The sequence below is a fragment of the Arvicanthis niloticus genome, chromosome 8 (assembly GCF_011762505.2).
Source record: "Arvicanthis niloticus isolate mArvNil1 chromosome 8, mArvNil1.pat.X, whole genome shotgun sequence".
NCBI classification, from domain to species: domain Eukaryota; kingdom Metazoa; phylum Chordata; class Mammalia; order Rodentia; family Muridae; genus Arvicanthis; species Arvicanthis niloticus.
In genome coordinates, this window is record NC_047665.1 from 22,388,795 (window position 1) to 22,677,152 (window position 288,358).

At 44.5% G+C, this 288,358-nt stretch overlaps 2 protein-coding genes, 3 long non-coding RNA genes and 2 pseudogenes across 10 annotated transcripts; 3 read left to right on the forward strand and 4 right to left on the reverse strand.

The window, feature by feature from the left end:
• Positions 1-1,084: 1,084 nt before the first annotated feature.
• On the reverse strand, positions 1,085-109,218 carry Gcnt2 (glucosaminyl (N-acetyl) transferase 2 (I blood group)). Of its 4 annotated transcripts, none has more exons than XM_076939150.1 (3): positions 108,054-109,218; positions 8,192-8,284; positions 1,085-3,891 (listed from the first exon to the last, which is right to left on the reverse strand). In XM_076939150.1, the coding sequence occupies exons 1-3, from the start codon at positions 108,970-108,972 to the stop codon at positions 3,701-3,703; spliced, it is 1,203 nt and encodes a 400-aa protein (XP_076795265.1). In that variant the 5' UTR covers positions 108,973-109,218; the 3' UTR covers positions 1,085-3,700. The 4 variants fall into 4 exon arrangements, with proteins under 4 accessions (XP_076795265.1, XP_076795267.1, XP_034366890.1 ...); XM_076939152.1 differs by lacking the exon at positions 108,054-109,218 and adding an exon at positions 76,119-78,450; XM_034510999.2 differs by lacking the exon at positions 108,054-109,218 and adding an exon at positions 36,986-38,460.
• On the forward strand, positions 108,226-109,537 carry LOC143443299 (uncharacterized). The gene is made up of 2 exons (XR_013112144.1): positions 108,226-108,360; positions 109,185-109,537. It is a non-coding gene; the product is annotated as an uncharacterized LOC143443299 (long non-coding RNA).
• Positions 109,538-165,088: 55,551 nt separating this feature from the next.
• Positions 165,089-165,668, reverse strand: LOC117714084 (large ribosomal subunit protein uL6 pseudogene; annotated as a pseudogene).
• A 9,149-nt stretch (positions 165,669-174,817) lies between these two features.
• LOC143443188 (uncharacterized) lies at positions 174,818-179,372 on the reverse strand. The gene is made up of 3 exons (XR_013111950.1): positions 179,097-179,372; positions 176,534-176,573; positions 174,818-175,061 (listed from the first exon to the last, which is right to left on the reverse strand). It is a non-coding gene; the product is annotated as an uncharacterized LOC143443188 (long non-coding RNA).
• Positions 179,373-179,443: 71 nt separating this feature from the next.
• Positions 179,444-180,574, forward strand: LOC117713803 (PCNA-associated factor pseudogene; annotated as a pseudogene).
• A 35,920-nt stretch (positions 180,575-216,494) lies between these two features.
• On the reverse strand, positions 216,495-218,074 carry LOC143443300 (uncharacterized). Its single transcript, XR_013112145.1, has 2 exons — positions 217,930-218,074; positions 216,495-217,629 (listed from the first exon to the last, which is right to left on the reverse strand). It is a non-coding gene; the product is annotated as an uncharacterized LOC143443300 (long non-coding RNA).
• On the forward strand, positions 217,864-236,301 carry Tfap2a (transcription factor AP-2 alpha). 3 transcript variants are annotated; one of them, XM_034510411.2, is made up of 7 exons: positions 217,864-218,041; positions 222,793-223,227; positions 226,293-226,344; positions 228,149-228,380; positions 230,116-230,234; positions 232,172-232,313; positions 234,262-236,301. In XM_034510411.2, the coding sequence occupies exons 1-7, from the start codon at positions 217,991-217,993 to the stop codon at positions 234,548-234,550; spliced, it is 1,320 nt and encodes a 439-aa protein (XP_034366302.1). In that variant the 5' UTR covers positions 217,864-217,990; the 3' UTR covers positions 234,551-236,301. The 3 variants fall into 3 exon arrangements, with proteins under 3 accessions (XP_034366302.1, XP_076795269.1, XP_034366303.1); XM_076939154.1 differs by lacking the exon at positions 217,864-218,041 and adding an exon at positions 219,945-220,398; XM_034510412.2 differs by lacking the exon at positions 217,864-218,041 and adding an exon at positions 220,585-221,537.
• Positions 236,302-288,358: the final 52,057 nt, after the last annotated feature.

Here is a 288,358-nt window from a genome sequence, read left to right on the forward strand (position 1 = left end):
GTGTTCCTTTTTCTCTCTGTCTAGGACAGAAAGAACCCGCTGTTTTGAAAAATTTAATGGTGACTAGGAGCCATCACATTTGGCATGTGATATCAAAGGTAGATGACTTGGTATTATTCACATCCTGTTCCTATGCAACCCGATGCAAACTGCTCCTGAAAAATGGCTAAAATGTGACGCACAGAAAACCAGACTAACACAGTAGGAAATTCTAAGACAACTTGGTGCCTGGTAAAATACTTGTTCTGAAAATTTTACTGACGATAGGTTCTATGAAGCAGGATTTTGTCTGTTTGTCTCTAACAACCAGCTCAGCGCCTGGCAGGCAGGAAGCAGTTGTCTTTGTGGGTAGCCAGGATAGATGCACAGCTTTATGCATGGGGGAGGGGGGAGACTCCTTAGAGGAAGTAGATCGCTGTGAGTGTGTTGTTAGGATCTTTACTGTGCTCTGCCTCCCTCCTGAACCCCTTTCCTGTCTCCCAGATGCTCTGCCATGCTTTTCCCACCTCCAAATACGGTGATAGACTGACACCTCCAAATACTGTGACCTTAAACAAACCCTCCTGTCATTCAGCTGTTTCTCCTAAGCATTTGATCTTAGTGACAGATAGAAAACCAGACTAACACAGTAGGAAATCCTAAGACAAGCTGTGCCTGGTAAAATACTTGTTCTGCAAACATGAGTCCCTGAGTTTGGATTCCCAGCATCCATGTAAAAGCTGGAGAATGGAGGGGCACATGCCTGTAACCCCAATGCTAAGGGGAAGTAGAGACCTGTGGTTCCTCGGGACTCACCAGCCAGCCAGTCCAGTCTGATGGCAAGCTCAAAGCTCCATAAAAGGCATTTTACATACATACATACCTACATACATACAACACACACACAAATGTATAAAAAAACCAATTAACAATTTTCTATTTCATCTCCTTGTACTCAATCGCTCTCCCCTTAGTCCACAAATGGAAAGGTTTTTATTTTTTGAAAGATGATGTCAGACGTGTATAAATGTATTTCTTTTGTTCATTTAAAAACTGGGAGAACCAGTGCATATTAACCAGTTATCAAATAAATATCCACTATTCCTGAAGGTGGAAAACAATATATTAATTTATTTTCGAGGAAACAAAAACAGAAAACATCCGCAAAACCAAAATGGACACAGTAGACATGGGTACACTCCCTGCTATCTCACTTGCTCAAAGGCTGCTCGCTTTCTAATAGTATTTACAGTAAAGAGGTGACCAACAATGGGCATGTAAACTTCTCCAGAAAAAAAAGTCTCATTTTCCATAAGACCTCCATCCAGTGTAAAACATTAGTCTTCAGGTGCTCTCATCCAAAAAAAAACAAATAAAAAAGGGCCCGGCTTTTAGACTTTGCCTTGACCACGGGCTTCCTACCTCTCAACCCTTTATTACCGGATACACCACCATTCTATTTTTCAGTAGAAAAGACAAGAAAGTTTTACATGAATTCCCTTTAAGGATGAATAACATTCAGTAGATACAACTACAGCAGAAGAATGAAACTATGGTAAGTGATGTCATTTAAAGCAAGTGGGTTTTTTTCCCGTTAGAATAAATAAATATTTGTAAATGCAAAAGCACTAGTAAAGAAAATCACATTTTACAAATTACAGTTATTCATGTGTGTATATGTGCATATGGGGGGGGGCGGTGCCCAGGTGCAAGGACATGTGTGTGGAGGTTGGAGAGTTCCTTTTGTCAATGGACTCTCTGCCTCCCTCATGTGGGTCCCAGGAATTGAACTCAGGTGGTCAGGCTTTGTGGCAAGCACCCCCACCTACTGAGTCCTGACTTCACGGTTTTTTTTTTTCTTTTTCTTTTTTCTGAGTGACAGACTTTTCACATTAATAACACTGAGACCATTCTTAAACTCCACCTTCTCCAGCGATAGTAAGCAAGGGCTTTATTTTATCTTCTGTCCACATCCCTAAAGAAATGAGAGAATCAGAAAGACAACCTGAATTCTTATAATTACCTTCCTAATGATCATGAACCATCCATTCTAAAGCTTGTTACATCATCTGCAAGATGCAGGTACTCATGTAACCCACGAGACGGGTGGGTACATGTGTGGACTTTTGACTAAAATGAGACAAGAAGGAGCTGGTGGAGACACAAGAGGCTTTAGTTTTTGTTTCCTCCTTCCTGTCTCGGGATTAATCTATTAATTAATACATTGCTGATATCTATGGCCTCACGTGATATATAGCCAGGCCAGTGTATGTGTGAGGTGTAACCATTTTGTAAGACTCTAGAGCAGGGTTTCAAAAGCTGATACCACTCCCCAGTGTTTTACAGTGGAGAAAGTATCTGTCTTACTTCCCGCATATCTGTCAGCATGTGTCTGGAGGATCACAGACATCCAAGAGGTGTTTGCTGGATGCAGGCTGACAAATGGATGAATGGATGAATGAATGAATGAATGAATGAGAGGGAACAAGGAAAAACGGCACATGTCCATCCACCTGTCATAAAAAGCTCTTAGAGATGCAGGTGCTCCTGATAGCACCAATCATTGCAAGCTGGAGGCTGTCCTGACGTGGTTAAAGCTGTACACACAACAGAACTGGATCTCCGTCTCTCAGATAGAAACAGAACTCCAGAAGCGAGTCATTCACAAGTTCCAGACCCACATAGTAGCACCTTTCCTGTGGGAAAGAAAGAATTCCTTCATTCCTGTGAGGATGTCCCAGTGTCCTCTGGGATAAGAGAACATTCTGGAATAGAACACGGAAATGTCTGGTATCCCTGAGGTCCTCCTTCCTGCAGCCACCTCCTGTCTTACGACACTTGTGCTGTCAGTTAATGGCTTTGTACTGTCCGCAGAACTTCAGACAACACGTAAACTGAAAACGTCGGTGTTCACAAGACTTGTGCGTGGTGCTGGAGATGGAGGCTGACTCAGCACAAATGTCAGTCAAACGCTTGGGCACTGAACTATATATAGTTCCGCAGCTTTTCAGGATCAGTTTGTATTAAATGGAATTGGTGAGTTACTAGAAAGCTATCGCTGTGCCCGTGTATGCCTGAGAATATAGTTGCTAGGAATATGGAAAGAGCTTCCTTCTCAAATAAGTTCCGATTTTCTTAGTATTGTCCGCCATTCTCCTTTCTAACAGAATATCCTAATATGAGTATCTGGCACAGAGATCTGATGCATCTGAATTTATCATCTCGACCACTCAGTAGACTGAGATGGAGATGAGCATAGAGTGACTGCCAGACACCAGAGCCAGGTGTGGTTTTCCACACTTGTAATGGCAGCCCTGAAGCTGCCAAGGTGGGAGGGCTGACTTCAGTTCAAGGACATACTGGGCTACCTGATAAGAACCAGGCTTGCCAGAGAGATATATATAGCAAGACCCTACCCATCAAAACAAACAAACAAACAAACAAACAAACAAACAAACAAAACAGAGCAACAGGAAGGGGGTGGTGATAAGAAAAGAAAAGACATTCAAAAGAAATGGCCAGACAGCTGTGTGCAGCCATCCTGTCAAATGTATCACAGTGTCCAGCGGATAGTTTAAGCAGTTTGTTGCCAGGTCCTGACGGTTTCCTGAAACCATTTTTTTTTCCTTAAAGCCTTCAGCATAGCCAAGACAAGAGTCTCCTGGAAATGAAGGCTCTTCTTTACATCTTCGATTTCCGTTCAGGCCAGAGCTGCTGCGGATCAGAAATACCAGCTGGGCTGTATGGCAATTTCACTCTGATTGAGCGTTCTTTCTCGATGCCTCAGTTCTAGGCATTCCAGAGTAAGAGGGTATGTGTTGAGTTCAAATTTGTTAGCAAACAGGCTTTGCGAATTAATTAGCCACGGCAAGTCTCCGTTTCCATAGATGCAAATGTCATGTACGTAGTGACCTGTGGGGGAAAGGGCAGAGACACAGTTAAACGTATCTGTCTTTAAAGGTGGTGGGTGGTGAACTAGAGACCGCAGAAACCGAATCGGGTGTGACGAGACGCCAACGAAACATGACTGGGCTGTCCTAGTCCACCTGGAGCTTAAACTGCTTAGGACAAATGGCTCAAAGACACTTGAGGAAGACGAGCAAGTCAGAACAGAAGAAAACAGTGAAAGAAAACAGTAACCCAAAGAAGTTCGCGCATGCGCAAGGGAGAGGTAAAGGTAAATTCTAAAAGCGCAGGAATGGAAGACACCCTTCCGGGTTGTGTAGTCTCTTCTCCGAGCTCTGAGGGAGTCTATTGCGCGTCACCTCCACCTTTGGCATGTTATGTACTAAGCCTCAGTAAGGAAGCATGCCAGAACTGGGCTCTGAGATAGAGCTTCTGCTTGTAGCTCAGGCTGGTCTTGAATTAGCAATCCAGTTGCCTCAGTCTCCCGAGTGTTGAAGATAACATGTGTTTACTGCTGTACCAGGATAGCACAGAAGGTCTTAATCTCGTCCTTTCACGACTGCGCCTCTCCAAATCATTTCCCTCTACAATTTGAAGCTACCATTTTGGCCCATATTGCTTTTCTATCTTATTGTCAGGACAGCTCTCAAGGGAGGCTCCTCTTGTGATGTGGGATCCAGGGAGATTCTGTTAATACACTGAAGGAGAGGATCTACTCAGCTCAGAACGACTACCACTGGCATTTACGATTCCCCACCCTGGTCACCCTGCTCTTCTGGACTCTTCCTCTCCCTACTCTAACCCTGGATCAACCACTTCAGACACACTGCCTTCCCGGCCAGTCCCAAGCACAACGAGCTGGCTCTCCTTGATAGTTCCCAGAGGCTCCCACTCCTCCCTGTAACTCTCTTCTCTCCCAGAGACAACAGCCCAGCCCTGGTCACCACCTGGAGGTCATGTTCTCCGAAAGGCCTATGTAATGGCTATTCCTGGTTGTCAACTTGACTATATCTGGAAAGAACTACAACCCAGAATTGGAGAGCTCACCTGTGATTCAGATCTCGAGGCTAGAAGACATAAGTTTCTGACCTGGATCTTGGCATGGAGATATTGAGGCATAGTGGCCATGAAAAGCTTAAGCCCAGGCAAGGTAGTACACGCCTTTAATCCCAGGAGATTGAAGCAAGGAGATCTCTGAGTTCAAGGTCATCCTGGGACAAAGCAAGTCCCAGATCCAGGTGTGGTGGTACACACCTTTAATCTGGGCCACACCTTCTGCTGGAGGCCTACATGAGGACATTGGAAGAAGGAAGATTCACTCTTCTTCACCTGCTTGCGTTTACTTGCCAACACATCTGTTGGAACCTACTTCTACAGAAGACCAGCTTAAACAACTAGCCTTGTGAGCAACTACTAGATTTTTGGACTCCCCACCCACAGTTGCCCATTGTTGGGTTACTTAGACTACAGACTGTAAGTCATCAATAAATTCCCTCAATATAGAGATACATTCCATTAGTTCTGTGACTCTAAGAGAATCCTGACTAATACAGCCTACCCAACTGCCTTCCCATAACTCATTTGTATTTTGGTATTTATTACTGATGGATGAGTGTCCATGTGTGTACATGCACATGTATAAACCACAGAAATGCATGCATAGATGTGTCATGTAGATACCATACATATAAATATTATACAATGAAGTTATAGATAACCTTTACAAAGTTATAATTTCACGTATGCATTAATTTTTGCTTCATAAATAGACATTAAACCATGTAAGACTGTAAATGACTCATAAACATTTCGTGATATACGTGACATTTATCTTACAGTGTTTTGTACATATACAAAAGGGAGGGAGATGCTATTTCTTGTCTCTCTCTCTAGGCAATGCCTAGATAATTCCCAGTAATTCTTAATTATTGAGTGAAGGGACGGAGAAGGCTGAGGGGAGGCCAGGGGATAGGTCCATCTGGGAGCCTTGAGTGATTGGTAGTGGAAAAACTGTAGGCAGTGTCTCTGGAAATACCATAGAAGGGAAAATCTCTGTTTGCATAAGGGATTCTGCTGGGGATGAGTTGGAACAGGAATGATGGAAAGTTGGAACGGTCCCCAGAGCTCTGTGGCAGTGTTACTAAGGGTCATTAAAAATCAGAGCCAAGGCCCCACCCCAATAAACCCGTTCAACAACCCCTCTTTATTTAGTAAGCCAAACACATAATGAGGAGAAGCAGAAAAGGGAAATCTATTAAATGTGACCACACTGAGAAGAGAGACAAATAGATCCAGTGACTCACCCCAAGACCAAGAGGGTGACCAGGGGTATGAAACAGTGCCAGTCAAGGTGTGGTCCCACCCTGGACTGACTCATCTTTGTCAGGGCTCCAGTCTCTCCAGCAAGGTGGTCGGTCAGGCACTTGCTTGTCGGGACTGTGTGAAACCTCCACTAGGGATACAAATTCTCCCACTGGCTGGCACTAGGCTTCAGCCTTTTCCCTCTCAGCATGAGATTCCTGGGGAAATCCCAATTCCTATGATGCCTCATTTCAAGAGCGGAAGAGAAGGTGAGTATACGCGTGTCCTTCCAGAACCTCTTCTATGTTGTGTTACCAAGTCATGGCTATGATGACATAAAATGTCCCACCCCCTCTGAATTCTGTCTCTTTCTTCTCTCTGCATCCTGGTTTGGAAGGCCATTTTTATGCCCTTAACTGAGTGATGCTTTCAGGTGTTCACTGGCAGAGCAGGTATTTAAAAAAAAGAAAGATGAGGAAAGACGAAATATTAGTCCGAGGGTTTGGGCTGCTCAGATCCTGTACAGTTAGCTTGGTTCCTACCTTGTCATCAATAAAGGTCCCTACAGAAATGCAAGGCTGACCAGTTTACTCCTTCTCAACTGAGGACAGCCTGGACAGAGGGAAAGGCAGAGATGCCACCTGGGTAACTGGTGTGGATGAGGCAGATTAGAGGGGACGTACGGATGCTGGGGGAGACAGGCTATGGTTGCTGGCTTGAGGATGTTGTGAAGATGATGTATAAGGATGCTGGGAACATGACTGGGTTTGGGGGCTTGTTTTGTTTTGTTGAGACAAGGTTTCACTATGTATCTCTGGCTGTCCTGGAACTCACTATGTAGACCAAGCTGACTTTGGATTTATTGCGATCCACCTGTCTCTGCCCCACAAGCACTATGATCAAAGATGTGTGACACTACTGCCTAAGTGTCACTGGGATCTTGTGAGAGAGGAAATTATGACGCTGTAAGAAGACACATGAAGGCACAGGGGAAGACATCACTTAAAAGCCACAGGAGAGAGGCCAAAAAAAGGAGCCAACTCAGTGATGCTTGATCTTGCATTTCCAGTCTTGAGAAAAACAAGGAAATCTCTGTTTGATAAGCTGTCAAACCTGTGCTTCTTTGTTACAGCAGGTTGCTTAAGGAGGGTTAATATACCTGCTAACTGTGCCAGGTTGTGCTCAGAGCGGATGGTGTCCAGCTGATGGAATTCCTTCTTTATAAGGGTCTATAAAAATGACACTGACTACAGAGCATGGGGCACATTTCTGCCGTCCCAGCACTTAGGAGGCAGAAGTGCCAGAATCAAGGACTTCCAGATTTCAAGAACTTCCTGGGCTACACAGCAAGTTCTAGGCAATATGGAGCTGTGTGAGACCTTCTCTCTTTCCATCCCTCACCCTGCTGCAAAAGGCAATCAGTGACTTGGGTTTCTAGTTCTTGTCTACTCAGGGAAAAATTCCTTCTCCTTGATGTCATCTGCTGTGTGCCAAAATGGTCACAGCACCCCACCCCCACCCCCACCCCCACCCCCCACCCCCAGCAGCTCTCAAACTCACTCCTGGCCTGTGTCTGGAGGAATGAGAATGCAGGTGCAGGAGGTGAGCATGCTTTGTCACAAGAATGTGACATCACCTGTCCCAGCCCCTGCATTTCCAAAAGGAAAGGTCAGGAAAGGGCATGAGAGAGCAGAAATTAGCAAGAATGGAGTTCATTTTAACTTGAAAGTACTCTCTCTCTCTCTCTCTCTCTCTCTCTCTCTCTCTCTCTCTCTCTCCTTCCTCCCTCCCTCCCTCCCTCCCTCCCTCCCTCCTTGTTAGGTATAAGATTGAGAGTGTCTGAGATATTAAAACTCATCTTCAGGAGAGACTTCACACTGAAGCTCCAGGCTTCTCTAATGAACGATCAGCAGACTGTGTACTCCATTTTCTCTGCACAAGAACCTTGTCTATTGAGTTTGCAGTTGTCCTCAGGTAGTTATGACCCCAGAGCAGGAAATCTTACCATGGCAGCCTCCGTGGATCGATTCCATATCCCTCCACTTCACAGCTCTGAGGTTCCCATCCCAGGATGCATTTGGCATAGCGCCAGGGACTCCTGCAACAACGATAACATTGCACTAAGAACCAGGAGCTCAACCTGTCACTCAGTTTCCACATCCCTCCATTCTCTAGGCTGTTGTGTTTCTGTACAACGGCTGTCTCCCTGGACAGCAATAGCAATCTCCTTTCAGATGTGACAACCAGAAAAAGTGTCTGCAGGCATTGCCTCATGTCCTACTTGAGCAACACAGTGGCAGGTCATCCCAACAGCCTCCACTCTTCTCAACAAACTCTGGATAAGTCATGAAAGCGGAAGGGCCCACTTAACTTACTTACTTACTTAACATACTGGGTAATTTTACCCTCAAATAATATAAAACTCAGGACTGGAAATGGCAGGGAGGTGGGGGGTGGGGGTGGGGAGGTTAGAACCCAGACCTCTAAGGCATCTAAGAGTATATATAGGAATCTATACAAATATGAAAGAGGCATACTCAGCCTTGTGAGCTGTAGTATTTTTTTTTTTGCCACGACAAACACAATTTATGATTTCATGTATACAGAATATCATTTGGAGGTAATGATGCTATGCAAATACCTGCACTCAAAATGCAACAGTCCTCTCTTAGGAAATTCCAAGATAATAAAACATACTTGGATAGGAAGGGTAATGTTCCTTTTACACACAGAGACATACGCAGACACACAGACACACTGGAACCCTGTGGGCATCCTAGATCACATGGCAAAGAAGAATTGCAGTTGCTCTGACACTGAGCTTCACATAGGCTGTCCTGGATCATCAGGATGGGTGCAAAGGCCCAAGCAGTGGGAGTCCCGATAGGCTAGACTTCAGCCTTTTACACCAGTATGTCAATCAAAGGTAAGTGGTCAAAGGCAGAAATCAGAGTTCACGTACATCGGGAAGCACAGAGAAATGGGGCTAATAACCCCACGTCCACCTTCCTCACTGAAGTCCTGCCGTGAGCTCCAAATTTCAACAGAGGGATTACTGGGGTGAGTTGGAAGCAAGAGTCAGGCAGATTAAGCTAGCCTTTGCCAAAGCCTGGTTTGGTTGATCATTATCTCCCGTTGGGTTGTGCAAAGTGACTGTAAGAAGTCCCAGTGGCTTGTCGGGCCAAGCTCGTTTCCAAGAAATGATTGCTTCTGCTTGGGTGTGATTTCTGTCTCAGGATGAACGAATCTGGGCCATTTCTAGAACTCAGCACATGGGCAGGTTCAGGACAATCACTAGAAATATCCACCCACTTTGGGTGGGGTGAGGGGGTGGTGCTCTTGGGCAGGATGCTGTAAAAATGGACAGTCAGGTGCTGCCTGTTACCTGTTTTTCTTTTCTTTTCTTTTCTTTCTTCTTCTTCTTCTTCTTCTTTTTTTTTTTTTTTTTTTTTTTTTTTTTTTTGCCTATCAGCCTCCATCGAGATGAACTGAGATTGTTTCAGTATCCCCAGATTTTAAACAGACACTCCTTAAGTGCAGAAGTTGATGGGGCAGATACAAAATGAAGACTAAGAAGGCAGCCTTTCAATGGCTCTTAGTTGAACCGCTTGGGTATCTCTAGATTATCTGTCCCCTGCCAGGACAGTTAGAATGTAATTCATTATAGCCTCAAACGCAAAACCAGACTACTGAAGAAGATGGCATTTTCCAATAAGGATAAGGGGGAAAAGTCTAAGACCCAAACTTTGAAAGAAATTCAGTAGGATTGAACATTTAAAACTAACATATATATATATATATATATATATATATATATATATATATATATGATTAATAATGAACATTTCAGAAGAAAACAGAAATGAAATGTTGCCACAACCTAACCTGTAAATACTGTGGGTTGGGTCTTTAACCCCTGGGGTCTTTCTTTTTTTTTTTTTTTTTTTTTTTTTTTGGTCTTGTGTCTCAGACTTGAAAGCATTCAACAGAAAGTCTTCAGTGGTACCACTTCCTACTGCTTTGTGTTTAAATACTTCAAAGCTTATTGTACTTATTGTGCTTGCCTATCCAAAAAGCAAAAAAAAAAAAAAAAAAAAAAAAGCTTCCTTATTTTGTTTTTGATACACACTCTTACATAACTTAGATTACAAGGAAAAGAACTGATATTAAAACTTGCCTGGGGAGTATGGAAATCCAGGAGGGAATTCAATTTATTTTACTCTGTCAAGCTAATCTGTGTGTGATGTTTTTGAGTCTATTTAGATTAAATAACTATGCTGGACAACTAAAAGACACCTTCCTGATATGAGAGCTCCTAACCTCTGAGCAAGTACATTTCTGAGAAGACAGTTTTCTCTTTCATGCTCATTAATATTGATTACACAAACCGAGAAATGCCTTCTGTCATCCCAGAGATACAATTGGCACATTTACAATCAATGACTGCCTACCTTCTGAGTAGACACAAACACCCATTAATCTCTGGCTAGTGAAATTCCAAACTCCCATACTTTGATGATATGTCTGTTTAAATATTATCTGTGGCTCATATTTGTGCATAAAATAAGATCTTTATTAGCAGAAGGGAGAGCAGTTAGACTTTGTCTCCCCCCATCTCCCGTAAACTCCTGGACATAGAGAACTCTGGATAAAATGGGTGTAGCTCCGGGCATATAGCTAGCTATTCCACTGTGGTTATTGGATTGGATAGGACATTATCACCTGGAAACTCCTGAGAAATGTAGTCTTGGGGCCCACCCAGACTTCCTAAAACAGGGCCAGCACCTCCCTAGGGTCACAGAATCCTCTGCATGACCAAGTGTGAGGAAAGATGAGAGGCCACTAGAGCAGCCACACACCTTTCTGCCATTCTCCCTTCATCTGGCTGTATGCTTAACCCTGTTCTTCAATCCTATGGAACTCCAATCTGCTCTGATGGCTATGCTGCTCCTGTGTGCTTTGTTCAGTTTAACTACTTTGTCTCCATTGCTAGGACGTGTGTGTGTGTGTGTGTGTGCGCGCGCGCTTAATTTTTATTTTATATGTATGTGTATTTTAAAGGCATGTGTCTGGTGTCCTAGGAGCCTGAAGAGGCCATTGGATCCCCTAGGACTGGACTTACTGGAGCTGTGAGCTGCCACACAGTGCTAGGAACCAAGTCCTGGTCCTCTGCTTGGTATCATTGGGTATTTTTTAGTATCTTAGACTCTCCTCACTGATGAAGTGAGTTTATAAAACCAGTGCTTTCTAGTTTAGACTGTATGCAACTCACGGAGGGTCGAGGTACTCTCTTTTTTCTCTCTCTCTCTCCCTCCCTCCTCCTCCCTCCTTCTTCTTCCTCCTTTTCTTCCTCCTCTTCTCTCTCTCTCTCTCTCCCCCCCCTCTCTCTCTCACACACACACACATTCATATAATACAAACATAAGTTTCATAAAACAGTTCATAGGCTTCTTCCAGGAGGAATGACATTTGTTTACACTGCTATCTAGTTTCCTTTAAAAAAAAAAATTCTGGTCAGAAACTGCTGAGGTGGGGCTTGGAGGTATATCCCAGGTGGTAGACTGCTTTCCTAGCATACACAAAGCCCAGGGTTTGATCCTCAGCACTGAATAAACTGGCTGTGGTGGCAAAAGCCTGAATATTGGTAATCCCACCACTCAGGAGACAGAAGGGCAAGAGGATCAGAAGTTCAAGGTCATCTTCTCCCACACTGAAATGGGGGCCAGCCTGGGATATATGAGATGCTGTCTCAAAGTAACCAATAAAGTTACTACATTAAGACAATTACTAAGGTCTCTTCTGGATACCACAATGGGAGATAACTGCTATTTTCCAAATGTACAGGCTTCAATTCGGTTGTAGTTACTCCTCTATGACCATCATTGTGTTTATGGCCAAGGGGCTGGCAGGACACTCACAGCAGATTTGAGCATGAGTTTACTTCAATTCACAAGAAACTTAACAAAATTGCATTTTTTAAAATTATTTCCAAGATAAGGCAAAAAGGAGATTGTCCATGTTATCAGAAAAAAAAACATTTTTTTTTTTACCAAAAATAAACAAGTAAATGAATAAAAATCTTGTTTTTACTCTTCATGGGCTTCTGAAAATAGAACATTGGAGATAAAGTTTGGAGAGAAACCTGGAATGTTTTTCTTGGGTTTTGGCCTTTACTGGTCGAATAACTGGGCTTGTTAAATAAACGAATATGCTTCTTTGGAACTAGAGCTTTGTTTCTATGAACTTCGTTTCTCCTCATCATCTCCCCGGTTTCCTCCTCATTTGGGGAGACTCCTGTGTGATAACAAGTTCCAGCAACTGCTTGATGCAAAAGCCCAGATATGTCCTCTCTCGCTCACTCACTGGACACACAAGGACTCTAAATGTCAGGCACTCAGCTTTCTCACAAGTTATCGATGGTGCTGGACAGTGAGACAATTCTAGAATGATCCTGGCTAAGAAGTAGGAAAAGCTACCATAACTGCCCTCTGCCCGCTTTGGTCTGTTGGAACCAATTCCTTCAAAATAAGATAGAGTCATTTTTGGAAGATACAGATGTATACAGGAACCCGGTGACTGTGACATTGTTTCCCATACTGACAAACACAGTTCTGAAGTCAGGACTTCAAGTTGTTTGACTTTAAACAGCTAATTTATTCCCATGAAGGTGCGGTGTGACAAATCCTGGCAGGACTTTGTCAGCAAGGCCATCTCTACATATCCTTGGGGGACTGGATTGAGGATCTCCCTCCCCCTACCTTCTTTGGATACCTCATAGACAGTGCTGCAGGATCTGCCCACATCTTCCTGGCCTGGCAGAAAAGATAGGCAGTTTTTGTTTTGTTTTTCCAGACAGGGTCTCTCTAACTGTGTGCAGTCCTGGCTGTTCTGGAACTCACTCTCTGTAGACCAGACTGTCCTCAAACTCAGAGATCCACCTGCTTCTGCTGGGATTACTGCCAACCTAAGGAAGATATTTTAAAGAGATCCCTGTGTCCTTCCCACTGGTTATCTGACTACTCAAAGCAATGCTCCCAAAGGAATTGGAATTTCCCCGGGAATTTCATGCTGGCAGAGGCTTGGTGACAGCCAGAGGGAGAACTTGTCTCCCGAAACCGCAATTTCTCAGACAACCTTGCAGGAGGACCCAGAGCACAGACAATGATGTATCAAACCAACCAGGGTCTGCTTAGCATCTGCTTAGGTTTGTATGCCTCTGACCCACTACTTCAACCTAAATCTCATACCAGGATAGGGAAGATGGACTGGGGGTGGGGCGGTCTGATTATCATCTGCTTACCTCTGACCCTCTTCTTCAACCTGAGTACCAGGATGGGAAGGTGGACTAGGGGGTGGGTGGGAGGGTTATCTCTGTCTTTCTGAATGTGGGCAAACATTGAGTTTTTCTGCTTTTCAGTGTCAGTGATTTAACTGGTGCACAGAGGATGGGGGGGTGGGTGCTGAGCCAAGCTTATTACAGATGTCAGAGTTCAGGCTCTAGTAACTCTGGGAACATCTGAAATACTTTGTCTTTGGACCACTTAGAATGTCAACAGCATGTACCACTGTTCATGGTTCTCATCCTGTGCTGTTTGGGGAATATGAGTGTGCACATGCTCCATGGAGACACGCTTATTTTGTTCTTAGTAATTTGGGTCTTGGTAATCGTTGGTTGACTTTGCAGATGCAGGAACAACGGTTGTAGGGAAAAGACAATGCATGGGAGGCAGAGGCAGGAGGATTTCTGAGTTCGAGGCCAGCCTGGTCTACAGAGTGAGTTCCAGGACAGCCAGGGCTACACAGAGAAACCCTGTCTCGAAAAACAAACAAACAAACAAACAAACAAACAAACAAAACCCAACAACAACAAAAAACAAAACCAAACCAACCAAACCAACCACAACAAAAACAGATATAGAGACAATAGATGCACTGTGTTTACCAATTAATTATCATAAACATTGAAAACATAATCCTTCTATTAAAATCTCAGGAACCATGTTTTTTTTTTTCCTTTGCTATGAGGAAATACAAGGACAAAAACAACTTAAGAGAAAAAGATTATTTTGGTTTACAGTTCCAAGAAGACGGAATCCATCATGGTGGGGAAGACACAGAGACAGGAACAGGAAGATGGCCAAAGGGGAAAGCTATAAAACTTCAAAGCCCACTCCCAGGAAGATGTCTCAAGTATTCATCTCCTAAAGGCTCTACAGTCTTCTCAAACAGCGATAGGTAGCAACTGGGGATCACGTGTTTCAAGACAGGAGCCCTTAGAAGACAGTTTACATTCAAACCACAACCACCCAATTACGATTCTCTATTGTGGGATGTCTTGGATACTGAAGGAAATTTAGCAACAGCCCTGGCCACTGTCCAGTAGTTATCCTCCAATCCCAGTGTGCTAATTAAACAACTCAGCAAACACTGCCGAAGGTCACATGAGGCTCCACATCGCTCTTCATTAAATAAAACTGAAAAAAAAAATAATAAAGCAACCCACACACCCGGAATAACGAGTTATGTAATGTTAATAAGCAATGTACACGCTCTTGCATGTAAAATGTGAGGCAAGGATCTGGTACTCTCATACAACATATATGCAGGCGAAACACTAATGTGCATAAAATAAAAATAAATCCTGTAAAAAGTGTTACTCGAGGAAATAGCAGTTTGCCTTATTGTGGGAAATTTCTGTGATGTCAAAGACAGCTTAATAACAAAGTTTATTGATATATACCCAAATCAATGATTGACTAACTAAGCCTGTGACTACGCTAATAACTTAACAAAAGAAAAATATAGAAAATGCTCATTTGCTGTAGATCTTTAATAATAAAGAGGCTGAAGGGGCTGGAGAGATGGCTCAGCTGTTAAGAGCACTGACTGCTCTTCCAGGGGTCCTGAGTTCAATTCCCAGCAACCACATGGTGGCTCACAACCATCTGTAATGGGATCCTCTTCTTATGTGTCTGAAGACAGCTGCAGTGTATTCATATAAATAAAATAAATCTTAAAAAAATAAAAAAAAAAATAAACAAGCTGAAGGCTAATAATAGGGAAATTCGGTGTCAAGTAACCTGGATTATAAATCTGACCAGTTGCCGTGCAGTGGTGGCGCAGGCCTTTAATCCCAGCACTTGGGAGGCAGAGGCAGGTGGATTTCTGACTTCAAGGCCAGCCTGATCTACAGAGTGAGTTCCAGGACAGCCAGGGCTACACAGAGAAACCCCGTCTCAAAAAAACAAACAAACAACCCCCGCAAAACCCAAGAACAATAACAACAAAATCTTACCAGTTAGCATCTGGCCCATAAGGCCTTATTTTGTTACTATGGGTGTGTATTCTAGAGATTTTCAGTCATGTTGGAACATCTTTGCATTTCTCTCTGATAACTGCCAACAAATAGATTCCTCTTCAGCTGTAAAAGTTCAAGGACGAAACAGAGAAGGACCCCCCCCCCCAACATTTTAGAACCTAAGTGCTTTTAGAAATGTTCTGATATATTATAGGCACCTCCCCCCCCCATTTGGCTGCTAATCGGTATAAACTAGAACCCAGAAAATGGATGCCAGTAGATCAGGAGTGTGGGGGGGGGAGGGATGAGACACTGTGGCTTGGGGTGGGGTGGGAGTTTTCGATGAAATGGACCCGAGGTTTGGTGTGTGCTGAATAGCCATCTCCCACCTGGGCTCCAGCTCAGCCCAGCTTGTTGGTTTTCTTTTAAGATAAAAACTGAAAAATCAAACATATCTTTGCAAATCTACTTTTTTCCTCTTATTCCATGGCTTGTCAAACACAGGATCCTGATAATAAGGGTGGACTAAAATAATTCATAAAAGTATCAACAGATCAAAGTGAAAATACACATATACAAAAGATAAAGTATACATATACTACAAAACCTAATGCCTACAAATAATAAACCGATAAATATAATCTACCATATAAACAAACCGAAAGACAACAGTCATTAGATTACCTCATTAGGTGCAGGAAAGGCCCTTGACAAAATCCCAACACCCCTTCATTATAAAAGTCTTGGAGAGATTAAGGACACAAGGGACAAACCTAAGCACTAATAGAGGCACTTTACAGGAAGCCCATTGCCAACATCATTTAAATGGAGAGAAACTCAAAGCTATTCCGCTAAAATCAGGAACAAGACGAGGCTGCCCACTCTCTCCACACCTATTAAATACAGTACTTGAATGTGTAGCTAGAGCAGTAAGACAACTGAAGGGGATCAGGTGGTTCAAATGGAAAGGAAGAAGCCAAAGTATCTTTATTTGGAGATGATATGAAATGGCACATAAGTGTTCCTAAAAATTCCACTTGGAGATTCTTACGGCTGATAAACCACGTTCAGCAAAGTAGCTGAATACAAAATTAACTCACAGAAATCAGTAGGGCTCCTATATACAAATGGCAAACAGAGTGAGATATCAAAAAAACACCTTTCACAATAGCCTCAAATAATAATATATCTTGGGATAACTCTAACCAAGCGAGTGAAAGACTTGTATGATAAAAACTTCCAGTCCCTGAAGACAGAAATTGGGTGATAAAAGAAGATACAAAAATCTCTCATACGCATGGGTTAACATAGTAAAAATGGCTGTCCATTTGTACAGATACAGCCTATACAGATTCGATGTAATCCCCAATGAATTCCAACACACTTTGTTATAGATCTTGAAAGGACAATTTTCAGTTCATATAGAAACACACACACACACACACACTAGCTGAAACAATCCAGAGGAGTAAAAGACCTGCTGGAGGTATCACTATCCCTGATTTCAAGTCGTACTACCAAGCTATAATAATAAAAACAGCATTGTATTGGCACAGAACCAGACATTTTCGTCAGTGGAATCAAATTAAAGACGCTGATATAAATCTGCGCACCTTTGGATGCCTGATTTCTGATAAAGAGGCCAGAAACACACACACAGGAAATAAGACAGCATCTAAAACAAATCTTACTGGTCAAACTGGATGTCTGCAGGTAGAAGAATCCAAATAGACCCACACTTACCACCTGCATAAAACTCAACTCCACATGGATCAAAGACCTCAATACAAAACCAGATACACTGAACCTGATACAGAAGAAAGTGGGGAATAGCCTTGAACTCACTGGCACAGGAAGATTTTCTGAACAGAACCCTGTTAGCACAGGCACTAAGATCACAAAAACCATTAACAATGGGACCTCATGAAACTGAAAAGCTTTTGCACGGCAAAGGACACCGTCATTTTGACAAGGCAGCCACCAACAGAATGGGGCAAGATTTTGACCAACTACACATCCAAGAGAGGGCTAATAACCAAAACATATAAAGAAATGAAATATCAAGAAATAAATAACTTGGTTAAAAAATGAGGTACAGGGGTGGAGAGATGGCTCAGCAGTTAAGAGCACTGACGGCTCTTCCAAAGGTCCTGAGTTCAATTCCCAGCAATCACATGGTAGCTCACAACCATCTGTAATGGGATCTGATTCCCTCTTCTGGTGTGTCTGAAGACAGCTACAGTGTGCTCATATGAATAAAAAATAAATAAATCTTTTTTTTTAAATGAGGTACAGATCCAAACAGAGAATTCTCAAAAGAGAGAACTCAAATGGCTGAGAAACATTTAAAGAGATTCTCAAATCCTTAGCCATCAGGGAAATGCAAATCAAGACAACTCTGAGACCGTACACCTGTTAGAAATGGCTAAGATCAAAGCCACAAGTGACAGGTCATGCTGGTGAGGATGTGGAGTCAGAGAAACACCCACACATTGCTAGTGAGAGAGCAAATCCGTACAGCCACTGTGGAAATCAGTGTGGTGGTTCCTCAGGAAGTTGGGAATGCATCTACCTCTGGACCCAGCTATACCACCCTTGGTTATATATCCAAAGGATGCTTCATCCTACCACAGAGACACATGCTCAACCATGTTCATTACCGCTATACTCATTATAGACTGAAATTGGAAACAACTCTGATGTTCCTCAACAGAAGAATGGACAAAATGAAGGTGGTACATTTATACAATGAGGTATTACTCAGCTGTTTAAAAAAATGACATCATCCAGGCAAATGGATTATGGAACTAGATACGATAATCCCAAGTGAGGTATTCCAGACCCAAAAAGAGAAATCTGGTATGCATTCACTTATGTATGGATGTTAGCTGTTAAGTCAATGGTAACTAAGCTACAATCCACAGAACTACAGAGGTTAGGTATAGAGTAAGGGAAGAGAGTGTGTTTTTATTTGGTTACAGTTTGGTGGGTTTTTGTTTATTTTAGGGGAGGGATTTTATTTTGTTTTCTTGGTTTTGTTGTATTGGATTTTTGTTTGTTTTTGAGAAAGAACTTAAAGTTTGGTAGGGAGGAGGGGAAAGGCTCTGGCAGGACTTGAGGGAAGGGAGGAATAGCATTAATATATATTAAAGGTTAAAATTTATTTTAAATAATTAAAAACATAATTTAAAAAGACAGCAGATAAGATATGAACGAGTGAGAATCAATAAAATTTTCAGGTAGAGAGGAAAATGGATTACTGATACAAATATGATCCAAACGCAAAACTAGAGGTGGGAACCTTCTTGGGGAACTGAGACCAAGTTTCTTTCCTGGAAAATCAACAGGCCCTTCAGGAAGTCCTTGTTTCCTGTCTTGTCTCCAGCCTCTGTGACAAGTGTCACAGACTGTGCAGGGAAGGTATGCATCGACTTGAGTGCCCAGAGCCCTTACCACCACCTAGTCACTTCTCAGAAGTCCCACCTCTCAACACCGTTGGAACAGGGAATCAGTTTTTAACATACCAACTCCAGCATTCGGCTTTGACCCACTTGCTTGATTCTGGTGACAGGAGACACCTTTCTCTCCTCAAGCCAGCTCTTTTTATTTTCCCATAACTCTAATAACTACATGGTCAAACACCTAGGAAGAGTGGAGAAAAAAAAAAAAAACGCCGAGCTACGAGATAGCCATTCTGAATTTACTTACGGTCGTCACGGGACCCGAGTGAATCATGGGTAGCCTCTGAGGTCAGCTTCGTTTCTGTAAGCGAGCCGTTCTGGTCATTTTCAGTTCTGTATTTCTCTCCTAGACTTTCCATTTCTCACAGAACTGAAAGTCAGCTGTGAAGGCGCCAGAATGAGCCATGACATCTTCCTATCGCCCTCAGTGACGTCACACTGAGACTGCATCTGCAGATGCTGACTTTTTTTTAAACCTCACCCCCACACCGGACCTCTATCGTGACTTCTAGATCATTAAGCGTGTATTTCTGCACAAATAAACACTCCTATGTCGCTTTTAGCTCAGAACATAAGATTTTTGTCTGTTATATATATGCATATATATGGAATATATATGTGGACTTGAACCCAGGGTCTTGTGCATACTCACACATCTTTTACCACTGATCTACACTCCCAATCCCAACTTCATGACTATGAACTAGCTAACTAGTCTATACTGAGCATAGATAAGAAGTCACCTTAGTGGAGAGGTTTGAGACACAGCCTCTCTCTTTCTTTTTCTGTTTTTCAGTGTCAATTGAGTTACAGTTACAGAAAGCGTGGGAGGCTGGGCCCTGGCTGTCCTGGAACTCAGTCTGTAGACCAGGCTGGCTTTGAACTCACAGAGATCCACCTGCCTCTGCCTCCTTGGAGCTAAAATTAAAGATGTGTGTTACCACACCAGCTGCTAAGTCTTCTTTAACGTGAGAAATGCTTGTTGGGTTTCTTTAACTCCAAGCTCGTCTCTCACATACATTTAGCACTTTTGCTGGGCTTATGAGCTACCCCTCCCCCAACCCCTGCCTCCTCAACCCCCTCTCTGAAAAAAAAAAAAAAAACCCCTCCAAAACAAACAAACAACCTATTTCCTTTATTTCCTTAGAACATAAATCTGACTGAGTTCTGGAAACCCGATAGATTCTGCTAGTTACGATTTCCCTGCACACACTGTCTTTAAATACAGCTTGAGTGTTTATATATAGTGTAGGTTGGGTGTTTCTCAGTTCCTGAGGTAGTTACCAGATTTTATGTGACTGTCAATTAAAAGTGCAGTGTTGATTTCCCTGACTCAGCAGGGCCCTGCTCTTCTGACATCATCAGAACAGCATGGCTGGTACTGTTTACTTCAGTGCCTGGGGTAAAGGCCTTACTGACGTTGACAGATTTTGTTTAATTTTTAAACACTTTTATTTAACTTTTATTTCACAAGCATTGGTGTTTTCCCTCCATGTCTGTCTGTCTGTCTGTCTGTGTCTTGAAGGTGTTGGGGCCGCTGGAACTGGAATTATAGATAGTTGCGAGCTGCCATGTATGCGTTGGGAATTGAACCTGGGTCCTCTGGAGGAGCAACAGCTAGTGCTCCTAACCACTGAGCCATCTCTTCAGCCTCATTAGCAGATTTTCATTTTTGCTCTATACATAGTGCCTTCTTTAACTTCAAAACAAGGCACCAAGCAACACTTAGTTGGCTGCACGCAAGAATTCATCTACCGCTGGTAACCGCTGCCCCCTGCCCTGCCCCGGTCCATATACAAACAGTCAAATAAAAACTCTCTCACACATACACAGGATGGTTGTCTAATTTTATCCCTGCTTTTCAGTTCAGCTCTGGTCAAAAGTTGTTGGAGGTCAATGGTGAACTTCACTTGCTGTTGCACACACTGAGATATATATAGGTTGCTAATTCTGGGAACTAAGTCTCTGTCTATAACAAGCCTAGCCTTTTCTGCAAAACACCAGGACAGTTCTATTTGTACTGTTGTGCAAGCTGACTTAAAAAAGGGAAGAAACATGACAGAAAAGTTTGCCCTGGGCCTGGGATACATGGGTGCCCTTCCTAATGCCCAGTTCCCAGGAAGCATGAAGAAATCTATGCCTGTTGCTTTCCCTTCAAACATCCATTTAGCCCAAACATTTGGATAAAAACGTATACACTTCAATTAGAAGTTATACAGCGAGAGGGCTGAGGAGATGGCTCAGCAGTTTAGAGAGCTGGGTTCAGTTCCCAGCAGCCACAAGGTGGCTTACAACCACCTGTTAACTCCAGTTCTCAGGGATCCCAAGTTCTCCTTTAGCCTCCGAGGGTACTGCACCAATGTGGTGCAGAGGGGTACAGACATATCACACATAAATTAAAGATGAATAAAAGAAGTTATCCAGCAACACAAGACCAGACATTTAATGGGGGCTAGAATAGTCATACAATGGGAAGTGACTGAAAGGAACCCTCAAGGGTCCCAGAAGTACTGAGAATGTGCTTTCTCCTGTGGGCTAGAGACAAGGAGCAGTTTAAAACCACAATGAGTTGAGGTTGGGGATGTAGCTCAGTTGGGAGAGTGGATGTTCAGCATGCATAAAGTTCTAAGTTCAATCCCCAGTACCGCATTAAACTGGATGTGGTAGCACACACACATAGTCCAGTAGTAATCTCATCCCAGCACTTCTGAGGCAGTGATAGAGGACCAGTAGAGCAAGGGCCATCCTTGGCTACAGAACCAGCCAGAGCTGAGACTCACCATCAAACAGAAGCAGACGATTCATGATCTGTTCTATTCTGATGTGTATAGTTCCCATATATAAATCTGTAACAGGGCCCTAGACCTCACTTAACACATCTGACTCCATGACTGAAGTACCATTCAGGCTATAAAACTTAGTACACAGACAGCACCACCAGCCAAAATGAAAACAAAGACCTTTTCCATGTACTAACCTTGCTTTTCGGCTTCTGTAGTTCTGTTTCTGGCTAACTGCTCTTGTTACCCCAGAACATGGCTTCTGTGCTTATAAGCCCATCTTGAGAAAGTCTCAGTGCTACACAGTGTAGCAGCTGTCGGCTAATAAAGACTTTCTATTGGCTGAAACTCATGTCTGTGCCGTCTTCTCTGGCGAATGCCCTACAGCAATACTACAGTAAGAAGTTGCAGAGGGGTCAGGAATGCAATATTGACATATATCTATAAAACAAACTGTGAGCCTTTATAGAAATGCTGTTCATCTGGCCGTTGCCTTTGCTCCTCTCTCTACTGGCCAGGACCTGATAAGCCTTACATCATACTTACAACGCTGCAGGTTTCCTTTGAGCTGCAGTGATTCCAGCACATTACGGACTCTGAGTGACAACTATTGTCAGCTCAAGAGCAACCACTAAGATATTCAACCAACAGGAAATCCGACAAAACCAAAACGCATGCGCCACCCATGCGTTCTGATAAGGACCCTTATTGAGGTGCTATGATACCTTACAATATTAGGGTGCTCTTGACTGATCGGATTGGTTGAAAGCACCATGTTGGGGATCTTAATAATGGCCATGTGTCTGGGATCAATGTGGAACACAGGTTTTGTTACTCTTTCTGTGAATTTCGTGGATTCCCTATTTATTAGGAAGCGCCAACACTAAAATATGAAGCTAACAAAGGTACACCAACTTTAACAGTTAGAGCAACTATCTTAGCCTACTGTCCCATGTGACTGAAAACCGAGGCCTTCCACAACCTGCAAGCATTCTACCACTGAGCTATAGCCTTGGTCCTTATTTATTTATTTATTTATTTATTTTTGGTTTTTCGAGACAGGGTTTCTCTGTGTAGTCCTGGCTGTCCTGGAACTCACTCTGTGGACCAGGCTGGCCTCGAACTCAGAAATCCGCCTGCCTCTGCCTCCCAAGTGCTGAGATTAAAGGCGTGCGCCGCCACCACCGCCCGCCGGTCCTTACTTTTTTAAATGAGATCACAAACTTAACAAACTGTTTCACCATTTACGGAGATGACTTTAGGGGGAAGTGTCTCCCCTGCCAAAAAAAAAAAAAAAAAACCTTCACAGATATTAAAACTGCCCAAGAGGCTGCTGGAAATCATAGTCACCAACAAATATTTAGAGGGAACTTATATATATATATATATATATATATATATATATATATATATGTGTGTGTGTGTGTGTGTGTGTGTGTGTGTGTGTGTGTGTGTGTGTGTGTATGTATATATATATGTGTGTGTGTGTGTGTGTGTATGTGTATATGTATATATATATATATATATATATATATATATATATATATGAAAAGTGAGGTGGGTGGCAGTGGTGTTTGCCTTTAATCCCAGCACTAGGGAGGCAGAAGCAGTTGGATCTGAGTTAAGACCAGCCTAGTCTAAAGAGTGAGTTCTAGAACAGAGAAACCCTGTCTCAAAATAAACAACCAAACCAAACTAAAATGTAAAGAATAAGAAGCTGTGTTTCTAGGTCCTGATGGCTACACTGCCTATGATTATTTCTGTTATTTGCTTTGTTTCCTTGAGACAATGTCTCACTAGGTTGCTGACCCTGAAATGAGTCCACCATATGCCGGTTTCTGGGATTACAGACCTGCACCACCAAGGCTGACTTCTTTGATTTCCCTTTTTACAACATTCTGGAAAAGGTAAAAGCATAGTGGTGGCATACAGGGGAGGGCCCGCTCAGGACAAGTGGCCCAGAGAACGTTCAGACTGTCAGAATTGTCCTTGGTTGCGGAAGTAGACACAATTATTCAAAACACCGTTGTACTGAGACGGAAGGGGTGGGGGGAACGGTTGCTGGCAATTCAAGCCCACCCCCAGTTTTCAAGCCAGTGTAGACTACAAAGCAATCTAAAAGACAAAAGAAAAGTCAAACCAAGCAAACAAATATAGTCAACAGGCTCTGCCATGGATGTTCATGTATAGAAACTTTTTAAGATGAAAAGACAAGCGTCTTCACATTCGACAGCATATGCTGTTTAAAACAATCACATTCATCCATGGTTTATAATCCTTTGCTGTTGTTTAGTTGTTTACTGTTCTCAGCTGTGCAGTGAAGTAAGTAAATGCTTAGATAGTCAGAAGATGGAAGCTATGGCATGGCTGGGTTACTAAGATGCTCGCTGCTCAAGCAGAGCGTTTATGTCCAGCTGCCAAGAATCCATCTAAAAAAGCAGGCACCATGGCGGTTGCCAGTAATCCTCAAGCCGGAGAGGGGAAGACAGGGATTTTTAGAGCTCGCTGTCCACTTAGTCTTGGTGGGCTCCAGGTTCAGTAAGAATCCCTGTCTCACAAAAACAAGGTAGACTATCAACTCACAGTAGCAAGGCAGTAGAGTATCAACTCAAAGTCCAACATGGCTGAGGATAGGATTTCTGAGGTTCCAATCCTCCACTCAAGAGCTACTTGCAATTGCTGACTGTGGGAGGTTTGGGGCAGCAGGGGTGGAGGTGAGCTGTCAGTTTTCTTTGGTAGGTTGCCCATGCCCCCAGCCAGATGCCCTCACACCCATTCACATTTGGTCTCTACTGATTGGACACAGTGAGTGCCCTAGTTTTTTTGATTTTTTTGATTTTTTTGATCAACTCTATACAAACTAGCATTATCCATGAAGAGGAAACTCAATTGAGAGAATGCCTCCATCAGATTATCTGTAGGCAAGTCTGTAGATCCTTTCTTGGATTGATGATTGATGTGGGAAGGGCCAGCTCACCAGAGGAAGTTCTACTCCTTGGGCAGATGGTCCTGGGCTGTGTAAGAGAGCAGGCTGTGCCGGGCAGTGGTGGTGCACACCTTTAATCCCAGCACTTGGAAGGCAGAGGCAGGCGGATTTCTGAGTTTAAGGCCAACCTGGTCTACAGAGTGAGTTCTGGGACAGCCAGGGCTACACAGAGAACTCTGTCTCCAAGTCCCCTACCCCTCCCCCCCCCCCAAAAAAAAAAGAAAGCAGGCTGAGCAAGCCACAGGGAGCAATGCAGTAAGAACCATTCCTTCATTGTCTCCGCTTGATTTTCTGCCTCCAAGTTCCTGCCTTGGCTTCCCCTGACGAGAACTATAACCTGTAAGCCAGATAAACCCTTTCCTCCTCAAGTTGCTTTTGGTTGTGGTGTTTTATCACAGCAATAGAAACCCAACTAAGATGATGACTAAAACAAGGAAGAGGAGGAGGAGGAGGAGGATGACAAAGAACATGAAGTGGAGAGTGACAGAGTTGGAGAGAGGTGGTGTAGGTCAATAGATCAAAATATATTTTATATATTAATTAAGTTTTCAAAGAAATAATAAAATGTTGTTAAAAAATAAGATGAAAGAGTAAGAGACCAGACACTCGGTATCAACCCATGGTTTCCATACATACAAACACACATTTAATGAGACCTATAATCATCTGGGAGATGGTCCCACTAGCTGGGATCCTGAACTATATAAAAGAGAGAAAGTGAGACTATAATGAGTGAGGTAACCCAGGCCCAGCAAGACAAACGTTGAATGTTCTCTCTCATTGGAAGCTATTAGCTTCAAACCTTCAGCTGTGAGTACATCATAGCCTGTGGTAATTACAGAATCAGGAAAGTAAGACGGGACCATTACAGGAATAGGGGAGTTGGGAGAAATCTCAGGGGGAATAGCATGGTACAATCAATCCAACCAAGAACATGGGAGAAGGGGGACTCCTTAGGGAGGGGAGGGAGATACACAGAGGAAGGTGGGAGAGGGTAAGGAGCAATGGTAGGACACAAGAGGCCTGATGGGAAAATAGGAAGAGCACATGCTCTCTAGGGAGAGGGAGATAAATATAGAAGGAGGGAGGGAGGGAGATTATATAACAATAAGGATGTTTGAAAAAGCCACAAGGAATCATACTATTAACTATGGAAAAACAACAATAACAAACAAACAAACAAACAAACAAACCAACCAACCAACCAACCAAAAGTGTTCCCTCCAAGATCCAAAAACCATATAACAAAAACTCCAACACCAGACATGAGAAGCCCTCTTTTGAGTTGTCAGTTGCATACTCCATGCACTTCAGACACAGGACCTAAAGGCTCCTGAGCTGGAACTGACCTGAATTCCTCCCCATTGAGGACCAGTTCTCATGGTACCAGAAGGCATGATGCAAACTTCCAAAGGAAGGAAGCAACCAACAGTTCTCCTTAGCTATGACACCTCTGAGCTACAACAAGGACCAGCATGACATGCTAATCTAAAGCGTGTTGGTGATACACATAACTGGGCATTAATCAACAGCTCTTCAATTGGTCTTAAGACCTGTTCAACAAGAGGGAACCTGTGCCTGGTACTGGAAACCCAGCCAACTGCTCAGTTCCAGTGAAGTCATGGCTACTGGAGGAGAATCTACAACCACTGGTCTATTAAACCAGAATAATCCCTAACAGCCATCTATAAATATTTGTTTTTATACTTCAACACAGAAACTTCTCTTTGCAAGAGACAGAAAACCACAGAGAAAACACTACTGGAAACCACAACTGTGGTGGTTTGAATATGATTGGCCCACGGGAAGTGGCACTATTAGGAGGTGTGCCCTTGTTGAAGGAAATGCGTCATCGTGGGCATAGGCTTTGAGGTCCTGTGCTCAAGCTCAGTTGAGTGTAAAAGAGACTCTTCTTCTGGCTGCCTTTGGACCAAGATGTAGAACTCTCCAGTCCTCCAGCACCATGTCCGCCGGAACACTGCCATGCTTCCTCCTGCCATGATGATAATGGACTGAACAGCCAAAACTGTGAGCCAGGCCAATTAAATACTTTTCTTTGGAAGAGTTGCCTTGGTCTTGGTGTCTCTGCATAGCAATAAAACCCCAAACTAAGACAACAACCAATCAAAAAGCAGAGTTGGGAGTCCAGTCCGAATGAATGCATCTACGATACTTCTCAAATATCTATGATACTCGAGGAACACTGTGAAAGAGGGTGAAAAGATTCTAAGAGCCAGAGGACCAGAGAGTTTGCTTTGAGATTGTGTCTCCTTGTAACTCCAAAAGCTATACCCATGAAGTCTCACCAGCATAACTGCCCAAACAAGGTTGACGCTAAGGGACACACCAAACTGGACAGGAAACCAACCCCCATGAAGCTTCAACCATATACAAAGAACTACAGGCAATTGGGTAAAGCTGAGGGCAGAATTAGTGGTATGCCACTGGAAAGAGTACACCAACTGAGTGCCAGTATCAAAGGCCAGCCCAGAAAACATGCATACCATTATACAGACTAAGTAGGTTACATTTAGTAACATACATGTGCACATGTGAGCACACACACACAATTAGTGAAACAAGAGATCACGAATTTGAAGGGGAGTGGGGAGGGCACACACGGGAGTATTTAGAGAAAGGAAATGGAAGGAAAAAAAATGTTGTCATATTATAATCTGAAATTTTAAAATAAATAAATAGGAAGTGAGTTGAGCCAAAGCACTTGTTGGCTCTTTTCTCTCTGAGTGGGGATGGAGGCAAGGCTGCCTCAGGCTTCTACTACTGTGCTTTTCCCACCGTGGTAGACTGTAGCCTCCAAGTCTGAGCCGAAACGGTCATGGGAAGGGCTCTGTGTCACTTCCAAGCCCTGTAAATTTCCTGTTCCGAGTGACTGTTATGCTCTACACAAACACCTTTTTTTTTCCCCCTGAAACTAAAGAAAATAAAGCTGTCAGTTATCTCCAGTTCCTGTTCCTTTTATGCGGTACGATTTCAGAAGGAACCCCAAGATACCGCTGCCGTTCTTTGGGCTGGCATGGACACACTGTTCTAGTGACTAAGGCGCTGCTGTGTGGTACCTTCTCAACAGGGCTTTTAGAAGTCTTAAAGTTCACATCAATAAGATTCGTGGAAGTCAAAGCAGTCAAAAGAATTCGCCTGGATCCCTGCTCTGTTTTCCTTTGGTGATATCTACACCCAATTTTACTTTGTGGGTAAGCCGTGGCACTCACATCCTTAGGAAGTAAAAGCAAAAAACTAAAATTGATGTTTTTCAATGTCTTCAGCATCTGGGGATCTTAGGTCATTTTCAGGCTTTCTTTATCTGTGTGTTAGTAGATATTGTGTGCCCACCGTTAGTTCTTTTAAAAGATTCTTTTATAAACATTTATTTGTTTATTTGTTTATGCTGTGTGTGGGTATGTGTGGATGGCTGCTCTCAAGCTACTGAGAACGTAGGATGGCAGATGACAACTTCCAGAGGTTTGTTCTCTCCTTACATACTGTGGATCAAACTCAGATAGTTATGGCAAGGTCCCTGTGCCACCAGAGACAGAACTAAAATTCACCATCACATTTACACACCACCTCTTGAATATTAGTAACATCCATATCAGTCACTTGTACAAGCCCGTCATAAAGTCTGCCAATGTACTGTTACCAAGCGCTTCCTTATACATGCCTGCCATAAAGCGTGGCGCATGCAGTCAGGAACTATTCCTTAAGGAAGGCTGCTTTCCTTCTCACTCACGGCCGCCGTTTTCCCAGTCTCTTACTGGACAGGAACCAAAGCTGCTACAAATCCAGATGTGCCCATGTCTGCGAAGGATCATGTGGCTCAGTTGTTCTCACTGTGTCCCAGAAAAGGAACTCCATAGCACTCACTGGAAATGTCCAGATCCCGAGACTGCAGAAGCAGGAACCCAGACATCTATGTTGTGAGGGCCCTGTGGAGGTTCTGAGGTGGGCCGACCCCCAGACTGTATGCACTTCTTCGTAATCGAGTGTTGTAACCCAAACACCACAGAGGAGTCACCCTACGTCTAAACAGAATCTTATCGTTTAGCAAACACTGGGAAGAGAAATTTAAAACATGTTTTTCTGGTTCCATAACCCTTTTTTTCCCACTTGGCTGGGAAAAAAAAATGTTTTCTTTAGTCTCACGATTCAAAGAAGCCCTTAGTTGAGCTATGCAGGATATGTTAATATTTATTGATCTATTTTTAGTGCATTTATTTATTTATTTATTTACTTACTTATTTAGTGTGTGAGAGAGAAAGTGTGTGTGCACACAGGAGAGAGAGAGACAGAGAGAGAGAGAGCGCATGTATAAATATGTCACAGTTCACATAATGGAGGTCAGAAGACAGCTTCTAGGAGTTGGTTCTCCCATCACATGTGTCCTGGGAGTCAAATTCAGGTCAACAGCCTTGGCAGCAAGTGCTTTTGACCCCTCGACCCATCTCGCTGGACTATTAATTAAACGCATATATCTTGTGTAAATATGCTATTCAGCCTTCCAAACCTCTTTATAGATATTTACATATTCTTTTTTAAATTTTAATTTTAGTTAGAATGCCAAATAACAGATAACAGAATTAAAAAAAAAATAAAATGTCAGATGGGGAGGAGAAAAGGGGAACATGATCAGGTATTGTTGGGAGGGAACAGGAGTGAAGCCCTGAGGGCCAGCAGAAAGAATGGAACTGGATAACCTCGGGAGGTAGGAGGTGGGAGGGACCTTAGATGAAATGCCCTGCACTGGGGAGAAGGATCCTGTAGAGTCCACGTCCAGTAGAAAGACAGGGCATCAAGTGGAGGGGTAAAGTAGATAGGGAACGGTGGCATTTTCATCTGTACGTGTCTTTATCTTTTTTTCTTGCTTTGCCCCCCTCATCCCTTCACTCTACACTTGCTCGTCCCATCCCTTCCCCCAAATGGTCCCTCCTCCTATTTTGATGTCACACACACTCTCTTACCCTCTTTTATCCAACAATAATGTAATTATACCTAATAAAACAGATATATTTTAGTTCAGTTGTTGAAAGGCAAGCAAGGTTTTATTAAGAAGTAGTATTGAAGAGAACCAATCCATGAGAGTTCTCCCTAGGGCACAGAGAAGTCATCAAAATGGATCCCCATTCATGTTTGAGACTAGATATTGATATGGGCCTTAAACATATGATCCCCCTGCCTCTTGCTCCTGTACTAAGATTAAAGATGTGTTGAACCATGCCCTTTGCCCTCCCTTGGGCCTCTTATGGTGGCCTACATACACTATTCATACATGTGCATATATAAATTTAAATATGATTTCTTTCATATAAGAGAAATCAGACCAAATTTTTTTTTTTTTATAAAACCACATAAATGGAAGGAAGAGTGGAAAGAAATGAGGTAGTGTGCAGTTCATACGGATAGAGTATGGGTATTTTTATTACAGAGAGAATTCAAACAGCAAGTTATACTAATCGGTGTATATACTGAAACGTACCGATATCAACTATATGTGGCTTTGGTATACAATTAAAATTGTATCATTCTAAGGAATTATTGAAATGTAATTACATTTTTTGTTGGTATTGTTGAAAAAAAAAAAAGACTCCCCCCCCCTTCCACTTCTGCTTCCAGAAAAATCTGTGTTAGACAACTGAGAATGACAGATGTGTGGCTGAACTAGAAATAACACAATGTTGTCGGGCAGTGGTGGTGTACGCCTTAATCTTAGCCCTTGGAGGCAGAGGCAGAGGCAGGCAGGCTAGCCTGGTCTACAAAGTGAGTTCTGGGACAGCCAGGGCTATACAGAGAAACCCTGTCTCGAAAAACGAAAAGCAAACCAAACAAAGAAATAACACAATGTTGCCAGTTCTAAGGTAGCAACTGTATCAGCCTTTCCCACTGGGATTGAATTAATGTTAAGTTCAGTTCTGCAGATGTTTCCCAATTATAGCTGAGTTTGCACATTAATTAAATATTCACATATACTTTAATCCATTTTGTAGACAAGATCTCTCTCTGAACCCCGAGCTGGCCTTGAACTCCAGATCTTCCCAGAGCCTCCTCCTCCTCTGAGATTACAGGTGTGCATCACCATGCCCAGTTTCTGAATGTTCTTATCTTATACAAATTTCTCTGGAGATTTGGAATTAAACGCCAATTAGGAGAAGCACTTCATAATTATTTCCTTCAGTGTGGGTAGAGGTCACAGATGCTTGGGCACAGGCTCTCCACTAAGGGAATAGTAGTCACATTTTTTATTGGAGCCCAAGGCTGGAGCGATTACAATGAATCCTATGAATAGCCAAGATGTCAACACGGCTTGATTATCCAAAGATGCTGTGACCTATCTAGGGCCTTTTCTACCAGAAGCTCAGCGTTCTGATGGTGTTAGCTGCCGGAGGCTAGAATATGGAAGACCTGGGAACATTGCAGATACAAATCTTCCTCTACAAGACTCATGAGCCTAACCTGGATTTGTGGCCAGACAAGAGTCTACAGCCTCTTAACAAAGAAGAAGAACAAGCCAAACGGGTCCACATCACCAATGCCATATTTTGAAATCATGTTCTCCTTTTATTACATAGATTACATAAAGGGTGTCAGTTGTGTGGCCTGCTGATGCCCATGATGTTATCTAGCTATGCAGAAAAAAAAGTGATATGTTGAAAATATTCAATAGATAGAAACTCACGGAAGCACATTTTATGAAATCTCTCCTTTAACTGTATTGACTTTATTTCCACATTGAGAAAGCAATGATCGTCTATACACACACACACACACACACACACACACACACACACACACACACACAAAACAGAACTGAGTGTTTGGAGTTGCTGACTAAAGTCAGCCTCTCTCCCAGCCCATGGGTGTTATAATTCTCAGCCATGAAGATAGTAGACATGAGCAATTGCATCCTCTGGTCTTCTAGAAACTACATTCTAAATCTGGGCGGATGCACAGAGAATACAGAACATGCTCTGAGAAGGACTAGGACTGATTGATCCAGCTACCTCCTCTTAAAGGCTTCTGTAACCTTTCTGTAGACAGCACATTCATTATCTACGCTATTGAGTGCTACACCTGGGGGGACGTTTTAATTTTCTTTTAATTTAAACATTTACTTAATGTTTGGGCGCGATCCTTTTTTAACCTTTCAGAGTCTTGGTTTCTTTCCTGAGCCAGCATTACAGAGCATTTTCAGATTAAACCAAGGGCAGCCACTACATGAACCATGGAGTAGCCCAGAATGGTAGTACCAGTGGGGTTAACACAGCCCGGTGTGGGAGAAACTCAATGCAGGTATTCGTGATGCTGAAACTCGGTGGAGGCCTCAACTGCGTGGTCTGCTGATGCCCTGCAGATGCAAACTGCGCCACAGTCATAGGGTGGTTCCTGAGAATCCCCTATCTCCTCTGCAATCCATCTAGAACTCTCGAGCGTACTAAGTGTGCCTCCCTCTCCCTACCTCACTGACAAATACCATTTGTTTGCCTGATTAGAACTTATCACCAAGTGATGTTTCGTTACCACCTCTTCCTTATGGAAATGTATCCCTACAGACACGGTTTTATGCTAGTCCCATCTTTAACTGACCTTCTGAAACTTTATCGCCTCTGAATTTTCTGTGAGCACAGTGACAAGTCTCAGTGTTCGAGGTGTGCAGCAGTGACAGGGAACACAGAGATGGTTGTCACATTTCTTGCTTGTAGGCGCTCAAACGCTGAGGAGGTGGAGGTGAGGAGCTGTTGAAAGGTCAAAGAAGGCTCCTATGGTCAGGTAGTTGATGGAGTAGCAGGTTTGAGTCATTTTTATAAAAGAGATATGGGTAAGGAGAAGGGTGGGGATCAGGGGTAGACGTCAAGCTACTGTGAAGGTCATGATTCTGAAGATGATGGGAAGAGCCTTAAGCAGAGATGGAAGGTATTCACAAGGCTGCCTGACCACATTTCACACCTACCGCCATTGCACACTAGGATAAATTAAGTTCCCCTGTCACCAAGCCTCCCAGATTTTAAAAGGCTTTAAAATAAGTAATTGGCTTTTGAATTTAAAATAGCTCCCCACAAGTCTGCCTACCACCTATTTAAATAATGACTACATTATGCAGAATTTTGTTCCCAAAAGACAGCATGGGGCCTAAAACAAGGACTATTTTTCTGGTTTTGGTTTTTGTTTTTTTTACTCTATTTTTGGCTCTATTTGTAGTGACTTTATGAAACATTTACTTGTAGTGTTTTCTATATGGTATTTTGTTAGCGCTATTAGTCAAAAAAACACAATTAAACACCCGTGGAAGGAATTGCAAGGTAACACTACATTCAGTAGCTGATGGAACATAACCTTCACAATGACAAACCGTCTAATAGTTTTCCTTTGTGTTTAAGTTTTCTGTTTTGGGAATTGAGCCTCAGGCTTTGTGTTTGATGAGCACGCACGGGGTCCCTGAGATACACTGTGAGTCCCTCCTTTTTTTGTTTTTTTTTTTTTTTGTTTTTTGAGACAGGGTTTCTCTGTGTAGCCCTGGCTGTCCTGGAGCTCACTCTGTAGACCAGGCTGGCCTCAAACTCAGAAATCCACCTGCCTCTGCCTCCCAAGTGCTGGGATTAAAGGCGTGCGCCACCACCACCCGGCGAGTCCCTCCTATTTTTTAAAGCCAACTATAAAAATGTATTTTTAAAGACTCATTATTTTATGTATATGGATATTGTCTATTTGTGCATCTGTTTACACCCTAGAGGAGGTCATCTGATCCCATGAAACTGCAGTAATTGATGGTTGTGAGCCATCATATGGATGCTGAGAAGTGACCTCAGAACCTCTGAAAGAGCAGCCAGTGTGCTTTTAACCACGGAGCCATCTTTCCAGCCCAATATCTTAAAAATAAAAAGCAGATATTAATATATATATATATATATAAAACAACAAACAAACCCCAAACTTCCCCCACCAAAAAAAAAAAAAAAAAAAAAAAAAAAGCAAAACAGTGTGAGGGGTTGAGGTGGGAATGAAATTAGCTTCATCACAAACCCACTAATAATGTTCATCCATCAGCTCTGCAAACTTTAATACTATGAAGTTGTGTCTTCTGGCCGCACCCTCAGCACATAGAGCCCTGCTTGGCACAATGAAAAACTAATGAAACTGGTGACATCTGAAAACATGGACTCCATCTAGCTCAGGCTGAGACTGCTCAGCAAGTAAAGGGGCTTGCTGCCAGCCAAGCCCGACAACTTCTGTTCCATCTCCCGGAACACACTGGGTGGGAAAAGAGAACTAATGCGTGTCGCCTGACCGTGCAGTGCATGTGCTTCTCTTAGGAGCGACAATGAAATGATAAGGGAAGGGAACTCATTACTTGTGAAGACTTCTTTTCCATTCTAGGTAAAAGGGATGGCCTCAAGCCACATCATTTTCTCTCCTCTTTACAAAGATCTCCTGGAGCCAGGATGTAGCCCACTTGGTCAGAGTACCTTTCTAACATGCACAGAGCCCTGGGTTCAAACCCCAGCACCTCAGAAAGCAGGCACAAAATCAGAAACCTGCAACCCCAGCCTCTGAAGTGGAGGAAGAACCTAAACTCCAAGGTCATCCTCAGACCATCTTGTACTAAATAAAAATCATCTCTAAATAAAAACAGAGGGGGGAGGGAGAGAGAGAGAAAGGGAAAGAGAGAGGGAGGGGGAAAGAAAGGAAGAGAGAGAGAAAGGAAGAGAAAGAGAGAAAGAAGTTTCCATATTTATTACTGAAAGCAACCTACAAATACAGAGTATAGAGACAAAACAAAATTAAAAAAAAAAAAAACCTTCTCCCTAAGGCGTATTCACTGCGTGGATAGTGGTGACCCTGCCAGCTCACCATGTGAGATGACAATGACCTGCTACAGCTTAAGTCCCTGTGTCAGTCATTTCCTGTGACATTCCTCATAGACCCACTTCCTGGCTTTCAGTATCTCCTTTCAGAATCATAACCGGTTTGATGGCATTTTCATCCACTGTGGGGGCTGGGGTAGAGATAAGGGGTGATCATCAGGGAGGGAGAGAGACAGACGGAGAATAGGAATCCGGTATGGAGCTTTACTCCTGTTTCTTGATCCTCAAAGTCTCGTAAGAGTGAAGCGTGAGGTCAGGGCACACACCACAGTGATGGGGAAGTGACACATGACAGATGGACAAGCTGCATCTCTCTTATTGTCACAGTGTTTATGCAATGCAGTGTCTTGGCCCAGTGCTGGACGCACTCCCCGGCCCTGAGAATGTTCACTGGTGGGACATTCCCTATGTCCGCCAGCTGGGTTAGGCCTGGTAGTGGTGGGGACACAAGGAAACTGGCACAGTAGTCTGTAGGGGATGGTGATACTTAATTCCAAAAAGGATACCTATGACACAGTGACCCTGACACCTGACAAGCTTCAAGTGTTTGCTGTCTTCACACACACACACACACACACACACACACACACACACACACACACACACGTACACGCCCTTAACTAACCTTTTTTCCAGGTCAAAAAGCTTACTTCCTCAATCCTCCTTATCTCCCCTGATCCTTTGTCCTTTCTGGTAGATTTCTTTCTGATATGCAGCAAAGAAGAAAGGATTATGATTCCTTCTTTTTCATGCAGCAACAGAAATAGTTGAAACTTCAGGCTACTTCAATCTGGGGCCTGATTCCAGCGAAACCTGGGACCAAGGCTCCATTCTTGAGCACACAGAGATAAGGAAGATGAACCTAGCATCTGGTACAAACCGTACAAGAAAAACAATACCAGAGGCCATGTGCAGAATATTTCCATGTGTTCCAAACAGAAATTGGTCGAACTGGCAAGACAGCTCAGCAGGTACAGGTGCTTGCTGCCTGAAAACACAAGCCTAATGATTAGAGTTCAATCCCTGGAAGGAACTCCACAAAGCTGTCCTCTGACCTCCATACGTGGGCCCCCACACATACATCATAAGCAGACACACAATACAGCTTTATTTTTTTTTTAAAGAATGGGTGGAACAGAGTTACTAAGGCACCATAATGAATGTCGCTTACTCCTCCTCCTTCTCCTGGGAACCTTTGTGACCTGAAATCTTTGTGATCTTTGTGGCATCTCTGAAATAAACTCTCATGAGACAGCCTATGTATCTATCCCCAGCCCCCAGGCCTGTCCACTTTCTGCCTCTAAGGAGAGTTCTGTGATTATCCTTCTAGTTCAGCTATTAGGAATGCTGAATTATCAGATCTAAATATGTCTAACTGCTTTGAGTCCACTTTTAGATATGAAGGTAACCTCCAACAGCACTCAAAAGTGTGCCAAAGGCAAGGCTGCGACATGGAAAGAGCCAGGAACTATCCAGAATGGCAAGCATAGGGCCATCCTTATGTAGAACTGACACCCACAAGCCACCTGGTGCAATCCTGGAAACCCGTATACTGGGACATTTCCACCGAAGTTCACACAACTTAAAACTTAAAGAAGCGATTTTGAAAAGCAGGCCAGGTTTGAATCAAAGGAGGAGTTTGTTACTATCATCTGCTTGCAGCCCAGTGGCATAGCCTGGCCTCATTTCCAAGTCACCATAAATCATCAAAAAGACTTTCCCCTAGGTGAAAGCACAAGGCTGTAAACAGGAATTGCTAATAAGAAATTACAGTAACCTGAGAAAGTTGAGGATTCTATTGGGGCATCTCCAGCCCCAAGCACTCCCTGTTTCCACTCCCCTAGGCAACACAATCTCGGGGCTAGGTTTGTTCAACAGAGACTAATTGAGACCTGAGTACCAGAGTGAATCAGAGCGTTGCCTTTGTGAACATCCAAAGAGATTTTTAAGGAGCTAGAAAACGGCCCCAACCACAATGTTGCATTAAATTTGCTCAGCAACTTCCCTCAGATAGGAACACAGCCTGTTAAATACGACAGCTTGTCCAGTTCCTGAGATATTCCTCAGGTCACTGCTTCTTGGATTATTTATAAGATTGGGGGGGGGGGGGGGTAGTACAAAACTGTCAGTAAAAGCATTCACACACATCATTTTCAAGGACCTAAACATTTTTTCAAGTCATTTAAATGAATCAGTTCTTGGAACTCACTAAGAGTTCTGAGCAGCGGGGCCATTGAGATGAATGCGCAGTAAATGCACTTGTCACTCCGCCTGACAGACCAATGTGGTGGAAGAAGGATTCCCACAAGCTGTCCTGTGACCTCCACACACATTTGCAACCTAAAAAGAAAGAATGGGTATGCAATTTAAAGAAGAATTCTCAATGACTGTTTGGCACTGACCTGGAATCCTATTGAGTGTCACCCAAAAGTGTTCATCGGGGCTGTAGGTGTCTTTAGACCACTCTAAGAGATCAGTGGCCGTTTTGTTACTCAGGATAAAGTTGACAAAGTCCCGGGTGAGGGCCACGTAGGCTGTGCCAAAGTAGATGATCAGTTGGTGTGGAGGGGGACTCTTCAAAATATTTGTTTTTTGCATAGAGTAGTTGACTCTGCCTTTACGTTCTCGGTGTACGTATTTAGTCCGTACAATTACATGCCCAGGAGGCAGCACCCCCGGAGTGATGTTTTTCCCCTTAAATCTTTTCAGATAGCTAACTATTTCCTTGTTGGTTTTCAAAGGAAAGTCCTGTCCGCAGGTGTTGATGATATATTTCCAGGGGACCTTGGAGGCCACCAGGTCTTTCAAGCAGTTCAGGTCAGCCTGGAGCCGGGAGAAGCCACCATAGACCACCGACTCCATCCTAGAGGCCAGGAAGGCATTAGGGAAACAGCTTACTAACCGACGCACTGCTTCTTTGAAGGTCTCTGTTGCCTTACTATCCACGTGCACACAGTAAACATTCTGGGGCATGTAAGTTGACCTGAAGAGCCTTTCAAAGGTGTCGAAGTCTTTGTGGATCACCATGACGTAGGCCAGTGGAAAGGCAGCCTCTTCTTCGGACAGGGGACTGGTAATATAGTGGCTCTGGAGCTGGTACTGAGAGCAGGAGAGTCTTGCTAAAGGACGTGGCGATGTGTTTCCCGTCAAGAAGAACGAATGATTTTGCAAGACAGAATCACAGGCGATGACAGACGCCCTTTCGCTGGAGCTGTTGAGCCGCTGGTAGAGGTTGGGCAGGCTTAGCTGGCTGTTATAAATACACACAAAAATCACCACGCCGAGCGCAATGAAAGCGAAAACTTTCATGCATAGGTTCATTATTTTCAGTTCCAGGCGGGAAGAATTATCACCGGAGACGGAGAAGTGACCACAGTTCTGAAAAGCCCAGGCGCGAGAGGCGGACCTGACTCCTCCAGATTCGCCGGCTTTTCCCTCACAGATGCGGGCTCGCGCTCCCCAGTTCTCAAGGCGTGGGTCTTCAGTGTGTCTGAGTCTGGCCCATCCTCCGTGACCCGCTGGAGTTGAGCAGCTTTTCCAACGCACATTCGCAACTGAAGCTTGAAACCCTTAGGAGCCGAAACCCTACGGGCAGGAGCTCAGCCCCTCCCAGCTAGGGGAAACCTCTTCGTTTGCATACGAAAAGCTAGAGGTGCCTCCAGCAGTCTGCCTTCTGGAACTGAGTGACGGGACCTGGAACCGACTATCTCAAGCATCAGCCCCACCCACCTCCTCTCAGTCCTTCTAAACTGCTTTTTCTCGCGCGCACACCTCTCATCTCCTAGAAGAGGTGGCTGACTCTGTTTTCTGGCCCCGCTTTGGGGAGAGTATTGGACGACAGCTCCTCGGTGTTTCTCTTCTTTCTTTCTTATTGGTTTTTTTTTTTTCTTTCATTTCAGTGTTATCTCTGCCCCCGGGCAGAGACACAGATAGGGAAAAGGGCATTGCAACACCGCTAAATAGATAATCAGCGTAAAGGGGAAGAAAAAAAAGTACCTTCGCGGTGAGGTGTGCTGGATCACATCATTCAGATATGTTGTGCCTACTCAGACTATGAGACCAGGGAACTAAGAATCAAACCGTGGGACACCTGGCAAAGGTGATTTCTCATACTAGAGGGTCCGAGCTGAGGACATGTAAGAGAGTAAACACACCTTTGTTTGCATGCATTTCACATGTCGAAATGTGATAGCCATTGGTTTCCGTTTCACATAGAGCTTCAGATGTCTAGAAATGTCAACACAGTACTATTTGCAATATTTGAACACCTAGGTACCGAATCTCCTTTAACGCCAGGATGCCATCAAATATGTGGTCATTTTATAAAACTTCTGGAATTCTCTAGTCCCTTTCCCACACACCCAACTCTTCGACTTCCGGGTCTCTGAAGAAAGAACAAATGTTTCTGGGCCGTTGTAAAATTCCTGGAAGTATCAGTCATTGTGACTCAGGGAAACCAGGAAGAGCAGGTCTGGTAACAAGGCTTGGAATTCTCTTAGCTTACCTGTGCATCCTGTGGCCTGACAGCTCACAGAGAATTCGGAGGGCTGGGGGTAGGGGTAACTAAGTCTGGTCCCACGGATAGGTTTCTAAGCAGAACGCACCTGAGGACTTTCGGCATCTGCTCCAGTCAGGAAATGCTGAGTGCCTAAAGCAACAACCACCATGTCTCCTCTCTCCCTGCCCCCATTTTTGCACTCTTCGCCATTCATTGTACACCAGTAGCTACCTGTGACCCATCAAGATTGATTTGGAATGGTCGAGATAGACTTGGAATGATGACAAACAGGAACCTCTGAGATCATGAAACATAATTTTGATTTACAAGTGAGGAAACCTAGGATGGTCTTCCTCCCTCTGCCTCTCAACAGACCACTGTGCCCACATCCAGATGCGGAAGCCAGTCTCCTCTTTAACTCCTAAGCTCCAACACGGACCAGGGAGAAGTTCTCTGCCTCTGAAAACAACAGGTCCTCCCCCTAAGAAATGGCAGATAAAAATGCCTAACTGCAGCTCCTATTTCACAAGGTTGTCTGACCGATTAGATGAGATTTCTTAGAATCTCACGCCTTAGAAGGAAGCTGGCCACTGGATAAGTGTGAATTCAGAAAGTGTTGCCTTTGTTACCCTTTCTCCTCTTATGAAAAAATAGCCTGTATTTCTTTTTAAAAATTATTTTAATAAACTTTTGTATGTATGTATGTATGTATGTATGTATGTATGTATGTATGTATTTAGATTTTTTTTTGTTTCTTTTTTTGAGACAGGGTTTCTCTGTGTAGCCCTGGCTGTCCTGGAACTCACTCTGTAGACCAGGCTGGCCTCGAACTCAGAAATCCGCCTGCCTCTGCCTCTCAAGTGCTAGGATTAAAGGCATGCGCCACCACCACCCGGCTATTTATTTATTTATTTATTTATTTATTTGATTTACATGACCACACTGTCCTTGACGTGCCAGAAGAGGGTATCAGATCCCTTACAGATGGTTATGAGCTACCATGTGGTTGCTGGGAAATGAACTCACGGCCTTCGGAAAAGCAGTCAGTGCTCTTAACGGCGACGCCATCTCTCCAGCCCTAGCCTGTATTTTTGATGCTGAGGAACCAATACTTTGATTTCTGTTCTTTTTCTTTTCTAGACAGTTTCTCTGTGTAGTCTGAGCCGTCCTGTAACTCACTCTGTAGACCAGGCTGGCTTTGAACTCAGAGATCCACCTGCCTCTGCCTCCCTAGACTTGGGTTAGAAGATTAAGGAACTGAATAAGACTTCCTGTCTTCTAGAAGGTACTCAATGTGGCTATGAAGAGAAGCCCATACTAACCATATAAATCCATATGGGACTAAAAGAGTTCCTCACAAGTGCCCGGCTTGATTTCTGTTCGTAATAATGCAAAAGAAAACATTTGCCTTAAGGCTTTTAAATGGGCTAATTCATGCCCACAGCTCACACCTTACTCTTAACAGGGTAGGGCAGTACAAATCGGTAACCACAGCCCTTGCAAGACTGAGACAAGAAGATTGTAAATTCCAAGCTCTAGGCTTAGCCCAGGCTACAAATGAGATCCTTTCTCAGAAAACCAACCAAGCCAGATATGGAACCCTAGAGGCAGAGGCAGGCAGATCCCTGTGAGTTTGAGACCGACCTGATTTACAGAGAAAGTTCAAGGATAGTTAGGGCTGCATAGAGAAAGCTCATCTCAAGCAAGCAAACACACAGACACACAGACACACAGACACACAACTAAACAAAACTTTTCTTCCTTTATCGTTCACACACACACACACACACACAGAGCTCTATAAAGGGAATACCTGAATAGAGCATTCTGACAGCTTTATTTCTTTATATAGCATTGGCCAGGCTGTGGCTAACGGCAGAGGGGACGTTAGGGGTTCCAATTTTATTCCTTTCCTTTGTCTCAACCTGATCTTACACAGGGAGTGCTGGTGGATGCCAAAGTCAAGTGAATTCAAGAATTTGGGGGTGGAGGTAGAGTGGAAGCTGGGGTGTTGCCACATGATTTATGGTTTAAAGCCATGATAAACTCCCCGGCCCTGCACGCCAAACCCAAACTATACCTCAGCAACCACCTCTGCAGTTTGCCCCAGCATGCCTGCCCTAGCTCTGATGGACTGAGAGGAATCTGTGATATCTTTTTATTGGCTAGCCTAAAGAATGAGTTTGTTTTGCCTGGTCTCCATGGTAACCGAGCAGGCATTTTTTTTTTTCTTCTAGCAAATGATTGGAAGAGCGGAGCTATTAACTTCCAACAAGGGCATTGTTTCTGCTCTGTTCACTCTAGTTGGATATAACCGCTAAATACTGTCCTCAAATGAACACTTTGTATTCTGTCTCGAGGTGGCTCAGGAAAACCTTTATGGTCACAAAGACACAGACGAAGGATAAATGAACTGTGCACACGGTTGGGCCCACCCACCGTGTCAGCAAAGAACTGAACAATCATAGCCTGAGGTGGAACCAAAAGGATTTCTCATTAATCTTATGGGGACTTTAAGGAAGGCAGAACAGGATTGGGACTCTGGCTGTGGTCCTTGGCTATAGGACCAACGTAATGTTTTTTTATTAACTAACATAATATTTGCATATGTACAGCACAGTATTGCTACTCAGTACATTTCCAGGGTCCATCACAGTATTTTACATAGCTCAATTACCATCATTGCTCTGGTAGGAGCCCTCTCTCTCCTTGCTGGTTACTTTGAAGGGTAGAATTAATTGGTTTTGATCATGGCTGCCCTACCCTTACCGTACAACACAAGCACACTTCCCAGTCAGGCTCTACCCAGGCACAGGTTAAATCCTGCATGACCTTGTTCAAGATCACTCTATCCTGTCCTGTACAGAAGGCTTCAGTTGCGTCTGTCCAGTAACTTCTAAGTCTTCCACTGAAAAGGTCAGAAAGTAAGCGGAAAATTATCCTATGAGCAAAACAGTAATCAGGAATTATGGGTAGGCCTGTGCTCTCCTGTGCACAGGGGTGTGAGAGAGCATAGTGATGGTGGAGGCAGGAAGGCAAGGCAGTGAGCTGGCAGATGAAACTACCACCCGGCCCAGGTGTGTTGACATTGGAGGAGGAGAAAATAATCTTCACCACCTCCTCCAGAAAGCAAGCAGCTCAACCGCCATGTTAGCATCTAACACCATGCAGAACCAGGGACCTTGTATTGAAGCAGTTCACGAGCTTTCAACATTTTATCAGATAATTAATAGATTTTAAAATCAAAGTATACACACACACATACAGAGAGAGAGAGAGAGAGAGAGAGAGAGAGAGACAGACAGGCTTGTACTTGGTCCTCTAGGTGGCAAGTTTACCATGTGCTACTTACTGTATCAAACTCAGGCAGTGTTAGTCTCTTTGGAAATGGGGCTTATTAACTCTTGCATACCATCACAACAAACATTCTCATAGCCAGGTAGGGCTATGACACTGGCCAATAGGGACCTATTGTGAGTGCCAGGCCCAAGAATAAAACAAGTTTGATTTCAAATTTGCTTGAGATCATTTGTATTCCAAATAGCCACCGTAGCATGGCTCAGAACCTTTTTTTTTTTTTTTTTTTTTTTTTTTTTTTTTTTTTTTTTTAATTTCAGCTCTGTTTATGTGAGCCACCGACACTGGTTTTGAATTCACCTACATGACCCAGGCTGTCTTTAAACTCAGCAATCTTCCTGACTCAGCCTCCCGAGACCTAAGATTACACTTGTGTCTGGCTTTGATGTCTCCGAATGCCCATCTTGCTACTTTGTAAGACCAACACCTTAAGTCTTTACAAAGACGGGGAAATTACTAGCTGGGGAAGGAAACCATGAAGCTCAACACAAGCAGATCTGGCTCAACACTAGATATTCCTCTGAGAGGAGTCCGAGTACAAAGGCTAAAAACGAAATACAAACAGACACAGTATTCTGCACATTTTGTTTAAAAAAGCAGTTCTCTTCTTTCCTGAGAAAACAACAGCAGATGCTCCTGGGACCTACTCTTGAAATGTCACAGAGATTTCACCAGTGGCCTCAGGGGACCATGGTTGCTTCCCTGGACTGTGGTAGCAGCCTGGGGACAGGCCACAGGGATGGTGAAGGCAAGGGTGAAGACAAGGAATGGATTCCCATCACCAAGCTGGGATCCTTAGTCCCAAGGATGTAAAGAACAAGTCCCTGGTGGGAACCAGTCTTTTCTCGATGTTCATCAGGGAGTCTAAACATTATTGGCTTTTTCCGGTGGGTACCCCTCAAGGGTGAGGTTTGAAGATGAGGCTGGAGTGGAAGCAAACTCATACTGGCCATTAAACTAGGTTTAAGACTTTGTTGGAAACTAAAGTGGTTATGGTGCTCTAGATATTAAATACTCTACCTTGGCCAAGATCTCTACTGATCCTGTGCAGACAGGCTGCTAAGATGACAAGGTCATTAAGTTCCATCCCGTCCATCCCGTCTTATGATAGATGGCAGACCTCTGGGCTGCCTCTCCTTGTCGTCTTCTGTGTCTAAGGAGCTGATGCCGAGGGCTGGTTTTACCACTTCGGCAGGGCTACACTGACACCTGGGTGACTTCACCAAGGACATTTATGATGCTATCTCCAAGACAAAGCCAATTGACTCCTGACCTCTGAAAAGATCATCCTGTGTTCATCAAATCTCCCTATCAGGAATTCACTGACCATCGTCTGAAAGCCCATCAGAGTCCCTGTGCACAGGGCCTAGGATTCACATACATTTTTGTTGCCGATTGTTGTTTTGTTTCTAAGACAGTCTCCTGCATCCCAGGTTGACCTTGAACTCACTATGAAGCCAAGGATGCATATCTATTTCTGCTCCTTTTACCTACATTTTCTAAGGGCCTGGGCAAGTACTCTACCAACTGAGCTACATCCCCAGGACCTCTCTAGAGTCTTGTATGAGAGAGGTCAAGTGAGTGAAGCTTGTCTTTAAACCACCACCAACAAAAGCCCACAGTTTTGAAATATGTCTAATAATTTTTTGTGTGTAGTACTGAACAATGAACCCAAGCATGCTGGGAAAACACTCTAGTACTGAGCTCCTCCTGAGCCCTGCTGTATTTTTTAGCTAATCATTTTGTGCTTAAGAGATTAAGGCTTGTGTTATCTAGAAAACTCACGACTGTGATCAAACATTTTCTTCAAAAATTCCAGACAAATGCACTCATCATTCTGTACCAGTCGGCAATGTCCTTTCTAAAAGGGCCAGGGAGAAAACATTTTAGGCTTGTGGATAACTCATTCATTCACTTATTTGTTCATTCATTCATTCATTCATTCATTCCCTTGCTGTCGCTCCACACTGCTGCTGTAGTACAAATGTGACTATGTCACACTGCAACTGTTTCGAAGCAAAGCTGGAGGGTGGGGACACTGAATTCCCAAATTGACGTAACTCTTCATGCCATGAAGCATGGCATGTTCTTTGGCTGCTGTTCTCAACTGATTGAAAATCAAACCAGGACTGGAGAGATGGCTCAGCATTAAGAGCACTGACTGTTTGTGTAGAAGACCTAGGTTCTAGTCCCAACACCCACATGATAGCTCACAACTCTCTGTAACCTCAGTCCTAGGGAATCTAGTGGCTTCTTCTGGTCTCCTCAGGCAGCAGTTACATACATGGTATATAAATATACATGTAATTGAAACAGTCATATACATAAAATTTTTTAAAAATTATAATTTTTAAAGAAAAAAAGAAACCCGAAGCCAAGCATGGCAGAGCACGCCTTTAGTCCCAGCACTCAGGAGGCAGAGGTAGGCAGATCTCAGTTCAAGGCCAGCCTGGTCTACAGAGTGAGTTCCAGGACAGCCAGGGCTACACGGAGAAACCTTGTCTTGAAAAAGCAAACAAATAAACAACAACAGAAGGAGGAATCAGAAATGGAAGAGAAAACAGTAGACAATAAGGACCCAGGTCAGAGGAAGGCCACGGGCTATCTCAGGCTCATCTCTGCCCTCCGTTTTTTATTTTACTCTTTTAGGCTGCATATTGCCACTTAAATGCTGCTAACACCCACTGTAACATCTATGTTTTTCCCCAGCACGAAAGTGTGAAGTGCTGGAAGCCTTGATCATCCTTATATAACCACAGGGAAGCCCGTTTGACGGCCCACAGTGCTGGATGGAGGAAGAGTTTTGACAAGTAACCGACACTTTTAACCTCAAGTTCCTCCACTGTAGGATGCAGATAGCAGAGGCCGCTGTGTCCATGGTGGGGATTAAATAGGCCAGTGTGCATAAAAGCACATGCACACCCACACCCTGGCTTCTAAGGGGGCGACCGAAGACACAAGAGTGGACACGTTTGTTTGGCTAGACCTGGACCTGATCAGGGCTGAGTCTGATGCTTGATGCCCTGTATGCCTTGGTTTCCCTTTTTCTTCTTCTTCTACAAAATATTAAAAATACAATTGGATGGGCTTAGCGAGATGGCTCAGTGGTTAAGACCACTTACTGCTCTTCCAAGGGACAGTTCTATACCCAGTACCCACATGGCAATCCACAACTACTTGTAACTCCAGAACCAAGATATCCAATGACCTCTTCAGGCCGCTGCTGGTACCACATATGTGGTACAGAGGCACATACACAAACACACATACATATACATTTAACAAATACGATTAGTCTTATAGGTCTATTACAAGATTGAAATAGGCTAGCACAGCACAGTGTAGTGGTACAATTTGCAGCCCTCAATGTGCCTTAGTTCCTCTATTATTAAATTTAATTGGGGGTGGGGGTGATTTTTTTTGAGACAGGATCTCATGCAGCCTAGTCCAGAATTGGACTTTCCTAATGTTGTTGAGACTGGCCTTGAACTCATGATTCTCTTGAATGGCCCTTCCAATGACAAGCGGTGTGTGCCTCCATGCTCCGCTAAGGCTTCCGATTAAAAAGGCAAAAGTCTAGGAGAGCAATAATGGTGTCTGTGTAGAAAGCCACCGGGGTCTTCTCCCTCTATAATCCTGGCTGCCTAGCTTCCTCTTTCAGAAACACTTTGCTGCTTCCTTAGCCAGCCCAACTGGGTAGCAGTGTTTGCTCTCTTTGCCAGCTGTAATTCTACCTAAGCGAAAAGCAAACCCAGCAGAGAACAGGAAACCTCAACCCTACATGTTATATGTGTCTACTTAGTTCCATTTCAAAGAACAGCGTAAGTAACTATTTGTCTTTTGATACAATCTTTATCTGATCTCTGATATCTCCTTTGGGAGAAAACAACAACAAAAAGTTGCAGATTCATGAGACAAGTCTCCCCAGACCTATGTAGGTCTAAATCTGCACATTCTTGGGGTCTCTTCTCACATCAGCAACTTTTATCTGGCTCCCAGACCCACAGAAGTTCGGTTAATTGGGTTTGTTTGTTTGTTTTATAGTATTGGTACTGGGAACCGAATCTCTGTCTCCCACAAGGTAAGCATGAAGTCTCCGCCAAGCTCCAACCCGACTGGGAGACGAGACATTTTACAACATAGCCGCCGCCAGAAGCCTATATCTCCAGCATCCCATTGTCTACACATTTCCAAATAAATGGAAACACTACAAAGACAGCCGTTTGCTTTTGCTTGACTTCTAACTTTAATAAGCCTATGAAATTTCTGACTTGGTTTTTAGCTTACCCAATCCACTTTTTCGGAACACAGCCTGTCATTTGCTAGGACAGAATTCTCGGGCAAATCACCAGATTCAGGTATTTCTTTTGCTCCCTTGAAAACTTATAGCTGACACAAACTTGCCTGCAAGATATGTCCTTCCTGTACGAGTACAGTATCTGATTCTCGACTGACTGAACTGGCTTTTGTTTCAAGGTGCTGGTCCAGGTAACAGAGATATTTAAATTTTTTTGTCATCATGTATTTTCTTTTCTTCTTTTTCTTTCTTTCTCTTCTTCTTTCCTTCTTCTTCTTCTTCTTCTTCTTCTTCTTCTTTTTCTTCTTCTTCTTAAATAAGAACATTTACTCCAGTTTCAAAGTTGCTATACTTGAAGTCGCTAATGTTTAAAATGAACATAATTAGCCAGGAATCTTATTTTGCCTAAGACAGCGAAACTGTGTCTGCATTTCCATTTGCCTATTCCGTCAGAATTTGTTCTTCACCTGTCTGGAAGCTTGCCTATCTGTACTGTCAGGAATTGCTGCTCTGTAGGAGAAAGTTTTTCTGGCCAGCCAGTGGGGCACAGAGCAGGTATCACAAGGGGCATCACTGAAGAGAACAGAGAGATATCTGAGGGCTGATTCTGGCCTGAAACTACGTAACTAAGGATGACCTTGAACTTCTGGTCTCTACCTGCTGAGAGCTAGGTTACTTGTGTCTGCTACCATACCAGTATATACAGCACTGGAAATCAAACCCAGGGAGTTGTGCATTTCCTAGCAACTAAGCTACATCTTCATCCTAATTCTTGATTTCGACATGCCTTGGAAAGAGATGAGTGAGTTGAAATGGGTCAGAGTCTCAGGGTAACCAGGTATCCTTGTTTGTCTTTGTCTTTGATTGAGGGAGTTCCCAGAACACATGGTATTCGGTGCTAAAGCCTGGTAAGTCCTAGGCAAGCAGAAAAAAATGGTCACTCTGGGTACCATTGGCCTCATCCGCTCCCAGACAGAGAGTCATTACTGAAGGGTATTACTGATTATTAAATAGCTAGTAATTGATCAGCATGAAAGAAAAAGAAAGCCTCAGGGTGTTGTTGACAAGGCTGGCCAGAGAAACAAATGGAGTCTGAGTCTACAGCACACAGGACTATGTGCCCCTTCTTCACATTTCTCCAAACCAGTAAGGTGTGGGGCAGAGCGATTAACATTCCCAGGCTAGGTGCCCAGGAGCCAAGAAGAGTGTGCCTACACCAAGATAACTAGATATAAATTCTTTCCCTCGGAGACATGATGTTTTAGTCACAAATGATGGGAAAACCAAAAAGATGACAATTATCATAAATGATAACCATATCCATACCCCTCTTGTTCCAGTACGTGTTAGAGAGGTCTTGCAATGTTGTATGGCATTAATTTTAAAGGGGGGTGATTTTATGAATGGGAATGTTTATTCTAAGATGGTCAGGAAGTGGTAAGAGTCTAAAGAAAAATCAGTTTATAGGACAGACCCATCACCCATTCATTTTGGCAAAATCAGTTTATAGGACAGACCCATCACCCATTCATTTTGTCTCTCTGGTTCAGAATTTGCAAATCTGTGCATTAGGTTTGGAATGAAATGCATTCTGTGACTCCCTTTGGCTTGAAATCCATCATCAATCCCGTTTCCAGCACATAGAAGAGGCTGTTTTTAGAGGGAAGTTGTAATGGGAAGCTTGGTTTAGATTGAGGGGTTGCCAGCGGAAGTCCAGAAAAGGTTGTCCGGTAATAGAACAGAGATAAACCAAAAAGGCTGTGATGTGAATCGGTGTGGAGAGCAGCTAGCTCTGGCACCAACATGTGGGAGAACAAAAGCCAAGCAGGGAGCGGGTGAGCCCTTTCCTGGCCCTGCAGGGTCTGGGGAAGGCAGCTGCTACGTGGGAAACCAGAGAAAAGCTGGAGTTCGAGGCAGAGATCTTCCTTCTACAGAACCCTAAGACTCTGAAGGATCTCAGACTTGGATGGAGTAGAGCTCAATGAAGGAGGAGTTAGGCAAAGACTGAGGTGCAGAAAGGTGGCTATAGAAGACGTCAAACAGGAAGTGTCCAGAGAAGAGATAGGCTGACCTTTGCCCATAGCTAAAAACATTAAGTCAACCTGAGGCTCCAGCACCTTTGGGAAAAGAACCACACAGTCTCCTCCAATACCCTCACAGTTAAATTTTTGATCGTTTTCCAAACTAGCTGAAGAGAATGGAGACTGTGGAAGAGCAAGGTTCAGACCACAGGATTCCATCTCACAAACCCCGCCCTACTCTTTCCGAGGGTCTCGGCACTGTAGGGATGAGCAATGTCATTGGAAACAGCTTTCTGCCACTCATAGCTTTGCCCTGAAGCAGCCTAAGGAAAGAATCACACGCTTTATGTATGGCTAGAAAGGTCTCTGACTAGGTCTGTTGTGGAGAATCACATTAAAGGTAGTGTTAGTATTCGGTCTAAACGCCACCTCCACAGTTACCTGGCAACTGCCAGGTAGGCCTGGCCCACTATAAAAGGGGCTGTTTGCCCCCTCCTCTCTCTCTTGATCTCTTTCCTCTAGCTTCTCTCTGTCCTCTCTCCCCTCCCCTCTTCCATTCCCCCTTTCTCCACGTGGTCATGGCCGACCTCCTCTCCTCCCCTGCCTCTCCCCCTTTCTCTTCTCTTCTCTTCTCTTCTCTTCTCTTCTCTTCTCTTCTCTTCTCTTCTCTTCTCTTCTCTTCTCTTCTCTTCTCTTCTCTTCTCTTCTCCTCTCCTCTCCTCTCTTCTCTTCTCTCTCTCTCTCTCTCTCTCTCTCTGCCTCTACTACCCTCCTGGCTCCCCTCCCCATGCCCTGAATAAACTCTATTCTATAGTATACTGGTGTGTGGCTGGTCCCTGAGGGGGAAGAGATGCCTTGCCATGGGCCCGCTGAGACATCACCTTCTCCCATACCTCTCCACACACCCACAGAACATATTCTCTTTATCTTTTTATAAACACATCAGGTAGCTTTTACCGGCTAAAAGCCTGACGACCTGAATCTGACCTCAGCTCCATCCCTGGAACCCACGTGTAAAGCTTGCAGTTGTGGACTACTGTAATCCCCGTGCTGCTTGGGTGGAGAAGCGGGGCACACTCGACAATCAGCCAGAAGCCTTTGGCCCAGTGTAGGGAGCGGAGAAGCCCTGAGTGAGCGGAGAACTCCGAAACCCACTGTCCTATGGTAAATTGGCAAAGCTACGGCCCAGGCAGGTTCAAGGGGAATGGTAAAGCTCTCCTTCTGAGTCTGGGCAACCGTAGATCAGAGTGTATGCAAAGACTAACAAACTGCTTCCTCCTCTGGGATGTTTACCGCTTCAGAGTGCTTCCCTACAGAGGCCTCCTGTGGAGACTCACCAAGCCCCATCCCCCCTTCCGCTCTTCTTTCAGAACTTGCTAGGTTCCCCACAGCAGGGGTTAGAAAACCACACCACACACACACACACACACACACACACACACACACACACACACCCTGCTTTATGCACCCGTCCTTTCTTCATTGCCTCACTGGCTCCAGCCAGGGTTCCAGGACCCAAACAACAGGGTGAGCAGCAGGCACAGCCTCAAGGTTGTAGCACAGGAGAAAATTTTAGAGAGACCCTGCTTCAGTAAGGTGGAAGGTAAGGACTGCCTCCCAGAAGTTTTCCTCTGACCTTCATACACACACACACACACACACACACACACAGACACACACACCATCTATTTCAATTCTTGTTCAAGGGAGGGATGGTTATGATGATGTGTATTTGACTCACACCACCAGAATTCCAGTATGAACACCATGCCCATCTTGAACCCACAGTAATACTTACTCCTGGGATTCCAAGCTCAACCCGCCCTATGTGGGGGTGGGGTGGGGAGAAGGACGGATAAAGCAATGAAGGCAAATTTGCTTCAACTGCATACAGCTTTCTAAGGATAAAAATCTGTTGGCTGCATGGCTCCAGATTAAAAGGCAGGGGTGTACCAAAATGATAGCAATGTTGGGCATTCTAAGAACCACCCAAAATTCTTTCTCCACATTCCTGAACCAGGTTCCTTGGAGTTCCCTCATCCCCCACCCTGCCTTCAATGACTCAGTGCCAACACCCTACCCCCCACCCCCAACAGCAATACAACACATTTCCACTGTTGCTGCATTTTCCCAACATACATGATCCATACACTATAGAAAGCCCTCCATCACAGTCTGCCTTGTCACCGCTTTCATCCCCACTCATAGACAGCCATTTTTGCATGCCCTACCCCCCCCCCCCAATAAATCTCTTACATGATGTTTGTTTTGTGGCGGGTTTTTTTTTTTTTTTAAAGTGTCATTCTTTGGCCCTCTATAAATACTCTGTTGACACAAAACCCTTCCATTAGTGCTTCTGGCCAACTTCTGGCTCACCAATTGCTTGGCCCTCCATCACTGGCACTCGGTAAATGATCCCTCTCAGTCAGTGTAAACACACCCCTGAACCCAAGAAGGGTCTGTGGAGCATCTGGCATCCCCTGTGGTACTCTTGGAGATGGAGTACCCCAGCCACAATCTTTAAGGTTATGGTTCACTAGCCCCACTCCTGACCCTTTCCCTTGGGCGACACTTAATTCCTCAGCTTGGTTCTGGGCTCACTCCAAAGCCCTGGTACTGAAAGAGAATTTTGAAATAGGCCCAAACTAATAAAAATAACAGGGCCCTGTGATTCCTTTTCCCTAACCTAAATAGTTAAAAGTGCCTGCCAGGAGGTTTGGGCCCAGTTAATTAGATACAGAGGAGGTGGAGTTACAAGACAAAGGCCTGTTAAAACATCCCAGAAACTGACTGGCCAAGAGAAGAACTATCCCCTGCCCCCATGGACCGGTATAGCCTGCTGATGTTCAAAAAGTAAAACAACCAATTGTATGCAGCTGTGCAAAAGTTCTCCCTTTTCCCCATCCCACCCATATATAAACCCTAGACCCCTGAGCCAAGGGGTCAGTCCCTCTATCCCCCATGTGAGATATGGAGATATGGACTGGCCCAGAGCTCTGATTAAACCACCTCATGTACTTGCATCAAGTCGGTCTCTGGTGTGTCTTTGGGTGTGTGCTGTCCTGAGATTCAAGTGGGATCCCCTTCTGGGGAGTCTTAGACCTTTCACTACCAGGTACCCAGTCTCCTCTGGCTATTTGCCCTGACCCCTGTGGAGTTCGGTGACAACCCACCAAATGGCTTGTGTCTTCCTCAGATCCTTCCTGAGTCCTGGGAACACCTTTGACTACAGTAACATTCCCTGGCCCACATCCAGAAAAACAGGGTCTTCCACACCCTCTCAACCCACTTAGGATGCCTCTTAGCCTCCAGCCTCTCCACTTGGCTCCGCCCCCCAGAAGGGCTACAAATGTATTCACTTTTACAATCAAGTTTGGCCTCAAGTTTTCCTTAGATAACCAATCCAAATGGCCTCCTAATGGCACCCTAGATCCCAATATTATTAGGGACCTTTATGAATACCAATCCCCTAGCCTCCACCCCAACATCTGAAATACTTTTTAGACACGAAACCCTTTTCGAAAGGTCATTCCTTACATTTCACAATAGTTTAACGCCATGAAAAAGTGCAGCTTTGCAGCCTAGATGGGCTCTTTGAACCATTCGCCTTTGGTTTCCTCCCGACTGCTCACTTTTACTTCTTCAGGGCACAATGTGGCTTAGCAAGCAGTAAGCACAGTGTAGTAACTACTTCTCTATTGCTGTGATAAACACCCTGGCCAAGGAAACTTCCAGAAGGCAGGGCTTATTTAGAGTTTACAATCCCAGAGGGATTGGAATCCATTTCCCAAACAAACAGTGGAGGAAGTAAAGCTCTGAGTGAATGAACGGCACAGCCATGTCAGGAAATAATGCCTCAGCCTCACAGGAGTAGAAAAGCCTTCCCCAGATGAGGTGAGAGAGAGAGAGATGGCCAAGCCTTTCTCGGGTCAAGAGCAAATGTTGATAGTGTGTGTGGAAAATATCCACTGTACATTTCTCTCCTTGGATGGTTACGGCCTGAAGACCGCTTCCAAACAGAGACTGCTCTGCCAAGATTAGCCAAACCTGACTTCTAGTTCAACTGTATATGATAACTCTGGCTCCTTGTTTATCTCCATTAATAACCCTCTGTATGCAATAACCCCGCATCCCTGTTCAGCTGCATACAGTAAACAGACTGAGCTTCTGGAGTGCTGCGGCTTTTCTCTTAGAGAGTCCAGACCACCCACATAGCACAATAACTTGGGACAACTTCCAGAAATGTTTAGAATCAACAAGTGCTTTTCCCAAAGCTAAGCTTCAGTGGCAATATGTCCAGGGTATTAGACTATTCTGAAGGAGTACACGGTCAGAGACCATCTGGTGGGTCTGAAGGCAGTCTGCTTAGGAGGATGAGAGGGCCTGAGGTAAGGACAGCAGTTATGAGAACGCAGAACTCACTAGATATCCTTCACAGACAGATGCACAGAACGTGCTGGTTAGATGGGAGGAAAGGAGCAGCAAGTCCTGGGCAGAGAGAGCTGGGCCACCGGGAACAACGGTAGTGACTAAAGAGATGAGTTTGTGAGGGGCAGGTAGATGGAAGGGACAGTTTGCCAAGTAGGTATGAGGAGACTGGAAACGGGCACCCAAAAAGCAAGGAGAAACGTAGGGCAGGGGTGAGCAAGCTTTGCATGGTTTTAGGGATGTACTGCCAATGTCAAGATCACCAAAGATGTAAGGGACAGTGAGAGCCAAATGAGAAACTGAGAAACAGGTTTGGGAAATGTGCTTAAGACTCCATTTCCTTAGCCAGGCGGTAGTGGCACACGCCTTTAATCCCAGCACTTGAGAGGCAGAGGCAGGCGGATTTCTGAGTTCGAGGCCAGCCTGGTCTACAGAGTGAGTTCCAGGACAGTCTGGCTACACAGAGAAACCCTGTCTCGAAAAACAAAACAAACCAAACAAACAAACAAAACAAAACAAAACAAAACAAAAAAGACTCCATTTTCTTCCAGTTTCCCTGAGAACAGTTGTGCTAAACTCAACTGGTATCCCAGAGTCCTTTCAAATATCGCTGACGAAGAATACCCAAAGGACAGAATTGTCCATTTCTGTGGACATTTCCCAAGGAGGGATTAGCCAAAGCATGAACTCTGACACATTTGGCAGCACAGTCGGATCATGTGATCTTGCAGTTGTAGCTCAGTCTCACAACAGATTCGTAATTCAAAAACAGCTACTGTCTGTCTTTCTCTTCCATAGATTTATTTCTATGTACTTTTTTTTGTTTGTTTTAAATTTTATGTGTATAGATGCTTTGCCTGCAGGGATTTCTATGCACCCCCTGCATGCCTGGGGCCAGGGAGACCAGAAAAGAGCACTGGATCTTCTGGAGTCACAGACTGTGCCATGTATGTGCTGGGAACAGAACCTCAGTCCTCTGAACCTGGGCCCTGGCAGCCAGAGTTCTTTTGTTTGTTTTGTTTTGTTTTCTGAGACAGGGTTTCTCTGTGTAGCCCTGGCTGTCCTGGAACTCACTCTGTAGACCAGGCTGGCCTCAAACTCAGAAATCCACCTGCTGAAAGGTCCGGGACTCCCCAAAAAGGGGTCCACTTAAGTCTCAGGATAACACGCACCCAAAGGACACACGAGAGACCGTCTTGCTGTAAAATACATGAGGTGGTTTATTATATCAGAGCTCTGGGCCAGCCCATATCCCCATATCTCACATAGGGGATAGAGGCACTGACCTCGTGGCTCAGGGGCATAGCGCTTATATATGGGCGGGGTAGGGAAAAATCGAACTTTCGCGCGGGTGCACAGGATTGGTTGTTTTACCTTTTTTGAACACTAGTAGGCCGTACCATGGGGCAGGGTGTAGTTCTTCCCTTGGCCAGTCAGTTTCTGGGATGTTCTTAACAGGCCTTTGTACTGTAACTCCCCCCTCCTCTGTAACTAATTAGATGGACCCAAACCTGCTGGCAGGTGCTTTTCTGCCCAAGGTCTAAGGCGAAAAATTTATACATATTTGATAAGATGGCCTTTATAATTTTTCACTCTACACTGCCTCTGCCTCCCAAGTGCTGGGATTAAAGGCGTGCGCCACCACTGCCCAGCAGCAGCCAGAGCTCTTAATTGCTGAGTTATCTCTGTGCATCACTTTTATCCCATCTTAACATTTTAGCTGTTAAGTAAAAACAGCTTCTAGGGGAAAAAAACTGTAACAACAACTCCAGAAGATGGAGTCTACATATTGCCGTGTGGACAACGCATTGGATTACATGAAAAAATATAATGAATTTTCCCCTGTTGTTGGCAATTGCTAGCTGCTCTACACAGTCAGTGAATCGAGTTGTTAAAGCAGTTTATACATCTTCACAGTGGTCAGGTGACAAAGTCAGCGCATTACTGGAAAACAGTGATGTTAACACTCCCAATCCCTTGGGACAATCCCTTGGGGCTGTGTCATGCTAAGATGACATGCAGTCTCTCCACAGTTCTAACACAAATTCCCCTTTAATCTTGCTCCAGATGTCCGTTTCTCCTAATGAGCAACAGATAAAGAAGCTGGCTAGAGTCGAGGCTCTCATGCCGTAGACCTACACTGTACTTTAACATTAACCAGCCTTGGGACCGGACCACAGCATAGTGATAAGCAGAGTCATTGCCTTTCTCTGGACCTCAGCCTCATGGAGTGCAATGCAGGTCAAGCTGGGATGGTCCCCACCATTTACATTTACATAAAATCTGGGCATGGGCACACACCTGTACTGTTAACACTGGGAAAGCTGAGAAAGGTGGGCCAGGAGTCTAAGGCCAGCCTAGATGACAAAGCAATGATTCAAATGCTAAGCAAATAAATCTACATAACAGTGTATGCACTCGATGGAGTTCCCCCAATTGACACTTTTCTCCTGGAGAGAGGAGGAGGGTTGAAGGCTTATGAAACTCACAGAGACTTACAGAACTCTTAAGATCCCGCTAGAATGTTATAGAAACAGCAAGTGGCTACTATAGGAGGAGAAGAGAGTCTTCAGCTGTGTAGGTTCTGCAAGTTATACAGGAAATCCAGGGACACAGCTTTCAGGCTATCTCATGGTAACAGTTCCTATGTTCCTGGAAGTAACCTTCTTCAATTAGCCCCTTACCCACTCTTCTGCTTGACTGGAATCCTTTCTCTGGGGTGCTGTGAGCCTATCTGGAGCGAATAGGTGTTTCTGTTTCCGTCCTCAGGAAAAAGTCCAGCAACCCGTCATCATCTGGTTGCTCCTATGCAGATGACATGAAGGTAAATCTCCACTGTAAGAAGTGTGCTTCTGTATCAGTGGTTGTGGTCTCTCTAAGGAAAGCTGGACATGAGCAGTTGCTATCTAGGACCATTCAAAACAGTAGTAATTCGAGACTGACAGCCGGAGCGTGGGAGCTCCAAGGAGGGAGAATGAGAACAGGCTTTCTAAATATGATTCTAAGTTGCATCTTAAAAGAAAAATCATCTGCCAGTCAGGTGTGGGGGAGACAAAAAGAACATTCCAGAACATCCTACCCTAGCAAGGAATGGCACGGTTTGTGACAGGGAAACTGGATATGGCACAGCTGGGACCCATGAGGTATCTGGTAGTGCTAAAATGTAAAAAGAACAGGGCACAGATAGAGGAGGCACTGGAAAGTCCACAATCCAGATGGCAGTGAGCATCATGAACACAGCAGGCTAGGATTTCACACTGTAGGAGTGGCTGCATATGGAAAGGAGAGACCATGTGACAAGAGGTGCTTTTATTAAGGCTATTCTGTCACTGGAGGGTAAGCCAAAGTGCCCTGGAGAGGTGATATTGCTTAGCAGATAAAAGGCACGTGTCCCATTAAACTGATGCCCAGAACCCACAGTTGAAAGATAGAACGTCATGACTATAGGTTGTCTCTGACCTCCACCCTTGTGCTGTGGCACATGCACACCCACACATGGTAAAAGTGGAATGTAAATTATTATTTTTTAAATGGAGGCAGGATTAGAAGACATGTTATTGTAAGAGAGAGGAACTCAGAAACTCATGAGGGCAGGAATGGGAGGCCGCTGGTGTCTGGAGTGCTGGTGGATAGGTGCAGTTTACTGAATGCCTGTCTGTACCTAGCTAGTGCTGGCATTATCTCACCCTCTGGTTTCATTTGCTCTTAGTCCCTGGGAATAGGCCTCACTAGGATTTATCATTCCAGGACATTCACACAAGCACCTACAAGGGTCATGCTCTGCCCATTTTACCTCAGCCCCAGCTCTGTCACCCTGCAGTAGCTGCACTGGCTACTTCCTGGCTCTCACCACAGACACTCCGAAGCCCCTGTTCTCTCTGTCTGTGACTTTTTCCCCAAGGGTAAGCTCTCATTTGGAGATGCAGATGGTATGCTAGCCCTTCTAAGAAGCTTTTGTAACACCCACCTGATCTAAAAAAAAAAAACAAAAAAAAAAAAAAGCCCTTTTGAGGCTGGAGAGATGGCTCAGTGGTTAAAAGCACTGGCTGTTCTTTCCGAGGACTCTGGTTCAATTCCCAGTAACCTACATGACAGCCCATAACTGTCACTCCACTTCCAGGAGATTTCTTTTATGACAAGAAAAAAATTTGTGTTTAAAGCCCTTTCATATCTCTAATGCTCTTGCTTAGCTTCTAGGATTTTCTAGAATAGTCGCTCTATAAGGTAGGATCTTCACGTGTCATACTCATGACGAAACTCTAGAACGGCATCCAGCTCCACACATACCTACTAACTGAATTCTCCATTTACGATTCCACCATGTCATTTAATTCAAAAGGAAAGCAAAGTACACATATGGTACATAATTTTTAATAATTTTAATTTTTGTTCATACACTAGAAAAGAATCTTTTGGGGAAGAGGAAGGGAATTAGTTGGAGGTGGAGAGAAGAGAAGAGAGTAATCTCTAATCCAAAGCTTTTAAATCTTAGGTACTCTCAATACTAGCATGAGAGCACAAGTGGAGAATTCCACCATGAAAATTTGTGCACCAAATTAGTAAAAATATTGTAGAAAATTTCAAATTGCCTCGAGGCCATGTGAGTATATGAAATATACATGAATTTCATGTTTGGATTTGAGTCCCATCTTTAAGACATACATTATGCATGTTCACGAATTTTAAAATTTCTAAAATCTGAAACATTTCTGGATCCAGACAGTTCAAGTGTGGGGTACACAAGCTGGACTGCTGTCACGACAAACAGTGACACATCAGCCCTGGTGTAATTAATTAAACCCTCATTATGTATTTGACATATATTGTTTTCCTCATCTTACAAAGAAACTGGGACACAAAAGCTGGCTAACTTATCCAAGGTCACACAACTTGCATATAGCAGAACCCAGATTCAAACTTTGGGATGCGGGGTGTACGCTCTCAGCACGTGGGCTAAACCTGCTCTTTAAGACCAAACTTGACAAATGGTGTATATGTGGCTGGGGCTGGAAAACCCAGGACTTGAACTTGTTAACTCTCTGAATTGGAAACCTGAATCCCAGACAAAGCCAAATCTCTATAAGTGAGGTCAAGAGGCAGTGGAAGAGATCTTGTAGGCAGAATTTATGACTGAATTCTCCATCAGAATTCCCTCTAGGATGGAGGATATTCTATACTGTAAAACCATGCCAGGAAGTTTGGTAAATTGGGCAGGCTGTGACCCTGTGATTCGGTGGGCACACACCTGAGGCTTAGTTGACTCCCAGCTCCCTGCCAGACTCCTGACTTGTCATGCTTCTCACATAAAAGAGACTAGGCTCAAGACAGAGGTCTCCATGCTAATGATGTACCTAGAAGCCCAGAAGGTGAAGCCAATAAGCTTTCCTTCCCAGACATTCCTCCCTGTAAAGTTATTTAATCTCAGGCCTGCTGAATCTCTGTGTCTTGACCCGCCCTACCATACTAAACTGACTGGCATGGTTTTCTGTCCCACACTGAGGGTAGAGGGAAGCATTTATCTGTGAGGCATGACTACCAAAACACCAGCTCTGTGTGCACTGCTTGGCTTCCAGTGTTTCGAGCACAGTGCGTTTATTACTGAGCTGCCTGGAGTTCACCTTCCCATTTGCAAAGCATCGATTTAAGTGCCTACGCAACAGGATTCCCGTGATGATTCTACAGAGACGATGTGGACCAAAGGCAGAGATGTTCAGCGAGTGTGCATTTCCTTGCCCTCTCTTGTATCCCTGCTCACATGAATAAAAGCCAAGATCTCTGAGAAAACGAACCATTAGGAGGAGGAATAGGAAAAACTCTTGTGGGTCCAATTATAGAACCATTCCGCAACTTAATAGAATATGAATCTGCCGTTTCATTATCTGGACTCTCAGAGTTATTATGATAATTAAATGAAGGATTAATAAAGCTAGGTTTAATTTTAAATTAGTACACAATGTGTTATTACTTTGCCTTCCCCCTGTTTATCGTATGGTCCTGTATTGAGTATACGTATACTTAAGGTTTGTCTATGGACAAGTTATTTATTTGTTTATTTTTGGCCAGCATAGAAGGAAATGAGCATCTCAGTGACATTTCATACACATATATCACTGTGCATCTGTGTATGTGTTTCCGGAGATAAAACACAGGGTCTTGAGCATCCTAGGCAAGCCCTCTATCACTGTGTCACGGACCAATACGCCTGGTGCCTTACCACTCCTCTCCAGCCATGTTATGCTATACTACATTTTCTCATCTATACATTGGGAACAGCAGCCCTCTGTTTATAGGACTGTTAAAAGCACTGAAGGAGATCAAGCATAAGAAAGCCTCTTGCAAACTAAGTATGTCCACGCACAATGAAGTCATATAGTGCTTATAAGATTTCTGTAGCTTTTAGAAGGAGCATTATCCCCTGGGTAGGCTGACTCAACTAAACTCTTGGTATGTGTATGTATATGTGTGTATATATGTGTGTGAATATGTGCAGATACATGTTTTATATTTAGGGATGTATGTGTGTACACATATATATTGCATATATTTAGGAAGCTTATAAATTAAGTTTCCATGTTTTTTCAAACATCCTTAGTGTTAGTTACACTTCCCCTACCTTCATCTCTGCTCCAACTTTCCCGTCCCACTTCCTACTCGAGCTTCCCTGCCCACTTAGGTTGCCAAATATGCCAGTGTGTGGAATACATCCCTCCAGTTGTTGGTCAGGGATATCCTAGAGACCCTCAAAATAATACAGGTTGTTATTGCTCTTGGTTGTTGACAGAGCTTAATGGTAAGGCCCTATTGCAAAAGACATGCTTTAGTCACGGGACATGAAGAAATGGCGTTGATCCTGACCAGGATGCTTCCTTCCTTCTGGCTGACTTTCATGGTATTAGAAGGCACTACGTAGGCTGCTGAAAGGAAAGGGATTCATCAATAGTCCTGCTGAGCTGTGACCCCTGTGAACTACAACAATAATTGATGTGTCATGATATGCTCATGGATATGAACATAGCGTAAATGTTACAGAGGTAAACCAACCACTTTCTAATGGCTTTAAGACCCATTTCCCAGGAAAGAACAGTTGCCTATGACTGTGAATCTGGCTAAGAACCAACAAATGGTTGGGGAGCTCACTGGGCCAGGGGGTGAACCCATTATTTCTTTGCTAAATTGGCACAGTATCAAACTACTCTCTAAATCTGAATTTTTCTTCTTATGGATGAACGTAGCTCTCAGACTTCATCAGAGACGTTTCTTTGAGCAGTGGAATACAGAAATTTACAATGGGTCAAAGTGTAGAGAATAAATAGCTGCCGGGTGCCCTGCCACAAATAAGACAATTGCTCTCATCTTTGAATTCCACCAATCGAAATCTCTAACACAAATTCAAAGACACAGCAACTCTGGGACATGACGATTCTACCCATGAACTCACGGCAGCTATGGTGACTGAACAAGACCACCACAAGATCAAGCCAGTCAGCATTCCAGCATGGATTGGGGAGGGGTGGCTCTGCTGGCCCTGCCCCTCACAGAGGAATTGTTGACCTGTGATGCTCAGACAAGGGGTGTCAATTTTCTTTAAGAATCTGGCTCCTGCTAGGCTGATCATGTTCTAGTGGATTGCCCCAGAACTAGAAGCATATATTGGAGTCTAGGTTATAAAAAACAAAGCAAACACTGTGTACAATTGGAAGCAGGTAGGGAGGTAAGGAATGGGTCTGGGAGAAGTTAGGGAGAGGAATGGGGAAATTATGATGAAAATACATTGTTATATGCATGCATGAAATTCTCAAAGAAATAATTATATATATTTTAAAAATAAGTATTTTCTGAAGGAAAAAGATGCAGTGAAGAGGTCATACTTTTCCCACAAAAACAAAATGTCCAAGTTCTAATTTCTGAGGTTGTTAAAGCCTCGTAACTGGTTTCCCTCTCATACCATGAAGGACAAGGAGACATCCTACCACACGAGTATGCTTCTGTCTGCCACCCTGCCACACTGCCTTTTGTTTCAGGGTGGGACAACAACCCAAGAAAGCTATGCCAGCCCTTTTCAGTCCGTGGCTTTATTACTGATGGGAATACGGATGGAGCAGAACCAATATGAGGTCCTCCTTGACCTGCTCCTAGGATGTCAGGAAATGCTCTTCCCTTCCTCCCAGGAAAGCCAAACAAGAAAAGCTGGAGCTATTTCTGGCCTGTCTGACACTGTGTGAAGAAAATCTGCCCAAGGGAAGCTCAGACATAGCAAGACAGAGACCAGGAGACGAGCACATCCATGTTGCCCATGACATGTCTGGTTCTAGCCATTAAAGTCCCAGACCCTATACCTTTCCCCTCAGATTTGGACAAATATGGAGGGCTGGCTGGTCTCATGGAAAGAGGCTCTGTAAGAAAGATACTGAACACTCTGTTTTACCCCTTGAGCCCACTTGATGTGGAAGACAAGCCAGACCCTTGGCATGACCTTCATGAGGTAAGCCCTGGGATTTATTTAAGCTACTTTGAGCTGAGCTCCTGGCACTTGCAACCTAAAATGTTAACACGCTCTCCCAAAGAATGTGTCACCGTTAAACTAGCAAGATAAATCAAAAGTAGGAAATACGCTATTTTTAGAATTTAAAATATGAGGAGGCAATGGGATCATGTGATCTCTTCTAAAGTGGAGATAGTTTGACAAAACAGGATTGAAATATATATGTATATGTATGTATATATATGTATATGTATGTATATATATGTATGTATATATATGTATATGTATGTGTATGTGTGTGTGTGTGTACAGTGTGTGTGTGACACACACCCACAAATGGGACAAAAAAGAAGCAAATGAAAACATTGGTGTGACAACAATCATGGCAGACAAAGGTTGGACATGCAAATGAGCAAAGACTCCTAAGAACAAGTAAGACGGCTTGAGGAGGGGAGGCTGTAGAAGCCAAAGTAACTTCACTTTTTCTTTTGTTTTGTTTTAGAATCAGACCTGCCCTGAAGGGAGAAAAGACAATTTAGCTCTCCCAGCAGTCTGTGGAAAAACTAGAGCAGCCAACACTTCCATAGATGGGTTTCACAAGACTTGAGCCAGAAATCTTCAGGAGAGCTTGAGGGTGGGGAGCTTCCACGGGAAAGCATGCCGGGCTTCCTTTCCAGCTCCACCCCCAAATTCAACAAAGCACAACACAACACAACACTCCATGGTCATACAGTGCCACTTGGTCATATAGAGCTACATGGCCTCTAGAGCTCTTTCTTGGGCAGGCAAACAAAAACAGGACAGAAAAGCCGGTAACAGAGCCAGAGCGCACAGCAAGTGAAGGATGTCAAGGCAGCTGATGTCACCACACCTGAAACTCCCTAGTGTCAGCAACCTGGGATCCCAGTGGGCCTCCTCTGAGAAGGCTGCCAGAAGGGACAAGGTCGGCTCCCCCACTTGCATTCTGAGAGCCACCTCAGAATGGCAGGCATGCTCCCTGGCTTTCTGAAGACGGCCTGAGACTGGGGCCCCTTGGACCTCTTTGGGATTCCCAGGCATCTTATCACTCCTCTCTTCTTCCTTTTTCCTTTACCAACTAGTTTCCAATCCCTGCCCCCTCCCTCCGAACGCTCCTCTCCGCCCCCTCACCACACCCTCCTTTCCCCTTCTGCCCCTCCCTTCCATAACCCTCTCTGCTCCCTCCTTCCAATTCCCCTCCTTCTCTCCCTCCTCCTCTTCTGCCTCTTCTCTTCATCCCTCTCCACCTGTCTCCCCTTCTTTCTCTCTCTCCTCCCCTCCCCCATCTTTGGCTTAAAGCCTATCTGCCAGGCAAGGGTCCTACCACTAAGCTACACTTCCGGTCTCTTAGCTTAAAGTAGCATCTCAATTTTACCCTTCATTCCTTACACTTTCTCATTCTGACTCGAGCTGTTCTTTCCTAGTTCTTAATTTCTGGTTATTTGTTTTGTTTTGTTTTGTTTTAAGACAGGGTTTCTCTGTGTAGCCAGAGCTGTCCTGGAACTCACTCTGTAGACCAGGCTGGCCTCAAGCTCTGCCTCCCCATCTGCAGTTCCTCAGTTTTCTAAGGTGAGATCACAGAGTATGGCTAACTTTGAGCGATTCCCTTCAGTTGTTTTCACTTTTTGTTTTGTTTCTCTGTATTAAGGATGGAGGCCATCCAGTATGTACCTGACACGTGCCATACCACTGAGCTACATCCCTGCCCACACACCATTTCTACTGCAGTGACAAAACAAAACAAAACAAGCAAACAAACAAACAAAAAAAAAAAACCCAAAGAAATGAGCTATTCTCTCTGTAAAATTACAACTGAAGGATCAAGAAAACAAGAGAGGTGTGATGTCATGTGACACAGGGCTGTCTCTGTAGTAGCCTTTCAGCCTCTTAAATGATTCATACTTCGTTTTCTGACACCATATCAGATGCCACTAAACTACTCAGTCATATTTCTCTTGGGAATGTTTTGGGGAAGTGATACATTTGGACAGGGTCTTTCCAACACAAACACCTTGCAGTCTTCAGGAGACAAGCAAGTAGTGACTTTCAAGGAAGAAATAACATGCTTCGGACATGGACATAAAGTCTTGGCATTGGGAGCTTCCCCTTTAAAAGGTGACAGTGAGCTAGCTAATGGGATTAAAAGCTATTTGGGAGAAGAGAATCAGATACACTCCCTGAATTTTAAAGTACAAAGATCACTCCATTGTCAAATGCTGGAATTAGCCAAGCACAGGATTACATTTTATATTGATTTGAAGATTGGAAAGTTCTTTTAATGGCTTGTTCTCTAATTCACTTGCAATTTGGGAAGGCCCCGCCTAAGAAACAGGATTTCCTTTCTCTCCAAACCAGGATGCTCCCAACTGTCCAAGAAAGGAAGAAGGCAGAACCCCAGGAAGTGTCCTATTATCCTGCAGTTTGTTCCATTCTGAGTTGTCAGAAGCCAGGACCCTTGCCTCTTACCCTCACCTCCTACTTCTCCCCACCTGCACAATGTCTCCTGCAGCTTCATCTCCCTAGCAACCACAAGGTTCTGCTTGATAGTTACAAATAGATTTTTAGATGTAAAGCAGTGAACCGTATCTTTTGAAGTAGGCAGTTGGACCGCCATTGTTTCAGGGCACAGGCCGAGAAGATTCTGTACTTTCCCATCACCTGGATCCCTCTTACCCCTCCCTTTGAAAAATGTATTATCACCTGGATCCCTCTTACCCCTCCCTTTGAAAATGTATTATAAATAAGCACTTGGTGCCCAAATATATGACTCTTGACAAGCATCTGCTTCCTTGAGTCCATTCTCTCTCTCGCCCGTTCTTCCAGGTTGCAATCCTCCTCGTCCCTCACGAATAACCTAGGGCCCCACAGGTCGGGTCAGGTGGCGCCCAAACGTTGGGGCTCGAGGCACGGATTCCTCCGGATGGAGCTTTGGCAGAAGGCGTACCCACGTTATATTGAGTGAGACAGGATCATTGCCATGACCTGTTGTCCTCGGGGTAAGTTTCATTCCGTCCCATAAGAATGGGCCATTCATTGTCGAAGGAGGCATCCTTTATAAAGGACCTCAAACAAAGTCTCAGAGAGAAAGGAATTAGGGTTAAGAAAAAAGATCTTATTGATTTCTTTGTGTTTATTGATGAACAGTGTCCTTGGTTTATGCTTGACGGTCCTATCATACACCCTAAGAAGTGGCAAAAAGTGGGTCGTGAACTAAATGAAAAAATTAAATGTGAAGGTGATGGTGCAGTTAATCCAACAATTTTTTCATTCTGGGGTATTATTAGGGACATTATTGAGGATGCAGACAAAGATTCGGGTAAGCGCCAGCTCTTGTTGGTCGCAGAATACTGCTTATCACAATCGTGCCCTGGCTCCGCTGGTTCCTCCCGCCCGCCATCTCAGGCCTCTGTTCCTTTTACACTTATTGATATGCCTCATGAGTCTAGCTTTCCTCCTCATCTGATTCTCCTCATATTTAGCCTGATTTGTCGGCTTTGGATTCTTCTCCCCCAGCCTTGCCTGTGCGCCCTTGTCGTAGTTCTGCGCCCACGGCTCCTTTGCCCCCACAATATGTGCCTTTAGCCACTGGCGATCCTTACATCCCTCATTCTCAAACTTCCTACTGTAATCCTGTTCTTCGGAAGCCCCCCACACACACACACACACGCACACTCTGTGTTCGTCTTCCTCAGCTTCTTGGAGTTCCCCGCCACCCCTGCCTCCATCTCCCGCCGCTGTTACCATTGCTGCACGGCATTTGCCCTCTCCCCGCCCGACTTGCTTTGTCCCTGCCCCCGCCCCTTCGGCCGCAGCTTCAGCGTGCCCTGCCCCTGCCACTCCAGCCGCAACTGCCGCTTCTGATTTACAGCCTCTGAATCCTGCCATTACTGCCGTTCCCACGCTAATGCCAGTTCCCTCAGTCTCCACATCGCTCCCTACTTCTGCGGTTTTGCCTTTCCCTGCTACCCTGCCTGTTTCTCTCTCTGACACGAAAAATCGCCTTTCTTCCCAGGTTCATGACTTGGCAGAGATCCTCCAACTTCAGGAGCAAATTTCACAGCTCTTAACCCTTTGTTCTTCCTCCTCCCCTGCGCAGGGCTCTCAATGTTTGGTTTTCCCTGTCACTCGCTCTCAAGGTATCCCTCCCCAGACCCCCGCAGCTCCTGATTCTAGCTCCTCACAGATTCCGCCGCTCCCTCCCTCTTCCTGGTCTAGTACTCGGCGTTCACACGCCTGCAGCTCCTTCTTCCTCTTTGTGACCCGAGCCTTGGAAATCGTCGCGGTTCCGGCAGCGTCCAGTGAGCTCTCGCCGGCCCTTGAAAATCCAGGGGAGAGGGTGTAGATTTCGCGCCGGGCTGTACCCATATCCGCAGCAGGCCTCGGGGAACAGCCAGGCAGGGCCACATCAAACCTTCCATCAACAGCTCCCAAAACAGCCTCAGCCCTTTGTAGGGCTACCCCAGGGAGTGCAGGATTGGACCTCTGTGCCTCCTCCAATACAATATTAGAAGCTGGAGAAGGAGTTCAGATAATCTCTACTGGTGTCTTTGGGCCTCCCCCACCCCAGACTTATTATCTTATTCTGGGCAGAGCTTCTGCCACACTCCAAGGCATTACCATCTTTCCTTCAATCGTTGATAACGATTACTCTGGAGAAATTAAAATATTGGCCACTAGCTCCAGAGGACCCCTTCACATTCGCCAGGGGCAGCGACTTGCACAGGCCCTTCCCCTTCCATTAGACACCTCCACACCCTCCTTGGGCCTGTCCCGGGGTGCTTCCACCCTGGGGTCCTCTGATGTCTATTGGGTCCAAAAACTTTCACAAGAGCACCCACAATTAAAACTTAAACTTAATGGCAGAACCTTTGAGGGCATTCTTGACTCAGGAGCCGACTCCACAGTTATTTCACAGGCCTCTTGGCCCTCCTCTTGGCCCTGCCAGCCTTCTTTAACTCACCTTCAGGGCATTGGCCAGTCCAACAACACCCTTCAAAGCTCCCAATTGCTCACTTGGGAGGATCCTGAGGGCAATACTGGACATGTTAGACCATTCATTGTACCTGGCCTCCCTATAAACTTATGGGGTCGAGATATATTGAGTCAAATGGGAGTTCTTATGTTTAGCCCCTCTGCAATTGTTACCCACCAGATGCTGGACCAGGGGTTCATTCCTGGACAAGGCTTGGGCAAAAGCAACCAAGGGATCCCCACCCCAATTGCAATTACACCTAAGACCTCACGCTCAGGACTAGGTTATGATTCAAATTTTTCCTAAGGACCATTGCTCCTCCTGCACGCCAGGCAGATAAGATCACCTGGCAGATAAGATTCCCCTGTCTGGGTCGACCAATAGTCCCTCCCTCAACACAAACTTTCCGCGGCCATGCAGTTGGTGCAGGAACAATTAGATGCTGGCCACATTGTTCCCTCCACTTCCCCTTGGAATACACCCATTTTTGTTATACAAAAAAAAAGGGGGGCAGATGGAGACTGCTCCAGGACCTCAGAGAAATTAATAAGACTATGGTTTCAATGGGAGCCCTTCAGCCTGGCCTCCCCTCCCCCGTGGCAATACCTAAGGGTTACAACAAGATGGTTATTGATTTGAAAGATTGCTTTTTCTGCATCCCCTTACACCCAGAGGATTGCAAACGTTTTACCTTTAGCCTTCCCGTTGTTAATTGCATTGGGCCATCTCCACGATTTCAGTGGAGAGTCCTACCTCAAGGCATGGCCAATAGTCCCACCCTTTGCCAAAAGTTCGTGGCTCAGGCCATCGATCCTTTTCGCATTAAATACCCTGAGTTATATATTGTCCATTATATGGATGACATTCTTCTGGCTAGCCCTGATGAGATCTCCTTGCTCAGGATGGGCCAGGAGTTGGTAACTGCCCTCCAAGACCTCGGGCTGCAGATTGCCCCCAGAAGGTCCAGCTACAGCCCCCACATTTATTCTTGGGTTTTGAGCTTCATCCCTCTAAGGTTCTCTCTCAAAAAATTGAACTTAGAAAAGATTCCTTACAAACACTTAATGATTTTCAACGCCTCTTGGGAGACATAAATTGGCTGCGCCCTTATTTAAAATTAACAACTGGAGAACTTAAGCCTCTATTTGATATTCTTCGAGGAGATTCTGACCCCTCCTCCCCTGGAGCCTTAACCCCTGAGGCCACCTCTGCCCTTAAGCTCCTAGAGAAAGCCATTCAACAACAAACTGTTACCTATTATTCTCCAACCTCCCCCTTGTGGCTATTGGTTCTTCCCACCGTGTTTACCCCCATGGGATTATTGTGGCAGACTAAACCTTTATATTGGCTTCATTTGCCTGCCACCCCTTCTAAAGTGCTACCTGTTTATCCCTCCTTGGTGGCACAGATCATAAGGATGGGAAGAGAGACCTCCCTGAAGCTTTTTGATAAAGATCCTGACCTTGTCAGCGTTCCCTATGATGCCGCTCAAGTTCGGCATCAGACCTCAGATGATTGGGCTATTAACTGTATTTCATTTCAGGGAAAGATAGATAACCACTATCCCTCTGACAAACTTGTACAGTTCCTTGAACACCAAGCGGTGATTTTCCCTAAAGTGACTAAGAACATTCCCATTCCTCAAGCACCACTGATTTTTACAGATGGATCCTCCTCTGGGGTTGCAGCCTTTAATACATGTGGACAGGTCTCTAAGTTTCAGACCAAATTCTCCTCAGCACAGTTGGTAGAATTGGTTGCTGTTATTCAAGTCTTTAAGACCTTCCCAGATTGTGCCTTTAATCTTTTTACTGACAGTGCATATGTAGCTCAATCAGTGCCTTTGTTAGAGATCGTTCCCTTTATAAGACCGTCTACCCACGCTTCCCCCCTCTTTTCTGAGCTTCAAGAAATAATTTTGGCTAGGTCCCATTCGTTCTTTGTGGGTCACATACGTGCCCACTCTGGTCTTCCTGGACCCTTAAGTGAGGGAAATGACCTTGTTGATAGGGCCACCCGAGAGTCTCCACTTGTCTTGGCGACCTTGGCCTTGCCTTCTGATCCTGTACAACAGGCACAAAAAGCCCACCAATTGCATCATCTAAATGCCCAGACCCTCCGACAGATGTTCTCTATTACCAGAGAACAGGCACGCCAGATAGTGCGTCAGTGCCAGGGATGTCTCACCCTCCTACCTGAACTACATTTAGGGGTTAACCCTCGTGGCCTTACCCCAGGAGAGATATGGCAAATGGATGTTATTCATTTTGCCCCTTTTGGTAAGCTTAAATATATACATGTTTCTATTGATACCTTTAGTGGTTTTCTTTGTGCCTCACTACAATCTGGTGAGGCTTCCAAAAATGTTATTAGTCATATGATTTCTTGCCTTGCCTTTATGCCCATACCTAAGATACTTAAGACTGATAATGGCCCTGGGTATACCAGCATCTCCTTTAAACAGTTCTGTGCCCAGCTTAATATTAAACATGTCACTGGTATTCCATATAACCCCCAAGGACAAGGCATTGTAGAAAGGGCACATCAGACCTTAAAGAACATGCTCTTAAAATTACAACATTCAGGGGGCATTTTATACCCACAAAAGGGGAATCATAAAATTTTGTTAAATCATGCACTATTTGTTCTCAATTTTTTGACCCTTGATGAAAAAGGAAAGTCTGCAGCAGATAGGTTCTGGCATCCTACTACAGCAGACTCCTATGCCAAAGTCATGTGGAAAGATCCGTTGACATATAAGTGGAATGGTCCTGACCCAGTCCTTATCTGGGGGAAGGGACACACGTGCATATATGATTCAAAGGAACAAAACGCCAGATGGCTACCAGAAAGACTGGTAAAGTTGGCTAACTCTACCCCAGGGATACCCCCTGAGAATGGTTCTTAACTGTGCTTCCTTTCAGAAAGATGCATCCAGTCGCCTTATTTCTCCTACTCCTCCTGCTCATACTTCAGATTTATCCAACTGTGAGTATTAAATCCCAACACTTCCCATATCAGATTTATAACTTTACTTGGGTCATAATAAATCAAGCGGGAGACATTGTTAATTCCAGCTCTTCACTTGGAACCCAGCCTTCATGGCCCTCTTTGGAGGTAGATCTTTGTGCTCTTGCCCTGGGAGCCAGTGCAGATTGGGGGACCCCCTCTCATTATTAGCCCCAACGTCAGCCTGTTGATGCACCTAACCCCAATTATGATGGCCACCTTATAGGATGTAATTCCTTTGATAGGAGAATCTCCTTGGCCAATGATCCATCTGGCCTTTATGTATGCCCTGGGCCTACTCACCATGGTCGCTCTCAAAATTATAAATGTGGCTATAGCTCTGATTATTATTGTGCATCTTGGGGCTGTGAAACCACAGGAGATGCATATTGGAGACCCCATTCTTCCTGGGATTATATCACTTTAAGGAGAAAGTTTCTACATACATATTTACAGGATAAACTAGGAATTAAGACCGCCCAACCATTTAAATCCTGGTGTACATTCAAATGGTGTGTCCCTCTTCTTATATCCTTTACGGATGTAGGAAAGAGTAAAGACTGGACAGGCCAAGGGTATGAATGGGTCTACGTCTAAGAGAATGCTCTACCTTTTCACTCACCTGCTCAGACCCGGGACTCATTTTTAGAATTAAGCTCCTTAAGAGTATCCCTAATAAAAATGTTGCTGCTGTGGGCCCTAATCCTGCCCTACAGCACCCTCGGCCACTGGCCAAGCCCGTCACCAGGCCTGGAACTATTGCTCCAGCCATTTTATCTCTCCCCACCTCCCCCCAGGTTGCCTTATTCCAGCCCACTATACCTGCGGGTCCTCCCAATTCTGCTGACCTTATTATTTCTTTGGCAAATGCCTCCCTTGAAGCTATTCATAATACCAGTGAATATCAATATCGAGAATGTTGGATTTGTTTTTCACCTACTCCCCTTTTTATGAGGGAGTAGCTGTTTTTACCCCTTTCTTCTTTTCTGATAATAGCAATTTGTTATTATGGGCCACTTCACCTGAGGGAGGTCTCACTTTTGGTTCCATTTCGGGCATGGGCCTTTGCCTTTTGGGGCCCTCTATGCTTCCCCCCCCCAAGATTTGGTCCCTATTTGCAATCAGATATTGATTTTAAATAATACCTTTTTATATACCATTGCATCCAATGGTACCTATTTTGCCTGTGCCACTGGATTGACATTATATATTTCCAATTTTGAATTTTTAAGGACCAGAGATTATTGTGTAGTTGTTACCATTCTTTCTCATGTTCTTATTCATGACTCAGAGTCTTTTCTTAACATTCTAGATCAAGGTCCTTCTCTTAGGACCAAACGAGAGCCTCTGACAGCCCTTACGTTGTCTGTCATATTAAGAATCAGCACTGTTGGCGCAGGAACGGGCATTGCTTCTCTAGTCACCTCCAATAATCATTATGCCCCTCTTCAGTCTTTCACTGATAAAGATTTAAATAATTTGAGAGAAGGAATACAAGACCTTAAAGACTCTGTGGCTTCTCTTTCCGAGGTGGTGTTACAGAACAGGAGAGGACTTGACCTTGTCTTCCTTAAGGAAGGGGGTCTCTGCGTAGCCCTCAGAGAAGAATGTTGCTTTTACTCTGATAAGACAGGCCTTGTCCAAAATAGCCTGGACAAGGTCAAAAAGAGTTTAGAGGAAAGAAAAAGAGCCAGAGAACAACAAGAATCATGGTATCAAAATTGGTTCTCTACTTCACCTTGGCTTACTACCCTATTGCCTAGTTTACTAGGACCTTTTGTTGGTATTTTATTGCTTTTGTCTTTTGGCCCTTGGGCCTTTAACCGTCTCACAAGTTTTGTTAAGAACCAGATTGATGCTGCCATTAAGAAGCCGGTTGAAGTTCATTACCATCAACTGAAGACTAAGGGAGATCCAGAAGTGACTCTGCCGGAGACAGGCGCAGCTGCCAGCCCCCCTGCCTCCCCCTATGGCCGACCCCTAGATTTCCACACCCTCAAGAAAAGTTCCTGGCATGCCTGGCTCGCCCCTCGTTTCTCTCGCTAGGGAGCCTGGCCTCTTGATCATCCCGACAAAAATTGGCTTTTTTCTAAACTAAGGCCTGCCTTTGATGTGGTCCTCTAATATCGGGGAGTCTTCCATTATGACAATATTACACCCCAAATGACAAATGGCTGATAACCTAGACATTCACACAGGGATTAGGATGGCTGTGAGTTAGCCCAATGACGGGATTATTGTAGGTCCACTTCCCAGGGGCCCACCCAATGCAGCCGGAAAGGAGTGCGTGGTGCTGGGAGTGGGTGCAGCCTACATAGCCTAAGACAGGGTCCTCACCCTCCTTTCACCCACCTCGGGGTCCCTTGATGTTGCCCATTGTCGATAGCCTAAAGCCTTCGACCATCAATGTGACTCGTCTCACATTAATGTCTTGGGATTATGAACTCGTCTAAGACCCCCCCACAATTTGACCTCCAAATTCTAAACTCATGTAGTTGGGATTGATCACAGGATGCCCTCTCCATCTAAACAGAGAAGGGGGAGATGTCAGAAGCCAGGACCCTTGCCTCTTACCCTCACCTCCTACTTCTCCCCACCTGCACAATGTCCCCTGCAGCTTCATCTCCCTAGCAACCACAAGGTTCTGCTTGATAGTTACAAATAGATTTTTAGATGTAAAGCAGTGTACCGTATCTTTTGAAGTAGGCAGTTGGACCGCCATTGTTTCAGGGCACAGGCCGAGAAGATTCTGTACTTTCCCATCACCTGGATCCCTCTTACCCCTCCCTTTGCGAAATGTATTATAAATAAGCACTTGGTGCCCAAATATATGACTCTTGACAAGCATCTGCTTCCTTGAGTCCATTCTCTCTCTCGCCCGTTCTTCCAGGTTGCAATCCTCCTCGTCCCTCACGAATAACCTAGGGCCCGCAGGTCGGGTCACTGAGTAGACAGGCCACTGGCAGGGGCTACCCTCACCTTCCTCCACAGGGAGCCGCTCAGCTGAGAAACCCTCTCCCTCAGCTCCTGCAGGAGATGGAGCCCTATTGATGATGCTAACAGGCCCCAGCCTCTGAGCACGGCCACTCCCACTGCTACAGGTGCTGTGTGGGAGATCTGATGACATTCTGGGCACTGTGTCTTCTACAAAGGGTGGCACATGTAGGAACGAGTGGACTCTTCCTGCCTGGACCTCTCAGTTTTGCAGCTAGAGACGAATGAATTTCCAAACTTTCCTCAAGGTTATACTGTTGCTGCGAGAAGGCAGACACTAGCATACCCACCCCCTGCAGCCAAAAAGTTAGTTATTTTATTTTAACAATGGTGTCTATCTAGTAGCCCTAAATTTCTGAGTTCAAGGAACTCTCTTGCTCTGGCATCCCTGCACTGGGATGGCATGGAGATGTCACCCTCCTAGTGATACTGGTCATTCATTCCCTTTTTTTTTTTCTTTATTTTTTGAATGTGAGTACATTGTCACTGTCCTCAGACACACCAGAAGAGGGTATTGAACTCAGGACCTCTGGAAGAGCAGTCAGTGCTCTTAACTGCTGAGCCATCTCTCTACCCTCATCACATGCTGGTCATTCTTTATCTCTCATTTTGTTTATAGATTGGTGGGAAAGAGGAAGGGGGCTGAGGGGAAAGGGAGGTTCTTCTGTCTTTGATTTTTTGGTACTGATTTGACATGGACCAAACTGATCGCCCCTGGCTGAAGTAATCAGATATATTTAACATAAACCAAAACCTAATCCCATATCTGGCTCCCTCCCTCATTTCCTTGTTTCTGAGGCAGGACCCTGAAGGCTAAGCTGGCTGTCCTTGAATTCAAATTCTCGCTCCTCTCTTGAGTGCTGAGATTACAGGCATGTGCCACCATCCCTGGCCATCTTTTTCTTTGTTATTATTATTATTATTTTTAAAGCCACAAACCATACTTTGGCAAAGTTACATCATGACCTTATCACACTCAGTATCACACCCAAGGTGCTCATGGCTAGACTCCAACTCTCACGAATTTTAAGATAATGCTGGAAATAGAAAGGGAATACATATTTAAACATGAAAATCGGCCTCTAAGCGCTTAATGTTCCCCAAATTACTTGCCAATAATAGAAACAGCAGCTCAGGGGTGAGAGGATGAGAGAGCGAGCTCTGTTTTCAGTTAGGTGGCTCTGCCAGCGCCACTGGGATTCAGAGACCAAGCCTCCTGCTATTTTCCAGAACATGAGTGTGTTATTGCCCAGCGAGCCCGGCTCTGCTGCCCCAGAGCATTTACCAGCATCCTAACTTGGCGCTCCCCCAGTGGCAGAACAATGATTGCTTTTTCTGTCTGCTTAACAGTGCTGTCTAGTTCATTAGCAGTCCACTTTGTCTTTTTCACTGAGAGCAAAGCAATCTGCTGCCTTCCAAAGAAAGGCCGTGACATTTTATATATGTTTTTGAGGAGCATGACTCAGGACCAGTGAGGTGGCTAAGCAGGTCACAGCACCTGCTGCCAAGACTGACAAAAAAAGTTTGTTTCCCAGAACCCATGTGGCGAAAGGGGCAAGCCAACTCCCAAAAGCTGTCTTCATTACCAAACTTGGGGTCACAGAACATACCCTAAGAAGTTAAACACAGCTAGTGACACCCTGAGGTCCCTCTTTCCACTGTGATCATAGCAGAGAAATCGCTTTGTGCCTTTCACTGTTAAGGTGTCTGTACTCATTGGCTTATTGAAAGCAAGCGACCAAACTTGGTTTCTTGGGGTACAGAGCATGACAACATGACATCTACATCTCTGGGGTGGTATACTCTGCACTCCCCTACACGAAATAAATACAACTGTAATAAAAATAATCTATCTAGTCAGTTGCTAAAGGTAAAACATTTTGATAAATAAAAGGGGGGGATTTGTGTTGGAATCTCACTTATATGAAGTAAAAGATAACTTTTTAAATAAAATGTATTTTTTTAATTATGTGTGTGTGAGTGAGTATGTCTGTTGTACAAATACTTGCACTGGTTTGTAGGTAGCTATGGAGGCCAGAGTCAGAGTCTGGAGCTGGAGTTGCAGATGGTTGTAAGAGACCCTGTATGGGTGCCGGGAATTGAACTCTGGTTGTCTGGAAGAACAGTATGGGCTCTTAATTGCTGAGCCATCTCTCCAGTCCCAAGATGTGTGTGTATGTGTTACGTGTGCATGTGTACTATATGTGTGTGTCTGTGTGTTATATATGTAACACATACGTTACATATATGTTGTATATGTAACACATAGGCACACACATGTGTGTGTTATATGTGTGTATCACATGTGTGTCTTGTGTTACATGTGTGTTACATGTGCGTCTGTGTTACGTGTATATCACCTGGGTTTGTGTTATATACATATGTGTAGGTTATAGGTTTGTGTGTGTCTGTGTTACATGTGTGTGTTATATATATGTGTATGTTATATGTGTTTGTATATGTGTGTGTGACACAATGTAATGATACTTGCATGAATTCAAATACCTCTCAGCATTCTGGGTTTTCCACAGCTGTGACCCCACACATAGTAAAGTCCCATGTTTTGCCCTTCATCCACTCAACACTTGCTTTTCCACACTCTTCCATCTAACACAAACCTGCTGAACAGTTACTGTGTAATATAATCCCCGAGGACACAGCTGTCATCGAGACAGCACATGACGTCAACTTTATGGAGCCCCCACAGGAAAGACCAGCAGCAAATCCATGCACATCAGTACGTATGCTCACTCTACATTGTGCCTCTTTGAAAGGAAGACTGGGCAGTGGTCTGGTCCATGACTGCGGGTGGGGCATGGGCAGGCAGTGGAGAGGGTCAGGGTAGCTCTCCTCTGAGAGCTGAGGTCTGGCCGTTGAGAACCAGTATTCTAGAAGTAGGCAAGAGGGCAGTGGCCCTGACAAAGATCTTGGGCTAAGAGGAAATCTGACAAATCAGTGGAGAAGAAAACTTCTAGGATGAGCTAAACACAGGTCTAAGAGATGTCTGTGACAGACATAAGCTTCGGTGGTGCACGGGCACTGCTTGGGAGTGGTCCTACAAAGAGCATCATGTGCATTCAGAAAGTACAGGATGAGGAGTCTAAGCTGGCAGTTTGCATCTCTAGGCGAGGAAAACCTGCAGATAAGTGAGTTCTTTACATCAAGTGGTGTAACCATTGATTATATTTCATATAATTTATGCACACCCTTCTGTACACTGACATATTCTCTGCATGACTTGTAACACCTAACTCTGTAAATACCATGTGATAATTGTTAAACTGTATTTTTTTTTTTAATCACAAGAAAGTTTACACACACTCAATACAGGCACATTGTTTGTTTCTTTGTTTCCCCGAATATTTTCCATCCAGGATAGGTTGAACCCTGAAATGTATCACCTGTGGATAAAGAGATCTGTGGGCCTCTCCTTTGCACGAAACATGGACTTTCACATACCTGGAATCCTATTGAGCGTCACCCAGAAATGTTCATCGGGACTGAAGGTATCTTTGGACCAACGGAGCAAATCAACCGCCCGCGGGTCATGGAGAACAAAGTTAGCAAACTCTCTCGACAGAGCAACATAGGCGGAGCCAAAATAAATGGTGAGGTTGTGGGGAGGCAGAGGCTTCAGAGCCGTAGTTCTGATCACATAGGAAAGCTCTTTGCTTAGGTGCTCCCGGTGGACGTACCTGGTCCTTCCTATTGCGTGAGCTGGAGGCAGCACCCCCGGAGTGAGATTCTCCCCCTTGAGTCCTTTCAGGTACTGAACTATCTCCTTGTTGGTTCTCAGGGGAAAGTCTTGTCCACAGGTGTTGATGGCGTACTTCCAGGGAACCTTGGAGGTAGACAGATCTTTGATGCAGTTCAGGTCTGCATGGAGCCGGGAGATTCCACCATAGACCACTGGCTCCATCTTAGAAGCCAGAAAGACATTGGGGAAGCAGCTCACTAACTGTTCCACAGCCCCTTTGAATTCAGCTGTTGCCTTTTCATCCACGTGAACACAGTAGATATTTTGAGGCATGAAGATAGCCCTGAAGAGCCTTGCAAAGGTGTCAAAATTGTGATGGATGACCATGACATATGCCAAAGGAAATTCAACCTCTTCCTGAGATAAAGGGGCTGTGATATAGTGGCTTTGGGTCACATATTCTGTGCAAGAAGGCTTCTCGTGAATCATTAGTTTGTTTCTCCACAGGAATGGGCTTTTCCCGTTGATGAAGGATGTACATACCTGAGCCAGTATCACAGAGTCTGAGATGTTCAGCTTCTGGTAGCTTTGATCTCCCCCAAAACTTAACACGTAGAGCACAATAAAAACGATGACAGTAGTCACAGACACTATGAAGAAGTAACGCATGGACCGAGGCATGCCTCAAAGAGAGTCTCGATGTCAGAGTCCTGTCAAGCTCAGCAAACCCCTCCCTGGACTTACTTTTTCCTGGGAGCTCTCGCTGTGGTGCAGGCTCCAGTCACCGTGAATTCCGGCCGTTCCATCTCCCGGAGTACAGCTAGCTCCCTCCTCGAGCTGATATTAGAATCTGATCCCGCCTCTCTCAAACCTCCTTTGTCTAAATCCTAGCAGCAGGTTGCCGAAGCCCAGCCTTTTCCTCCTCTTCTGGCCTCCCGGTTTGCATCTGCAGGCTTTTACTCTCCCGGCTACCTCTTTTTCAGTTGAGTTTCTCACCTCCTCTTTCGTTCCTTTCCTTCAGGAGTTTCTCCTAGTTCTTTCTCCTCTTGTTACAATCAGCACAGTAAAACCATAAGTGGATGGGATGAGCCGGGCTAGGCGTGCGAAGGGCTTCCTGCCTTCCTCCACGACCTCTCTCGTCTGCTTCTTTGCCTACTCTCCTCCGTGTGCCAGGTTAACAACCCAGGGGATCTAAAACAGCCTCGGTTCTATTAGTTGCTGTTTCGGGAGACTCTACTCGAATGACACAATCTGAAATAAAAGCACACCTCCTCCATTCCAGCTCTATTGTAATGTTTTCTGGCCCCACCCCACCAGTTTCCAAAACAAGAGCTCCCAGGAGGAGGAGTTCCGGTCCTAAGGGATCTGACAGGGCAGAGGTGGGGGGTTGGGGGGGGGAGTGACTTTGGCGTGAACCCCCCTCTCCTCATACTCAGGCTCCTGCCCTGGTGTTACAGAATGTGCAGGTAGTGAAATGTACTGTCTAATTTGGATGAGACCTGAAGACTTCACAGAAAAGAGCTTGAATCCTGGTCTCAAAGGACGTTCAGATCTACATCTAAACAAAAAACATTAAAGGTTTAAGCACCCAGAGACCACTCAAAAGGCTCTCCTTCACGACTTTATAGTCAAAACAAAACAAAACAGTGGCTCAGGCAATCCATTCTAGCCTGGAACTCACTATGTAGCAGAGGCTAGCTTTGAACCCCCATCCTCCAGCCTCTACCTTCCAAGAGCTGGGCTTTCAGGATGTGCACACTCACATCAACTTTCCACCATCTACATTTGTAGGCAGTTTTAAGCGTCCTCCTGACTGCTGGCTGGCTGCCTTTCCATTTTCCTTCACTATTTGTCTGCACTTCACAAGTGAGAGTCTATACCCCGTGGGTTGACTTACAGTGGGAAATGAGTTTCCATTCCAGCCTGTGAAGAAAGAGTGCCCTTCGGTGCCCAGTCTCCCTTTGGCAGAGTCTAGACTAGCACAACGCCCAGATTCCTTCCTACTAGTAGGAACTTGAGATTCCAAGCACCCAAACTCCAGCCCAATGGCATGCCTTGTTCTGAGCTGGAGTTTCTTCCATTCCCCCTGGCTTTTATTATTTACATGTTTTGTTTTTCCTGCTTATGTATTAGTTTTCTTCCCTCTTACCAAACGCTCCCCATACCTGCCTCAAACAAATGTTCTGAGAAACTCTCCCCTGGATCTTTAGGTCCGTTGGAAAAGAAAATGCAGCCATTTTGTAAAGTGACTCGCTCTCTTTCCAGTATCTTCTTTGGTGCAGGGCAAAGAACAGTTCAATCTCTGGCTTCATCCTTTTTCCAAAAATAACACTGTTAAATATTAGGTTATTACATCTGCTGTGTCTAAACAACAGAGGTTAATTTTGGCATCAGTAATTTCATTTTGGCAATGCCCTCGGCTTAGAATGAATACTGAAATAGTTGCAGCCTGACAGGCATTCAGTATACAGATACATAACTTAATTAGGGCAACTGAATCTGTTTACATTACCCTTTCCAACTGGCCAATAGCATGGAGGTTCAGATTTCCACAGACTGGGGAAGGGAGGTGGGGAATAAACATTAATGATATTACTTTATTAAGATATGCAGATACTGCCCAAAATAAGAATTCTCAGAATGCTTCTGAGTTCAGTCCAGAGCTGACAATGGTACTGTTTACAGGTTCAAAATGTAGCTATTGTTTTTGTTTTGTTTTTCTTTTTGCCTGCCCTTGTACCAATTTACCCAACTCCCATTCCAAGTCCCAAGTCCCAGATTCCAAGTCCCTACAGCAGAATGTTTCACAAAACTGGCTATTATATTAGAGGATGCCTGGTACCTGTTACTTCTTCTGATCAGGCTACAGCCCAGCCTGCTTATCCAGAATGGAGGCTGTGAGTTTTCTGCTATTGAAACAGGATGCCTCAGCCTTCCCTGCCTGCCCTTTCCTTCAGCCAAGGACAAAGTTGATACTTGGAGCCTTAGCAACCATGCTCTGGGCCCTCACTTTGGAAGCAATTACTCCGGAACTAGGCAATTAATCAAGCTAGACAAGTCTATCCTTCCCTGGGGCCATCTTAAAGACATCTTTCTGCTGCACACGGAACCCTTATGTGGTGAACACTATTCAAGACTTCTTTTTGCGGGCTGGAGATATAGCTCAGTTTGTAGCACTTGTTTAGTGTTAGCATTCTGTCTAAACTCCACCCCCACAGTTATGTGGCAACAGCCAGGTATGCTTCTCCCCACAATTACCTGGCAACAGCCAGGTAGGCCTGGCCCACTATAAGAGGGGCTATTTGCCCCCTCCTCTTTCTTGCACTCTTGTTCTCTTGACCCCTCTGTCCCTGGTCCCTCCCCCCTTCCCTTCTTCCCCTTCTCTCCACGTGCTCATGGCCTCTACTTCTCTCTCTCTCTCTCTCTCTCTCTCTCTCTCTCTCTCTCTCTCTCTGTCTCTCTCTGCCCCTGGCCTCTACCTCTCTCTCTCTCTCTCTCTCTCTCTCTCTCTCTCTCTCTGCCCCTCTCTGTCTCCATTACCCTCTTAAGTCCCCTCCCTATGCCCTGAATAAACTCTATTCTATAATATACCGTTGTGTGGCTGGTCCCTCAGGGGGAAGGGATGCCTTCGCATGGGCCCCCTGCTGAGACATCCCCTTCCCCCATACCTCACCACACACCCACAGAACATATTCTCTTTCTCTTTTTCTTTTTATAAATACATCAGTTTAGTACCCACGAGTCCCTGGGTTCAATACAATACCTACTACAACAAGGGGAAAAAATACACACACGCACACACACCACACAGAGGGAGGAGAGAGAGAGAGAGAGAGAGAGAGAGAGAGAGAGAGAGAGAGAGAGAGAGAGATTAGTTATATAGAACACACGTTCAAAATGTAGAGAGTACAGTTTATTGTTTATTTGCAACAACAAAAGACTTGGGACCTAATACATCATGCTATCCCAGCACTTTGGAGACTAAGGCAGGGAGGATATCAAGTTCAAGGCCAGCCTGGGCAACTTAATGAGACCCTATCGCAAAACAGAAAATAAAATAGAGATTTTAAAAAAGAGAGAGAGGGAGGGGGAAATGAGAGCATAATAAAAATGCAGTTTAAAAGTTTTTAGAGACAGCTCAGGGGCAGAGCATGTGTGGTCTAGCACACACGATGCATGAGGAGGCCCTGAATTCAATCCTCAGCACTGCCAGAAAAAAAAAAAGAAGGAAAAAATGAAAAACAATCAATCAATGGAGAAAGAGAAGGCCTGTCCTTTGGACACTCAGTACCTTTGGCCTTTCCTTAAAGGAGGGACAAGATAGAGCTCACCTGACCCTGAGAAACCCCGAGGGGGAAAAAAAAAGCAAGATATGAGAGCGGCTGCTTGCCTCACCCTCAACTGTAAGGGAGACAGGAAAGACTGGGTGTTGTGCAAAAGCAAAGCAAACAGTTTGGGTTTAATCCTGTTACTCAGAAGCACACACAGAAGGATCACGTGCAGAAGCACCTCCAGGCAAGACAGGGCGACTAGTGTAAGCTTTCTGGCTTCCTCCCTGCATCTTCCCTCTGCTGAGCTGCAGGCGCCGACACACACACACACACATGCACACACACACACACACACACCTCATTATGATTTTATAATTGGTCTGGGACTTGTTCTTCATTCCCAATTAATCATTATTCTTTACTCAGGGAAGATCTTGAGAAGGCACAGGTTCAAACAGAAATGCCATAGAGAAACACCAGATTAGTAAAGCTACATAGTAGCAAAAAAAGGTACAGGAAGCTTGGCTCAGAGAGGATTAGTTGGCTGAAAAATTGAATAAAGTTACATTGGTCAAGTTATCCAGGCAGAAAGGGCTAACAGAAGGAGGTGAACCCAGATGGGTGCTTAGGGCTTCTTTTTGGAAGGACACTCTTACATAGTTTGCTTTAAGGTTTGATTTCATTATGTGGCCATGTCTTTGAGTAGCCCAGGCCAGCCTAGAACACTTGATGGCCCTTCTGTAGCCTCCTGAGTGCTGGGATGACAGGCATGCTCCACCAGGCTGGGCTCTGCGGTGTGCTTTGTCATGGCAGCTAAGTCAAATGAGTCAGGGCTTTCTCCTTCATTGTAAAGTGTAGGGATTTGTTTTTCACTTGGAATTAAGCTGAGAAAGTACAGGACCTTGAGGTCTCCAGTTACTCTGCCTGACCCAGTAAGTAACTCCATTCCAGGTGGGTTGACAGTTTAAAAATGATACTTTTCGAATATGCTTCAATAGTGATGATCAAGTGGAGGAGGAAGAGGAAGAAGAGGAGGAGGAGGAAGAGGAGGGGGAAGATGAGGAAGAGGAGGAGGAGAAGGAAGAGGAAGAGGAGGAGAAGGAAGAGGAGAAGGAAGAAGAGGGGGAAGAGGAAGAGGAGGAAGAAGAGGAGGAAGGGAAATTTTAAAGCCCATCTTTAACTAAAACAACTCTTCTACAACTTAGATGTCTTCCAATGGGCTCCTCTAGAAAAAACCCTTCCTCTTGGAACCAGTCATTTTGCTTTCTATTCCTTTTACATAATTAAAAACAGAACAAATTGTTATCAGTTCTTCAGAACCCAAAGCATCATTTTAAATTCTTGTCCCAATGTGGGCGGGGGCTTATCTAACATGCAGAACTTTAAAGACCCCCATAGTAAGCCTAATGAGTTGCTGGTCCATGGCATCATCCATGAGCTGCACCTATTGTTGCTGAGGCCAAGGCTGACCACACAGACTCTTTCTGGCTGCAGGATGATTTTAAGCAAATACCTGCAGAACACAGTCACGGTGCATCTAGATAAACTCATGCCAAGGAGCACACGGTATTTAGCATTTAGCAATCAGAAACAAGACAATCTTGGCTTTGGGGACTTAGAAAATGACAGGATTTCAGTCCCTAGTCCAGGTTGGCTGACCTGGGGCTCACTATGAAGCCCAGACTGATGTTGACTTTTCCTGCCTCTGCCTCAGGGCTAGGCTTGGTCACAGCGTCCAGCTCCAAATCATATCTCAAAATGTAACTTACATTTACTTATAGAGGTTAATTGTTTAACCTTGGGATGCTAACAGACTCCTTAATTGTGTTACCAAAACAAGTGTTCTTTTAAAGGAGGTGTGTCTGTAGTTCTTAGGTAAGAACAGAGCAGATACGTGACTTGCCAAATTTTAGCTTAGCATCTCACTGCCTGGAACTGGGATGGAGATGTCAAAATACAAATCAGGATTTTCACCCAGGAGTACAATAGGTAGCAGGAGAATCATATGACGTACGTTTCTGTCCTAGATAAGAATGGTAGTGCAGATCCCTAGACCAAAGTTTGAGAACCCATGGACTAGAGGTCAATTTTCTTTTTACTTCCTCCCTCCCTCAACAGTCCCACTAGACCTCCTTTCCTATATCTGAATAATATGCTTGGGGGGGGGATGTTTTCTAATTTTAAAATGTTACTCGATGTAGGAAAATTTTCATGAACTAAAATGGTGGCTATCCTGATCATTACAGCACAATTTATCATGGAAAATGAATATTTTTCATGATAGATAAATGGGTAGACTGGTTGTTCCAGAGTCTCAGTAATGTAAGACATTGGTTCTGGGACATTCTTTGCTCTCTACCAGGATATCAAAATCTTAGATGTTCAAATCACTTATGAAAAATGACTTGGGGCTGGAGAGATGGCTCAGTGGTTAAGAGCACTGGCTGCTCTTCCAGAGGCCCTGAGTTCAATTCGCAGCAACCACATGGTTGCTCACAACCATCTGTAAAGGGATCCAATGCATGTTTCTGGTGTGTCTGAAGAGAGCTACAGTGTTCTCATACACATAAAATAAATGAAATAACTCTTAAAAAAAACAAAAAAAATTACTTAATATTTGCATATACCCTATGCAATTCTCATGTGTCTTTTAAAGTCACCTCTAGATGACTTCAAATACCTAATATAATGTAATTGTCATATAAAGAGTTGTCATACTTCATTATGTAGGGAATAATGACAAGAAAAAACTCTGTCCATGTACAGTACAGGTGCAATCATTTTTTTTTAAGACAAGATCTCCTGGAACCCCAGCTGGCCTTGAACTTAATATGTAGCTGAAGTTTACCTTGAACCCCCATCTTCCTGCCCCCACCTTTGAGGTGCTAGGATTACAAGTGTATACACCACCACATCCAACCAACTGCCAGATGTAATAGTCTTTTGAGCGAATGGTTTCTATCTGACAATGATCAAATCCATGAATTTAGAGCCATGATGTGACAGGCCAACTGTACAGGAAAATGTGAGAAGCTGAGTATACAGACATATGGTGGCCGCCACTGAAATGAGAGAAACCCCAGTTAGAAGCCAGCCATCACCTGATGCTTCTCTGATTACTATGCCCAAGGATCTGTCCTTCACACGCCATTGGGAAGGACAACTTAACAGGCATTGCTGTGTGGAGCGTCTGGCCTTTCTGAATTAAGGTGTGTGTGTGTGGGGGGGTGTCTAGGAAAAGGATTTTAAAAAATAAAAACAAAAAAGAGGACTAGTGCCAGAGCTTATCTGTGGAGTGTAAAGAAAACACCAGTAATGTGTTCCCTGAATTCTAGCAGTCAGGCAATGGAGGCAGGGGGGGTCTGAAGTTCAAGGTTATTGTCTAGGGTAGCCTGAGAGCCTAAGGTTGTGACTCAGTGGATAGGGTGCTTACCACACAGAAAGAAGGACAGGAGGTCATCTCCCCAGCCCAGCATGAGGAGAGCCTGGTAGGCATGGCAGCCTGTCTTTAATTCTAGAGTGATTCTAGAGTGAGTCTAGGGGTGAGCTGGCTTGACAGATTGGCTGCATCTTAGAGGTTCCAGTTCAGGGAGAGTCTCCTCAGCAAATAAAGTGGAAAGCGATGGATAAAAACTTTTAAGGTCGACCTCTGAGCTGCACATGTACCCATACACATGAAAACATGTGTACACATGCTTGAACACCACACACATGTGCATATGTGTAAGGAGTAGTTCTGATGCTTTGATTAGGAATCTGTGTGTGAACACTGAAGGTCCTGATCCCCAATTGGTTCTTGATTGATCAATAAAGATACAAACAGCCAATGATTGGGTAGAAGAAATAAAACTTCCAGGTTCCCCCAGGCAGGCTGGTAGACACAGGAGAGGAAAGAGGATTCACCATGCTTTAGAGGGAGAGAAAGCCATCTGCCATGTGAGATCTTGGGTGGAGTGGCCATTGGCTGCTTCCGGGACTGGGCCTGGGGTAGCATGCCGGAGATTAGAAACGCAACTAATGGGGCTGGAGAGATGGCTCAGTGGTTAAGAGCACTGCCTGCTCTTCCAGAGGTCCTGAGTTCAATTCCCAGCAACCACATGGTGGCTCACAACCATCTGTAATGGGATCTGATGCCCTCTTCTGGTGTCTCTGAAGAGAGCAATAATGTACTCGTATACATAAAATAAGTCAGGTTTAAAAATGAGCTAATGTGTGTGTGTGTGTCCGTCATCTGCATATCTGAGGGAACCAGGGCAGTGGCTGGTAGCACCGGACTGCCCAGAGCTTAACGTGGGGTAGTAGAAACTACACGCTACAGATGAACTATGCTGCAGAACCAAAATCAGTACAGCTTAGAGAAATCGGCAACAACCCAGCAGTTTTCCTCCCGAGAGCTTGCTCAGGAGAAAGATACTTATTTATCAAAGAATAATTATATATATTATATATTATAATTCAATAATTATATATATTATATATTATAATTCAATAATATCTACAGACTTGTGATTCATATACTTGACACAAAGTAAAAACCAATCAAACGCCTATTAGTGGTTATTTCACAGTGCATTGCTCAACCCCAACATTGTTGATATCCAAGGTTGATATGCTTTCTACTGGTCTGTGTGTGCAATGCAGGATGTCGTTGATATGCTTTCTACTGGTCTGTGTGTGCAATGCAGGATGTCCTGCGGAAGTCCTGTCCTCTATCCTTTAGATTCCTGTAGCATCGTCTGCCTTCAGACTTCAACTGTGACCACCCTGCATGTCTCCAGGTCCTGGTCCTTCTCTATATTTGGTAATGAGAATTCTCGCAGGATATTCAGTGGTCTGTCATAAGAAAAACTAAATCTCCTGAACATAACGTTGAGCTCAAAGTGCCTGCCATGTTGTATATTTTTATGTCTATAGAGGACACAAATAGGTAAATGTCACCTGTGCTGTCGAACATGAGGATATCCACTGGGGTGCTGTGCCCAGGTGTGTGTAACATATGCAAACATATCATAGTGAACATGTATGCATTAATCCCATTCTGAAACAGACATCTGGAACTTGCTGAAAAGCATTGACTCCTCATGCAGGCCCTCAGGTAGCTTACAGAAGGACAGAAACTGACATCTCTGCCTTCATTTGAGTCTGCCTCCTTTCCTTTGGCTGAAGGCCCAGATGTGAGTCATTGTCCAGAACTGCTCCTCTTGAGTCACATGGGGTCCCAGGAATATTGGAAGCAGACGCAAAACCAGCCAGTACACCCTGGATGAGGATAACTGTCCACCATGACAAGGCTGCACCCTGGAGCTGAAGTAACCATCTCTTGAGAACCAGAATGACATCCTCAGCTGATGGCAACCGCAGTGACAGAGGTTTCTTCAGGCCACCTTGCAGAGCCAGAGCAGAAAGCATGCTCAGCTGGACCACACTCAGACTGGGATGACTGGGTTAGCACACCCTTGGTCCTCTACCCTGATTCTTTCTTTACATAAAATTAAATTTCATGCCAGGTCCCTGGAGATTTATTTCACTAGACTCCTGTGTCTGTTTCTCTTCCCAGTGTGGCCTCCTTAAAGGAATTTCATTATCCACCATTCATTGGCCATTTTCATCAACATTTGGGGGCCAGTTGTGGGGCCTAGAGCTTAAGATTTTGCCCCTAAAACTCAGTTACATTCCTTTCCCCAGAAAATACTTTTAAGTTTAGTAGAAGATATAAAACTAAGTTAAGAATAAATCCGTAACGGGGCGGTGGTGGCGCACGCCTTTAATCCCAGCACTTGGGAGGCAGAGGCAGGTGGATTTCTGAGTTCGAGGCCAGCGTGGTCTACACAGTGAGTTCCAGGACAGCCAGGGCTACACAGAGAAACTCTGTCTCAAAAAAAAAAAAAAAAAAAAAAAAAAAAAAAAAAAAGAATAAATCCCTGTCTTAGTTACAGTTTCTATTGCTGCATTGGAAGCACCATGACCAAAAGGCAAGTTGGGGAGGAAAGATCTATTTAGGTTACACTTTCAGGAACATAGTTCATCACTCACTGGAAGAGGTCAGGACAGAAATTCAAGCAAGGCTGGAACCTGGAGGCCGAAGTTGGTGCAGAGACCCCAGAGGGTGCTACTTACTGGTTTGCATCCTCTGGTTTGCCCAGCCTGCTTTTCTATAGAATCCAGGATCACCAGCCCAGGATGGCACTATCCAAAATGGGCTGGCCCTCCCCCACTGATGGATCACTAATTGAGAAAATGCCTTACAGCTGGATCTCATAGAGGCATTTCCTCAACTGAGGTTCCTTTCTCTTTGATGACTCTAGCTCGTGTCAAGTTGACACACAAAACCAGCCAGTACAGCCCCCTTCAAATAATTAATAGTTATGGATACCACATGTCAGATCATCCTCCCTGAAGGGCTGCTTTTCAAAGTAGGGACTACTCTGTGTTTTTCTACCATGGTTCTTATGACATCAACCACCTCTTACACAGCCACCACCTCCCTTACAGTGAACAATGTCAAGCTGAGAAACAGTTCAATCAGGAAGTCAACACCTAATCCTAAAGGATACTCTGACTACAAACAGAGGCACTGGCCCTTTAAGGCAGCTGGATTCTGTAAGGAGATAGAGGGACTTGACAACCTGATTGTGGAACAGGAGCCAGGAAAGATGAGTGATGAGGGGCTGATCACTGACCTTAGAGGAAATTATAGGCCCCCATTTTCCTGATATTCAGAATGCTAGGTCACTAGTGGCATATTAACAAGCTTGAGAGTCATGGAGGATGGATCCTTAGCTTACATTCAGCAGCTTGTAAAACTGTTGAACCCAGCTCAGAGTTACTCTGGAGGGTGTAAAGTGGTGGCTTGTGGGCTCTGCATCACTCCATTGGTTCCCATTTTGAGCACAAATACAGAACAGGATGATTGTACCTCACTGAACACAGACACCACACCTGCCTAGCAGCACCCATAGCTAAGATCAATAAGTGATATTCCTGAAAGCACATTTGCACAGTTAGCAAAGTAGAGTGGTTTCATATAGAAGCCAACCAACCAACCAACTAAAAATATAGATAGACCTGAGAACCTGTCCAAAACACTAGCCCGAAGAAGGCTGTGATACCTTAAAAAAGGGGGATCTTTATTTTTTAAAATGAAGAGGAAGCCACCTAATACTGGGATAACAACAGCTCCCACTGATCTGTCATCTTGTCATTGGTGTCAGGGACAGAGGCATAGCTCCATCCTCCACAGAAGCCTGAAGCATTCCGTTTCCTGCGAGGGACTCCCACTAAGCAAAACCAAGATGATTTCACTACAGAAAAAAATGTTTGGGATGAGTCTGTATGAAACAGAGTTGGAGCTTATTAAATGATATTTTAACATAGATCTTCAACACAAAGGTTAATAGAGAAATGCTCAAGGGGAGAATAAAAATATCCAGCTGTGCTGTGGGCTTCGCAAATCAGAATCTAAATTAGGTTTCTTTACAAGTGGGGTTTGGGTGGCTGTTAAGGTACATGTCTAAAAGTTGCCAAAAGGCACGACACACACATACACACAAACACACACATTTCCACACATGCACACACATACACCATACATACATACATACATATATCACATGCATAAACACGCACATGCTTTTAACACATTGCTCAGAGATGTAGTTTCCAGCAATGATAAAAGTTAAGAAATGTTCTTGCGTAAACAAAGTTATCAGATGGAATTATGAAGGGTGGGGTTTAGATTTCAAAATGAGAGGAGAGTACTGGGAACTTGAGGTTATATATCAGTCAAGCCCAGTTAACTACGGCCCTCGATAAGATATCTATTGGAAAACGCAGACACTTTGTGAGCAATTTGGCCTGAAGATTCCTGACTCTGTCAGCAGTTCAGGCATCCCTTCTTTCTCGTGCACTCCTTCTAAGGTCCCCACAATTGTCCCTATCTTTCTGTCCTTCTGAATCTGACCACCTAATGTGTGCAATGAGCCTCCAGAGAATTCCCAGCTGTCCTTGTGGCTTCAGGTCAGCCTGGTCCCCAGCACCAATGCAGCATCCTTCAGCTGCCATTTGCTCATCCATCCATCTGTTCAACTGGACCTGGTCCCGAGCCAATATGGCCTCCATGGTCCTGTACCTCCCTGCTGCAGCTCAACTCAACCCTGAGGCATGGCTGGACTTGCATCCCAAGCAGCGCAGCTCTGGTCACCACTGGCCACTTTCCAAACTGGATTCAGTAACACCTTGTCTCACCATGTGCAGTGAGTTGCCTTTGAGTCTGTATTAGCTGCCTCTGCCTCCAGGAAGGCCTCCTACAACTCCTTAAACTTGTCTGCAGGCCTCTTTAACCTTCTTCTAGCTATTGTGTAATCTACAAATATCCACATATATAAATATAATCCTGAATGATATATAATGTGTGATCTGATAATACCATTAAGATTAACAATTAAGAAGCTGTGTTTGCCAGTGGCCAGCCATCAACTAAAATTGGGACTACTTGGCACATTACAGCCAAAGAAACTGACATACATACATACATACATACATACATACATACATACATACACATGGAGACACATACACACCACACATACATATACACACAAACACACACACCACACAGATACAAATACACAGAAAAAAACACATACTATTGATATAGACACACTACACATACATATACACATCACACACACACACACACACATACACACACATCACATCACATATACCAGGCAACAGAAATAAGAGGAAGAGATACTTTTATTTAAGTCTCAAAAATACAGTCCGGCCTGACTTTTCAAACGGGAAGTCTCTGGGGGCTTATGGAGCAATGAGTGGCAGTTTCCCATGCTTGGGCAGAATTTCTTGTCCCCAGACTCATTCTCTGACCCTTGTGACCAACAGATTTGTAAGGTGCTGGCTTGCTTTCTCTTTTCCTGGAAAAATCAGTTGCATGCTGTATCCCTTTAAACACAGCAATTTTAAAAATATTAATTTATTTACCTGTGACTTTATGTGCCTCAGCATGAGGGTGGAAGTCAGAGGCAGTTTTCATAATCTCATGGGCTGGGATTTGAGACGAGATAAGGAGTGAAAAGGGAGAAAGCTAGATGGGCCCCAGCATTCCCTTGTCTTGACTTTGGACACAAGATGACCAGCCCTCCCACGCTCCTGCCTCTGCGTCTTCTGTGCCACGATGGGCTGGCTACACCTCCTCCAACTGTCAGCCAAAACACCCTGTTCTTTCTTACATTGCTTTTGCCAGGCATACTGTCACAAAACCAATAAAAGAAGTTAATACACCATTCCTTTCTTTCCGCAGACAACAGTCCTCTACGTCAGAGTCATCCTGGCTCAGCGGATGCTCAGCTTCTACCTTCAGGATTCAGGTACACTCTGTCAGTCTCACACATCTGCTGAGTGATCACTTCTGCTAAAGGTGTCCCTTTTCAACCTTGTGAAGAGAATGTCTGGGACCCCTGGAAGAAAGGCTATTGACGTGCTATACTAAGATTCTCTCAGGAACAGTTGCCATTTTAACAAGAAAATACATCCTTTCACTGAGGAGCATCCATAGGGCCTTTTCTGACCCTACCCTGCTTTCAGTCACCCAAGATGGGGCTGATCTACATAAAGAATGTCAGTGACCACTGCTGGGCGGTGGTGGTGCACACCTTTAATCCCAGCACTTGGGAGGCAGAGGCAGGCGGATTTCTGAGTTCAAGGCCAGCCTGGTCTACAGAGTGAGTTCCAGGACAGCCAGGGCTACACAGAGAAACCCTGTCTCAAAACAAAAAACAAAAAACAAAAAAACAAAACAAAACAAAAAGAATGTCAGTGAACTCTGGCTCTAGATGGGCTTGCCAGTGAGGAGGGGAACTAAAGCCTCGGGTTCCTCATCAGAGGAATGCTTGAGTGTCCCCAGTGCTAGACAGCAGTTTGATCACCCAATGTCACTAACACTCATTTCAGGTTGTCAGTAAGCCCAACCCAGTTTGTCCTTCCTTCCTTCCTTCCTTCCTTCCTTCCTTCCTTCCTTCCTTCCTTCCTTGCTTCCTTCCTTCCTCCCTCCCTGCCACCTTCTGTCCTTCCCTCCTTTTGTCCCTCCCTCCCTCCTCTCCCCTCCCTCCTTCTTCTCCCCTCCCACCTCCCTCCTTCCCTTTCTCCCTCCCTTCCTCTCTTTTTCCACTCTTCTCTCCTTTTTTTTTCTTTTAGATTTTTCTTTTTCTATTTGAGTCACCCTGTCACTATGTAGCTCAGACTGCCCTGGAACTCTCAGGAATCCACTCGTCTGTCTCAGCCTCTTGAGTGTTGAGATTACAAACAGCATGATGATAGCCCTGTTCTTGCTGGTCATATTAACATAGCTATAATATTTAACTGAAGCCCTAAAGTCCTTGTTCTCCAGGAGTTCTGTCAACAAAGCATTTTCTCTTACTTATTTTTTTTTCTATTTGGTTTTTTTTTTTTTTTTTTTTTTTTTTTTGAATCTCAGGTAGGAGGCTGGAGAGATGGCTCAGCGGTTAAGAGCACTGACGGCTCTTCCAGAGGTCCTGAGTTCAATTCCCAACAACCACATGGTGGCTCACAACCATCTGTAATGGGATCTGATGCCCTCTTCTGGTGTGTCTGAATACAACAGCTACAGTGTATTCATATAAATGAAATAAATAAATAAATCTTAAAAAAAAAAAAAAAGAATCTCAGGTAGGGCAGTGGTAGCTTATACCTTTAATCCCAGCACTTGGGAGACAGAGGCAGTAGGATCTCTATGAACTCCAGGCCAGTACTGTCTCAAAACACACACACACACACACACACACACACACACACACACACAAATGAGTAAAATTCCATTGTTACTGATGCTGGGTATTCCAATATTCCTTATCATTTCCTTTTACACTGGCCACATGTTAATTCTGCCTTGTATATGTTGTGCTGGGACAGGAAGAACAATGAGGATTTGCTGAAAGGATATAGGAGGCAACTGAAGGGCTCCAACCAGCTTAGGACTGGAACAATCTGAGCAGGCAAGTAAGTAGAAATTATAATGTACTGTAATCTGCAGACTGAACAAGCATCCCAAGTCTGTAGAAACATAAATAAAACACTTGGGGATCCAGGATGGCTCTGCCTTGCTACTCCATGCCAGCTAATTCACAGAGAATGAAGAATTTAAAGAAAAACAGGATTTAGCAATTGTTAAGGAGATGATTGTGTGAATCCAAACCCATCTGTAAGAGAATGAGATGGGACCGAGCATCTGTCGAACAGGACATCTAAAAAGTCTAGAATTATCTGTCTATAAAATACTAACTACCTCATAACAAACATGAAATACTATCATTTAACTTTACAGAGGAAAAACTTGGCAGGCACGGTTCTTAACCAAATGATAAAAAGTAACCACATTACCATAAAGTCAAATAAACACTGCAGGCTGGTGCAACATTGTTTCTTTAGGCCTGCTGCCCAAAAACTAAACTGAACTTAGTTATGAAGATTCTTGGACCTGTATTTTTTCAAAGATGAACAGGTCACCAATGACAGACAGGAGTTGTTTCAGGTTAAGCTAAGCACACAGCTCAAGGCAGGGGATGTTTTTGTACATGGTATATTCAGTTGTGGATTTTTGAACCTATAGATCTGGTTGCAGTCCAGACTTTGGTATTATCATTATTATGAAGCACCACCTGACTCAGTATTTTGTAAAACACTGTTCTCTACCATCTTCAGATTGGTTAAAATAAAGAGCTGTAGGGGGCTGGAGAGATGGCTCAGTGGTTGAGAGCACTGACTACTGTTCCAGAGGTCCTGAGTTCAATTCTCAGCAACCGCATAGTAGCTCCCAACCATCTGTGATTGGATCTGCTGCCCTCTTCTGGTGTGTCTGAAGATAGCTTCAGTGTACTCATATGAATAAAGTAAATAATAATAATAATAATAATAATAATAATAATAATAATAGAGCTGTAGCTGGGCAGGAGAGAATAAGACAGGACTTTAATAATAATAATAATAATAATAATAATAATAATAATAATAATAATAATAATAGAGCTGTAGCTGGGCAGGAGAGAATAAGACAGGACTTTAATAATAATAATAATAATAATAATAATAATAATAATAATAATAATAGAGCTGTAGCTGGGCAGGAGAGAATAAGACAGGACTTCCATGCCCAGAGAGAGAGGGAGGGAGAGTGTCAGGTGAGGGACACCAGAATGAGACTAAGATGGCAGGGTATGGACCACATGTCCATGTGGCAGGGAAGTAGGCTGGGAAAAAGTCTAAGGCCAGCATTGTGGAGTTAGAATAGCTCAGAATCTGCTCAGTTTAGTGCCTGAAGATTTTAATAAGTATAAAAAGTCCCCGTGTTATTATTCAGAACAAAGGAAGGAAAGGAAGGCATAGATCAGATTGCAGATTTGTGTAAGCCATTGTGTGCATTGTTCAAAACCAGAGGATCTGGAATTGGGTTTGTAGACTAAATAGTAACAAGTGTCTATTGACTATATAGGAGACCCTTTGCTAGGACACATTTGGAAATGTTTATGTAATTGCAGAATCAGAGAGAGAGAGAGGATTATGATGGGGCAGTTTGACTGTTTCAGATGGCACATAGGAGAATTTTATATATCTTTCAAGTATAATCATTCATTTTTAGTAACAAAAGTTGAAACTCATTAAAATCTTTAGATATTTTCTGGTCATTCAAATATTAGTATCTTCACTAAATATTTTGTTTGAGCTACAGGACCTTCTGGAGGCTTGTTAGATTAAGCAAGACGATGCTGGTTTCTGACTCAGCTTCCTTCTCTGCAAATAGAAAATGATGACAGCCACCTCTTAATGGTTTCCATTTCTTGGAAGGAATTGCAGAGACGGCTCAGAAGATAAGAGCACTTGCTGCCTAGACGAGTTACATTTCTATTGCCTTGGAGAGATATCATGGCCAATGCAAGTTATAAAAAGAAGAACTTGATTGGGGGGTTGCTTATGGTTTCAGAGGCTTGGTCCATGAACATCGTGGCAGGGAACATAGCAATAGGCAGGCAGCTGTGGTGCTGGAGGACCGCCTGAGAGCTCACATCTGATCTGCAAGTTACAGGCAGAGAGACTGGGCCTGCTATGGGCTTTTTAAACCTCAAAGCCCTCTCCAAGTGGCAATCTCCTCCAACAAGGCCACACCTCCTAATCCTTCACAAACAGTTCTACTAACAGCACCAAGCCTTCAAACAGAAGAGCTGTGGGAGCCATTGTCATCAAACAGGGTGCTCTTACAGAGGACCCTAGTTCTGTTTCCAGAACCTACATAGTAGGTTTGAATCCATCTGAGACCCCAATTCCAGGGTCTCCAAAGCTCTCTTCTGACTCTGTGGTCACCACACCCGTGCAGGTAAAACATGCATAGACATAAAATAGATAACCTTTAAAAACAAAAAGCAGTAAGAACTGAGTGCACACCTTTAATGCTGGCATGTAGGAGGAAGAGTCGGGCAATCTGTGAGTTCAAGGTTAGCCTTATCTACATAGGGAGGTTCAGGCCAGTCAGGGCTAAATAGGGAGACCCTGCCTAAAACTAAAAAAGAAAAAAAAAAACAAGCATTCATATAAAGATGAAAGATTCATGTTGGCTTATAGCTTGAGGCAGTACAATCAAGTATGAAGAAAATAAGGTCTCCACAGTGGCAAGAATGTGCAGCTAGGACCCCTCGTATATTGGTGGGACAGGGGCTCCAACTGTCCTGGGCTCTGCCTGTTGCGTATACTACTGGTCAGGCTGCTAATAATCTGCACATCTGCATGCACAGAGGAGACTCAGTCTCGATGTGTGAAGTACAGCATTGTTTCCATTGCTGGCAGCAAGTGTAGGCTTCTACCGCTGCTCCCTGTATCTTGTTGACAGTGACCTACAATCATAGTTGGATTCCTAACTCTGCCTTTTCCTTGACTTCATTTCTCCCTTTATGTAAAGATGTGAATGTGGCCATGGAGACCTGAAGGGGCCTTTAATCCTTTGGAGCTAAAGAGATATAGCTATTGTGATGTGCCAGATTATAGGTGCTGGGAACTGATCTCCGGTCCTCTGAGAGAGCAGCAAATGCTCTTCAGAGCCGAGCCATTTCTCCAGCTCTTCCTCTGTCTTAACACTGTCTCCCTTCATTGTTCTAGAAACCAAAGGAAATCCCATTCCTGGCTTTTGCCCAATTAGAGTAGGGAAACTGGACTTTTCACAGAGCAGGACTGAGCCCTTTCGAGTGACAGAAGCACCCAAAAAGAGCTTTGCATGGCCTGTATTTGAATGGAAAAAATATTCAAGGATGAGTGGTTATTTTTCACCAGGGTTGGAAGGATGTTAGAATTCTCTCTGTCTCTCTCTGTCTTTGTCTCTCTCTGTCTCTGTCTCTCTGTCTCTGCCTCTTTCTGTTCCTCTCTCTCTCTCTCTCTCTCTCTCTCTCTCTCTCTCTCCCCCACTCCATGTGTGTGTCTCTCTCTCTGTCTCTCCCCCCACTCCATGGCTATCCTAGAACTTGTTCTGTAGACCAGTCGGACTCTGAACTCAGAGACCTGCCTGCCTCTGACGTCCAAGTGCACCATGGAGAGAGAGAACCACTACCCCTGGCCTTAAAAGGAGGTTAGAATTGTAACTATTGCAGGAATCTGAAATTGATTTTATTCCTAAGAAGGAAATGAGGGAGAGATATATTTGTGAATATCCAAAGTAAAGCAAATGTGTGTGGAAAGCTAACAGACATTGTCCCAAAATTATCAAGCTAAGTTACCTAAGAACTGTCAAAGCAGCAAGAACGGATAAGAACGTGTACCTGGGTGTTGTGACATTACCTGCCATTCAAGCGTATAGGAGATGGTATCAGGAACTTCAGAAAATTAAGGCCAACCTTAACTATGTAGTGAGTTTGAGGCCTGCTTGAGCTACATGAGAAGCTGTCTAAATAAATAAATAAATAATATATAATAATCACTCTATCAAAACAAATATTAACACACATTAAAGAGAAAACTGTAGTCGGGGGACAGGCGCTGAGATGAAGGAAACCAAATAGCAAAAGCCACAAACACTGCCTGAATCCCAGGTCAGGCCTGGGAGCTCAGGGCTGGGGAGCTGCGAGAGGCAGGATTTAGGAGGAGACTGAAGACAGGCTTTTATGGAAAGAGGGAACAGGCTGCTTGGTTCCTATAAATCCACAGAAAGGTGCCTGGTTAAAGTAGTCACGTGCTCTGTCTGCATCAAATGACTTGCGTTGTTTTTTATTTAACTTATTTTTTATTTAATTGCCTGGTTAGGCAGAAGCTTAAATTCACCCTTAACTATATAATGTTGGGCAATTAATCTCCTTCTCCCTCTTTCCTCTGTCCCTCCCTCCCCTCAAGTTGTGCAGGCTAACCTTGACTTTGTCTTTCTGCTTCCGTCTACAAAATAGCTGAGACTACAGGTGTATGCCACCACATTCAGTGTGACAATTTCATTTCATTGTAGATTACCTTTGTTTCTTTCTTTCTTTCTTTCTTTCTTTCTTTCTTTCTTTCTTTCTTTCTTTCTTTCTTCTTTCCTTCCTTCCTTTCTTCATTCTTCCTTTCCTCCTCCTCCTCCTCTTCCTCCTTGTCTTCTTCTTCTTCTTCTTCTTCTTCTTCTTCTTCTTCTTCTTCTTCCTTGAGACAGGATTTCTCTGCATAGCCCTGGGTGTCTTGCAACTCTCTGTAGACAAGGCTGGCTTCAAACTCACAAAGATCTGTCAGCCTCTGCCTCACAAGTGTTGGGATTAAAGGCATGAGCCATCCACCGGCTGGCCTGAATCTAATTTTTAACAGAAATGTAGCCACATTTGGGGTTTGGGGTGAAACTTAGAGTAAGCCCCTATCTTTTGTGTGTGAGGTCCTGTGTTCCACTGCAAAGTTGTTGAACAAAATGTTACATATGGATCAGCAATTCCACTCTTGTTATCTGTCTACTAAGGAGATATGAAAGCATGTGGCCCCCCAAATTGTTCAGCAATGTCCATAGCAGCATCGTTCTCCAGAGACAAAACAGGACCAGCCCAAGTGTTTGTCAGCAAACCAAGGTTCTCACAAATCCCTGCAGCCCTGCAGCCAGCCCTGCTACCCTGTAGCCATCCCTGTGTCCCTGGAATCAACCCTCTCCTGCATCCCTACAGCCAGCCCTGTTCCTCTGCAGTCAGCCCTGCACCCCCAAGCCATCCCTGCAGCCAGCCATGCACCTCTGCTCAGAACAATGCTGTGAAGCACAGGAGGGTTGAGGAACAGATTCAAGCTCCAACGTGGATGAACTCAGAGCCATGCCTGAGTGACAGCGCTCCCATTCAAAGGAGCCCCAGCTGTATGCTTCCATTCTTACAAAACTCCCCAAAAATGTGATCCTCCATGAGGGCTGGTGTGGGAAGTGGCTGTCAGTGGGTGGGATTACAGGCAGGAACCATCATACTTGGCTAGACTTCCTTTGGAGGAGGCCTTAATCTATTTTCAGGAAGGGTCACCCTAAGTAGCCCTGGCTGGCTTGAAACTCACTAGGCAGACCAGGCTAGCTTTGAATTTATGGTGATTCTCTTGCAACACAGGTGAACTCACAAAGACAGAAAATCCCTGTGTCTAACCATCCTAAACCTCTGCCCTGCCCTACAGGAAGGAGAGGAGGCAGTAAAAGGTGTGGGGGGAGAGGCAGAGGGAACAAGGCCTCGCCACCTGAGTGGGGCCGTGCACAGGTGGCAGGAAGGAAGAGGTGGCTCACCTGAGGAGCTCATGTGGGCTCAGTCCCCAGCACAGAGTAGTTAATAATTCTAATAATTAATAATAATAACATTAATAATTGCTTTTTTCCCAAAGCAAATAAGGACTAAGTGTGGGGCCGGCATAGTGGTCTATCTGGGAACAGCAGTTACTCAGGATTTCAAGTCAGAGCCAAACAACCCACTTCCACTACATTTTCTGGATATTTTAAATCGAAGCTTCACAGGGCCAAAATCACTCAGGCAAATTCCAGGAATGCTTTTTTTTTTCTCCTTTCTCCCCACTTTTCCAGACAGTAATGAAAAGCACATAACTTCACTCTTCAGATTCATGAAGAGGGGTTGTTTGTTTTGAGAGGTCTGATGATGACTGAGAAGTCCCACGGATCACCCACACTCCCAAGAGTGTTTTCTGAATGATAGATATCACACAGGTAGCAAAGGGTGTGTCCTTAAAAGAAGCCTGTGTGGGGAGGACATGGGAGGATAGGACTCATCCCTATTTAAATAAAACAAAACAAAAACTTGGGCCAGAACTGAAAAATTCATTAGATAAACTTTCTTCAAGAAAAGGGAAAAAATATGTTTGTAGACAATATTTCTAAGATGGGAGGAACAGTTCAACTGTTTCTGGGTGCCTGTGGAGCTCTGACTTCTGGATCCTTCTTGTAGGTACCAGAGTCAGCAGATGCTCAGGTCCCTTCTACACCTTGGCATAGTATCCACCCAGAGCCTAAACATCCTTTGTAGATTTTAAACCAGTTCTGATGAATTTAAATCTCTGATATGGAATAACAACAGTGTAACACGGTTATATGATTGTACCCTATTGTCTAGGCCCTAGACTCTAGGGAATAATAAGAAGGGAAAGACAGGATGCTGTTTCTGCTGTTGCCTGGTTTCCACTTGAGATTAGTTGAATCCTGGGCTGCAAAACAAGCCTGTTGAGAGGAATGATGGCTCTCATCCACCCTAATCATGTTCCTCATTCCACAAGTGTTTGGCATCTGTCGGGCTGATGAGGTGTAGAGTGTGGTGACAGACATTCAGTTTACTGCCTCACATCTGGGGTGGGCAGGCCACACAGGAACCTGTTGTAGGAGGAACTGAGATAATAAATCTCATAATACATAATAAAATGGAGGTATCATAGGGAAGTCCTGGCGTGGGGAGATGGGGTGGGGGATGGACCTGAGGGAGGAGAAAGGAATGGAGGGGTGACATTTTGACTGACTCTCAAGGGCAGCTGATTGGAATGAGCAGTAAAGATAAAGAGCATTCCATAACCAAGGGAGAACGGACCGAACTAGGGTGTGCCAGAACGGAACGAGCCAATGTTTGTCTGGAGCAATGACGTAAAGGGGCCTAAGCTCTTAGGAGAGGCTTTAACCAGCAACCAGAGTGCTTGCTACTCCTGGAGAAAAAAAAGACCAGACACCTGTGTCACCCCTGTGACCACATTCCCTGTTCTAATCATGATCTTTACCTAACACCTCCAGACCAAACATGTATGGGCATTGTTTTTTTCCTTAATCTTGCAAAGAAGTTTTAGAATAGCAATATGAAACCCTCAAGAGTCACCAGTAAGAAATCCATGTTTGCTAGACCATGGTGGCTCACACCTTTAATCCCAACATTCTGGAGGCAGAGGTAGGCATAACTCTGAGTTCAAGGCCAGACTGGTTTACAGAACAAGTTCCCGGACAGCCAAAGCATCACAGAGAAACCCTGCCTCAAACAAAACAAATCAAATCAAATCAAAACAAAACAACAAAAACTAAACAACAATGAAGAAGAAGAAAGAGAAAATAAAAGAAATTCATGTTTGCTCTCTTTCATCTTTTAGCATCAAACTAGTTCCTACAACCTGCCAGGTACAGTTTGGATACTGGTTTTGGTTTTTTTTTTTTTTTTTTTTTTTTTTTTTTTTTTTTGTTTTTTTTTGTTTTTTTTTGTTTTTTTGTTTTTTTGTTTTTTTCGAGACAGGGTTTCTCTGTGTAGCCCTGGCTGTCCTGGAACTCACTCTGTAGACCAGGCTGGCCTCGAACTCAGAAATCCTGCCTCTGCCTCCCAAGTGCTGGGATTAAAGGTGTGTGCCACCACCGCCTGGCTGGATACTGTTTAACCTATCTTCTATCAGCCTTACAAAGAGATATTTCATCCTCAGAATCTGAAGAAGGAATTAAGTTCAGAGAAATTAACTGTCTTGCCTGAAGATGAAGACTCTTACTGATAGAGCCAGGCTTTAAGCCAGGGTTACTGGTTGCTAACTTCCATTGTGCAGTTCAGTGGGAGAGCATTTGCCTAGCAGCTATGAGGACTGTGTGTCACCTTCAGCACTGCAACAATGGTGATGGTGAAGATGGTCATGATGTTGACGGTCATGATGATGATATCCCACCAATGAGTACCATCTAACTGTGCAGAGTAAGCAGATGTATAGGTTGTCTGTGGACCCACTCGATAGTCCTCATAAAGTTTAAACTGCATTTCAATTGACAGCAGTGGCCCTGGGCCCCAACTCTAAGTTTCTTCCTCTTTTTTCCATCTATTATTTAAAGTTAATTTTTAAAAAATTCATTTGGTATGTCTATATATGTGGATCCTGGGAATTGAACTCAGGTCAACAGGCCTGATGGCAAGAGCCTTTCCCCACTGAGCCATGTTGTTGGGTCTGTCAATCTGCTTTTAACCTCTTCATGATAATATTAAGATAGGTCACTGCAGGAAGAAAGGAAGGAAGGGAGGGAGGAAGGAAAGAAGGAAGGGAGGAAGGAAAGAAGGAAGGGAGGGAGGGAGGGAGGAAGGAAGGAAGGAAGGAAGGAAAGAAGGAAGGGAGGGAGGAAGGAAGGAAGGAAGGAAGGAAGGAAGGAAGGGAGGAAGGGAGGGAGGAAAGAAGGAAGAAAGGAAGGGAGGAAGGGAGGGAAGGAGGGAGGGAGGAAAGAAGGAAGGAAGGAAGGAAGGGAAGGAGGGAGGGAGGAAAGAAGGAAGGAAGGAAGGGAAGGGAAGGAGGGAGGGAGGAGGGAAGGAAGGAAGGAAGGAAGGAAGGAAGGGGAGGGAGGGAGGGAGGAAGGAAGGAAGAAAGGAAGGAAGGAAGGAAAGGAAGGGAAGGATAGCAAGGTGTAATGGCACAGGCCTTTAATCCCAGCACCCAGAAGCAGGTGGATCTCCATGAGTTTAAGGCCAACCTGGTCTACAGAACCAGTTCCAGGACAGGCAGGGCACAGAGAAACCTTGTGTCAAAGAACCAATCAATAGAGTAAGTAAGTAATAGAAGAAAGAAAGAAGAAAGGAAGAAAGGAAGGAAAAAAGGAAGGAAGGAAGGAATAAAGGAAGGAAGGAATTGCTGCTTAGAGGAGTAATGCAATATAAAAATTGCACTGTGTCTCTGTTTGATTCTTTGAGGCCCTAAAAGGTGAAAGGGCCAACACGATCATATTATTCAACCAGTTTCATTTTCTTTGTGTGTTCACGCGGGTGGGAATGCACAGGTATGTGAGACATTCTTGGTGTGCTTCCTCAGGTGTTGTCTAGATGTTCCTTTTAAAAGCAAGGTCTCTTACTGCCCTGAATTTCAGCAAGTATTTAAGTGGGATGGTCAGATGCTCCCCAGGGAGCTCCCCCAACAGCACTTGCCAGGGTGGCCCACCACAATTGCCTTTAAACAGCAAGGCCATGTTTCTGGGGATCAAACTCGGGTCTTGGTGCTTATAAGGCAAGGATTTTACTGACTGATATAACGCTGAAGCCACCTCAACCCATTTTCCATTGCAGTGTATGAAGGTCCACAAAATGTATGCAAGTCATTTCAACTAGCCATTGCGGCAAACCATCACTGCATCAATGGGAGATTGGAAGGTGGCAGAAATCTCAGGAGGTGAAACCTTGGTGGAGAAAGGCCACTACAGGGCAGCTTTAGTCCCTGAACTATCCTTTCCTTTGCTTAACCATGAAGCAAACAGCTCTGCTCCGCTGTGCACCTCTGACCTTGATGCTCGGTCTTCTCACAAACCCAGAAACAGATCCAGGCGACCGTGGGCTAAATCCTCTGATACTGCAAGGTAAGTTGAGTCTTGACTACTTTACATAAATGCTCTTGGGGAAACGCAAATCAAGACTACATTGTTATTCCACTTCATCCTAGTCAGTCTGGCTATCATCAAGAAACCCACTGCTGGTAAAAATGAGGGGAAAAGAGTCCTGTTGGAGAGGATGGGAGATGGCATGGACTCTATGAAAATCAGTACGGAGGTTCCTCAAATACAACCATGTGATCTAGCTATGTCACTCTTGGGAATGTAGGAAAGGAATCTAACTCAGCATACAACAGAGATTCTCGCACATCCGTTTACTGCTGTGTAACTCACAAGAGCCAAGACACAAAACCAGCTGAGATGTCTACCAACAGAGGAATGGATAATAATGTGCTATTAGCCACAATGGAGTTTTATTCAGCTCTAAAGAATAGAAGTTGGGATGAATATAATTGTGTCATTTGTAGGGAAATGGGTGGAACTAGAGGTCATTATGCCAAGCAATGTCACACTCTGAAAGACAAGTATTACATGTTTTCTTTCATGGGGAATGAATATGTATATGTACCCATCTACATGCATACGTATATGCATCACACACGTGTAAGGCATGAAGGTATAAGAGGAACTCTTCAGAAAGCGGAGAAGGATATATGATGTGTCAACTGGACTCAAACTCAAGTCACCTTGCTTCAAAGAGGGAAATCTCAATTGAGAAAATGTCTCCATCATGATGTCCCCAAAACAAGTCTATAGGGGCATTTTCTTGATTAGTGATTAATGACTGATGTGGAAGGGTTCAGCCTAGTATGGGCAGTGCCACCCCTTGGCAAGTATAAGAAAGCAGGGTGGCAAGCCATGGAGAGCCCTGCCAATGGGCAGTGTTCCTCCATGTTTTCTGTTTTGGGTCCTGCCTTGATTCCCTTGATAGTGGGCTGTAATCTACAAGCAGGATAAACCTTTCCTTCCCAGAGGACATCGTGAAAATAACTATTATGTACAACCAGTGTTTTAAAGTGTGTGGTGATATGGTTTTGTTTTGTGTGTGTGTGTGTGTGCGCGTGTGATTATCCCAGTACTTGGAAGGCAGGAACAGGTGGATAGCTGTGTGTTCAGGGATTTGTAGTGAGACCTGTCCCCAAACCAAACACCAACAACGACAACACAGTAAAAATACAAATAAATATCTGTGTTGTGTCACAGCAACAGAAAGCTGACTCACATGGATAGTGCAAACTGTAGAAACTATCAGGGCTGGAGAGATGGCTCAGCAGTTAAGAGCACTGACTGCTCTACCAGAGGTCCTGAGTTCAATTCCCAGCAGCCACATGGTGGCTCACAACCATCTGTAATGGGATCTGATGCCCTCTTCTGGTGTGTCTGAAGAGAGCAACAGTGTACTCACATATATAAAATAGATAAATCTTAAAAGAAAAAAAGGAAAGCAGAAAGTATCGATCATTTTTGAAGAGGGCAATGCTAAGGGGTATCATAACCAATGAAACCAATGCGCCCTGAGTTCCCAATCAGGGTGGAGCCAATCAACTCTGAGGATCAGTAGCCCAGAGGGAACACAGCAGGCAAATGGTCAGAAGCCTAGAGGGAAAACAGCAGCTGAGCGAGCTTGGCATTCAGGCTTACCTGCAGTTCTCTTCCCTAATAAGAAGTCAGTCACTCACAATCCAGTAGCACAGTGAACTAAAAGTCACCCTGTTGTGCCCTGGATTAGAGAGGCCTGGGTAGGAGAAGTTAGTCGGATGAGAGAAGGGTGACCAAGAAGTGAGAGTTAGAGCTGAGAAAAGAAATCAATCCAATCCGGTAAGCAAGCCGGATGCCTCCTCCAAAGTCGGGATTTCAGAGAGTAGTCCCTTACCAGCTTTTTAGGTCCCTTTCATGGGGAAGGGTTGGGGTTGATAGAAGACAGTTATCCAGATAAGACGTGGACAGAAGAGTTGGGGACTCAGGGCTCAAGGCTGCCTGCGGGGTAGATAAGTGTGTTATCAGCAGCTGGACAGAAGGATGGGGGATGCAGGGTAGATGAGAATACTTCATGTCTTCAAGGTATCCGGGAAGACACTTTTCATAAGGCAAAAAGCAATCATACATCACAGGTTTTGGAGTTTAGCAAGGCCAAGGAGTTAGTCTACCTCGTTAGGCCACAAGTTGGCGGTAGGCTGGAAAAGAAATGTGATTTGCAGGATACATTAAACTTAGAAAACTGAAACTTACATGGAGACTTAACAACAATGTTTGACAACGATACTCCTTAAGAACAATATGGTTCCCGTTTGGGTATCAGGGACTTTTACTTCACAGTGGTGACCAAAGTTTATTGCGTGATATTCTAAAGGCAGGGGTGAACTCTCTGTCTGCTCACCTCTTCTCCCTGTCAAACCGAGTAGACACAAAGTTCTCAAAGGCTTTCTGTGTGGGAAGTCATGTTTTTGCCTCCTGCTTTTAAACCACAAGATGCTGCCACATGGGCTTTAATAGATGCCCCACTTGAAGCATAAGTTTAGGTAGGCATTTGTGATGGTTTGTATTTGCTCAACCCAGGGAGTGGCACTATTAGAAGGTGTGGCCCTGTGGGAGTAGGTGTGTCATTGTGGCTTGAAGATCCTCATCCTAGATGCCTGGAAGTCAGTATTCTGCTAGCAGCCTTCAGATGAAGATGTAAAACTCTCAGCTCCTCTTACACTCTGCCTGCCTGGATGCCTCCATGTTCCTACTTTGATGATAACGAACTGAACCTCTGAACTTGTAAGCCAGCCCTGATTAAATGTTGTCTTTTATAAGAGTTGCCTTGGTCATGGTGTCTGTTCACAGCAGTAAATCCCTAAGACAGCATCTATATGGCAATCTTGCTGCGTTTCTCCTACATGATCTAAGGCAGGTCCCTTGAGAACATGCAAATGACATTCAGAGATGACCAAACACGGAATCAGACACTAGGGGAAAAGAGAAGAAAGTCTGAGTCAGAGATCAGTGCATCACACAGCAAGTGAGAACCCTGGAATTCAAGGAAAAGAAATAGGCAAATCCAAAGAGCAAAGACGGACAAGCTGACCATTGCCTTATGACAGTAAGGACTGATGTGTGGGCCATCATGCTCTATCTGTGACAGGCCACACTGGCCATACCAGGCATGTGGAAAAGTGATATTTTTAAGGAACATGCTTGTTTTGTTACTAACACACTTAGGAGGTTATATCGAGTTTACCATTTGCTTTAGTGAGGCTCCTTTGAACTGTAAAAGTAGACACGTGGTCAGCATTAAATTTTCTTTAGCAATGTTGTTCTGATTCTCCATGAACGTGAGATTCTAGAACCTGTTATCCTAGATTTTCTTCCAAAATTGGGGTTGGTTCAATCTTTTTCTTTCATTAGACAGTCCGAATTTTTTTAAATCTTATTAAAAAACTTGTGCACATACATATAGAGGTCAGAAGTCAATGCTAATTGAAACGTTCTTTACAAAAAAAGATTTACTTATTTTTATGTGCATTGGTGTTTTTGCCTGCGTGTGTGTCTCTGTGTATGTGAGGATGGCAGATCCCCTGGAACTGGAGTTACAGATAGTTCTGAGCTACTGTGTGGGTGCTGAGAATTCATCCTGGGTCCTTCAAAAGAACAGCCAGTGCTCTTAACCACTGAGCTATCTCACCAGCCTCCTGCACCTCCCAACATTATTTTTTTGAGAGAGAGTCTCTCCTGGAACCTGGAGTTCCTGCGGGTTGGCTAACCAGCCAGAGAACACCAGGGATCCTTCCCTCCCCACTCCCAAGCACTGAGGTTACAGTTATGTACTGCCATACCTAGCTTTTTTATGTGGCTGACAAGGGTCACAGTCTGGTCTTCATGCCTGTATGGTAAGCACTTTACAAGCTGAGCCTACCCCAAATTTTCATTTTTGAACTGGAGTCTCAGGTGAGCCTCGAACTTCTGTGCTGCTAAGACTGGTTTTGAACCCCTGATTCTCTCGCTTCCACCTTCCTAGACTACAAATCTTTTAATTAAGATTTTTTTTTTCAAGCCTTTTTGAGATTGAATATTCTTTTTGTTCACTCTGGTTCAGGAGTGACCAATCTTTTGACATCATGACATGACCTTGTCATCTACAAATGTGTTGGGTCACACTCGCAGCTATCCTGGGATGCTGTGCTTTGGACTCCCTTACCTCGATCCTCTCCAGTTGTGAGAAGTCTTTCCTTCTGTCCCTCTGCCATCATTGAGAACCTCCAATCACCGTGACCTGCAGAGTGGTTTATCCTCTTGTCCAGAGACCCACACATCACTCTAAGAGCCCTTGCCAAAGAAATGCCTCTGATTTCTGCATTGGCAGACTCACAGTTACACAAGACAGAAACCTAGGTCTTTAGTTGACTTCCACCATGACCCAGGCTGAGGAGCAGGCCTACCTTAGGTAGGAAAACGCTGGCATGACCAGACAGCGTCCTGACACAAGGAGGGAAACTTCCACCCACTAAATGCAGAAGTTATTTCAGGGTCTGACTCTTGGAAGATTTCAAGTTCCACGAATCTGTGCCTTTGGTTTCTCTTGGTTTGCTGATACTACTGCCCACCAGGGGACCAAAAGAAGCCCAGGTTTATCGTTTGAATCATGGAGAGAAGTCAGGGTGTGGCTGGTAATTTCTGTTCAATAAAATGACATCATGACATGGAATCTCGGGTGCAGGATGAGAAGAAACTCAGGGCCATGTGTGTGTCCAACACAGGGGTTCCTCTACAGTACTTCTCAGCCTCTGCCTCCCTGGCTTTTGCTTAGTGTCACACAACTGCTGGCTGTATTTTCAGCCCCTCCCCTTCTGCCATCTTTTGTCCACTGACCCCAGACTTTTCCCCCTCCACTATGGTGTTTATTCTTTTTTTTTTTTTTTTTTTGTAACAAAGTTTGTCATTAAGATACTTCCGGTCTTTTTCAGATTGAACATCTTTCTCCCCACCCCCCTTGGTCCTTCCTAAGAAGAAAAAAAGTGAAGTGTTTGGTTTTTTGTTTGTTTGTTTGTTTGTTTGACTTCCAGGCTGCTAAGGTAAAGGTCTCAAAGCCCACACCCACAGTGACACACCTACTCCAACAAGGCCACACCTCCTAATAGTGTCACTCCCTGGGCTAAGCATATACCAACCATCACACTGCCATTGTTTCCCAAATGCTGGGATTAATGATATGTTTGTCCTCTCCCTGCTTCATAATGGTGTTATTTTAAAATAGGTATTAGGTTTAATTTTTTCCCTTTTTCATAATTAGTGTTTGCTTAGCCTTGTGTCAAGAGAAAACATACATCTAGGATGGGTCTTTGGTCCCAAAGCTGGGTAGATCAGCAAAACCAAACCACACAAGCAAGTTTTCACCTTGACTCTGCTAATCCACTTTCTCATCAGCTATAAAACAATCTTGAGCCCTATCTCCCAGTCTGCGAGTAGAATTTCTGTATTTTTAAAAAAACTTTAACAGCAATGTATACATACAAAATGGAACGTACTCAGCCCTTTAAAAGGAGGAGTCCGGTCATTCATAGCTACACGAATGGATGAGGCAGACATTATGCAAACTGAACAAAGCCACACACTGAAAGGCAAAACACTGTATAATTTCACAGATGCATGGACCCTATACAAAGCAGCAACGGTAGCTGATAGGAGAGAGGACTTGGATCTGTGGAGAGGGAATAGAGAACGGCTGATCAAAGGGTACAAAACCCTAGACAGACAGAGGACTAGGTCAGAGAGCACCGCACAGCAGGGTGACTGTATGTCACTAAGACAGCAATTTCCAAAAGCCCCTCCCCCCCAAATAACAGTCAAGCAAGGTATGCTAAGGAGCTTGTCCCTCACTTCATCCCGTTTGCTAGTATCAAAGCACATTGTACTCATCATGGTTTGCAAATAAAACTAGTAATTAAAAAAATCAACAAATAAATATCCCGCACTCAAAAGCTAACACTTGAAACTGCCAAGATTTTTTTTTCAAATTATTTTATTTATTTTATGTTTATGAGTACACTGTAGCTGTCTTCAGACGTACCAGAAGAGGGCATCAGATCCCAATACAGATGGTTGTGAGCCACCATGTGGTTGCTGAGAATATGAACTCAGGACCTCTGGAAGAACAGTCAGGGCTCTTAACCACTGAGCCATGTCTCCAGCCCAAGAAGTTTGTTCTGTTAAATAATTATTATTATTATTATATTATTATTATTATTATTTTACCAATGGGCATGGTGGTACATGTCATTAATTACAGTACTCAGGAGGCAGAGGGAGGAGGATCTCCAAGTTCGAGGCTAGACTATTTTACAGAGTGCATTCCAGAATAGAACAGCCAGAGCTGTACAGAGAACTCCTGTCTTGAAAAAATAAAAGTTACCATCTTTTGAGAAGCCTATTCGGCATCGACCATGTCATATATATTAATGAAAATGAAGACAGACACAGTGGCTCATCTGAAATCTCTGTAATCGCAGCTATCCAGGAAGTCATGACAGCTCAAGAGTTCCAGGATAGCCTGGTAGCCTGGGCTGGGCATAGCAAGACAAAGTCTCTTTTAAAAAAATAACACTATTGAGACGAAGATGAGTGTGAGAGAAACAAAATATACATACCGGGAATCCTATTGAGTGTCACCCAGAAGTGCTCATCAGGACTGTAGGTGTCCTTGGACCAGGATATTAAGTCCAGTGAACGCTGGTCTTTGAGGACAAAGTTAGCAAACTCCCGTGTGAGGGCCACATATGCAGTGCCAAAGTAAATGGTCAGGTTGTGAGGGGGAGGAGCTTTTAATCTTGCTGTATTGTGCACGTAGGGATTTTTAAGGTCTATCAGCTCCTGGTGAATATACTTGGTCCTTCCAACTGCGTGAGCAGGAGGCAGCACCCCTGGGGTGAGATTCTTCCCGATAAACCCTTTCAGGTACTGAACTATTTCTTTGTTGGTTTTCAGAGGAAAGTCCTGTCCGCAGGTGTTGAGGACATATTTCCAGGGGACCTTAGAGGCCACCAGGTCTTTCAAGCAGTTCAGGTCAGCCTGGAGCCGGGAGAAGCCACCATAGACCACCAATTCCATCCTAGAGGCCAGGAAGGCATTGGGGAAACAGCTTACTAACCGACGCACTGCTTCTTTGAAGGTCTCTGTTGCCTTACTATCCACGTGCACACAGTAGATGTTCTGGGGCATGTAAATTGCCCTGAAGAGTCTCTCAAAAGTGTCATAATCTTTGTGGATAGTAAGTGTAAAAGCCAGAGGGAATGGGGCTTCTTCTTCAGAGAGAGTCTCTGTTATGTAATGATTTTGAACCTTGTACTCGGAACAGGTGAAGGTTTCCAGGGTAGTTTTCCGTGCGCTGTCCACTGTATGAAACCTCTCCCCATTGAACATCTGAAAACAGACTTCTGCTAAGACCGAAATATTGGAAACCGCCCTTGGGAATGGATTGTTCGCCCATAATTTGCTATTGTAAATAAATATAAACGTCAAGGCAGCAATAAGAGATAGGCTGAAAAGACTGTACTTCCAAGAGCCCATCTTCCGAAAGCAGGAAATGAGCAAAGTGTCTTGAGAGACAGAATTGGAGCAAAGCTTCCTTTAACTTACTTTTTTCCCAAGTCCCAGTATCATCCTGCACAGATATGGGTCTGATCCTATACGGATGTGGTCCTGATGAGTACAGTTCTTGGTTCTTTCTTCTCTTGTTTTCCTCTTCTTCGCTTGCTTATATCTTCACTTTTCATTGACAGACTTCTGAAGCTGCTCCACTGCCCAGTCTCCAAGTAACTTACAACTAATTACTACACAAATATGCCCCGCCCCAGGGAGGTTCCAGGGGGCAATGACCCTACCTGTCCTCAAATGGAAGTCACTATCAGTGACCTTCGGGCAAGGCATCTCTCTGGAACTCGGAACCAAGCCTCTTCTCCCAGTGGCAGGCTGTGAACTGTGCCCGCTCCCCTGGCTTCCTGTTAATCATTGCATTCAAATGACTTGGTTTGTTTGCTTAACCAGCTCTGCCCAGCTAAAAGCTTCAATTCGGAGCATGTGAATACTGCCTGGAGAGACTCTGTCAATAAAAAATGTCGTGCTTGACAATAAATTGCTTAACCTGGCCTTTTTCCACCCATACTCCCCGCCCCTCTTTGTACCAGCTGTGGATGCTTTAAAGCAAGGCGGATGACTAACTGTTGTGCCAAATTCTTTCCAGGGCTTAATTTTCTGTTCTGCTAGGGAAGTCCTTAAAAAGGCATATTAACTACTATGAGGACATTACCATTTAACTCCCTAGATGAAGCAACTGAGACACTCGGAGTAAAGGCTAATTGTTTAAAATAAAAATATCCCAAAGGATTGGCAGCTTCCTGTCAACCCCAGATTCCATGGAGGCCACAGCTACTAAATGTCAAGTTTGTTTCATGTTTTCCCCACTTAGGATACAGGCAGAGTACTGTGATGCCCAGACAGAGAAGTAAGAGAGAGGAGACAAGTGGGGTTTAAATATTAGACGCAGACTCCCAGAATCGGAAGCTTCAGTTATTGATCGTCCAGGTTGACCTCTAATGACTGACCACATTTGAGTTTTCTACCCTGGCCTCTTCGGTTTTTCTGGGGAAACTGAGGCTTTCTTTTGAGTTTCTAAGTCTCATTCATACACGAAATTAGAAACGGACTCAGAGCCGGACAATACACACACCTTTAATCCCAGCAGAGGGAGGCAGAGGAAGGCAGAGCTCCGTGAACTCGAGGCCTGTCTGATCTATAGAGAGAGTTCCAGGACAGCCAGGGCTACAAAGAGAAACCCTGTTTTGAAAAACTAAACCAAACCAACAAACAAAAATGAAAGAAAAGAGAAAGGGGGCAGGGCAGGGACCAGGACTACGTCATTGGTGTTTGAGAGAAGTACACAGTACATACAGGTCAGGTGAAAATCCTGGCAGCTGGGCAGGGTCATTTCACCTTTTAAATCAGACAGAAGGTAGAAATAAACGGATAAATGGGCAAGGCTTGCCCCAAAATAGATGTATTCTAGGGAGCTGAGAAAAGATCCTCAGAGAATCCTGACAGGCAGCATATGGTATTTTATAGTCCCCTCCCTCCAAGGGGTGGGGCGTGGGGAGAGCTTGGTTTCTGTACATGCTCTATTCAGAAAATGAAGCTGTGGTAAGAAAGGGTGTCCAGTCTTCCTCTGCAGAGTGGCTTTTTTCACATAGTAATCTTGATGGAGATCGGCTCAGCTCCTACTCTGTCCCAAAGTAGCAGGGACTACAAGTGTGTGTCACTATATCCAGTTCAGATTTGCAAACAGTTTAAAAGGTGTGTCTTTGTGTGTAAGGGTTTTATCATCCTAGGTCAAACATAAGAATAAGCCTCAGACAATGAATAAAAAGAATTCTTTACCAAATGAATTTGAAGCAGAAGTGGCAGAGTACCAGAACAAACAAGAAACACACACACACACACACACACACACACACACACACAAAGCAGAAGGCAGAACCCCTAACAGCCCATACTTCCAGAAAACGACATAGTTACTACCTCTTCATTTGAAATCCTTGCGTTCACGCCAAGTATATGTAGTACATGTTGGAATCCATTTATGTGTCCTGTATCATGTGGTACCCGGAGGCATGTGGTGCAAAAGGGCATCTCTGATGTACTCATGAATCCTCATCTGTCTGTATCCCTCAGCATCATTTGTACACAGCGATCAGATAGACACTGACTGAATGCCTCAGCTTCTGTGTCCCAGCTTCCCTGTTCACATTGGTAGAGAATCCAGACAAGGGTAATTTGTAAGACAGATATATGAGCCTGTGTGCTACACTGAACATACCTGTTTTCCCACTGTATCTTAATAATAGAGCCAATGTGCTATCATAGGAAACAGTTCATATTTTGTACTTTGATTTGATCCCCTACTCACAGACATACACATTTTGATTAAAAATATAGAAGAATCCCCAGTGTAGCTCAGTGGTAGACCATTACTTAGTGTGTTGGAACCCATGGGTTCAATTCCCAATATTAACAACAAAACAAAATACCAAGGGCTCTTGAGATGGCTCATTGGGCAAAGGCGCTTGTTGAAAAGCCTGATGTCTGGAGTTTGATCCCTGGGACCCACGTGGTAGCAGGAGACAGCAGACTTCTGAAAGTTTTTCTTTCATCTGTGTACGCTGCCACACCGTGTGTGTGCGCGCGCACACACACACACACACACACACACACACACACACACACACACGGCCGATAGTAAACTAAACAAAAATAAAAGATAAAGAAATGCCAAAACAAACAGGAAGACACGAGTTTATATCCTGTCAGTTAGGGAGATGCTGGTTCCTCCCCATCATAGGGCTTCCTGTCACCATTGTATGATCTCCCTTTTAGCACACGAGGCCAGCATCCTGGAAGCTTTGATTCCCCACCACAGCTGATTATGATCGAGAGCTGGTTCCCAGCTCTGTGTCACCCGCATCGGAGGTCTCGGGAATGATCTCTACAAATGGCCTGTGGGTAAATCCTTAGGACTCCCAGTCTCTAGTTGCTACAGGAACTGGTTGTGCTGTGTGATTTAGCTGTAGATAGTCTTGTCTGCGTGACTCCAACACAAATCGCTTCCTTTATGGTGTCCATCCAGAACGCTGTAGAACGTATCACTTCCTCAATACAGGGGCCAAAGAAGAACTTTCCTAAGAGGAAAACTATTTCTCTAATTTGCACTAATTTTTCAAATCCCTCCAGGTAGACATCGCACGCCTCAAACGAACTTGTCTGTGGGGAAGAGTGAATGCAGATGTTAACGCCTAATTATGCTTGCCTGAACCTGTACAACCATTCCCATGGTCTTGTCTCCTAGTTTATCTAGGTGATGACGTCAGCCTTGTACTTGGCCCTCCCCTCACTTAGTCTTAGCCTCACTGTACCCCTTGCAGATACTCCAGGAGTGAGGGCAACTGGAGTCATCTCACCATTCCTAGATGTCACAGCTCTCTGCCTTTGGTTAGGAGGCACAGAGGTAGTAGCTGGTGCTTGGTTGCAGCTAGAGAGTTGCAGGATATTTGAGCACACTGTGAATCTGGAAATAGCGTTATTTACGTTATTTACGGGGGACAAAACCTTGGTTTTGGTTGGGGTGTGGCTCAGCCTCAGCACACACCTTTAATCTAAGAGCCTTTCCCTGAATATTGTAAACAGGATTAAATAAAGTCAATTATAGGTCAAGATGCAGAGCAATGGACAGAAAGTGAACATAGGATAATTAAGAAAACACAGAGAGAGTAAGGGAAAGTCAGGAGAAAGGATAGAGAGCCATCAGGAAGTAGAAGGGAGAGACACTTTGTTTGCCAAGTCTTTTCTGAGACAGCATGGCTTCTGGGATGTTGGTTGAAGAGGAAGGTCTATTTGCTTCTCTGAGCTAGTGTAGAGTGAAAAATTATAAAAGCCATTTTATGAAATATGTGTAGATTTTTTGCCTTAGACCTGAGCAGGAAAAGTGCAGATTCCAGAACGCGGAACTGAAAATAAGATTTCAGGCCTTCACTTTCCCTGGGGCACATTCTGGGTGAAAGAGGCCCAAGGCAGGAAGGCATTCCTGACCACAGATAAAAGATGCAAGCTACCTAGGTGGGGCTATAGCAGGAAGAAGTAAAGACGGTTAATCTGAAATAGTTGGTAATGGCAGGATAGGACACAATGACATGATAAAAACCACATTTTTGAGAAGAATGCAGGGTGATTTCCACATGACACTAACCATTCAGGGTGGGTTTCTCTGGAATGTTTCACTATTCTTATGTTATGTATCCTTGGCAACCCCTCACTCCCTCCCCACTCCCCTGGTTTGTGGTTTTCCCCTTTAAAACCCTCCACGGACTGGATGTTGGGGTCGGACCCTATTCCTGCGAAAGTACTTGGTCAGACAGATGGCAGCCAGCTCTTTTCCCTAATAAACCTCTGCTGATTGCATCCAGGTATGGTTTCTTGTGATCTTTGGGTGGTCGTGATTTCCTGAGACTTGAGGAAGGGTCTCCTGAGTATGGGGGTCTTCATTAACAGGCTTTCACCCCAGCATCTGGCTCCTGAGCTTCAATGGTAAAAATTGAACAGTTGCGTGCGATTTTGTTAAAAACAGCAATAGAGCCTTGTGCCTCACCTGAAATGCCACAAGGGTCCTTCTAGAAATGCCTGTGATTATTTACAGTGTTATTTTTCATAACACTAGTCACTTTAAAAAGAATAAATATGGGCCGGGCGAGGAGATGGCTCAGCAGGAAAGGCCCAAGTCAACAAGCCTGACCACCTGAGTTCCATTCCTGGAACCCACGTGGTAGAAGGAGAGAAGACACCCACAGGTTGTTCTTTGACCTCCATATGCACAGAGGTACATACACATGCGCGAACATGTGCTCATACACACACACACACACACACACACACACACGTGCACACACACAGAGAGGGAATTAAAAATGAACACGATCATATTTTCTTATTTTTAGATTTATTTTTACTTAATGTGCATAAGTGTTTTACCCACATTTATGTATGTATACCATGTGCACGCCTGGGTCTGGAGATCGTCACAAGGGGCTGTTGGATTCCCTGAAACTGGAGTTACAAACAGCTGTAAACTACCCTGTGGGTGGAGGCGACTGGAACCAAGTCTTTTGTGAGCACAAGCAAGTACTCTTAGCCATTTCTGAAAGCCTCTTTCTGGAGCCTCTTCACTGCCCCAGAGGCAGCCATTCTATATCCTGAGTTCTGTGCTTGCCCAGATGAGCTGACACAAAGGAAAAAGAGACGCCTCAATCCAGCTTGGCTTTTAGCTCAAAGCTGATGATCGACATTCCAAATTCAGGAGGTGACCAGGGATAAAGAAATCAGGAACCAGCATAGACCTGTTGACCATTCAATTAATCCCAGCGTGTGCATTTGTTTCAGACAGAGGTCAATGGAACATATTTTGACCTCCTTAAGGCATACTCTCACTGAAGGTCATTAACCAGTTTTTATTGCATCAAGTTAACTATACCGAGGACTGAATTTACACCAGTGCCTGTGGAAAGGGATTTCTTCAGTCTCACCTGTGCCACCCAACATAGATTTCCCACAATTCATGTTATTATGACATCACCTCTAGGCAGAAAGTAGAAGCCAAGGAAGCTGGTGGGAACTTTTGAATCTAGGAGAGCCTGGTAAAAGCATGGATCAAACTCATTTTTTAAAATATGAAGTTCACAGGCATCTTGTTGGTTCGTTTCCTGCTCTCCCGCCCCCCTTCCCCTCCTTTTTTTTTTTTTTTTTCTTACAGTTTTAATTTTTACTATTGCTGAATTCGGAGCCCTGTCTCATTCTCCTGAGTGTCTGCAGCCACAGGAAATAGCCTGAAGCACCAGGGGTTTAAAATAGCCAGGAAACCTGGTTAAAAAGTTCCCTGGATTTTGTGAAAGGAGGAGGCTCTCCGCAGGCTCAGAGCCTCTAAGAGTCACGTGTTGTCCTGCTCTCAGCTCCCGCTGGGTGTAATTTGAGAAGACCAGCCCCTCCCCAACCCCTGTATCTCAGTCTAGACAGAACTCCGGTAAACAGCCTTTGGATGTGGGTTTTCCTTCATAGCTAGTCACCTACGAGTCTTAAGTTTTTTGTTTCTTGTCCCTTCAGTTCTAAAGAAAAATCATACTGGTGTCCTGCAGCTACTGGAAGACTATGGCCGCAAGGCAGCTATAACACCCCCTCATGGCTGCTCGGTGGTGTCCAAGCTAATTTTAGACCTTGAAGACAAGACATCGGGAAGGATAATGGGTAGAAAATGATCAGGTTCTAGGGTTTAATTTGAAATGGCTGGAAACAGGGCAATAAGGAAGGAGAGACGAAGCTGGTCTTGTCAAGTTCAGCCAAGAAATGTAACGGAGGGGGAACAAGGTCAGAGCTGGAGCTGAAAGATCCAGAGCCCTTCTGTGTCCCTGTGCCTGACTATCGTAGGCTAAGTGCCTAGCTAAGAGGTTGAGCCCCAGACCACAGGAGTTTTGACAGCCCCGCTTTGTTTGCAGAAAATCAACAGGTCTGACTTGAGTCTGTTTTAGGTTGGATGCTGTTGTAATTTGTATTCTACTACTGTTTATAAAGACTATGATCAAAACCAACTTGGGGAGGAGAGGGTTTATTTCATCTTAGCTTACAGTCCGTCATGAAGGGAAGGAGGTAGGAACTCCAATCAGAACCTGGAGACAGGAAATGACGTACAGAATATGAAGGCACGATCATTAGTGCCTTGCTCCTAGGCTCCTGTTTAACAACTTTTCCTATACAGCTCAGGCCCACTCGCCTAGGAATAGTACCGCCCACAGTAGTTTGGGCCGTCCTACATCACTGCCAATCAAGAAATTGCCCCCAAACATGCTCACCAACCAGTCTGATAGAGGCACTAATTCAACTGAGGTTTCTTTGTTCCAGATATTTCAAGTTCTAGCCATCATACGTATTTTATAAGGGTGTATCTATTTTTACGTGTTGGATATATCTTAGACACTGGTATTATTTATGGGGTCTATTCCTGATCAAGTTCACAATCTGATTTTGAAGTTAAGGAAACGAAAACAGGGCTTCTGTAGCTTGAATTCTATATCAGATTGCGCGTACAGTAAGTAGAGTGCCAGGGAGTGTCACCTCCCTTGTTCAGTTTCAGTGGACTGCTCGGCTAGAACAGAGGTCAAAGAAACAGGTCCACCCTGCTGCAGGGTCGCCAAGCCCGGGAACCCCATTCTCCCTGCATCTTACAGACCAGCCTGCAATGAGCCAGTTGGTGCTTTGTTCTCTGTTTGGCCAAGGTGTTACCAGCTAAGAAAAGAGGCTCCACTAAGTTTCAACAAAGGCCGGAGAAGAACATGCATGCACACTTATCATCTCAGCCCTTGGGAGACAGACACTGCAGGATGGAGTCTAAGGCTGGCATGAGCCATATAATGAGAGTTTTTCTCAAAAGTAAACACATTTTTTTTAAAAAAGAAAGAACATGTTAATCTGCTTAGTGGATCTTTAAAATTAGAAGAAAGGTTCTTATACACTTGGAACGCTACAGGGTCCTAGGTTTCTTCTTTTCTTTAAAAATAATTTATTGGGGTTGGGGATTTAGCTCAGTGGTAGAGCGCTTGCCTAGCAAGTGCAATGCCCTGGGTTCGGTCCTCAGCTCTGAAAAAAATAAAAATAATTTATTAATTTGTGAGTGTGTGTGCACCCGCATGTGTGCATGCACATTCTCTCACACCATGGTGTGTGTATGTGTGTGTGGTTGTGGTCAGAGAATAACTTTTTTTTTTTTTTGTTTTTTTTTTTTTTTTTGTTTTTGTTTTTTTGTTCCACCATATGGGGCCTGGGGGATTGAACTCAGGTCCTCAGATTTGGCTACAGGCCACGTCCCTTTACCCACTAAGCCACATCACTAGCTCCCCTAGTTCAGGGGTTCATTTTTCATTTTAGCCTGTCATTGATCGAGAGAAGTTCAAACTTCACAGGAGATATTCTGGAGGAGATGGATGGATGTCCATTTTAAAATCCAGAGAGTGCCAGTTATCTCTTAAAATCTGTAACTTTTTCCTTGTCTGAAAGAATAAGGAACGATTGTCACAGTCCGTTTTCAACATGAGATGCGCTTAGAGATCATGAGCGATCATGAGCGTTAAAAGAGGTGTTAGGGTCCTCTCTTCCTCCGCTGCCCTTTGACAATGACTCTCTGAAGCCTAAGAGAGGAGATTGTGAAGAGGCGCAGCCTCAAGCCCCACCCCAAATTCTTCATTGGTTGAAGCTTTGTAGCCTCGGCCAATGATATGGAAGTTGAAGTTTGGGAGTGCAGGTTTCAACCAATAGAGAAAAGGACAGAAATTTCTCCCCGCTCAAGGATTTTAAAACCCATTGCTTAAGCTACGTCCAGCACACAAGCCATTTTGCCTTTCTTTGTACCAGTGTCCTTTCCACAGAATTTTGTAGTAAGGACTGCTTCATTGTTTTTTGTTTGTTTGTTTTGTTTTTACTAGTTTCTTGAATATTTAAAACATCTTATTTTCAACACAGGGAACTGTGGAACACAAGATAACCAATATTTTTCATGAAACGTCAACTGTCATCCTGAATCTTCAGTATATATCCATGGATACTCATGGCATAACACAAGCCAGAGTGAAAACCTCAGGCACACGTGCTGTTTTTAATGAATACCAATACCAGTATTTTTCCACATCTCATGTTACCATGTGCTTTAACGTTTTCTTTGCGTTTCCCCCACATTTAAGCAGATGTATTTGATAAAGGTACTTTGTCAAATTCTAAATGTGAATGTCACTGAGTAAAAGGGGGACATTATAGTAAGAAACAAATTATTATTTGTTGTTATTTTTTTGTTTCGTTATTCACAGACCGTCAGCAATGTGTTTTGGTCATCTGCGCCGCCTCCTTTTCCCTCCTGCTCCTCCAGGATCTTCTTCACCCCTTTCTTCCCTCATCAGGCTATTCATTGAAAACATCTTTAGAAACAGAAATTTTAGGTGCCCTGGTCAAGGGTGAATCATTCACTCATTCGTCCCCTCACTCCCCAAATCGCTGTGCTTGGTTCTGAAAATACAGAATATAAGTGTAGTTTAAATGGGTCCAAGCCCCCTGGGTCTTAGATGTCACGGGGGTGGGGGGTGGGGGGTGGGGGGTGGGGGTGGAGGATTAGACAGAGGTAATGACGAGGAAACCAAGTCGTTTCGATTTCCTTCTCTGTGTGTTTTTCCAGGCAGTTCTTCTCCACAGAACAAGTTCCCAGAGGGATAACATTGCCTGGAAGCGTTCCATAGAGGCATTCTGCGAGAATCCTCTCAGCCTCTTCTGAGGCATAGGAGGGTTCACTCTATTGTTTTTGAGTAGAACAATAAAAGCTGGAATGTGCGCACACACACGGAAAGAACTGTTTGCCCCAGCCACACCCCAGAGGCTCGAAAATAGTGGCCACAGGAAGTGGCCACCTGAGGCCCTGATTCTTCAAGCTACACCCTGGTGTGACCTTCATTCCCCGGCTCCCAGCTCCGGAAGTGCTCTAGGAAGAAGAGGCCAGAGAAGTTACAAAGGTCTAAGTACCTCACCCTGACCAAAGGTACTGGGCTGAAGGTAGTCACCCCCGGGACAACCTTCCCCTTTGCTACCCAGTGCCTGCCTCTTTCAGAGGTAGATTTCTGGATTCCTGTTCAAACTTTTTCTTCACACTTTAGGTTGTGCCCTTATATTTAGTTCCCAGTTAAGATAGCTTGTATGGTTTCAGACTGAGTGGAAAAGAAAAGAAAGGAAAAGAATAGAAAATAAAAGAAATAAAAAGGAGGACATGACCACTCCCAAAGTCTTTTTCTTTTTCCTTCCTTCCTTCTTTCTTTCTTTCTTTCTCTCTCTCTCTCTCTCTCTCTCTCTCTCTCTCTCTCTCTCTCTCTTTCTTTCTTTTTTTTTCGAGACAAGGTTTCTCTGTGTAGCCCTGGCTGTCCTGGAACTCACTCTGTAGACCAGGCTGGCCTCGAACTCAGAAATTCATTCACCTGCCTCTGCCTCCCAAGTGCTGGGATTAAAGGCATGCGCCACCACCACCCGGCTTCTTTTTCTTTTCTTTTTTAAAATTTTATTTTATTATTGTAGACATGAGGGAGAGCATAGTCAGAGGTAGAGACATCTGGGAGAGTCCAAAATGAGCATGACCCTGAGCCAGATGGAAGGAAGAGAGGGGAGAGGGGAGAACCAGGAGATCAGGAGAGTAAAGGGTAGATAAAAACTGCTGGGTCATCAAAATGGCTGGGAAGGGCATCTAGGGGAAGGGCAGCCCAGCCCTAGGCTGGGAAGTTTAGTATAGGAGGCAGGGTATGGCTGGCATACCCTGCAAGTAGGCACTGAGGGATGCTGGGAGAACCTAATAACCAGATCTACTTTGATATGTTAAATTGGCGCTTCAGTTAATCATTGTTTCAAGTTTGAGGTCTAACAGAGACCAGATCGACCTTTAACTTTGATGGGTGTCCCACTCAAATATGTCCCCACTGGGGATGAGAAATCCTGGGCTACTGGCAGGATTTGGTACAAATCCTGGGCTGGGAATTTGGAGACAGGCTATGTATCTTGAGGCTGACATTTTCTCGTGACAATAGGTTCTTCTAAGGCAGGGTAAGCAGGCTTCTCATTCTCTCCAGGAACAGCCTGCCCCAGAGGTGATGAACCACTGTGTGTGTGTGTGTGTGTGTGTGTGTGTGTGTGTGTGTGTATGTGTGTGTGTGTTTTAATCAATGTCCCTACCTTCTCTCAAGTAGTTGGAAGTTGGAGCCACTAATAAAATTCTGTGGGACTAAAATTCTTTTTGAAGTTTTAGAAACAGATACAATAAATGAATGTCAAATTGCAGACCCCACACCGTTAATGTGTATGAGTGTTTTGCCTGCATGCATGTATGTCTGTGTTCCGTTTGCATGACTGGTGGCCTCTGATTGCAGAAAAGGTCTGGAACTGGAGTTAGAGATAGTTTGAGCTGCCACATGGGTACTGGACATTTACCCTTGGTGCTCTGTGAGAGTAGTCAGGGCGTTTAGCTATCGAGCCATCTTTCCAACCTAGATCATGCATGTGATTTACAGCTTCTCTGTGGCCTTGAATTCTGTAACTTTGGGGAATATGTAAGACATAGATTCTAGACAGGAGGGGGTTTTACAAGAGGTGAATAAAAGGCTACCTTTTACCAACAAAGGTATTAAAGGCATACACTACCACCTGGCCTAGCAATTTATTTCAAAAGATATAACATGTCAGGCTGCCATGGTTGCCTTCTATTAATAATAACGGCCCTGTCTGTGTACATCATCAGTTTACAAACAAGTCTGGAGGTGGAGTCAGGAGAAAGGGGACAGCGATTCTTTTTGGGGGGGTGGGCAGTGATTCTTTTTTTTTTTTTTTTTAAAGATTTATTCATTGTTTGGACACACTAGAAGAGGGCATATGATTCCATTACAGATGGTTGTGAGCCACCATGTGGATGCTGGGAATTGAACTCAGGACCTCTGGAAGACCAGTCAGTGCTCTTAACTGCTGAGCTATCTCTCCAGCCCTTGGTGGTGGTGGTGGTGGGGGGGCAGTGATTCTTAAGGGCAGAATGGAGTCCGTACATGGCCAACCAGTCAGTTAATCTGCTGGACCTGGTTTTCTGGGGCAGTTACTGATGATTGCTTCTTGCTTTAATCATACCTACTCAGATGATCTATGTGTACTGTGCTGTGTGTGTGGTGTGTTTGTGTCGTGTGTGTGTGTGTGTGTGTGTGTGTTGTGTGTATGTGTTGTGTGTGGTGTGTATTGTAGTGTGGTATGTGTGTTGTGTGGTGTGTTATAGTGTATATGTGTTATGGTATGTGTGTTTGTGTTGTTGTTGTGTGTGGTGTATGTGTGTTTGTATTGTTGTGTGTGGTGTATATTGTGTGGTGTGTGTGTGGTGTGTGTTATAGTGTATATTGTTGTGTTTGTGTTGTATGTGATGTGTGTGTTTGTGTTGTTGTGTGTAATGTGTAATGTAGTGGTGTGTCTATGTGTGTGGTGTGTGTTATAGTGTATATGTGTGGTGGTGTGTGTGTTGTAGTGTGTGTGTTGTGGTATGTGTGTGTGGTGTGTGCACACACCCTGGCTGATCTCAGTTCCCACAGCTCCTCCAGGCTCTACTCTTTTCTCTCCTCACTCTCCTGCTCTCTTCTTAGAAAGCTGGTGACTGAAACAACAATAACAACTGAATACCATTTCAAAAGTATTCAATCTCCATGTTCTAGAAATGAAAGGGGAATGTCATCTTTCCTCTTGTTAATTCCAGAAGATTTTAAAAGCAGATTTGCCATTGTTAGCAGAAATGCAATAAAATAAGCCAGCTTAGATACCCGTGGACTTATGGAAGCTAGGGTCATCTTAGAGCAATCTGGTCGTGTGTATCAGAACTCCAAATGTTCCTCTTTTAACCTAATAACTTATTTCTTTTTCCTTTCCTTATCTGTAGACCAGGCTGGCCTGGAATTTACTACAGAGATCAGCCTGCCTCTGTCTACCTCTCCAGTGCTGGGATTAAAGTCATGTGCCTCCACCAGGCCAAGAAAATTATTTCAAAAGACTGAACAGGCCGGGCCTCAGGTGTTAGCTTTAATCCCAGACCTCAGGAGGAAGAGGCATATCTGGGTTGGCTAGCCTGGCCTACACATCAAGTTCAATTACATCCAGGGACACGTAGATTAAACCCTGCCTCAACAAACAAACAAACAAACAAACACATAACACTAAGTATGGTGAAATTAGTGCACGCAAAAAGATGTTATTTCTATCTGATGTTATTTGGCATTGACTACAACAGCATTTTACAAAGCAAACAGATAGGAAGGGGGCTCTTGGGGGAGAGAGTGTCTAGAGGAATGGGGGAGCAGCAGAAGGCAATGAGGGGGAAAGAACTATAACATGCTTTTGCGTAGGGGTGGGTGAAGAAGAAGAAAGACTGTTCATAGGGAAAGAAGTGACCAGAGAAGGAAGGGGGGAAAAGGGGGTAATGGGGGGCAAATAAATATTAGGCAGAATGAGCTATGCAAATGTCAAAATGAAACCCATTCCTCTGTATGCTAATATTAGATACTACCAAGCAGAGCAAACCAGGAGGGTTGCCAAGTCCAGAGAGACTGGAGAGTAAAGTGTGGTCAGCCCATGCTCTGAAAGCAAATGCTTCCAGGAGCTTGAGTAAAAGCAGCAGGGATACAAGGTCACATCATCACTGTGACCAAACTACATTCAGCAATGCAGAGACTGAAGGAAGGCAGGGGATGTGGCTCAGCCAGAAGAGCTCAAAGGGCTCAGACTCAATCTCCAACACAAAATAAATAGGTAGGTAGGTAGGTAGATAGACAGGTAGGTAGGGAGACAGACAGACAGACAGACAGACAGACAGATATGTAGATAGGTAGATGGTAGACAGATAGACAGACAGACATAGGAAACCATCTGTATTTTGGTCTTTATTTGTTTTCTGCACTTCCCAGATTTTCTACAAGAACAGACAATCTTATGAAAAAAAATACTGAAAACTTTTCTGCCCATGTATAGCTAGTACAAGGTATAAATATATTTTATATAAGGGTAAGATCTTAAAGATTCCTGTAAGCCTGGTCCACAAATGGCTTCCTTTGGCATGGTTGACACTCCTGCCAGGGCCACAGTGAGTAACCAGTACCTAAGTTTCTAAACAACACACAACACATCATCATTGCTTAAAGAGAGAGGGGGGTGGGTGGGAGAGAGAAATAAGGAAATAAAAAAATAGCTCCAAATTTCCCCCTGGGGACTGAGAGGAAAGATTTGGAACATATAAGGCAAAGACAAATTTGGCAAGTATGTTCTATAAGCAGATACAACACGAGTAACATACATGTAAGGCATGCAAGTTCCTCTGCGTGCGTCTATGGAATCAGACATACAGAACTACCTACAGGGTGTATAGAAAGTTTGGAAATCTAGGCAAACAGAAAAAAAATATATCAGAGGTATTTTTAAGGAGTAATGCACACATGCAGACACATACACATGCACACACTTATTTATAGAGAATTGAAGGTAAGCCCCATCTACCTGGAATCCTGTTTAGTGTCACCCAGAACTGTTTGTCAGGAGAGTAGCTTTCTTTTGACCACTCAAGTAAGTCAATGACCATCTTTTCCTCGAGGACAAACTTAACAGATTCCCCTGTCAAAGCCACATAGGCTTGAGGTTACGGGGAGGAGGAGGAGGGGATTTTTGTAGAGACATCCACAGCATGAAGGAAAGTAGCCAGTGCCTCTGTTCTGAGTATTTATATTTAGTCCTTCTGGTAATATGAGGAGAAAGCAGCACTCCCAGAGTGAGATTCTTCCCCTTGAGTCCTTTCAGGTACTGAACTATCTCTTTGTTGGTTCTCAGGGGAAAGTCCTGCCCACAGGTGTTGAGGACATACTGCCAGGGGACCTCAGAGGTCCTCAGATCGTCATGCAACTTAGGTCTGCCTGGAGCCAGGAGATGCCACCATAGACCACTGGCTCCATCCTAGAAGACAGAGTAAACCACAGACTCCCTCCTTGAGGCTAGAAAGGCATTTGAGAAGCAACCCAGAAGCTCTCTCTCCGAATCTGTGAAAGCAGATGTGGCTTTCTTATCCACGTGGACACAGTAGACATTTTGGGGAACATAAGTGCCCTGAAGAGTCTTTTAAATGTCCTGAAGTCTTTGTGAACAATTATCACATAAGCCAAAGGGAGCACGGCCTCTTCTGTAGACAGAGGGCTCATTATGTAACGATTTTGATATAAATATTCTTGGCAAGTTCTATTCTTCAGTGAGGCCATGGGTATATTTTCACCAAAGACATTTTCTCCCTCTGTCACAGTCATGTCACAGACTTCTGCAAGGACTGAAGGGTTGCAAATGTTTCCTTTTATTCTCTGGGACTTTTGTGGAGCTAATTTTTTGAGAGACAAGAATAAAAGAATCATGGACACAGCAATCAGCCCAGTGACAAACCTAAACAACTTCCACTTTATTATTTTTTTCTATGATGTCCCTGCCTGTATTTGTCACTTTCCCAATTTTATCTGACCACCAACGCCCAGTCTTACAGTCCACAGACAGATGCAGGGTGGGGCCAGGCCTGCCCTAACTTCTCGGTTTTGTCAAGGAGAGGAAGCGAAGCAAGAAATGCTCTAATGGGAACGTGCACCAGCCTCGGGTCTGTGGTTCTTATCTCACAGGGAAGGGACTAAGGGAATCTGAGAGATGCTGGGGACAATGAGCCACTGACAGAGCTGAGACCAGGGGACACTTCCCTTGAAGTCAATGCTGTGTGAAGACCACTAGAATCGGACTCAGCTGCCAACTCAGGGTAGACAGCTTCTGTGGGGTGAGACTAAGGTGTTCTATGAGCATGCTTCCCACGTAGAAAGCGCCATCACAAACACCAAAGTCACTTCAATATAAGTAATACTGAATTTCTTCATGTTGGGCCATCATGGCTGGCCAGAGGCAGGTCCCGTTACCACAACTGCTCCATCCTTGGATAGAAAAATAAGGAACAGGTAGTCTTACTTTTCAAGGCTGGAGGAAACATTAAAATTCTTCATGTCAGCTCAAAATGGAAGCCAATGGTGTTGTATGACCCTCGTGGCTTGCCAGCCCAAAATAAAGACACAGAGACTATTCAATGTTTCAGAGTTTAGGCCTCAGCTGGGTAGGCATCTAATATAAGTTGACTGACTACTAACTAACTAACTAACTAACCTTAATTATCCTTAATGGTTTATAATGGTAGCTTTCAAGAGACTGGGACTTTACGTGACATTTAAAAATGAGTTGTATATGCCTTAATAAAACTCAAATGAATATACAGTTTGTTAAAACAATTATAACCTTACATTTCTGTCATTATATAAAATTCAATATCAATTTTTTGAGACTTATAATTGTCCACCCTAATCTTCCCCTTTCATGGAGATATAATAATTCACCCTGTTTGTCCTGTCACTCCTTATTCCACGCTGACCAATATTCTGTAACAAGTTTGTGTTCATTGTCTCATTGACAGCCAGTGAGATGTTGACTGCATACCCATTTTTCAGATTGGGAAGTTGAAACCCAAAAGCAAATCAACTGGTCTGTTGTCTAACAATGGGTGAATGGCACCATGGAGTATTAAACTTGAATGTTCCTTCCCTCCTTCCTTCAGCCCCTTCCTCTGTCTTTTTTCCTTATCTCCCCCTCCCTCTTCCTCTCCCCCTTCTTCCTCCACCTCCTTCTTCACCCTCCCCACCCCCCAGAGAGAGTTTCTCTGTGTAGCCCCAGCCATCCTGTAACTCAATAGATCAAGTTGGTCTCCAACTCAAAGATTCAGCTTCCTCTTCCTCCTCAGTGCTGGGATTAAAGGTGTCTGTTACTACCACCTGCTCGCTCGCTCCTTTTTTCTCTTCCTTCCTTTCTTTCTTCCTTCCTTCCTTCCTTCCTTCCTTTCTTTCTTTCTTCCTTCCTTTCTTTGTTTCTTTCTGTCTGTCTTTCTGTTTGAGACATAGTGTCACGTAGCAGATGCTGGCCTTAAACTCAATACATTCCTAAGGCTGGCCTGGAATTCCCGATTCTCCTGCCTCAGTTTCCCCAGGACTAAGTCTATAGAAATATGCCATACTAGACTTTCCTTCCCTTTGGGGATGCATCTCATTGTATTGGTCAGGCTGACTTCAACCTCTGGCCCTTATCATCTATCCACCCTGGTAGAAGGGACTAGGAAGTCACACCACCTCTCCCAGCAAGAGAATCTGACTTGTCTGAATCCACAGGCCTCTGAGCTGAAATAGTCCCTCTCTGATTTAAAAAGGTCCTTGTTACTTTTCAGATCCTGGAGTGACACAGGCTCCCTGGTGACTCTTTTGCTTTCCCAAGTCTGGGCTGGAAACCCCTCCACCTAATGGAATCCTTTCCTCCCGATAATTGTGTGTTTGCTTTCATAAGCTCCTGGATCACTGAGAGTTGTAAGCTGAAATAAACCCTTTCCTACTCACGTTACTTTTGGTCATCATGTAGCAGGGGCCCAGGACTTAGCGCAAGTGACTCCATGAAGGAAGTACCATTCCGGCTATAAACTCAGCACATACACAGCCCTACCTGCCAAAACAAAAACATAGGCCTAATCCATCAAAGTTCGTATACTTCCGGGATATGGCCACTAGTCTCAAAATGTACTAACTTTGTCTTTTAGCTGCTGTAGTTCCACTTCTGGCTAATTATTCTTGTTAATTGAAGTATGTGAATCCAGAACATGGTTCTGTGCTTAAAAGCTCACCTCGAGAAAAGCTCAGTGCTACACTGGGATCCCGAACACTCAGTATAGGCACAGGCTGCTAAGGCTTTTTATCGGCTGAAACCCAGGCCAGAGCAATCTTCTCTATCTACCCCCACAGCAATCACAGCAATAAAAACCCTGACTAAGACAACAAGAGGCAACAATTAAGGCTGGGAGCCCAGCCTGGCTTGATGAATATTTTTACACAGTTTTTTTTTCAAACCTTAGAATTATTTAATACTTTAAAGAGGTTGGAAAGAAAATTCAAAGAACTCAAATATCCTGGTGGACCCCGGATGTGACACAGATCTTGTCAAGATGTGGTGCTGTCCCCTAGTGGCCATATACAGAATAACTCAGTGTGTCCTTTCTTAGCAGTACTGAGACAGAACCCAAGGCCTTCACATGCTACACAAGCATTCTATGGACTAGCCCCAATCCTCCCTCCCCCCGCCCCCCCAAAAAAACTTCACTAAGTTGCTTAGGCCGACCTTGAACTTTCAGTTCTTTTCATTCAGTTTTGTGCTGAGTTGATATTACAGGACTGTGCAACCAGGCCAAGCTCCCCCCAACCACCACCCCTTTTTTGAAAGTGCTGAAAATCTGTGTCTAGGAGGGAGACTTTTCATACTGTTGGGTTCTGCCCACCCCTGACCCCCAGCATAGCTGTAGCCATTTTGTTCCATGCTTGCCTGCTATTTCATATTGTTGATGTAATCTGCTTGCCAGTCACTGACGAAGAAAAATAACTTGACTCAGAGCAGGGTCATGCTGACCACATACCCAGTTATGTTCTGTACGAGGTTTGTTAATCTTAAGAAATTCCACAAAGCTCCACAGAGGACCCATCAAATCAAAGGTCAATATGAACTGTTTTGTCTAAAATGGCTTGTGTTGGAGCCGACCACTAGGCAGTACTTCCCAAACCTGCATAGGAGCTCCTTGTGGGTTTTTGCAGTTTTAGCCTTTATAAGCTGACAGAGAAAGGTATTTGATGTAGTGGCTCAGCCCCCGAATTCTGAACTACGGCTTTAATGGATCAGTCTTAGGATGTGTGTTCAATAACCCATCCCTGTCTGACTGAGATGGGTGTTTGTGTGTTTTGTGGGGAGACTCCTGGACCCCAAAATATACTGTCATAGCATTTTGTTCCCAATCACTCCGTGAGCAGTGGGAAGAGAGCAAGCTTTGGAAGACTTGAAAGAAGTGCCTCCAAGTGACATTTGGGGGGTCCAACCCCCCACCTGGCCTGTATAGTCAGTTCCACCATCCAGTAAAGCTATTCAGAATGGTGCTTGAGAGGTTTCATAAGGCATGTGATAGTTAATTAAGTTATTATCCAAGAAGGACAACACATAATAGAAGAAGAAAAAGAAGGAAGAGAAAGAAGAGGGGGACGAAGAGGGCTGGAGAGATGGCTCAGCAGTTAAGATCGATGACTGCTCTTCCAGGGGTCTTGAGTTCAACTCCCAGTAACCACATGGTGGCTCACAACCATCTGTAATGGGATCTGATGCCCTCTTCTGGTGTGTCTGAAGACCTCGACAGTGTACTCATACATAAAATAAGTAGAAGGAGGAAGAGGAGGAGGAAAGAAGGAGAAAAAGAAGAAACTGGCATAAGAAGGCACATCTCTATGAGTTCAAGGCCAGCCTGGATCAGGTTCCAGAATAACCAAGGCTACAGAGAGAAACCCTGTCTTGATAAAAAAAACAAGCAAACAAACAAAAAAAAGAAAAGAAAAAAAAAAAAAAAAAGAAAACACAGGAGAAAAAAAAGCAAGCCAGATCCAGAGTGTGGCTGCCAGTGGGGGAATCTTTGCCAAGTACTGGCAGGTAGGACTGAACATCCAGAAGAGAAGATGATGGACAGATGATGCACTCGGGGTTAGAGACCATCAGTCAGGCTATTTCCTGTAGAGATACATCAAAAGCCTTGGCTAGACACATAGCTCAGGGGCTGTGTTCTTGCCTAGCAAGTGCAAGGCTCTGGATTCCAGCTCTGGTACTACAGAAAGGAAAAAGGGAGAAAACAAACGAACATAACACACTCCCCACCCTTCAGTGTCCTAGACACAAACATGATGCACACCCACCCTTCCGTGTCCTAGACACATTCAAATAAAAATGAACTTGTTTTCATGTTATTTGAACATCAACGTTTAAATGCTCACTCCCCTATTCTTCAGATAAGTCAAATGCTCTCTAAAAGGCTATCCCACTGACAGATAAAAGAACAGACTTGGGAGTGTCTTCTCTGTCACAATAGTTTATAGGGAAAGAAAATATTCTCTGGGCACATAGAGAGACTCCTGAGAGCAGCCACTAGAACACACTGGAACAAGTTACTTCTACTGGTTCCACAGAAGGAAAATCCTACATGTGTGTCTAGCTCTGGCTAGCATGCAGCCAGCAACACATTCAACAGTAAGTGAGATTCAACACTCAGCTAAGGGACAAATGAAACAGGCATGCGTTTTTCTGAGTGTCACAAGATCTGCTTTTATATGCAGATCTCTATTCCTAGTTATCAATGTCAGCCAGGTAACTTTTGTGCTTTTCAGAAGCCTGTAATGTATTTGTACTTTGAACCACAGAGTTGATAACACTTACCGTGGGCTGACTTTATCAGGATTTGGTAAATAGGTTCAAAGGAACACAAGACTGATTCTGGAGCTTGGGTGAGCAGGTGGATTTAGACGCCCTTCGGAGGGCAGCTGATTATATAATAAGTCACATGTATGCACGCCCTCTATGTTCTTAGTTCTCTCAGGTAAACAGATTTTCTTTTTATAAACTCCAGAGTTAGCCTAGGACACCAGCTTATTTCCAAGCACTGACTCTGTATATCAGGTTCTCTGTCTGTCATTTCATTTCATAGTTAACATGTCCTTGCATCCCTGCCAAGTTAGCTGGAATGCAAGGCCAGTTTTTAATCATGTACTATCAAAGGAAAATCTGACCCTAAGTCCTTTTTCTAATCTCTGAGGTCCAAAACCCGAGACTTTCCGCTCTGAATCACCGTTGTCAAAGGTTTCTGCTTTCTATTTGAGACTGGAAGTCATCTTGTATCTCAGGCTGGCTTTAACTTTTCTATGTGGTTGAGGATAACCTTGAACTCCTCACCCTCCTGACTCAGCTTCCTGACTGCTTGAATTAAAAGCATGCGCTGCCATGCCTGGTTTATGCGCTGTTGAAGATTGAAGCCAGGACTTTCTGTGCATTTGAAGCACGCATGCTACTAACTGATTCAAAACCTGAACACCAAGACTTGCTTTAAAAAGTTGTAAAAATAAGGTGTGGTGGTAAATTGATTTAATCCCAGTACTTGGGGTGGAGGAGGGAGGCAGGTGTGTGTGTGTGTGTGTGTGTGTGTGTGTGTGTGACAGATTTCTTTGAGTTCAAGTCCCACTTGGTGTGCAAAGTAAGTTTCAGGCCAGCAAGGGCTACATTGGAAGACCTTGTCAAAAAAAAAAAAAAAAAAAAAAAAAAAAAAAGAGTAAGAACATGTAACAAAGATACCATTAGATACCATTGTAACTGTCCCTATATGTTATATATCATATTTCTAGAATTTTCTCACCACCTCTAAAAATCCAAAAAAAATATTTGTGCACGTAACACAGTCATCCTAAGAAAGTATCCTTTGTCAATAAAGATAAAGGATGAGAAATTCCTCCTCAAAGAAGCAATGCTCACGAAAATGGAAAGAAAGAGTGTGTGTTGTTTTTATTATTCGTTTGTTTGTTTTCAGTGTTCGGGAAGATTAGATTCATAGTAAAGAGAAGATTGAAACAACGTCTGCCTGTTGATCCTCTGAGTGGGCACAGGTTGGTGGATGATAGAGACTGTGGCTCCTGCTTTAGTCTGGGCTCTGTACTTCCATCTTCTGACCTCTTGTCCACTGAGGCAGAAGCATCCTCAACTCATTCAGTATTTTTTCTGGAGCCAAGTTTCTTATACACTGGGACTGTGGCTTGACCACTGTTTTTTTTTTTCCTTTTATTTTGTTTTATTGTCTTGGGAGGATGACCTTGTGGAGGTATAATAACCCTGGAATAAGACTGCTTTTGCCTCCAGGAACACTAGATTCAGAGCAAGGCCTCTGCAGCCTCAAGGCAGGACCAGACAGAATTAATGTCAAGCAGCCCTGAGTGTATCGAGACACCACCCTAGAGATTGCCATTCTTGAGATAGTAGGCTAAGACGCTTAGGAGTTTGACCCCTCGAGTGACCATGTCTGCCTTTGCACAAATAGCCAGCCCAGAGGCGTGGCAACCCACACTGAGAAACTTATTCTTCATCAACACAATGAGCTGCTTTCCTGTGGTACCTTGAAAAAGAATGGTCACCATAGGCTCCTGTATCTGAATGCTTAGGGAGTGGTGCTGTTTCAAAGGAGGTGTGGCCTTGTTGGAGGTAGTGTGTCACTCGGAGTGGGCACTGAGAAACCCACGCCATGCCCAGAGTCAGTCAGTCAGTCAGTCAGTCAGTCAGTCAGTCAGTCAGACAGACAGTCAGTCAGTCAGTCTGATGCCTGTGGATCATAGAAACGCAGACTAAGAAACTCCTTAACCATCCCAACAGGATGCTTACACCGGTGCTTAACCATCTAGAGGACTTATGACTACCTTTTATAATGATAAAAACCAAACCAAAACAAAAAGACCCAAACCAAATCAAACCAAAGCCAGCCTTCCTCCTCTCCCTGGAGAGTCAGTCCCTTCCCCCAGAAACTCACCTGCCTAGCATAGCACTGTCTACTAACTTAAACGACCACTAGTTATTTCAGCTTTTAGTTTGGATCTGAAGTGGGGGAGCTGAGGCTTGCGTAGGGAGGAAGGGGGAAGTCTATGAAAATCTAACCTACTGTGCTGTTTGGGTTAGAATTTCCGTTTTGTTTTAGGTATGTATGGTGCGTCATTGTACATAAACAGCACATTGCAGGTAGGTTCTGGTGCTCTTTAGCCTCTTGCAAGTGGCTGGAAACCTCAGGGCCTGAGTATCTGCTAAGAGCCCCCCCTCCCCCCACCTCCTTGCAATCCCGTTCAGTAGAATGGCTCACGGCAGTCTTTGCAGGAGGAACAGATGTGCTGGCCCATTGTTTCAGAGGTTTAGAAGTCCAGAATCGAAAGCTCCAGAAAGCTCCACCCTGTGGCGAGGACTTCCTGTTGCATCATCCTGTGGCTGCAGGAGAAATAAAAAACCAGACAGAGGGAGGAGGGTGGTCCACCCAAGCAGACTCAGGTCTTCATCGTCTCTCAGGAATCTCCCTGTTACCATCTTTGTAGTGGCAAATTAAGCTTAACTCAGTTCTGAAGAGATAGACTCAAACCATAGCGAAGTCTACTGAGCATGTACTTCCAAGTAGAATTTGCTGGTCAAATGCTAATTATATATGTAACTTAAAAACAAAACAAAACAAAACAAAACAGGGTTCTATGTAGCCCAGGATAGCACGTAATTCACTATGTAGCAGAGGATGACCTTGAACTCCTGATCCTCTTGCCTCTACCACTGGAGTCCTGGCACTGCAAGCCCGAGAAACCATACCTGCTGGGGGTTTCAGCATTAGCTTCCCAAATGCTTGGACTAGAGGCACCACAACTAGCTTACTTAGATATCTTTTTAAAAAGAATCTAGTTCTTCCATAGTCCCATGGTAAGGGTCCATGATTCTCTGAAGAATGACAACCCAGACTCAAATAATATGGAAATGCAAAAAGTGTTTTCTTCTGCAGAGGTCCAGCATGCTTGGGACTCCAATTACCAAGATAGAGAGACAACCAAGTGCATGCAGGATTGATTTAAAGCACATTGGGGAATTCTAGGGTAGGTGACCTCTGTGTTAATCAGTTGGGTCCATCTCCACAGACATTCCATTAGCAGGGCGTGGGGGCTGGCAACTGTTGTCTGAGGAAGTAGCTGAGGAAGTCTGGAAATTGCTGCTGACCCATGCTGCTGACCCATTGTCCTTACCTCAGGCCAGGTGGCAGGGCAGCTTCTGAGGCCAGGACTTGACTGGACTTGCCCAGTTCTTGGAAACAGAGATTTAGGCCTAGTCTCCTTAATAGCCAATTTAAAGCCTGACATGGGATCAGCCTAGCCTTCTCACCATGACTGTGTAGCCTAAGGTTGTGCACAGAACACGTCACAGAAAGCCTCCGGCTCTTTTCCGGTTTCCTGATAACTGCCGTGCTCATAGGCTTACATTCAACCTGACCTTTTCCTACACACTTGCCTTTCCCAAGGCCAACTGGAGGAATAAGGCCTATGAAAGACACTTGGGCAAGGCTGAGCTGTGGCTTCTGCACACACTACATTCCCAAAGAAGTGACTTCAGTTAGGAAATGTCAGCCATGTTTGATTTTAATAGAATGCCCAGTGAGAGTTTCATCTCGCTTTTGCCAGGACAATTGACACCATTAACATATTTAAATATGCATACTAACGTATTCAAATATGTGTGGAGCACTGCCTAGCATTATAGAGGCAGAGAGACTTTAGTTTGTGTGATCACATGACCTCACAACAGAGAGTCATCCAGCCTGTTGGTTTTCTGTCCAGAATTCCAAGTGCTGAAATTTTCTCCCTAGACCCAAAACATAGTTTTTGGTTTTCCTCAAGGTTATCCTCTGCTACATAGTGAATTGCAAGCTACCCTGGGCTACATGGGAATTACATGAAATTATATGAGGTTAAACATTCTCACCTTCATTTTGAAGAATATTTAATCTCTCTGTTTTTGTATATTGTGTATGTTGGCAAGAGGGTGACCTCTGGTTTCTTCCTCTATCGTTTTATCCCTTAGCTTTGTGAGGTAAGGTTTCACTGAACCTGGAGCTTTCTGTCTAGGCCTAGCTGGCTAGCCCAAGACCCACCTGTTGATGCTGGACTTACCTCCCAGCCTCAGCACTGGGAATGTACATTCTCTGCCCTGGGAATGAACATGGGAGTGACTGTGAATTTTAGGTGGATGCTGAGGCTGAGGCCTGGAACTGGAGCCTTTGTGCTTGTAGGGCAAGCACTTTACCCTCTGAGCCATCCGCCCAGCCCCAAAGCATAATTTTTAACAAGAAAATTTCTATATCTTATAAATTTGTGATAAGGAGCCTTGGAAATACTGAGATGTTTTAAACAGAAAAGTGCTCCCAAAATACAGATACGCTAAGAGATACGCAAAGCTGCAAACGCGGTTTAGTCGGAGGAGGAAAACTAGGAAATCTAGACACAATATGTTTTGTTAAGTTCGGGACCAGGCTTTGGACTTTGGAAGAAGAGTGTGCCAGCAGTGTAAGCAGGAAACAGAAGCAAAAAGAGTCAGCTGTTCAGGATTCTTCTTTAATTTCAGACAGGGTCTAATGTGGCCCAGGCTAGCCCCATACTCACTACATAGCCAAGGATGACTTTGAATTCTCGGTCCTCCTACTTCATCTTCCAAGTACCTAATCAATTAGAGCAGGGCCAAGGATGCAGGATGTCTGGGGCCAGAGCCAGATGCCTGTCCTGTGCATGAGTGTCTTAGTTTTATTCCAAAGTGAAATGAGTCAAAGCCATCCAAAGAACTTGCTCAACCAAGGAGGGGAGCTGAGTGAGATAGATTAAGAGAAGCTCTCTCCAAGCCCTCAAGTCCTCACCACAGAATGAACACCTTCTTTGCTAACTTATTCACTGTAAACGGTCGCTCAGACTATCTTCAAGGTATAAGTGCCACTAGCAATTTTTTTTCATTTTTTAAAAGATTTATTTGTTTATTTTATGTATATGAGTACACTGTCGCTATCTTCAGACACACCAGAAGAGGGCATTGGATCCTATTATAGATGGTTGTGAGCCACCATGTGGTTTCTGGGAATTGAACTCAGAACCTCTGGAGGAGCCACCCGTGCTTTTAACTGCTGAGCCATCTCTTCAGCCCCAGCAAACTTCTATGCTGTCCCACAGCTAACACCTGATGAAAAAACTGACTTGGAGAGGGATGTGTGGAGCATGAGAAGCTGAGGCAGGAGGACATCTATGAATGTGAAGCCAGCCCGAGCTGCTGATGGGCATCACTGGCATGAATGTTAGTATCCAGCATTGGGTACAATCTAGAGATAACATGCTGGACAATGATTTCAATAGATCTATCTTGAATGCTTTTGCAAGGCAACACCCAGTTACCAAAATGGCTGTGAGGAGGGCAGAGGAGAGTTCAAGACCAGACTAGTCTACAGAGCAAGTTTCAGGACAAACAGGTCTACACAGAGTAACTCTATCTTTGAAAACAAAAAAACAAAACATAACAAAAACCTGCGTGAGAGACTGAAGATGGTTGGTAAACAGGTTCTCTGGGTCCATGTGCTTTTTAACCCTGGAAATACACTGGAATTGTTGAGAGATGTCTAAAAAGTGTCAGTGCCAGCTCCACTCCCTTAAAGGATGAACTGGTTGGTGTATAGCCTAGGCATTAGGAAAGCTCCTTTTGTGATTGTTGGCATCAGAAGTGAGCTTTCTAATCCAGTGATGATGTTACCCATAGGTGATAGGGACCTGTGCATCTGTTGCCATGGCAATTGCCATACATACCCAGCATCCACCTGTCCCACCTTTACCTGCAAGTGGTTATGTCACAGCCCAAATAAAAGGCAGACCCTCCTGACCTTCGTTCTCTCTTTCCCTCTTTATCTCCACCCCCCACCCCCCCTTATCCCTTTTCCCCCACAATAAACCTCTCCGATGGAACTGTACTGACCTGGTGTGATCTGTCCGGAACAAGCCCGGATTCTAACACTACTGTGATTACATAGCATGGCTGGAGCTAAGCACCCAGGGATCCAAGGATACAGTTAAGCTCTTGAGGAAGATGGTCTCAGCTACAGAGTGTCAAACACAACAGAATCATCCATTCCTTGAGAGAATGTATCTTCACTTGAAATTCAGTGTCCATCCCAAAGGCAAAGTGGATCTGAGCTCTATCGTGGAAGTCAGAGTCACTTCCACGGCTCAAAAAAGAGGGCCGGGTTGAAGGACACAATATAAGCACAGCTAAATATCCACCTTTCCCCAGCAAACCCAGGAGACAAGGCATGGAACCCTGGCAGAAGCTCAAATGGGCCCAAGAACTGTAGGAGAAAATTTTAGACGTACTCCTGAATAATAGGAGTGGTGTGTCTTTGTTAGGGTTTTATTACTGTGAAGAGACACCATGACCACAGCAACTCTTATAAATGCAAACATTTAAATGGGGCTGGCTTATGGTTTCCGAGTTTTAATCCACTGTCGTCATGGTGGGAAGCATGGTGGCACAGAGGCAGATAAGGGGATGGAGAAAAAGCTGAGAATTCTACATCTAGATTGGTAGACAGCAGGAAGAGAGAGTGACACTGGGTCTGACTTGAGTGTCTGAAACCTCAAAGCCCCCCCCTCCCCCCAATAACACACTTCCTCCCAAAAGGCAATACCCACTCCAACAAGGCCACACCTCCTAACAGTTGCCACTTCCTAGGGGCCTATGAGGGACATTTTCATTCAGACAACCACAGTGAGTTTATGTGAATCATTTCCCAAGAAGAGAGAAAGAAATCAATTCCAGGAGAGTTGGGTGGTGATGTCAATCAAACATACTACAGAGCACAGACAAGGACTGTGGGTAGGCTTGGAAGGAACACCAGGAGTCCAGAAACTGTTGGCCAAGGACTCTACTCTCTGTATGAAGATGGAGGGCCAGGCTCTAACATCAGATGCTCAGATTCTAGAGCACCTCTTGTTCTGTTCACACTCTCCTCAAACCTTAAATGCTAATCACATTTGCTTTCTCAAGAGGTTAGTTTTCAGAGGACTGGGGAGCAGGGGACAATGTGCTGGCCCAAGGCATTTACAGCTCTCATCATAAGTCAACAATACTCTGATCTCTCACCACTGTTTCCAGAGCTGGGTAAATGCACAGTTGTTGAGAGCTGTGCTTTTCGGGTAGTCTAACAAGTTGGAGGAGATACCCTGCACTCCACCTAGCCTCGTGGAAAATATCAGCAGCATTAACATCATCTTTGTTTCCTATTCTCGTCTCTAATTAGGAGTGTCTGGAACTATTGGAAGTCAGAAGTTGAGAGCCCTTGCTTGCATGGCTAGTTCCTGAACCTTGTAACTGTTCTAAAAGGCACAGAGGAGGGACAGAGTTCACAGAGAAGGATTCAGAGCTCTGACTGTGGGACAGAGTGAAGGACCAGCCCATTGGTGACACTGTAAAGCTTTGCTCTGACAAGTACAGGTATGGTCTCTCGTGAACAGATCACATATTTGCACCAAACTGATTATTTCTTTCTTGGATCAGACAAGGATTGTTGCTTGGCTATATCCTTGAAGCCATTTTTTTTTTTTTAAAAAAAGAGCTTAAGAATCTTCTGAGAACAGGGCACGATATTCCTGTAATCTCAGCACTGAGGAGGCTGAGCTGGAAGGAACTCCAATTCCAGTCTAGCCTGGGCTACAAGTAAGTAAAATAACAGTGCACTTAAGGTGGCAAAGAAGAGACAAACAGTTCTCTCCTGAATCTCTGTAACTAGGGATGGATGCATCACATTTATCTCTGCAGAGAGAGGTAAAAAGCATGGAAGAATGGCGGCAGTGTTGGGGGTGAGGGTGTGGTTCAGCACGGGGGATCCACAGAAAACAGAGAGAGATCTGCTGAAGTCCTGTCCGGCTACTAAATGTTAGATTTACAAAGGAAACAATAGACCTCAGTTTATGCTACTGAACAAAGCAGCAGGAAGGCGTGAGAACCAAACAGAAAGGAAAAGGAAGCTTCCAGAAGCAATCAAGGCAACAGCAAAATCTTAGCTAGATCTATGTACCACCAGAGACCCTGTGAGAAAGGAATGCCTAGATTAGGGACCTCCCTGATTCTCCAAGGAGGAATCAATCCTACAACCAAGCCACTCTGGAGAGAGCATAGGAGACCCAACACAACCCTACTGAAACCAGCAGCAACCACATAAACATGGGCAGGAACTGACTGGACAAAGGCAGTGAGGTGCTTGTGGACAAGTAGTTGCAGTCCCCGGGGGGAAGAGTAGTTATCTAGCCCTAAACCATGAGCAGTCCTCTTAAAAACTCACTGAAACCCACAGGTGAGAAGCATGGCCGGCCAGCACATCACAGACAGGATTTGACCGGTTGGACATTGCGCAAAGGGTGACTATAGCTTTGGAGAAGTATTCCTGCCCTGGAATCCAGCGCAAAAGAGAAGAATGAGAGAAAGCTGGCTGCCAGCATCTTGTTTCACCTGTTTAAATGTCACAGAGACAGACAGGTTCTTGCCTACCAGCCACCAGCAAAATTAGTCACCACGAAGGACAACTCAGGGCTGGGTAGAAGGGACTTAACATTCACCCTAGCAAAGAGTAAACATGGACAGGTGTTATACTATTTTTCCCTTTTTCATTATTTTGTTTTCATTTTTGTATTTATATTTTTGATGTTTTTGTGTTGGGCACATGGACTGTGCTACCAGACCGGCAAAAAAACAACAACAACAACAACAACAAAAACAACAAAAAAAAAAAAAAAAAAAAAACCAACACACACACACAAAAAAAAAACCAAACAAACAAAAAACCAAATTGGCTGGGCATGCTCAAACCTCGGGAATCTTGGAGATCTGAGACGTCAGGAGTGGAGCTGCTCCCTTCCAGCCTCTAATGGTTGCTCTGGAACACATAACCATCACCTCTAACTAAGGTGAAGACGGCAATCGGTCACTTAATGCAGAACTTGCAGACCCTGGAGTTCTTCTCCGTGCTAACAGGGCATCTCAATAGTCTTAGTCTTAAGTCAATGACCTTTCCTTCCTGGATATTCTCACTCTCTTCCCCAGACTAGATAATCCCTGGTTCATCCCAAAAAAGTGTATGCACTCACATCCACCCCCAATAAAGAAACAAATAAGCTAAGATCATCTTTAAGTTGCTTCACTGGAGATGGCCATGGGGAAGACCTTCCCCTAAAAGATCCACAGCACTAAGACTCCAGAAGTCTTCTCTCTCCCTCTGCCCCTCCAGCACTTGCTCCCAACCAGACAGGAATCCTGCTCATCTGAGATTCCCCTTCTGGCTGGCGTTCCTGACTTCCTCTCCAGACCAGTGTGACATCTGGGCACCTCAAGAGGAGAACTTGGAACCACAACATTCGTCCCAGACCCCACCTTCCCCTTCCAGTCTGGTGTGCAACCACATCTGACACCCTCTGGGAACGCAGACTGCACGCTCACTGGTTTAGATTTTGTTCTGCCTTTCCTGAACCAGTGTATCTCTCCTGTCTAGACATCGCCAGCCAGAGGTAGAACACGGGACCACAGTTTAGTTTTAGTTTTTAGTTGTCTGGATCAGGTTTTGTGGTTGTTCTATGTATCGTCTCATTCTTACTTTACTTTCTCTTTTTTAATTAATTAATTAATTAGTTAATTAATTAAATGTATGAATGCTCTATCTGCATGTACATCTTCATGCTGGAAATGGGCATCAGATGACATTACAGATGGTTGTGAGCCACCACGTGGTTCCTGGGAACTAAACTCAGGACCTCTGGAAGAGCAGACAGGACTCTTAACCACTAAGCCGTGTATCTCCAGACCCTCTTTTATCTCTTTTTAATTCTTAGTATTCATGACTTTATCTTTAATCATCTTTAATCTCTGAGTTTATCCTGTCAATATCAATATTCTTGCTCCATTGATTCCAAACCTTAAGGAGGATATAAATAAGTGCCACGTGACTTTTGAAAAAAGAGTTTTTATTTGAGTTTTTTATTTTATGTGTCTGTTTTGCCTGCATGTGTACCTATGTCCTTCAAGTATGCCTGGTGATGGTAGAGTTTAGAAAAGGGTGTTGGAGCTGCTGAAAATGGAATTACAGGTAGTTCTGAGCTGGAACTGAGCCCAGGTCCTCTGAAAAAACAGTCAGTGTTCTTAACTGATGAGTCTTCTCCCTGTCTCCACCATCTCCAGATTTACTTATTTTGGGGTTAGGTCTGTCTGTCTGTCTGTCTGTCTGTCATCTCTGTCTGTCTTCTGTCTTCCTTCCTTCCTTCCTTCCTTCCTTCCTTCCTTCCTTTCTTGGTTTGTATGTATATGTATATTTGTGTGTGTGTGTGCACACACGCATGTTGTCTGCACGTATATGTGTGTACTGCAAGCAAAAGAGGGCATTGGATCTCCTGGAACTAGATTTCCAGATAGTTGTGAGCCACCATGTGGATGCTAAGACCCAAACCTGAGTCCTCTGCTAGAGAATCAAATGCTTTCAACAACTAAGCCACCTCTCCAGTCTCCTATATTTATTTGTAAGTGTGTGTGCGTGTGTGTGTGTGTGTGTGTGTGTGTGTGTGTGTGTGTGTGCCTGTAAGTAGGGACATGTGAATTGTCGGAGCCCATGGAGGCCAGAGGCATTGGACCACTTGGACTGGAGTTACAGGCAGTTTTGAGTCACCTTAGGTGGGTGCAGGGAGCCAAACTTGGGTCCACTGAAAGGGCAGTAAGTGCTAAGCCATCTCTTCAGCCAGTCACCTCCCATTTTTTTTTACTGTCCTTTTTTTTTTTTTTTTTTTTTTTTCCAGGATCTTATTTTGTAACTCTGACTGGCCTGAAACTCACTATGTAGATCAGGCTAGCCTTGAATTTTCAGACTTGTGCCTGCCTCTGTTTCCTGAATGCTGGGATTAAAGATGCGTGTCATCATTTTACTGCCTTTTTGTATCTGGTTGGCATTTTAGGCGTTGTTTTGTTACTGCCTCTCTTCAAATGAGGATCATAGAGAAACCGAGGCACTAAGAATATCTACAGGAACAGATACATGAACTGCAGGACTCATGGAGTTGCCTTGGCCTAGTTGCCTTGAGAGGCCTATGTCATAAGTTCTCCAGGTTAGAGTCTATGGTTTCCGGGGCACAATGTGCCTTCCGGTTCCTGAGAGATGCACTCTCTCAGACAGTGAAGCATTCAGGCAGCTTTGTGTTTCTGTGTGTTCCCTTAGAAGCCAAGGAGGCATGGAGGCTTGACAAGACAGTTGGTCTTAGACATTCATCTTGTGTACTTTGTACAGGTTGTAAACTATTGTATCCTGGCAACTACATCTGTGTTATAATGCTGATATTGAAGTTACTTATTTGAGAGACTTATAGGCAAAAATCCTATCTTTTATGAGATTTCCAATAACTGTTTTCGTTATAGGGAATTTTATATTATGGTAGAAATAATAGCCACCTCTGATGGAAATAGTTTCTTCCTTAGCTGTTTTCAAAGGCAAAATGCCTTCGCTCTTTCTTGTGTGCTTTGTTGTTCTTCTCCTTGTCACATAGTTGGGTGAGTGTCAGTCAAGGACAGAGGCTTTTAGAAAATAATTTGAGACAAATATGCTTGGGTATTGTCTTACTTAGGGTTTTACTGCTGTGAACAGACACCATGACAAAGGCAACTCTTATATGTATAACATTTCATTGGGGCTGGCTTACAGGTTCAGAGGTTCAGTTCATTATCATCAAGGTGGGAGCATGACAGCATCTAGGTAGGCATGGTGCAGGCAGAGCTGAAAGTTCTACATCTTCATCTGAAGGCTGCTAGTGGAAGACTCACTTCCAGGCAGCTAGGACAAGGGTATTAAGGCCCATGTCCTCAGTGACACACCTACTCCAACAAGGTCACATCTACTCAACAAGGCCACACCTCTAAATAGTGCTACTCCTTGGTCCAAGCATATACAAACCATCACACTCCACTCTCTGGCTTCCATAGGCTTGTTCAAACACATGAGTTGATGGGGGTGGGGGGGCATACCTAGCCATACCATAATATAAAAGTACATTTAGGTCAACTTCTACTGTGCCCACAGTCTATAGCAATCTTAGCAATGTTAAAAGTTCAAAGTTCAAAGTCTCTTCTGAGATTTATCCAATCACTTAACTATAACCCCCAAAGCAAGACAGGAAACCAGCTGGGAAACTCCAAACCCTGCATCTCCATGTCTGATGTCAAAGCGGTCTTCATATCTCCACTCCTTTTTCATCTTTGTTGACTGAAACACACTTTATTTATCCTGGGCTGGTTCCACTCCCTGTTAGCAGCCTTCCTTAGCAGACAGCCCACAGCTCTGATATCTCCAACATCTTGGGGTCACCAAGACAATGTCAATATTACAGCTTATTGTTTCAATGTCTAGGATCCACACATGATCTTCTGGGCTCCTCCAAAGGGCTGGTGTCACTTCTCCAGCTCTGCCCTCTAAGCTCAGGGTGATCCATTGCTGCTGCTGTTTTTGGTGATCATCCCATGGTACTGCCATCTACAATATACTAAGGTCTGCTTTAACTAGGCTTCACCAATAGCCTCTCGTAGGCTCTCTTCATAGTGGCAAGCCTCAACTTCTTTGCATGATCTTTTCAGTCCTAAGCCATCAACTGCAACTGAGGTGCACCTTCACCAATGGCCTTCCATGGCTTCTCACAATGCCAAGCCTCTGCTGTTCTTCATGACCCCTGCATGCCTTCAAAACCAGTACCACTTGGGTGACTCTCGCACATTACCAAGTACAATTGCAGCATGAGGGTACAACCTTGTCTATCTGGAATACAGCTTCTTTGTGCTCTCAGAAAAGACTTACTAGAAGATTTCACCTCAATGATGCTAGTCTCCTCTTAATCACCACTAATTTCTTAGTTCCAGATAACCAGCATCAGTTGTTCCAGTAGTACCTTATTTCTTGACTCTAAAGCTAGAGCCAAATGGCTAAAACTGCTAAGTTCTGCTGCTTGCTGGGGCTGGAACATGGTCCTCTTGTTCTATTATATTATCACTACCTTCCTCTTTTCTAACTCCTTCACTGCCTAAGCTTGGCTGTCCTGAATCTTGCTCGATAGATTGACCTTGAATTCAGAGATCTGCATGCCCATCTCCTGGGATTAAAGGTGTGTACCACCATGCCTGGATTTAAGTTTTTCTTCACTTAGAACTTGCTTTGTTTCCGGCTGGTCTTGAACTCAGAGATTTGCTTGGCTTTATTTCCTGGGGACTAAAGGTTTATATCACCATTCCTGGCTCTAAAATTAGCTGGGTAGGACCTTGCCCAAAAAGTCCCACTCCCTTGATTTGTTATCTCCTCGAACACAGGATTCAGCTCTATTTCACTTCCTGGTACCCCTTTAATACTCGGACCATATGTTGTACATTTTTTCCTCTCTCAGCTTGCTATGCTTATTTAAAATGCTTTTCATGAGACTTAACCAGAGAGCAAAATCTATTATGGGCATTTCTGAGACTTCCTTTGTTAATGCAATTAATCTGAATCTCCTCTCCTTAGCCTCAGGCAGACTCTTCAGACAAGGGCAAAAATACATTCTTCACCAAAATACCACAAAAACATATCGCTACATATTGAAATACTCCACTAAAACCTATTGAGCAAGGTCTGCACAATTTAAATCACTCTCAATAACAAAGTCTTCCATATTCCTCCTAGGATAGACCATTAAGCCCCATTTGAAGCATTCCACTGCTTTCAAAATTCAAAGTCTCAAAATCCACATTCTTCTAAACAAAAGAATGGTCAGGCCTATCATAGCAATGCCTTACTCCTGGTACCAACTTCTGTCTTAGGGTTTTCCTGCTGTGAACAGACACCATGACCAAGGCAACTTTTGTAAGGACAACATTTAATTGAGGCTGGCTTGCAGGTTCAGAGGTTCAGTCCATTATGATCAAGGCAGGAGCATGGCAGCATCTACGCTGGCATGGTACAGATAGAGCTGAGAGTTTTACATCTTCATCTGAAGGCTGCTAGTAGAAGACTGACTTCCAGGTAGCTAGGACAAGGGTCTTAAAGCCCATGCCCACAGTGACACACCCACTCCAACAAGGACACACCTTCTCCAACAGGGCCACACCTTCTAATAGTGCTACTCCCTGGGGCCAAACATATACAAACCATCACAGGTATTAAGTGGAAAGGGGGACCATATACCACCTCCAGATCCAGCTCTTCAGTTACCTCAAACAGCACATGACAAGCTCCCAACCCATGGTCTACAAAAAACATTTGTTCTTTTCTAAATGGAAGAATACAGCAAACAATTGCTTTTTCTAAAGACAGGAGACTTGGTGTTGAATCCAGTGATGACAAGAAGGGTCCCAACTGTAGGATCCTTGTTCTGGAGGGTGTCCCACGACTGGGGACAGGGTGAGAGCAGGGAGGGCTCACTACTGTCTTCGAGCTGCCTCCGGCCTGCGTCTCTGCTATCTGTAGATCTCCGTCCCTGCCTGATGGGGAGGCCAAGGCCAAAGGACACAGAGTGCGAGCGGGAGGGGAGATTGCCTGCCCCTGCCACTGCCTCTGGCGCCCTGTCGCTGACCAGTCTCTCCCAGGTGTTGCCCCTGTCTCTTAGAGCTGAACTGGTCCAGGCCTGGGCTGGGCTGATAAGGAGCCAGCTAGCTGGCAAGGAGGCAGCCTGGTGTCCCAGGCAGGTTCCTGGAGAGCTGGCGGGTTCTGAAGTGTTACAGATCTTTGCTAAACCGGGAAGTGCCGGCTAGGTAGCAGGAAAAGAGGATATATCCCTTGCCCAGTGTTAACAGCTCTGGTGCCGGCTAGCTGATGATATATCCCTTGCCCAGTGTTAACAGCTCTGGAGCCGGCTAGCTGGTGAAGAGGGGGAGGGTCCACGACAGAAACTCTCTGAAAACAGGATGATTCTTGCTGGCTTTTTACTTCTCAATTAAGCTCAATATATACAGTTTGGGGTGGGTGAAGGTTTTAGCAGCAGGTAACCTCATTGGCTTAGTCTGAGATCTTGGGGATGCCTCATATGCATGTGAGGAGAGCCTGGGGCACAATTCCTACTTGACCCGATGGTCTGGTCTAGACCTCTCAACCTCTCTGTGGGAGGGGCTGTGAAGGGCAGAAGCTGAGAAAGCCAGGAGGCCAGGAGCAGAGCTGAACTTCTGCCGTCCCTAAGGGTCTCCGGGGTTCAGAAGCTTGTTCGACCAGACTCCTGGTTGTCTTTCATAGCTCAGCGCCCCACACCCAACTACTTGCCTTTCTTATAACCTGTGAAGATCTGTCCAGATGAGTTTTATCTGTTGAAACCTGTTTCCCTACACTGCTTCCTTGGCATTACTTTTTGCAAATAACTCTAGTCATCTTGTTTCAGGCCTGCCAGCCATCCCATATTGCTGATACAAAAACCAACCAAAAAAACAAAAACAAAAAAACCAGCCTGAATATAGACACAGAAAAATAATTTGGCTCAGAGCAAGGTCAAATTGACCATATATCCTGAAATGCTCAGAGGATTGTTATGATGTTTTGAGAACTGCTCTTCTTGGAAATTTCTTAGCTGCAGCCTTTAGTTTGACAACCCTACAGGCCCCGGTATCTGCTTATGAGCTCATTATGGTTTTTCAATGTATAAATTGACCCTGGATAATATACAGGTACATAACTTTCAGATCCTGAGTCTGTGAGTCTTTAAGTGTGTCTTCTATAAACTATTCCTGTCTGACTGAGATTGGTGTTCCTGTGGTTTGTGGAGTGACTACTGGTGTTTGGCTGGGGAGCCCCACACCCTTGTCAGTTTCTGACAGTGAACACCACCAAGCCATCTGGTCCCCTTGTGAGCAAGTAAATTTCTTTTTGTTTTTCTCTTGGCTTAGTTTTGTTGTTCTGGTGCGTTTAGGTAACTCAAGGATGTGGGACACAGCAATCCTCTTTGAGTTTGAGGGCAGAGGACTCCCCAATTCTTCTTTTGGTGAAGGGGGTTGGGTTGCAATCTACTCTTTTGGACTTGGACTTGGTGGGGATTCTTGTCTGAGTGTCTCTGGGACCCATGACAAGTCAGACTACTCTGGTCCAGGGTACCATAGGTATTAAATTCTACCCGGGGACTACCAAATGACATATAGAGTTGGACAAAAAGACTGTAACTCATCCTTCTTGGTAATTCCTGAATGTTCTTATGCTCTGCTGGGGAGGGACCTCCTGACTAAAATGGGAGCTCATATTCATTTCTCCCAAGAAGGCAAAGTATCTGTACAGAGCAGCTCAGTTTTGGTTTGTATCCCATTACTAGAGAATGAATATTGCCAGAGGCCCAATGATCTAGAGTCAAACTCTCTATAGCTTCTTTTGAAAGATCTCATGAATTTGATCCCTCAAGTATAGGCCAAAAATAACACCCACCCTTCCAGGCCTGGCTCCCCCCCTACCTCCTGTTGTGGTAGATCTAAAGCCATCGCTAGTCCCATCAGAGTGATACAATATCCCCTGTCACCACAGAGGCTACAAGGTACAAGGCCCCATATCAATTGTCTCAGAGAACATCCTGATCCCATGTCACTCTCACTGGAACACACCTTTGCTGCTGGTCAAAAAGCCTGGAAAAAAGATTATAGATAGACCAGTGCAGGACATAAAGGAGGTAAACCAGCAGGCAGAAGACATCTCATCCACCTGACAGTACCAAATTCATATACATTCCTGAGTTCCTTACCACCCAGCAGACAAACGTACACAGCCTTGGATTTAAAAGATGCCTTTTTTAGGCAATCCCCTGTTAGGTGATGGGAGCAGTTACATAGAGCATGGCATAGGTGTGCAGGGGCAGCAGTGTGGACTTGGACAAGATGTTATGGGTATCTTCTCTCTCAAGTGGGATGTTGGCCCAGAAAGTACATTTAATAGACCTCACTAAGATGCTCAAATTGGCTAATGTTTACAGTGATAGTCAATATGCATTTGTCACTGCCCATGTTCATGGAGCAATATACTGTGAAAGGGGACTATTGACTGCAGAAGGAAAGACAATTAAAAATAAACAAGAGATCTTAGACCTCCTGTCTGCTTTTTGGCTCCCAAAGAAGCTGGCCATTATATATTGTCCCAGACATCAAAAGGGACAGACTCCCAGAGGCCATAGGTACTTATAAAGAAGACCTGATGGCTAGAGAGCCAGCCAAGCAGCCTCTCCTACATTTTCCAGTGATGCTTCCAGACCCAGTCTGCCTGAACAACTGGCTTATCTCAAAGATGACCTGGCCTATTAGCTCCTGCCTAATTTACACCAAGGGTGGATGTCAGCACACAGCAGAATGAAAGAAGAATCCTATCCAAAATCCTTGGGCAGAAACTTGGTTAGAGATTTCCATGCCACCACACATCTGGAAGTAAACAAACCAAAAGAACTAATATCTACAAAGTTTTTCACTCCAGGATTGACAAAGGAATTATAAGGCATTGTCACTAGATGTCACACTTGTCAATTGACAAGCCCAGCTCCCAAAACAACACAAGCCAAAAAAAGGGGGGGGGGGGTCTGCTAGGGGGTCTACTTGGAAACAGACTTTATATAGGTACAACCAGGAAAATTTGGCTACAGATATCTTTTAGTTTTTATAGATACCTTTTCAGGATGGACCAAGGCTTCTCTAGCTAAGAAGAATACAGCACAGATTGTCAGTAAAAAAAACTCTTAAATAATTCCTCAGTTCTGGACTCCCACAGTGTCGGGCTCAGATAATGATCCAGTTTTCACCTCTTTGGTCAGTCAAGCTTTGTCTAAGGCATTGGGGGGTAAATTGGAAACTTCATTGTGCATACACCCTCAGAGTTCAGCTCAGGTAGGGAGGGTGAATAGGAACCTTGACTAAAATAACCCTGGAATGACTGGGTGGCCCTTCTTCACTTTGCTCTCCTGAGAGTTAGAAATACTCCCTACATAGATGTAATAATCCCCTATGAGATAATGTTTGGAAGGCCCTTCCCATTTTTCCCAGTGTCAAAGCAGACTTACTAGCTAAAGTTTCTAATCATGATGAACTTAAGTCAATCCAAACATTCCAGAAGGTCCAGACTGGCCTACACGCCTATGTTCAAAATCTATGTAAGTTAGGCCAACAGTCACCCCTCATTGGTTCCAACCTGGAGATCTGGTACTGGTTAAGGGATGCCAAAAAGAAACCTCAGGCCCATACTAGAAGAGACCCCACTTTGTGATCCTGATCACCCTGACAGCTTTGAAAGTAGATGGTATCCTATCCTGAATTCATCATTCTCATCTGAATTTTGCTCCCCTCCCCCACCAAGACATCAGAACCCAGACCATCTGCAGGACCATAGGTCATCAGACAACATCTGCAGGACCTGTTAAAAATCAGACTGGTAAAAGATTCCAGAGACTAGTTTTCTATTTTGTGATGCCCTGGGCAGCAAAGGCACATGCTGCAGTGTAACACATATGGACTTTGGTTAGATCTACAGATGGGAACCTAATTACTAAGATAACTGCTTAGGTCCCTTCACCCTCATGTTTGACTTATGCAAACTGTTTATGCCAAAATTTAATATACACCCAAAGATTACAAACTTATATGTTTCTCCACTCTGTAGGTCTTTTGGATATGGGGGTCTAGAGTATGAAAAATAGTTTGGTCAACCTTCAGGTATATGCCTGTCCCTCAGATGGAGACAAGTTCCTCAGATGGGGCAAGATGTATACTTTTGTGCTACATGGAGATGTGAAACATTAGCTCCCTGGGCCACTGATAGGGACAGTTATATTCAGTTACAGAGAATAGGGTTGAGAGCTAGTCTGAAAAACTGGGAAAAATCAACCCCATTCAAATTAAGATCAGAAATAGTATAAGTAATGTGCAGGATACAGGAACGACTTGGGGACTCCACCACCATTATGCATCTGGTAATGGCTCCGGGATAATGGTTACCATCCAGAGATTCCAGGTCACCAGGAATAGAGTCTTAGACATCATTTGTCCCAACAAAGTGTTAAATACTCTCCCTGACCCAGAAAAGACAGTCCCTAAACAAGAGCTAACCACCCAGCAGTCTGTTTCTGCCTCTACATAGCTGACAGGCCTCTCTCCAACCTTGGTTGCCTTTCCCTCTATCCCAAGAGTTTTTCCTTCCTTCCTAGGAACTGAAGAAACTAACGTACCTAGATTCTTTAGGTCACTATTGTATAATTATTAATTATTTAATTCTACCAACCCTGACCTAACTTCTGACTGCTTGCTATGCCTGGATGCAAGACCCCCATACTATGTAGGAATTGTAACTAGACTAACATTTTGGGAACACAAATTCTTCTACTCATAACATAACTATGGAAGAGATGGGTACACAAATAGAGCAACTACACACTGAGGGCCATGGGCCTACTTTGACTCTGGAAGAGATTGAAAGACAAGGCCTCTGCTTATACATAGGCTCAGATAAGATATATGAGTCCTGGTATCTTCAACATTATAACAATACACTAACTGCAGGAGTTTCCCCTGCACTTAGTACTGCAAAGGAAGTACTTAGTACTTCCAAGGTCACTTGGTTTGCCTGTGCCTCAGGACGAACAGAACACCCTGTATTCCTTTATCCTTGCTGAAATTTCTAACTTTTGCTTACTTGTATATCTATTTCCTCAGGTATACTACTATTCTGGAGAGGGAGCCTGGGAACACCTAGGCCTTCCACACTGATCCTGGATGGCCAGGGCAGCTCCAGTACTAGTTTCCCTCCCAATAGGCACAGGCGTAGCAGGGTCTGCCAGCATGGGAGCAGCAGTACTTATTAAGGGAGATCAAAAATTTAAATACTTAAGTCAACAAATCAATCAAGAGTTGTCAGAATTAGAAAAAAAAACATTTAGGTGTTTACCTTCTTCTCTTGATTCATTAGCTGTTACAAAACAGAAGAGGGCTTGACCTTCTCTTCATGCCACAAAGAGGTTTACATACAGCTCCAGGTGAACAATGCTGTTTTTATGCTAATTATTCAGCATGATTAAAGAAAGCCTAAACTTAGTCAAACAAAGAATGAGAGAGAGAGAGAGAGAGAGAGAGAGAGAGAGAGAGAGAGAGACAGAGAGAGAGAGACAGAGAGAGAGAGAGAGAGAGAGAGAGAGAGAGAGAGAGAGAGAGAGAGAGATCAAAATGGCAACAAAGCCTGGTATGAAAGTCTATTTAACTGGTTTCCCTGACTGATCTCATTAATAACAGCTTTATTTGGTCCCTGTGGCTTCTTCTAATAATTTTGATTTTCAGGCCTTATATTCTTTCTTTCTTTCTTTCTTTCTTTCTTTCTTTCTTTCTTTCACCAGAAAATGCATTTCAGCTGCCCAGCTCATGGTCCTCCAGACTCAATACAATCTCCTACTTCCAGAAAAAAAAAAAGTCAATGATTTGACTCACCCAACAGCTCAAAGGGAGATGGGGGATTCCTGAAGCTTGTTTTCCTGCATCCCTGGCATTACTGTTGCCTTGCTGGGGGTAGAATGACATGGCCCCCACCCCTGAGACAGGGCCAGCAGGTATGGGCCTCCATGAGTTTAGAGGACTGCTGTGGGTGTAAGCCTTGATTATATAATAATGTACATGGTTTTTATGTTCCTCCATCAAGAAATGTCCTCCCTGTTAATGTTAATGTTAATGACTCCTAATCAGAGACAGCAGTCCAGAAGGAGAAGGTATGGCTAATGTCTCAGCAAGATAGTAAATGCTGGGACCTTCAGGACAGCCCTTAAGGCTGTGGGGAATAAAAACCTCTAAAACCATGAGTTTGGAAATATATAATTCCCCAACTATGCAAAAAAAAAAAAAAGAATGCAATATGAATTACATGAGGGGCTTCACAAATCTAAAGGAACTGTTGGACTCTAAAGATCCAAAAGCACAGGACGTGCTCCACCAGAGATACTGACGGACGGGACTCACTGCAATCACATGAGGTTTATTGATGAACTGATGATTGATAATGGCCGGTGCACCAGGGCCCTTCTGCTCAGAGGTGAGAAGGAACCCTGAACTGAGGCAAAGGGTGGTTTATATACAGAGTTTACAAGAACAGTTAATTGCTTCTTGGACAATATTTTAAAAAGATTTCAAACAGCCTTTCCCAAGCCTGGTTTTGTTTCCAAGGCTGGGTTTCTACATAACTCAAATTTACACCTTTATCTTTATAATCGGGGGAATTCCTTTAAGTGGCTTCTGTTTATACAGGGGTATTGCATTAAGGGCTCATCTACCTTATCTTAGGCCCTTTCCCCTGGTATGTTTGTTAGAGTCTTTAGAATGTGCTTCTCCAAGGATATGTCCCTGGGGGAAGTTAATGTTTGAGTTTAAAACCGAAATAGGAGCTTTTTTTAAAATTAATTTTAAGTTTCTACAGAACAAGGGCAGTTGAATTAATCAGCCAGCTTGTCAGAAAAATACAAACACAGGCAGATTCCTGATGTAAGGAGCAGGTCCCCTAACAGGAATGACACCATATTGTAATAGGAAAGAAAACAAGTCTGGACAAGTCCAGAAAACAAATCTGGACAAGTCTTGAAGTTGTGATAACCAGATGTTACTTTGAAACTGTAGAGTGAAAAATTATAAAGACCATTTTACGAAATATATATAGGCTTTTCCTTTACCCTAAACCTGAGCAAAAGAATGCAAGTTCCAGTAAGCGGAACTAGATGTAAGATTTCAGGCTTTCATTGCCCCAGGACACATTCCGGGTGGAGGGCATTATCCCTGAATCAGAGGACACTTGTCAGCTAGTTGCAGTCCATCGTGTAGGAAGTGTTGTATCTGGACCCTCATCCTGGGGAGTAAGTCTCAACCTGACAGAGGGTAGGAACAGTCTAGGAATACCATAAATGAATGGGATACCCAGCCCATCTCTTAGTCCACCATTTTCGGGTAGTCCATGAATACATTTTGGCCCATTGGCCTGGAGGAGAACCCTGTGTCTATCAAGAGTTGGGTGGCTCCAAGCCGCCCCATCTATCTCAATAGCTGTTTTCTCACAGAGCTAATATCTTAGCCATTTGGGGTGTGTTTCAAGGCCTGGGTTTTCCTGGCCCTGGCTTCTTCTATTTGTTAGGGCACTCTTGAACCCTGAAGCTGGCTCCTTTACTTGCAATGTGCACACTGGTCTTTTTCAAGGAGTTTCTTATCTTTTGTTGATTGGCGTCTCTCTTCTCTGCTTTCTGTAAATTCTTTTCTTGTTACCTTTCTTTTTCTTCACCTCTCTCTAGTCTCAGCAACTTACACTAGACCTTTTATCTTACACTAAACCTTTTATCTTCTCCACTCCTTTTCTCTAGACTTACACTAAATCCTCTCTACTCTTTTCTTCTAGACTTATATTAAACCTTCTAATGACTTATCTTGTAGTCTCTCTAGCCTCCCTGTTTAATCTCATGTTCCTTGGTCAAAATTAGTGGGGTCTCATGTTATTACACAAGATCTATCAACGGGATCTGGCGTGGGCCTTTGGGTGTCTCTTACCTTCTGTAACCCGCTGTTGACCACGGCCTTATCAATTGATGGGGTCCCCATGTCTGAGGGTACATTCTTTTTTCCAGTGTCCTCTCTTGTTCTTCACTCCTGAAGACCAGAACCTACAAGGGTCTTGCAGAAGAAAGGCTTTTATCGGGGGGAAGGGTATTCCTCCACTAGATTTATCTAGGTGACTATATTGGGCACTAGATCTAGGTACCTGAGGGATCCTGGCCTATCTATTGCTTTGATAACTAACTTACTTTTTGCTATAAATTTGTATCTGTACCGAAATGGAGGCCTATTCTTTTGGCTCTCTGACTTAGGACAGCCTGTAACTTCTTGTAGTAGGCAACCTGCCTGACCTGTCTGACCTGTCTGCAGGCAAGTTTGTTGGTTCAGCATTAACCTGGAGTCATATCACGTGACTTGTCTGAGCACTATTTATTCACTTTTTTCTTTTTTCAAAATCTCAGCGCTATTCACTCACTATATTTTTAATAAAAAATATATAACTATAACTCTCAGGTATGGAGATAGGTGCTGCTAAGAGGACTAGACTTGCTGTTTCTTAAAGAAGGAGGTCTGTATGCTGCTCTAAGAGAAGAATGTTAAGGTTAGATCAGAGATAGAAAGATAGAGAGGCACAGCAAAGTTGATTTGAGAGTTGGTTCAATAAGTCCCCTTGGATGACGACCCTATTATCCTCCCTTGCTGGACCACTTGTGAACCATAGGTCCTTGCATTTTAAATAGATTAGTAACTTTTGTTAGAGGAAGGATAAGTGCTGTTCAGCTTTTTTTGTTACGCCATCAATATAGAGCTTTAGGTCAAGAAAATGATAATTATGATGACACTGGAGTTTAAACTTTTCTAAAGATCCACATCAGAAAAAGTGGGGTGAGAATTGGCTTATTAATAATTGAGTTTTTATGATTAAAAACCTAACCTAATCAGAAAATGGGGGATGTAGAGTGAAAAATTATCCCTGAATCAGAGGACCACTTGCTGGATTAACATTCCTCAAGCCTCAGGGTGGGGCTATGGCAAGTGAGAAATACTTAACCTGAAATAGTTGGTAATGACAGGGTAGGGCACAGTGACATGGTAAAACTACATTTTTGAGAAGAATGAGTTCGCAGAGTGATTTTCATGTGGCTCTAATTCATTTAGGGTGGGTTCCTCTGAAATGTTCCACTCTTCTTGGTTACCCCCCACTTGAGGTTTTCCCAGTGTTACAGCCTGCTGATGTTCAAAATTTGTAAAACAACCAATCATGTGTAACCACTCGAAAATGCAACCAATCATGTGTAACCGCGCAAAAATTCCTTCCTTTCCCCACCCCATGTTATAAAAAAACCCTCAGTTTGCTGGCCTTTTGTCAAAATTCTGTTCCTACGTGGACAAGTAGTTTTGACCTTGGCTAGCCAACTCTCCCCTGAGTTTGGGGGTCTCCTGAGTTTGGGGGTCTTCAAAATCCTGTGAATCAAAATGTGCACATATAGAAATAAATTATTATAAGTAAGATAACCACCTGCAGTGAAATCATAGCCTGGAGATAACCAGAAGTGTCTAGTTATCGGTGCACATCAGAAGTAACCCCAATTCAAGCATAAAAGAGGAGCCCTTGGCTGGAGCACTTCATCACACTGGTAGCCATGACTGGTTAGCGTGATCCTCCGTTCAGGCCTCCTCTGCAGCTGAGAGACCAAGCACTCTGCAGCATGGATCATCAAAGCAGCAGCCAGAGACTGATGCCTTCATCTTTATGGTCAAGCACTCTCTGGACCTGAGCTGCTGGAAACTGCAGTCACAAGGACTCAGGTCGTATAACTCATGAATGATGAGGTACTTATTGCTATGCTTATTTCTTTGGTAATTAGCAATTTATTATTTGTATTCATTGTGCTAATATTGATAGAGGCAATGCATAGGAAATGTGGCAATACCTCGTTGTTATAATAGCTTTGGCATTGGTGATAATATATAGTTTGTTGTGCATTATTAAAGAGCAATTAATTAAATATCAAACCTCCATCTCTGGCGTACTCTCTCCCCTCTTGTGGAACTGACCATCTCATAGTCAGTCCTGTATATGATTCCTGAGTAGAGAGGACCTGTTGCTCCTCATGCTAGCCAGTCATGGCTACCAGTGTGATGAAGTGCTCCAGCCAAGGGCTCCTCTTTTATGCTTGAATTGGGGTTATTTCTGATGTGCACGGCAGATCATCTGGTTATCTGTGGGCTATGACTTTATTGCAGGTGGACTTTTGGTTATTATAATACTTTAAAACATGTCCAAACTTGTTTTCTGGACTTGTCCAGACTTGTTTTCTTTCCTATTACAATATGGAGTCAGCTTTGTTAAGGGCCTACTCCTCACACCATATATCCAGCTATGCTCAGAGGACTGTTAAGATGTTTTGAGAACTGCTCTCCTTGGAAACTTCCCAGCTGCAGCCTTCACTTGGGCCAAGCAAGATAGGAGTCCCCTTTGAACTTTATGTCTAAATTACTAAAGAAACTTGAAAATGCTGAACACCCTACAGCCCCCTGTATCTGCTTATTAGCTCATTATGATTTTTTTCTTATATAAACTGACCCTGAATCACGTACAGGCATGCAGCTTTCAGCTCCTGAGTCTGTGAGCTGTTGCCCTGATCGATCAGTCTTTAGGTGTGTGTTGGATCAACTGTAGCTGTCTGAGTGAGATCAGTGTTTGTCTGATTTGTGGGGCAGCTCCGGGACCCCAACATTGCCATCTGCTGGGTCATGCATTGGAAAGAGAAAGTGATAAGAATCAGAAAAAATTAAATTTGTTTCCATCTAGAGTGTTATTAGAAGTGGGACAATTAATTTTGAGGGATCATCCTGATATCACCAGACTTTATAATAAAGTCCTAAGTGCGTGGCAGCCACTTGGTCTCAGGGGAGACCAAGTTAACAGGCATATGCGCCTTTATCAGTGTCTGAGCTCCTTCTTGGCTATGCTTGGAGTGACCAACTACTTGAAAGACTGTGCCCACGAGTAGTTATCATGTATCTGTAAGTGAAGGCAGACAATCTGAAAAGCTTAAGAGTGTCCTCTCTCCTATAAAGGAATCAAGTTGTAGGATAAGAAACTACTATGAGATCTTTCACTCAAAACCACTTTTTAATCCTCTAACTTAACAGCAGGCTTGAGTGGAGAAAACCCACAGGCATTATCTTTTTTTTTTCTTTTTTAAGGTCTGGGTTAAACTGATACAGTCTAGGAGTAGCTGGTTACACAAAAGGAATGCATATTTGAACATCTTTCATCTCTCCTTTGTCCTCTTCATCAGAGCATTCTCTGGAGGTTCCCGTATATTCTTCGTTTGTAAGCTACTATGAGGAAGGAAGAGGCATATTCAAGTAGTCACTTTTTCCTATGGAGTCCTGAGTTTCCTGTATCTTGTCCTCCTGCATTAAGAGTGATGAGAAAGAGGACCCCAGAAGGCTATGGTTTTTCTGATGTGACTCCACATGGCTGTGATACCATGTGGCCTTTGTGCACTCTGTCTACTTGTGTTGGATCTATTATGAAGAGAAGTCTGTGAAGTCTATACCGAACCTCATATATCAGAGAAGTCAACTGAATTTCTAATGTTCTAATGGTTATATGAGGCAGGGAGGGTCTCAGCCCCTTTGTGGATGGAACCTTTAATATTATCCTTAAATATTCCCTCTGACCTTTCCCCTAAAATTCATAATCTGTCCATCAGTATCACATTTGCTCCATCTAGATAGGAAGCAGACAGGATAGCACTCAGCGCGAAATTCCCATTTAAAACAGGATAGCAGTAGGGTTGCCTGGATTAGAAAAGAAATTTGTAATTTACCAGAGGTAACTTGGATGTGAGTGCCTGTAACCTAGAGACTCTGAAACATAGAAAATAACATCTAAGAGAACTAGGAAAGAGATGATAATCAGAGTGGTTTTCCTCCTTAACCTGTCTATGTCACAGCAACTAGAAACCTGACAACAGGAAGGGCACTATGTCAACCAGAGGAAAATAGGATGTGGAGACTTGGGCATTAAGACTCCATAGAGCCAGAGGCTTCAGTCTCCCTCCTGCTGCTGCCTTTGTTTGCACAGGATTCTTTTGTCTAGTGATCTATCCTGAAGGGTTCAGAGGTAAATTCTGTGCTTTTTCTAGCAGTCGGCTCTGGGCCATTGCAAATCAGCACAGGCCTCCCATATTCAGCTGTCTCAAAGTGCTATTTTTCTGCCCATGCTGCATTGTAGAGAAGATTCTTACCTAGACTCCAACAGTGTCCTATGAAACACATGCACGCACGCATGCACTCATGCTCCCTTTCCTGACAGGCTCCTTAGGCTCACACTCAACTGTATTCTGTTCTCAAGTCAAGAGAGGCGCTGAGGGAAGGGGGACCGAGGAAAGAAACCAACCATGCCTTCTATCTGCTGGTGAGGAAGGTTGGAAGATGGAAAACAAGGCAAAATCAGAGCAGGAACAGAATTTGCTGGGGTCACGCTGCAATGTTGTCTCATCGTCTCTTTTCTTTTAATCCTCACTCCTGCGCAGGAGAACCTGTTGACTGACTGAGCTGGCTTGGACACCTTCTTCAGTTAGAGTCTTTTATTCATTGGTCTTGATGCAGTGGCAGTCCAAACAGGATACATTCATTCACCCAGAATGGCCATTCATAAACCAAGTAGCTTCTTATCTGTCCGTTGGGAGCTAGATAGGGCCATATTTGTTACCATTCTAGGAGTTCCTGGGTAGATCTAAAGTCAGTTGTAGAAGAGGAGAGGGGAGGCTCCTTGTTTGTGGATGTGGTAGGTTCCTCCTGACATCCCCTTGGTAGCATGTTCCCTTATAATTTTCCATATAAGAAACTCTTCTGAGGGCTGAAAAGATGGTTCAGTGGTTAACTCTGACTGCTCTTCCAGAGGTCCTGAGTTCAGTTCCCAGTAACCACATGGTGGCTCACAACCATCTGTAATGGGATCTGATGCTCTCTTTTGATGTGTCTGAAGAGAGATTGTGTCCTCATGTACATAAAATAAATGAATAAATCTTAAAAGAGAGAGAGACTCTTCTGTGCTCTGCTTTCATTGTTGGGATGTTCCTGTGTCATGATCCAAGACATGAATATTTGTGATCTTTCACATCCTCCAGTCATTGAAGTTGTCTAAACCAATGCCTGGAAGACATATATGAATCATCACCTCTCATGGCCTTTGTATGTAAGAACATCCAAGAGTTTTCTGGCCTCAAACGCCAGTGAACCCCATTGAGAAGTACTCAGAGTCTCTTGTCATAATCTGCAGTGTGCATTATTGAAGGTCCTATGTGAGTGGGACTCAGACCCAAAGGCACTGAGAAGGCTGATTCTATCCATGATTCAGGCTTGAGTTGGTGTCCAATCCAAGATGACTTTCTTTTGCCCAGCCTCACACAGAAGTGAGCACCTTTTGCAGACATGAAATATAAAATTTCAAGAGTTTCATATACCAACAAATTTAGCTCCTTCTTGGGTCTAAGAGATGGGTAATGATAGAAGCTGATATTTAATCCCCTGAGAAATATTCTTGATGGTTCCTGCCTATAGTATTGAGAATTTCACGGTTGGAACAAGCCTTTGTGTCCTTGCTGTAATTATTACCTAACTTCACTTAGCCACCTGGGCCCCCACTGTCCTCCTAGCTTGCTCTTCACTTTCCCATGTAATATTACTGTGATGCAAGGACATTGGGTGAGCTCAGATCACCCTGTAACAGCAAGATAACCATACATTTGGATATTTTCCATAGATAAGAGATCTAATTTACATAGGCATTGTCAACCATTTCCCGTCTCAATGTTGTGTAAAAATTGGTTAATAAAGTGCTGATCAGCCAGTAGCTGGGCAGGAGAGGAGGAGGGCTTCTGATCCCAGTGAAAGGGTCTCTGGTGAGGTAGAGAGAGAGAGAGAGAGAGAGAGAGAGAGAGAGAGAGAGGGAGAGAGAGAGAGAGAGAGATAGAGAGAGAGAGAGAGAGATTTGCCATTAGAGATTTACCATGAGCAGGTCGCCAGGGGAATTGTCATGAGGCAAGAGGACACAGACAGACCAGGAGTAACTAGGGCAAGATTAAGATGGAAGGTAATGGGGCACATGGCTGGGAAGCAGGCCAGCATAGTTGGGTTAAAATAAATGAATATCTGCTCAAATATAGTGCTTAAAGATTGTTAATAAATATAAGGTCTCTGTGTCATTTATCTTGGAGATAAAGAGGGCAATATAAAAAGCCCCCAATTTACTTCTATATTTGACATTCAACTTATTGGCATATTATCTAAGCATCAAGCCCGAGAAAGCTTAGAAAGCCAGGCAAGAAAGCCGTGAAAAAGGCTAGAAAGGCAGGGAACAGACGCAGGTTCCTACTAATGCAGAACCCCTGCTGAACAGTAAGGCCTTCTGAAATGGCACAAGCTGCCCAACTGGGAATGGAGCTTCGTAGATTCCCACAGCTGAAGGTTAGCAGCTGGGAGCAGAGCTCTGTGCAGAAGGGTAGGAAAGGGACACACAAACCTGGGCCCTGTCCTGCTACACTGGCACACCACCTTCCCAGAGGTCAGAGGCCAGACATGCTGCCTGGGGCTGGGACAACAGGGGACCAGACTGGCTGAGGTCAGCCCACGCTACTCCCATGGGAAGGTTGGCCTGGCTGAGACTCAGAGAAGCCGCTACAGGTTCTCACAAAGCATAGGTGGCCACATTTTGGTCCTGTAAGAATGAGGCTGCTCGTGCTGTGGCCCAGCCTGCAGAAGCGCTTCCTAGTGGCATAATTGGTGGTGCCTGCTAGGAGTGTGTGTGTTGTGGGGTGTGAGCATCCAGTGAGACAGAGTTCCAGGCTGATACCCATAAACATGAGACTTGGTGGTTGCTAGCTACAAACATGTTGAGAGGCTGAAACACTTCCTTTCTATGAGGTGAAGGGCTGGGACAGGGTAGTCACAGCAGGGTTTGGGGAAGCAGAAGCTAGACACAGACAGAGAGAACATACAGAAGAAATCCGAGCACAGCCAAACTTCTGATCAGTTTAAAATATTTGGGTTTATGATTAAATGCTAAAGAAAGAAGGAGACTGGGTATGAAAAATTATGGATAGATATAAATAATGTAAATTTAATAAAACTAAGAGAAATAAGACATTATAAAAAAACCTAATAAGGCAGGGTATTCAGACCTATATGATGGCATCTTAGATTGGCACCTTACTAATCATGATTATTATCATGCTCGTGTTCCTTATTCTAATCTTAATAATCATAATGGCTTTCTTTGCCTTCTCAAAGAAAAAGGCTTTACAGATACAAGAAAAGGAGAAAACTGAAAAGTGGAGCCAAGCATTGGGGAAAAAATTAATAAATAAAAATCAGAAAAAATACTCAGATAAAGACAGAGGAGCTATGACTTGGGCCTATGGCACCACTACTATATAACAAGAATCAAGAAAGTCAGCCAAAGGATTTTAGAAAACCAACCTTAGCTTACCCAGTTACTATGTGACAAATGCCAGCAGATGCTGGACACCCTCAAGGCTTTGAAGAATTTGGGTGGCACCCAGTAGATATGATGGAATTGAAAAAAATTAAGAAAGTATCACCTTGTATGTTATGCATTCACCATGCATGAAGCAGATTTTTTGGTTGATTCAAAATAAAGTAATCCCCCAAGACTGGAAAGATACAATGAAAACAGTATTGGAACCTGGTTCTCATTTACAATGGCAATCATGGTGGAAAGAAGAGGCTAAGGAGACAGAACAAAGAAATAGGGTCAGAGGCATCAGTATTTCCCACGATCAAGGTAAAGTTTATATATGGCAGCTTTAAGTGCTTGGGACAAGGTAAAGAAATGGGAAAAAACTTGAACTCAGATTATGCAAGATCCAAAAGAAACATTCATTGACCTTTTTACAAAGATTGACTCCAGGTGTAAATAGAAGGGTTTCAGATCCACAAGCTAGGAAAGCACTCACTGAATCTTTAGGTTTTGAAAATTCTAATTCTGAATGTAGAAAGGTGATCAGGCCTCTAAAAGCAAGATCAGCACCAATAGATGAGTGGATTAGAAATATGGTTGATACAGGATCTCATTCATATGACATGGCTTTACTAGGAGAAGTGATTTCTAAAGATTTCCAGAAAATCCAAACTGCCAAATGTCTTAATTGTGGCAAGCAAGGCCATTTAAAAAAGAATTACAGACAGAACCAAACTAATTTTGAAAGAAGCCCTAAGCCTTCTGGAATATGCAGAAGATGCAGCAAGGCCCAACATTGGACCAATGAATGTAGATCAACAAGGGACAAACAGAGTTACCCCTTATCAAAAAATACCCAGGGTCCTGCCTCTTGCAGGCACCAATATCAGATTCAAATCAGCCATCTCAGGCCAACAACAGAGATATTCATCTGCAGAACTGTTAAGCAATACTGCTCTGAAAACAGACGTTAAAAACCCAGATATCAAAGGCAAAGGAGTTTCAATAGATAAAACAAAAAACTCAGAAGGGATTGAGAAACAGATTATTTTGGCAAAATTCTATAGATGATCAGAGGCCAAACTAAAGGTATTTATAAATAATATTGAAGGAATAGTAGACACTGGAGCAGATGTAAGAGTAACCTCACCAAAATCTTAGCCTCCAAATTGGCTTCTTTAGAGGGTAGATATGCAATTTCTAAGAGATGTAACTTTGTCAGGTAAAACAAAGTATAAAATGACTTAAATGTATAAGGCCTAAAGGTCAAATAGGAATATTAAGACCATATGTGCCTGATATAGCAATGCATTTATGGAAAAGAGATCTGTTGTAGCAATGGGAAGTATAGATTAGCATTTAACCATAAAATAAGAGATGTTCCTGATGAAGTATTAAAAATCTTATCAAGAACTGTCATGAACTGTCCACACTGTCCATAAACAGGACACAGCAGAGACTAACTTTCCAACTTTATATGGGAGAGACACTGCTAAGAGAACACCAACACCCTTACCACTAAGGTAGTTGACTGACCAACCTGTTAAAGTAGAGCAACAGCCTATGACAGAAGGAAAATTGCAGGCACTAGGGCAGCTATTCCAAGAGCAGCTGGAGACTCAACATACAGAAGAGTCCACCAGCCCCTGGAATTCTTCTATATTTGTCATTAAAAGGAAATCTGGAAAACAAAGGATGTTGAAAGATCCATTCAGCCAATGGGTTTCTTAATAGCTTGGAATCCCATTGCCTTCCTTGTAGCCTAAGCCTTGGCCTATCATAGTAATAGATCTAAAAGGTTGCTTTCTCACTATCCCTTTAGAAAGACAACGTAGAGAAAGATTTGCTTTCACTGTGCCCACATTTAACCACTCCATGCCAACTGAGAGATTCCAGTGAAGGGTCTTTCCACAAGGAATGTCAAATCTTATGCCAAGATTTTGTATAACAACCATTGGAAATAATCCATAAACAACTTACTCAATCAGCAATTTTCCGTTATATGGATAGTATTTTGCTGGCTAATTCAAATGGAGATACTTTAGAAAAAATGTTTGATGAAGTAAGGGGAACTTTGCCTTGTTGGGGATTACAAATTGCTCCTGAAAAAAAAAAATACAAAGAAGAGATTCTATTAATTATCTAGGATGTAAGATAGGTCTGCAAAATATCCACCCACAGAAGGTACAAATTATGAGTTACCAATTAAAAACTCTTAATGATTTCTAAAAACTGTTGGGAGACATTAATTGGCTAAGGTCTGCAATTCGACGGATTACTCAAGAGCTAAGTGATTTGTTTTAAACTTTACAAGGAAATAAAGACTTAAATAGTCCAAGAAAATTATTAGCTGATGCTGAGAGAAAATTGTCTCTAGTAGAAAGAAATTACAAGGGCTGGAGAGATGGCTCAGTGGTTATGAGCACTGACTGCTCTTCTAGAGGTCCTGAGTTCAATTCCTAGCAACCACATGGTGGCTCACAACCATCTATAATGGGATCTGATGCCCTCTTCTGATGTGTCTGAAGGCAGCTACAGTGTACTCATACATAAAATAAGTAATTCTTTTTTAAAAACGCAATATGAAGTTCTAGCCCTTTTGAAAAATGCATTATAAACTACTTAGGATAATTAAAGAATGCAAGTCAATAGTCAAACTTTTTGTCAACTAGTTTAGTTAATTACAGAAATACGTTTCCTAGGTTGAACAGATAGTAAATAGCTAGAAATAAGCAATTGAGATATACTATAGATAGGCTGAAGGTCTTCAAAAACTTCAGATCTACAGAGCATGACATTTAAAGATGGTTTGTTAATAAAAGGGTTTTGTTTGTTTTTTATTTTTTGTTTCTGACAGTGAAACATGTCAGCTCCTGGTAGCACCCCCATTCTACTTCGAAGAAGATGAAGGGCACTGAAGAATCTCCCTGTGGAGTTTGCTTTACAAGTGGCAAGCTAGCTACTGGACAAGAAACTGCCCCTGCTTCAACTGAAGACAAAATGCTGTCCAAACTGGAGAAGCAGGAAAGTCCATTGCTGTCTCCAAGACAGGAAGTTCTTCATAATTTCTGCTTCACGGAAAAGTCTGTCAGATATACTGGACCAGAAGGCTGAGGATGATGGTCCAACATTGGGTGACTGTCCAGGCAGCCAGCTGTCTCATCAATTCTTTAGTTCTGGAAGCTCTTTGCTCTGCACTTCCTGCACACTCAGGTAATTTTTATTGTCTCTCAGTTTGTCATAGGGTTGAAGACTAGATAGTTATAGTCTCACAATTAAGTTTAGGTTGTTTAGAATTTAAGAAAATATTTTAAGGTCTAAGAAGCTATTCTTAAGTTGGTAAATGCAAGTTATGATAGAAAATGAGGCAAGCACACAACTCTAAACGCAACAAGATAGGATAGAGAATACAGTACTTTATCCAAGGTTGCCGAATACAAGTGGACTGTACATTAGGAATGTAATTTTACTTTGTAAGTTTTCTTAATTGTTCTTATTGTATGTCGTTTATTAATAGAAGAGAAGGGCCTTTATTAGAGTAAAAAGAGGAATTGTTGGGGGATGGTCTTGTGTACTGTGTATTCAGATGCTGATAAGTGTGCCTAGAGATCTGCTTGCAGTCCAGACACTGGCACTGTCAAGCATCTCCTGTCTTGATGTTGTGCTAAAATTGTTTTTCCAAAGCCGCTGATTAGTTAAGAAAGAGTTTCTCGGCCTATAGCTGGGCAGGTGAGGAACCCGGACTTCCAATCCCAGTGAGAGGGTGAGGATCAGAAAGAGAGAGATTCACCATGAGCAGATTGCCGGGGGAGTTGCCGTGAGGATATGGACAGAGAAGATCAGTCAGGGAAAGACTAAGATGAAAAATAATGTGGGACACGGCTAGAAAGCAGATCATCATAGTTCTATTAGAACAGATGAATATCTGCCCAGCGATAGTGCTTAAGATGTTCATAAATATGAGGTTTCCATGTCATTTATTTGGGAGACAAAAGGCCCCCTACCCAATCTATTTCTATATGGCTGTATGCCAAGATTAACCAAAAGAAGAAACCATTAGGGATAGATATTACTGTGTACTAGCCTCTTGTAACTTGCTTTTTTTTTTTTCCTTGTATGGTCAAACCCATATCTGGGAGGGACAAGGTTCTGACTACATTAGTCATTACTAACTAATGTAGGTATCATTACTTTAACTTCAGTGGTCTCTTGTTCATCTCTGTGATGGTTGACTTTAATTAATTAATTATCAACTTGACACAACCTAGCATCACCAAAGAAGAATAAGGTATTGTCCGTATTGGGTTGGCCTATGGTCATAGGGCAGATAATGTTTCAGTTAAATTTATTGATGTAGGAACTCACAGCCCACTGTAGTGGCAGATAGTCTTAAACTGTATAAGAATGGAGAAGCCAAGTTGAAGCAAGCAAGCAAGTTAGTATGTGTTTATTCTTTTTTCTCTGCTCTTGACAGTGGATGTCTGTGACTATTTGACGTTCCCACTTCGTCAGCCCTCAATGATGGTCTGTAATCTGAAACAATAAGCTGACCTAACTCCCCAAACTGTTCTTTGTCATCTCACCAAAGGAAGGAAACCAAGATAGTGTACCGGTTAGTTTTTGTGAACTTGTTATAAATCAGACTCATCCGGGAAGAGGGAACTTCGCTTGAGAAAATGCCTCCATCGAATTAGCTTGCAGGTAAGCCTATGGGGCATTTTCTTGATTAATGATTGATGTGACAGGGTGTAGCCCCCTGTGGGTGGTTCCACCCCTGGGTAGGGTTGTATAAGAAATCAGGCTAATGTGCTTGAGAAGTTGCTCAGTGCTTAAAGGCATAAACTGTTCTTAAAGAAGACCCACTTGGTTCCCAGCACTTACATCAGCAGTTACACTGCTGTGTGCCAACCCAGCGGGTATTCGATGCCTTTCGTCTCCTCAGGCATTTATATGCCCATACCCACTTGCAGACACATACACACTTAACAGTAATAAAGTTTTTCTTCTAAAGACCAAAGCAAGCAAGCTGAGCCCGCCATGGAGGAGCGATACAGTAAGCATTGTTTCTCCATGATATCTACTTCAGTTCCTGCTTCTAGGTTCCTAACCTGACTTTACTTCATGATGGGCTGCAAGGTGTAAACTAAAATAAGACCTTTCTCCCCCAGTTGCATTTGGTCATGGTGCCTATCACAACAGTAGAAGGGGGCATAGGCCATTTGCCATCATTGTGGGCCACACAGGACTGTTGGTACCAGCATACTGCCTACTAGCCCATCATTAATTAAACTGATGACTTTTCCCCACATTGTTTAAATAAACCACTTTTATAGCTCCAGGCAACTCTGCTGATTCTTAGTTAGACTGTTTAATTAGCAGTGGCCTAAGGTAGGCATGACTGCCTTTGTCTTTATCAGATTAGGTAGGGGGACCCATCAGATTTAATATTTATTTCAGTAATACATTCAGATAGAGGAGATATTAATATCTCTCATGAAATATATTCAAAAGCTAGATATGTTTTCTGGGCATAGTCCTTAATCCCAGTACCAGAGAGGCAGAGGCAAGTAGATCTCTGTGAGTTTGAGGCCAGTCTTGCCAACATAGTGAGTTCCAGGACACCCAGATTTACATAGAAATACTCTGTCTCAAAAGCAAAAACAAACCAACAAACAAAAATCTTGACATTGAGAATGGGGCAACAGAGGCAGGAAGATCTCTCCCCAGAAGTCATGGTCAGCCTGGATAATACATTGAAACTCCTGCCTTTAAATAACTAAATAAGAAAATAATCAAGCTGAGTGTGGTGGTGCCAGTCTGTAATCCTAGCTATTTGGGAGGTTAAGATGAGAGGGTTACAAGTTCAAGGCCTCGAGACATTTCTTTTTTCATTATATAAGTCCTTTATTGTCCTCAAAGAGCCCAAATTGTACTTGTGATCAAGATCTTGTTTGTGGAGCCAGGAAGCTGAGGCCTCACTCATCAGCCTGCTGCACGGTTCCCATCTCAGACACATAGACGACATCCAAAAACCTTCTGATATCTTTGTTTTTAACTGTTGTAGCTTGCTGAATCAGAGCCACTGAATTTGAAACAAGTTCAATATCATTTCCTTCAAGGATTAATTCATCCTTTTGGGCTTGAGAGACAGAACAAGCAATACCTGTCCTCATCTGAACCCTGTGGATGTATTTTTCACCCATGAAATTTCAGATTTCATCCAAAGACCCATTCTCCTGAATAACGACGTTGATGGGGAAGTGAGCACGAACAGACCTCATCTTGTAACGGAAGCCCAGTGTGACACCCTTGGTCAGGTTCCGAACACGACTGCAGATGGTTCTGACAGTGGCCGGTTCCTTTCTGTTACCTGACCATTTGTCAACCCAGAGCCTTTTCTTTTTCTTTCCAAGAAGGCTCAGCTCTACACTGATGTGATTGAAGTCCCTCCACAGAGTTCCCTTGGAACCCTTCACAATGACTGTGCACCCTTCAGAGTGATGTCGACATTTTCTGGAATGTTGACAGTCTGATTGATGAGAATGGTCTTCATTCTTGAAGTAGATGGGGCCACAGTCTGAAGACATCCATAACTCAGTGGTGGAGGGTTTGCATAGCACATGTGAGGTCCTAGGCTCAGTCACCAGTAACACACATGCATGTGTGTGCTCATGCATACAGGCACTCACACTTTCCCGCTAATCTGTTGCCTGAATCCCCTCACATTTTGCTCTCCGTCCCCTCCCAATCTCACTTTTGCCTCCATAAAGATTTCACTCAAAGATTTCTGAATCACAGCACACACAGATCTCTGTGAAGGAGTGTTAGAAAACTTCCATTGAGAGCGGATCTCGGTGGCGCATGCCTTTAACCCTAGCACTTGAGAGGCAGAGAGAAAGCTTGATCTCTGTGAGTTTGAGGCCAGCCTGACCTACAAAGAGAGTACCAGGACAGCCAGGGCTATGTAGGGAGACTCTGTCTTTAAAAACCAAAAAGTTTTAAAAAAGAAGAAGAGAAAGAAGGAGGAAAAGGAAGAGGAGGGGGAAAAAAAACCCTTCCATTTGCCCTTCCATGGCTATGTTACACACACATGTGCCTCTGAGGAGGGCTCCTTAGCTGGAGTTCAAGCCTGAAAAATGAGGCCCATACATCTATCTTTACCTTCATTGGTTGACCTCGCTATAACTACGTATGGTTTGCAATGGTAACCGTTCCTGACTTATTAGGGGGACCTCAGACTTTGGGACAGGGCTCTAGAGTCCCACTGGTTCACCCAGCCTTTGTGATATTGTACAAATCCTTCATTTCATCAATATCTGCCACTCTTGTCATTTTTTTAAGATTTATTTATTTATTTATTTTACATGATTTCCATTTTCTTCACCAAAACTAACAGCAATATTTTTGGTATTATTTCTATACAAACTACTTATTTTATAAATCGAGATTAGACCGTGCATATGGTTATGGGGGCACAGACGAAAATAAGTGAGCCATCAGCACACTTGTCAGGCCTCTGATTCGGTCCTGACCATGGAGCAGCCAAGGTACACCTTCTGAAAAGGTTATAGAAAAATGGACTCCACAACGGAACATGGACAGCAACCACAAGTAAGGAGCAAGGCCAGGACTTTTATACCCACACTTTAACTGCAACTGGTTTCATTAAGTTCATTTGCTAACAGTAAAATCTCTACTGCAGTCTCTGTTTAACCAGCTTGAAAACCGTCTCCAGTGATTCCCGTGACTGTCCATCATAACTGGGTGTTTACTTTTGTTTCCTTTTCAGCCAAGGTAGTTTTGGACTGAAGAGCTGTACCCCGCTCTCACTGTGTAACACTCTTGAACTCAATTTGCATCCAGGCTGCTCTAAAACTCAAGGATGCTCCCGTATCTGCCTCTAAAGTGCCACTGTTACAGACTTTTAACAATACATATAAAATGCCTCCACCAGGTTATGAGATGCACTGGCTAACCCTCACACTGTGTGCGTTTCCCCTATGCTGTCCACTCTGTTACCAAGTCTCTTACTTTCCCAGAGCATTTCTGCTGGGTTCTAGAACAGAATAGGATGTTGACCTCTGAGGGCTTAAAGCTCTTCCTCCAGACCAGGATTTACCCTGTCATCTAGCAGTGCCCCAGGTGACTAGGAATGAGGAGAGTCGGAGCCGCAGCACCTTATGCCCTTACAAAAGCTAACCCCCTGACCCAGGCCTTAGGGGTTCTTCCGCGGTTTTTTCTTCTTTTCAAAGGTCAACTGTTTCATCCGGCTGGTCTGCTCTCCTGCACTGGGGGATCTGAGGATTGCTGTGTCACTGCTCCTTTCGGAAGTTTTGTCACGTTTTGGCTGGCTCGCTGCCATAATTTTGTCTTCATTCAATTCTTTTAAGTGTTTTCGGTGTCTGCAGTACAGCTTGTTCAAAAGATAGGTTAGATCAAACATGGCTGGTATTTCACTGTCCTGAAGAACGGCCTAGTTCACCTGATTACAATGCGCCCTTGGCGGCTGGTGTACGCAGCCAATGGTTCTTAGTTTGTCGGGTGTTTTATGCTCTAAATTTGCTCTTTTAAAAATTCTACACTCGCTGGGCAGTGGTGGCACACGCCTTTAATCCCAGCACTTGGGAGGCAGAGGCAGGCGGATTTCTGAGTTCGAGGCCAGCCTGGTCTACAGAGTGAGTTCCAGGACAGCCAGGACTACACAGAGAAACCTTGTCTCAAAAAAAACAAAAACAAAAACAAAAACAAAAACAAAAACAAAAACAAAACAAAATCTCCACTCACTTCTGATGTCTGGCTTGTTTCTCAAAATTGAAATTAGCCTGGGCAAAAGAGAAAGAGGGTGAGGCAAGAAGGTAAGATTGTTCCTAAGTTTTACAACAGAGACACATAAAGTAAAGGTATTGGAAGCCAAACTCCTGTTTAAGGACCAGGGAGATGGCTTAGTGCTTGTTATGTAAACATGAGGATCTGAGTTTGGATTCTCTGCATAGAGCTGAAAGGCAGAGGGTAGCATCTGAAACCCCAGTCATGGGAATGAGAAGCAGTCAGATCCCTGGAAGTCAGCAAGCTTCAGGTTCAGTGAGAGAGAAATACTGGGGGGTCGGGATGGTGGAGGGGTGGCTCAGTGGTTAAGAGCATTAGCTGCTCTTCTAGAGGACCTGGATTTAATTCCAAGAGCCCACATAGTGGCTCACAAGCATCTATAACTCCAGTTCCAGGGGATTCAATACCTTTTGGCTTCTACAGACACCAACCATACACAGAGTGCTCAGCCATAAGTGTAGGCAAAACACATAAAATTTTAAAAAAATGTAGAGAAAGAAAGACCCTTAACATTGACTCTCTGGCCTCCACATGAGCACACACACACACACACACACACACACACACACACACACACACGTACACACAGACACATGAATACACATATACATACAGCATATACACACCAAAAATATTTGTTTAATATACCTACCTTGCAACCATCACAGCACAGCACTGAATGAACCACAGATGCCTCCCTACCTGATGGAGGGATGACTGAAGTATAGTCATTGTCCTTGCTCAGCCAAGCCAGAGGGGATTTGACGACTTTGCTATCCCAGAAAAGAGCCTACCATGGTGGTCTATATCCCTCAAACCTTAAGCCAAAATAAGCCTTTCCATCCTTAAATTGTGCCTCTCTGGTATTTTGTCACAACAGTGGAAAAATTAATCAGTACAGTCAGAGGAGCTGGATTTAGCTTGGTGACATGGAAGTTCAGTATGAGTGACTAAAATCAGAGTGACTAGAAATCACTCTGGGGCCTGGAGAGATAGTTCAGAGGCTAAAAGCACAGACTGCTCTTCCAGAGGTCCTGAGTTCGATTCCCAGCAACCACATGGTGGCTCACAACCATCTGTAATGGGATCTGATGCCCTCTTCTGTGTGTCTGAAGACAGCTACAGTGTACTCATACCTAAAATAAATAATTAATTAAAAAATAAATAAAATAATAGCATGATTTTAAAAATCACTCTGATTCTTAGTCTGATCTTTTGCATGGGTGTGGAACTTTACACCAAAGCAATAATCTTCAAGATTTCTTCCTTAACAATTATATTTTCCTTGAAGAGATAGTTGTTGGAGTTCCTGGCCACTATTTCAAGTCTCACAGGAGTGTCACCCAAATCGCCCTTCAGGACAGTCTCTCTGGAGTTGCTTAGCAATGTTTGTAGAAATATCAGTCACAAGTCAAAGGATCCAGTCCTTGCAGTGACCAGATCCTGCTCACTCTATTACTGGTAGTCTCTGGGTCTACAGACTCTTCCTCCTTTTTCATTCCCTTCCTCTGTTTCCAATGCTGGCACAGCTCCTTTCAATTGCTGGCCATCCCAGTGCCATTGTCTTGTGCTCATGTGCAGAGAGTTTATTGAACGTCTACTGTATACCAGGCACACAGAGTGCATGCTTATCTTCATGGGGTTTCATTTGGAATAGGAAGCAGGGGAAGGATGGGCAAAGAATAAACAGCCTGATAGATTTTCAGATTCTTATATGCAGGTGATGAAGTGAAGATGATCAATATGTTAATGAGCTTGGCTGTGGGAATCACTCATGATATATAGATATTTCTTAAACCATCATGTTACACCCCTTCAACACATGCACCTTTGCTTAAGAAATATACTTCAGTAAAGCTCAGGAAAGAATAGTGTACCCTAGAGGCAAGTTGTAAGGTGATATGCTTGTGCTGTATGGGATCATTTGTAGAGGAATTTTAATCCAGCAACATGGCTGCTCTGGGATCACATCCAAAGATGTTCCAGGTCTTTGTAATCTAGCTAGGATGGAGACACATCTTTAATCCCTCTGGTTGGAATACAGATTTGCCCTTAATACATACATTTAATCTCAAACAATGATGTCTAACTGAGGGGCAAACAAAATTTTACAAAATGAATCAGAGATAGGATACATCCAACTTTCATGAGAACAGACAGGAAAGAGAGGCTATTTAAGCACAGTGCAGGGAGAGAGTTCAGTTTGGTGCTGATTAATTGAGTGCAGTTTGAGTTTGTTGAGTTCAGTTCAGAGAAGTTCGGTTAGTGCTGTTCAGTGTGTGGAATTCAGAGGCAGTTTTTCCCTCAGAGCTATTCAGTCAGAAGCTGAGAGAAGCCAATTTTAGTCAGTTAGCTTGGAGAGGAGTTTGAGCCAGAACAGTTGAGTTGAACCAGCCAGCCAGAGTTCAAAAAGAGCTAGAAAGGATGAGTTTATTCAGCGAGACAGGTGTTGATAGAGATATAAGAATGCAAATACTGAATGTAAAAGAGTTATTAGACCACTAAAGGCACAGGCAGTGTCAATGGATGAGTGGATAAGGCACACAACTGATATTGGTTCTCACTAGTATCATGCTAATATCATAGGACAAGCTACTGCTAAGGGCCTCCAATATAAAAATGCCCTGTGCTTCAATGTGGTAAATTTGGTCATTTACAAAGAAACTGTGACCAAACTTTCAAAAGCCTTAGATCTCAAAATGGCTCGGTGCATTAATTGTGAGAAACATGATATTTTCTACCAGAGACGCAAACAAGCCATTCTGGCATTAATGGGTTTAAAAAAAAAAAAAAAAAAAAAAAAAAGCCTAAGCTTTGCAGGGTTTGAAGTTGTAGCAAGGGATACCACTAGACAAATGTGTGTAGGTCCAAGATAGATATCCAAGGTAATTTTTTTGCCATCAGAAACCAGCTTTGGTGGCCTAGCTTGAGGCTTCGAAGCAAAAAGAATGAACCATTTCAGACCAGAATAGCTGAGTGTCACCAGATTATAGAAAAAAATTACTGATCTGAAAAGTGTTTGCTTCATTGAAAATGTCTCTGTTTATAATTTCTCACTAAACATAGCACAATTATTGGCTTAACACAGAAAGGGGGAAATGTAGTGAGAATTCCTGGTTTCTTTAAAAATGCCAGTTGTGTTATGGAAAATATGTTTTTGTTTTAATCTTAGGTGTGGAATATGGAGCTCCTTCAGATTGCCCACAGCAGCTATGATTTGTGTCATGCTCTGGCGGGTCATAATTCTGCCAGCTAAAGATAGATTGTTTTTGGAATTCTAGGAACTCTCTCAAGAGTCCATAAATGTCAGATCCCCAAGAGAGGAGGTGGCTGCTGCTGCTGCTCATGCTGCTGCTGGTTGCTGGATTGCTGTTTGCTGATTGGGGATATCCTGATGACAAAGATTAGACTCGCCCCAAGAAACTCCATGCCACCAATTAGCAAATAGTCTAACAAGATTGATGCCTCCTTTCATCTCTAATGTTCTTTCTCTCTTACTTAGTGTTGGGGGGTTGGAAGAGATTGTGGTGGAGGAGATTGATGGGTAAAAGAACCCAGCGAAGTAGCCAAAAGTATGGTTACAGAAGGGACTACAGGGGCATTGCAAGATACTGGGAAGAGAGTCCTAATGAAGAGAATTCTTCACTGAAAGACTAACCTTATGGAGGTAGTGACACACACAGGCAGGAGGATTCTGAATTTGAGACCAGCCTCAATGTAAACAGACACCTTATCTAAAAAATTCAATAATCAGACAAGATCTAAATACCAGCCTGGTCTACACAGGGAATTCCAGGCCAGCCATGGTTACATAGGAAGACCCTATCTCAAACAAAAGCAAAATAAAAAACTAAATTAAATATAATTTAAAATAAGATCGGATTTATTTCTGTTCTGTAGCCAGATTAACATCTTAAATATCATAAATTATGTGCTGCTCAGAACTCAGTAATGATACCACATAGGCTATGTGATTAAATATAGATTTCTCTACTTGCTGTTCAAGGTCCTTAGAATTTGGTTTCTCCCATTCCATGAAGTAGAGGACTATCTTCTACAATGATATCTTCCTAACCATGGCTCCAATTGAACATCTCTTACTGGACTCTGTACCCTTCTTCTCTTCCCTTCTCTCTCCTCCCTTTCTCTCCCCTTTTTTTCATTACCTTTCTATTTGCATTAACATCATAACTTTTCAAATTTTTGCTCATATCTTCAATAAGATGAATTCAGAAGAAAACCAAATGCTCATAACTTTGAAAGGACACTCTGATTTGCTCCATGACATAGGCAACTCAAAACAATACAGCAAAAACAATCAGATAGTGCACAATTCAGAAAGCGTTAGTTCACTGGCAAAAATCTTTCCCCTTAATGTGTTTGAATTTGTAAAGACTTTGGGACCTTTAAAGTTATTTATGTTTTTAATATGAGATCTTGGGGATAAGAAAGGAAGGGTTGTGGATTAATAGTGATGTGTTTGTGTGTCAAGTCGACAAGAGGTTAGTTATGTTGGCTGGTTTTGTATGTCAACTTAACACAAGCTAGAGTCATCAGAGAGGAAGGAGCCTCAGTTGAGAAAATGCCTCTGTGAGAACCATTTGGAAAGCATTTTCACAATTAGTGATTGTGGTGGTTTGAATAGGAATGACCCTCACAGATTCAAGTGTTTGAATGCTTAGACTATAGGGAGTGGCACTATTAGGAGGCGTAGCCTTTTGGAGTAGGTGTGACCAGCTGACCAGCACTGAGTATTCCAGCAAAGCAAAGGTTTCACTTTAGTAGTTCTGGCATCTTGTTAATCATAGCTGACTCTTCAGCCCCAGATAACCAGAACCAAAGATTCTTCACACAAAAGGCTGAGTCTTTCCTTCCCTCTGAAAATTCACAAAGCCAGGCCTTCATCTTTTGCACTGTTGCTAACATTCTTACCTTCCAGGCTCCTACAGAATAGCCCACTGTCAATACTCAATGGTTTTTTGAGCACAAAGTTTCAAAGTCCTTCCCCCAAACATGGTCAAGCGTGTCACACCATTTCCCAACTTGGTGGAACCAATTTCTGTCTTAGTTAGGGTTTTATTGCTACAAAAAGACACCAAGACCACGGCGACTCTTATAAAGGAAATCATTTAATTGGGGCCAGCTTAGAGTTTCAGAGGTTTAGTTCACTATCGTCATGACAAGAAGCATGGCAGCATGCAGGCAGAAACAGTGCTGGAGAAAGAGCTATGAGTTCTACATCTTGATCTGAAGGCAGCAGAAGGAGACTGTCCCACTAGGCCTATCTTGAGCATGAGATCTTAAAGCCCACCTCCAGAGTCATGCTTCCTCCAACAAGGCCTCAGCTCCTTATGGTTGAGCGTTCCAACTCATGAGTCTATGGTGGGGGGTGGGGGGGGAGCATTTGTATTCAAAGCACCACAGCCAAGTTTAAGGCATGGTAGAAAAATTGTGTAGGAAGCATTATTGTTCACTCTGTAATTCAATATCATGTCATTTCATGCCACCATTTTATTGCCTAAGAATTATGGCACTGTTAATGTGTCACATTAGGAAGGAAAACTTGTGTCAAAAACATATCTATTGAGTTGGACATAGTGGCTCACACCCATGATCCCAGTACGCTAGAAGCATGCATTAGGAGTTTCAGGCCAGCCTGAGCTACATGACAACTTCAAAGCCAATGGAATGAGACAACAAAAAATGGGGAGTTTCTCCACAGTGCCTTGTTTGTATCTTCCTTAAGAAAGGAGAGTGGGTAAGCACAGTTCTTGTCCTTATTTGCCTTGGGAGAAGAGTGACTTATCCAGTGAAGAAAAACAATAGACTGTTTCATTGACTCAGCTGCTCTGTTTTTCCATGGGGCTTAGTTTGCCTTGGGGGATATGGATTCTCTGTTCTATGTCTCAGGTCCTCTTTGAGCAGAGCCTTTGGCCTGGTTGGACACTGCACGTCTCTCTAGTTTAGGAATTCAACCAGCTGGTCCATTATATCTACAAATTAAGCCACATTCTGTGAGTGGATGATAAAATAAAAACCAAGACATCTGAATTCAGATCCTAAGCATCCAACAGAAAAAGCTAGATGAGAAAGAGTATATCTATAATCCTAGGGTGAAAGAAGCTGGGGGATGAGGTGGGGGAATGGGAGGTGGAACCAGAGCATCACCTGGGGCTCCAGCTGAATCCTCCAATTGAGCTCCAAGTTCAATGACTCCAAAACAAAAAAAAAATGGAGAGTACACAGGGAAGATCCCTGACATTGACATCTGATCTTCACATGTGCACAGATACAAACACATACTACTACATATAAATGAAATGATTTGTTGATTTGTCAGCCGTCCGCTCCGCTCTCTTGCTTACATTTTCATTGGATTCCCTTCTGTGTAGAGAGCCATGTTAGTGGTTTTATCGTCTTCATTGTCTCATCCAGCAGGGCTTGGTCCTGGAAACCTGACTGAGGCAATACTGGAATGAAGAAAGGACACACACACACACACACACACACACACACACACACACAGAGAGAGAGAGAGAGAGAGAGAGAGAGAGAGAGAGAGAGAGAGAGAGAGAGAGAGAGAAACACACACAGACACATACACATACACACATACATGTACTATATAGATGTTCTCAAGACAGCACCTCCTGGTTCTGCCTCCTAAGAGGTGGTATTCCAGGCATCCCCCACCATACCCGGTGCCTTAAATGAGCATTTGAACAACAGAGTCATAAGTGGGTTTGTTTTTTTTATAGCAGGAGCTGAAATTTTATTAGTAAATAAACACATCTTGCAGTCTAACTAGAGTCTTGACTAACTATCCCATTGGTTCATAATTTTCATAAGAAATGGGATTTGCTTAGTGGCTCTCCTAAAAAATTCAAGGCTCAGTTGTGTTCACCATTGCTCTCCACTTTCAGCCTTCAGTCTTATCATTCATTCTCCAGGCCTTGCTGTTTAACCTTATTATAGCATTGTCCTTATTGGGATGTGCGTGTTTGGTGGTCAGAGGACGACTTGGTGGCATCAGATTTCTCCTTCGACCTTCATGTAGCTTCCAGGAATTGGACTCAGAATGTCAGACTTGGGCAGTGTGCTTAGCATAAGCTAGCGTTGTCTGTGAAGAGGGAACATCACTTGAGCAGCTTGGCCTGTAGTCATCTCTTTGGGAGCATTTTCTAGATTAATAATTATGTGGGAGGGATCAGCCCACTGTGGGTACTGCCATGCCTCAAAAGGGGGTCCCTGTTTTGAAATATAATACAGCAGCGGCAATAAAGGAGTACCCGGTGGGCCCATTCCAAGGTGTCCCCTCCTGAGAAATCATGCCATTTGACAGACCTGGTATAAAGGAAGTTTATTTGGGGAAAGGAGGAGGAATGAGGACCTGAAGAAGAGACAGAGGCAGACAGAGTGAAGGCAGAGAAAGTGGGGACAGAGAAGGACAGAAAGGACAGAAAGAGAAGCCAGCTGGGAACATGTGGGAAGAGAGATAGAGAGATTGAGAAGAGAGAGCGGGAGACAGAAAGAAAGGGGGGCTGAGAAGTGAGCAGTTTTCTGGGCTGCCCCTGGCTCCCACCTGGCAGGCAATGGTGTGGCAGGTGATGGCACAAGCTATTGCTAGGTCCTTTTTGCTTGGTCCCTTGGGAGGATCCTAGCTGCATTGTCTATAAGCCAGTAGTCCCAGGTTGTATAAGAAAGCAGGCTGAGCAAGCCAGTAGGCAGCGTTCCTCCATGGCCTCTGCTTCAGCTTGGTTCCTGCTCTGACTTACCTCAGTGACAGAATGTGACCTAAGAGTTGTATGGTGAAAAAAAACTATTGTGTTGCTCTTGGCCATGGTGTTTGCTTATCACAGCAACAGAAACATACCCAAGGTGTGCAGAAAGTGCCTTTGACCACTGAGAAGTGTCACCTGCTCACTTTAAAGTTTTTTTTTAACGGACTCTTTATGGTGAAGTATATTTAACATCAAAGCTGTTATCGTTGGCTTTTAAACACAGCTGAGTGGCATTGAGGGTGTCAATACTGCCATGACCATCATCATCTCCGATCTCCCAAACCCAAACTCTGTACCCATGAGACACGAACTCTTGCTCACCGGGGTACTTTCTGCCTCTATGATGCTGAAGCCTCTGCTTTGTTTTGTTTTGGGGACAGATTCTCATGTCCCAGGCTGGCCTCAACCTCACTATGTAGCCAGTGATGTCTTTGGACAGATCTTTCAGCCTCTGCATCTCAAGAATTTGAATTACAGGGATGTGCTGCTATGTGCAGCTTAGAGCCCGTGCCTCTAAGACCTCTCATCCCATCCGTTCCTTCCCAGAAGTCCCTGCCAGAATGCACACCTGCTTTGTGGAACTCAGTCTCTCATAACCAGGTAGTTCATCTCAAGATCCAGTTTCATCACTCTTGCCTACCGCTAGCAAAGCCCTGGGTGAGATGACAGTGGCCTCTTCCAGCTCCCAGTGACTGCCCTGTGCAGATCTTTTGCACAATTTTGTTTCTTGGTCTTTATTACTGGGAAGGGATTCTCTCTCCAAGGAGACCTGACACTCTGAAGAGCAATTATAAGATATTGTACCCCTTACCTTTTCCTGTGGCTCAGGAGAACAAAGCTTCAGCACCAACCTTTATGGTAAAGATGACAGTGAGGACAGACTCATGCAGAATTAGATATTTATCACATTTCAAAATCCAAAGTGGATCTCAGTAGATACTACAATAAGACATTGGTTATTGATTTGGGGAATGTATGAGTTGATTTTCTCACTGTTCTATCGAATACCTGACAAGATAGAGTATGTCTTAGGGTTTTTGTTGGCTGTGAAGAAACACCATGACCATGGCAACTCTAACATTTAATTGGGATCGACTTACAGGTTCAGAGGGTTAGTCCATTACCATCATAGCAGGAAATATGGCAGCCTGCAGGCAGGCATGGTGCTGGAGAAGGAGCTGAGAATTCTGCATCTTGATTTGAAGGTAACCAGAAGAAACTGTCGTCCAGGTAGCTAGGAGGAGGGCCTCAAAGCCCACCCTCAAAGTGACACACTTCCTCCCAATAGTGCCACTCCCTGAGCTAAGCATATTCAAACCACCACAAAGCATAAGAAAGGAAGGCTTTAGCTCATAGTTCGGAGGGATGTAGCCCACCATAGTTTGGTAGGTATTGTGGCAGGAGAGTGAGACAGTTGGTCACACTGTTTGTAGTCAGGAAGGAGGAAATGGATAGGAAGTGGGGCTAGCTTAATAAAACTGTCTTTCCAGTGTCCCACTTCCTGTAGTTAGATTCCACCTCTTTTCAAAGCAGCCGCCTGCTGGTAACCACCTGTTCAAACACTTGAGCCTTCAGGAGACATTTCACATTCAAACCACAGTGGGGAGACACAATGCTTTAAGACAATTGCTGGGTATTGTCCAACACACCAGCTTCCTTTTCTAATATTAGCAGGGAAAGAACTGAGTTCTGCCTGCCCCTGCATCTCTGTTTAGTCCACAGTCTGTGAGGACCTCTTTCCAAGGTTTGACTCTTGCATACGGGACTGGTAGGGTAAAGAGATATACTTTCCTGGTCCCTGTCTTTCTCAAGATTATTCTTTATGAACTTTTTTCCCATTCCCATTATACCTGGAACTGTTTGGTCTGGAGTGGTCTGTTCTAAGCTGCACCGATGTCTAACACTGAGACTGTCCCTTACTGAGTCTTCCCATGGAGAATAGCTAGCCCCTCCCTCTGTGTGTATATAATGAACCATCTAAGGTTCTCAGTTTTTTTTTATCCGTGTACATGTATGTGTGTGTGTCTGTGTGTGTGTGTCTGTGTGTCTGTGTGTGTTTCTGTGTATGTGTCTATGTGTGTGTGTGTCTGTGTGTGTTTGTGTCTGTGTGTGTGTGTGTGTGTGTGTGTGTGTGTGTGTCCTTTCTTCATTCCAGTATTGCCCCAGTCAGGTTTCCAGGACCAAGCCCTGCTGGATGAGACAATGAAGACGATAAAACCACTAACATGGCTCTCTACACAGAAGGGAATCCAATGAAAATGTAAGCAAGAGAGCGGAGCAGACGGCTGACAAATCAACAAGACTTATAAACTAACATGGACACATCACTGGAACAGGCATAGTGAGAGTAAAATAATGTGAAGGTGACTATTTTGGAAGTAAAGTTAAGATTAGAAAGTGTCGTACTTAATGTTGCCCGGGACTAAAGAGGAGCAGTGCCATGTGCTGTGGACATTTTTGGAGAAGACCCTGTTTGGAGCAGAGTGGCAGTGTCTACCCTTGTACATCATACTGTCTCTATTTGTCTAGTCAATCCACTTGTAAGAATGTCTTCCCAGGGATGGAGAGATGGTTTAGCTGGTTGCTCTTCCAGAGGGCGGGGATTCAATTCCTTGCACCCACATGACAGCTCACCATCATCTATAACTATAGTTCAAGGGAAGGAGTTCTCAACCTGTGGGTCTCAACCCTTTGGTGCGGGGGGGGGGGGGGCGGGGGGGGGGGGTGGCAAATAACCGTTTCATAGGGGATGCCTAAGACTATCTGAATATCAGATATTTACATTAACAATCACAACAGTGGCAAAATTACAATTATGAAGTGACAATGAAAATCACTTTATGTTTGGGGATCACCACAACACGAGGAGCTGTATTGAAGTATTAGGGAGGTTCATGATTCTCTCTCCTTGTCTCTGGCGACACTGCATACAGATGGTACACACCCATGTAGGCAAAACACCCATATACATAAAATCAAACTAAGTGACAGAAAGGGAGGGAGAGATGGAGAGAGGGGAGGGGGAGGGAGGGAGAGGGGAAGGGAGGGAGAGAGAGAGGGGGGAAAGAGTATTTATGTTGTTGGGATTTCTACTTTGAAAAATGTATCCTACAAATGCACTCAGGTGCCTTGGAAACAAGAACCCAGGCATCTCCTTACTGTTCAATAAGTATGCTCAAAGGTGCTAGGTAACTGTTTCCATGAAGGGACAGTTGGTACGTGTTTCCTTACATTCACTTACAAAGATAAAACTATTGTCAAATATTTGTTGAAGATAGACACGCCCCAGGATAGGTAGGAATGCCACCCAACACAAAATTATAAACTAACTTAAACATTATGAGACACTTCCCCCCAACTCCATACACACATACCTTGTGACTCAATTGCAGGGTTCTTGAGCATAAACATTGTATATGACAATGTCCATCCAGAATCTAGAGACTGGCTGGGTCTGGCCTTGAACTGAAGATCCTCCTTCCTGTTAGGATGTTGTCAAACTCTTCAGATAATTCTCCCAATGGAGAAGCAATAGCAACTGGGTAACTTACTCAGTCCAGATGGAAAAGCACGGCTTGGGTCTTGACTATTACTACTAAATGATTTTGTTTTGCAGAAATAACTCATTTTTTTCCCTCGGTAGATGATATTTGTGAAGATTCCCTCCTAACGTCACAGAAATCAATGATTGTAATAACATGTGCATGGGGGGGTGGGGTTCATGGGAAAGAGAGGGAGAGGAGAAAAGGGTAGACAGGAGAAGGGAAACAAGGGAAACCGGGGAGAGGGAAAGGGAAAGAGGGGGGCGATGGGAAGAAGAGGAGGAAAAGGGGGAGGGAGCGAGCGAGAAAGTAAGAAAGAGCAGTGATATAGTGCCATCTGCTGCTTAAATTATGAATTACAAGGATTTTAGTAGTTGTGTTTGACCAGTTGGGCAGTCATTTAGAACCCCATTAAGAACTATAATTTAGGGTTCCTGTCCAGTTGAGACATCTGCAGTTGGGGTGTCAGTGAAAGATGTCTGTTCCTGTGTGAACATTGTGCGTACCAAAGCAAACTACGTCCCAGGATGTGCCCTCCCCCCAGCCTTAAGCAGGACTGAAAGACCTTGTTTACCACAATAAATAATAGGACCTAGGTGGAGTTACCCACTTAGGCCGCACATACAGCCTGCTACAAGAACTAAGAAGAATAACTGCCCGCTGAGCTTGCTTTGAGACATCTTCAGCTGTGACAAGGAATGGGTTCCTCCACCCATCTCCAGCAGTGGCCAAGGATGGGTTTCCTCACCCACTTCTGGCTGAAGCAAGAAAGGAGTTCTGTGGTGGGGCTTTCCCTTTAAATTGAGAGCTGAACATTAAACTTTGAGCCTTGATCAGAATACTTTCTCTTGGCTTCATCTTTTGTCCCTTTTTCATTTCCAGCCCCCCTTTTAGGTGAACCCAGTTGATTTGTGGCCGCAGGCAGCTACACCAGGAGCCTACAGAAAAGTGGTGACTTCTCCAGTGCCCAAGAAGGTGGTTGGCTCTCCACCTTTGTTGCCAATTCTTTCTCAAGTTCGTTGAGAAAAGCTGAAAATAAGCATGCAGGAGGGAACCAGGTCTGCGTGTGTGCGCCCAACTCCCAAGTGGCAAAAAGCTTCGGGGAATTCCTCAGGCTGTTCCCTAAAGATTCTAAAAAAGAGAACCAGACTCCTGAAGAAGGAGGAAGCAGCAGCTTAGGAAAAGCAAAGAGAAAGGCGTCCTTTGCAACCTGATCCGAGAGATGGTGAAAACGAATAGAACTTACTCATCTGAATACTGTCTTCAGTTCACTTACATATTCTAGGATATAAATTTGGGTAAACGAGTTTGTCCAATTGGTTCGTTGATGAAAAAAAAAACGAGACTAGAATTTAGCCATTCAAAAGAAACCAGCTATAAAAGTGGAGAATTTTCATAATTTGTACATTCGAATTTCATATTCAATTTATGTCATATGCTCCTTTAAAAAAAAAAAACTTTTAAGCTTCTTCCTGAAATCAACATTACCCGATGCTCTAATTACATTAAAAATTCAATATTAAAAAAAAAGAACTATAATTTAGAAACATCAGAGGAGGACCCTGGCCACTTGTTTCTGAAAGAAGGCCTGGTCACGTTCCAGGAAGAGGCTTTGTTACTGTGGATGGGCCCTGACAGGGGTCTATCTCATATGCTTTTTAGTTGATGTCCCAGATACAATGTGGACTTTGCATATGTCAGAATCAGCAAGTCCTACAGCTAGAGCCCCTGCTTCAGCTTTAGCCGATCCATCTGCGTGCAAAGCACCAGTACACTGGATTCCCTGTGAGCAACCCAGACGTTACTACTGGGGTTACTCAAGAAGGCTCATTGGTGACCTAGGAAGGCTACTGCTGTGGTGATGGACCGTGTGAGCGATGATCTGAGAGAGATCCCCATCAGTCATATATCTCAGACTAGCTGGGTGTAGGAGCCCGAGCGGTTCATCCCAGCACTAGGCAGGTAGGGGCAAGAAGGCTGGAGCTGGAGACAGACTACACAGTGGGATCCTATAGCAGAAAGAAAAATCCCAAAGACGAAAATCTTTTCAGAATGCATTAAGGACAGACTCAGGAAAGTTAACATAGCCTGGACAAAGCTGTGCACATGTGGAGTGTGAAAGAGGTCTGTGTGTGTGTGGGGGAGAGTGATGACAAAATACACACGGTATAAATGCTTCATTATAATCAGTTTTAAGTGTTCAGGTTTGTGACGCTAAGTTCATTCCCATGGTTGTGTGACTGCTCCATACCTCTTCACTTGGCAAATCTGAAGATTTGTCCCCACTGACCTCTCCTTTCCTGGCCTCACAGCCCCTGGCAATTAGTATTCCATTTGATCCTAATTATGGTTCTGCGAGTTTATGTATTTATTTGTGTGTGCGTTTTGAAAGCATTCGAGGATGTGGGTGTGTAGTGCAAAGCATGTGTAATGTGGCGATTTCTGGTTTTGTTAGAGACTCAGTTGTGTCAAATGATGCTTTTCCGAAAGCTGCCTTGTGAGAGGGTATTTCTGCTGAGGAAAAAGAAGGGGAAGATATTTTACTAAGAGCAGACACGTGGTGTTTTTCTGGAGGCAGCCTGGAAACACGTGATGTTTGGAGAGGGTATAAATGTAACCCAGCAGACAGTGGACAAGGCTGGATGATATTGGTGTGCCTTACCATTCTTGGTCATCATTTGTGATGACTTCATAGAGAGAAACACACGCCAAAAAACTTCTGGTGGTGTTCCAGCGAGCCTTGCAGTTTCTTCTGGATCGGCCTCCCGTTGCTGATTCATAAATGGTATTTACAAATAGATTGAGCTGCCACTACTGATTCATGTGAACTAACTATTGATATCCTGACAACACAGATTGGATTTTCTCCAAAAAAAGTATTTCTAAATAGGTCCATATTCTCCTTTGCTCTATTACCCTTTTCTTTCCACTACCTTTGGCGGGAGGTGGGATAAAAGGGATGTTAAAACATTTAAAAACCATTATTAAAACGAGGTTTTAAAAAATCTAAGCCTACACATGTGAGTGTGTGTGTGTGTGTATCCGCACACACACACATAAGTGTGTATAAAGAGGCTAGAACAGAGTTCCTAGTGTCATCTCTAATTCTTCACTTTACTGCCTTCAAACTGGGTCTTTCACTGTGGCAGTTTGATTGAGATGTCCCCCATATTCTCCAGTGTTTGAATACTTGGTCCCCAGTTGTTGGCACTGTCTGGGGAGGCTTAGGAGGTGTGGTTTTGCTGAGGGAAGTGTATTACTGGGGTTGGGCATTGGGAGTGCAAAACTTTGTGCCATTTCTACTTTGCTTCCTCTGATTCCTGCTTGCAATTTAGTCGGACTAAATGTATTTTGTATTACGCTGTGTTTAGGTACGGCCCTCATACCTATTTAAACAAGCCTGGGGGGCTAGAAAGTGGATTGTGGTGGTTTAAATATGCTTGGTCCAGGGAGTGGCACTATTAGGAGGTGTGGCCTTGTTGGAGGAAGTGTGTCACTTTGGGGGTGGGCTTTGAGACCCTCCTCCTAGCTGCTTGGAAATTAAATGGTTCCTGACTTCCTTTGGATGAAGATGTAGAACTATCGACTCCTCTTGTGCCATGCCTGCCTTGCTACTGTACTCCTGCCTTGATGATACTGGACTGAACTTCTGAACCTGTAAGCCAGCCCCAATTAAATGTTGTCCTTTTAAGAGTTGCCTTGGTCATGGTGTCTGTTAATAGCAGGAAGATCCGAACTAAGACAGAATGTGAGCTCAAAATAAACGAGTGCTTCTGTAAGTTGGCTCGTGGTGTTTATCACAGCAATAGAGAAGCAGCTAATACACTCACTGAACCTAAAGCTTGCTGTTTCAACAAGGCAGACCAGCCAGGAGCTCTCAGAGTCGTCCTGTCTCCTTATTATTTTCTGTTTTCGTTGTTCTTAATAGAAGCCACCCTAATGCATGTGGGATGGTATCTTAAATTCCTAAGCCATGGATAGACCCTGCGATGGCTATTCTGGTTAATGAACTACAATCCAGAAAGGCAGGGCATATCTGTGATCTGGACCTTGAGGCTGGAAGACATTCGATTTTAATTGGGATCTTGAGGCACACCTTCTGCCGGAAGCCTATACAAAGACAGGGGGAAAAGGAAGAGTTTGTTCTTTGCCTGCTTGCCTTTGCCTTGCTAGCACATCTATTTCCTCATGGCATTGAAGCCTACTTCTTCAGCATTCCAGCATTAATGGAAGACCAGCTGAGATACCCAGTCTTATGGGACTGAGCAAATACTAGATTGTTGGATTTTCTGTTCACAGCTGGCCATTGTTGGATTAGTTAAACTGGAACCTATAAGTCATTCTAATACATTATGAATATATGTATATATGTGTATATGTGTATATATACTATATATAATGTATATAATATATATATACATACTATATATATACACACACTATATGTTTAATGTATTAGAATGACTTATAGGCTCATGTATATAATATACACATATATACATATATATGTATATATATACATATATATTTATATATACATATATATATGTATATATGTGTATGTATATATATGTATGTGTGTATATATATATATATATATATATATATATATATATATATATATAGAGAGAGAGAGAGAGAGAGAGAGAAATTCATTCCATAAGTTCTGTGACCTAGAGGACCCTGACTAATATGGACACTGACACTTTAACAAAACCGGATACTTGTGGTGTGTGACAGTAGGACATTATTCCAGCAATGTTTGTCTTTCTTCAGAATGTGAGCTGTGACCACAGAGCCACCTCCTCACCCTTGCTTCTGTCTTTCTTTAGCAACAATTTTTACCTTTTGGTGTACAAGCCTTGTGCCTTCTTGGTTTGCTGCTAAGAATTATAATCGGCATTGAAGATGGAATCGCTTTCTTTATCTGTGGCATTCTCTCTCATACTTTGGGGACATCATTGTATGTGATGCAACATCCATGTTCTAGGCGATAATATATTACTTTTTGTAATAATGTCAATTTTGTCAAAAATCACAAAATAGTCATTTTTTGTTTATTATGGCCTTTCAGATAATGTGTTCAAATACAATGATGAATAAATAAAGACAAACAGGCTTTTTATATGAGTATTTCCAGTTTGTCTCAGTTGTGTTCTATTGAACTAGTATCTCAGAGTTTTAAGAAAAGCTTGCTTTTGTTAACGTCACCTGCTTTGGCTTGAGAATAGAGGGACAGTGATTCAGGCAGGGGCATTATCAGTGTTTGGCCATTGAGCTTGATTTCAAACCCGCCTGCCATTCTGCAAGGCTGTTCTGTCACAGAGGGGGGCATCTAAGGAGACTCAGAGGGTGTGGCAGCATGAGGAGTGAGCACCCTGTGTGAGGAGAGCTCCTGCTGTGTCTTCTGCTGAGGTAGGAACTAACAGCAGCACATGAATGCCCAGAATGATGACTTGCAAGGCTAACCCACCTGCTCCTGCTTCAAAGGTATGCTTGAAGACACACCAACAGTGCAGGCCTGTTGATATGGCCTCATACCTCAAGGAGAATCAGGTGATAGGCTAGATGGAAGTGAACTGGTGATGGCTTTTGGTCTTCTAGACATCTAATTTTTGTGCTAATCTGCAAGAGAAGTCAGGTGACAAGACTGGGGAGCACTCCTTCTCTTGTAGGGTAACCCCAGCAAGCCAGTGCAGTTGTGACTAGGGGACAGCTGAGAGCAATGGTTCTCAACTTTCCTAATGCTATAACTCTTTAATACAGTTTTTCATGTTGTGGTGACCCCCAACCATAAAATTGTTTTCATTGATACATCATGACTGTAATTTTGCTGCTGCTATGAGTCGCAATGTAAATATCTGGTATGCAGGATATCTGATATCTGACCTCAAAAGAGGGACTCACAGATTGAGAACCACTGGCTTAAAGAAACAAGTAAATGTGTACTTAGAAGTCTTTCTCAAGGTGTTCCATCCCCTCCTTGCCAGAGCCCCTCTAGACCCAGCACGAGACACATAGTATCAGCTCTACTCAAGTTTTGATCACTGGGCCTAGAGTGTTCCCTATAATATAGATTAAGTAATATTTATGTTTTTAAAATTTTCATACATGTATACAATGCATCTCAGTCATCTCCAGTTTAACCTTTCCATCTGTTATCCCTGTGAGGCCCCTCAATATTATCTCACTTCCAGCTTCATGATCTTTCTTTCTTTCTTTCTTTCTTTCTTTCTTTCTTTCTTTCTTTCTTTCTTTCTTTTGTTCTTTCTTTCATGATCTTTCTTTTTCTATATTTATGTAGTGAACTGAGTCAAATCTGTGCTGCTTATGTGCACATAGGTATGGAGTCATCCACTGAGGTATGGGCAGCCTGCTAGTAACCACCTTCTTGTAAAAAGACTCTCTCTATCCCAGCAACCATCAACTGCCAATAACTTCTCAGCTAGGGGTGAGGCCTTAAGAGCTCCTCCCCAATCCATGGTAGATTTTAACTGGCTTGATCTTGTATAGGTCATGTGAAGGTAACCACCACTACTGGGGGTTCATGAGGGATATGGCTACATCATGCCTAGAAGGCAGCATTTCACAGCCCTCATCTCCCATCTTTTAGCTCTTAAATTGCTTCTGTTTTCTCTTTATGATGTTCCCATAGCTTTAACAGGGTTTGTAGGAGGTATGGAATACTATAGAGGTCCCGTATAAGGCTAAGCACTCATAATCAGTTGTCTTCAGCTTAAGTCATAGTTATACAAACTATTATATTTCATTGCCAAGATTTAACAAATAAAATGTCCCTGAGCCAAGTCTGGTGATGCTAGTCTGTATCTCAGGTACTCAAGAAGCTGAGACATGAGAATCACAAATTCAAGTACTGACTCAGCTACAGAATATGTTCAAGACTAGGCTGGGCAACTTAGTGAGACTCTATCTGAAAATGAGTGGGAGAGAGAACCAGGGGTGAATAGCTAGGTGGTAGAAAGCTTTCCTAGCATCTATAGGACCCGCACAGCCCATATATTTAATAGAGAGAAAAGAAAAGCCAGGCATAGTAGTGGGGACTTGTAATCCCAGTGCTGGAGAGGTGAAGGCATGAGATCCCAGGGATCACTGGCCAGTCAGCCTAGCCTACTTGGTGAGTCCTTGGCTAGTGAGAGACCCTGTCTGTGTGGTACCTGAGGAACACAACTCAAGGTTGTCCTCTGGGACCCACACAAATATGCATACCATGCATACCCTCACACACACTCAGAAACATACAAACACCATCCCACACACACACACATTCTTACAAACAAAGGTGCTTCTTGTGCCCTGCCAGATCCTACCTGTCCTTGGGGCTTGGAGGTGAGGTGGTGCAGCAAGCTCATCTGAACACTGCTTCAAGCTCCTTTAATACCCTCTGTCCTGTGCCAGCAATCCTTGGTCTCTCAGGCAGTCCACAATTAGGTCCTCCTGCAGGAGATAATTTTTGTGGCTGTGCGGCCCCCTCGCATTTACATAGAGGTGGCCCCACAGATCCTGGTACACAAAGTATAGCCCACTGCTATACAGTGGGCTAACATCTGACACCCTGGACAGTCTATCCCAAAACAGCTCTCAGGCTAAAGATCTGTTGGAGGGCATATTGATTATGAGTTATGTATGGTTAAACTTTCCATCCATTGCAACATTCTTCCCTTTAGAACCTTCCTCTGCATTATGTCAGAGGATTGACACCTTAATATTATTGAATATTATGTTATTGGATCCACCTTTACCTGATTAACCAGTTGAATTGTTCAAACCGTTTCCCAGAGCTTCACCCAATAAGCTGTCTTACTTTCTTTTTCCTGTTACTGTGATAAAAGATCCTTATGAAAACTTCAGGGAGAAAGAGTTCAGCTCACAGCTCAATATTACAGCCCATCATTGCAGGCAAGTCAAGGCAGCAGGAACTTGGAGCATCTGTTCACCTTATATTTACCTACAGCCAAGAGCAAAGAGCAGTGAATGACTGCATGCACTCCAGTGCTTAACTTGCTATCTCTACTTGTATACAGCCCAGAATGCCCTGTCCAGGGAAAGGTGCATCTTACAGTAGGAAAGTCTTCCCATCTCAATTCATATAATAAAACAGTTCCCTATGGATATGCTCAGAAGCCCAAATCCCTGGAGATTTTATTGTGTAAATTTGACAATTAAAACATTTCCTAAATATAGAATTCTAGTTGGTATTCCACATTAATAAATTGACCTGGCCCCATATGACAGCTCCCAAGCTCTCTCTCTCTCTCTCTCTCTCTCTCTCTCTCTCTCTCTGTGTGTGTGTGTGTGTGTGTGTGTGTGTGTGTGTGTGTGTGTGTGTGTATGTGTGTGTGTACTGGCTGGCTTTGTGTGTCAACTTGACATAAGCTTGATTATTAGAGGGGAGGAAGCCTCTGTTGAGGAAATGCCTCCATGAGATCCAGCTATAAGGCATTTTCTCAATTAGTGATCAGTGGTTGGGCTCAGTCCATTGTGGGTAGTGGTATCCTGGGCTGGTGATCCTGGCTTCTGTAAGAAAGCAGACTGAACAAGCCATGAAGAGCAAGCCAGTAAGCAGCACCCCTCCTCATGGTTTCTGTACCATCAGCTTCTGCCTCACCATCCTGCCCTGTTTCAGTTTTTGTCCTGACATCCTTCTATAATGAACAACAATATGGAAGTGTAAGACAAATAAACCCTTTTCTTCCCACCTTGCTTTTTGGTCATGGTATTTTGTCACACCAATAGAAACTCTATCTCCCTCTTTTTTTCCCTCTCTTTCCTTTTCTCTCCCTTTCCTCTCTCTTTCTCTCTCTCTCTCTCTTTCTCTCTCGTGCTTGGGGTGAAACCTCATTCATATCTCATATATTCTAGACAAGCATTCTGCCATCAACCCATCCCAACCTGCTGTGAACAGACACCATGACCATGGAAACTCTTATAAGGACAACATTTAATTGGGGCTGGCTTAAAGGTTCAGAGATTCAGTCCATTATCATCAAGGTGGGAATATGGCAGCATCTTGGCAGGCATGGTGCAGGAGGAGCTGAGAATTCTATGTCTTCATTTGAAGGCTGCTAGAAGACTGGCTTCTAGGCACGTAGGATGAGGGTCTTAAAGGCCATGCCCACAGTGACACACTTCCTCCAACAAGGCCACACCTCCTAGCAGTGTCATTCCCTAGGCCAAGCATATTCAAACCACCACACAACCCAACTCTTAAAAATCTATTCCCACATGCATTTTTCAGGTTTATATTACACATTAGAAAAAAAAACATGCTTTCTTGTGTGTATAATATAATAAAATTGGGGTAGAAATGTTCTGAAACTCACTGAGTTTTGGCCTATTTAGAAATAAGAAAATAGGGCTTGTGGAAAAGAGTGGATGTTGGGGGAGCAGGCATACTCTGGTAGGGAGACATTGTGGAAAGGTTTGCAAGTAAGTCGGGCATGAAATAAGTTCAGCTTCTGCCAGCAAGAGAGACTTGGGTACGCTGACTTCTTACTATAGCTCACTCACTCAGTGCTGTCACACAGTAGTCTCCATATCTGCAAATCTGTAGGACTTCTCAGTAGGGTGCTTGCCTATTGTGTACAAGGCTCTGGCTTCCATGGCAGCAAAGAGAAGAGGAAGGATGGGGGTTGGGGAGATGGATGGATATTCCCCCATGTGAGGACAAAACACAGAAATGAATCCACATGCTGAGCTCTCACCAGATAATGAACATTCTGGCACTTAGGTCACAGACCTTCCAGACTTCAGAAGTGTGGGTGAAACATTTTTTGTACTTCAGAAATGACCAGTCTAAAGTGATTTATTATAATAGCCTCAGTGGACTAAGGAGGCAGCGAGGGCTCACATTTTAGAGTCTTCTTTTAGATCCACACTTACTTCAGAGATAGCTCTGTGTTCTCTAGAATTAAGCTGACATTATGCTGAAACTTGGAGTTTATCAATATATTTATTTGAGTGTGTGTGCATGCGCATGTGTGTATAGTAAATATGTGGTTTCATTTGCCATTGTGCTTGTGTAGAGGCCAAAGGACAACTTGCCAGAATTGACTCTCTCTACCACTTAGGTCCAGGGGTTGAGCTCAGGTCTCCATGCTTGGGAGCAGGCACCTTTACCAACTGTCTTAGTTAGGGTTTATTTCTGTGAAAAGTTGCCATGACCACATCAACTCTTATAAAGGGAGACATTTCAGTAGGGCTGGCTTACAGTTTAAGAGGTTTAGTCCAGCATCATTATGGTGGTAAGCATGGCCGTGTGCAGGCAGACATGGTGACAGAGAAGGAGCTGAGAGTTCTACATGAGGATTAGCAGGCAGCAAAAAGTGAAGTGCCACACTGGCCAGGCTTGAACTGAGACCTCAAAGCCCACCCCCTAGTGATGCACTTCTTCCAACAAGGCCACACCCCTAATAGTGCCACTCCCTGTGAGCCTATGGGGGCCATGCTTATTCAAATCACCACACCCATGGAACAACTCCACTGATCCTATTGGTTTACTTTTTGAGGCAGGTTGCCTCTGTAGCCCAGGCTGGAACTCCTGATCCCAAGTGCTGGGATTACCAGATTACCACTAGTTAGCAGATTACCACTGCTTCTAGCCTTGTCTCCCAAACATATACATTAAAGGCTTGGTCTCCAATACAATGATGTTCAGAGGTGGAGCCTTTGGGGTGTGAAAAGATCAGAAACACTCTGACATCATCAATGGATTCATAGCTAGTGGGCTATTGCAAATGTGTGGAAAAGTCGGGAACTCAGCCCCAGCTGTAGGAAGTAGGTCTCTGGTAGCATGCCTTGACAGGTATACTTGGTGCTTTGTTTCTTCCTGATCCCCTGCCACCATGAGGCATGTGGCTTCCCTCACCAATCATTTGTGCTGTGATTGCTGCCTGGCCAAGAGCTAAAAGCAACCGGTCTGAAACCTCAGGATCTGTGACCCAAGTAAACCTTCCTTCTTCTTAAGTTACTTGTCTCAGGTCTATTGTCACAGACAGTAAGGAGAACAGAGCAGAGTGGGCAGATACTAAATCCAGCGATGGATTCAGGCCACTAGGAGCAACCATTGCAGAAAGGGCCTAGGAGCTGAAGGCAGTTGCCATGGTACTGCAAACATGTTTGTCTTCTACCATGGTGTACGGGATCAGTGAATCTGAGAAAATTCTCTTTTCTGTTTCCCAATTTTCTAAGGCTCCTGTTGGAACATGAGCTCCATCATGAGAAGAGTTTTGTCCCCTGAGTCCTCTGTGCCCACAACAGGCTGTAACAGTTCTCTTGTGTGAGTTCACAGAATGACACTTAGAATATTCAGAATCAGTCCCAGAGAAAGGAAGCATTCGTCCTCTGTGGTGAAGGGAGTTCTTAGCACGGCTTCAACTGGCAGCACCAAAACCTAAAAATGAAATAATGAGGGGTGGTGAGATGGCTCATGTGGTGGTTTGAAAAGGTTTGGCTCCCACGAATTCCTGTGTTTGAACGCTTGACCCTAGGAAGTTGGTACTGTTAAGAGGTGTGGTCTTGTTGGAGTAGGCATGACCTTGTTGGAGGAAGTGTATCACTGTGAGGGCAGGTTTTGAAGTCTCCTGTGCTCAAGCTATGCTGAGTGTTGTACACAGTCTCCTGCAGCCTGTGGATCATGATAGAACTCTTAGCTCCTCCAGCACCGTGTCTGCCTGCACACTGCCATGCTTCTCTGAAACATAACCAGACAGAGACACCGGGTCTTCTCTTTCCTGAAGGTTTAACAGCTATAGAATTTGTTTAGTAGAGTACTTGGGGTCTTTAACATATAGAATCATATCATTTAAAACTAGATGTACCTTGACTCCTTCATCTCTTATTTGTATCTCTTTTTTTTCTTGTTGTATTGCTCTAGTTAAGTCTTAAAGCACTCCATTGGATAGGAATGGGGCAAGTAGACACTCTTGGCTTGTTTCTAATCCTTCTGTGAATGTTTTTATTTTATGTATTTATAATAATGTTGGTTATAAGCATGCCATATGTACTATTTAATAGTCTTTATTATGTTACAATATATTCCCTTCACCACTAGCCTCACCAAGGCTTTTCTAATAAAGAGATATTGGATTGTTGACAAAGAACTTCTCTGTGTCTACTGAGATAATCAAATGGTTTTTGTTAGTCTATTTATGTGAGGAATTTATTGACTTGTACATGTTGACCCATCTCTTGATAATGATGAGTGATCTTTTTGATGTGTTCTTGAATTTAGCTTACAACTATTTTATGGAGAATTTTTGCATCTAGTCATCAGGGAAATGGATCTATAATTCTCTTTTGTTGTTGTGTCTTTCTTTGGCGTAAGGATAACACTGGTTTTATAAAAAGAGTTTGGAAATGTCCATTATCTGTTTTACAAAATAATTTAAGAAGTGTTGGCATTAGCTCTACTTTGAAGGTCTGAGAGAGTTCTATGGTGAATCCCTCTGAACCTGGGCTTTTTCCAGGTGTGAGACTTTTTTTGAATTATTGTTTCAATTTTGTTGCTTGTTATAGATTTGTTTAAATTATTATCTCATCTGAGTTTAACTTTAGTAGACATATTTATCAAGAAATTTATCCATTTCTTTTAGATTTTCCAATTCAGTGCATTTTGAAATTATGTCCATATGATTTTCTGAATTTAACTGGCACCTGTTGCAATGGCTCCCTTTTGTCAATCTGGGTCTTCTTATTCCTTTGGTTGGCTTATCTAAGAGCTTTTTGATCTTGTTTATTTTTTTCAAAGGACCAGCCTCTCATAGCATTGGTTCTTTGGGGTTTGATGCTCTGATTATTTTATTTATTTATTTATTTATTTATTTATTTATTTATTTGTTGGTTGGTTTCAAGACAGGGTTTCTCTGTGTAACCCTGCCTGTCCTGGAACTCACTCTGTAGACCAAGCTGTCCTTGAACTCAGAGATCTGCCTGCCTCTGCCTGGGTGCTGGGATTAAAGGTGTGCGCCACCACATCTGCTTATTTATTTCCATCCACTGCTTTGATCTTGCTTTTCCACTGTCTTAAACTGCATTATTAGTTTTGTTTGTTTGTTTGCTTGTTTGACAGATCTCTGATACTTGGAGACTTGAGAGTTTGGTATGTTGTACTTTCAGTTCATTCAATTAGAGGACTGTTTTTCCTTTTGATTTTTTCCAGTGACCACATCATTCAGTACTGTGTTGTTTAATCCCCATGACTTTATGTATTTTTCTATAATGCCTTTTGCAATAGATTCTAACTTTATTCCATATTCTACAGTAATACTACATTGTATTGAAGTAATACAAGGAATTATTTCAATTTTTCAGTATTTGGTGAGACTAGCCAGGCAGTGGTGGCACATGCCTTTAATCCCATCACTCAGAGATCAGAGGCAGGTAGATTTCTGAGTTCAAAGCCAGCCTGGTCCACCGAGTGAGTTCCAGAACACCCAGGACTACACAGAGAAACCTTATCTCAAAAAACAAACAGACAGAGCTGGAGAGATGGCTCAGTGCTTAAGAGCACTGTCTGTTCTTCTAGAGGTCCTGAGTTCAATTCCCAAAAACCACACAGAGGCTCACAACCATCTATAATGTGATCTAATGCCCTCCTCTAGTTTTCAGGTGTACATGCAGCTAGAACATTCATACATGTAAAATAAATAAATCTTTAAAAAAAAAGACAAATGAAAACAATCACCAACAAATACATATATACATATATGTACATATATTAGTGTTCATGTGTGTGTGTCTGTGTGTATTTGTTGAGACTCGATTTGTGTCCCGATAAATGATCTATTTTAGAAAGAATTCGTGGGCTTTGAGAATTTATATTGTATGGTGTTTGGTCCCTCTGAGATGCTCTGTTACAGCATCACTCACCCCTCTCTTCCTCCCTTCTTTCTTTCTTCCCTCCATTCTTTCCTCCTTCCCTAGAAAGCCATGGTCTTGTACATGCTAGGCAAACTCTCTACCAGCTGCATACCTAGCCTCATATTGCATGAAACCAAACACCTTCCCATTCCATCCGACTCCTTATCCTCTACTTTTCAGTGGTGCTGGAATTTGAAACAGACTCATTCATGCTCTGTCACCTCTGAACTCTGTCTTCGTTTACTCACCGAATGCATTTTTAATATGGATTATTGTACAAAATACTAGATTTCACGATGACATTTCCATATATGCATGTGCTTTGATTCCATAAGCCTCCCCTCCTCTGCCCGTCATGAGGAGCCGATGAAGTAAGTCCTGAGTGGTTCTGTATTGTTCACACGAGCTCAGCCACCTCAAGGACCCCAGTACCTCAGACCGTGGGAATGGGAAAGCCTTCCCAGGTCAGGGTCAGAGGAGTGGCCAAGCCTTCCTCTGGTCCAAGAACAGATGTTAAGGGATGCCTGACCCTTAGCTACAAGCAGTGTGCACAGAAACTATTAACCACGTTTTCTTCCTCCCCAGATGACTGCAACCTAAGAATGCTCCCCTACAGAGATCTGCTACTGAGATTAGCTAACCTGCCACTGCCGCCTCCTCATTTGTGCTGAACGTAACAAATGCTCTGAGTTTCCAGGATGCTGTTGGTGTGTCTTGATAGAGTACATGGCCTGATCAATCCTTGTCTGTCTGTCTGTCTGTCCTCTTCTTGCTCTCTCATCATCTCAGTCACGTTTCCAGGACCCAGCCACACAGGTCATGACAGTCTCAACATTCTCCCTCAGCTCTCACACCCTACCTACTTCCTGTTAATCGCCCATCTACTTGTGTGTCAGTTTTCCCTCCGGATTCTTTATATGAAAGAAAATATGACACTTGTCCTGAATCTGCTTTATCTCCAGTTTGACCCACCTTTCTGCAAATGACATTTTATTCTTCTTTACAGATGATAAGATTCGGTTGGGACTGGAGCAATGGCTGAGCAGGAGACAACCACTTGCCATCAAGTCTGATGTCCTGAGTTCAATTCCCAGGTCCCATGTGGTAGAAGGAGAGAACCAACTGCTGGGAATCAGCCTCTGACTTCTATAAGTGCGTTAGGACGGTCATAAACCTACACTAATTCATAAACAAAGAAATGGATAATTAAGCCAAGCCACCTCTTGGAAAAGAAAAGATGTTGAATATTTTTAAGATCTCAGTTATATATCTCTATATATTTCATGATGGACATTTAGGCTGGTTCCATATTGTGATGGTTTGGATATGCTCATCCCAGGGAGTAGCACTATTAGAAGGTGTGGCCCTGTTGAAGTAGGTGTGGCCTTGTTGGAGTAGGTGTGTCACTGTGAGTGTGGGTTATATGACCCTCATCCTAGCTGCCTGGAAGCCAGTATTCTGCCAGCAGCCTTCAGACGAAGATGTAGAACTCTCAGCTCTTCCTGCACCATGCCCCCCTGGATGCTGCCATGTTCCTACCTTGATGATAGTGGATTGAACCTCTGAACCTGTAAGCCAGGCCCAATTAAATGTTGTCCTTATAAGAGCTGCCTTGGTCATGGTGTCTGTTCACAGCAGTAAAACCCTAAGACACATATCTCGGTGATTGTGAGAAGTGCTGCAATAACCATGAACATGTGAACAACTCTGTGGTCTGAGGGATGGGAGTACTTGGGGTCATGGCCAGGAGTGGTGTGCCTGGGTCATAAGGTAGCTCTGTTTCCACTTTCTGTGGGAATGCACTGATTTCCATAGTGCTTTAGGCCTTTGAAACCAATTCTGTAATGTCAATCTTGGACCTCACTGCCAGCGGGACCATATTTGTTAAGTTTGGGTCATAAACTCATTTTCTACCACGGGGCTTCTTGGTCTCTCTCTCTCTCTCTCTCTCTCTCTCTCTCTCTCTCTCTCTCTCTCTCTCGTTCTCTCCATGGACTGGGTGAGCCATGGGATCAAACACTTTGTGATAGTTAAGCAAAATCAATTTATTTATGAAGAGAGTGCTACATCTTAACTCCCTGACCACACATTACAAGTATAGATTTGGAGTGAATCCTGGAGATAGAAAAAAAGACCATACCTGTGATGTTAGGATACTTTTGTATATTTTAGAATATTGATTGGATTAAGTAGCCAGGGCATCTTCTACTCTAATTAGAAAGGGGGAAAAAATAATGATAGCAGCAGATAAGTTACAGCGTTAACAAAAGATCAATAGACATCCAACAAACAAGCTTTGAACAAAATTCCAGTAGATGGCAGTGTTGACCAATTTTTGTTAAACTGACATTTGTGAAGATGCTGAGTGGAGCCGTTTAAGTGAATACGTTTTAAAATTTCTGGATAACAATTCTATATGTTTTGATTATGGGTTGTACTGTATACTATAAAATAATAAAATCCACAGAGGAAAAACAACAACAGAACCAAAATGATCACAGCCTCCTAAGGAATGGGCAGATGCTGGGTTTGAGCCCTAACAGCATTGTTGATGTGTTCCTTCACACATTCCCAGGCCCAGGCATGAATTACAAACATGGCTGCACTTGGAGATGGGGATTTAGGGAGATAAAAGTGCAATAGGTCTCAGGGAGGAGTCTGATTAGCCAGGGTTAGTGTTCCGTGTAAGAAGAGGAAGAAGGGTGGGGCTGTAGTTCAGAGTCAGAGAAGGTGCTTAGCTTGTCAAGGGCCTGGGATCTGGTCTCTTCACAAAGAAGAGAAGGTAGAAAGGAAAGAAAAGGAAAGGAAAGGAAGAAGGAAGAAGGAAGAAGGAAAGGACTCTAATCTCTCACACCTACAGAGGTGAGGGGTAGATTGTCACACGAGAACACAAGAGCATCACTGACCCTATGCATCTAATCATGTGTACGTGTGACTCCATGTCACAGGAGTGTTAGCCAAGAAGATTCCAAGTTTAAGACCATTGTGAAGTCACATAATATGACTCACACACACATATAAATAGGTAAGTAACTAATATATAAAGTTAAAAAAATGAAAAAGAACATAGTTGTCCTCAAGCCACAAAGAATGACACCATCAGGAACCAGCCCTGGAGGCACTTTAAGCTTAGCCTTGAAGCCTTGAGAACCTGTGGGAGCGATGGCTCAGCTTCAAGCTGTCAGGTCTGTGCTAGGCCCTCCCTAACAGAATAACTCCTAAGCCTTGATTCTGCGAACTCTCTCAGCTCTCTCAGATTGTTTTCCTGGGTGGGAATTAGTGCTCCTATTGTACCAGTGAGCACAGGGAGATACTGTGACCGTGAGTGGCTTGCAATGTTGAGGTGCATGAGGCATGTTTGCTTAAGGCTGTGGGAATACTCTGATTACAAAGCCCCTTTGGTTTTCCATCTTCCCCGCCCACTGACTTCCTGCCCAGAATCTACTTCCTGTCTTCAGGCCCGAATCTGCTTCATTTGGGATCAAGACAACTGTGGACATAGAAGTTCACTCCTCTCACTGAAGTGATTCTCCACTTTTCCTCTTTGCCCCACCCTTCTTCAGGATGCTTGGTAGGTGTCCTTTTCTGACTGACAACTCTCCCTGACTCGAAGAACCTAAGGCTCTGGCAGGGTCTCTTTCCTCTTCATCTGTGACCACTCACCAGACACCCTCAATCAGAGTGTTAATTCTTTTTGGTCCCTGTGACCAAAATATCTGACAGAGCCAACTTAAGGGAGAAAAGACCAGTTTGGACTCACTGTTTTTAAGGAGAATGGTCCAACATAACAGGGCAAGCATGACAGAACAGTCCCTCGAGCAGGAGCTGCTCTGGGGACAGTTCACAAGGTCACATCCCAGGACATAGAGAAAAGAGGAAGGGGCGGGGATAATCCTCAAGGACAACTCTAGTGACTTTGTGACTTTGCTCAGCTAGGCACCACAACCCACCACCTGTGGAAGAAGTGGTTCAAAGCAGGAACCTTCGGAGGGTGTTTCAGAGTCAAACAATAGTGATGAGACACACCTTGAGGTGTGTCTGGGAGAGTGTTTGTGAATTGGACTAACTTCGAAAGGGAAGCTCGACCTCCATGTTGGTAGCATCTGATAGTGTTGGGGAACCAGACTAAATGCAGAAGAGAAGGAGAAAGCCACACGGACACTAGCAGACCCCTGGCTTGTCTTCTTGAGTTATTTGTAGGTGTGTGAGGGAATGGCCTCCTACAGCCTCACACTTCTGCCTCCATGGAGCTTCCTGATGAAATTCTCCAAAACAAAAAGCCTTACGTTGCCCCTGACAGGTATTCAGTCATGAGAAAAGCAAGGAATGCAGTTAAGTAATGAAGGATGCTGTAAAGAGCAATGGCGACACACAGGAGGGATCTGAAGACAGGACAGAGTTTTAACTTGCTGATGGTGGTTACATACTGATGTTTAGCATGCTAATGGTGACAGCCAGGCTGGCGGTTCTCATCATTTCCTAGATACTTATGGAAAGAGAGAGAGAGAGAGAGAGAGAGAGAGAGAGAGAGAGAGAGAGAGAGAGATTCTTTGAATTGTTCTGCTTGTTCTGCAACTTGCTCTGTAAACCAGGCTGCCTTCGAATTCAGAGATCCACCTGCCTCTGCCTCCCAAGTGCTGAGATTAAAGTGCAACCACACCCATCAACTTTTGTACATTTAAATAGTAGCTGCAACATGATTATTTGCATAGATGATGAATGACATTGTGGCACTAATTGTGGGTTTTCAAATAGCACAATTCTTTTTTTATTTAAAAGATAACACGGGGTGGGGGCTGGGGGGTTGGGGGGGGCTGGGGAGATGGCTCAGAGGTTAAGAGCACCACCTGCTCTTCCAAAGGTGCTGAGTTCAATTCCCAACAACCACATGGTGGCTCATAACTATCTATAATGAGATCTGGTACCTTCTGGCCTGTAGGCAGATATGCAGGCAGAATGCTATATACATAATAAATAAATAAATAAATAAATAAATAAATAAATCTTTTTTAAAAACTTTAAAAAACATAACACAAGTGATTATAAAGATTAATTTATTCAGGGCTTATATGACTCAATTTTCTTAAAGACACACCATAATTTTTATATTAGACATTCCTGTATAGTCCTGGTGTGTTTTCATATAGCTCTCTCAGAAGATAATGAATAAGCAAGGTATCCTTTACCTCATTTCTGTACCAGAGAGGAGTCACCTGGATTTCATAGATTGAAATGTGAACCATTGAAAAGGCTTTGCCTCATGTACAGACAATCTAAATGGGACTGGTGTTCCCATTTGTTCCAAGTGTTCTGACATGTTCCATGGGAAATCGACAAAAGACATTCCCTGGTTTCTTCCTGTCTCCCAAGTGTGGTTTTCAGCTATGTGTTTCCATTGGACTGTCTTTTCTAGTCAGAGTTGCCAGGGCACTTGAGGAGCTTGTACATCTGGGGAGGGCTTAGAAATCACTAAGACTGACAACCTTGCCTTCCTGGTTGGGAAACTCCTGGTTGGGAGACTCCAGAACAAGAAGAAACTTGCCCAGGACATCTAGTCACCTCTTGGCTGACGTTAGAATGGGGCTCTTCTGACTGCAGTTGCCTGGTGCTGCTGGGGGAAACATAGATGAGCACAGGTACAGGCCTTTCTGGAGGTATGTGCGGTGCTGAATCCCATCGTATAGATTTAAAAAGATATAGTCAAGGCCTGGGAGTAGGGATTGGAATTTAGGAATCATGGCCACAGTGACAGAACTGTAGGAATGAAGAACAGGACACAAACAGCTCCAACACTTTGCTTTTCCATCAAATTGAACTGTGGCCCTGAGGATGACTTCATGCCTGTCATCACCTACATCCTTAACACCAGATACCTCCAATTATTATCAATAACAATGTTAATCAAATGACACTGACAAAAGACATCAAATAACATGTCTGTTACCTAGATAAGGACACACGGACATTTTTTTCTACTCTGTAAACCTGTTTCCCAGTCAGCTAAAGGTTAGGCCACCTGGTAATGGGGAAAGTGAAAAAAAACCTATCTGGAGTAACTGGAAATATTTTGCTTTCTACCTTTGGGGCTGAAGTGTTTAACTTTTAAGGTTGAGAATAGATGTTGATAAGTAATAGCTTTCCTGGATATGTGAACAAGTTTGGGTCTGGGTGTGTGGGCATCTGGTTTACATTGCACACATCTTACTGATAAGCTCACAAGGTCAGGAATCATAAAAATATCAATGGCTAGAGTCGGGTTTCTGTAAGCAACTGAGAATATGATCACTTGGTACTTTGTCTGGTAAGGCAGAGTAGGCTAATTATCTAGGCTAATAGCTAGGCTAATATCTACGCTATCTGCTACTGGTGCATGAAAAATAAGGTAGGTTTCTTAAATGTGACCATGACTGGGAGTCCTATGTCAGAGACATATCATTTATTAATTGATGTTGATGTTTTCGAGTGTGTGTGTGGTATACGTACATGTTTGTGTGGGCATGTATACAAGTCAGAGACTGACACTGGGCGTCTTCCTCAATCATTCTTTGCCTTATCTTTGAGCCACATCCAGGCTCTCTAACTGATTGTGAGGCTCATTTTGGTGAGGCTGGCTGGCCAGTAAATTTCAAGTATCTACCTTGTGTCCAACAGGGTAGAAACTGAGGACCAACAGCTAAAGAGAACCTCTCATTACCTTCACATTTGTATCATGTGCCCACATCGGAACACACACACACACACACTCACTCACACAAGCATAATCCCAATGGGAAGAAGCTAAAAATAGAAAAAATAGGTTTGAGTGCCGGAGTTTCAAACATATTGACGACTAAAGTTACATGTTAAGAACAATCAGAAAGTCTTGATATAGTTATGTATTCAAGCCAGATGGCAGTTAAACTTGTATCACCAACAATTGCATTGTAATCTGGGAATGGTGGCTTACACTAGCATGCTCAGGAGGCTGAATCAGGGGGACTACAGGAGTTGAGCCAGTCTGGGCTATTTGGTAAGACCCTATTGCAAAAACCTACGATAATAACCATAGTAGGTGATAATAATCACATAGAAGATGGAAATCAAGATCATTTTAATCAATGCACACACTGGGCTGGAGATCCGGCCCAGTGGGTAAAGTGCCAACTAGAATGTATGAAGCCATGAGTTTGACCCCTGGCACCAAGTGAAGCCGTGGGGTGGCAGGTACGGCTCTAAACTGGATATGGTGTTGGATGCCTTTTAATCGTTGGATTTAAAATGTGGAAACAGGAGCATGAGGAGTTCAAGGCCATCCTTGGCTTCACAGTAAGTCTGAGGTCTGCCTGGAACACATCAGACCTTGCATCCTTCTCCATCCCTCCTCTCAAATTGTATATACATAACAGCATTTATGATCCAGTGTCTTAGTTAGGGTTTTACTGCTGTGAACAGACACCATGACCAAGGCAACTCTTATAAAGGACAGCATTTAATTGTACACCCAGGCTTACAGGTTCAGAGGTTCAGTCCATTATCATCAAGGCAGGAACATGGCAGCATCCAAGCAGGCATGGTGCAGGTAGAGCTGAGAGTTCTACATCTTCATCTGAAGGCTGCTAGCAGAATACTAACTTCCAGGCAGCTAGGATGAGGGTCTTAAAGCTCATACCCACAGTGACACACCTACTCCAACAAGGCCACACCTACTTCAACATGGCCACACCTTCTAATAGTGCCACTCCCTGGGCTGAGCATATATAAACCATCACAGTCAGGCTGCATATGCTTGGAGTTTTCAAAAACTGCCAAACTCTACACCAATTAAACTTAAATCTTTGCATAATCTTCCTGGCCTTAGTAATTTTTTTTTCTAATTTAAAGATTTATTTTATTCTTTTAATTGCATAAACAGGGAGAGCTATGTGCACCTGAATGCTCGTGCCTGTTAAGGCCAGACACACTGAGTCCCCTGGAGCTGGAGTTACAGGCAGTTGTAAGCCTCCTGATACAGGTGTTGGGATCTAAACGCATTGGAAAGGCAGTGAGCTTCTCTTTACTAATGAACCGTCTCTCCAGCTCCTGGTCTAAGTGTGTTTATAGATTTCCCAGAAGCATCTGAATCCCTGTAGATAAGGATGTGATGAACCAGTAAGTGTGTGGATCTTTGTGTTGTTGTTGTTGTTGTTAGGGGTAGGAATGATGACTTCGTGGGTAAACGTGCTTGCTGCCATGCCCAGGGACCTGAGTTCAATCTCACGGTGGAAGGAGAGGACAAATGCCACGGAGTTGTCCTCAGATCTCCACATGTGCTGGGGTGCAAATGTCCCTAGGACAGCTTGCTAGAGTCTGTTCTTCCACCATGTGGATCCCGGGGATCAAGATCCAGCTGCTGGGTTTGACTGTATCCAAAGAACCATCTCACTTGCCCAACTGTGTGACTTTTAAGCCAAGATTCATCCCTTTGGGCAAAGGAGGTTCCTGTCTTCTTTCTCTTCTGCCTCATAACAAAACAAACCCTGGGGGAATGGGGAGAGACAGCAACTTCTTCACTCCCCCTGTTAGCCACAGAAGGCCATTTTTATTTTGAAGTGACTGTGGGACAGAGCACAATGGTTGGCTAGTACAGAACCGAATTCTTTCTCGTCAGAGCTACTCAGACAACTGAAGCAGGTTTGCCAAGATGACAGAGAGCCTCCGATGATGAAACAGGAAACTCATTCACAAGCTTTTGGCGCACTGATCTCTTAAGTTGATGGCTTGGCTAGAGATGGGTGACTATTTTCCAAACGTCCTTTTTTGATTACCCTCCAGGAGAATGACTGCGTCTAGGAGCTAAAAGAGACCTCAGAGAAGGGCTACCCGATCCTTCTACCGGTTGCTACTGGTTTCAAGTTTGAAGAATTTGGGACAGAGGGATTGAACCATGACAGGATTATCCCAGAAGTCCGTGGCAAAAGTCAGACCCTCCCTCCTCATTTCTACATTCTTTCTCTGGTCTTCCTTTCTTTCTATGGCTCCTTACAAGGTTTCTTTGATTGTGCTAAACTGGACCTAAACTGCGGAACCGCCCCGCCCTCCATGCTCCACCCTCCTCCGCCCCCGCCCCCGCCCCAAGTCCTACATGACCAGGATTTAACTTTATCCGTCAGTTTTCTAAAGGAACACACGAGGGCAGCAAAAGGTTTAGGAAAAATATTTAGTTCGTTGGCCAACAGAAGTCCAAGACGTTTGGGAAAGGGGTTATTGGGGGTTTGTCTTGGAGTTGTTTATGTGATGGCCCTGAGATTGATCGTTGTTTGTCCGCTTCAACAAGGGGTTGAGGGCTTTAGAAGATGTGTACTTCACCACGGCTCAATCAGTTTCTAAATGTACCTCTGCTAAGAAATAGTGTAAAGCACTCCTTAGAAATAGGAACTACGGGCTAATCAAAGGGGATTAGCAGGACAGGTGATTGCTGCCAAACCTGATGAAGTGAGTTCAGTTCCTGGGGTCTACAAGGTAGAAGGAGATGCAAGATTTCTGCAAGCTGTCCTCTAACCTTTACAAATGAGCACGTGCACACAGTAAAGAAGTAAATAACTAAATGTTAAAACAGAAGCCTGTCCCTTTTGAATGCTAACTTTGAATCACATCCTTACAGAAATTGTGAGTTTTGGTGTGGTGTGGAGATTAAGAATCATGAAACTTGGGGAAGATTTCTTTTTATTCTATGGATTTTTTTTCTTTTTTGGTAAATTTTCTTTTTTTAAGCGCTTGTTCATTTAATGATTTCATTTCTTCTTATTGTTTCTTACTCATCCCTAATAAGTCTCAATCAGATTGTGACTACTGAATGTTCAGCTGCTTTTCTACTATGTCCTGTTGATTCTGAAAGGCAGGACGATGGCCTGATGCAGCAGTGTGTATCTGTAGCTCCAGTTACTCAGAAGACTTAAGACTATAGGATTGCTTGCATAAAAGGGGCTGGAGTGCAGACTGGGCAGACTGGAGGGGGCTGGAGTGCAGACTGGGCAAGCATGGGGCACACTGACAACATTGAAAGTGAAACCCTTGTTCTGTAACTTTATTGTCACAAGATATTAGTTCTGAGTCTGAACTCTTTTAAAACATATTTGTTTTTATTCTTTGTGTATATGAGTCTTTTTGCATACATGTATGTTTGTGCCTGCATAAATGTCTGTGCACCCATGTGCATGCTTGGTGCTCTCGGAGGCCAGTGGAGGGCATTAGAGACCCTAAAACTGGTGCTACAGGTGATTGTGAGCTGTCATCTGAGTGCTAGGAACTGACCTTGGGTCCTCTGCAAGAGCATCAGGTGTTTGGGGTTTTTGTTTGTTTTTTGTTTTTTGTTTTTTGTTGTTGTTGTTTTTTGTTTTGAGACAGAGTTTCTCTGTGTAGCTCTTGCTGTCCTGGAACTCAGTTCATAGATCAGGCTAACCTCGAACTCGGAGATCTGCCTGCCTCTGCCTCCTGAGTGCTAGGATTAAAGGTATATAGGTGGCCTCATCAAATGTTCTTATCCTCTGAAATGTTGCTCCATCCCCACAATGTCCAGACTCTTTGCAGTACATTAAAGACACAGGCAGGCATGGGTCTGCCTAATTAGGAAACATTCAGGGTTAGGGTTAGGGTTAGGGTTAGGGTTAGGGTTAGGGTTAGGGTTAGGGTTAGGGTTAGGGTTAGGGTTAGGGTTCATATTCTGGTTTTCTTTTCAGTAGAGGTTGAGCTTCTTGCTGGCAAATATTCTCTCTCTCTCTCTCTCTCTCTCTCTCTCTCTTTCACACACACACACACACACACACACAAACACACACACTCAAATCAACATTAGAGTGAGGAGCCTTTTCTCAGCTTCGGAGTTCTGCATAATTCCTGACCAAGATAGGCAATGGGTACATAACATCATCAGTCATTCTATCCTCTCAGTTTACAAACATTCATTAGAAAAAAAAATTCTACTTAATCCAAGATACACACTGACGCATCAGCTCCTTAGGAAATGTGTATGGGGAGGACCGGTCACCAGCCTGGACACCTGCATCTGACTACCTCTTCCACTAATAGTCTCAGCAGCACTCGCATCACTGTGTGGGGTGAACTGGGATCAGTACATAGATTTGTAGAGGGCTCAGTATATGTACACTTCAAGTTTTACAAGGGGTATTATGATAAAAGTGTTAACACTCTCATATTCTAGTTCTAGTGACTCCTTCCTCAGGGTAAAATTATGGAAAATGTACTGAATTCTGTCTCTTTGGGAGTCTTGAGCCAAGCCACCATTTAACCTCAAACACCACAAGTCAAATTTTCCCTATTGCATGCTGGCATCTCAACACACTGGAAGTTGCCAAAGCCATAGAATGCCCATTTATTAGCCTCTCTTTCTAGTAGTAAAGTTTTTTTTAAAGTATATACATTTAAAATAATTCTTGAAATCGTAAGATTTTTTTGTATTAAATATTTGAATAAAATAGGAAGGCTTAAGCTGGGTTATCTTTTACATGCACATACTTATTCTGAATTGTACATGATAGTTGCTTGAATAGTCTAATAATAAAAGAAGACTGTTTTAAGTGCATATTCTTTAGTAAACATACAAGTTACATTCAAATTTAATTTTTCAAAAAAATTAAAATAGACGCTAAAACCAGCCCAATGCTGCTGTAAAATCTTTGTACTACTGAGGGTCACACACAACTTTGCCTTTAAAAGTTCCTGAGGCAAATTAAAACCAGTTTTTCATAATTAGAAATAAACTATTTAGGCTGAAGACCACAATTATCCGAGTATCCTATAATTTGCGTATTTTACATAGCAATTCTCCAAGTCAGAAAGTGTGTATAAATTGTCAGGTTTGTGTATTTGTTTTCAATCACTCTGGGGCAGGGGGAGGGGACTCGGTCCCTTCCCTTCTTCTGAGCACCACTCTTCAAAGGAAAATGATGAAATTCTCACATTCCCAGCCTTCTGGCTGAAATCATCTAATTAAAAAGGTTATACAACTTACATGGTAAGCTTCAGAACCAGAAGGCTTAAGTTTGGGGACAGATGATATCAGAGCACTCTCTCAAAAATCCCCAAGACTTCTCCCACCTCAGTGGCAAGTATCTGGTTTAGCTTTGTTAAATTGCCAATTTAAAACCTGAATAAAACTTACAATGTTGAAATACAGATGGGGGAAAACACAATGCTGTTTGAAGGCCTCTCCAGGGTGTTAACAAATATTAGTGTCAAACAAATATTGTTTTATTGGGGGATGAGATGAATGATTTTTAAAAACACAGAAATGAAACTCCCCAGACTCTGAAAAGCCCACTATATCTGAAACACAGATGCATCTGGCTTGTCATTTTGGGATATATATATATATATATCTCAAAGCCCAGCATACCTACAAGCACTGAGAGCTGTCCTTTAAGTCACATTTGTGAAAATAAGCAAGGTTCTGGTGTGAAAAAATTACCCAGCAAGGTGTTGGGGCCCAGTCCTTTAATCCCAGTAACTGGAAAGCAGTGGCAGGCAGCTCTCTTGGACTTGGAGGGCAGCTTGCTCTACTAAGGGAGTTCCAGGACGACCAGAGCTACGTAGAGAGACTCTATCTCCAAAAACAAAAACAAAGAAAGAAGAAAGTAGATAGAAAGAAAGATAGACAGACAGACAGACAGACAGACATGTGGGAAGTGGTGGCCCTTGCCTTTGATCCCAGCATTAGGTAAAAGCTGGCTGATCTCTGCGTTTGAGGCCAAACTGGTCTACAATGCGAGTTCTAGGACAGAAGCTCTGTCTCAAAAAAACCCAAAATACACACACACACACACACACACACACACACACGCACACACACGAACATGCACATGCACATACATACATACATACATACATACATGCATGCATGCAGACAGACAGACATACTGATGCTGGAGGTGAGGTGTTGGGCTAAGAAGGAGGACTGCAATGGGTTTGAGGCCAGCCTGGGCTACATAGTGAGACCCTGTCTAGAAAATAAGAGAAAGAGAACAGGACGTGGGGGAGGAAGGCAGAGGGAGAGAGAAACTCAGAGACTAAAATATAGAACATTGCTTTTCATGGCAGTGGAGGTTTGCCTTGGAAGAACAGTGAGGTAGGTCCAGGGATCCCCTGTTTTTAGCGCCATCAGCAGCAGATGGACCCAATAAAGAGAAATAAGAGGCAATACAAGTGTTTCAGCTTTTTAAAATACAGCCCTTCAAATAAATAATTAAAGAGACAAGCCGGGGTATTTCCAGACTGGAGTAACAACTTTAAAAGTCTCAGGCCACGCCTTACACCCCAGTCTGCCATCACTCATCTAAGATAACTGAAAGCAAACGCAATCTTGTGCGGGATTCGGATTCCCTCTTGTTTCGCGCCGCCGCGGGAAAATGCGTGAAAGGACCTGGATAAAGGGACTCGGGACAGAGCGCTGGCGACAGCACGGGTTTTGCATGGCAGAAAGTTTTGAGGCTTCCTTCCCAGACTTCCAGGAGACTTGCTTCAAATTAGGAGACTCTCTGTCTCCACCAGCCTCTAAATTCTGAATGGGAAGGAGCCAGATCGGCTCCCCGCCCCCTGGCCCGGCAGGATTTGGCGCCGCTGCGCGCAGCAGGGACCATCCATCCCGAGGGGGCTTCCTTATGCTCGGCGCCGCCCCAGGCTGGACTCTAGCCACCAACCTTGGCTCCCCCTGGAGTTGGGAGGATCAGAGTCTCTGGGCCGGGGGCCTGGACATACTGATGACCAGAAGCCCCTGGTGTCCCCCTTCGTGAGAGGAGGCGATGCCCACCTGTTTGCTCAATGGTTCAATTCAGGCAAAGACAACTCAACTAGAGGCCAGACTCCACCAGAGGCATGGCTGAGCCACAAAGGCACACATCCTCCTGCAGATTAAGGTGCCCAGGGACAACAACCTCGGGCCACGAGCTGCGTGTAGAGGCCCCTGGGCTTGCAGTCTTTAAGGTGGTTAAGTAAAACTTAGCCTGCTGCCGAACCTGGCCGCTGCTACAGGAAAAGGCATCCGAGCTGCTGTGTCCAGGAGACCTACCTTTATGCTCACATATAGAAAAATTGACCCAGGAGAGAGGATTCCGGAGAGGGTGGTCAACAAACAGCTTGGAGAGTTTAGGGGTGGGGTGGGGTGGGGGTGGGGTAGGCAGGATAGAACAGAGAGAGAATTGTTTCTCCCCCTAACTTAGGAGAAAGTAGCCGCAGATTTTAAAAGTCAGCCTCCGAGGGGGACAGTGGTTCGGAGCACTTGTTGCTCTTCCAAAGGGCCCTGGGTCAGGTACTCACACCCTCACACTGGGCTCTTCACAAGGATCCCTGTAGCCTATTTTGGCTTCTACAGGCACCTTCGAAGACAGGACACACACACACTTTAAAAAATTATTTAAAATATTTTCTTTAAAAATTGCTCCAGGTGTGTGGTAGCTGTGCGAGGAGCGAGACAAACAAAGCAGCTGGTTAAAATATCGATGGCCAGACCCAGTTCTCCCAATATACAGCCGAGTGGCATCTGAGACTCTAACACGTCCCCAGCTGATACAGACTTTCCCCCTGGAAAGCTTGCATACTGGCAGTGCCTGTTTTTTAAATAAATAAATAAATAAATAAATAAATAATTTATTTATTTATTTATTTATTTGTTTATTTATTTATATTCTTCTTCAATCCTGGGGCTCAAACCCAAGGCCTCCCCTAGGCTAGGCAAGTGTGTCATGGAGTTAAATCCTCTTGAAATATTTTGGCTTCATCCCTCCTCGGAGACATTCTTATGTAATTGCACCAGAAAGCAACTTGAGCATCAAACCTGGAAAACTGTCCAGGTGACCTTGTTGTAGAGCAAGGCTCGGAAAGCGCCAAGGTTCTTTAGTCATTCATTGCTCCCTGGAATGCTTTTTAGCTGGGGAAGGGACTGGGGTCATTCCACCTCAGGCTTTTGAAGATCCTGTTAATTCCCAAGCTCCTGACAAACACACTGTCACATCTGACAGAACTCTTGCACTAGGGCTCAAGCATGGCCAGTACCATGGCTATATGGGAGTTGTCAAGGGCGACACAGCTTCTCCCAGGCCTTCAACAAGTGCAAATGAGAATTCCACACTGGAATTCAAACTTATAACTCCCTTCTGCTCTCTGGGCTCAGGCTGGTCTTTTAGGACCCAACATGATCTCTTAAACGCTAATGGACACAGACTTTTCAGACTCAGGTGACAGACACCAAGACTCCCCAGTTTAGGGTGGCTTCTATGCACACCCTAAATTTCCAAATGTGGGTGTGAATGCTTTATGGATCATGATGGAGGGATTCGAAGGCCAGCAGGGGTAGGGTGTGAGTTAGGACACAGTTCTGAATGTTCAGGTACAAACTCAAGTGTTAGTTATAGTAAGGTATGAGAAGTGATACCAAGACCGACATAGCATTCTAAAAACAAGAATTCCTTCTCTTAGTTTGTTTGAAAGCAATGGAGAGGCAGGCAGAGGCACCTGGGTGGACCCCTCCCCCCCTGCCCCAGTCATCTCAGTGTGTGAGCTTGACTGCCCAAAGCTCCTCTCATCCTGTTTTAAACCTGGAAAAACTTAGAAGACTCCAAGGTTTGTGAGTGAAGACAGGGATCTCTCATGGTGTCTTGGAACAAACCTTTCCAGTTTTTGCCTTGACATTTAGTGGGTACCACCTGGCTCTATCTTAATCTTTTCCCTTCCAGAACAAATTCAGGAGAATGACCTCCGTTGCAGGAGGCAAAATCCACTGGCACCAGTCAGGAATTTCATGAGTACCCCTGCAGCCAGGGACACTAAATGGGACTCACAGTTTCTAAGAATTCACCCCGCCCCCAATTCTCTCATCTATTTTGATGGTCTTTAAGGTCATCTGAAGACTTGAGGAATGCTGGCATTAGTGTTAGGGGGCAGTGGGTGGGTTCATTCCATAGGGCCAAGAAAGGAAGACTCTGCACCTTGCCTGGCTCAGTCCTGGATGCTAGCTGAGTTCTTCTGCCATGTTCCTGCTCCAAAATCCAGGGTACGCTGGTCTTTCTTGGCCTGTCAGGACAAGACACGATGGGGACTCTCCGTGGTCAAACGATTTACTCTTCAAGGAAGTTAGAATGGTCTCCATTTCTTCTGTCGCCTCTCATGCCACCACCACACCACGCGTGGCTCTCTAGAGTTTCGCTCCCAGGCAGATCACTTTATGACAGGGTGTGACAAGTGGTGATTTTGTTCCTCTTTTGATGGCAGGATTGCTTTGTAAACAGAAGCGCAAACTCGTTCCGATAGTGGTTCCGCACCAGTGCACTGGCAGCCCTGGCACAGCGAGCGGCCAGGCAAACTGCTGCACCTGTCGCCCAGGGCAGAGAGGGCCTGGAGGCCGGGCGTGAAAGGTCTGCACTTCAGTGGTGGCGTGTTCTTCCAGCCTTCAGGGCACATCCCCAGCCACTGGGCCTTTCTAGTACACACACCTAGGGCTTTTTGCCCAGGATGGGGCTCCTTCGACTAACACCAGGGAGCGTCAGCGTGGAGCAGCCCTGTTCCACTCCAAGGTCTTAGGTCCTCAATTCAGCACCTTTGCAAAGCGATGTTGCTTCCTTCTCTTGTGGTTTCCTGGTAATCCTCTTCTTTTGGCTTAATCCTACTGGAGAGTCCAGAGGGTTTTGGGGCCTTGGAGACATCGTTTCTAAGGAAGGTCTCAGGTACAGTGGGAAAATGCCACTCAACACCCCCCCCCCCTTCTTTTCAATCTCCCTTCCCGGCTCGGACCCGAAGAACTAGTTTACTATTCAAAGTTGAGTTGAGTTTTCTCTGGCCCAAGGGCAGCCAGGAAGATAGGCCACTGCTGTGAAAGAGGCGGTGCCCATTGATTCTTGGTCTGCAAAGGGGAAAAGCGAACGGCACACAGGTCATCCCACAGGTGACTTCAGAGCTACCCACTGTTTAGTCTTGGATCCAGATTCTGAAGTACTTTTAAGGAACTTGGAGCCCAGCGCTGGAAGTTCCTCACTAGATCGGCAAATGAGAAATGACGAGGAGTCGGGGTGGTCCTGAGGTGAATCAAAACGAGGTGCAGAGACTAATCTTAACAGCGGATTCCTTTTGCGGTTTGGGGGCTGGTGGCGCTTAAGGAGAGAATCGGGATAGGAATGGATTCTTGTGTATTTGATACTCCGGCCTGGCAGAGCCCCAACACAGCTTTACCTGCAGCCTGGAGATGCGTGTCATCTGTCATCCGATCTACTCTGTGTTTCCCAGAGAGCGCGTTCTGGAAGGGCACAGAAAGTTTGCGATCGGGTGCTGAGTCTTAAGGCCGGGTTAGCTGCAGAGCCAGCGTTGCTGCCTCTCTAGGAAGACTGTCTTAAGCCTGGTGCGGACTGAAGCCGGTAGCTGCTTTGGTTCGTCCTTTAATCCTGTCCCAGGCACTGCGGGTGTTTTGAGTGCCTCTGCGCCATAGAAGACAGACGAGATGATATACAGATATGGAAGCTGGTGTCTGGGAAACTGGAGTCTGGATGGACCCAGGTTTGAGGAGGTAATCTTGGGAGGGATCTAGACAAACATCTCAGCCTTGGGAGCGGGGTGGGGGGTGGGGGTCTGCGGTGAGGAAAATGAAGCTGATCTCATCTTGAATTGAACTGGTTTTGAGTATTGTAGGTGCAAGGTGTGTTGGAATGGTGGGACTCATATGATCTGGCAGTCACATCACCTGCTAAAGGGATTTGCTCGGGTTCCCCTCCTGAATTCTTACCAATCGCCCATTTCAAAATGAGCAAACTGAGTTTCAAGTAAATCCAGAATCTTGTCGAAGACCACTCAATCAGCAAATGAAATGTGCAGAACTGATGTACATGGAAACTCTGAATTCTAGATCTTTTCTCCTTTTCAATCTTCTGCCTTCCACCCTCCAGCATCTAATGAGAGATCCCCAAGACTTGCCCTCCCAAGGGCAGGTTCATTGATTTCCAGTTTCTCTTTCTGCTCTGAGCAGTGGATTGACTTTGCACACACTTCCACCACTCCCACCACTATGGCCTTGCTTGCCTTTTCCTGCCTTTCTTGCCTTTGCCTTACCCGCCAAACAAAAAACACCCGGGGTGGAGATGGCGCTCCTTAAGCTCCATTCCCCCCCCCCCCCAGTGTCTTTAGGTCTTTCAGGACCGGGCCAGGCCTAATAAGGGGGTGCACTATGGTTCCATGTTAGGGAATGATAGGGCAGACAGGACCTGTAACCACTGCACACTTGCAAGGGAGCTCAGCACTCCCCAAAGGAAACAGAAGGAGCTTCAACCACGGCCTCTACCTGTAGCTTGGGCTAAACAGTCTGTTTTCAACAGCCTGTAAAAAAAAAAAACCAAAACCAAAAATCAGGGAGGGTTCACTGTAGACATTCATGAGTTTAAAACACCATTTGATTATTAGTTGTCACTAAAACAAAATAAAGGGGAAACAACCCCCCCCCCCCAACTCCACCTACAAACAAACTCCAAACTTGTTGAGCAAGGTTTTAAGACAGGTCCAAGAAAGTTTCCAATCAAGTAGAAAATCAGCCCTGAGATGAAAAGCCAGCAGATTAAGGGACGATTAAAACGCTGAAGGAACTCCAAAGAGAGACACCAACACTCCTCCCCTCGACACTCAAGTGAGGTGCACCATCTAGACCAGCCTCCCCGCCAGAGTAGGAAGGAGGAGTTTTGGGGTGGAGACATCTTCTCCACTCTGCAATTCACAGCTGACCTTTTACATATATTTGCTGACATGTCAAAGAAATGATTGGAGACCGGTTCTTTGTTCCTCCCCAGGTCCCTGCGAGAGTAGAACCAGGAGAATGTTTGAGTCTGGCCAAGGTGCTCCAGGCCTGCGCTCTGTACAACCTGAGACCTTATGGTCCACAGGAAAAGGGCTGCCGCAACTGTGGAGCAGGGCGCCCCCCCCACCCCCCGGGCGAATCTCCTCTCGCCTCTGCTCCTGCCCAGGTGTGATTGCTGACAGAGATGAACAAGATGGGAGCCCCAAATCCTGTGGCTTCTTTTAAACTCCCCTCTAATTAGAAACAGCAGTGAAGTCACCTGAACGATTTTATCTGTCATGGGAAAGCAAACCCCAACCCCAAACCTCAGCTGCCCATCCCAGAGCCACCAACGCCCCATTCTAGCTTTTAAAAGTTTTCAATGAAAAAGATAAAGAGCCTGAAAGTCATAGGGGCTTGGGGGGGGGGGGCGAGGGGACCGTGAACGTGGGAACGTGGGTTGGTGGGCTTTATACCTAAGTGTTAAATATGCCAACGTGAAAGAGCACGTGAGTGTTTGTAGTGACCCGCTCCCCCACAATTCTCTGCCCATGGGAGGAGACTAAATCTCGGAGACAGAAGTGAAGCAGAACTGAGAATCTCTTCACCTATTGAGCAACACCTGATCTGGAATCCACCGCTGAGGCCGCCCTAGGGGTGGTAGTCAGATCCGCTAAGGCTGGCAGTGCCTTGAAGATCGTGGGCGGGTGAGGAGGAGGGGGCGGGGACCCTGTCCCACTGCTAGCGTCCAGGTGAGCCCAGACTCTCCACGGGCCCTTCTCCAGGTCTGGCCCATCCCCCAGCCCCTCCCCCACCTCTAACCCAAAAGTTCCGGGGGCGAGGGAACGGTGGAATGAGCTTGCAGATGTCTCCACTACACGAGTGCTCAAACACTCTCACACCAGCGTGGGACTCAGCACCTTCAAGCAGCCAGTCCCTGGCTTCGGTTCACTGGCCAGGGACTGACCGGGAAAGCGGGTTAGGGCTGTTGGGAAAAGCTGGAGCTGATGGTGAGATTGCTGTGGCTATAAATCCATCACTTCCCAGGTCAGCTCAGAGAGGTGCTGGGACTGGAGCTGGCGGAGAGAATTCCTTAGGCCAACGCGCATGCGTCGGCAGGTAGCAACCTAGTTCTTTATGACCAGGTGAGATGTTGGTGAGCAGGTAAAAAAAAAAAAAAAAAAAAAAAAAAGGGATTTGTCTAAGCGATTCCAGGGAGCGGTCCCGGTCCAGCCCTCCAGCACATGCCCGGCGGGGACCCGTCGCCAGGAGCGCCGAGCCGCGATGTCCATACTTGCCAAAATGGGGGACTGGCAGGTACGGGGGTTTGCCTTGGCTGGGGCTGAGGTGGGCGGGGGTGGAGCGGAGGAGGGGGCCCGGAGTGGGGAGGCGGAGAAGTGCCGTGGCCCAGGGCAGGGGAGTACTAGGTGAGGCACGCCTGGCAGCGCCCAAGAGTGCTCCAAGGCGAGGGAAGACTGGACAAACCAGCGCAGGCAACAGCCTTGGAGCTGGGGGCCAAGCGCGCGGTCCTCGGGGCCAGTATCTGGGAAAAGTCCGGCTCAAGCTCCACAGGTGGCCCCTGGGGTCACTCGTGGTTTGATCTCCAGCCATTTTCCCACCCCCATCCCAACAAAAACCTGGGTGGATGACTAATTAAGAAGTGGGAAGGGACGCCGGGCTGGATGTGTGGGTTCCCGATGGCCGTGCCTTCAGCTTCACCCCTAGACCTGGTGCACCTGGTCGGTTGGTATCCTGAATTTCGGGGACCTTGGAGGGTGAAATAAAAAGACCTGATGGCCAGACATAGCCGGGAGCACATTCTCTTTCTTTCTTTCTTTCTTTCTTTCTTTCTTTCTTTCTTTCTTTCTTTCTTTCTTTCCTTTCCTTTCCTTTCCTTTCCTTTCCTTTCCTTTCCTTTCCTTTCCTTTCCTTTCCTTTCCTTTCCTTTCCTTTCCTTTCCTTTCCTTTCCTTTCCTTTCCTTTCCTTTCCTTTCCTTTCCTTTCCTTTCCTTTCCTTTCCTTCCTTCCTTCCTTCCTTCCTTCCTTCCTTCCTTTTTTGGAGATTCACTTTTTAAGTTTGCCTAAAGTTTGGCTGTTCTCTCACTCGGCTTCCTAGGGTAGGTTTTCGGTTGTTGGTCTACAGAATTGTGGTGGTTAGTAAAGACAGCGAATTTTTGGTTCTAGAACCTGCCAAAAGTGACTTTGCTAGGCCGTGTACTCTTCAAAGCGGAGTGGGGGGGGGGGTAGGCGCGGAGTCTGGCCTTCCCCCCCCCCCCCCCCCAGCCACAAACCCCTACACCCGCCTTGGAAACTTGTTTTCACATTTTCCTGACAGGGAAACAAGGGCGGCCCTAGCTAAGTTGTAGTAGCATGCCGCCAATCCCCAGTCCAGGATTTCATAATAGGAACCGCGGGGCCCTGTTTTTTGCCCTAGCCAACTGAGGCCTGGTTAGAGCGACGTTCTGTAAGCCACAAGCCTAAGGAGCGATTTGAACCAAGGGCTTCGACCTTCCCAAGGTAAAAAAAAAAAAAAAAAGAAAGAAAGAAAGAAAGAAAGAAAGAAAGAAAGAAAAGAAAAAGAAAAAAGAAAAAACCCAGAGCTGGAAGCTTTGCTCCTTCCAGGGCAAGCAAGGCCCTGGAGGAGTTTCTTCTTCTTCTTCTTCTTCTTCTTCTTCTTCTTCTTCTTCTTCTTCTTCTTCTTCTTCTTCTTCTTCTTCTTCTTCTTCTTCTTCTTCTTCTTCTTCTTCTTCTTCTTCTTCTTCTTTTTTCTTTTGCCTGAGAGCTCAGCCCTAAAGTTCTGAGAGGTGTCGTCTTCATTAACTTGTCTGGAGTTGGAGATAGGAAGCCATTTGGCTGTTTGTTTCCCCCTTATATGAATTACTTTTATTAGTTGAGTGAATAATTTTACACTACCCCCCTCTCTGGTTAAACCTATTAAATAATATTCCTTCTGCCAACTTAGGCTGACCTTGCTTAAGGATGAAAGTTTCACACCAAATACAAACGCTAGAGCCCACTCCCTTCTCTCCCCATACCGTGTGCACCTAACTCTCTTTCTGGGTGCTGAAGCTTGAGGGCAGTTATAGCTAAATTCTGAAGAAATCTGCAGGAAGTGAGAAGGTGCCCACTGCCCAGAGTGAGCTGTGCTTGGGACCAGGCCTCCCAGGGAGTCTGGCTAGGTTTTGAAAGCCAGAGGTTACTAAAGAAAAGAGACATGGTGGAGCCCAGGGCCTGCTGAGGAGAGCCTACAGTTTGGCAAGTGGCTGTAGCCCTGAATCTGGTGCTGAGGGCCAAAAGTTTTGAGGCCTATGGGAACAGATCTACTAGGCACCTCCCATCTCAGTGGATGTTGACAATGAGAGAACAGAAGATCATTTGGACCCGTGTTTCTTTGTTTCTCCCGATGTCCCTGCCTCGGTATAGTTCACTCCCCCAGGTCAGGCCTACATCCTCAGTTCTAACTCTAGGCTGTTATTCAAGGGAACCACCAGGCCCTGCCCGGCTGCAGAACTGACTGAGTTGTGAGAATGAAGCTCGAACAAGCGTGAGCCTCCCTGGCTCAGGGGCTACCCGACCGCTCTCTCCAGCCTTTCATCAGCGCCCACACTGCGGGGCGGCGGCTGCGGCCGCCCTGAGCTAGCAGGCCCAATCTACACGTCAATGGTGCCCTCGGCTGGAGTACAACAACTGTTTAGTAGCCTTTAGCTGATTTGGAGCCAGAGATCCGCCGGGCACTGAGCTGCAGAGACGGGGAGGGGGATGGGGGGTCGGGTTAGAGAGCAAATAACCCCTTAAGCGCCTTTCCCCAGGTCAAAACTGAAGGAAAAGAAAGCGAAACTTAAGAGTTCCCGCAAGCACCCTGGCGAGCCCGCAGGATGTAAAAACCCCTGCTTGCAGGCCTTGGAGCGGGCCTACAGGTCAGGGCATTGGGCTGTGGCTGCCTCTGGGAAAAGTGGAGGTGCTGGCCCCTCCCAGAGGGTGAGTTCCAGGTTTTAAGCCATTTTACAGCTCAGTTGAGCTTGGGGAAAACCTTGCTGAGCCTTGCTTAGAAATTGACAATATTTTTTTTTTCCTGGGCAGAGTAGTGTGCCAAGCTGCTATACCTATCAGCCAAAGGGCCACTTAAATGTGGAAAGGCATCTCTAGGGGGTACTCAGGGCCATGGAACTTTGAATTCCCTTGGCAGCTCTGGCCTTGTCTCTGGCTTTTCTGGGAAGATACTCTAGCTTAGTTAGGCAGGGGCTTGAGAAAGAATTGCATCTCTTCAGTTTTGAGTGGAAATTGGGGTTCTACTCTTCCACCTGTTAGCAAACACTTGGATTTGCAGATGTCTTCTTCCTCTTGAGGGACTGATTCACTATGGAAATCGGGGAGGCCCCGAGATTTTTGAAAAAAAAAAGAGAGAATGAATCAAAGAAAAGAAGGAAGGAAGAACAACCAAAGAAAAAAGAATCAGATGAACCAGGGGTCTCTGAGGAGATCTGCTGTCAGTTTGCCACAATTAGCAGGAGAAAGATAGATAAAAATATTTTTTAAAAGTGCTAATGGGAAAACTCAACCAGAGAAATCCCTCTATATCAAAGTGTCACATTAAAATCTTTAATTTTTTTCTTACTTTAAAATAATTGCTGAAAGGGAGGAAGAGTCCCAGTGGAGTGAATGAGCCCCTGGGTGGAGCTGGAAAAGCCAGGAGTGGTCAACTTGGGGAAGTGCTGTTTCCCGCCTTCAGGTTCTTCACCAGCCGGCCATTGCGCCGCCAAAACCAAATCATGAAGGATAGCGTCCTTCTTTAATTAAAAAGGAGAATCTTGGGAAAACTGGAGCCGATTAGCACAGAAAGAGTTGGTTCCCAGTATTTTATTTTGATGCTTGTACAACACCTCATGGAGAGTCGCAGGAGCTCACGGGTCTGCTTTTTGGCTCACTCCAGAAGGGGCTGTGCATCCCCGTCCGAATTCTGTGTCGTTGTCCACGTTGCACCTGGGAAACCTTACTGTCCAAACGCCCGGATGAATAGTAGTCAGTCTGCTTCAGCTTCTTACAAACCGGAGGAAAATCATTTAACCCCCGGATCTGTCGAGTAACCTCTTCAGGGTACAACTTTTATTTTACACGTAGCAATTAAGAGATCGCAAACCCCAATCGAACCACCAGAGCCGGTTGGCAGAATCTCCAACCTGGGGGGAGGGGGAAGCGCAAAGCTAATAAAACTCCCAGGGCGCTGCAGCCCGAGGGGGTAACAGCGGTGAGCAGTTGGGCAAAAATCCTGGAGTGACTTTTGCTGGTCCTGGTTTGGTGGATACGGTTCCTTGCGAAAGGGATAATGATTTTTAATAAAATCGGACGGGGACAAAAGACAGATAGTGGCGGTTGTAGTAGGGGTGGGTGGTGGGGTACTAAAAGTTGGTCCCCAGGCGCTGCCGCTGGTACCCTGCGTAGTACGGAGCTTTATCCAAAGCATCTTTGGCTAGCAGGATCCGAAAACAGGCGAAGGGGAAAAGGGATAAAATTGGGGATAAGGGCCGCCGGAACAGGGAGGGTGCTGGAGCTCTAGGCAGTTGTTGGGTTAGCTCGCTGCCGTGCAGGCGTGTGTGCTCTAGGAGCAAGTTCGCGGCTAGAGGAGGCCTTTATACCTGGGTCGGAGCGGCCGGCGGCAGATTTTGTTCTGGCGAGCAATTGGACTATTGTTGATATGCTAATGAGGCGATTAGGCTGTTGGTGAGGAGCAGGAAAAGGGAAAAGTTTCTACCATTAGAGGGAGATCTCCGAGCGCACACGGGAGCTCTCTAACCCTTCTCTCCTCCCTCCTCGCCCTTCTTCTCCTGGCCCTCCTCCTTTACCTCCACCTCCTTCTCCTCCTCCTCCTCCTCCTCCTCCTCCTCCTCCTCCTCCTCCTCCTCCTCCTCCTCCTCCTCCTCCCTCTTCCTACCCTTCTCCTCCTCCTCGCCCTCCTCTCCTCCTCCCCCCTCCTCCTCTTTTGCTCACCGCCCGCAGCCCGCACTTTGCGCTAACCCAGAGAGTAAGCTCCGCTGGGGTGCGAGGCGCAGAGGGGCAAATCCGATCACGCCGATCCATGAAAATGCTTTGGAAACTGACGGATAATATCAAGTACGAAGACTGCGAGGTAAGCGCGGCGCCAACTCAGTCATCCTTGCGGCCACAGGCTTGGAGATCGATCCTCCCTCCCTCTCCTCCTCTTCCTCCTCCTCTCCACGCAGCTAGCCGCGAAATGCGGGTGGGACAAACTTACACCGGCGCAGCTCCCACGCTTGGAATTCGCCCGACTAGCACGGAGAAGCTGGAGATGGTGGCCATGGATCTCACTTCTTTCACTTTTGTCGTTCGAAGCTCGTGTCCCACTTTTCCTCCCCCCTTTTTTCTGCTTACTTTTGGTTCTGCCTGAGCGTGGAAGGAAGAGAGGAGCTTGGGTTTAAAAAAAAAAAAAAGCTGGCAACTGGACACGTGCCTGTGCACTCTGGTGTGTTTGAGCAAGATCCTGGGGGTGCCTACAATAGCAGGAAGAAAGAAATGTTCTCCCTTTCACTCCCTCTGTGACATTAATACCCTCTGTTTTTCATTCATTCTTTTCTTTCTTCTTAAAGCCCTTCCCTTCCTGCATTTGGAGAAGGGCCCACACACTTCGCCCTGTCCAGTAAAGCGGGTTCGGCTTGGGAGCCCTCACGTCAGCCCTTGGTGTCACTCTTTAGCGTCAATAGTCCTTGAAGTTCTAACCAGTTTCTCCCGCCGAGCTTTGGGGTGGACACACCCCATGGTGGTGGTTGGATGCGGGTGCGTTACCGGCCTCTGGGAGTCGGGGGCGGGGGAGGAATCCCCCTTCTACCTGAAGGCGCTTAGCGACAGGGACCCTGAAAATCCTGAGGCGACTGCCGATCGTCTCCCGTTGCCGATAGTCCGCTGGGATCACAGAGGGCTCTCCCTTGGGAACCCATTTTAAAACCCAGGACCTCAGAGCATAACTTTTGGGACAGCCAGGAAGGCATGGCTCCCTCTTGTGCGGGAGGGATGGCCTCAGTCTTTTTTGTTGTTGTTTATTTGTTTGTTTTTACAAATCCCCACTGAAAGGAGCTGATGGGTGCGTGGAGTGACGGAGGGGTGGGAAGACCGTGATTATTCAAATCTGTAGTAGCCTTGACTTTCGCTGTTCTTCTTTTGCTTTATTTCTTTTTCCTTTTGGCATTTGGAACTGGGGATTCCGGTTGAAACGTCTGCTCCCGGGCGCTGAGGCAAAAACTCGGTCTTCACTCGAAATCAGAAACTGGGTTTATGTGAAGGAAGTGTCTCCCGCTCCCTCCCCCCTTTGCTTTTAAAATGCCATTTTATCATCTTTCTCCTCTCCGGCTCTCCCTTTGCCCCTCTCCACACTCCCAACCTGGCGGATGGGACACCAGGTGACAGACATCCTACCAACATCTGTGCTTCTCTGGAGCACTTCTCTGGAGCCTCCCGGGGCAACACAGGAACCCCACGTAAGACCAGATAGCTTTGTTTTCTAGGCTAAGGGTGACTTTTGCCGGCAGGCCTAGGTCCTACCGTGACACTTTAAGAGCAGTTGCTTCCCACCTTAGTGGTCTGGGCTCCCTTCCCAAGCTGATGCTTTTTCACTTTCTTGGAACCCAGAAGTCAGTTCGGGGTACAAGCGTCCTGAGTGGAAGTGTTAAGAGCCTTCGTGTGGTTCTACACACCAAAGGGATCTTGAGGGTAGGGCGCGAGATGAACTTGAACCCCCAGAGGGACTCTGGAGGTGCATGGGAGAGGGGTGAGATGAGACTCGGGTGGCAGAGAAGGAAAAAAAGTCTGAGAAATCTCAACAACTTTGGTAGCGGCGGGATAGCCTGTGCTGGGGCAGGGATTTCGGGTTTCCGAGCGGGCTTGGAGTTGTCTGAATTGGCTGAGGCTCTGCAGGGACACGCAAGAGGCGAGGTGCCGCTTGTTCCGACAACCAGGAGGGCAGACTAGCAGTGGCGACGCGCGGGGAGAGCTAGCCCTGTCATCTAGGGGGTGTCGGCGGGAGTGGCCCAGCCAGTCCGACGGGTTTGTGCAGGGAGCCAGGAGCCCTTGCCAGAGGCGCCCAGGCTGGGCCGCTTCGCGTCTGTGCGCGCCCGGGGCCGCGTCCCGGCTCCGGCTCCCGCTCCCGGAACCGGGTCCGGGGACCAACGGAGATCGGAGCAGCCGCAGCCGACGAGCGCAAAGCTCCGAGGTCCTAGGGAAGGCGGCTCGCGACCAGGCGGAGGACAAGGGTTAGAGAAGCGGGCGGGTTGCTCCCAGGCGGGACGCCGGGCCATGGAGGAGCAGCGAGGCAGCGGGCAGCCGAGTCCCGAGTCCCAGGCCCCGCTGCGCAACAGAGAATCCCGCGGCCGGAGAGCGGCGGGAAGCACCTCCCAGGCGCAGAACTCGGTGGGCAGCCGCCAGCGGGTCCCGGGAGCTCCTGCCCGCGGCGCGCGACCCCCGCTCCATCCCGAGGTCTGCCCTAGCCTTTTAGGTCCGATTGTCCTCCCTCGCTTCCTCTCCCCTCCCCCCAACCCCCACCCCGCTGCGGGCTCCCCCTCCGCAGCTCCGGCTCGGCCCCCTCCTCCCCCTCCCTCCCTCCTGCCCTCCCTTCCTCCTCCCCGGCGCTCCCTCCTTCCTCCCTCCCTCTCTCCACTCCTCTCTCTTCTCGTCGCCCACACTTTTCTTTCTCGCACACGCACGCAGACACATCCTCCCTCTCGGCGCTCTGGCCCCTCGGCCTCCCTCTCTCGCCTTCTTTCTCTTTCACTTTTGCAGGCCCCTGCAACCTTTTAAAATGTTGCCCCTTTGCTGTGATTCGCCAGACGCCGCGCCGCGGCCCCCCGCACGCTCGCCCGCTCCCTCCGTCGCTCGCTTTTTGTCTCTCGCGCTCCCTCTCCCCACCTCCGATTTGCTACACTGAGACTCCCGTCAATGACTGCATTGAGAGCCGGCTCCGGCGCGAGTTGCCTCTCCGCTTCACGCTCGATTTCCAGGCATTCTTCCCTTATTAAGTATTCGTGTAATATTAATAGTCATGAATATCTGCTATTAGGAGGCTCCAGGAACGCTGCCCAGCGCGGTTATTAGAAGCTGAAGTGAAGCCGCCGCTAAGGAAAGAGGGGGAGACACGGATTAAGGAACACGCGCGCGCGCTCGCGCGCACACACACACACACACACACACACACACACACACTTTTTTTTTCAGTGGTTTTTTTGGTATTTTTTGTTTGTTTGTTTGTTTTTGGTGGTGTTTTTTTGCTTTTTGTTTTTCTTAAAAGAGCTCTGAATCCTAACTGATCCTGGGAGGATAGAGATCGTGGGTTCGACCAGCTGAAGGCGCCGCGCGACTCGGTGGTACAAGTTCGGATGGATCCGAGCGGGGCTCCGGCGCTCGCGGGAGCGTCCGCGCGGTGACTGGAGTCCTGGGTGGCGCGGGGCTCTCGGCGCCTTTTGTGTGTGGCTCTTTCGGGCCGCGGGGCAGCCGGGTGCTCGAGGCGTGGTGGGTTTTGCTTTTTGCTTTTGTTATTGTTGTTGGCTTTTTTTTTTTCCTCACCCTGACTGGTTACCCCAGACTCTTCGCAGATGTTAGTTCACAGTTTTTCAGCTATGGTGAGTCCCACCCCACCCCCAGCCCTGTTTCCTTAGGAATTCTGTTCCAGAAACCCGCAGCCGAGAAACTGCCCGAGATCCTGAGCTGCTTGGCTACGGTTCCTTGTGGACCTCGCCTTCCGTTTGCATTCCTGTTCCCCTTTCCTCTTTTCTCTGGCTCCTTTCCATCCCCAAATCCAACGCGTCGCCACTGCCCTGTCCCTGCTGGACCTCTCCGCGCACGCAGACCTACCCCACAGCTCTTTCCCTGGGCCAGTTTCTCGCCGGGTTCGTCTTTATTTCCTTGCGTCTTTACTTGCTCCAGAGACGCTCTCCACATCTGATGTTTAATCCGTCTGTGGGGGGTGAAAGGCGCACCCCGGTGTGTTCCCTAGCCTGGGGCCTGGTGGCTAAACCTCGGAAGGTTCCCTCTCTCTGGAACCCACTCTTGGCTTGCTTTGCAAGCGGATTGCAATTGAGAAACCTAAAGCCAGGGGTTTCTTTTGCCCTTTGGGGACGGGGTGGAAGGGGCGGGGGCCTCCGCCCCGGGGTGCACCTCTTTCTTTTAAAAAGAACCCAGTAAGACAGAATCTTTCTATTTTTAAACCCAGGCTTGGCGTCTTTCACTCCCCATTCATATTATAAAACGACCCTGTGGTGTAAAAAGCCTAACAGAGGAAGCGGAAAAGACAGACCCCCTCCTCCCCAACCATGCCGTTAAAACATTTAAGCTGGTCATTTAAACGTGTGCTTTCTTACGGCCTCTATGTGAAACATGTTTTTGTTTAAATAGTCATGAAATGGTAATAGTCTTTGAGGGTTTATGATTTTTCCCCCTCAAGATTAATGGAAGAGTAAACAATAATGCCATGGCAGACAGGTTCAAATCCGGGAAAAGCAAAGGCCGCTTCTCCTGTTTAATATTTAGTGGCTATCTGAATTTTGCTTAAGGGAGGTTTGGTACTGCGGCCGTTAAGGGTAGTACTACAGGACACTCTTTTAAGTCTCCTTCCCTCCTTTGAGAGGGATGTCGGGGGACTCTGCTGTGCCACTATATTTACATATTCTGATTCCTTTGCTTTTGTTTGTTTGCTTGTTCTGTTTTTTGGAAAGGCCTGCTTCACTTCTTGGGTGTTTTCCAATATGAACAGTGTAGAGTATTGATACCCCCTACTTCGACCGCCTGCCCACACTGGGCTTGTGGAATGGATTTAGTAGGGTAGCTGAAATACTGCGCCTCATTTCTTCTTTCCCTTTCCGTCTTGCTTTCTTCCAGGACCGTCACGACGGCACCAGCAACGGGACGGCACGGTTGCCCCAGCTGGGCACTGTAGGTCAATCTCCCTACACCAGCGCCCCGCCGCTGTCCCACACCCCTAATGCCGACTTCCAGCCTCCCTACTTCCCCCCGCCCTACCAGCCTATCTACCCTCAGTCGCAAGATCCTTACTCCCACGTCAACGACCCCTACAGCCTGAATCCCCTGCACGCCCAGCCACAGCCGCAGCACCCGGGCTGGCCCGGCCAGAGGCAGAGCCAGGAGTCTGGGCTCTTACATACACACCGGGGGCTACCCCACCAACTGTCGGGCCTGGACCCTCGCAGGGACTATCGGCGGCACGAGGACCTCTTGCACGGCCCGCACGGGCTCGGCTCTGGGCTCGGGGACCTCCCGATCCACTCCTTACCTCACGCCATCGAGGACGTCCCGGTAAGAGGCGGTGCAGGCCGCGGGAGGGAACTCAGCCCTAGGCTCACCTGCCCTCTGGGAAGCTTCGCGGAGCCCAGGCCCTCAGGGCCTTGGTTTTCCTCAATCATAGTTGGGGGTTAGGGTGAGACTCGCTTAAACAACCGAATTCTGAAATTAAAAAGTAATTGAGAACAATGCATCCTGGAGCTCGCTCAACAATGCCTGGGTCACCACTTCCAACCGACACAAATAAATCAGGCGATTGTCACCCTTCAGGTAGCTTCTCTCCGAGGCGGTAAACTGTGTGAATCGAGGGAGAATCTAATTCCACTCTTTTAAGTTTCGTGGGGGATTTCTCGCTGTTCTCGGAAAGCGGTTAAATGTAAACCCAGAGAGCTCCCCCAATACACTCACAAAGTAAAAGCAAGTATGGGAGACGCAGGGAAAGGTCCTTGAACCGCCTTTTATAAGCATTAGTAAAACCTAGAAGTTATGCCTACCCTATCCTGATCAAAGGGACATAAGTAGCAAATCCAAGCACGGGGACATTAAAATGCAGCTTTCTTCTCTTCCTGGGGGTGCTAAGTGGTGACCTCATAAATCATTAGCTAGGTTCCCAACGCCTATCAGAATCTACTACACTGCATATTCAATTAAATGTTTGGAGACTATTGGGTGCTGCGCTGAGTTCTAATTCAGTTATCAACAAATGCAGTTTTAAATGATTTCTAAATAAGCAGGGCCTTAGAACATGGACTACTTAGAATATAACCCAGGCTACTGATAATTTAAAAATACTTTTTAAAATTAAATTGCAGCCAGCAATTCTTAGCCTCGGCTCTATAAATTTATGGCTTTCTTACAATCTTTCTGAAATGGAATATATATATATATATATATATATATATATATATATATATATATATATATGGCTTCTGTTAAAGGTGCTTTTCTTTGGAAAGGAAATGTATCTGGATGTGATTTTTGCTAAAATGCTATTTCAAATTACTACATCAAATATAACAGTGGTATGTCTGTTGACAGTTTAATGATTACTGAATTAGATTGTAAGGGAAGCGGGCCACATGAACTTACCTGATTGCCTGGTGGATTTCAAACATTCTTGAAGTTCTACAGGAAAATAGAAAATTTATTACCTCTCTCATTTAGCCCAGTTAATCAGTGAAATTTGTTGGTTATGCTTAACAGCCTTGCAAGGAACACAGAAAGCAGGCGCTTCGTCCAATGCAAGGCTTAGTAAGCTGTGTGTGTTCATATTTACATGCTGCTTTTAGAAATTATTCTTAGTGAATTTGAGGATATATATATATATATATATATATATATATATATATATATATATATATTGAACTAGAAGTTATGGTGATTTTAGTTAGAGAGTCTCTGAATTTTCTTTGCCTGTTCTTTGAAAACACTCAAGTAGCAAAATAATGTCTTAAGCTTTGGAGCTACGCTGAATTGGACATAGGTATTCTTTTGCAAAAAATGTCCTGTGGCTGGTGGGAATTCTTGATACCTGTGTGGTAACTCTTTGAGGTGAAATTGGTCAGAAGGAGAAATTAGCCAAATGATCACATGAAAGCAGGAAGCCCAGTGCTCTTCTCGCCCTCCCCCACCTTTCAAGGGAAAAAAAATCTTTCAAAGGAATTTGGGTCAGGAAAAGGGTTGTTTTCAATTTTCTCATTGCTGCCACAGTTAACTTTTAATAAGAATGACTGCTAAATATTTAAGAAAATCAAGTCGATGGTGAAAATTATTTAATCATTAATATCTCAGTGGGGTTTTAAACTTAACAGTTTTCCCTGTATGGACAAGGTCTAGCTAGAAATAACAGAAATAAAAGTATTATGCCACACTACATTTACTTTATGGGTTTAGGGTGCATGCGTAAAGGGATCATATTTCCCCATATAGTTAAAACACAAGAACTGCAGCAGTAGTCATTTCTGAACATTTCTCAATTTAATTATACTTAAATCCAGAAGCACTTTAGGCAAGTTACAAATGAGAGCATTGAGTATAATAAAACCTGTAATAAAGCAACTTAGTACCATCCACCCGGAATCATTGCGATCAGGCACAATTAACAGGAGCATAAATCCAAGACAGAATGGAAAATGTTCGAATCAGTATTATTGTTGGACAAAGACTAGAGAAGGAAGTAACAGTTTTTTAAATGGCAGTGCCTGTGCTTGGTAACGATTGCGAAATCCTCTATCTCAGCAGCCCCGGTGCTAATTTGTAAACACAGCCAGACATTATATTGCCTGTCAGTTTCTGCATTAGAAAACATGATTTCATTTTACTTTCTAATCACGTTTTGATTCTAGCATAGATGTATACCCATCCATCTGAGAGAGAGAGAGAGAGAGAGAGAGAGAGAGAGAGAGAGAGAGAGAGAGAGAGAGAAACACGGGTGGTGGTAGGGGAGACCCCACACTGCTGCTGGACAACAGGAGAGCAGCCTCGAAGGGTTTTTGTTCCTGATATTTCCACATTCCTGCCATATCTACTGCAGGCAGGAGTCTTTTTAAAATTATTTCTAGCTTTCCTTAAATGGAGGGGTGTGTGTGTGTGTGTGTGTGTGTTGTCGCATTACCTACAGGATTTCCAACAGTCTGCTGTTCTCCCGCCCCTGTCCTTTCTATTGTGTTTCCTTGTCTTTGGCCTGCCTCTACACTCTGGGATCCCTGAGGTCTCAAGCTGCTGAAAGGTGCCACACTAAAGCTGGGTGCATTTCTAAAGGTCGAACTGATGGTAAAAAAAAGATTAGGAACTCCAAAACTTCATTTGATTTTCAAAGAAAAGTTTTATTCTCCATCCTGTCCTCTTCAACGTGGATTATCTGTTGGGGGAGGAGAAATGGGTGGCTGGTGTACAGTGAAACCTCTTGAGTTCTAAAGCTCCAAATTCAGTAAGCCAAGATAAGATGTTTATATATAAATGTCATGGGGGAGGCGGAGGGAGCATTCCCCTCCTCCCCTCCCCTCCCCCACCTTGCAGCGAATATTCATTTCCTTTTGTTTTGATTATACACTTACATTCATGTGTATCTTTTGTTGCAGCATGTAGAAGACCCGGGTATTAACATCCCAGATCAAACTGTAATTAAGAAAGGTAAGCCATTTCCTTCTGCATTCCAAGCATGTCCTTACAGGCAGAGTGCTATTTAAAAGAACTTACAGGACTGTATTTATTTTTTTTTTTCAAATAGGATTTCCTAAAGGCTCAGAATTAGCAAATAGATAGGCATAGAAGAACAGTGCTTAAACAACCATCTTTCAGGATCTTGGTAATGGCAACAGGCTAGCTTTGTTCTGATAAGGATTTCAGCATTGAATGTAGTTTAATGATATTTGCACAAAGTAAAATGTGCAATACTTGACCTGATTTGGAACTGGCATTTCAATTTGGAAATAGTCTCATACTTAATTAATTGTGTGCAGTTACAGGCCATGAGGGTTAAAAAGTGTATCAAGCTGAAGTAATACAAATAATTTAAAATTAATAAAAGTCAGGTTGAAAAAACCACACTCTATAAGGGGAAGACAACTTTCCACATCTCTGATTTAGTTTCTAGTCTCTTGATTGAGTTTCAAGGCTTTCAAACTTGAATTAGGTTAGCAAAAATTTAGCTTTTGGTTAAAATTAGCATCTTGAAGATGCTGCTGTTGACCTATGAATATAGAAAAGAAATGGTTAGACAGATGTTACATAATTTGCATGGGTTTATCATCTGCATTGTTCTCAGTGGGTAGAAATAAAGTTTCTTGTATTAAATGCAGTGGCAGTACTTTTGTTGTTATGGTGGCAGTCTCTTCAGGATTCTGGGCACCACCAGAGGATGATGCTATATAAAACTGTTCTCATTTCTAACCCCAATCATTATATTGTTAGCTAGTTTAAAGTTTCATTTTTGCATCTGTGAAAATCTTTGTCATGTCAAATTATATGTGTAAGGGATAAATCTTAAGAGGTACTCTTTCCAAGTCGACATGATAATTGGCTCTTTTATTAGTAATCTCTCCCGAGTTCGTTTAACTCCTACTGTCTCTATTAGCCTCCCCAGAGCTATTAATGTCACAAGTGATCTATCCAAAACCTAGAGCCCCTCACCTCCCCATACAACTAGAAGATCCCCATTTAAAAAAATGATAATCGCTGAGACTGTGCATATTATTATTATCATTATATGTCCGCGTGGAATTTTAAGATACAAACGCAATGAACTTAAACGGTTGTGGATGCATCTGAATTACATTGGTGTTAAGAAATGAACCCCTCGTTTTGCTGGTCTTGAATTTGTTTTTTAACAATGGTACATGCAATGATGAAGAGCTTATGGTTTTAACTGATTATATATCCTGACCCCCAACCCTTTGAAGGGGCTTAGACAGACAGAGTTCATTTAGTATTTGCCCAACAAAAGGATGCATTCCTAATGTTCAACTGTAGGCCTATTCTTGAGTCTCGTTCATGGGCTTGGAATGATCTCCAAAGCCTGAGTGTCTTTCAAATGGAACATAAGGGTCTATTGATGAAAGGACGGACGTGTGTGACAACAGAATCCACCACTTGCTAGCTGACGGAAATGTTCATTTACTGGCTGCTGCAGCCATCGAAACTGTCTCCTGGTTTTAACAGCAATTTCTTTAGGCACTGATCCTTTTCGCCCGCAAAACCCCAACTACATCCACCCTGTCTCGGGTTTGCACATAGAACCCATTCGTTGTCTCCCTAAACCCGAGCTCTTGCATCACTCCGGAGACCTGAGAGCCCAGGGGGTCGCGATAGCATCAGCCATCTCTAGACAGCTTGCTGCAAGGGTGAGGGCAGGAACCCGCCTCGGGATTCCTGAGCCTGAGCCGAGCAGCTCTCGGTCGGTCCGCCCCCCATAAGCACCGGCGTTGTGTCTCCGCAGGCCCTGTGTCCCTGTCCAAGTCCAACAGCAACGCTGTCTCCGCCATCCCTATCAACAAGGACAACCTCTTCGGTGGCGTGGTGAACCCCAACGAAGTCTTCTGTTCAGTTCCGGGTCGCCTGTCCCTCCTCAGCTCCACCTCGAAGTACAAGGTCACGGTGGCGGAAGTACAGCGGCGCCTCTCACCGCCCGAGTGTCTCAACGCGTCGCTCCTGGGCGGAGTACTGCGGAGGTGAGGCTCGGCCCCGCCCCACCCTGCCCGGCCCCGCCCCGCGAACGCGGCTTCAGTACGCCTGCGCCAGGACCGTAGTGGTCCTGCATGCAGGCAGGGAAAGGGGCGGGGAGAAGAGAGTGGCGCTTTGTGGGCGTGTCCTAAGGCGGGGTGAGGCGACGCGCTTGCGCACTCGGGGGACTCCGCTTTCTTCAGTACGCAGGCGCAGTTTTTTCCATCTGGGGCTCAGTCCCAGACTTGGCAGCCGTGGGGCGCCATGCTGCTGCCTTTTTCCTGGTTGTGCACAGGTTACAAGCTCAGAAAAGCTTCTTGCTTTGCCTTACCACACTGTAGAGTCTCTGATGGGAACCGGGTGCTCTTGAGTGGAGATTTAACAGACAGGTTTTCAAGTAAAGGAAGAGAGTGACTTCTGCTTGCTGCAATTCTCCCCATCCCTGGTTGCTGGTACCCTCCTGCAAGAAGGCACCCCTACCCACACCCCAGTCTCATTACCGAAGGCTCCAACTTTTGACGTTCTGATTTGCTGTGATGTGTGACAGGCAATGTGTAGGGTACATTACCAGTTTCCATTCATTATATGTAGTTGCTCGGGGATTTCATCCGTTAACACAGGAATCTCACCTCTCTGAAGTGAGTGAGTCCTTTCTTCACAAGGGCCAGGAAGGTAGAGTCTAAAGAGAGAAAAGTCTCGGAGCCAGTTGAGTTCTTAGGGTTCTATCCCATGGTATGAATTGTAGGCCTAGTGTTAAATTTGGCCAAATAGTATGCCTCTTACTCTTCTCTCTACAAAAGAACTGTAATTCATTGTCTAACTTTATTCCTGTATCTAAATAACCCTCAGTTGGGCCTTGGTGGGTACAGCCCACCTACATACTTTAAGAGGGTTTTGCAGAGTTAACACCAACGACTCTCCTTAGTTATTGTTAACTGCCACAGATCTTTCTCTGCCCTCTGCTTCTCCCCCCTTCCTCCATCTCCGATATCGGAGACTGCTTACCTATGGGAGCATAATCTAATCCACACAATTAAAGACCTACTTGAGTAGGGAATAAAATCTGAAATTAATTAATTTGCTGTTTTATTTAAGCAATTTATCTTACCCACTTTCTGATTATGGGAATCTATTTAGACATCTATTTAGAAGTGTCTCCACTGTCTCTGAAATCTGGGAAATGTTTGAAGGCTGATATCGGCCATCATGCTTTTGACATTTCCAGTTACGCTCCTGACATGGCACATAAACAGTTGGCGAGGTGCATTTCCCATTGGGACCACAGCCAGGACATGAAATGTGAGCATGATGAGAACTTTGGTTACTGGGAACAACCTAACAGCAGATCTTGCGAAGACAATTTAAAGACCCCACTGCGGTTTGCTGTGATTGTAGCAATAGGGAAAATACAGTTATCAGTGGACCTCAAGAATATTTCCAACTCTAGCAACAGAACTGTGTGTATGTGTGCACACATGCAAGTGCTCCAGTGTGTGTGTGTGTGTGTGTGTGTGTGTGTGTGTGTGTGTGTAAACTGAACACAGTGTGTGCTTTACAGTTTAACATGCCTGTATCTCCTATGGTCTTTCTGTACAGTCCCTTCTTGCTCTCTCTTCCTCTGCCTTGGGACCATGCCCCTCAAGTTTTAAAGAACACATTTTAAAAAGTGTTCAGAATGACTTTGATGTGACACAGAGAAAGTCAGTCTTTTCTACATCCCTGCCTCCCTGTGTTTCTGAACAGAGCGAAGTCTAAGAATGGAGGAAGATCTTTAAGAGAAAAACTGGACAAAATAGGATTGAATCTGCCAGCAGGGAGGCGTAAAGCTGCCAACGTCACCCTCCTCACGTCACTAGTGGAAGGTAAGCAGACCTACTTGCTAACTACAAGGGAACTGTCAATCTGGGCGTGGGGGGAGGAATGGATACTATTTAGTAGCCAGATGTTTGTGTTTTGTGTCCTTTGGGTGACTTCACCTTTCCATGGAGTGTAGCTATAACTGGAAGTGGACAGAATTTGGGATGCCAAGGAAAAACCAAGAAACAAAACAAAATAAAACAAAAGATCCAAAGCCTATGTATATAGACTGGTACCTATATGTTCTTTCTCTGTGCGGGAGTCACCCTACCCTCAGCACAAATCTGACCTAAATGAGGCACACACAAATTTAAGAGCTACGCATTCCCCAAGTTCCTGTCTCCTCGAAAGAACTCAGCAGTAAACCACTTAAGTTATTCTGACATCTGCATTTGAGAAATGCGTGACCATTACTTCCTGAATTAATTTGGGAATCTCTGACCTGCATCCTGATTTAAGACTGTCCTGAAAGCTCAGGTTTAAAAGCCCTTGTAGGTTGTTGGGTTTCCATCCATATACCTCCTACCTCTTGTTTCCACTGTGTGTCCTCTCTCCAGGAGGGCAAGTAAGCACTTCTAGAATCTGGATTGTTTGATACAGAAGGAGAAGAAACAGACATTGTAAAAGTTTTGTTTTTTTTTTTTTGTTTTTTTTTTTGCCAGTTTTTTTTCTTTCTGCTTTTAGCACACACACCCTTCTAAAAATCCTTAAGACAAAAAGCAATCCTGGCCAGCTATCCAAAAACTGTCACCAGAATCTGCTCACTCACATTTCTGTTTCCTAGATTCCTAACTCCTTCTGATGTTCAGTTCATTTAAGGTTGGGAATCAGGGTTGGGATAGATGCATAGCTCTCTTTTGTGTCTTGTTATATCTCACATTAATAGAAAATGGTGATTTATTCCCAGGCAGATTTAAAACTAGCCACTTATATTTTAATGAGGCATAATTTATTTGCATAGTGCATATGGGTGGGTGGGGGGAGAGAGATTGCCATGGAATCTACGAATTTGAAAGTTTCTAGAAAACAACTGAAACAGTGGTTTTGAGGAGGAATTCTATGATTTCTGGTTGCTGAATGGTGTTGAAGGTGGTGATAATGTGACTTAAAAAAATTCTATTGTTTAGGGGCCAGAAATTCAAATACAGCAGCAGTATGTTAAAATAATGGTAGTATATAGAGACCCCAGTATTCATATTCGACTCCCCAAATTATATGCCAGGAATGTGGTGGTTGGAGCTGAAGGAGTGTGAGGAGTTGGTCTGGGTCTGGGGCTTGAGAGATGCAGAGGGCAGGCAGTTTCTGGAGAACTGTTATTGTTTGTGATCCGCTCCATTTTATGGAAACAAGCTCTGCGGAGAGGGCTTTGATGCTCTAATTGGCGCATGCGTTCTTCCGGAGCTGGAGCTAATGGCAGGAAGCCCTGCAGTAAAAACCAACTGGTTCAGGAAATTAAAACCAAAGATTCGAAAATCAACAACACAGACAGACTCAGTGGAGTGACCCTCAAATCCTCTTGGTTAATCGGCTTGGATGAACAGATAATTGTATGTGATCAAGTTAAAATGTAAACTCTCCAGGTTGTTCCCTCGATGAAAAGCTCAAGGAGCGATTAGGAACCGCCACTGATGGGTGTGTTGATAGGTGTGAGGGTGGACCAGGGCAGCCATTTTCAAACAGAAGGTGAGGAAACATCAGTCAGGAATGGGTAGGGGGTGATGGGAGAGATTAACATTTTCAAGCCCTCTCGTCCTCAGCTTGGCACTTTTCCTGGTGAGTTTGTTCTCTAGAGAAGAAGAAAAGTCTAAAGAAAGAAAACAAGTGGTTTCTCTTCCTTCCAACTTTTAGTGAAGAAAGTTAAGGGAGTTGGGTGTGGGGAGGAAACTTTGATCCCAGTTCCCAGGTCCTCTGGCCTTCACTTCTCTCCCTTACCTCTTGCCAGGAGAAGCCGTCCACCTAGCCAGGGACTTTGGGTACGTGTGTGAAACTGAATTTCCTGCCAAAGCAGTAGCAGAATTTCTCAACCGACAACATTCCGATCCCAATGAGCAAGTGACAAGAAAAAACATGCTCCTGGCTACAAAGTAAGGCATTTACCTCTGCAGGGTCCGGGCTGCTCACTGTCAAAGGGAACAAAAAAATTATCTCATGGGTTTTTTTTTTTTTTTAACTCCTCCTTTCTGGCTGTGCAGCTTTGTTGTGAATACTGAAATCTGTGCAGCAATGTATAAGCGAACACAGTCTGTATCAAAGAGGAAGCAGAGTGGGATTGTCAGTATGTGTTCTTCCTCAGGTCTATCTCGGTGTTAACTTTTAAATGAATTCGGATGTGCGTGGTTTGCAGCCTGGGGTTTCACTGAAAGAGTATGGCTTTGTGTTGTTTCAGAAAAACCAGAATCAAATCCTCAAAGGGCTACCAACCAGGCTTTCCCGGGTTTTCTCTCTATCACTGTGTTCTGAAAGGCAAAGGTTAAACCCAGGCCTACAAAATGTGCCATCCAGAAACAGCTCCACTTTTACCTCTAATCCCAGTTTCCATCATCTTCTTTCTCTCTCTCCCTCCCCCCACTCTCTCTCTCTCCCCCCCCACACAGAGAGAGAGACAGAGACAGACAGAGACAGACAGAGAGACAGAGAGAGATAGAGACAGACAGAGAGACAGAGAGAGATAGAGACAGAGAGACAGAGAGAGAGAGAGAGAGAGAGAGAGACAGAGAGAGACAGAGACAGACAGAGACAGACAGAGAGACAGAGAGAGATAGAGACAGACAGAGAGACAGAGAGAGATAGAGACAGACAGAGAGACAGAGAGAGATAGAGACAGAGAGAGACAGAGAGAGAGAGAGAGAGAGAGAGAGAGAGAGAGAGAGAGAGAGACTCAGAGACAGAGTTACAGTTATACTACAAGTTTTAGCTAACTGGCAAGTTGTCAACTGGGTTTCAAGATGGCCCAAGTTATATTCCCATGGGTGCCTGGGCTGAATTGACTTCTCTGGGCTGAAAAGAAAATGACTGTCTTCATACGTTTGCTGGAAATTAAAAGGCTTGTTTAGAAGTCCTCAATTATCAAAAGCTGGTGTCATCAGAAGGCACTGCAGCAGAGACTTGAGAGGCTGAGGCCTTCTTGGGTGGGAACAGTTTCTGGCCTGGTGGCAAGTTCCCTCACCCCCCCGACCCCCACGGGCTGTAGCCACCTCAGGAAAGCCTCTGCTAGTGCTGGCTTCCAGGAGACAGGCTTTCTGTGTGCTGAGGTTACTTTCTCTATACGGCTCTCCACAGTATTTATTCTTTGAGACAGTTTCTGTCACTGACCCCAGAGCTCACTATTTGGGCTAAAATGGCTGCCCAGCAAAACCACTGGGATCCCACTATCTCTCTCATCCAGCGCTGGGGTTAAAGACATAGACCACCAAGCTGGATTTTTACATACATTCTGGGGATCCAAGGGCAGGTCCTTATGTGTGTGGTCAAGTGTGCGCTCTCTTCCCAGGCCCTGGTGGTGTTTTTAAAAAGCAAAGTTTGCCTTTCTGCCTAAATTCAAACCTCGCCTGGTTTGAAGGTGAATGAGAGAAGACACCATTCCACCAGCTCTTACTGTGATTCCCTTAGAGGTGTGGGGAGCAGGCTCTGGTGATATTTTGAAGAACAAGTCTGACATTTTTAGAGTACTCAAGAGGGAGACTTGTGTTTTTAACTTCCGGTGTAACTTTTCTTTGCCCTCATTCAGCCTGTAAAATGCTTTCCTGTGTTCAGAGTCTTTGCTGTGAGTGAGAAAGGTGTAGGCAGAAGTTTGTCCAGTCTGAGGGCTGGGGGTGGGGAGAGAAGGGGGGGTCTTTTTAAAGTAGGAAGGGTATTCATTTAAGGGAGGGGAGTTGGTTTAGTAGTGACAGGCTTTATTATTCTGAGTGGCTGGCCTTGGGTCCTGAGGGGGCGGAGGTGGGCCGGGTGGCAGAGGTAACTGCAGGGAGCAATGGTTTCTCACTGCTTCTAAGGCCTGATGGGGGCTTCACTTCTTTCTCTGTTCCGCTGCAGACAGATCTGCAAAGAGTTCACTGACCTGCTGGCTCAGGACCGATCTCCCCTGGGGAACTCGCGGCCCAACCCTATCCTGGAGCCTGGCATCCAGAGTTGCTTGACCCACTTCAACCTCATCTCCCATGGCTTCGGCAGCCCGGCGGTGTGTGCAGCGGTCACCGCCCTGCAGAACTATCTCACCGAGGCCCTCAAGGCCATGGACAAAATGTACCTCAGCAACAACCCCAACAGCCACACGGACAACAGCGCCAAAAGCAGTGACAAAGAAGAGAAACACAGAAAGTGAGGCTCTCCTCCCGCCCCGCTCCCGCCCGCCACACGGGCCGGCGTCCCCACTCGCCCCTCCCCCACCCGGCAGGTGACAGCTCCGGGACCAGCCACTCCTACTGCTGCTGCTGCTACTCTGCGCTGCCGCGCCGCCCTTCGTCCCGGAGTCCTCCGGATTGCTCTCGGATTGCTCTCTCGACTGCCAGTGGGGCAGCCGCTGCCTACTCGGCGCCTTGCCTCAATTTCCCCATCAGCACCAACACCCCTTTTTACCCTCGTGTGGAGCCTAAGAGAACAGAACAGGTCGTGAAGCCAGCAAAGAAAAGTTCTGTCGCGTTTGTGAACCTTTTTTTTTTTTTTTTTTAAATCAAATCAACAACAAACACTAAAACTTTTTTTTTTAAAGGACGTTAAAAAATTTAAAAAGTATATGAGCTTCATGGGACTAACTCATCGCCTTCCCTTGCATACTTCAGATTGTAGCCATACTTTAAAAAAAAAGGCAAAGAGGATAATGACATTTTTTATCAGTATTGTGAATAAACTTGAACACAAATACAGAAGTTCTATGTCCTGTCTTCAGTTGTAGAAGTTGTCTCTGCAAGGTACAACCACCCACTTGAACTTCCTCTGATGACACAATCCACAATTCTATAAGGGAATCAGTGTTCACGTCTCTGTATATATTTATTTATGTGTAATTTAATGGGATTTGTAAATATGGTGAGTCTGTTTTAAACCTTTTTTTATTTATCTGGTGATCTGTTTAGCGGGCTTTGGATCGTCCCTATTAGTTCTTCATGTGGTTTTACTTAGAAATCCAAGGTTTTGGGTAATACCCCTGCCCCCTTTCTGGAATTCATGGATTTAGCCCCGTGGTAGCATGTTAAACGATGATAATGAAACAGCCGAACAAAACATTTTTAAGATAAAATAAACAATTTATATATAATTAGTATTACATTTAGCTTTTCATTGAACTAACAGGGAAAAAATCAGTGATATTGGGACACTGGGAAAAAATTCTTAAACTGGAGTGATTTAATAAATCTTCTATGGTATCATGGGGAGAAAAATAAAGTTTATTTGACTTCACTGTCCTCCCTTAAAAGTGTCCTCCAAGCAATAAGTGAATATTGTCTTTAAACCAAGGGTTAGGGAGTTCCTGCTCTCTCTCCTCTCTCACTCTCTCTCTCTCTCTCTCTCTCTCTCTCTCTCTCTCTCTCTCTCTCTTTCTCTCTCTCCAACTTTAAGCATTTGGGACCACCTGGTATTTTGTGTCTTCACTGGCCACATTGGAAACAGTTCTAGATACACTGTTGAGTTGCTCTGGCAGTAGCCTCTATGCCTGTCAATGTATCATAGTCCTTTGTTGCCCAGATAAATAAATATTTGATACGCTTTATGTCGATTTTTTTTTTTATTCAGTGGCTGTCTTTACCCAGGCGTATTTTTGTTCTTGGCAGTATTTTTTATTCAGTATGGTTACAGTAATTGAGTTTAACTCTCCCTTGGCAATTGCTCTTTGCAATAAGCAGCTGAACCCACTGTTTCCCTCAAGTATAATAAAAACTTACTTTCAACTTGGAGTTCAGAGCAGGGTATCATTTAGATATTCCACTGAGTCTGTATTCAGACAAACGACCCAATAAAGCCCGATGTATTCTTTTGGATAAAAAATTGTTTGTACTGCTAAAGGAATGACATACTATTGCTTCCTGACTGGGAGCATTAACTTTATTATTAAAAATAAAGTTTTTATTTTATTTATGTTGATCCTTTAGGTTTTCATTTGCATTCTGGAAGCCAAAAATACTAAACCCTCAGAACTAAACATTAGAGATGACAGATCTGGTGGTGAAGAGGGGTAAGAAGGGAAGAAGCCCTCCTCCCTGACTGACTCCAGAATCTGTCTCTGAAGACAACTGAAATTCAAATGATTAGTTCATTAGTACAAGGAAGATGGCCATTTCAGTCCTGTCTGCTTGGGCTTTTATGGCTTAAGCTAACTCCCATTTTTCTGGGAGGAGAAAAGAGAAGGTGGCGGAAATATATGGGGAACACAGAAAGAGAGGCCAGATGCCCCATTTGCTTTAATATTTCATCTAGAGATGAATTCACTACTGGAGCCAGTAGAGGGGAGTGGCAAAGTAGGTGGGTCTCTAGAATCATTGACACCCCTGCCCCCACCCCAAATGCAGGCACACCCAAACCCTTTTCTGTCTTTAGTGGCTCCTCCTAGGACCTTTTAGAATCACAAAAGTCTCCGAAATGGGATAGAGAGGGTGGGGGAGGGCCGCCCCTGCAAACCTTCCCGGTCTGTCTTCTACAATAACAGGACTGCTCAGGGGGAAAGGAAGGACCTTCCTGCACAGGAAGATGGCGAATTCAGTGTTTTGTAAATGGAATTTGTAATTCTTTGCCTTGGAAGTAAGGTGGCTTTTTACTTTGATTTAACTTATGGCTTTGTTGTTATTCCTATTTCAACAAAGAAATGGAGGTTGGCTAGCTGAAAGGCTTCAAGAGAAGCATGCTGAGAAGGACTGGACTTGTACTGGGCTTTGGCATGCGGAAGACCGAGAAGGCAGAGTATCCATGTGTCCCCTTTGCAGCCTTCCCCCTTCTCATCTCCTTACGAAGGCAGTGGAAAATCAATCTCCACAAACCAACAAGAGTTGGTGGAGTCTAAATTCTATTTTCCAAAGCCAGAGAATTCATAACAATGGTGGGTTAAGAAAAAGAATTCAGATGGAAAGTGTATTCTCAGAACGCAATGCAGCAATTGTTTTTTAAAGCGGTTATTTATTATTTCCTAGAGAGACTGGTTAACTGTAACGTAGATGTAATAAAATAATGAGGCGAATGAACCCTAACTGTACATACTGTTGACAGAAATGAAATGCACACATCGGCGTAGCAGGTGAAGTGAAGCATTGTCTATCAGGACTGTTTTTCTTGGCTGCATCTCAGATTGTGGGGGGTGGGTGGGGGGAACCTAACCCCAGGCACAATGGCATTCATAAACAGCCATACATTGCCGATCTTTCTCCAATGACACATAAATACTCATTTTAAAACGAAAACAATCTTATTAAATACCATTCATTCATATCTGGATTTACAGATGCTTGTTACATTGGGAAACCTGAACCCAATATAATCTTTGCATCCCAAGAAAGATGGAGAGGAGATAGTGGCTGGAACAGGACAGGGTAAAAAATAAACAATGGTTTTTAAATGCAGAGAATCAGTGATTTTTGTTCTGTGGTTGGGCTCATGATCTTGACACTATTTTTAAACAATAAAATAAAAGAGTTATGTGCATTTTAGGGGAGTGGGATGCAGGAAGTGATTATCAAAAAAAATTTTTTTAAGTTCAGGTAACCAAAGGTTACATGAATTTTGGCCTTTTCTGTTGTAATTGATTATGTTCTTTCAAAGATGTGGAGATTGCTTGACTGGTCAGGTGTTTATATGCTAAAAACAAAGATTCTCTTTGGATTAAACCAGATCAAAATACATTGTTGAATTATAAAGATGCTTGCCAGGCTATCCTAATTACCACACCCAATTCTTATGGAGACACAGTGTTCTTTCTAGGAGGTTAGTCAGAGTCACCCCCTCTTAAACTTCAACACCCTTTAAAAATCACAATTCAACCCACTCCTCCCCAAAATCGAATATTAATACGATTTGTGTTCTTGATGGAACTACCATCAGGACCGCAATGCCCCGCAGCTGAAATAATATTTAAAATAGAAGGGATTTGACATTTGAGAAGTCAGTGGCTTGAAATACCCAGTTGTACTTAGCTAATTCAGTCCTTAACCTCTGGTTTCAAATAAATCAATTACAGTCGATTCCACTTCAGTTCAGAAGTGCACAGGGTTTTAGTTAATTGAATACATTTTATTCACTTGCTAGGAATATTCATTTATCAAAATTCCAAATTTACTGCACATTTCTTTACAACTCAGGTTATGTTAGATTGCACAATCAAATCCAGTTTACCTAGATTTTCCCAAATCCCTCTTAAAATTCAAATTGTATCTACTCTGAAAAATAATACCTCACAGTTCTTTCAACCCAAAGTGTGTTCACAATAATTCTGTGTCAGGCAGGAGAGTTCTCTCATAAAGGAAAAAAAAAAGTCATGTGGTCATTAGCCTTGTTCTAAGTTTAAATAGGTTAAAAATAAAGCTGGATTAATTCATTTTTAAAGTGTAGACTTGAAATTAAAAAAATAATAACCCGCATGGCTTCCATTAGAGATTTACTTTGCTGGACAGGTACACAGTATTTTGTGGTCTTAAAGCCACAGGCTAATTTCTTAACTCAAGCTCTTCCTTTGCCTCCCACCCTAGGGCTTTTTGAGAAGTGCATGAATACATAGGAACAGTTAAGCAAAGCAGTACAGTTGCATGTGCCCAAATGAAGTTGTGCTTTAAGCAGATATTGATGTATGCAGTGTTTTATATTTATTGTTTGCAGCATCCTGCTGGCAGCCATTTACTCTTTGGAAAGGAAAGGGGTTAATTAGCGTCATTATCAATCACTAATGCTTGCCTAACGTGTCCAAAGAATAATCAAGTTAGAAGAGGGCATGAAGCCAACAGCTGCTTCAGCCCAGTTACAGATCTTTTAAGCCACTCAGTGATGGGGTGGAGGGGAGGCTGAGTGGGGAAGAGTCCTCATTGCCTGGGTAAAAGGGCTCTAAAAACCAGGTCAACTCGCTAGAGATCCAAGAGGCAGAACTAACAACACAAATAACCAGCATTTTCATCCCCCGAGTTACAGGTGCGGAGATTGCTGCGACTGAGACAATTTAAATTACTATTTTATTTGATTATCCAAAGTGGAGACTTGAAGAAAGAGATCCCTATTGTTAACTGCTGGGTGGGAAGGGGAGAAAGGAAGGGGGGAGAGAGAAAAGATAATCCAGGAACACAAAAGTCAGCTCCAAGTATCAGTCAACCACTCCGTTCTAGGAGAATAAAATCACTGAGCAAGTGACAAGGTCTGTCACACCTTAGCATTCTATCTTCTGATGTGTTGGAATATCTGTTCTGGTAACTTTCAACAAACCATTGGTTTTTTTTGTTTTTTTTTTTGTTTTTTTGTGTTTTGTTTTTGTTTTTTTTTTTTTCTGTACTAAACGTGGCTCAATAGCCAAGCTGTACAAAAGATGTCATCTCAGCTTCCTGTCATTCTTAATGACACTGTCCTCCCTTTGACCCACCTGGTACTACAAAGCATTCTCCTCTCCACTATTCCTTCTAGGAGAAGCTTGTCTTTAATAACACCTAGGACCAAGTTAACCATGAGTCAGAAGTAAAGGTGTTATTAATGATCAGAATGGTGTTAATTGCCTCTGATGGTAGGGATGGACTAGGTCAAGATAGACAAGTTATAGACGAGTGAGCAAGCAGTACCGCCAAATGAAACATTAGTGTTTGGATATAGATCAGACACATTTCCCAACCCAATCATGCTATCTCCAAAGACACAATTGACATTTTCCGTGATGGGCTGCGGGGTTGTCTGCAGAGTGGGACAGTGCTGACCTGGATAGAGGTGGGGTGCAGGTATGTGAAGAGTTCACAGGCTTGAGACAAAAACTCTTGCTGTGTATAAAAAGAGGAGGGAAGTAGGCCATAGGATGAGTTGGGAATGGGGGGGGGGTGTCTCAGAGACAAAACTTTGATATTCATATGCCAGGTTGTGCTTTTAGTTTTTCTTATCCAGCAGGAAGGGAGCAGAGGCAGTTAAGTTCTCACAGAGCAGGCTTCTTTCTGAACAAAATAGTGACGATCATGTTGCTGGAATGAACTGTGGACTAACAGAAAGTTAAGGAGGTGAAGCTTCCATACCTAGGGCAGGCTCTCCCTCCCTGCCCCTTCTGGTAAGTCTGGTGATCCTGAGCTCCGCGGGTTCCTCATTATGTCTCAGGAATGGGGATATTTCCAATGGCAAAGAAGGGGTTGTCTTGCCCATTACCTCTCCTTTTTCTAAAGTGGCCCAAACCATGTTGTGATCTTCTCTACGGAAATGAAGGTTGTTTTTGTTTTGTTTGTGTGTGTGTGTGTGTGTGTGTGTGTGTGTGTGTTTTTAAAGCTGAGGGGGTAACTCCATGATAGAGCACTTGACTAGTGTTGGGTGTACTTCTGCAGCCCCTCAAAACCCAAACCAGTGACAACCTCTCTTTTGAGTTCCAATAACAATTTTAAACACAAATGCTTCAAATGAGAGCACCCAGCCTCTGACTGGTCCCATCCATGGGGTTGAAGTTCCAAGTCAATTCAGATTCCAGCTTCTACTGGTCAGAAGCCTGGGCCAATGTTTTTGTCTCAGAACCCAGAACACCTAGATCATCACTCTTAAAAAATCCAACGTGATCTGGGTACGTGAGCACACACACACACACACACACACACACACACACACACACACACACACACGGTCAAACTAAATTTAGCTAATACAGTTTAAAATATTTTTTTTTCCTGAGGCACCGAGTTAATGCTAGGATCAAATTTCCGTTTGCTTTGTCAGCTACCAAATCCTATTTCAGGATGCCCCTTGTCTTTTTTGGAGCCCCAAGTCTGGGCTGCACTTTTGTCTACAGCAGGGAATCAGCCTGAGAGGAGGTGGCAGCGGCGACAGCGGAGCCTGGTGCACCCCCTGAAGAGGTTTTATCCAGCCATCCAGGGACCGGGCCTACAGAAAAAGCATTTCTTCTGCTGAAGTCACTCTCATCCCACCCACACTGCTTAGAGCCCTTGGTATTGGGAGCAGTTCACAACTTGATTTTGTTGGCCCTGAGATGGAGGCGCAGCGCCGGTGGGGAGTTTGAGTCCTACTTAGGTGCCCGTGGGGCTCTGCTGGGGCTCCGAGGGCCGCTACAGTTAAGGGAGTTCTGGGCGGTAGCCACTGCCACCTGCATCCAGGTTAGATTCAATTAAACTGAAGCACAGGTCTGAGTGAGAAAGAGCATTAAAACCATTTTGCGTCTCCATCACCTCCACGATTTCTCTGTGGAGTCAACGAGAGCTGGAAGGCATTGGAGTTAAGGTTTTAAGGCCCCCTTTCACGGGATCGACTCTTTAATTAATGACTACAAGCAAGAATTGGGAAACTTTTTGGCTCCACCAGACTCAGGACAGCACGAAGTACGCATATCCCTAGCCCAGGACTGTAAACAGACCGACGCCCCTTTCTTTCCCACTACCTTCTAGGAACTGCCTAGCTTCAGCCCTTTGCACCAATTTCTGTCCAACACTTCTCCCTAGGTCTTTCTTCCCCTACACTCAGAGCTCCTGTCCCGAGCCCCTTGTCGGTTAGCTATACGCTGTAGTTTTTGGAGTCGCATTCAAGGTCGCTTGCTTTACTGTAACAATTTATGTCACCTTTCAATACAGGTTTGAGAAAACCCCCCAGCCAAAACTTGTTACTAGTGTGTAAATACCATTCATCTGACTTGGTCTGGGTTTCCACACCCAAGCTTCAGTGTCTCGGTAGGGTGATTTCCCCCCTCCCCCCAAAGAAAGCTGGTGCCCCTAGTCAATATCTATTCATTTGCACTTCTGAGATAACCCCCCTCTGTCTGTTGGTCTGTCCTCCTCTTCTTCCACCCTCCTCCACTACTCCCCCTCTTTCTCGGTTCTTTGCAAAAACCCACTCTGACTTTTCGGGGATGGGAGCGGGGAGACAAGCTGGGCTGTGCGGGCGAGGGGGGCTTCGCAGATAGTTGATATTCCGAGTCCAGCCGCTCTCCGCGTTCCCATTCTCTAAGCTCAGCCGGGGGGAAGTGTCGCCCCAGGCCAAACATATGCTTCTTTCCAGCGCGCTAATCCACCTTCAGCGTGGAGGCGTAATTGCTCGAGTGTCCATGGATTCTCTGCGCTTTGTCCCTCGCTGGCTCCCATCAGCCCTGGCACACGCCATTTCAATCAAATCTTTTCAGAAAACTGTCTCCTTTTATCAAGTCGCAGCCCGTGCGAACGACGGGAGCATTTAACAAAACACCCTGCGTGTTCTGCCGGCCTCCCTTGGCCCTGAGCAGGGAGCTGCGATTAGAGCAACAACTTTCCAGAGTTCGGTGGTGGGGAGGAAGGGATGGGGATGGGGGTGGGGGGTGGGGGAGGGAGGGAGGGACCAATGGGGAGGGGAAAGGGAGGGAGAGAGGGAGAGGGAAGAGGAAGGGAGGGAGGGAGGAAGAAAGATAGGGAGGGAGGGAGGGAGGGGGGGAGGGAGGGAGGGAGAGAGAGAGAGAGAGAGAGAGAGAGAGAGAGAGAGAGAATATGAAGCAGAATGAATCAGAATCAGCAGGCCAGACTCAAAGCGAGTCTCTTTGAAGGCCCTGGTGTCAGGTGTACTGGAAAGAGAAGGTCAAAGGTTGCATTCAAAGCACAAAACATGTTTCATCTCAGTTATTTGTTTATTTTTTTCCCTTGAAATCCCAGAAAGGAATTGCTTCTGTGGGAAGTGTTTGGCTAGCCCAGTGGGATGAAAAAGGCCAACAGAAGCTAGTTCAGCAAAGTGGGCTGCCGGTGAGGAGAGGGGCCCTGCAGGAAGGACATCACTGGTGGGCTCTGCCTCTGAAAACTGAGACCCAAAGTTCCCGAGGCTGATTTCCATGTACATATCACATCTCTTCTGTTGCCAGGGACAGATGCCAGTAAAAGTTGTACGAGGCCTTTTCTACCTGATGGGTACTCCCTTCTGATAAATGGGAATGCTCACACATTCTCTAGTCAATGTTTTAACTGCATTCCCAGTTTCCTGAAGAAAAAAAAAAAAGGAGGCTATGACAGATTGAAAAGAACTTTAGGAAAAACCCCTAGAAGCAGATTAAAAATTAATTTTTTTGTGCTAGAGGGGAAAAACAGAAAGCAAATGTGCAAAAAGAAGCACGAGGTTTTGTATAGCAATTATTATGCAAATACATACAGGCAGAAGCCATTGTTAGGAGAAAGCATCCATGTTGCTTGTTTATAAGAAGAGAACATAGGGTAAAAGAACAGATCTCAAATCCCAAATCACCCCACATCGAGACCAGCTCTCATGGCTTGAACAGTTTTCTCTCTGCAACATTTTATTCCTGGTAACAAAGAGGAAGAAGACAGTACTCATGAGTGTGCCCCCTCCCCCCATTCTACAGATGTAGAATTTCAGCATGTCTTTAAGTCATGAAACTCCACAGAGCTGGGGGGGGGGGGCGCAACTCACAACTCTCCTGAGTGTGCACTCTTAGATTGAAGTACTTGATCTGGTAAGGTCTTCTTAGCTGCCTTGATCTTCAGCTTCAACCCACTGGACTATTTACTAAGTTTGACAAAGCTATTCGTGGGCATCCGAATAGATCAGACAGTTGATCCACGACGATGCCCAGGTAAGTATTTTGGAGCCAATTTTCATAACCACGCTTTAGTACTTGTTTGGAAACACTTTTCTTAAGCCCCTTAAAATGTTCAGGCTTTGGAATGGGAAGTGAAGCATTGAAGGGAAGACAGTCGATTCCCCCAGGACCTAGAAAATGGGACGTACTCTTTGCTCGACGGCATTAAATTTGTCAGTAGTTTTCAGCAAGGAAAGGATAATTTCTCTGGACATCCCAACCAGGAAGATTATCTGGAGGATGATTTTGAAATTCATATTCATTTGTTAGCCCACTGCCCCTCTTTTATGTCTACACCTCTATGGTCAGTGGTGTGAATTCAGGAAAAAAAAAAAAAAAAAAAAAAAAAAAAAAAAAAAAAAAAAAAAAACCACTAAGAATCTTGGGAACGAGTTCAGTGTGAACCACCAGGATAACAAGGGCTGGGATCTCAGGCTTTTGCTGCTAGGCCTGGTTTGACTTTCTCCTCTCTTTTCCTCATGACATATAATCAGATAGGTTCAACTTCTTGGATCAACTGGAATGAGGTGGGCTTGGGGGAAGATTCCACAGTTAGGAAACAATGCTTTGGGGAGAATTTCTAACCAATCCTAGGACCCCCGTGAAAGCTTTAAGGAGAAGAGACTAGCGGACAGTTTAGATCAGGGAAGCCTGAAATGAAATCGAGCTCCTCAATGGCAAGGTCGTTTTGAGAGGAGTCCTACCTTCTTAAATGCACAAGGGTCACGACCTCAACCACCCCCACCCCCACTACCACTTTCTAACTCTCTGTTTTACAGACAAGCTGTGTCCTGCTGGTTGAGCTCAGGGAGACCAGAGGCAGGGAATGCTGGGAATGGTACTCTCTTAAAATCCCCAGAAGCCCCTGTGCTTCTCAGTGACTGAGTACAAGAGGGAAATATCACCTGGTTGCAACTCTGAGGGCCTTTTGCTCCTAACCAAAGGTAGCTCAAGCAGGGGCAGACTGGGAAAAATGTACCAGTGGGAATCCTGGGTGCCTTAAAAATTATAACCCTTCTAATACCTTCTAGCCCAGGTTCCAGCCCTTAGTTATGGGTGTCATAAGGGTGACAGTCAAGTCGGCGAGTAACTGTGAGGTGTTGCTTGGGGAAAAGAAGTTAGGAAGTTTGAGGGTGCTCTTTAGAGGGGAGGAATGTGGAAGGAAAAAAGAGTTCAGATAACTCTTCTGCGCCCACTCCCCAATGCGACCCCCCCCCCCAGCATGTTGGCTGAACTTAGTGTTTCTTTGTATTGCTGAGGAAACCTTAAGAACCTTCCATAGGCTTAGGTTTTAACCACAACCTTGACTGAATCTGGTTTATGAAAACCAGACTTCTCCAAGAGCCGGGTCTTCTGGCAGCAATTAGTCTGACTTTTCTTTAACAAAATTCTTTGTAATGCCATTCAGAAAACCAGTTGGTAGGAGTTTGTGGTACGGGGTGTGTGTGTGTGTGTGTGTGTGTGTGTGTGTGTGTGTGTGTTGGGGGTGAATATGGAAAGGGTAGATGGAGTGGGGGGGTGGCCTTAGAGAAGGCCAATTTGTATGATTTGGTGGAAAAAATTCACAGTGTTAGCACATTAGGCTGGGGGAGCTGTGAAATATTTAATTAGTGCCCTGGCTGGAATCCTATTAAAACGGCTTCTATTTTAGAAAAAGCCTGTTTGTCTCTTTTCTATGTGCAAAGTAAGGGACAGCGTTGTCCTTCTTCCTTGCCACCAGATGATTTCAAATATTTTTGCCAAGGTAGTGTGAGATCCGGGCTACATGAAGAGAGTGAACGGAAGGCCCTACGAGTGGTGTCCAGGAAGAATTCTGCAGGCACGTGGGCGGAGTGACAGCGAGCAACTTGGGGTAGGGAATCCTGAGTCTCTTCATCAGGACCAACGTCAGCTTCTCTCTTCCTGACTGGTGAGTGCTTGCTTCAGCACAGCTCTAGGTACCCTTCCCCCTACACGTGTTTGAAAACCCAAGCCCACAACACAGTCACACTGACAACAAACAAGAGATCCATTCATGGGCTCTACCACCTTCTCCGGGTTGGTTATGCAAATACTAAATTGAATCAACTGGCTAGAACGTTCAGCCCGTTGCTGAAATATGATAGAAAAAAAAAGTTGAGTATTCCAAGGAAATTGATTCCAACAGTTCATTTTCAGTCTTCCAGTCGGTATGGGTGTCTGCGTGTCTGACGGTGGAGGGGCACAAATAAATCTTGTTGGGGTTGAGGCTGCCATTCTGCAAAGCTGCGGGCAGTTTGGGAGACCCGCCCCCTCCCTTTGCTCCCGGGGAGATAAGAATTCAAGCCATTTCGCTGGCGACGCGCAACACTACGGGGCGGCTCATCCCTCAGGCAGAGGACTTCCCTCTGAACCCTTCTGGCTCGACTTTCGCTGACTGCAGGGCAGGAGGTCTGCCCGGCCAATTTAATTGAGAGTCCACTTCAGGCTTGAATGCAGCTAGCTCCTGCCTCCAATCTTGCCCCAAGGAGGAGGGATGGTGGAGACGAACCTCGAGCCCGCTGGGAACACTCTCTCCCTTTTCCTTCAGACCCCAGGCACAGGGACATCCTTTAGCTTGTGCGGAGCAGTCTTGATTAGGAAAATCAGAATATTCTTTCTGTTTTCTAGGCCTCGGAGACTTCGATTTCTCAAATTTGTGCCTCAGTTTCCCTATTTCAGAGATCAAAGGAAAAATTTTCTCCAAGAGGTGACCAGGGCTATGCTTGTTTCTCGGTCCATTACGGTCCAGGCTGGCGGGAGGAGAGGTGCACCAGCCAGGGCTCGGGAGTCCAAGCCTTGTCGCCCAGCTAGGGACACTCCCCTCCCCACAGAGTCCCAGGCACCTAATCGCTACCCAGAACAACCCGGGAGCGCCGCAACATCGGCGGCGGCTTCCCACCACCAAAGTCTCGATCCCAAGCATTGGGGGGCGGGGGGGGGGATTCAATCTTTCTGCAACGCAATACATCATTCCAATAAGAATGACTTCACTTTAATAAAGATTTAATACGCTAAATCTGTCTTTGTCGCTGATTGATGGTTCTTTGTCCTGAAGCCGATTTGGGTTTTACTGATCAGGAATTCCGAGGGCAAAGCTGCAATTCAGACTGTTGTTACTTTTGATAATAACACTCACAGGAGAAGAAAACGCCTCCGCGTGCGCATAGCCATTCACACGCGCTCATGTGCTTGGCGCCTTGTCTTTGGGATCCGGGTACCGGCATCTAGAAAGCTCTCTAGCTGACTTCCCGGGCCGTGGGGGAAGGGAGCTGGAGTAGGGAAGGGGATGGTAGGGGAGGGGAAAGGAGGGGAGGGCACGGGAGGGGTAGGACCTGGAGCGCCGCGTCTGTCGGAGAACCATTTGCTCTGAATCACAAATTTTCACGGCTTAGAAAGAAAAGGTAGAGCTAATGTCTGGCTCAATTAATAAACATGGTAATTTCACACCCGGAGAAGGACATAATTTCATCCGAGCGCTATCGGCGCCATCACAAAGGGTCAGGGCGCAGCTGCGGCGAACCCGGGTCATTACGGAGTCGCCGTGCAGCTCCCGCGCCCCGGCCCAGCGCGCGCCTTCGGGCGACGAATGGCTGCGGGCGAGGCCGGGGCTTTCCCCGATAAAGGACTTACCCACCGTGCGGGGAATGGGGTGGCTTTCAGAGCACCAGTAATCAGCTCGCAGACGTAGTGCCCGTCACATCCCCCGCCCTGCGTACTTTTTTTTTTTTTTTAAATAAAAGATGACTTGAGCTAGCACCCTCTGTCCATAGCCTCCGTCTCCAGTCTTTTTCTGAGAAAACCACAACTACCGTAAAGAACGTACGCAATACACCCATTTTTATTTCCGAGAGGTTCCTTTTAATGCGCTGGCCACAGACGCCTATTGTATCTGGAAATTTGAAGACAGTTGTCGTTGATAAATTTCTGATGTCAAGATATTGGGTCCAGGAGCTGGGAGACAAGATATTAGCTTCAACCTCATAATCTTTTAATCACATTACACTTTAAGTGAGCGCGAGTGATTTCACCCATCAGTGATTTATTTAAGCATTTGGGGCACAATTACTCGTGTCCTACACGAATACCCACTGGAGCACGGTTGGTTAAAAAAGAAACTCTGAGCTTGAGGAAGCCTGACCATCTTCACGATGTGCCCCGTCTCAGAATCAAAATTCAGGCGTAATCAGGACCCGCAGGGCTCTTCTCAAAGCAATGGGTCCCAAAGGCAAATCTACCCCGATCCACAAGGGAGGGGACGTTCCCGCTTTTCTGGATTTAGATTTTAAAAGCAGATCTTCAAAGCTAAAATAAATGCCCATTAAATAGCCTCATGCAAATGGAATAGAATAGGGCAGCAAAACCACACAAAGCCCATCTCAAATAAAACAGACCCATGATGAATGACAACCCGGATGCTGGGATGTTTGGAAAAATTATAGTTGTCCAGTTTCCCAGGTGTCTGAATTATTGAAGAGCGATGTGCATATTTCAACGAGAGAAGGTGACTGAGGTTAGGGACCAGTGGTTGGCGTCAGGAAAGCCACGGAATGATATATTTGGGGTTGGGGAGACTCCCCAGCGAAGAATTTCTAACGCATTCTTCTCTGGGCCGTCTAGGAGACAGCGTTACCCTGACAGCTGTAGGACAAATGGGTAGAGAAAATGGATCGTTTTCTGCGGCCGGGACCTCTCGTTTCCGGCCGGGGTCGGCAGGTCCTTCTTCTGGGATGACCGCTAGGTCAGCAAGGCCAGGCACGGATGGACCGGGGGCAGCGCAGAGTCGGGCGAGCACACGGGTATTACCCAGCTCAACAGAGCACTGAACTTCCTCCCTGCGGCCCTGTTGGGGACCTGGGGCATCTGCTAGTGAGGTCCTTCAGTTCTGGGTTCCTGGGAACAAGCTCCTGGCAGCTGCTTTTTGTCCATGTCTTTTCCTAACCTAAGGGTGAGGCAACCTAACAAGGCAGGAGGGGTCGCCTCCACCGGTGGAGAACACGAGGCTGGCATGCGGGGGGGGGGGGGGGAAGATAACAGGTACACTGCGAGCATCTCTAGGAAGTAAACAGGAATTCCTAGTATCCAAGCAAGAACATCCTAACCTCCCCTCCTCCCTAATCTCCCCTACCCCATCCCTGTTTCAGTGGAAATATTTCGAAAAAGAAAAGAGACTTCTTGCACTCAGTTGCTTGAGTTAGGGTGTTTGGCCAACATATCGGGAGCAGTGAGTTCGAATCCTTGAGCCACACAAACTGAACATGATCATGTATGCCTAGTAAGCCTAGCACTACAGAGCTGTGGTTGGGGGGTTGTCAGTTTAAAGTTGTCATAGGCAACATACAGAGTTTCGGGTCAGTCTGTGATACATGTCTCAAAAATAGAAGGGGTGGGGGGGGGGAGAAAAAATAAAAAGAAAAGGAAGGATCTATCGGGATTCCATACTCAAAGTTAGTGATCAGGTTTGATGGCCTCTTATCAGTGACCCGGACTCTCCCCATTTTGGTGAGTTTTAGCCTGGGGAGAAGCCCAGGAGTTGGATCCCAACCCCAAACTTGATTCCACCTTGCTGTTTCAGTCAAGCTCGGTGGATTCGCAACAGTGATGACAAAGAGTAATTACATATTAGGAAACAAAACAATCATTACACCACCCTGTCCACACACAAGGCCGCAGAGCACAGTCGCCCAGCTGGAAACAGCTAAGCCCCAGGCGGCCCGGGGGTGACTCAGCAAATCCTAAGAGCATGGAGTCCGGGTCTACACAGACCTCTTCCCAGGACAGCTGGAAGATGCTTTGGGGCCTGTCCTGGTCACCTGCAGCCTTGAAAGTTTCCCTTAATATCATCTGATTTCAGAGCTGTCTGTCTGAACCCAATGCTACTAGGATTAAATAACCATCTTTCTTTTCTCTTCTCTTCTTTTCCCTTTCTTTCCTTTCTCTTTTTTTTGGGGGGCTTTTGCTTTCTTGTCAAGGAGGACACACAGATTCTTGGACTAGAGGACAGGAGTCTCTTTGCATGTCAGTGTTTCCTAGCACCTGTCACCCAGTTCCTTAGTGACTTTACCATGCCTTTAGGCACTGGCATCTTGGGGTTCTGAAGGCATATTTCCTTCCTCCTGGGGGTTTGGAAGTGGATCTTTCTACAAAGGATTGTCCCTTTAACCACTCACTGTCTGATCCACCAACCCCAATTTCCTTGGACCAGCAGTGGGGGTGGGAAAAAACCTACTCCCCACTTTTTGAAGACCAAGGTTTAGAGGTGCTCTTGTCTATAGGGGCTGAAGAGGAAGTGCCATTTGGGGGACTGTACAGTGGAGGTGTACACTCCAGCCAAAACCTACCTATCTCCATTAGTACTTTGTGTGCACACACCACAACAGGACTATATATACAACTGAAAAGACAGAGCCAGGGCCTCTCTTCCAGGTCCTGGAAGCCTGGCTTCCTAGGGGTTGGGGCGCTCCTTCAAGTTCAGATGGCTTGAATCCTTTTAGGCCCCCAGATCCTTGCCAAGGTCGCCACAGATAGTAACTACAAGCTGCCCTCCGCCAGGCCCTATTACAAAAGAGTCAGATTTGGCCAAGGAGGTTTGGAAGGGTGCATACCCAGGGTACACTCTGGGGAGGCTTAAAAGCCCGCAGTGTGTGTGGGGGGAAACCTACCCTCCCGCTAGCATGCCCTCTATAGGGCTCCAGAGACCCAGTTGTGTGTGAACAGCTCTCCCTTCACCCACTCCAGGGCTAAAAGAAGGACAAAGGACCTACAAAAAAAGAAAAAAAATTACAACAAAATATCAGCTTGACCCCCCCCCCCAACCAAAGAACACTGTTTAATGAGGTGGAAAATTCTTCCACACAAATTGCTTTTTCTACTACTTTATGAGAGTTCATAAATGTTAATGAAATCCAGTTACCAAAAAGTAACCATACATCATTGCCTCTGAAGGGAGGCAGAGGAAGGAAGGTGCCGCTTAACACACACACATAATTAAAGCAGCAGCTGCAACAATGGTGTTTGTTGCCCCTGACCAGGTGGCAGAGCAGAGGCCCAGGGCTCTGTTGTAGCTCATCAAGGTTGGCCACTGCCTGTCTTCTTCACTGGGCAGCCTAACTGGCAGGTGCAACAACAACAACAACAACAACAACAACAGCAGCAGCAGCAGCAGCAGCAGCAGCAGCAGCAGCAACAACAACATCATCAACAACCAACCAACCAAAAATCTAGAGGTGCAGAAGGCGGTAGATCAGAAGTAAAACAACACTCTGTAATGTCCTTTGCTTCTTTACGGTTTGATACAGACAGCTTGTCATAGACACAAGGTTCATCAGATGCGGTGGGGAGAAAGAAGCCCTCCAGCTTAGAGGAAGAAGATGGCCAAGCTCATTGTGCAGAAGCTCAGAACATGAGCTCCCAGCAGGTGAATTCCTCTCAACCCCCTCCCCTTCCCTGGGATTGCACTCAGGGCCTATTGGATACCAAGCAGCTTTACCAGTGACCTACCTTGGGCGAGTGTTGACAAAGTGAAGGACAGAGAGACAAAAAGCAGGGACAATCTGCTTGATAACATTCGAAGGTGAGACTGGGAATCTCAAGCACTCAGTCTGTGTAGGACTCAACAAATGTGTTTGATCATAAGGTTACAGTAAGCAAATTCAACATTAGTATCCTGTCCGTCTGCTTCTGGGACAGGGTCTCATCCAATCCAGTCTCCCATTAAACTTGATAAGTAGGGGAAACTGGCCTTGAACTCCTGATCCTCTTAACTCTACCTCCTAAGTGCTGGAGTTACAGGCATGTGGCACCACACCCAGCTCTCTTTTCCCTTTGAGAGCTGCAGAAATCAAAAGCCATTTTGATTTTGCACAGATTAATGTTCCATGCAGTCTAGATTCAAGTACTAATGCTAATAACTGTTTATTTATTTGCTTATTTGTTGTTTTTGAGGCAGGGTCTGATTGTGTATTCCTGGCTGGCCTAACACTCTCTATGCAGACCAAGTTAGCCTGGAACCACTATGTAGACCAGACTGGTCTGCAACTCACAGATACCTCCTGCCCAGACATTTAATTTCATTTATTTTTAACGTCAGCTTATGAAGTGATGGATTTTATTTGTTTGTTTCCTTTATTCCTTCCTTCTTCCTGCCTTCTTATTTTTTTGGTTTTGTCTTGTTTTGTTCTTGTTTGGTTTGTTTGCTTGTTTTGAGGCAGAGTTTTACTAGGTGACTCCATCTGGTTTGGAACTTGCTGTGTAGATCAGGCTAGCCTGGAACTCACAGAGATCCAACTTTTCCTCTGTCTCTTGAGTAAGGCTAAATACCTACAACACTACATCCAGTACATTTTGGTATGTTCGCACGCATGCGCGCGCGCGCACACACACACACACACACACACACACAGAGTTACACTTTGGTCTTGTTCATTCCCCTCCTGTAGTCCCCTCCCCCACTAGTCCCTTCTCCCTTCTTCTTGCTGGTTCTTGGTTCTTTTTTACCTCACAAATGGCCTTCCCTTCCCTTCCACTGTCCTGTCACCACACATATTTGTATTTCACTAGCCCCCCTCCTCATATGTTTCAGGCCATCACCTTTTCAGCCACTGTAACCTGTGCCTCAAGAGCCAAAACTCCAGCCATCTTTGAAGAGAACTTGTACTGCTCCCCTACCCCTCTCTGCCACAGAGTGACACCCCAGACTCTTGTTTTTTTTATTGAAAGAGATTCATCGTCTTAGGCACTTGTGGGGGAACTCAAATCTCTGTGACAGGAGTCTGGAAAAGTCCATTGTCATAGACATCTTAGCTTTCCTAACTGGAGTGTACACAGTGTGGTGAAGCTAGAACTGCAACCACTCATGAGATGTTTGCCCACTCTGCGACCATGTGGCAGTTCACACACTCCTTCTTGAGTGTTCTTTCCTATCTCAGGCTTCTCAACACCTAGTCTGCAGCAGCCACAGCTGAACAGACTGAATTTCCACTGAGTATCTCTTTGGGGTGCAGAAGGTAAGGGACCGGATGAGAAGGGAGTCTAAAGATGCTCCTGGCTAAATGCAGGCAACATTTGTTAGGAGGCGGTGAGTCTTTTCTGCATCTTGTGGGGTCTTAGGTTTGGCAGGACTGGTTGAGCCCACTGCCCACCTCTACAGTCTTTCTTGGGGTTACCCTCCCTTTTAATTGCGGGGTGCTCTGTTCTGCCTTGCCCAGGCCATTAGCCCTGCAGTTGTCTGTGCTTTTGGTCCAGGCATTACAGTGAGAAAGGTTAAGTGTTCATTTTTGTGCGGAAATTTGCAATGTTCCTTTTGAGACGACATAATTACTACTTCCCACATCGTTTTGTGTCTGGTGGAGGAATGGCCACAAAGACATCAAACACACACTGGGTCTCTGTGACCGCCTTCTGCACCTGCCATCCTTCAAAAAGTGGGCGAAACCTGTGGGCTTTGAAACTCTTTACTGTCTTTGCTTACTGGTTACTTGTCTGGGGCAACACCTGGAGGAGCCTTTAATGTTTGAAACTCTCCTTAATCAAGAATAAAGAGGCAGGTCTACCAGGACACTGGATTTCCTCAACCATCAGTTTTTGTACTTTATTTTGTCGCCTGTTTATGCATTTATTCAAACTGAAATTCCATTGTTAGTGATTTAAAAAAAAAAAATCTCACTGAGAAGTTTCCAGGTTTTGTGTGTGTGTGTGTGTTGGGGGAGGGGCACAGCAAAAGAACAGTAGGGGGGAGCCCCTATAATGTTTTAAACATCAAAAAAGGAGTTAGTCATTTTGATATGTGGAATCAGGGTAGGAAATGTGTTCCCAATTGGGATGATGCTACCCTCAAAGGGGCAAAAATCATCTCTCGGGGAACAAAATAATCTCAGCTCTTACAATGAATATTTGTGGTCCTTCATGCTCAACCTTAACCGACAACATCACATTTCTTTTGATTTAATTTCGCTTGTTAGATTTTTAAATTGAATTTATTTTCTTCTCCTTGGAGGAGGCGATAATGAAATAAAGGTTTAATAAGCCATTGGGCCAACTGGAAGACTTGACTTAAGGGTTCTGGTTCTTACGTTTAAGGTTATCAGTACCATGAGTGCAGCACACTGGTGGAATACTTGGGTGAAGCAAAGGTTCAATCCCCAGCACCAGGGGATAAAAGCGCAGCTGTTAAGGGGGATGGCTCAGCGGCTAAGGGCCCTGGCTGTTCTTCCAGAGGACGCAGATGCAATTCCCAGCAACCGCATGGCAGCTCACAACTGTCTGTAACTCCAGCTCCAAGGGTTCTTCTGATCAGCTCAGGCTTCAGGTATGCTTTCAATCGCATACATACATGAAGGCAAAACAATCATGTATATTAAATAGGTTTGTTTATTTCTTTAAAGTCGCGGTGGTGTGCCTGGAGAGATGACTCAGTGATTAAGAGCATTTGCTGCTCTGGTAGAGTACCTGGGTCCAATGCCCAGCACACATGGATGACTTACAACTATCTACAACTCCACTTCCAAGGGGTCCTAAGCTTTCTTCTGACTTCGTTAGACACCAGGCATGCATTAGTACACATACATATGTACAAACACACACACACACACACACACACACACACACACACACACACACACACAGAGAGAGAGAATACATTCATACACATTAATTTCATTTTAAAAATTAAAGAAAGGAAGGAAGGAGGGAAGGAAGGAAGAAAAGGCAGTCCAGGGGTGGTAGGGTGCTCCTTTAATATCAGTTCTCAGGAGGAGGCAGAAGCAGGCAGTTCTCTGTGAGTTTCAGGCCAGTCTGGTTGCTATCTCCAAAAATGTGACAGAATTTTACTAATGCAAAACACCTTATGCTGTGTGTGTTCTGGCACATGCCTTTAATTCCAGCACTCAGGGGGTAGAAGCAGGAGGATCTCTGAGCTCAAAGTCGGGCTGGTCTACACAGTGAGTTCCAGGAAAAGTCAGGGGGCGGTATAGAGACACCTTGTCTTGAAAAAACAACAAATAATAGAAATTTAATAAAAGAAAGAAAAGAAAAAATAAGGAAAGAAAGAGAGAAAAGAAAGAAAGAAAGAAAGAAAGGAAAAAAAATCAAGCAAATCCAAAAAAAAAAAAAAACCCAAAACAAAACAAAACCACAAGGAAGGAAGAAGACAGCCTTGGCTGAGAGCTGGAGTTCTGTGGCAGGATGAGGATGCATGCTTAGTGCACAGGAGGTGCTGGGTTTAATTACTAAGACTTCCTCAAAATATCCCAGATCCGTATCTTGGTACAGACACTGCCACCCGAATATCTAATAAAACAGCCAAGTAAATTCTCACATATTCCTGTAGCTTCTTCAGAAGTAGGTTAGCTCTGGGGAGGCCTAAAAAGCCACCTTTTGGCCTCAGTTGCTAGACTGAGCCTTGGTACCTGGAGATGGTCAGGACTTCCAGCAAACGAATTCTCCTGTTACCACTTAACAGACAGACGGATGTCGAATGGGCAAGCGGCCTCCCCTTCCATTCACACGGAGGTTATGGGATCAGATTTTAATATACAGAGAAAGCAATAAGCCTCCTTCCAAGACTGCCCGTAATTTGTTCTTTTGATTTGGAGTTTTTAATCCTTCGGTCCAGCTGTAATTATCTCTTCTACATCTTGCCCAAAGCTTAACCTAAGAAATCGCTGAGCCCAGGATTTGGGAGTTGCGGAGACAGCTTGGGAGGAATTTTTCACTGTATAAAGACTTAAGTGATGGAACAGAAGACAAATTTGGAAAGTGTACTAAAAGCTGGACTCTAACAATCAAGAAAGCAGAAATAATGGTAATTACTGAATAATGGGGGAAAGATGGCCCGAGGGAGACGAGCAAAAAAAAAAAAAAAAAACCTGATCTCAGAAGTCACTTTACCCGAAGTGGCCCCATTTACAAAGAGTAATAACAACTCCTGTTTCTCCTTCACTAAAGTTTAAAAAATAAAAAGCCACCCACAAAGACAGCCCAAGTAGTTCTAAGAAGTGTCTGAAGGAGGCCATGAACCTGGTAGGCTGTGTGAACGGAAAACCTGCCAACCAAGTACAAAGCAGGGCCGGCTGGAGTTAGTGATGTCTCAAAGTAAGGCCACAGGCTGAAAAAAATAGCCAACCCAGATTACCACTTTCTGGAATAGCATTTCAGTCCACACAGGTCATAAGGCTGCAGCGGGGGCCATGAGGAGATATAAGCCGTTATGTAGAAAGTCTTCTCGAGTGAAGTGACTGCTTGTCCAGTTACATACCGCAGTCACACAGACAGGGACACAAAAGCCATTTGTTAATGCTGTAGACAAGGCAGTGAGGGAGGCATGAGAAGGTTGATCCACATTCCTCAGCCAGTGTAACAAACAATTCTTCCCATTCACTCCGTATTAGTACTGACTGTTTTATTGTAGTCCTGTTATTGTGGCTGTTGCTCCCTTAATGACACCATTCCCAAAGTTTAAAAGTTGACTACTAACATTTGCTTCACTGTAGATCCCAGCGCTGTTGCTAGCAGGAGAGAGAGAGAGAGAGAGAGAGAGAGAGAGAGAGAGACAGAGAGACAGACAGAGAGAGACAGAGAGAGACAGAGAGAGACAGAGAGAGACAGAGAGAGAGACAGAGAGAGACAGAGAGAGAGACAGAGAGAGACAGAGAGAGAGAGAAACAGAGAGAAACAGAGAGAGAGACAGAGAGAGACAGAGAGAGATAGGGAGAGAGACAGAGAGAGAGAGACAGAGAGGGAGAGACAGAGAGAGAGACAGAGAGAGACAGAGAGAGAGACAGAGAGAAACAGAGAAAGAGACAGAGAGACATAGGGAGAGAGACACAGAGAGAGAGAGAGACAGAGAGGGAGACAGAGAGACAAAAAGAGACACAGAGAGATAGAGAGACAGAGACAGAAACAGACACACACAGACACACAAAGACATGCATAAAGAGAGGCAGAGACAGAGAAACAGAGAGACACAGAGACACAAAGAGAGACAGAGAGAGGCAGAGAGACAGAGAAAGAGACACAGAGAGATAGAGACACAGAGAGATAGACAGAGACAGAGACACACAAAGACTAGAGACAGAGAAGGGCAGAGAGACATGGAAAGACAGAGACGGACAGAGAAAAGAAGAGAGATAGAAACAGAGAGAAAGGGAGGGAAGAAGGGGTACTGGATTAAAAAAAGATTTATTTATTTTAATTTTTTGTGTATGGCAGTTTTGCTTGTACAAATGTATGTGTACCATGTGCATGCTTGGTGTCTTAAGGAGGCCAGAAAAGACTGCCTGGTCCCTGGAATCAAAATTACAGACAACTGTGACCTCAGGCCCCAACCCCTCACACTGTGCAAAACCAGCAAGTGCTCTGAACCATTGGGCCAAGACACTCGGTTTTAAACTTCCAAATATTCAAAGGTTTGCACTATATCACAAACTGCTTCTGAGTAAATAGTTCTCAATGTGGAGTAAAGACAGACCTGCTTGAAGCTGGCTGAGGTCTAGGAGAAAGATGAGTGATCTGAAAGCTGACAAGCAGGCAGTGTTCTACTGTTGTCAAGCCACTTACTATGGGTGTGCCTCCATTGTCCTCATCTGTAACATGGGCATAATTATATATAGACTGAGTCTCCTAGACATCTCAGCTGAATGAGATGAAATGATCTATGGTAAGGCTACGAAGGGCCTTGAAAACCCAAGGTACAGTCTGCTTGAAGGTGACCTAATACAGAGATTTCCTTCCTGATAGCCCCATATCTCCTTTTTCTGCCCTTGCTCCAGTCTATACTGGCTTTAAGTAGAACATTTTCTGTGGCATACAATTGTATTCCTGAGCACAAGTCAATTATACCAACCACTTTCCTGCAGCTCCCTTTTTCTCTCACACTTCTTCAGCTGGCTTCTGAGACCGGCTTTGTCCTCACCTAAACTCTTTTCTGGATTTTTGTCCCACAGAATTACTCCATAGGCCACAGGCTAATGTCATGTCTTTGATGCATCAAGAACTTACAGGGTTCCCTCCTGGTCTTGCTCAGACTAGAATCTCATGATTCTCATCAAAAAAATTAAATTTTTTTTTTCGTAACAGGGTTTCTCCATGTAGCCCTGGCTGTCCTGGAACTCAGTCTGTAGACCAGGCTGGCCTCGAACTCAGAAATCCGCCTGCCTCTGCCTCCCAAGTGCTGGGATTAAAGGCGTGCACCACCACCACCTGGTGATCAAAGAAATTTCAAAATAATATTCTCTCTCTCTCTCTTTCTCTCTCTCTCTCCTTCTTCCTTCTTCCCTCCCTCCCTCCCTCTCTCCCTCCCTCCCTCTCTCCTTCCCTCCCTCCCTTCCTCCCTCCCTCTCTCTCCTTCCTTCCTTCCTCCCCGCCTCTCTTTCTTCCCTTTATTTCTGTGTTTTTGAGACATGCTTTCTCTGTGTAGCCCTGGCTGCCCTGGAATTCACTCTATCAACTGGGCTGGCCTCGAACTCAAAGATTTACCTGCCTCTGCCTCCCGAATGCTGGCATTAAAAGCATGTGCTCCTACCCCTTGGCTTCTAACTATATTCTTATCCATTAAGTTCATGTCTTGTAGCATCTTTCTTTTGCAGGGTTGGGGCTGTAACTTGGGCCTCCACACATGCTCTAGAAGAGTCCTACCCCTGAGCCACACCCCAGCTGTCATAAGCGTCTTTAGCGCCTCCTCCACCAGCCTGTTTGTCTCTCCATTTCACTTCTATTGCATGTGTCCTGTAACTTTATTCCCCATTGCTTTAATTTTGTTTAAAACCTCCTGCCACAAGCCGGGGAGCATTATCAGCATTTGTTGATGGCTTATATCTTTATCACAGAGTTACTCAATGCAGCGCCACGTGTGCTCCAGGTACAATGCCACCCTGCTTAACGTTAGCACAGACACTAACTGTTCATGTCTGTTTCCTTTAACTGATGATAAGTTTACTGAGCGCAGAAGGGCTTTGTTTCTATCTCTGCTGTGCACGGTGATTGGCAGAATCTAGCACATCATAACAACAGAAGGTGCTAGGTAAAGCTGGTGTGGTGGTGCATGTCTTTAATTCCAATGCTTGAGAGGCAGAGAGAGAGGCAGAGAGAGAGGCAGAGAGGCAGAGAGAGGCGGAGGCGGAGGCAGAAAGTGCACCTCTGTAAATTCAAGGACTACTTAGTTTAAATAGAAAGCTCCAGGTTAGCCAGGAATACATAGTGAGACTGTGCCTCTCTCTCTCTCTCTCTCTCTCTCTCTCTCTCTCTCTCTCTCTCTCTCTCTCTCTGTGTGTGTGTGGTGTATGTATACACATGTATGACCACACATATATGTGGTCAAACAGATTTTATTATACAGTGCTGGGGATGAGTGTGTCTAGTTTATGCCAGATATGTGCTCTGTCCTGAATTACACACGCTGCAGCAATCAGTACAGTGAGTAAAAGTTTCCCCGTTTTCTGTTGAAAAACATTAAACAAAAGTCATCAGGTAAGATTTATCAGCAGGCACATTTAGAGAAGACATTTTCATGCATGGGTGGACAGACAGTTGAATGGATGGACAGATGGATGGCTGACTAAATAGAAACTTATTTCTTTATGTATCAAACTGGCTCCAAGTTTTCAGTTCCATAGAATCTTGTGTTGTTTGCTCTGTGTCTGTGTGTGTGTGTGTGTGTGTGTGTGTGTGTGAGAGAGAGAGAGAGAGAGAGAGAGAGAGAGAGAGAGAGAATGAAGGAGAGAGGGAGGGTGAGGGAGGGAGGGAGAGAGAGTGAGAGAGAAGAGGGAGGGAGCAGGAAGGAGGGAGGGAGGAGGAGGGAGGGAGAGAGAAACAGAGAGAGAAGGAGGGAGGGAGGGAGGAGGGAAGGAGGGAGGGAGAAAGAAGAAAGGAGGGAGAGAGAGTGAAGGAGAGGGAGGGAGGGAGAGAGGGAGGGAGAGAGAGCGAGAGAGAGAGAGAGAGAGAGAAAGAGAGAGAGAGAGAGAGAGAGAGAGAGAGAGAGAGAGAATTCAGACTGGCCTTAGACCTGTGCAGTCATCTTGCCACAGCCTCCTGAGGGCTGGGATTCCAGGCATGCACCCCCACACTGTCAGTAGATCTTTTCAATAGAAGGGCACACATTGAGGTCTTTCATCAACTGGGTGTGGAATTTCCAGGCTAGAATCTCTGTAAGAGGAAGACGCTTCTGTCAGCCTTCCCCCAGATCCTAAGTTGTTGCCCAGATCCTAAGTTGTTGCTAACACACAACTAAACTGCCTTTTCAATGTAACAAACCATTCCTCCAGGATGTCACCATGGAAGGAAGCATCAGCTGCTGTGTGCCACTGAAATTTCCCAAGGCTTTCTGGGTGAATGAGTGTCATCAGAATTAATGATGGAGCAATTAGGTTTTATTGGGTAATTAATAAATGCTGACAAGGAGGATCCTAGATGCTACTTCTGTGCCCCTTTCTTGGATTTGTAAAAGAAGAATACAAACCCAAAAGGAATGAAGCTTTGAGTCAATGTGTTATCAGGACTCTGGGAGAGGGTGAGGCGGGGGTTTCCTGATGACTGTATTGAAGTAATGAAAACCTTAAAACGACTGAAGGCTTGTGTAAGCATGCATGCACTTCCCTTGTGTGGAGACATGGGTGTGTGTGTACACGTATTTTAAACTGTATTTTAGTATTCTGGGAAAGAAACACACAAACAAAAATATGCCCTACCTTAGCAAAATTAAGCAAGTACAGACAAAATTCTGCTTTCTCTTTATTGAAAATAGCTTCTTTTCTCATACAGTATCCTGTGCTGGCTAGTTTTATGTCAGCTTGACACAAGCTAGACTCGTCAGAGAGAAGGAAGCCTCACTTGAAAAAGTGCCTTTGGAAGATTGGGTTGTACACAAGCCTGTAGGGCATTTTCTTAATTAGTGACTGATGGGACAGGGCCCAGCCCATTATGGGTGGTGCTATTCTTGGGCTGGTGGTCCTGGTTTCTATAAGGGAGCAGGCTGAGCAAGCCAGTAAGCAGCATCCCTCCATGGCCTCTGCATCAGCTCCTGCCTCCAGGTTCCTGTCCTGCTTGAGTTCCAATCCTAACTTTTTTCAGTGACGTGTATGACCTGGAAGTGTAAGCTGAATAAACCCTTTCCTCCCCAACTTGCTCTTTGGTCATGGTGATCTCATTGCAGCAATAGAAACCCTAACTAAGACAATATATAACCATAGGAAAGAAAACTGAGAAATTTCTCCCTACTGTTTGTGATGGTTGCATAGTGCCTGGGACATTTGGAAGGCAAAAATGTAATGAAGTCCTCAGGATGCCATCTTCTGTGGGAAGTGGGTTGTTGAAGATTTATTTTTTAAATTTGGGGTCATACTGGGGAGAAGAGGACCTTAAAGTATCTTCATCAAAAGGAACCTGGCAAGAGAACAACTGGGGAGATGTTACATGAGGGCAGGAAGAGAGAATAGAGTAATATTCAGAACTTAGGGAATGCTGGCTACAAGTCACAAAGTTTTAACAGGATCAGTGCCCTGCTAAGCCCTTGATTGTGGATTTGGAGATGCTCAACCTAAAAGAGGGCACATTGCCGTTGTTTTGAGTGTCTCATTTGTGGTCCTAGATTATCATCCTTCTGCCATTGAGTTCTCTCTCTCTCGAAGTAAACGATGTCAATATTTATGACAGTAAATACTTTTTTATAATTTAAAATCAATGTGCTTGACTTTTATTTTCTGTTTTAATTATTTTTTATTACATTTATTTAGGTATGTACGTGAGTGTCTGTCTGTCTGTCTGTCTGTCTGTCTGTCTGTCTGTCACACATGGTCCATGTGTGAAGGTCAGAAAACAGCTTGTGGGAACCAGTTCTCTACCACATGGATTCCAGGGATCAAACTCAGGTTGTGAGGCATGACGGTGGGCACCTTTACCTGCTACGCCATCTTGTTGGGCTGTGCTTGGCTTATGAATATATAATATATTTGCATGACTCCCAAGTAAACATCTACAGAGCAATAGACAACAAAAAGTCTCTCAGCCCATTCATTTCCCATCTGTTTTGGTTACTTTTCTATTGTCATAACGAAACACCATGACCATGGCTACTCATAGAAGGAAGGGTTTATTCGGGCTTAAAGTTCTAGAAGGGTGACTCCATCACTGTCACCATCATGGCAGGGAAGAGAGGCAAGCAGAAAGGCATGGCAGCTGGGACAGGAAGCTGAGGGCTCACATCTTATGTATTTATTTATTTTATTTAGACAGAGTCTCTCTCTATAGCTCTGGATATCCTAGAGTTCACTATGTAGACCAGACTTGCCTGGAACGTGCAGAGGTCTGCTTGCTTCTACCTTCTTAGCTCCCACCACGCGCCACAAGAGCTCCTGTCTTAAACCACAAGCACAAAACAGAGAGAATAAACTCCAAGTGGCTTGAGCCTTTAAACTCTCAAAACCTGCCTCCTGTGAAGAAGGCCATACCTTTTAAACCTAGTCAACAGCACCATGAACTGGGGACCAAGTATTCAAAGACCAGAGACTACGGGGAGACAATTCCTTCAAAAACTTGTATGATCTTACATAATCTTGACTCAATACTGTGGTCATTGATGCCATTGGTTAATTTATATATATTATACATTTTTATCCTTTCACCCATTCTTCTTCTTCTTATCTCCCCCATCCCCGTGAGTAGTGTTTCTGCCTCATTGTTAAGGAGAGAGGAAGCTTGTGGCTTCTTTAAGGTCACCCTCTACCTCTCTCAGTGTCAGAATGCTGTACTTCTTAGCACTAAGTTATAGGAGAAATATGTCAGCCAAGGCTAGGAGTGTCAGAGCCTCCCACCTTGCAAAGTATGCATTCATGGAAATTGGGGTAGCCTGAGATAGCAAGCTTTTGAACCCCAAGATGTTCTTCTAGGCTGGTAGTGAAGGGCATGTGAACAGAATGGCCTTCTATATCTCCACTGTCTCTTTGATGCTGCACAGCCAGGTGATGCTCAGAATGATGGGTGTCCAGGTTCTAGACAGCCCTCTGAGGCTCTCTGCTCCCACAGCTGCAGTGCAGCATGAGGTTAATTAAAAGTGTGACTTTCAGAGTCATGAATTCTTGTTATCAGCTGGAGGTTTGGCCCATACATTAAGCCTCTCTGCATTTCAGATTTGTTCTTTAAAAAGCAAAGATCATGTTGAGAAACACAGGTGATTATTAGTTAGGTGTGAATGCTCTGATTGGTACCCTAATATTGAGATGGTGATGGGAGAGGCTGGGGATGTGGCTCAGTGGTAAAAGCCCTGCTTAGCATGCACAGGTCCTGGCTTGGGTTCCCATCCTGGGTAAGGGGAGGGAGCGGAAGGGAAGCTGTGAAGATGGATGTAAGATTAGAGCTGCTAGGCCAGGAAACTTAGCAACATAGGAGGATGAAAATTTGGGTTTAGGCTGGACCAAGGAGACTTCTAATTTTGTTTTAGTGCCTTAAGAATGCTAAGCACATACTCTCTGGCTATGCAATACTCATCTCTCTCTCGCCCCTTCTGCAAGTGGGTTCATGTGACCTCCTTCAACAGAGGCTGGAGGGGACTAAGGATACATACAAGAAAATACATGAGCCAAGGGGAATTCAATGTTCATTTTGACCTCAATTAACTTTACAAAACATATACGAAATTATATGCAAATAAGTACCAATTATTTTCCATCAGGATCTTGTGTCATTTTGACATCTAAGTGTTTCTAGGTCCCTTGTTCTTTAACATTTAATGGTCCCTACATTGAACCATCACCCTTGATCAGTTTTCTCCCATTGGTCTTCCCTGCCAGCACTGCCTACTGCAGAGCAGCGATTCTCATGTTTATTCCTTGTTCAGACCCTAACCACCCTTGCACGATTCCTCATGGCCCAGAATTGATAACAATAGCACTTTCATAAATTAGTAAACTTGCTGCCTTTTAATATCACATCAGCAACAGAACTAGGAGCTGTGGAATTCACAATGGACGTTCTTGGTGATTTCAAGGAGTCTCTGGGTTTTCAAGTCCAGCTCCTTGTTAAAGCTGGGTGGAACTGGAGTTTACCCTTCAGAAAAGCATATATTAAAGCTCTCTGTGGGCTAGATTCAAGGCCAGATCTCTCTTAATGTAACATTAGAAAAATTCAATCATGACAAAAAACTACAATGGCACAAACTGCACCCATTTATCTATTCATTGAATAACCGTTCAGCTGAATGTCAACCAGGTTTCTTAGGAAAGATAGCTATATTCAGGAAGAGATACTTACACATCTGATAGACATGGTATCTAGGTAATATATTAATAAAATGAGAATGCTATTCTAAATGAGCACTCGACATTAGCAAAGTCATAGTCTCTATTTGATTGTAGGGTCATAGTTAACATCTTTGGTCTATAGGCTTAAGGTCAGAGAGGCACTTTGATGTCAAGTTTATGTCTCAAGTGAGAGCACTCATGAATGAAGTAGAAGAAATGCTAGGTTCAGAAGCTGAGCCAAGAAGCCTACTTCTTGTGCACACTTGTAGTCCTAGCATGTGGGAGGTTGAGGCAGGAGGATTAGGAGTTTAGAGGCAGCCTGTGTTACAAATTCAGATTGTATCTATAAAATCAAAACAGAGCAGAAAGGAATGAAGGAAAAAAAAACAGAACATTGACTCTCCTATGTATAACAATGTGGGTGGAGTCAGCTAGGTGAATTTTCTAAAAAATGTTTTATAAGTTCATTGAGGTAAAATGAACATTAAATCCAACCCCCCTCTGGCCTATGCATTTTTATTATGTATATCTTCAGTTCACTCTGGCCTCTCTTAAAGAAGGTTGCATTAATGCCTTCACAGTAGTTAAAAGGGGAGCTGGGGTGTAGCTCAGTAGGAGAGTGTGTTTAGGATTTGTGGGCCCTCAGTTTAATATTCAACGTGAAAATGCATATTGTAAACTTAGGGGTGTGTGTAGCAGTGGAGCACACTCTTAGCGTGCACACACACATACACACACATACACTTGCTCACTTCTACACACCTATATCTACATACCTACATAAACACCCACAACTCCCCACACCTACAAACCTACACACACATACACACCTATCCTACACACACACACACATACACCTTCACACCTATACACACACACCTACATACTCCCACACCTATACATCTACAAACACACACACACAAATATACCCCCACACACCTACATATACACACACACACACACACACACACACACACACACACACACAGGCTGCCCCCAGCTATTGGTTTAGATGAGGCGGCTTCATTTACATCAAAGGACTGTCTACTCACAGGAAGTAAATATTTTTGAGGAAGTTAACCTGAGTTTGATTCTAATCCAGCTTCTATTTTTCCATCAACACCTCAAAAGGGTAAAAGAGAGTTTATCAAAACCTTATATAGTCAAGCTACTAATGTTGAAAACAGTCTTTGGCTTTGATACCCTCAATCCTCTCTTGGATATTTGCAGTGAATTTTTTACTGACCTGGGTAACTTCTTCTCTTCTTTATGTTCTCAAGGTATTTCCCTTATACTTATTCCTCCAGAATTTTGTCAGTGTATGATGTCAAATTCATTAATCTAACATCTTCAGGAGTTCTTTTTCAACACTTCAACAAACACTCTATTGGATAGGTAATAAAGAAGAAAGGTTTGTTTTGTCCTACAGGATTTACCTCATGGTTATCCTTTGAGCACATAGCAGGACTTCATTGTAGGAATGTAGGGTGGAACAAGTGCCCCGCCCCCTTACCTCAGCTATGGCCAGAAAGTAAAATGAAGTCTAGAGTCTTACTATCCTCTTCAAGGGTGTGTCCCCAGTAACCTCAAACACTCTGTTAGGTTCCAGCATTTAAGAGGCACTTAGTGGGTTGGCAGTGGTGTGCATCTTTAATCCCAGCACTCAGGAGGTAGAGGCAGGTGGTTCTATGAGTTTGAGGCCAGCCTGGTCTACAGAATGAGTTCCAAGACAGCCAGGACTCAAAATCCTTACACCCCCACCAACACCTACACATGCCCCCAACACCTACATACCTACACCCACACAGAGACCCCTACACACCTACACACTCATGTCTCAAAACAAACTAAAATGAAACAAATGCAAGCCCTCAGATTCATTATCCTTGGTCTCCTGAGGGCTGGGGTTACAGGCGCGCACCACCAAATTTGCCTTAGCTGTCAGCTTCATAAAGCCCCAGACTACATTCTGATAGACCTTCAGAATCATGTTTGATTTCCTTGGTGGTTACTACTTGTCCTGGGACTGGGTTCTGCCTTCTGCAGCCAGGGAAGATTTCTGGTGCTAGACACTTGATTTGCATTTATGAAGCAAAACCCCACAGGTCTCCCTAATCTTTCTTGTTTTCCTTGTGAGAGTGGGTTTTGATCATAAATGCCAATCTTTATGGTGTCGTGACAGTAGTACCTATTTCAGGAAACTATCGGGTAGGGAGATTTCTGGATATACAATAAATCTTTTATTTTATTTTATTTTTTTATTTTGTTTTTTTGGGTTTTTTGCTTGTTTTTGTTGTTGTTTTTTTTTTTTGTTTTTCGTTTTTTTTTCTTTTTTTTTTTGTTTTTTTTTCTTTTCTTTTGTTTTTTTTTTTTTTTTTGACAGGGTTTGTCTGTGTAGCCTGGGCTGTCCTGGAACTCACTCTGTAGACCAGGCTGGCCTCGAATTCAGAAATCCGCCTGTCTCTGCCTCCCAAATGCTGGAATTAAAGGCATTCGCCACCACTGCCCGGCTTTTTTTTTTTTTTTTTTTTTTTTTTTTTTGCCAATATTCTTGACACAAAAAACTCTAGAAAAATGAGGTCAAGAAACCAGTAAATCAAATCAGATTTCATTTAGTGTGAATATTAACTATGGAAACAACAGGGATTTTCTGGCGTTGCTGTTTTGTATTCTAAAAGTTGTCAAGCCTTTGGTATGCAGGGAGGTAACAAAAAACACAGACACAACCATAAGCCATGATAACCTCCTGCCAGGAAAGCAAATCACAAATCTCAAGGAAGACTTTCTATTCTGTCCTGGATCTTCACGTTTTTCTCATAGGCTCTGAAGAACAATGCCTTTTCAAGAGTGTTGCTATGTGACTAAGTACCACAGGAGAAACTAAATGGTAGACATTATTCCCCCTGTGAGTCAGAAATGAGGTGAATCACACCCCCTAGAACCTGTTGGAGGAGTTTGGGATCCTGGTGGAAGAACAGCTCAGAGACTTGGGAAACAGAGGAAGATGACAAGACCCACTTTCCTACCTCAGGCTGAGGACATTCAGGATGTTTCAACTCCCACTGGCTTCTGGGAAATGTCTCCTTTCTTTATCCCTTCTTCTGTCAGGTGCTTGAGTGAACCTATGTACCAGGTAGGTGCAGGTAACACATGGGGCTTTGACTGAAGCCCACCAAGGTAAGAACCTTCCAGAAGTCCCTTGGTTTGATGTGTTCTTTCCTTTCCTTTTTGTCTGTGCACACTAGGCTCATCTTTGAAGACATCCCTATACCATAATTTCTCTGCAGCTTTATCTCTGTGACTAGTTGTGAGGGGTCCTCTCCGCTTTGCTCTTTGTTGTATCTTCTGCAGCCAGGGAAGGTTTCTGGTGCTGGAGACTTGATTTGCATTCATGTCACTTGTTTATTTTTTCCTGTCATAAGACATGAATGAGTTAGTGAATTGAGGTATTCTTCATACATGCTTGGCTTTCCTATCCTAGTTGGATTTCAAACTCTCTTTTTTGTCATCTTGTGATGCTGGGGATCGAACCCATGGTCTGTACATACTTGGCAAGAACCGAGCTATTTCACCAGCTGGAAATTCCAGTTCTTGATGATCTGCTGTAGACAATTCCCTCCCCCCTCCCCCATCTCATAAACACTTAGCTGAAGACTCTAAATTTTTTAAGAAATATTTTATTTTCATGTGGATTAACATGTATGTATGTGTATCTGTGTGTATATATGCAACATGAATGCAAGTGACTGTTTTTAGCCACTGATCCATGTTGCCAATCTTGGCTACTTTTCATTCTAAGATAAGGTCTCACTACATTTCCAGGATAGCCTTGAACTCACTCTGTAGCCCCAACAGGCCTTGAATGGTTGATTCTCCTACCTTGCCCCCCCCCCCCAAGTAACTGAGATTATAGACCTGTGCCCCCAGGCCCAGGAGATTATTGTTATTTAAATTGTACCTATTTATGGGGTGCAAATGTAGTGTATAAGGATCAAATCACACTCACTCATTAGCATTTCTTTTTTTTTTTTTTTTTTGGTTTTCGAGACAGGGTTTCTCTGTATAGCCTTTGGCTGTGTCCTGGAACTCACTCGGTAGACCAGGCTGGCCTCGAACTCAGAAATCCGTCCATTTTCTTAAATGTCAAAATTTTTCATGTATTGCCATGTGGCTTGAACCCAGGCTCTCGAATATCCCAGGCTGATGTTCTATCAGCGAACTACATCCCAGTCCTCAGTTTTTGATTCTATGTAATGGTGTATGTGTTCGTGAGGTACAATGGGCTATTTCAATAAGTGATGCCTGCGACCCCTTGGCTAGACCATTGTTCCCAGTTATGTCACCAAACACTAGTCTGAATGTTGCACTGCAGGTGCTTTGTAGATGCAGGTGACACGTGAGTCAGTGCAGAAGAACTTTATATAATTAAATAAAGGCTCCAAGAACAAACTCCGAGGTCTCCTGGGGAAGTAGAAATTTACTTGCAGAGGAGAGCAGCAACTTCTGCCTGTGTTTCCAGCTGAGGCTGGCCTGTCATATGCATTGCAGGCTTTATGGCACACACAATGGCAGGCAGCCATTCTTTAAAACACATTTATCTATGGCTGGGGAGCTGGCCCAGTGGGTGAGAGCATTTGCTGGGCAAACGTGAGGGCCTAAGCTCAAATCCTGAGGACCTGTGTTAAAGCTATATATACCCAGGTCCTGTAGCCCTGGTGCTGTGGGAGACAGGGACAGGAGCATTGCTGGGTCTTGCTGGTTGCCAGCCTAGTTTCAAGTTCAGTGAGGAGCTCTATCTCAAGGGAATAAGGTGGAGAGCAATTGACCAGGATAGTTGCTGTTCTTCTCTGCTCTCTCTACTGCCATGCCCATGTATATACCACACACACACACACACACACACACACACACACACACACACACACACACCTATTGACATCTAAATATATCTATTTCAATAGATTCTAATTCTGACTGATAGATCAGGGTTGAGGTCCATGTTTGAACCCTGGCTCTAAGTCCTGACTCCCATAATTCCTATTTACATGACTAAACGTTTTTGCGAAAGATCTCAGTCTTTACCCCTGTGAAATGGGAGAATAATTGTAAGTCCCTTCTAAGGCTTCAGAAAGGATGAAATGAGCTAGTGTACTGAAAGCATTCAATAAACTGCCTGGCTTGGGCTAAGGAGCAGAGGTGGGTCCCTGCTACCTTTAGCATGTGTGTTTCATGCCACGATTTACTTGAGGCATGGAGGAAATGTGGGCCCCTTGCTATGCTAACTCAAGCTTTTCTTGGGGGGTGGGCAAAGTATCATGTCTGTTCTCATCCCGCCATTCTCCAGCTGCCACTGGAACAACCACAGGCTTGTTGTGCACCTTCTGGTGAGCCACGGGAGTGGGTCACCCACAGGAGGGGGAGTGGTTCTCGGAACGTCCTGGACCCAGAAATCGTCAGATGAGAATACTTGGCTGCTGTAACTCAGGGCTCAGGGTCTACCTTGGGATTCTGTCTGAGCCGAGTTGTGGTGTGTAACTCTGGAGGAAGAGGGGGTACCTCAACAGTATCAGTCTCAGTGCATCAAGCTCTCTTACCGACATTGTCTCTTGGCTAAGGGGTCTTCTTTGCAGAAATTACCCATCTAGTAGCAGAATAGTACATGCTGTGCTGAGCCCTTCAGTGTTTTCAGTTGGTGATTTTATTCCATTTGTTTGTGTGTCTGCTTGGAGTGTACAGAAGGGTCTGTATGGCATAATTTAGTGGAATGAAAAAGCCCAGTGTGTAGCTCATGATTCCCTGTGCTGTGCTGTTCCAAGGGGAGTCTTTAAGCCAAGTAAGGGGCAGGTCCCAGGCAGACATCTGTACAGAGTACAGAAATTGGTTTGGAGTTGAGCTGTCCTCTGAGGGAACATCCACAGTGGCAGCTCAGCATTATCAGGGTGGATGGTTAGCAGAAGCCTAGAGGGTTGGGTGTGGCGTTTGTTTAAGGTTGTTTGGATGCAGATCAGTGAGGCTGTGGATGCTTGGGAAAAGGACTAGTTTTCAGTTTGTGGAGGACCACCTTATATAACGGGGAATTGACGGGAAGTGTGGGAAGCATAGATATAAATTACTTGCATTTCTCCCAAATATCCTAAAAACTAAGCTAATTAGTTAATAAAGGGATTCCTTTTTTTTTTTTTTTAAAAAAAAAAATTAAAAACAGAAAGTGTGTCTGTGTGTTGAAATTCAGTCTGGAGATATGGTTAAGGGTGAATACTTGTCTTTTTTTCTGCCTTTGAGATAGAATATCACTATGTAGCCCTGGGTGTCCTGGAGTTTATTATGTAGACCAGGCTGGTCTCAAACTTAGAGATCTGCCTGCCTCTGCCCCCTAAGTACTGGGATTAAAGGTTTATGCTACTACACCCAACTTGAATACTACTCTTTGAGAAAACCCAAATTTGGTTTCCAGCACCCATGTTCAACAGCTCACAACTGCCACTAACTGTATCTCTAAATGACCTGACTCCCTCTTCTGTCCTCTGAGGACATCGGCACTCATGTACACACACACACACACACACACACACACACACACACACACACACACTGTACTGGCTGGTTTTGTGTGTCAACTTGACACAAGCTGGTGTTATCACAGAAAGAAGCCTCCTTTGAGGAAATGCCTCCTTGAGATCCAGCTCTAAGGCATTTTCTCATTAGTGATCAAAGGTCGGAGGGCCCATTGTGTTGGTGCCATCACTGGGATGGTAGTCTTGGGTTCTATAAGAAAGCAGGCTGAGCAAGCCAGGGGAAGCAAGCCAGTAAGTAACATCCCTCCATGGCCTCTGCATCAGCTCCTGCTTCCTGACCTGCTTGAGTTCCAGTCCTGACTTCCTTTGGTGATGAACAGCAGTGTGGAAGTGTAAGCTGAGTAAACCCTTTCCTCCCCAACTTGCTTCTTGTAGAAATAGAAACCCTGACTAACACACACACACACACACACACACACACACACACACACCACAGATGCACATATACACATTAACTAAAAATAAAAATAAAGTATTAAGAAAAAGTTGACACAGGTAATCCTGGTTTTCCATCTCCCTCTCATTGGAGCTCATTAACAGCAGGACTCTGTCACTGTCACTTAAAGGAGCAGTCCCTTCTGTAAGGAACAAACTGTACACCAGCTTAGGAACATACTTAGGATCAGATTTTGGGCAAGCAGTAGTCCTATGTCTGTATAACAAGTGTTTCTGCCTCTGCAACCTTTGGGCACACAGTAGGTGCTCTGGTTTGGTTTGTCTCTCAAGGCTCACATGGTAGAAGCTTGGTTCTGGGTATCATAGTATTAGGAGATGCTGGGACCCTTAAGAGGTGGGAGGGAGCTGGGTAAGGGGGTGCTGGTTAGGTCTTGAGGTCACCATCCTGTGAACAGAGAAGTTTCTTCCTTGAGAGATTGGTTTAGTTCTTATGGGAACAAGTTTGGTGCCAAACAGTTGGATCAATTCCTGCCAGAGGGGAGTTTTACAAAGCAAGCCTTTTTTTCTGTCTCCTCTGCCCCCATGTCTCTGCTTTATAGACTCTGGCTTTCCCTGCATCTTCTCCATGCTGCCATACATCATGAGGTACCTTCCACAGGAGAAGCAGATGCCAGCCCCATGCCCTCCGTAATTGTGAAGGACACAAATCTCTTTTCCTTTTCTTTCCATCTCTTTTAAAAAATTATTTTAAATTTTAAATTTATTTATGTATTTATGTGTGTGACTATGTACATGTGGGTGCCTAGGAAGGCCAAACAGGGAGCTGGAGTCACAGGCACTTGTGAGCTGCCCAACCTAGATGCTGGGGAATAATCTCTGGTCCTCTGCAAGAGCAGTAAATGCTCTTAACTGCTGAGCCATCTTTTCTTGTTAATTATTCAAATTTCAAGTATCTTGTTAAAGTTGGCAAATAAGCAACAACAACAACACCAAGCCAAGGCAGTAGGGTTGATTGAACTTCTTGGCTCCCTTTCCATTCACAGGGCCACATAATCAATTGCTGTCAATGAATACCAATGGCATACAAAGAAAGCGACCTTAGTCAATTCTGAGCTGGACTGTTTGATGCTTACTTCCCATCATGGGTACCACAGGCACTGCTTGAGACAATGACTCTTGGTTGCCATGAGTCCTCAGAGCTCATAGTGAGAAGTCTTCTGATAATTGGAAATGGGCAAATAGCTCAATCAAGAAATAATCTTTTTTTTTTTTTAAAGTTATCCATGGAGATGTAGTTGTTTCTGCAGCATAACTCAACTTATCCTGACTAACAGAGAAATACGATCATTGGATCAAAAGATGCCCTGTACCTAGGCTTTCTCACATTTCTTGGGTGTGCCTACATCTGGACGTTGGTTTAATGTTTCCCTACCATGTCCCACGATCCTTTTATCTGGATCTCATTGAAAATAGAGCAGATAAGAGACCTGTAAACAAGAGTACAGCTTCATGCTCATTCTAAAAACAAACGTTTGCGGACTTGTCCAGAATTTGATAGGGATGCAGAAGTGCAGAATTCAAGTCATTTCAAAGTGATGCATTGTCACATCTTTGGAAGCAATTGTTCAACACTCCAACCTTATCTCAGGAGGAGACCGAAGGTTATAGAAATGAGCTGAGCAATTTAGCCAAGCTTAATCAGTTTGCTAATAAACGGCACTAGAAACAAGACAAGAACCCAGAACTCTTTTATTACAAGCAACTTCTTCTGTGTCTCAGAGGACTACATAGGGCAGTCAAAAGACATCCACCGGATTCTAGGTCAGCTCTGCTCAGCATACAAATAATGGAAGCCACAAACATGCCATTTTTCCAGGAACAACATAAAAAAGTAGAAAGAAATATTAAATTTAATAACATTTTGACTTGAGACAGTATATAGAAAATAATACTTTGATGAAACATATAATCATAAATATTATGAATGAGATGTTTTACACTTTCAGAGTGGCTTTGAAGTTTGTCCGGCATGTTCTTCCAGTGTTTCTTATTCAGAAAGGCTGAATTTCAAGGTTTCAGTATGGCTACTGCCCTGGACAGCTTGGTTCAATATACTTGTTTTGTTTTTGTGTTTTTATTGGACATTTTATTTATTTACATTTCACAAGTCATCCCCTTTCTCCATTTCCCCTCCCTAGAACTCCCTATCCCATCCCTCCTCCTCCTTTTTGCTCTTATACATTTTAATTACATGCAAGTATTAAGGTCAGTTCTAGGTTGAGGAACTAGCAATACAATAGATGCAAATAGTCGAGGAACAAGCAAGGCAATAAACACAATTCGGTGTACACTCCCGTGATCACTGTTTCTAAGGGCTTATCAGGAGACCAAAATATCTGAACCTACTTCCCTGTCCTAGCCCAAGGTCATTTTCATGTCTGAAGCCTACTTTCTTGTTCTAGCCTAAGATTTAGATTCCTGCCTGAAATGATGTCTTTGTTCTAGCCTAAGATTTAGTGGTTTTATATTCTTGTTTATGTATTTATATTTATTTCTTGTTTATTAAATCTGTATGTGTGTGTGTGTATGTGTGTTTAGGCATGCATGTTCTACTGTGGTCATGTATGTGGAGGTCAGAGGACAAGATAGGATATTGACTGTCATCCTCCACTTTGTTTGAGGCATGGTCTTTTATTCTTCATTTCTATACACTTCAGGCTAGCTGGCCTGCCAGCTTTTGGCTACTATCTTGTCTCTGCCTCCCATCTCACCTTAAGTACACCAGGACTTACAGATACATACCCTACAATGCCCAGTTTTATGTGGGTTCTGGCGATCCAAACACAAGTCATCAGCCTTGCAAAGCAAGGGTCTTATCCATTAAACCATCCCTTCAGCCCCAAATTCTTGGTGCTCTGAGGGTTTCAACCAGGTTCTGTTGTTAAATATCTAATTTTGAACCATACAACATGTTTCTTAATGTCTCTGTCTGGTACTAGACACCATAATACCGGGCCCCTAGTTACTTCACCAGGCTGTGGAGGCAATTGATGAGATAATGTCTGAGTTCAGCAGAAGGTCCTTTCTGCTCAAGTTCAAGGTGCTGTTCTCTTTTATGTGTCTGTGGGGAAGTCCCATTAGCACTCATGGGAACTATGCACACTGTAGCAACATGGAAACAAAGCCGGCCAGGAAGGGAGTAATAGTAGGTTGCCGACAGGGATGTGCTCTTCTGTGTGGGTGGGGACTTTCTGCAGAGGGCTAGAGACTCACAAAGTCAGCTTGTGCTGCCACACTGTGAAGGTTGGCTTCTTGGCTGGCAGTTGGGTAGGGGAGGTAGGAGAGGTAAAACCAAGGCATTAAAGGTTATTGTTTTGAGCACACGTGTGACATCACACTGTCCCCTCCTGCAGGGCACTTTATAGAGAGACAGACAGGATGCTGCTCTCTCTGCCTTCGGGATGGCGAGCTCCAGTTTGCTCTTTATATTGTTTTTACAGTTGTACCTTTCCAGGTGGTACTGCTTGACACAGCTTGGCTCTGCAGGGTTGAGCATCACAGCATATGGGCTTTGGCTTCTACAGAGTGAAGCTGCTGTGTGGGTAACAGCCCACAGCTGCCGGTGTTGGCAGATTGCTAACTCCAGGAAATGCTGGGGTTGTAGTTGAAGACTTCTTGCTCTGAGTCTGACGTTTCAACCTCCAGGTTCCCCCTTGGTGTGTTAAAACAAAAGCCTGACGTAATGGAAAACCTTTTTGTAAATATATAATATTATAATTTCAGTTCAGTTCAGAATAAAACTTAACATTCAAAACTCAAATGGTTTCTATATGTACTAAGTGTAAATTTAACTGCAATGGTTAACTTTTTGGGATTCTAAATACATAGGTAAAAACTTTTAGCCTTTTTTTTTTTTTTTTTTTTTTTTTTTTTTCCATCCAGTGAGATGGCTCAGCTAGGAAAGGCACTTTGCTGCCAATCCTGAAAACTTGACTTCCATCCTTGGACACACCCAGGGAAGGAGAGAACAGATTCCTCGAAGTTGACTTCTGAGTTACTCACAAGGGCAATGGTGTGTGTGTGTGTGTGTGTGCGCACACACACACACACACGTGCACATTAAATATAATACACTTAAAATTTTTTTTCTTTTTACTCAACAAACTGAAAGTCACAGTGTCTGGGACAGTCAATTGTGTTCTTTTCCTCCCTACATAAATGTTTCCAAATTACACAAAAGTACAGGTTACCCCACAAAATGATGGGCCTTATGGCTATTACCTTCTTGCTTAAATTTCCAATTAGCTGGTGATCAAATAGTTTTGAATCCTGTAAAAAAATAGTGCTCTAAACTATAGGTGAGTATGGCTTGCTTTTAAAAGCCAGGCTACTGCTTACAAAGAGGACTTATTTGATGTGTGTGGGCATTCCACCAAATGTATGTATGTGTATGTGTGATATGCATGCAGTGCCTGCAGAGGCGTCAGATCTGCTGAGACTAGACAGTCGTGAGCCACTAGGTGGGTGCTGGGAATTGTACCTCAATCCTCTTCAAGGGTAGCCAATGCTCTAACTTCTGAGCCATCTCTCCAGCCTTTATATTATTGTTTTTAAAGACAAGGTCTCACTATATAGCCCAGGCTGGCCTTGAACTCATGATCCTTCTGTCACATCTCTCAAGTGGCGAATTTCACTGACATTTTTGTTGAGCTGACGAGTGTATGAGTGCTACAAAAAGGGAGGCCTCGGCCTATCCTCTTCTTCCTCATCCTGGGTCTCTCTGGTCCTTGTTCTATGACTTTTGCTTCCACTGTTTGTTCCAGTAACTTCTTCCATGTGTTGATTTTTTAAGTGTGAAGAGTTAGCTCCTACTTTCTTTGTTATTTATAGTTTCTCAGTCCTGTCTCTGCTTGCTCCCTCTTCTACAATACACATGCCCACGAGGGCAGAACAGCAGTGCTGGTGGCTGTAGCCTGGATAAGCAGGTTCTCAAGAGGTTAACTGTTACTTCTAGACAGCTACTCCAGGCAGCTGACTCCAGGCAAGAGATGTCCCTGGTTAGCTTCCAGCTGGGGCTTTTGCAATAGGAAATGAGCTGCCAGTGTCTCTCTGAGCAAATGTCCTGTCCCTCCTCAGGTGAGCACAGTCCATATGGTGGGCGGTGGACTGGGAACAGACCACTGTGTTCCCTCCAGGGTTTGCAGCTACCAGACCATCTACCAGTCCAAAGGGAAACCAGAAATTAGTCACCCAGCTTCATTAACTGAGGATGAGGAAGCCCTTTCCAGAGGTGCCTTGGACTTTCAAAGTGAATTGTGAGTTGCTACCTTCAGAGATGGGTTTCTGCAAGTCATCTATTTTGATACCCAGTTCTGAGTCTTTACTGAACAATGTTGGACTTGATCTTAGATTATCCTCAGGGCCCAACAAGGCAGTGTTCACCCACTAGGTGGTTCAAGGCTGACAAATGGTCTATGGTTTCATGGAATCAGAGCATGAACGCCACCTTTTGCAGGACTCCACTGTGGCCATCCTTCTGGTGTTTTGCTTCCTGGCCAGGTTAGGAAATGTCCCTTCTCTTACTCATTCCAGTGAGGACTTGCATATGCCAGGAGAGCCATGAGGCTTGCCACCTTCACAGCTATGGGTTCGCTTGGTTGCATGAAAAACAGGGTCAGCCAGCCTTAGGGTTTGATTCAGTGAGAACAAGGCAGTAGAGCAGGCTCCCTGTTGAGTCCTGGATTGTCCAAGCCACAGAATGATACCTGCTTCATGTGGGAGCCTGGAATACTCTATGTCTAAGGCCTTTTCTAGAAGGAGGTCTGGGGCCGGGCGTTAGTGGCGCACGCCTTTAATCCCAGCACTTGGGAGGCAGAGGCAGGCAGATTTCTGAGTTCGAGGCCAGCCTGGTCTACAGAGTGAGTTCCAGGACAGCCAGGGCTACTCAGAGAAACCCTGTTTCAGAAAAAAAAAAAAAAAAAAAAAAAAGGAGGAGGTCTGGGCTTTTCACTATATTAAGGTGTCTTGTTGGAAGGCAGAACGGTATGTGAATAAACAGGTAGAATGCTGCGCCTCTGTTTTCTCACTTGTAAGATGCCTGCATCACAGCAGTAGCTGCTGGACGGCGCAAGCTGTATGGAGATGCTGTAGACAATGAGTGTGTGAAAACATGCTTAGTCTCTGGTCCTGGGTCTGAGATACTGTTAACTATACACTTATAGCTATATGAGATTCCAAACAACAGCATCAGAAGACACTGAGTCACTCTTTCTGTAATAGTCGGTGGGGCACTTTCTGCCACTTCTCCTGATAATCATATCCCTCAGTTGATGGGAACTGGGTGTGGCAGCCAGGTAGCTGAGGAGGAAGAGGCAAAGGAGGCATGGGCTTGCAGGAAGATTGAAAAAGGCAGCTCTTCTCTCCACCCAGGACACGTTCCAGCTTTGACTACCTTCCTTGTTAGAGCAGTGAAGGAGGAAGGAGCCCTGAGATGACAAATGGGCGGGGCCACCCTCCATCACCACTCTCCCTGTCACCATCCTCTGGTCCTTTTCCAAGTAGCTCAGATTATTAGTGATGAAGCAATACACCACCCAGAACATTTCCAGATTCGAAAAGGCTTCCACCCTTTCTTGTGTGCAGCAGCTCTTGGGGACCAACGGCAGTCCAAGCTACAGAGGAAATGCTCAAGTAAGCTGGTCCCGCCCCATTCCTCATGTATGTGGTTTTTCTTACTCCAGCCTGCCTCTTTTAGACTCCAACTCCCAGTATGCCATACTTGACCTGCCTCCCCACAGCTTACTTAACTTCCCCATTTATAGAGGATGTGGAGACTTTTAGGATGACGGAAGAATCCCCAGTCATCCTGGATTACCCATACTACTCCTCAGTCAGTTTCCGCCTTTCCTCTGATGGAATTAGCTCAACTTCCATCCTGTCTCAACAGCAGTCTTTCCTGAACATTCTATTGCTCCTAAACACTCCATTGCTTTGCCTCTATTAGCTTGTTCTTCTTAGCCAAGGAGTATGCCCAGGTCCTGTTAACACAGATCATCCTCTTCTCTCCCAACATGTTCTCTGAAAGTACCATTGGGTCTTGTTCCTTTCTATACCGCAAGCTTCTGTACAAAAGATCTCTCTCTCTCTCTCTCTCTCTCTCTCTCTCTCTGTGTGTGTGTGTGTGTGTGTGTGTGTGTGTGCGTGCGCGTGCACGCGCACACACACGCGCTCTCCCCATTCTCCTTGGATGATCTCATCCGTTCACACAGCACCAGCAATTGTGACATTCCTTTGTCATCTTCTCCCAAGATGCTACCCACACCTCCAGTTTATTGTCTTCATCCCAGCCAAAGCCCATGGTGTTCTTCTCTGAACCAGCTGGCCGTCTTCCTGCCCCCTCTTCCGTGCTGAGTAATGCTGTCACTACCTGTGCAGTCTCTGGCCAGAAGCCTCAGCGTCACCCTTATTCACCCGATGCCTCTGCAGCTCATGAATCACGGAAGGATTTCACTGGGAGATAAGCCCTGGTGTGCAGGTGGTTCCTCTTAGATGTGCTTCTCAGATAGGACCGCTTCCTCCTCATTTAGTTACCAGGCTCCTCACCTCACAGCTGCTCACCTTTCACCTGAATTACTGCACCAGTTCAGCTGGTCTTCCTCTTCCACTGGTTTCCCTTCCCCTCATGTTCCAGTTCCTATTTTGAAACCCTAAACCCTAGTATGATGGTGTCAGGAAATGAGGCTTTTGGGGGGTGGTTAGATCCTGAGGTTTCTTCTAAGGTGTTAGTGTCTAGTGGGGTGCCGTGTGTCTTCTTGATCCTAGGTAAGGACTAAGCAAGAAGCTGCAGTCTGTGAATCAGGCCATAGATCTTAGCAGATAGTAAACTTGCTGGATGTTTCTCATGGAGTGTTTCTTCCTCCAGAGGCAGAGCAGTTTTTACGTTTAGAAGTCACCTAGTCTGTGGCATTTCATATACACATGTGGATGGATTAAGACAAGTCCCTCCCCCTAACTACTGTTGATGTAACTCACATACAGTGTTGCCACTAAGATTCCCCCATGGGCCCATGCATCTTCTGGTGGGCTTCAAAGTCCAGACTTCTTAAATATTTTTGTTCAAATTTTAAATAATTTTAAAATGTTTTTGTTGATCTTTTTTTTTCCCCCTAGACAAAGTCTTAATACGTAGCCCACATTGGTCTCAAATTATCCATGCCCCTGCTTCAGCCTCTCCAAGTGCTGGGAATGTAGGTATTCTGGGCCACACCCAGGAGTTAATATGGCATCCGATGCTGTCACATTTCTCTCTCCCTTACGTTGACATACCTCTGCAGCATGTGAGCTCTCTGAAACGTGTCCCACATTCTTGGCAAGCTGAGTTTCTAGAACTTTCCCACAATGTCGCCTCTCCTCATTCTCTTCCCCACCAACTCCCTTTTCTTTCAACGCTCCTCTTCACAGATTCCTTTTATTTATTTATAAGAAAAATATGTGTGGGAGGTGGGCGTGGTGACCCAGACCTGTAATCCTAGCCCACGAGTGGTAGAGGCAGAGAGGATCAGAAGTTCAAGGTCATTTCCACCTACCAGTTACCCACAGCAACAACGGAGATGGATGGGCCTAGGATGCAGGTCAGTTGCAGGATGCTTCCCTAGAATAGGAAAGTCCTTGGTTCTATCCCCAGCAAGGCAACCAAGGGAAAAGATGGGTGTATTCAAAGTAAGGTTATTATTTGACAGTATTTACTTTTCTATTACATGAATGCTATAATTTAACCAAACTGAGATAGGACTAGAGAAGAAAGGTCATCAGAAGTAATCAACAATTAGACTAGACAAATAGTATGTGTTAGAAAGGTATAGTAATTGTCTGTTACAATAATTTTACTCGTTCCAAGCTCCTTCATTCCCTTTCATCCCCTCCCTTACTGGCCAGGAGGAACTCTCTATGTAGACAAGGCAGGCCTTGAACTCACAGAAATCTGTCTGCTTCTGCTTCCTGAGTGTTGGGATTAAAGTACTGTGCTACTGTACCTGGCTCTTTCCAAACCCTTTGTGAACATCGCCTTACTTTACAGCTTCACTGAAGTATACTTGACAAATAAAATTGAATAATTTTTGTTTTATTTTTGGAGGCCCTGCTGGCCTCCAACCCCTGGCCATCCTCCTGCCTCAACCTTCTGAGTGCCAGGATAAAACTGTAGACAATTTAGGTTTACAGCATGGTGATTTAATTCACATACATACAACAATGGGATTGGCTAACATTTATTGCCTGACCTAGTTTCCATGTTGCGTGTGTACTGTGTTGGTTTTAGCAAGTTTAAAGTATATTATATGGTATTACTGGCTATACTTACCAGGGTGTGTATGCGAGCCCCAGAGCTTAGCTCTTTTATTTGGCAAAGGGGACAGGGGTTGAAGCACGGTCTCGCTCTAGAGCCCAGCATGGCCTCACACTGATGGTACTTGCTTCACCCTTCCAAGTACTAGGCTCACACACCAAATCAAACCCCATTTACCATGGCTACTCTGGAACTTTTGACAAATGTTTCCACACTTGCCCACTCCCAGTCCAACACACTGACATTCCACTTCAGTGATCTTCACGAATTCTACCTGTAAGAGAAGTCATCCACTTCTGGATTTCTCTCTCTCTCTCTTGACTTATTTCACTTAGCATAGTGTCCTGCATGTTCCTTCACCCAGTGTCCTGAGAGAGGACACTGGATTCCTTCATCTGATGTCAGCTTCAGAGTTGAGCCTCTTTGCATGTTTCTAAGACCCTACCTAGGTCCACACTGCTCACCCACTTCATGCTCCCCTTCTTTTGCTTCATTGCAAGATTCTTGCTTTTGGTTTGTAGAGCTAGGGGTGGAAGCCATGGGCTTGGATATGCTAGGCAAGGGCTCTACTTGACCACTGAGTTGCATCCCCAGCTTCTTCGCACCATTTTTTCATTTCTCCCTTTGGCGTTGCTTCATGCTTGTTGGCTGGACATGTGAGCAGGTGCATGCTGGAGCAGGTGCATGCTGGAGCAGGTGCATGCTGGAGCCAGGTGCATGCTGGAGCAGGTGCATGCTGGAGCCAGGTGCATGCTGGAGCCAGGTGCATACTGGAGCAGGTGCAGATCAAAGAAAGCTGTAATAGTAAATAATAAATACATAAGTTTGTCCAGGACCCTGGGAGATGAATATTTTGGATAAACCTTTGTTTAGTCCCTCCCCCCCAGAAGCAGATTACTTCTTGGCAGAAGAATTCCCTCACTTAAGCCAGTTTTCAAAATATGATTTTTCATTTAATCAACATTAGTCATAAGTAGCTAGCTATTGGCCACCTCTCTTTGAAAAAAAAATTTTTTTTGGTAAAGGCTTACTTATTTTAATTTCAAGTGTATGGATGTCTTTATTGCACATATATGTTGACTATCTTTGTGTCTGGTGCTGACAGATGTCAGAAGAGGGAATTGAATCCCTGAAATGAGTTACAAACAGTTGTGAACTTCCATATGTGTGCTGGGAACTGAACTCGAGTCCCTTGTAAGAGCAGCGAGTACTCTTAACAGTTGTCTCTGGAAAGCTTTAAATATTTGGTTATATTAAGTTTAGGTAAGAATAGTTTCTTTAAATAAGCTCTGCTATGTACCGAAGGCTGGCCTTGAACTCCTATGTATCAGTTGATCATGTTCAACTTACGATCCTCCTGCCTCTGCCTCCTGAATACTGGGATTATAGGCATGGGCCAGCATGTCCAGCTGCCCTAATTGAAATGTTTATCAGTAGTACAGACATTAGTCACCATGACAACAGCACCCTTCAGTTTCTGACTTTTTATGATGTATAGGCCAACCGTCTATTGTATGTGTCATCCTTGGAGACTGGGCATGAAGCACAGTTGGCAGAGTAATTGGTTAACAGGAGTAAAAGTCAGGGTGATCCTCAACACTGCAAATCCTGGGCCTGGTGGCGCATGCTTATCATTTTGGCACTCAGGAGGTAGAAGAAGGATGATCAGGAGACCAAGGTTATCCTCAGATACAGTGAGAATTTGGGGCCTAGCTTGGACTACATGATATGCTCTCTCTGTCCTGTCTGTCTGTCTGTCTGTCTGTCTCTCTCTCTCTCTCTCTCTCTCTCTTTCTCTCTCTCTCAAAAAAAAATCCTAAGCAAAACCACCACAACAAAACAATCCATGCATCATGTAGGAGGTTAGTAAGCAACAGAGGCCTGAGTAGAAAGGGATAAACCCGAGACATCAGTTCTTAGTAATTATGAAAATAAAATAATAACTAGAAAGATTCACAGAACCCTACCCTCATGATGGACAGCCCCTATCAAACCTCCCTCTCTTAACAGGGTTTCTGTGTGTAGCCCTGGCTGACCTAGAACTCACTCTGTAGACCAGTCTGACCTCAAACTCACAGACATCCACGTGCCTCTGCCTTCTGAGTGCTGGGATTAGAGGTGTGCACCACCACATTCAGGTTATGAAGAAAAGCCTTTTAATCTGGGGTAGAGGCAGAAAGGGGCTTCAAATGACCGAATTATATGAGTCACCTTTCCATCCAGCCCTTACATTGAAATGATCTGGAATACTGTGCTAAGTGTACAGCTGTGGTTAGTGATAGCATCCAGGGAGTTCCAAAATGCAGGGGATTTGTACTTTCACTGAAGGGGCTCTGGAATCTGCCACCATGTTAGGACACAGGAACTCACCAAACCACATCTGCTGCCCCTTTGATCTTTGACTTTCTAGGCAAAAAACAACAACAACAAAAACAAAAAACAAAAAAATAAAACAAAAAAACCCAAAACAAACCACATGTCTATTATTATTTACAAATGTCTCAGTATAGTGGCATAGGTATCATGATAGAGGGGCAAGAACTTGAGGAACTGTTTTAAATGAGAACTGATGTTTTCCATAGGGAACCATCAGCAGGACACTCTGTTTGTGTGTTAGGTGAACAGGCAGCAAAGGGGCTCTTTCTAGGTGAGGGGCAGAGGTGTTTGGATGTCAAACTAGGAAAGGAAGACTCCTTCGGTAGGCTAGTGGAAACATCGAGTGTCTGTACTTTGGGGATAACACAGTAAATGCTTTGAACCAAGAACTAAGTTATGTCATATCTACCAGTCTCTTCTTGTCAATTTTAGTTTTTCATGCTGTGGATCTACTCAGACCTGGCGCCTATGAAGCATGCGTTCTCATACTGAGCTATATTCTCAGTTCCCCTTTCCTCTGGGTTGGCGTGCTTTAACGCCTACATGAATATGGTTTTAAGGGCAATCCTGTTAGCCACCTGCTGTGCACAGGGTCTCATAAAGAGAGAGGACTTGCTCCATCTACATTCGAAGTTTATTTTGTATGTAATGATGGGATGGGCCTTTGGCCTCCAGGGATTCACATCCTTAAATGCTCCAGGGTGGCCTGTGCGAGTCCATTAGCGTATCTGTTCTGCAGGGCAGGTGCTTCTAGCAGCAGATTGCACAAATCAATTCAAAGAATGCACCTGTGAGATGGGAATCTTGATTTGGCGATCACACCATCTAATTTCCCGAAAGCTAAGCCAGGCAAAATTAGGGGGCAGGACAGGAATGCTGGAGGCTCTTCCCAGCTGGTTTTGCAAAGTTGGGACCATGAAGGTGACTCTCCTCATTTGGAGATTTCATTTTGATGGATTAGTGGAAGTGATCCCGTACCCAAGATGTGAATTCCTCTCCTCTCGTTTTCTCTCTCCTCTTCTCTTCCCTTCCCTCCTTTCTCCCTCCTCCTTATCCTCTTAGCAATGGTTGTTGTTCAGATACAGGGTCTCGTACTGTATCTTAGTCTGAAATTCCCTATGCAAGTAGGCTGCCTAGAACTCATGATGATCCTCCGGCCTCAGCTTCTCTGGAGCTGGAGTAGTGTATGTAAATGACGGGCTTCTTAGAAACATTTTAAAAATGCTTCATCTTGGATTTGGTGGTGCATTAATAATGAAGGTCAAGTGAGATTCTCTTTCTTCCTGTATTAACCACAGATCCCAGAGGGAAAGACACAGAGAGAAAGGTGGCCATGCTCCAATGAGTCTATGGGCAACACAAATCGGACTTAGTATTTGTTTTTCCTTTGGGAAGGGAGCAAAAGGTAGGAGGGTGGATCTGGGAGGAAGGGGAAGCAAGTGTGATCGGGGCGCATTGTATAATATTCCCAAATAATTAATAAAGGTATTATGTCAGTAGGGGAAGGAAGTCAACAAATTGAGAAACAACAAAGCTTCATAATGTGATGCAGAAACAAAGCAAGATAGGGCACCAGGACTGAGGTTGTAGCTGAATGGCAGCACACTTTTAATAACGTGCTTGGGGCCCTGGGCTTGATCCCAAGCACAGAGACAAATTTAAAAGAAAGACCCTGAAGGAAGAAGAGGGTACTATTTTTGAATTTCGTAGGCGAACAGGAAGATTGGTAGTGATGGAGAAGGAACGGTAGGCAGAAAGCGTGTCAGGAAGTGGCAGAGAAGAACACAGTGAGAAGTAGGCATGACTGGAAATGAGCGGTCAAGAGGAGAAAGGATGGATGAAGTGAGGTTGCAAGTAATTGGATTGCCAGGGCCTTACAGGCTGACTCCTGACCTTGGATTTTTTATTAATGGTTCAGTAGGAAGCCACTGGAGTGTGCTGAGCAGGAAGACAAGGTAGTCTGAGTTATAACATGAAAACTGTACTCTATAAAGAAGTAGAAAAGACAAGAAACACCGGGGAAGATCTTGGAGAGTGTTCTGCTGAGGAAGAAGATGGATGTAGGCAAACCAGCTAGTTTGGCTTTGTAGAAGGACTAGTGAGGATTGTGTTGGTGTCTTGACGTATAGGACTCTGAATGTGGCAGGAGGCGGTAGGTTGCAGGGACTGACCAAGAACTCAACAATGAATGGCTAGTTATCCAGTAAGAGAGTAAAAGACCAGGTAGGGCTAACTCCCTGATTTGTGGTCTGAGCAGCTAGGTGATAGTGGAAGTGTTTCCCAAGTGAGCCAGAGACTGATAGGGAAGGAAGTAGTTTCCACTGGGAAATGAAGAGCTCTGCTTGGATCATCTTAAGTGAGGATCCTGAGTCTAGATTAATCCGGAAGTTTGGGATGTAAGCTAAAACTCACTTCTGGGGCTAAACTTTGATTCACAAGTGTGTGGATGGTATTTAAAGCCATAGGTCAAGGAGGACTCACCCAGAGTGGGGGGTGTATGCCCTGAGGCAGGGGCTAAGCTCAGGGGTACTACAATGTTTCTGGGACAAGCTAAGGGTGAGGTGTGAACGAAGAAGACCATAAGGAGCTGTCAAGGAAGTAAGAAGATGCTTAAAGGATTGTGTGTGGGGGACTGAAAGCGTACTGTTCTATAGCAGAGTCAAGCATGACAAATCCCGCTCTGAAGCTCTACCAGGAGGACCTGGAGTAGGTGCAAAGGTTTGATGCAACAGTTTTAAGCAGAGCAGTGGGTGGGGAGCTAACTCAACAGATAGAGTGTTCACTTACTAAAAGTGTGAAGCTATGGGTTTGAACCTCAGCTCTGTGCAAAACATTTTTGGTGGTGTACACCTGTATTAACAGCCCCTGAGAGGCCAAGGCAGGAGGATGAGGACTTTAATGCCATTCTTAGCTGCACGGGGACTTGGGAGTTAGAGATCTTGTTTAAAGAAAAAAGGAAAAAAAAAGAAAAAAGAAAAAAGAAAAAGAAAAAAGAAAAAAGAAAAAAAATAGAAGGGAGTTGTTGGGAGACAAAGTAGAACTGTTATAATTTCTATTTTCTCTGCAGAGCAAACCAGTGTCCAAGAGCTAGGGAGGGGAAGAGGGTTCTCTAGAACTTAGGGAAGAGGGGAAAAAACATGAGATAGTCATCTTGGAGAAAGAGAAGCTGAGGTGACTGGACACCTAATGATAGGGAGTTTTGAAGCGCTGGTTGAAAATTTTGCTCATATTTAAATTAATGATAAAAACAAGGGGGTGAGAAGGTGGGCCAGTGAGGCAAGCACTTGCCCCGAAAGTCACCAGATGTGAGTTTGATAGTGAAAAGCCATGTAAAAGTGGGAGATTCTACTGTCTTCCCATCTCCAGGCAAATGTGTGCCCCCCCCCAAGGTTAAAACAAATTTTATTTATTTTTATTTGAGATTTATTTATTAATGCATTTTACGTATATGGGAGTTTTGCCTGTCTGCACAGAAGAGGACATTGTATCCCATGGGACTGCAGTGATAGACAGTTGTGAGCCAACTTGTGGGTGCTGGAAATTGAACCCAGAACCTCTGAAAGCACAGCCAGTTCTCTTAAACACTGAGTCATATCTTCAGCCCCCTAACGCAAATTTTAAAATGAACCAATTGTGTGATCTCCTCTGGTCACCTTCAGGTGGGTAAAGATAGATGTTGAGCAAATAATTTTGGTTACAACCAAGTTGTAGCCAATTGGTCTAGCCTGGATGAGGAGAGGAAGGGAAGTCAAGAGTGTAGGCCAAGGGGAGGATGTGCAGATAGGCTGGACACAGTGTAAATAGGCTTGTGACTCTCATGAGTGGGTGGGAAGTGAAAGAAATTGATGAATTACATGTTCAGGGTCAATGTGGGATGAAGAGCTGCAGGTGTTCTGTCTCCTGTGTGCCTGTATCTTCCACTGTCCATGTGTACTGTGTGAGAAGTCATCTGGTTTTCTGAGATGTAGGCTGTTTCCTCTGAGAAATCACCCCTGTGATGAATTTCTTTTAAAAATTTATGTGTATGTGTGCCCATGAGTTTTTGTATGCTATATGTATGCAGGTGCCTGCCGAGGCCAGAATGCATCGGGATACCCCACAAGTGGAGTTACAAGTGGTTGTAAGCCACATGATGTGGGGACAGGGAACCCAACCTAGGTCCTCTGCAAGAGCAATAGCATTCAACCACTTAGCCATTTCTCCAGTCCCCCATGACAGTATTTATTATTGACTCCCCCTTTTCTTGGGTTCCTATGACATTTCATGTTTATTTTATACCCTGGCCAATTTTATGTCAACTTGACACAAGGTAAAGTCATCAGAGAGGAACCTCAGTTAAGAAAATGCTTCCATACGATGAGGTTGTAGGTAAGCCCACAGAGCATTTTTTTAAGTGATGGATAGGGGAGGGCATAGCCCATTGGAGGTGTTATCAGGTCCTAGGTTCTATAAGAAAGCAGGCAGAGCAAGCCAGTAAGCAGCACTCCTCCATGGCCTCTGCATCAGCTCCTGCCTCCAGTCCCTGCCCTGTTTGGAGTTTCTGTCCTGACTTCGCTCAATGATGAACTGTGATGGAGAAGCATAAGTCAAATAAACTGTTATCTCTCCAAGTTGCTTTGGTCATGATGATTCATCCCGGCAATAGAAACCCTGACTGATATACACCTTATTTAGTTGTATTTCTGTTATGTAGCCCTAGGAACAAAGAGGTTTGAAAACATCGCCTTTACCAAGCCTCTTCTGAGTATGAATGGTCTACTATAGACACATATAGATCAACTGCATCTCATAAAACCTCATCCTGAAGAAAGTTTAGGTGTGACGAGTATGTCTTTATACCTAGATCAAACTCCCCTGAGAAGCATGGGCTCACAGCACAAGAGCTGGGGTTGGTGAACACTTGTAGGGGTCTCAAGTCATGCTTTCCCTGGTCTAAAGAAAGAGCTATAGAGGAGGGACTGGACAGAGTTATCCTGCAAATTGTAAGTCTGACAGTGTTTCATCCAACAGCTTTGGGAAAATTGAAATCACTGCTGGCTTATGTCCCAAGGAAGCCTAGTGTGTCTGTCCCAGTGCTGAAAGTCTTGGTCTGTGCTAAGCTGTTCTGTGTTTTGCATGTCCCATGTCACATTTAAATGGCTTACCTTGGAAGACTGAACTCTCTGACTGACAGTGAGATGGAAGTTGGAGTAAATACGTGGCTCTGGGAGATTGTGGTCCCCCTAGCTCAGTGCTTCTCAACCTTCCTAATGCTGTGGCCCTTTAATGTAGTTCTTATATTATTGTGACCTCCAACCATAAAATTATTTTTGTTGCTCTTTTATAATTGTAATTTTGCTACTGTTTTGAATTGTAATGTATATATCTAATATGCAGGGTATCCGATATGTAACCCCTGTGAAAGGGTCATTCAGCCCCCTTAAAGGGGTTGTGATTCACAAGTTAAGAATCATTGTCCTGCTGGGCGGTGGTGGCGCACGGCTTTAATCCCAGCACTTGGGAGGCAGAGGCAGGCGGA

Bases quoted from the DNA above. Each gene is read 5' to 3' on its own strand.
- Gcnt2 (XM_076939150.1), bottom strand. From the start codon at position 108,972: ATGGGCTCTTGGAAGTACAGTCTTTTCAGCCTATCTCTTATTGCTGCC. The intron at 8,285-108,053 runs GTATGTATATTT...TCGTTGTTGCAG, and splicing joins GACACTCAATAGGATTCCCG to GAGTCCCTGGCGCTATGCCA. The intron at 3,892-8,191 runs GTAAGATTTCCT...TTTCCCCCACAG, and splicing joins GATCCACGGAGGCTGCCATG to GTCACTACGTACATGACATT.
- Tfap2a (XM_076939154.1), top strand. From the start codon at position 220,219: ATGGAGGAGCAGCGAGGCAGCGGGCAGCCGAGTCCCGAGTCCCAGGCC. The intron at 220,399-222,792 runs GTCTGCCCTAGC...GCTTTCTTCCAG, and splicing joins GACCCCCGCTCCATCCCGAG to GACCGTCACGACGGCACCAG. The intron at 232,314-234,261 runs GTAAGGCATTTA...GTTCCGCTGCAG, and splicing joins AACATGCTCCTGGCTACAAA to ACAGATCTGCAAAGAGTTCA.